Genomic DNA, 288,358 nt, shown 5'->3' with positions numbered 1-288,358 from the left:
CCTGTTAATAATACTTTAAAATAAACCCCTCCCCACCTTCCAGAAACAGGGCAGGAAAACCAATAGCTGAAAAATATGTACTGCCGAGGCCTGAACCTCTGCAGCTTGTGAATAAAAGAGGTTGTAAAAATACCTCTGCACATGTGCTTGAAACAAAATAAAGATGGTAACCACCTTCGATTGTAGCTCACCCCCTTCTCCATGAATATGATTTGTATGCACACTCTAAATTACAAGCCCCCATGGACCGTAATCTCAGAAACAGACAGGCCTTCTCAATTTGGGACGCTTGCTAAAGAAGAGGCAGGCAGGGAATACTCCTTGCCAGTAAGATGGTGAAAGGAAACATCCATTATTCTCCACGCTGGCTGCTGAAAACAGCAAAAATGAAACCCTTCTCCCTGCATGTGTTGCCCACATGTTGTACTTTCATAGAGCAGGCTTTGGAATTCACGTGCCTTTGGGGGTCACTAAAAATTGGCCATAAACACCAGGATTCTCTGAGCATCCCTCCTCCTTCCCTGCCCCAAGTTTGCACTGAAGATCATTGTTCTCTTGGCCTGGTTTCCAAGTTCATCTTGGGGCCCCGGGTCACAGTGGTCACTTGGAGACAGATGGGGCTGAAAGCTTCAACAAAGCACAGGAAAAGACCAGGCACTGTGTTTGTTTGCATCTTGCTGCTACAATGAGAACAAAGCAGGCTTGGATGCAAACAACCTAGCTCTTCCTTCCTTCCTTCCTTCCTTCTCCTTCCTTCCTTCCTTCCTCCCATCCCCTCCACTCACTTCTTTCTCCTGAAGTCTTCTTGGAGGTAAACCTCTGAAAGAAGGACCTGCAGGTCTAGGGTCCAGTTGCTGGGAATCCAAAGAGAGGAGAACGCAGCTCTCACACGTGTATCCTGTTTGTGAGGACAATGTTATGTCTAACTGAATTGTATTCTTTCCACCTCTGTAAAATTGATTGATTATGGGATGTGCTGTTGAGTGGTAGATTTTTTTATTTTTATTTTTACATTTTTGTATTACTGTTCTTTTTATCTTGTGGTGTTGTTATTTTTATTGCAAGCTGCTTGGGAAGAGCAGTTGCTCGGAAAAGTGGCCTAAAAACATTTTGAATAAATAAAACCGTAGGAAGGGGAAAGTACTCATGTGCTCTGGTCCTATTTGCATCCAGCTAGCCACTGTGAGAACAGCATGCTGTACTAGATGGGCTATTGGCCTCATCCAGCAGACTCTCCTTATGTTTTTATGGGGACCATGGATCTTTTTGTGAAGAATTCTCACAAATTTGTAATTCGTGTGGAGTTTCTAAAGAAGGACACCAGGATCAAACTGTTTCCAAACTGGTTTTAAATTAGTAATGCACATCTTCTCTCGGAGGTAGAGAGCATTCCAATATTTTATGGATGAGTACCAGTGAACTAAATTCCAGCTCCCTCCAGCTCAGCTTGCTGCTTTCCCTGACAGTTCCTGCATCATTTCATAAGCCCAAAAGAACCCTGAACAAGAATCCCATTAGACCTCTTGCCAAGCTTTTATTTCTCCCCTAATAACCCTCGTACTCTTACCACCTTTGACAATAATAACCTTTTCTGACTAGAAAACATTTCATCTGAAATTTCCTCGATTAGCCTTAGCAGCTATTATACCTCAGCTAGGTCTCTGCTTAAAACAAGGCCTTCTGTTCCAGTTATTCACAGAGTGCTATTCCTCCAACCTTATGGAATTATTTACCCTGTGTTAGACGTTTGCCATTTCCCATTCAGTTCAGCCAAGCGAGCGGAGAGAATGGCGTGTGAAGCAATGTTTTGGGGACCTTTGTTGGATTTGTGTCAGCAAAGAGGCACGGCAGTCATTTGCAGCGCAAAGCAATTGCGGCTCGAACAAGGTTACCTGAAATTGACGGTAAGGCGAGGCGAGGGAAGAAAACAGGCTTTGCAACCCACAGACTGTCAGATTAATCAATAAAACATGAACGAAAAGGCGACGTTGTTGTGCTGAAGCTTTTTGTCACATTTTTATTTTCATATACAATGTGATAATTAATATTGATTTTCCTTCCTGACAGAACCACCTCTTAATATTGTGTGCATTAGCCATGTTTTTGCTTTTTAAAAATAAATAAAAAAGAACCTCCCTCCACAGTTTAAAGGATTTAAGCCTTTGGAAAAAAGAACACTCTCTAAATCTCATTGTTGGGGAAGGATACAAGGCTTATTCATTAGTCTCGGGAAACATGCTATTTGGGGATTAAGGTATTTATTTGCAAACACGTTACCTGTTGGTTTTGAGGAATACAACTGCTGAAATTTGAGAAGGATGACACTGGAATGACCCACAGAATGTTAAAATGGTGCTCCTACCCTAGGGTTCCTTTATATACGGGTTTTGCAACTACTTCAGAAGAACATTGCTGGCCCAGATGAAAAGCCCATCTAGTCTAGGGATAGCCAACATGGCGCCCTCTTGAAGTTTTGGAATGCAGCTCCCATCAGCCCAAGCCAGCATAGCCAAGGGTCAGGGTGATGGGATCTGGAGAGCACCACACAACCTGGTTCACCATAACCATATTTGTATGTCACCTTTCCATTATTGAAAACCATGCACAAGGTGGCTTACAACATGAAAATATTTACTTTAATAACAGACATAACAAAAGTAGTCATAAACAATAAATAAACATACATGCCAAGTCCTGGACAGAAAAATCCGGGATCGGCAGCCCCGCGACACCGGATGTTGTGTAGACGCAACTTCCGGTGGCACTTTGCCCTTCTATGGTCACCAGAAAATGGCACCGGCGCCATTTTCTGGTGCCCATAGAAGGGCAAAGCGCCACCGGAAGTTGCGTCTCGTCTACACGTTTCTGGACACGCATAGAAGTGACTTCTGGTGCCGGCGCTGCCATTTTCTGGTGCCCATAGAAGGGCAAAGCAGCACCCAAAAAAATGGCCGCCGGCAGGGGCGGATTTAAGGGAGAATAACGGGATAATAACCGATACGGGAGACCGCCGGGAAACGGTAGGAAAAAAGGGATTTTCCCGGCGAAAACGGGATACTTGGCAGCTTTGTAAATAAAACACATCAAAAAGTACACAACCAAACTGAGTAATGTCCACATAAATGTAAGATATAAACTAAAGATACAGGAATAATCATAACAGCAACAGTCCTGCCCAACAACAACCCCATAAACAATACTCCAGCCCAAGAATCTGTTCAGAAGCCTCAGTTTTCATAGTTGGAGTCAGTCAATCAGAGCCCCGCCCTCCTGGGCTAGGTGGGAAAGGACTAGCAAGGCAGGGAGCAGGTCTTCCAGCACTCACAGCCAAGATGGTCTTACATTGTGCTTCCTAAAGTGGTAGATGAGAGCCAGTGTGGTGTAGTGGTTAAGGGTGGTAGACTCGTAATCTGGGGAACTGGGTTCGCGTCTCCGCTCCTCCACATGCAGCTGTTGGGTGACCTTGGGCTACTCACACTTCTCTGAAGTCTCTCAGCCCCACCCACCTCACAGGATGTCTGTTGTGGGGGAGGAGGGGAAAGGAGAATGTTAGCCTCTTTGAGACTCCTTCGGGTAGTGATAAAGCGGGATATCAAATCCAAACTCTTTTTCTTCTTTCAGGAAGACCACAAACAGAACTTGAAGGCATTAAACCCCTCCCACTCCTATTTCCTGAACAAGTAATATCCAGTGTCATATCACCAATGGACATGAAAGGTGAATTTAGCCATCCTGGGCAATAGCCATTGGTAGACGTTATCAGTCCTCCATACATTGGTCTAAATTCCTTTCTAAAATGATGTAAGTCAGAGGTGGGCATCTTCCATCGGGAACAGTCTGTTTTGCTTTTTATTAGATCCCTGAGCTCTGGAGCCTGGTGTAAAACATACACTTAGAAATAAAGAATTCTGAGTGCAGGAATTTGCACTGAGTACCAGAACTGAATGGAGCTCGCGGTCCTCCCACATAAGCACCCACTCCTTGTCATCTGCAGATTCCCTCATTTCAGCAGCGCAATTTAGGGGGAGGGGGAGTCATTATTTTGCTGTTGTTGTTAAAACCACTGGCAGTCAGACATTCTTGCTCATTTCCTACAAATTATCCAGAGATTTAACAGATGGCAATAGCTCTTCTTTCCACTCCAGATCTAAGCCACTGGCAGAGAGTTCCACAAATCAATGACAGGCTGCGTTAAGCCGTCTCTTCCCTTTGTCTTGCCTGAACTTCCTGCCATTCAAGGATGGCCCCAAGTTCAAGTATTGGATGACCCTGAGTTTTAGTATTATGCATAATTTTATAAACCTCTATCATAGCATTCACCAACTTTTTGAGGCCAGCGAGCACCTTTGGAATGTTGAAGAAGCACACCCCTCAACTGTCCTGATTTTCCCGGGACATCACATAAGCCATTCAGGCTTCTGATTATTCTTCTTTTTTAAAAATAATATTTTTTATTTGATTTTACAAACAAAAAGTTATAACAATACCAAATACACAACCATATATAGAGATTTCTCTGAATCTCCTGACTTCCCACCCTCCCCTCCGTGGGTCCTATTGTCAACATCTTAAACTGCATATTATTTCACAGCCCATATATTGTATCTCTCCATATTCTCCACAGTATTTGTTACATTACAAGTGTTATTAAAATCCTGCTAATGTTTTTGTCTGCTTACAGTGGTCTCCTAAATAAATTGTTATTTCCCCCTATACTTTCTTGAAATTTTTGTCTTCTTGGTTCCTGAGCTTTCTGGTCAGTTTTGCCATTTCAGAATATTCCAACAGCTTGGTTTGCCATTCCTTTCTGGTAGGGACTTTGTCTTCTTTCCATCTTTGGGCTAATAACTGTTGTCACGTACATAAAAACTATTTTCTGTTCCTTTGGAATGTTGGTGCCTGCAATTCTTAATTAAAAAAAGTCCTGATTTTGGTCAGAGTAATGTTTGAGTTCCACAGGTACTAGTCATAAAATAGTTGCTATGCGTTGTGCGGTATAACACAAAATGGCTGCCACTGGGGCATGGCCTAATACAAAATGGCAAATTCAGAAATACAACAGCGTAACCGGCCGATATTCTCGGTCACCAATTTATAGACTTATAACACCAAATGACAAAATCATACACACAAGAATATGTAACATTCAAACATCATAGAAAAGCGTATGACAAGATTCAGTCCAAATATCAGTCCAAAAAGTATCAAGTCTTAAATACAGGTTATATAGGGCATCCATACAGCATATGAAAAGGTTCCAAGATGTTTTCAAGTACTGTAGATGAATAAGGATCTAGGTAACAACGGAGCATCCAAATGTGGTAACAAATGATGGTGGCAATGGAGTATCCATTTACCCATCCTGGGTAATTTGTGGTGACACAAAAGATGAGACAAGGTTACCCAGGTTATATACCTTGTTTCGCCGGAACTGGCTTCTTCAGTGAGTAGAATGCTGTCTATTATAAAGGAATAGGTAATCAGTTCTTATACCATTAAAAAAGGACAAAATGCACTTACAAAAACATACATCGCATTCATAGATAAGACACTAACTGGAACTCCATGTGTTGACTCCAAGTATTAATGCAAATACTAGGTTAAACTTCAATATATAAAGGTCTGGAAGCAAACAAACCAATCAAGTTAATACAGGCAATTCTTAAAGAGACTTCCCGAATTGACACTTAAAAACATATGAAAATAACCATATAAACAAAAATCAAGACTGGAAAATAAATCATGCAGCAACAACTTAATACATACAGAAGAATCATGCAGCAACAACTTAATACATACAGAAGAATTACAGGAAACAATTACAGTGGTACCTCGGTTTACAAAAAAACGTTGGTTCCGGAAGTCTGTACTTAACCTGAGGCGTACTTAACCTCAAGCGAACTTTCCCATTGAAAGTAATGGAAAGTGGATTAATCCGTTCCAGACGGTCTGTGGAGTAGTACTCAACCTGAAGTGTACTTAACCCGAGGTATGAGTGTAATTAGTTCCGGAAGTCATATGTTTTTAAGTGTCCTGTGGAATGCCCTTCCAACAGATGTCAAGGAAATAAGCAGCTATCCTATTTTTAAAAGATATCGGAAGGCAGCCCTGTTTAGGGAAGTTTTTAATATTTAATGCTGTATTGTTTAAATATTTGATTGGGAGCCGCCCAGAGTGGCTGGGGAGACTCAGCCAGATGGGCGGGGTACAAATAATAAATTAGGTACTATTATTATTATTATTATACTGACAGCTTAGACCAAAGACAATTCTTCAATATAATGGCTCATTCCAGTAAAGAAGGAAGTCTCTGAACTTGTGCAGAGGGACATTTCATACAAGCCCTGATATCATATGCCTCAAGAGAAACCAAATTCTTTTTTAAAAAACACACACAAAAAACAACTTGATTTCTTCATGGGATAAAATATAGCAAAGCTGCTTGTCTCCTTCTTGAATTATTTCCCACTGCAATGCCATTTGCAGGCAGGCTCATGGAGCTAAATGGGGCATCAAGGCTTGTTTACTTCTCTGCCCTGTTTTTTTAATCTTTCATCTTGATATTTTTCTTTGATGCCAGCTTTATAGCACTTCCAATGACTTTATCTTTCTTCTCCCTCTTTTTCGGCTCATGTAGCTATGGGAACCGGCGTTAAATGTCCATTCAGATACAAAATCAAAATGAATTCTCAAAACAAAAGGGAGGGCTTTAATGCTAGTGTTTTGCAAACTTCTCTCTCCTCAGCACAAGTGAATTATGTATCTAATTCCTTACTCACCTATTCTACCACGAGAACCATCTGGATGTTTTAATGTAAACTTGGATGAATCCGCCTCCATCACATTGGGTGCCTTGGCAGAAAGGTGGTACATGCAATAAATAAAATAAAATAAACCTAATGAGAAAGCTCCAAACTAAGCAACAGTGCCAAATGCAAACCATTTGACAGTTCATGTGTAAAGTTGTGCTAAGTCTGTTTGCAAGACCTTAGATATGATGTATCCCCGCAGCTTAGAGCTAATAATATAGTCGTCTTTCATAAGACAAAAAGCTTTCAGGGCTGTTGATGCTTCATGCAAAGTTCACCCCTTGGAGAATTCCCCTTAACTACTTGGAATTATGGTGCTGGAGGAGACTCTTGAGAGTCCCATGGACTGCAAGAAGATCAAACCTATCCATTCTGAAGGAAATCAGCCCCAAGTGCTCACTGGAAGGACAGATCCTGAAGCTGAGGCTCCAATACTTTGGCCACCTCATGAGAAGAGAAGACTCCCTGGAAAAGACCCTGATATTGGGAAAGATGGAGGGCATAAGGAGAAGGGGACAACAGAGGACGAGATGGCTGGACAGTGTTCTTGAAGCTACAAACATGAGTTTGACCAAACTGCGGGAGGCAGTGGAAGACAGGAGTGCCTTGTGTGCTCTGGTCCATGGGGTCACAAAGAGTTGCACATGACTAAACGACTAAACAACAACAACAACAACTTGGGTTCTGTTTTGTTTTTAATATGAAATGCCCCTTAAGATACTTTGCTGGTCTTATGAAAATTATTTGTTTCCTTTAAAACTTCCCTGGCAATTTTGCTCGAGGTGTAACTTCCAAATAGGGTTGCCAGACTCAATAGAGGGACAGGACTTCTGTGCCTTTTAATTGCCCTGCTCTCTTTTGAGTCTGGAAACCTTTAGCAAAGGGTCTGCTGGTTTCTCTTTAAAGTTTCCAGACTCAAAAGAGAGCAGGGCCATTAAAGGCACAGAAGTCCTGTCCTCTATTGAGTCTGGCAACCCTACTTCCAAATTGGTCTCCAACTTCATATCAGGCAAAATTAAATGGCAACTGTGGGGGGGGGGGAGAAGGTTAACTTGGCAAGGAAATACACAACATCTGGACAACATCAATTTTTCAAAGTAAGAATGCAGGAGATCAGGTTTGAAGTTACATTTGCACCCACACCCACCCTAAAGAGGAAAGGCAGGTGATACTGATCTAACTAAGGGCACATATTTAATACCTAAACATCAAAGTAGCTCAAACTGTGATTAGCTGAAGATGGGCATAAGCTGGGTCCAAGTCCCGAGACATTGTATTTACTGCCTCTGTCCCCATGGCACATATTTCATTGTCCAGGGTTGGAGAGTGTCCATATCACTGTCCCCCATGCTCCAAGACTCTCACTGTGTCATCCTTTTGAGACCCAAAGTGGCCCCTTTCCCCACCCTTGAGTCCCTCAGACTTCAGTGGCACTCCCCAGGCATCCCATTGCACCTTCTTGGCAAATCCTACCAGAGCCGGGGGGGGGGGGGGTTGAATCCCTGCTTCACCTGCCTTGAAGGCAGAGCTGCAGTCACTGAGGAAGTCCCCCAAGTGAGTCTTGCAAGGTGTGCCATACAATGTGGTTTTGTCTCATTGCAAACAATAGGATACTAGCCACACTCAGTCAGAATGCCTCATCGTAATGTGACCACCAATCCATTGTATAGCTGCATGTCATGGTCGCCATTGCAGTGTAACACACATGAAGGCCAAATAGCCAGCTCAATCAGTTCCGGTCCACTTACCGTACTGACTGTCCTTTGCACCTATTATGGGGCTTGCGGGGAAGGATCGGGAGTCTCTTGTATGGAACGGATGAAGAGACACGTCTGCAATTTTTCTGCTAAAGATTAGTGAAAAGGGCTTTTTGAGCCTTATCCTTCAGTTTTGTTTGCAGGCAGCTTTCCAAAGCATGAGTCTTTTTTTTTTTAAGCGATCACCAGGTCCCCAAGATCCATCACTCCATTACAACACACACACACACACACACACACACACACACACACACACACACACGATGTGTCTGCAGCTTGGTTCATTTCAAGTCCTTCTGACAACTTCATGGATTAGACAGCTGGCAGGGAGACATCTCGGATGCTTCATCAGGAATTATTTTCTGAACTTTGGCACCAGTCAGGGGCTCTTCCTTTCTGCAGGAGACATGTGCCATTGCCAAGACAGATGCCACCTTCAGTTGCCAAAGGCTTGCGCTGGGATGGATCACACAGCATTGCTGCTGGTGCCGAAGGTAAAAAAAAACACCCAAAAGTCAGGTGCCCTGAGGCATTGGTGCCTAAAAATTACTGGCTGTCTAGCAACCAGCACCTGAGTACTGGAGGCTAACACTTCTATGTCAGCTTGAGCCCAGGAAGCTGTCGATTTAGTCTTGCCAGCATTATGGAAAGGTAGCATATGTGAAGAGAACAGACAGTAAGCCCCCTTCTCCCCTTCTTTCCTCTCCTCCCTTTGACCCCTTGACAATCACACACACACACACACACACACACACACACACAATTTTTAATTTGATTTTAAATATTACAAACATACTACAAACAACAATTCACAGACCAAATATTGAGATTTCTCTGAATCTCCTGACTTCCCCCCATCCCTTCCATGGGTCCTGATAATATTTACAACTGCATATCAATATTTATCCAAATTTCTATCCTTCTAAATTATCCATACCTGTTTCTTTACAAGTGTAGTTAAAATCCTGCCAAAGTTTTAACTTCCTTGCAGTGGTCTCGTAAGTAAATCATAAACTTGTGCCATTGTTTTTATAAAAAAAAAGTTCTTGTCTTCTTGATTTCTGAGTTTCCCAGTTAATTTTGCCATTTCGGCATAGTCCATCAACTTGGTTTGCCATTCTTCTCTGATGCAGCCCTAATAAGCAGCTGGTGTGCTTTTAAATCCTCTAAAATACCACATTGGCTGCCATTATTGTAAGCCAAATCTACCATCTCCCCTTCACCCCCCTTTCTCTCATTTGTGTGTTTGTGTGTCCACTCCCTTCTCACATGATTATCCATTGGGTCATGAGATATTTCTATCCAAAATGTTGGATCAGGGATGCCAACCTTCTCTGGACCATTGCTGGCCCTCGATTCAGTCCCTGTTCTGTAGATAAGTTGTTCCACAGATAAGGATGTCTCCAGGGCGCCATGATAAATGCTTGCAGACCTGGCAACCATGATGAAGAAATCAGGCCATCGAGCTCAGCCTAGCTGCCAAGTGAGCAAACTCCCCGGCATTAGATCTGGGATCATGACAGAGATAAAGCGCAGAAGACTCTCCTGCTAACAATGTCCCCATAAATCAAGTTGCTGATCGGTCTGCATCAACCTTTTCAGCCCCTGGAGGGAAAGGAAAACATAAAGCTTAAGCCAAGCTCTCCAGATAGAGCTGATTAAGCAGCTAGCTTGGGGAGGCGTAACATGAAGGGGAGCAAACTCTTAAACGACCGGACTGGGGTTTCCTTGTCAGAAGGAGCAATGGGGTTCAGACTCTGAAATGCCAGTTCTTTGGCAGCCTCTGTAGGGCAGGGGACATCTTTAGACTACTGCAATGCATTTCACACACGGGGCTGCCTGTGAAAACTTATTGGAAATGACAGTTTGGCGCAAAACACAGTTGGTAGGCTAAGTAACTCAAAGAGGCTGCAGGGAACATATCTCACCAGTTCTTAAATTTCCATTTAAGATTGAGGGCTGTACTTCTCGATCTGCTCAACAACCCACCTGCCTCATCCCCCGCATTAACCCCCTAGACCTTTGCCTTCTCAAATATTTCATTGTATGAATGTACTTGACTCAGACCTTTGCCATTGTTTAAACCGCCATTTCCCTCTAAGTCTTTCCCATCTCTGTGCTGCTTAAACTTCTGCCAATGTTTCTCTTTTGTTCCCCTACCCCACCTGGCGTCATGCAAATCCAAGATTGTGATGCAGCACCACAAACCCTTCAATGAGGGTTGTGCGATGAGGGCCTTCTGTTTTTATCTCTATAGGAAGAAATTTCTATTTAAGAATTCATGGCATAATTCAGAGGTGATCATTTTATAGCCCTAAATGGCTTGATGACCTGAAGGACTGTCTTCTCAAACATGGGCCTACCCAAATCTCACTGTCACCCTCAGAGTCTCTCCTTCAAATTTCTCTGCCACTTGAAGTTAGGTGGCTTGTACCTGAAGAGAGGGGTTTTTCAGTTGTGGTATACAGAGCATTCTCCTCTGGGAGGCTGATCCAGTGACAAATTCATACTTTTTTTCAGTGCTAGGATAGCACATTTTTATTTGGGCAGGTCTTCTAGAATGTGAACCACCTGGTTCTAAGCTGATGGTTTTATTGACTCAAGTGAATCTTATTTTGTTGTTTTATTCCGCCTTTGATTTTTAAATTTAAATTGTATCATTTTAAAAATTGTATTTTATCATTTTAAAAAACCTGTTGAGAGTTCTGAACAGGCTGGCAGCCTATTAGCTTTTTAAATGAACAAACCAATAAATAAAATGCATTTTAACATGCCAGGTAGGGTTTGAATTTGATGGAGGGTGGGTTGCCATTACTGTTGCAAAGCTGAATACCTCCCTTGGATACCTGAGAAAGAAGATTATGAAGGGATTCCATCTGCAGCTAACTACATGCCATTGGGACTTCAACTACCATCAGCCCCAGTCAACACAGTCAAGTCCAGCTACATTTTAAGGGTCACAGGTTCCCTGTCCCTGGATTACAGGCTCTGCATTAATAAGAAGTGAACTAAATTGCTTCATGTTATCTCTCTGAAGAGGACAAACCAGTGGAAAATAACTTCTATGAAGCCCTCTGATATACATAGACACCCCTGAGAACCAGTCAGGAAACAGGGCCTCTAAGGCCTCGTCTCCATGTTCTGAGTAAAGTTATTCTGTTATTAGAAGTAAATATTGATGGGTCACCTCTTTGATGTAATGTACCAGAGATTGGCACACAACATGATATCAATGAAACATTAAATTCTGAGAACAGAATGTGAGGGAAGAATGGGTTGTCACTCTGTTTCAAGAAAGGAGACACAAGTCTCATGACAGAAGCTATAAGCTGTGGCCCACTAAAGCACCAGCAGCTGTTTCTTTTCTAGTCTCTTTTAGCAAACCATGGTTAAAGTCATTTGCGTGTTCAGACCCAGAAACCTCCCCCCTAAATAAATTTACACATGACTCAAATTTTGGTTTGGTTTTTGGCATAATTTAGGCCACAACTTTATTGATTACAGAAAGTGAGTGGTTGCATAGGCTCTGGTTTGACTAGCTCTCTGCACCCTTGCAGGTAGCGCAGACCCAGGGCACCAGCATAGGTCAGCCAAGGGTCAACACCTGGATAGGCGGAAAGCCGGGAACAAGCTATTTCCTCTACCCAGATGTCCCCCTGGACTCAGGCACGGGCACAACCCCCTCACAGGGTTGGCCAAACCATTTGAGTCCCTGGATTACTTTAATGGAATACCCTTCACATAGGGATGGCGAGAGCGTTCCCCCATCCCTATCACCTGAACCAGTGCCTATCCACAACCTTACAAGTTGTGATGATTTGCTATGCGGCAGGCGAAACCCAACTGGCACCAGCCAATCAGCCAAGTGGGGAAAATTCCTGCCGTGCCCCTGTCCCAATGACAGACGACACACGACGGCATAGCAAGGTCAAGCACAACAAGCCCTAAAAGTAGGAAGAGGTGGGCAGGTGTTCTGAATGCACACACTGAAAGAGGAAGCTCTGGGACATGTGCATGGGCATATATAGGTCCCTCGATCCATTTGGACTGTGCCCCATTGGCCAGATTGAACCCAACATCGAGGGACCTACCAATCGGGTGTTGTGGCTGACCAATCTTACCCACCCACAACACAGGGTGTTAGTTTCCAGGTCTCAACACACCTCTTTGAGGGAGGACCCGATTTGTTAGAAAGCTGCTTCGCCCACAAAAATCTCCTCAGAAGAACATGGGGGCTAGGTCTTAGTCAAGCTACTTCCTGGCTGGCTTTCAATTCCATCTGTATCAAAAGGCCTAAACAACCTCCAGCAGTCTGTAGCCTGTCACCTCCAGAGGAATTATGTTACGTTCATGATAATATCGTGTACAGTATTTTAGGATCCTTAATTAGCAAAAGCACATATGCCAAGGGCTAAGACAAACTGTACTTTGGGCTTTAAATTCCCTCAGAAAATATTTGTGAGACCTTGCAGAGGTTTGAGAGTTAATTTCCTCTCAGTGCGCCTCTTACCCTTAATCACAATCCAAGGCATACCTGTGTATGTTAGGTTACATACACTGTAATTTAAAATCTATTAACTCTGAACACCAGTACAGCACATAAACTTAACTAGCCCTCGCAAAACTGCAGCAAGTTCCTTTTCCCATTTTTCCCTATAAATCACCTCAGATAGGTTGGTGCCCAATCGATAGGAGAAAAAATTATACCACAACATTAGATTTCATCACACACGACTCAAACTATTACTTTCCTGTCTTGCGGTCTGAAGAATCATGAAAATTAATCGTTTCCAACTGCCCAAAAGAAGTGTTTATGAGGCTCTATTACTGATACTGTATTTTTTGCTTAAAACCATCAATTAATTATTAAGGCTTTCCCCCTCACTGCTACAACTGGTCAATCGTTTCCCCAAACTGCTGGAGTATCAAAAGCTTAATGGGATTTTTATTTAAGGAAGTGGTGGTTCCTGGAAACCTTATTTTTTGAAGGGACTCCTTGTCCCATTTCTCTTCCTAACTTATTGGTATGACCCTCACTTTCCTTTTTATCTTTTGAAGCACATTTTCTAGAACCACAATGTTCCACGACCTCAGCAGCCAACAGGGTCATTGACTTGGCTTGGAGGCTCGCACTGTAATGGTCCTGATCCATTTCATAAATATTTCAAAAATTAACACGGAGAGGCAGGATCAGTCACAACAGGGAGGTCACATCACCATGCCTAACACAGTTTCCTCATTTTTCAGTCCCATTAGCTTCAATTAAAGAGGTAACAATACTTCCCAAATGTCCTTATTTTCAAGGGATAGTTTTGGTCGCTGTTCCTGGCAAATCACCAGTACCTGCTTAGCTTGTATGAGTACCTTTTGGTTGTATGAGCTGCTGGAATGGTCGTTCTTCGGGGTTCAACTCCTTTCCCCAGGAACTCTAGAAGTTAAACATCTGAAAGGGGACTGGGTACACCTTTTAGTTAGTGCCCATCTATGTAAATGCATGTGCACGAACACCTTCATTGGATGTTTTTAAACAGAGGTTGGGTGGTCATCTGTCAGGGATTCTTTAGCAGTGACCCCTGCATTGCAGAGGGTTGGACTAGATGATCCTTGGGTTCCCTACTAACTCTACAGTTATATGATTCTGTAAGGCATGGACATAAACACTAAAGCACCATGCAGTGAGCACTGTCTGCAATTGCATTCATCACACCTGTTGAGATCTCTTTTGAGCTGTTGATGGTACATTGTAAGGCAATGTTTTTCTTGTATATCTTTGTCCAAAACTCTTTTGGCTTTTAAATGAATGGAGGATATGAGAGTGTAGTGAGGGGTGATTCTATCAATGTAAGTTTCTCTAAGTTTCTCTCTCTCTCTCTCATATCTAAAGTTTGTTTCAGCCCAATTTATGCAGTTCCTGTGCATTTCTTGGGATGTACACATTTTTGTACTCAATTTTGCCTTGCATACATGCATTTTTAAAGCAGCATTTCCCACTTTTGTGCATTTTCACTGATTTGTGTATTTTTGTGTGCACTGTTCACTAGTATACACATTGTCATTGTAGTATGTGTTTTGTGGCTGCAGGACTGTACTGCAAAAATTCAAGGAAGTGTTAAATTCATTAACATATTGATTTGGTAGGCTGGTGTTAAAATGCAAAGTGAAGAAATTTTGCTCGCACCTCTAATGCAGAGTGCATGAATATATGGGAGTGCATGAGTGCAAAGCCTTGAGCAATGTGTACTCATGAAAGGCAGGGTAGCTCAGGCTGAGAAGCTTGGTATGGGAATTGGGGTGTTACAAGCATGATCAAATTGTGGGATTTTGGAGGGTTTTAAGAACATGCCTAATTCCCATTGACATAAATAGGCCTTGAAAATGATTCATTTCAGCTCCATCATGCCCATAATGCGCCCTCCAAGACTAACCAATGAGATGCCAAGTGAAATTTGGATTGCGAGCCAAAATGAGCAAATCCATGTAATCTATCTTGATGAAAAATTTGTATTGCCTACCTGGGGGTGGAAGACAAATGAATCCCCTTTTTATGGACCACCTGATTCCTCCCCATCCAACCTTGCTTCAGTGGAAAATGTGAGTAAAGGTCGTGAACAGTTGGTGTTTTGCAATGCAAATAGCGATTGGCTTAGTAAAGCTGTTTCAACAGCATGTGCCAAGTGAGCAGGTATGCTCAGCCTCATAAAAGCAGAACCAGATGTTGTGCTCTGTTACGGAGGCCCCTCTCCTGTGGCAGAGGTTGGCATGTTTAAGACTTAGCCCAGCTGTGAGATTATATTTTCAGCAATAGCTTGCAGCAGTCAAAAGATTAGAAGATACTCCCCCCCCCCGAGGGTATTTGTGCTGGCACCCTATATTAAAACCGCATTGATGTCAGTATGCAAAGCTGAGGAGGGAATGCAACTGAACCTCATGCATATTGTTATAAGGAGATGGAGTAAAGGTGGAAATGGGTGAAACTTCTAGCTTACAGCCCAGGTTGTTCAATGGAACCTTGCTTATTCCTTCTTAATTCCAGGAATGTGCAAGCTGGCCGTGCTTCTGGAAGCTACAGATAGCGCTGAAAGAAGGCAGGCAGACACAGGAACACAGTATGGAGGAAGCAGAGTTATTGGGCCATAAGGCAAGCCAGAAAGGTAAACACGCAAGGATCAGTGTATTCCCTGGTAACAGGCCAGGGTAAAGAGGTACAGGCCACATCCATATCATGGATATGACATGGTGTGGTGGAGTCTCCTTCTTTGGAGGTCTTTAAGCAGAGGCTTGACAGGCATATGTCAAGAATGCTTTGATGGTGTTTCCTGCTCGGCAGGGGGTTGGACTGGATGGCCCTTGTGGTCTCTTCCAACTCTACGATTCTATGATTCATACATGAAAACACGCTTACAGCACTTTAACAGTCATATAGAATCCCAGGAACTGTACCTTGCTAGGGATGCTGGGCACTGTGACCTCAGCAGCCTTAGCAAACTACAGTTCCCAGGATCTTTGGGAGCTTGTCTACAACTGCTGCTGTACCAGGAATTGCTGAAGGGTTCAGGCATCAGGCAGCACCCCACCACTATAAAAGTGACTCTGGGACACAATCCTGCTGGAACTGTTATTGCCCTGGTTCTTCCTGAGGGCTGCTAATTTTGTGCTCTTGCAAAGTTCCATGAAGTACCTAGGTTAGAATTTCATGCAAACTAGTTCATGTAGTTTCTTTGGGAGAAACAAATGAGGAACAATGAAGGAACAAAGGAATCTTTCCGCAGAGGGGAGACAGAGGGATTCCTGTTGTCTCATGTGAGGGCTCTTCTGGGTTTGTTTTCCAGCAATTATAAATGTGGAAGGTATCTGAGTAGTTGATAGATCAACACTTGGCCATCAATAGAGGAGAACAATCTGCTTTTGAGTGGGGCAGATACTCAGTTAGGCTGTTGGACTTACTAGAGTCTGATAGCTTTGGGCAACTGCAGAAAATGGACTGATGCTGTAGCACAGGGGGCTAGTGTGATGGTGTGACCTTTGACACCATAATGGGGCCTCCCAATGAGATCCAGGACCCATCCTAGGAACTGAGGAAGTTAGTGACATACCTACATACAGGAGAAAACTGGTTTATGTCAGAGATGCTGTAGGCATGAGAAACATCTGAATTATTTTGGGGGTGGAGGAGCATATATCTCTTGCCTTCTTAAGGCTTGATGTTTTGGGATAAACTGAAGACAAAAGGCTGGGGAGGGACTGTTGAAATTCACAAGTACTCCTTGCTGATTTTCACGAAGGAAATCAATTTGTAATTAATGGCATTCCCAAAGCGGTGTGTTTGCTGCCTGAGAAAATCAATAGAGAGAAATGTGACAAAATGGAAAATACTGTAAAGCTTTAATCAGTTATTGCCTTATGTCTGTGAGCATTGTAAGCTTCCCAGTCTTCTTTTCCACTATTCAGGAGGAACACACACACACACACACACACACACACACACACACACCATCCTGGGCTGTTTTCACTCTACTCCTCCTACCCAAATCTTGGCTTCTTGACGAATTACAATCTCAATATTTAAGGACTATGTGGATATGTAATTAAGGATGTTATGCTTATTGATAAGTTATATTGCATTTACTGAATGGATTCTTTGAGCTGTTATTCACTGACTGTTGTTATGTTTATAGTACTAAAATGCATTGATGTTTGTTGATTTTGTCATGTACTGCGTCTTTGAGTAGATATATTTCTCCTTATGAAAAGTTGGAATAAAAGTAGATATGGTAAAGGTGATATTTTTGCTGCTATAGGATGGTGGAGGAGAAAATTATTTTGAGGTTCAGAGGAAACATTACCTACCCACAGTATCAGTTACAAACCTTGGAAGGCCCCTTGGGCAAGATACTCTCCATGTGCCCCCTCTTCTGTGGTGGTGAATCTACCTCCTCACCACTCTTGCTGCTTCTCTTCTTCATCATTCCTACTACTTCATTGCTGGTCACCCAACCAGCCAGGAGAAAGCCAGGAGCGGCATCTACTGATTCTCCTTTGCCTACTGCACCACCATCATCGCCTAGACCAAAACAAGATGCAGGTGAACACACTGAAGAAGAGCAGCAGCTCTGAGTGGGAGGAACTTTTGAGTGCCCCCACACCTGGTGGAGTTTCAGACCTGGCAGATGCCTGGTGGTGACTGTTTGCCTGTTTTAGAGTAGAGGCCAGGCCAACATGGAGGCTTAACAGAGGACCAACTTTACTGCGAACAAGAACTGTCTAGCGTGATTGACTGCCTCGGTTGGACACAGTGCCACCCATAGTTGGAATTGCAGTATAACAACTCTGCATAGCATCTCCCCACTGCATTTACTTGCAGGCCTTACTATATAAATTCTACCTTAGATATAAAACAAATGCCTGGTAATTGATAGTCCTCAAAACTAGGGTTTCCATACATCCAGGAATTCCCAGACATGTCCTCTTTTGGGGGTCTACATGCCCATCTTGGGGGGGGGGTTAAAGCAAATGTCCTGGATTTTGGGTTTTTTTAATAAAAAAATTGTGCACAGGCAGCTCTGGTTCAGGCCCTGACTCTGGTGTGGGTGACCTGGTTCAGGCCCTGACTCTGACATGCAATGGGCAACCTGGGCTCTGGCGCGGGCAGCTCTGGCGGGGCTATCGGGTGCTTGCCATAAAAAAGCAAAGCTCAACAACTTTTTGTGTCCAGATTTTTAACTCTTGAAATATGGCAACCCTATTAACTGTAGGATTCATTCCACAATCACCCTTCACTTAATATTTTGACATCTGATTTTTCAACAGCTCAACACTTGATGATTTCATTTGCAGAATGTGAAATGAATCAGTTCCACTAGAAAGCTCTACATTTGCAATGGCATTGGGTGATATAAAAGTTCTACCTGTGGTTTTTGATGCATGGTGCCTGATTCCAGTAAAGGCTGCAGTCGCTAAATGAGGGTTTCTATTTGGGTGGTTCGTCCCAAAAGGACTTGTCAGTACCTCTGCAATGATGGGAGAAACTTTAGGTTCATGACAGAACCAGGATAGAGCTGGTTTAGAGATTGATCCGTCCATCTGTAGAGAAAGTTAGGAAAATGAGCATGGATCAATAAGTGGAACACCCAACTGGTAAATCACACACAGACCCCTTTGACTTGTCTTTGGCTAGCCAGATCCTGGGGTTTGCAGCTCATCTTCACATACATTTCCCCACTATTTTCCTTTGAAAATAACAAGGCAAGATGTTGACAGGTCGTTGCGAAGGGAAATGCTTTAAGCTGTCAGTTGACAGGACTCGAAATTAATTTGATTGTGCAGGATTTATTTTCAAGATGAAAACGGAAATTTGACTCGGTGGGCTGGAGCCAAGAGCTAAACATGAAAACACAGAGTGGATGCCAGTTTCTCTCTGGAGGAGCAAAAAGGAAGAAGAGAAGAGCACCCACTTTCACACACAAAGGGGAGGCCAGTGTGAGCCATAGACATGGGTGAAGACAAATATACAGTGGGGCTTGAACACTCAACAAGTGGATTTCTTTGAATCTGGCTTTGTCCTTTTAATATGATGCGAGTCCACAACCCAGATGCTTGAAATTATAATGAAAACAAATTCATATTTCAATTTATATTTGCATTTACGATTTCAGGTTTCTGCATTCCTAATATGAATTCTGTTTTTAACATGCACCAGTGTGGATACAGTTGGGTTTAGCCGTGGTTCCCTGAGCTGTGCACAGTAGTGTAATTATTTCTCAGGCTGTAGATGCAAAAATTCTTTTAATACAACCCAGGATGGCAAGGCGCAAGCTGTAATCTTATCAATTAGGAGTTTTTATGAAAGAGAGCTGTAAACAATATTGTTTCGACAGCAATCAATCCCTCTTCTGTGCCTCTTAAACCCAGCATTGTTCACCTGAGAGCCATATACTTAATGCTATGAAGCTTCATAAATTATCTATCCTGTTCCATCATGGCAAAGCCTTCATCCCAATTATAACACAACAGAGTCCAATATCCATACAGCTCCTAAAAGTAATGTACCGTATTTGAAACTAGAGCATTGGGCTTTTGAAATTTCAACCCCAAATTCTATATTTAAAAAAACCAAACACATTTGCTTTAAACCCCACCACAACATGTTATTTTTATTAAAACGTTTCCCCCCCCCATTCTGACCAATACCTTTTTCTGTCAATAATGTTAAATATATGCCACTTCAATTTTAATTCCACTTCCAGCTGATTGTGACTCAGCAGCACTAACCAGACCCAAGCAACCTTTTCATTCACACATTCCCCCCTAACAAATCCTGTTTGACCACAGTGAATTGCAGGCCCCAAAATATGCATGTACATAACATGCTCAAAATAACTATATAGGCCCTGATAATTGCAACAGAAGTCCTTACTGAAACAAACTGCATTATCCTTTTGATAGATTATTATTCACCCTTTTTAAAGCCTTATTTTTAATGTTTAGAAGCTCAAAGCTCAACAACCTCAGATATGCAGATGACACAACCTTGATGGCAGAAAGTGAGGAGGAATTAAAGAACCTTTTAATGAGGGTGAAAGAGGAGAGCGCAAAATATGGTCTGAAGCTCAACATCAAAAAAACCAAGATCATGGCCACTGGTCCCATCACCTCCTGGCAAATAGAAGGGGAAGAAATGGAGGCAGTGAGAGATTTTACTTTCTTGGGCTCCTTGATCACTGCAGATGGTGACAGCAGTCACGAAATTAAAAGACGCCTGCTTCTTGGGAGAAAAGCAATGACAAACCTAGACAGCATCTTAAAAAGCAGAGACATCACCTTGCCGACAAAGGTCCGTATAGTTAAAGCTATGGTTTTCCCAGTAGTGATGTATGGAAGTGAGAGCTGGACCATAAAGAAGGCTGATTGCCGAAGAATTGATGCTTTTGAATTATGGTGCTGGAGGAGACTCTTGAGAGTCCCATGGACTGCTAGAAGATCAAACCTATCCATTCTTAAGGAAATCAGCCCTGAGTGCTCCCTGGAAGGACAGATCGTGAAGCTGAGGCTCCAATACTTTGGCCACCTCATGAGAAGAGAAGAATCCTTGGAAAAGACCCTGATGTTGGGAAAGATTGAGGGCACTAGGAGAAGGGGACGACAGAGGACAAGATGGTTGGACAGTGTTCTCAAAGCTACGAACATGAGTTTGACCAAACTGCGGGAGGCAGTGCAAGACAGGAGTGCCTGGCGTGCTATGGTCCATGGGGTCACGAAGAGTCGGACACGACTAAACGACTAAACAACAACAAGAAGCTCAAAGCTTTTACTGTGAAACTTACCTTTCAGCTAAATAGCTCTCTTCCTGCCCCTGATCATGCCCAGAGAATTTCAAAACTTTTCAACACTGCCCCCAAGTAATTCCTTCACTGAGGATGGAGAGAGAGTTCTGGGATTCTTTAGTGCAAACTACCCAAAACTTCTCTGTACTAAATTGAGCACAAAGTGGGCAAGAACAGCAGCTTAGCTCTCTAGGACTGAAGATGGGAAAATAAAATCTGGCAAAAACCTTTCAAAAACATTATCTTTGACTTCCATAACACTCTTAACTCCAATAAGCGTGAGTGACATTTGGTGATATTTTGCTGTTCTGTTTATCATTCCTTCTTCTTCCTACAGAGTTGCCTTTAATAGTGCCTCTCCCTTGGCTAAAAGCTATGTTTTAAGGCAGTGGAAATACTTCATCTCTTTCTCCTTACTTTGTGTTTATGGCTCCTTCCTTCCCCCACTCCAGGAAAGTGCTGTCAACAACTTTACGGAAAAGCCTGTGCCATGAGCCCCTCTCATGGGAAATACGTAAGAAGGGCCTGCTGGATCAGGCCAATGGCCCACCCAGTCAAGCATCTTGCTCTCACAGTGGCCAACCAAATGTCTATGGGAAACCCTCAAACATGATCTGAGCACAAGAGCACTCTTCCCTTGTGTGGTTTCAAGCAACTGGTTTTTCCAAAACATTATTGGCTCCAGCTGTGGAGGCAGAACATAGCCATCATAATGGCTAGTAGCTGTCAATCACTCTCTGCTCCATGAATTTGTTGAATCCTTTTGAAAGCCATCTAGTATGGTGGCCATCACTGCCTCCTATGGGAGCGAGTTTCATAGTTCAACTATGCATTGTATGAAGAAGCATATAGCATACCTATATACAATACAATACAACACAAAACAATACAAAACAATACAAAAGACACGAGAGGGATGCAATGTCAGCTGACACCCCCAAACTTGAGTCCCACGATTTCACCCAAAGCTTCGAGCACAACTTAAGCGCATGCTGTGCTTGCAAGACAGCTGTTCTGAGCACCGACACCATGTATCTTTGTATTCAACGGGGCTTCCTTTTGAATGGGTAATATGCATAGGATTGTGCAGTGTAAGGTTGCAGTTCTGCACACACTTTCCTGGGAGTAAGCCTCAATGAACTCATTGGGAGCGGCAGAGGAAGCTGCTCGGACACCTGGGGTGGCGCGCACTGCGGGGCCTCCAGAGTCTGTCTGCCTCCTCCCACTCAGCCACCCTACAGCTGGGGGCGGGAGGCAGCTGGCGGACCGTTTGGGCAGAGGGGAGCCTGTGCACACCCAAGCCACCACATCTCTCTCAGGAGACACAATGGCTCAGGCACGCTGCAGGCCCCGCAGTGAGTCCCGCCTGGCATTTTGACACCCCCCTCAGTGGTGACAACCAGGGCAGTCTGCACCTACCACACCCCCTTCCTCTGCCCCTGCTCATTGGGCCTACTTCAGGGTAAACACACATAGGGTCACACTGCAAAAAGGTTTTAAATTGAGTAATTTAACAAATTAATCAATTAAAGTTTGCAGCCCCATTAAGAGACCGTGTTCTTTGATGGTTTCTGTGTTGACCAGGTTTAATAATGTTTAGAATGAAGAGTGTCTTTCTAGGTCTGGGTTTGTGTGTGTTTTTTCAATTTGTTCCCAATGAGCCACAAACAGAGCAGAACATTCTCCTGGTCTTTATCAGCTAACACAAAAATAGAGAGGAGGTTGTGTGAGGGAAGTGAGGGGAAATGGAGCTTTACTCTTCATTCCTAATGGGATGACATTGTAGATTATTCCTCCGATCCCATTAAGTGTGCAAACTCATTTACTGAACAGATAAGATGTTTCATTTTAAAAGAACAAACAAACAAAAAAAAACCCAACCACAAATAGCGTCAGCTTTCCATTGAACAGCTTGAACAACAGGATAACAGGTATACAGTTTTGTACTCAAAATCCAGACTGTGTGAACTCCAAAGCCGTTAAGGGCAGAGGAGCCCTTCGTAATAAATGCAGCAACCATATTTGCCAATGGAGTGTGGATTGCCATATCTTTAAAGCCTCATTTCCCCCTGTGTTCTGCATCTACTGCCATCTTCATATCAGACAAGCCTATCAAGCTGAAAGAAAACAGATCTCTTGGGGGGTCTTAAAAGAATGTTGAGACGAGAGGCTGTTTCTCTGGGGAATGAAAGTGATGTGGCACCACACTGTAATACAACAGCCAACAGAAATATGACCTGTGTTTATTGTTGTTATTATAATGGCCTGTCACCTAGATGCCTTGTATAAAATTTATACCCTCTTAATTTAATTTTTATTACACAGTTAATCTCCAAGAAGTTTTTTCTCTTTCTTTTTTAAGGGCAGCAAAGCCAAACATTTCTATTTCATTTGCTTAATGGAGCACTTCAGAAGGGAGTGTGAGAGCTGGCTGATCATTTATTTGAGTCATCCAAGTTATATTTGAGGGCACCTGGTGGTGTCAACTGGGTAACATTGGAGAAAACTGTTCCAATCTTCCTGTGCCAGGAGAAAGGCAGGATATTAAATAAAAATACAAATCTACTATATATTTTGGAAAGTTGTTTGTTTCTTCTCTGTGTGTTCAGACACCTCTTGAGACATCCTTGCCAAACTGGGCACAGGGGTTCCCAAGGTGTGTGTGTGTGTGGGGGGGGGTTCAGCGGTTTTCATCAATATTGTGTTACTAGCCACCATTTTGAATCAAGTCAGTGTGATTTTGGTGTGAATTCACACAATTTCTGGCACGACAAGTCCAAACTATGCCCATTTCAAACTTGGCTTGAGAGTTCCTGAGGTGAGAGCATTGGTTTTTGTCATTGCTGGGACACCGACTACCATTTTGAATCAAGATGGCAGACATGAAAACATGACTTGGGCTTGACTTCACTCAATGTTTGACATGATGGGCCCAATTTTCACCAGTTTATATGCCTCTGAAGGTATCATTTCCCAACTCAGTACAAGGGCTCCTGAGTGGAGGCAGTGATCTTCATCTACTTTTGGACAACAAACACCATTTTGAATCAAGATGGTGCGACAAAGAAACCATAACCAAGCACCAGCACCCCTCCAAATTGATTCAGGGCAAGGTCAGGTCTTCCACAGGTCAGGCTGGAGCCTTAGGTTTGTGTGTGCCTGCATGAAACTCACACATTACACTATTCATATAAAAATCACCATATTTTTTGTTTCTTCAATTTTCTGGCCAATGCCTACAAGAAAATAAATAATAATGTTACTAGTGGGAAATCTGTCTTTAGCTGGAAAGGTTGTCCTCCATGAGTGATTTTTGCATTGAAGTGTCCCTGATAAGATTCAGTGGAAGCCCAGGGCTCTCTAACACAGAATATAAAAGAGTGTTTTACAGGCTGTTCTTTACTATTCAGAGTGGGGGAATCAGCTAAGGAATAGGAGGTATGTTATACAGGTGGAGTATTGTATTTGTAATCAAGGTAAGTGCTGTGGAGGCAAAAGGCAGGAGGGGACTAGAGCCTGAAGCTTTTCGTGTCTATGAATTCATCCCCTCTCTAAAATGAGACTTACTTCTTTCATCTTCTTTCCTTTCCCCATCCTTTAATTATATTCCCCAAAGTGTTTAAATCAGAATTATTTCCTCCTGCTGTGAGCCTCATTGGATTCTTCGAGTTTATGAAAAGATGGGTTTTTAATAAAAGTAGTTTGAAAAATCAAATGACACACGGATACACACACCCTAGAAGGCCTCTAGATGAAAATTCCAAAACTCTGGGATATGGCATAGTTGATGCATAATAATAATAATAATAATAATAATAATAATAATAATAATAATAATATTTTTTAAAAAAGAAAAGGAGGTGTGGTTTTTGTTGTTGCTGTAGAAGTTCAGGAGTAAATTATATCAGCAATGTTCTGTCTTGGGGCAGGAACTTTGTATTTTGCTTCTGTGCCATGGTATACGCTGGTTGTTCAATATAAAAAAAGGCATGTGATGCTGACTGGGAAAGGAGTAAGCATTGGGTTAGCAAAGAAATATCTCCAAAAATGAAACTCCAAATTCTGGTGGTACTAGCATTTCAGCAGACTTCGGATTCAAGTTCTTCATTTCCCCCCTTGCAACTCCGATAATGTAGCTCGCACAGGAAATAGTGTTTAAGCTAGTAGACAATGTTCTTCAGTTCACTATTGTTAGTATCAATATAATTTTGTTTTTCTGCTGGGTGAAAAAGCCTCAGCAGCAGAGATGAGGCAAGGCTTCAGCAGCACCCTGGACAGCTCCTTGCAGGGCTATGGCTAAAGACCCCATACTAGCAGAGCTCAAATGTTGCTTTAGCACAGGCATGTCCAAAGTCCAGCCCGGGACTTTGATTGGTTATGTATATCTGGGACTGGCCCTGAGGGCAATTCTCTCTCGCATTCTGATTCCATCCACTGAAGTAGGGGAATCCACTCCTAGGGCCACAGATATTTTTAAAGCAAATGCATTGTTTTATATAATACGGGGGGCATTATACAAGAATGATTTTTCAATATACCTGCTGGATCTGGGTTTCTACAATTTGAAAATTCAGCACAGAATCTCTCTTATTACTTTTAAAATGTACATTAATAAAAATAATAAGTGTGTGTGTGTGTGTGTGTGTGTGTGATTTCTGAATTTCTGAAATGCAAAACTTTTCAGCTACCAAAAACTAGGACAGGGACTTCATATACTGGATAAGGAAAAGCCCCTCGACTGTCTTTGAGTCCAGTATTGGACCACTTCGATTGGATACTCTCTGTCGATGTAGACAGATTCCTCCGAGCTGGAAGGCCCACCACTTGCTTCCTTGATCCGTGCCCGTCCTGGCTGATTAGAGCGTGTCCAGATGAGGTACGGGCCCCCCTGGGTGAGATCATCAGCTTGTCACTTGGCACAGGGACTTTCCCAGAGGAGTTGAAAGAAAACATCTCTAGATCCTTTAGAATGATCTATCCAATTATTGCCTGGTTTCGAATCTTCCGTACCTGCGTAAGATAATTGAGAGACTGCTGATTCTTTTAGATTTGTCAGCAGCCTTCAATATGGTCGATCACGAACTTTTAGACCACTGCCTTGCCGACTTGGGGATTCAGGGCACAGTCCAACAATGGCTGCGCTCCATTATCTTAGGTCGGGGACAGAGGGTGGCGCTAGGGAGGAAGTTTTCACTGCGGCACTCCTTGGTGTGTGGAGTCCCACAAGGTGCAATCCTTTCCCCGATGCTTTTTAATATCTTTATGTGCCCCCTTGCCCAGATTGTCCAGAGTTTTGGGCTGGGTTGTCATCAATATGCTGATGACACCCAGATCTATCTGTTGATGGACGGCCGCCCTACCTCGGCCCCGGACACACTGACCATGTGCTTGGAAGCTGTGGCTGGATTGCAATGTGGGAGTCGGTTGAAGCCAACTCCTTCAAAGACAGAGGTCCTCTGGCTGGATTGGGACGACATGGGGTTGGGGGGCCAACTCCCATCTCTTGCAGGGGCTCAATTAGTGCCAGCACCTTCTGTCAAGAGTTTGGGTGTAACCTTCAATGACTCCCTTTCCATGGAGGTGCAGATTGCAGCCACAGCAAAGGTGGCATTTTTCCATCTCCACCGTATCAAGCAGTTGGTCCCTTACCTCTCTCGCCCTGATCTGGCCACAGTGATCCATGCGACAGTCACCTCCAGGCTTGATTATTGTAACTCGCTCTACGTGGGGCTGCCCTTGAAGCTGACCCAGAAACTCCAGTGGGTGCCGAATACCGCAGCGAGGCTCCTCACAGGGTCCTTGCCACGGGATCACATTCATCCAGTGCTTTACCAGCTGCATTGGCTCTTGGTGGAGTACAGGGTCAGGTTTAAGGTGCTGGTTTTGACCTTGAAAGCCCTATGCGGCTTGGGACCCTCGTACCTACGGGACCACCTCTCCTGGTATGCCCCGCAGAGGACTTTAAGATCCACAAACAACAATATTCTGGAGATCCCAAGCCATAAGGTGGTTAGATTGGCCTCATCTAGGGCCAGAGCCTTTTCAGTATTGGCCCCAACTTGGTGGGACGCTCTTTCACAGGAGACCAGGGCCCTGCGGGATTTGTCATCTTTCCGTAGGGCCTGCGAGACAGAGCTGTTCCGCCTGGCCTTTGGGTTGGATTCAGTCTGACCCCTGTGTTTTCCTCCCTCGTGGTTTGGATTTATGGACTACTTAAAAGAAGGCTGCATTTTAAATTTTATTATTGTATTTAATCTGTATTTTAATTAATTGTTTTCTTTTCTTTTGTGTCTTATTATAATTTTATTGGTGTTAGCCGCCCTGAGCCCAGTTTTGACTGGGGAGGGCGGGGTATAAATAAAAATTCATTTATTAGTAATTTATTATATACTTTAGCTGCCAGAGAGACCGGTAACACTGCCAGGACCCGCTGGGGATCACTGCATCTCAGGTTGTCTCAGGGCTGCCTTCCCCTGTCAGGCAACTGTGATCAGCCCTGCCAGGAATCAATGCAGCTGCCCCTCAGCAGCCCTTCCCAAGAGTTGTGCTGGGATGTCAGTGAGAGGCAGTGCCCACAGATCAGCCACAGCTGGTGTGGGGCAACGAGGGAATCCATGGGTACTTTCAACATGCCCTTCCACTGTGAGTACCCATTTACTCTGAAAGTTCTGTCAAAGTTGCACAGACAGACACAAATGAAGGAAAATTGGTTCCAGGGGAATTGGCTCCATCTCAGTTTCTTACACACACACACACACACACACACACACACACACACACACACACACACACACCAAAGCAGCTTGTTGCCAATTTCCAGCTTCTAATTCTGTGATTCTGGGTAGCCAGCATTGAGAAAAGTGAGCCCAAGGTTTGTTGTAGTCAATTGGAACTGAAATTAAGCTTTTACCAGAGAGAAAGCAGGAAGAGTGGAGGAGAATATCTGAGCCCCTTGTATCTCTAGAGTGACAGCAATAAGAATAGCCTCTGGCTATATGCGCAGTTAATGTAAAAACACAGGTGCACTAGTCACAGAAATGCCAACTCCACAGGTAGCTAATGGTGTCAGACTCAAAATGAAAACTATATTAGTAGAACCTGATGTAACAATGTGATGGCCCTTCCACCCCCACAGGGCAAAAATCCAGAAAGGGGTGGGGGTGGGACCTTGAAATTGCAATCGTGCTTCTCAGTACAAAGTTTCAATTTACTCTGTATTGACTTACAGGGAAGTGACATCTGATACAATAATATTGCATTCAAGACAACAAAGCTAGATTAAAATGCTCCACTTTTGCTGTGCATGAAAATAGGTGATTGTGATAATGATTATTAGTACTCTGTTCTCTGTACTTTCCACCTTTCCTGAATTTTCTTCTTGAGAGTGAGCTCTAGCAGGGCTCCTTCCCTGAATTCTTTTTAACATGGAATCTGCACCTACAACTATTTTTTCAAAGTATGCAATGATTTTCAGGAATGTAATTCATGTAATAATACAATTCGTACAATTCAGTCTCTCCCTTCTCCTTGAGCGTCCAGCAGTTTCATTATCTGAATTAATGTGCATATAAACATCAAGCATAGCTGGATGTTCACAAGATGTCATTTAGCTTAATATATGATTATCTAAATAAATCTACCCACAACTGCCAGTGTCGCCTGTGGAGCCCTTGGACTTTAGTTATTTTGGTTATACTGAATTTCAGAAATGCTACTGACCAAAGCAATCATTAGAGTCTCTCGTTTTTGCTTTTCGCTGTTTCATCAGTGGTACCATGAGTGCCATTTGCCAAACTTTTAGGAGCCATTGGTTCAGAGTTGAGCTGGAGGTTGGCTTCCAGTTCTGTTCCGCTTCTCATGGACCTGCTTTTATAGATCATCCTTCCTTGGCTCACTTGCCAAATCCTTTTCCCGACTGCACATACCTTCATGTCCTTTCTATGCATGCACAACTATAACTCTGGGGACGCTCTGCAGACATTCTAAGCATGCATGTGGGTCAGGGGGAGGAGCCTGCTGCTGAGATGCCCCCCACCAACACAAATGCATATACTTTATCCATGTCTCCAACACCCAGAAAGGGCCAGGCGAGACACACAGCTGTTGCTAGAACCCTGCAGGATGTGCTCCTTCATCACCCCCTATCGATCTAGAAATGATGGAGGAGAGTGTCCTTCAGCTGTTGCCTAGCAACAGTCGACACGGGTTGCCGTAATTTCCTTTCCCACCAGGGGAGGCAGCAGCATCAAGCAGAGAAGATAATATGTTTGTGGGGTGAGGGGGGCAGACAGAGCGCCTCATGGCATAGGTTCTATGGCGTACAGGGCAGAGAAAAAAATCATGCCAGATAATTCTGCAGTTCTTACAGAGCAATCCTACTAGTGTGTTGTGGTGAGGAAACCAAAGGCAAAGGATCTTGAGCTTACAACGCACTACTTAGTACATGACAGCAATGTGGAAAGGATGGAGTAGAAGTACCATAGGTAAAGGTAAAGGGACCCCTGCTCATTAGGTCCAGTCGCGGACGACTCTGGGGTTGCGGTGCTCATCTCACTTTATTGGCCAAGGGAGCTGGCATACAGCTTCCAGGTCATGTGGCCAGCATGATTAAGCCACTTCTGGCGAACCAGAGCAGTACACGGAAACTCCATTTACCTTCCCGCCGGAGTGGTACCTATTTATCTACTTGCACTCTGACATGTTTTCGAACTGCTAGGTTTGCAGAACCAGGGACCGAGCAACGGGAGCTCACTCCGTTGCAGGGATTCGAACCACCGACCTTCTGATCGGCAAGCCCTAGGCTCTGTGGTTTAACCCACAGCACCACCCACGTCCCTAGAAGGACCATACTGACCCGAATATAAGCCACACTCCCCCCCCCGAATTCCGACTGTGAAAAGTTAAAGTGTGGCTTATATTCTCGACCTTACGGTATGCAGCCAGGAGCATGGGGCAAACAGCACCAGGAGCACGGCGAATTGGTGCCAGCCCCATGCGTAGTCCCCCATCCTTTCCCCCAAGGCTGGGAAGGAAGAGAGCAGGGAAGGGGAAAGGCTGTCGGCAATGCCACTCTAGGTAGGAGTCTCGCTGATTCTGCTTCATGGGCAAGAAGAGGAGGAGAAGCAGAATCATGAAGCAGAATCATGAAGCAAATCGGCGCCCCTTCCGCGCCCCTGTTGGCCAGGCACCCTGGCGCCTTGCGCCACCCAGCCCGGGCCTAGAGACGGCCCTGGATCAACATCAGGAACAAGGGAGGGGATTTGCTGTCCCTGGGGACCTTGCCGCCTGAGGCAGTCCCCTCACCTGGCCTCATGGGTGGGCTGGGCCTGATTCCCCCAATCCTAGGGCACGTAACAGGAATAGGAAGACTTTAGGGCTGCGTACACACCACACATTTCCCCAAGAATTCCCAGAACTAATACCGTAGTTTGTTAAGGGTACTGGAAATTGTAGCTCTGTGAGGGGTAAATTACAGTTCCTGGGATTCTTTGGGAGAAAATGTTCCACATAATACTTCTTTTGCATTTGTAAGAAATCAAGCTTTCAGTGTCGCAGCACCCACACTATGAAAATTCCTGTCTATGGATAGCAGGGATGTGTCTTCACTGTATTTTTTTTCCATGCTTGCTACGAACATTTTGGTTTTGGCAAACCTATTCAGATATGCAAAATGTTGACATGTGTTTTAATCAGGTATTTAGCTTTTTATTGATTTTAAGTTTTGATTAAAAAAAGTTTTAAATATTTGTTTTTGATCGCTTTTACCAATAATTTCATTGCTTTATTCTTTTTGTCAACTGCTTTGAGGTTGTTTTTGTTTTACAGTCCAGCAGTATATGCAAAGATACCGATCCATTTCAGTGGGGGGTCGGGACCTGCATTTAGAGGCAAATACTGGAGTGCTATCAAAAACTGGAAGATCAAGAAAAAGCACAGCAATTCTCAATGTTGGCAAAAGTATAGGAAAAAGTGCTGAGCACTTTAAAATTTAAAACAGCCCACCTAAAATATACAAAACTATTTGCTAGTATTCACCTGAACTTCTCCATTTAAACTGGATCCAAATTAATGAGAATTCCATAGTCATGAATTCATATACACATGCAATATATTTATATATTGCTGCAGGGTGGGGATTGACTTTGCTATTTAAAAAAGGTTAAAGTTTTCAAATTTTGAAACTGTAATTGGCGTGAAAGACCCTGAGCAGAATTTTTTTTTTAAAAAAAAAGTACCTGAAATGTAATCATTTTATAGTCCCTGCTCACTCCACTGCTAGGGCTTACTTTATAAAAAGTATGGAGTTGCTTTGAAAGAGAAGTTCCCAGTCCTTAGTTCATCAGGAGAGCCTTCACCTCCATGAATGTGATTTAATGAATTCCCTTAATGGGTAGGAACTTTCCCTGCTCACGAGCCGCCAAGAAACCTGAAGTCCAGGATACAGTGTCTTTTCAGCTGCTTAATTTAAAAATGAATGTGAATAAATTTCATCGGGAGATGGATCTCAAAGCAATAATGGAAGAAAGCTAATGGGGAGGGATTCTTAGGGAACATAGGAAGCTTCCAGAGCGTTCACCCTCCTAGCTCAGCTAGATTGACTGGGGCAGAAGCTCTCCACGGTTTCAGACAGAGGACATTTGCAGCCCTGAATATATAACCTTCTACAGGCAAAGCACATGTTCTGCTATTACTCAGAGCAGACCCATTAAATTTAATGGTCCTAAGTCATGCTCATATATTTCAAAGGGTCTACTCTGAGTAGGACTAGCATTGGATGAAACCCGTTGGCAGTCTGCTTGCACAAACAGCAAATAGGCCACAGGACGTCTTGCAGAGAGTCAGATCAAAGACCTATTTTGCCCAGTGGTCTTTATCCAACAGTCACCCACCAGATGCTTCTGGGATTTCTGAGGCTCTCGTAGCAAAGTTGCGGGCTAAGGATTTGCAGCTCTTGACTTATATATTCAGCTCAGCTTATCGGTTGCACTGTGTTCCCTTGGGTAAGGCATCCATCATTTCTGCCTCAGTTACTGTATCTGAAAGGGCAGGGTAAGAGAGAATAAATATGCATCTTTCCCCAAAATAATTTCATGGCATGACGTTCATTGATACATCAAAGGTTGCAAAGACCCTGAAGAGGGCACCAGGACCAGTATAAGTGGCTTGGCTTCTCACTCAGCCCCCAAAGCAAGAAAGAGTCCTCCATGGATGGCAGGTTCCCCTCCAGACTCTTGGTGCAAGAGGTTTCACTCCATGCTTCCTAATCAGCATGCACCTCTTGGATCCCAGCATCTGCTTCCCTGCCTGGGTTGGATGGCAACGTCAACCTTCCTTTGCTTCTGCCATTCATTCTTTCTGCAACACCCACATGGCTGCTCAGATACATCTGCCGAGCTACAATAGCCTGGAGAGATAATTAAGAAGATACCATCTGAAGCGCTGTCACATGTATCATGAACAAGATATATTTTCTCCTTGCTTCAGGTAGTAGGATCCAGACCCAGTTTAAAATGGGATCCAGCAAATTAACGGAGGATAGGAATGTCAGTGGCTACCAATCCTGATGGCTATGTTCCTTCTTCACTGTTGGATGCATGGTGTTTCCGTGCGCTCTGGCTTCCGTTGTGCCAGAAGCTGTTTAGTCATGCTGACCACATGACCCGGAAAGTTGTCTGTGGAAAAATGCCAGCTCCCTTGGCCTGAAAAGTGAGATGAGCGCCACACCCCATAATCGCCTTTGACTGGACCAGGGGTCCTTTACCTTTTACCTTTATTGCCTCTGAAAAGCAGTTGCTGGAAATTGCCGAAGGGGAGAGTGCTCTTGTGCTCAGGTCCTGCTTGTAGGCTTCCCATAACCACCTAGTTGGCCACTGTGACAACAGGATGGTGGACTAAATGAGTCACAAGCCTGATCCAGCTTCTTCTTCTCATAATCTTGTGTTCAGTAGCTTCAAATTACAAGAAAATGGATTTAGGAAGAACTTCCTGACTGTACAAGTTGTGAGACAGTGGATCAGGTGGCCTTGGAAGGACATAGACTCCCTTTCATTAGAGGTATTCAAGTGGAATCTGGATGATTACCTATGAGGGATGCTGTAGCAGTGGAGTTCTTGCATCAAAAGAGGACTGCACTAGATTACCTTCAATAGCCCTTCCATGATTCTACAAAAGGGTAAGTGATTCATTGGGTACACTGTAGGTTGCATAGTGAGCCCCAGAGTTCTGCTCTCCAGAGTGACTACTCCTTTAATCTTTAGTATTGCCTGATACTTGATGGGGCACAATGGCTGCTAATCAGAAATTGACTGCAACAAGAAACCCATTTGTCCCAAGCACATGGAAAGCAGTGTATTATGTCTTCATTATAATTACTTAAATCCCACCTTTGAGGATACAAATTCTGCTAAGGTGTGTTAGAAGCAGGAACATAGGAACGTGCCTTACACTGAGTCAGACCCAGTGGCTCAAGCGGGGAGGAGGAACAGGAGGTGGCAGCAACTGAGCAGGAGACTAACAGGAGCGTTCAGCCTTGTTGCCTACTGTATAACAAGGTGCTGCCTTTGCTGATGGAAGCAGATTCACCCCTACCCAATTGAGTGAGAATTTGCAATTCCCACATTCCTGTGAGGTTAGTGAGCCTTGCAAGTGAGCATGCTATGCTTCAATTTCAAAAGCTTGGTGGGTGGGGTGTGGAAATTTGTTGGGACATCTTTGTCACTTCTCTCCAGTTTTGCATTTCTTGCCTTGCTTTTGAACTCCTGAGCTGTGATTCCTGAGCACTGTGTCTGCTGCTGAGCCTGGACTGCTATTTCCCTGAGTAAAGATCTCTTTCTTCCTTCTAAGTAAGAACTTGCATGTTTTGGGGCAGGAATTAGAAGAGGTGGCCACAGACGGACACGAGCGGTGTGACCATGTGCCTTCATAAACGAAGCACCCGGAAGGAACGAATCCCAGCCTATATATATTCCCCATGACTGACATTTGGTTGTAATAGTCACTGAGGCCATAAACATTACAGCGGCAACAGAGGCACCCTCGTATTTAAATCCATCACAGTCTCCATCCCATCCTCCTGCCCCTGGCTGAGCACATTTATGGTCTAATATATTATTGACAAGGCTGACTTTTATCAAAGTCTTCTGGCTGTAAGTGGTCATAAATGTGTGTCTTCCGCTCTTTACTATCCATTAGCTCATTAAAATAATTGTCTTAATTTGATTGTTAAAGTGATTAATAGGGCAAAGTGTTAACGGAAATTAATACTCGACGTGCAGCCGAAAAAATAACTCTGCTGAACTGGCACGGCATCAAAGTATGGAAGTTCGGTGGCTGGCGAGCCTTGGAATGTTAAATAAGGAACACTGCAGGGCTCTCTGGTTGTCAAACGTGGGGTCTTGCTGCTGCCACATGCATCAAAAGACATTGGGCCAGAAGCACAGGTAGTTAGGGGTCGTGTTTAGATAAGGCGTAAGAATGTAAGAAGAGCTTGGCTGCTGGATCAGACCAAAAGGCTGGTCTAGTCCAGCATCCTATTCTCACAGTGGCCAACCAGATACCCGAGGGAAACCCCTCGGCCTGCAAATAGGATCTGACCACAAGAGCACTTTCCTCTTCTGTGGTTTCCAGCAACTGGTATTCAGAAGTGTATTCAGAACCAGTGGAGGCAGAGCATAGCAACTTTGGATAGGTATTTCCTGTTAGTGAAGCCTAGGAATATTTTAAAACATATAAAACAAGTAACATAAAACAAAATAAGGTCCTTAGGGGTATCTGACCATCAGTGGTAGAGTGTCTGCTTTGAATGCAGTACATACCCTCCAACATTTCTCCAATTAAAATAAGGATGTCCTAAGGAAAAGCGGAACATTCCAAGATCAAACCAGAAGCCAGGATGGCTTCTGTAAAAATAGGGGCACTTGGAGGGTTGGTGCAGAATGCCCCATGCCCAAACCCCATCAGCATCTCCTGGTAAATCTGGGAATATTCATTGCCTGAAACCCCAGAGAGTTGCTGCCAGTCAATGTAGATAACACTCAGCTCGACGGAGCACCAATCTGAATCTATATAAGGCAGTTTCCTACATAATCAATCCCACCCCTATTTAAAAGCAGCAGATTCCCAGTTGCCTTGTAAAGTGCCCCTTTATTGAAGTTCAGATCTAGCAGGTCATCGTTACCAAAACTTCCCCTCTTCAGTGTACCAGCTGTAAGCAGGAACTTTTATGCACAGCATGAAGCACCCCACATATTTGCTGAAGCAGAAATAATAAAATATTAAATGCAAACTTATTTTCTCCTGATTATCACTTGTCAATCAGCCTTTCCCGCAGCAAGTGGGTGACAGCAATGGAGATGAGCTCACATATATTACAGCCTCGAAGGAAACTGTGACTCTTGCAATGGAGGAACTGAATTGTACAGTTTTGCATTGAAATATTAGTTGGCGCATAGTAATATTCTGGGATGTTGAGCTGCCATCCATTGTTGAAGAAATAGAGCCCCACTGTGCACATCAAATCGTTCTTTCTTCTTTTTATCCTGTCCTCCCTTTCCACCTATTTCGCATGGTGTTTCCGCTTTCGGATTTTGGCAATCACTTATTTTGAGGTTCATTATTCAGCCTCTTCATTCAGAATAGGGCCTCATCTTGAGTTTAGAAATTAAGAAGCCATTCATCCATCAGATCTCTGGAGCAGGCTGAGTTTCAGTAAAAACGAAGAGCCACGGGATTTTGCGATGCAAAATAAAACAGTCAAATCTTGAATGAGACTTACACCAGCACTACCCAACCTGGTGCCCTCCAGGGGCCCATCACCAATCCCTGGAGCCTCCTGGGCCTTGCCTGCTCATAAAGCAGTGAAAGGAGTGAGGAGGAGGAGACATAAACTCCACATGCCTTGCTCCCCTATTTCTCTGGGAGGTGTTGCAGTTTGGCTAAAGAAGGAGAAGCAAACCAATGGGCAGTGAGCAGGCAAAATGGATGCCCTCCCAGAGCTGGTACAGTCATACATCGGGTTGCGATCGCTGCAGGTTGCATAGCTGCCAAGTTATCCCTTTTTTTAAGGGAAATTCCCTTATGCTGAATAGGCTTCCTCGTGAGAGAAGGGAAAACTTGGAAGCTATGGCAGGTTGTGCATTTTCGGGTTACGGACACGCCAAACTCGGAAGTACTGGAATGGGTTACTTCCGGGTTTTGGCGCTCACACATACACAGAAGCGCCAAATTGTGTCATGCGTGCGCGCAGACGTGGCGCTGTGGGATGCAAACGCTGCAGGTTGCAAATGTGGCTCCTGCATGGATCATGTTCGCAATCCAAGGTTCCACTGTACTGGCATAGCATGTCTGTTCACAAGCTTCCCAGAAGCTGTTGAAAACAATGTGGTCTAGAAACATGGAGCTTGGACTGAATCATTAGGGTGCTTTCTCTTGCATTCTAATGTTTTCGCTTTGGTGGTTTACCTCAACTAATCACCTGGATCAACCCAGAAAATGAACAAATTATATCTACAAATGATACCCAACTTTGCCCAGCTTAGTAAAGTATTGCTCAGCTTGAGAACAAAGTGGGAGCGAGGCCAAATAGCTTCTCACGCTTAATTTTTCAGGCAAAACAGAAATGCTTGTGTGTGCTTGCAGAATCACTTTTATATTACCATAAGCTGTAAATTCCTTGAAATGAGGTCCGGATTGCGATCACGTTGCAGCCACAAAAATGCGGCCTCAACGGGCAGCTCTGACTTGGGGGGGAGGAGGAGGAGGTGATGCCATTTACTTTCTATTGCATTAACAGTTATTTCTTGTTTTTATGTCATGCTTTATCGAAACCCATTTTTTACTTTAACGGTTTTGACTTGGGGGAATAGATACTCCCCTTCTTTCCTTACCTCCCAGCATGCTTAAAAGGCCAAACCATAAAATCCCAGTTAAAGATGATCTTCAGTACAAAAACGTTCTCGGACTGTGTTTTGTTTTCTTACAGCATTTTTATTTTTGAATAAGCCTCTCCACATTATTCCTTTGGCTTTACACCCAAATAATTCTAGTTTAAGGGTATTTATTTCACTGGGTTCAAATCCAGACCTTTGCCCCATTAGTCAATTAGGACATCAATATGTAGCTGGCGTTTTCATACCTCTCTGCAGTCTCAGTTCAATTGTTTATTTGCTTCTGAGAGTTTTATTATCATTTATGGAGCCGCTTCTTAGTGAGCAAAGTTCTTTGTAATCTTTATTTTATTCTGCCTCATGACAATTCAGCAGTGTTCGTAATTACTCTCACATGATGAAACCTGAAAAAAACAAAACAAAAGAGATTGGTGGGGTTAGTGTTTAGTGGAGGCACTTCCAGTTCTTGAACTGCTGTTGCCTCCTTGCACACTTTCCAAACTCTGTACATCCCGCTGTACTAGCATTTGGGATGATGGGCAAGGGAAGATGATTCCCAAAAGTATCCATAATATTTGCCAGAAAAAATAAAATCACTTCTCCAAAGCCCTCCAAGGACCTGAATGAGCTTCTGGTTAGGTATATAAGGGAAACTGGGTATTAAAGAAAACCTACTTACAGTTTTTTGAGGTAAAATGAGCCTAGGCTTATATTTGGGTCAGCTTATACTCAAGTATAAGGGACCCAGGTGGCGCTGTGGGTTAAACCTCAGAGTCTAGGGCTTGCTGATCAGAAATTCGGCGGTTCGAATCCCTGCAACAGGGTGAGCTCCCATTGCTCGGTCCCAGCTCCTGCCCACCTAGCAGTTCGAAAGCACATCAAAGTGCAAGTAGATAAATAGGGACCGCACCGGCGGGAAGGTAAACGGTATTTCTGTGCGCTGCTCTGGTTTGCCAGAAGCAGCTTTGTGATGCTGGCCACATGACCCGGAAGCTGTCTGTGGACAAACGCCGGCTCCCTCGGCCTATAGAGCGAGATGAGCACCCCAACCCCAGAGTCGGACATGACTGGACCTGATGGTCAGGGGCCCCTTTACCCTTTACCTTTATACTCAAGTATATATGGTATTTTATACTGACCTCAGCAGTCTAAACCACTGAGCCTCTTGGGCTTGCCGATCAGAAGGTCGGTGGTTTGAATCCCTGCAATGGAGTGAGCTCCCATTGCTCTGTTCCAGCTCCTGCCAACCTAGCAGTTTGAAAGCACACCAGTGCAAGTAGATAAATAGGCACCGCTGTGGCGGAAAGGTAAACGGTGCTTCCGTGTGCTCTGGTTTCCGTCACGGTGTTCCACTGTGCCAGAAGCAGTTTAGTCCTGCTGGCCACATGACCCGGAAAGCTGTCTGTGGACAAACGCTGGCTTCCTCAGCCTGAAAGTAAGATGAGCGCTGCAACCCCAGAGTAGCCTTTGACTGGACTTAACCGTCCAAGGGTCCTTTACCTGTTTCAAATTTTATTTTATACAAATTGTCAGTATGTGTCAGTTTGGAACTTGGAGCTTTAATCTTCGCATGAACACACACAGGTCCTGATCGAGACCAGAACCCCCATGTCTTCAATTTGCACAGGAAATCAGAAGCTCAAACTAAAGCAAATGATGTTATGATGGAAACAGGCTACCTTAAAGCCTTGAGATTGTTTAGAAGAATGAAATAGAAATAGAATCCTAGAGTTGTAAATCGTCTCTTTTGACTCCCTACAGGAGATCCAGTGCTAGATTATGCCCAGGCACACTGCAGACCTCCAGTGAAGGGCACTCCACACACACACACCATATCCTCCAACAGTTGAAAATAGGGATGTTCTATTCCATAATAATAACAATAAGAAGAAGTTTACTATTTATAACCCACCCATCTGACTGGGTTGCCACTCTGGGTGGCTTCCAACATATATAAAACATAATAAAACATTAAACATTTTTTTAAAAACTTCCCTATACAGGGCTGTCTTCAGATGGCTTGGGGCTCAGATAACTCCATACCCTTTGACATTTCTCCGATGAAAATAGTGACGTCATAAGGAAAAGTGGGACATTCTGGGATCAAATCAGAAACCAGGACGGCTTCTGTAAATTGGGGACGTCCCTGGAAAATATGGACACTTGGAGGGTCTGACACACAAAGATCCCTGTAGGTTAATTGCTTCTGTTGTTGATTGCTTTGACCAGCAGGACATTTCTGCTAATGCTCAGCTGAAATCTACACTCTGATAACTTTAGCTCATTCAGTCTAGACTTTTGCCCTCTTGAGCAACGAAGAACAAGTCTTGGCCCTCTTCTATGTGATAGTCCTTTGGGGATTTGAATAAATAGTGCATCCAGATGACTAAGGCTCTACATTTCTGCCCATAACCTGGAAGGCCTTTCCCAGGTCCTTGGAGCCATGACCACATTCCCTGGATTTCCAGTTTGCCCATGGCATTTCACCAATTTCAATGACTGTCACTTTTGCCGCTGTCAGACTCCTGGTGTTAACATGTAAGCGCAGAGGACTGGAGCTAAGAAATGACAGTGATCACAGCCTGGAACTCTTTGAAAAGAAGGGAACAAGCCCATCAGTGAAGAGTTCTGCTGAGATGGTAGTCATTAGTTCATGAAGGCTGCGAGACTAGAAATAGAGGAATGAAGATAGCCAGTTGGGGAAAGATATGAGGACTCAGGATATGTGAACGGGTTGACAGACTGCAAAGAATAATGACTAAGGCTGGCTGTGCCATGACAGGGTGGGGGAGATGCGGAGGGAGACTCAGCACTGCCAGCAACTCTCCCAAGGTGTATCACAAGGTTTTATCAAGGAAGACTCCAGAGTCAAGAAGCAAAGAAAGCTTCAAAATGGAGAGAGGTGAGTGAGACCAGCGCAAGAAATAGGAATCCGGAAAATTTCCTTTTATTTCCAGCTTACTGAAAACCAGCACCGCTCAAGTTTGGGATGTATGTTGGTGAAGCTCGGCATGTGATTTATTTATTTTTAAAAATGATGCAGTTTTGAAAGTTCAAGTCACTGTTATCACTATGGTTGCAATTACATGCATTGTGGGTTTAAAAAGCACATTGGTCTCCTTTCCAATGCACAGTGTTTCTAAGCAGCTCACTGTAGGTTGATGTGTGTGTGTGTGTGTGTGTGTGTGTGTGTGTGTGTGTGTGTAGCTTGCATAGCAGCAATTTGAAAGCTGCTCTGCCACCATCACTTACAGCCTTGCCTGAGGAAGCTGTGGCTTCAGAATGCTTTACTTCCCAGTGGCAGGAGGAGGAGGAGGAGGCAGGTGCAAGTGAGCTCCCTGCACATAAGAGGAGGGAGAGTAGTTAAGGAACAATTCACTCACCTGTTCCTCCATCAGGTACTCTTCTGCTAATGCTGGGATGGCAGCTGTAAACTTCTCTCAGGTAAAGGCCTATGGGGTACTTTATTCCCTATGTTCAGAGGTTGAGAAGAAAACAATTCAGCTCAAGGGCCACATTCCCATCTTGGGCAACCTTCTGAGGGCCACATGCCATGGAAAAGGAGGTGGAGCAACAAATGCAAATGTTACCTTTGTACAGTGCTTTTTTCTGGGGGGGGGGGGGGACGCAGGAATATTCATACCCCTAAACATTTTGTGAATCTAATGGGTGAAGAAACTATTAAAAAAATAGTTTTTTCTCTAGCATGGTGAATCATCAGTTCCATTGAATAACACAGTGAATCGTCAGTTCTGTTGCTAACCCCAATGGCGACCTCATTTCCTGTCACGGTGTTTCCTGAGTTTCAGACAGAAGTGAGCGTTTAATGTGTGAAGCAGTGTGGAATGTGGGTGTGTGGTGTTTTACTGATGAAAGTTTGGCCTCATTGAGGGGCAGTATTTCAATATGAGTAGAAAAATTACTATTTTTCATCATCACAGCCAGCAAAGAACTGTAAAGTGAATGATGACTCTGTAATAACAAAAGATGGGACAACGGTGTTGTGCATAGCTGCCAAGTTATTCCTTTTTTAAAGGGATTTTCCCTTATGCTGAATAGGCTTCCTCGCGAGAAAAGGGAAAACTTGGCAGCTATGGTGTTGTGTGATAATGCATGTTCTTTGTACTTTTGCCCATTTACGGTATTTATTTTTCCCAATTTGAACTATAAAAAGGTGGTTTTCTTGAGTCAAAATGAGAGTACCCCTAGACATCCTTCAAGAGAAAAAACACTGCCTTTGTACAATAGGCTAGATTCGACAGATATTCATACACCCCTCTCTATCCTCCATCCAGGCCAACAACAGACAGTATCAGTGTTCAAGGACACATGCCAGCCAAGAAGAAGACAGTCAAGATGTGAAGGCAGGGAGGAGTGTGACCAAGGGAGTGAAGGTGTGGCCTGGAGAGAGGTCCAAGGGCCAGATAGAGAGGCTTCGAGAGTTGCATTTGGCCCCTGGACCCGAGGCTCCCCACCCCCAGTCCAACAAAAGCTTTTGATGTTCTGCAGTCAAACTTACGTCTAGTCCAGCATCCTGTTCTCACAGTGGCCAACCAGATGCCTGTGGGAAGCCTGCAAGCAGGATATGAGTACAACAGCATTCTGCCCAACTGCAACTCTCAGCAACTGGACTGGATGCATGCTGCATCTGACAAGGTTATTCACAGCTCATTAAGGCTGTAGGTTTTGATGCATGCCTGCCTCAGGTGTAAAACATCTGGAGGGCAACCAGGTCAGGGATAGTCAGGGCAAAGACATTTTGCAAGATTGTTGCCTGTCTGGCACACTTAACCACAACACCAATTACATGGTTTTGGGAGCAGAAAACCAGGAACATTCCTATTAATAAGCTGTCACCTTTGTCATTTTTCTCTTTCATTTCCTGAGACCAATAGAGTTCCCTCTGCGTACCCCCCCCCGCAAACAGCTAAGAAAATTACTATTACAATAGCAACAGGACTGCTTCAGTGTAAAATATTCCTGCTTTGTACTGGTGGTGGTTCTTAAAAGGAACACTTTTGTCCATTATTAACAATAATAAATGCAGCTTGAGAAGGATTTCTGACACCTTTTTTTTCTTCAAATAAAACCCACTGAGAATGCAGGGAAGAGAAACAAAGTTAAACAAAGTGATTATCTGCAAGCTTGAGCTTTAACAATAGAGGCAAATTGTAATCACATTCTTTGAACAATTGAAATTGTGTGCAGAGCAGGCAACCTTTTGTCCCCTCCTGTGCCAGGCATAAAATGAAGTAGAAAACACCTGCGTGGGGTCACGTGTTTTTTTCTGATCTAGACTACAAAACTCCACAGAACTTCTTTCAAATGGGGATTCAGAAATCCCCCCTTTGATGCTGAAATCAAATCTTGGCTAAAATTAATTCTAGCAAGTTGAGAACTTTCCTAAATTTCACCCTTTAAGCCTGTCTCTGAATAAACTAATTCCTCCTAGAATGCCTATTGGTTTTACACTACAAGTAAAACACTCCCAGCCTCTTCTATGATCTTTACATTCCCCTCGAGAAAACAATCCGGATTGCCCACCCTAGCTAACCCCTAATTCAACCCTAACCAGGCTCTAAACTGATCTAAGTGCTTTCCAAGCCCTAATTACAACTCACGGAAAGCCAAGCCCTATCTGACAGTTAAAATGTCAGGATCCAACTGTTAACTTCCTACTCTATCCTGATTAGGTGGACACTCCACCCAGCCCTGATTGGTTTCTGGGTCACCAGGAGGCTGACCCAAGGTCCATCTGGCACACTGGCAAACAAGCAGGTGATAGCAGGTGATCATGGCAGTGGGGAGGCAGACTCCTCATAGAGAGTGTCCTACTCAAGGGCCCTCCAGACTTAGAGCTGGCCCTGCCATCTGGACAGCTGAGGTCTGAAGGCTGCCCACAAACTCATCTTAAAGAGAGCTTTGAATGTCAGGCAGGTGAACAAAATCGTGTTTGGTGTTCTTGGCTGAGCTATCTCCAGAACGCGATTGAAGAGAGAGCTCTAGACCAGGCATCCCAAAACTTCAGCCCTCCAGATGTTTTGGACTACAATTCCCATCATCCCTGACCACTGGTCCTGTTAGCTAGGGATCGTGGGAGTTGTAGGCCAAAACATCTGGAGGGCCGCAGTTTGGGGATGCCTGCTCTAGATAGAGGATGGGAGGCAGGCAGACTCCCTCTTGCAGGGAATGGCTTCCTAATGCTGACTTCTTTGGAACTGCAGATAATGAAAATTCAAACGTGTCAGTAATATATTCAAAGTGTCAGTAATGTAGTCAAAAATTGGCCTCCAGAAGGCAGCCTTTGTGAACAACATTAGATCTATTTTTTTTTAATGGTGAGATACATCCTTGCAGCAGCCATTTGGATTTCCAAAGTGCTTATCTCCTAGTACACAGAAGAAGGATGCTGGAAGACGCAGAGAGAGGGGTGTGTGTGTCAATTAAGTGTTCATATTTAGGGCAATTTCCCTTGCAACAGTGAGTTCTTATTCTGTATTCCCCCCTCTAAAAAAAGAGAGATTCCACTCAAATTTTATTTTATTTTTTAAAGAAACTGTATAAACTTCAGAGAATCATAGAGTTGGAAGGGACCCAAGGATCATCTAATCCAATCCTCTGCAATGCAGGAATATGTAGCTGGCCCATACGGGGGTCAAACCTGTGACCTTGGTATTATTAGCACCACACTCTAACCCAGTGTTTCTCAACCAGTGTGCCTCCAGATGTTTTGGGACTACAACTCCCATCAGCCCTAGCTAGCAAGACCAGTGGTCAGGAATGATGGGAGTTGTAGTCCCAAAACATCTGGAGGCACACTGGTTGAGAAACACTGCTCTAACCAACTGAGCTATCCAAGAATTCTTCAAGTAGAGTACAAATAAATTTATGGATTAAAAGATGGCTAAGATTCACACACAAATATATACATAAAAACATTTTTTCCAGGATTTCAAATGTAAAGCCTGAATTTGCGATTGTACCTGAAAATCCATATTCCAAGAGTGTCGGGCTTGCTTATTATTTTCATTCCAACATATGGCAAATAGGAAAATCTTTAAAGATCTCTGCTGTCAAATATAAATATATTTTCAAGTCAACAGCCCAGTGTCAAATCTGACCTCAGATGTCACCTAATGGCAATACCGCTACCCAATTTTAAAAGATTTACAGAATATCTGCTGGACATTTGACGTCAAAATCTCCAGAGGAGATTTAAAAATAAATAAAAATTGGAAGTGTGCTGCAGGAGTAGAAAACCCTCCAATAACCATAGCACCAAAAATCAAGACTGAAGTCAACCTCGGTTTACTCCATTGTTGTCGGTGAGCAGGAATGCAGATTCAGGGAATTTTTTTTCAGAGCTGGAGTTATTGATGTCAGAGCAATGAGTTAAATGGTAACACTTCTTTGCAATTTCCGATTAAAAGCTAAAGGCTGCATTTCAGCTGGCTGATATTCTTTTACAACTTTAACCCAGACAGAAGCAAGCACTGCTAGGCCCAGTGGAGTTGTAGAAACTATACACAGCATAGCAGTTATGCAGATTCTAATAAAATGAACATTATACTATAAACTGCTGCTCTCTGGTGAGTGTACATGCACATATGTGCACACACTTGCCCGTGCACACACAATAATGGATCAACACAGCTTTCTGTATGTTTTTATTCTTCTTTGGGGAAGGACTATGTACTCTCCTTGGGGACGTGGCTGTGGGCAGTCATCATAACAGCCTAATGCTCTTCCAATTTTACCACTGTGTCCCTGTTCCCTGCCCATCTCCCCAGCCTGGCTTTGTTCCCCAGATCCTGGCGATGAACTCGAGAGCAGTCAATTTGGCTTAGCAGTCTTTCCGTTCTCTTCCAGCTTTGCGCTTGGGCTGATCTTAGAACCGGGAGTTTGTCAGCAAAGAGTGACAGCCGAGGGAGCATTAAGTGAATGCCGAGAACTTTGGCTGCCTCCGCTTTGCAAAGCACACTGTGTTTATTTAGATCCAGGAAACCCCTCAGCGAGGCAGCCCGGGCCTGCGGTGAGCGGGAAGTTATTAACGCTGAAGAGTTTCCATGAACAACTGACAACAATAATAAAACATGTTCCAGAGGGCTTAATAAAACGTCTCGGCTTCTCTTGCTGTAGCAAAAGGGGAAGGGAGTGCAGAAAGCATGACGCCTGGCTTCTTGCTAGCCTGCCCCATCTGCTGTTAGCAAAAGAAACCCCCTCCCCACTTTTAAATGAATCTTCTCCACAGATGGAGAATAAATGGAGTAAGTCTCCAAAACAGAGTTTGAATGGAGATAAAATAACTTCTTCTAAATTGAAACACACACACACAACACGCAGATGGGAAGATATTATAGATCAAAGCTAGCCAATGCAACACCATTTTCATGTTGTTGGACTTTAACTCACGCCAGCCTTAGCTTGCATAGTCAATGGTCAGGGATGATGAGAGTTTGACTCCAACAGCATATAGAGAGCATCATATTGCCCAGCCCTGCTGTAAGATTTTGGGGTAAAAGCACTGCCTGGAAAGTGTGCTCCCTGAAGATTTGGCAACAAGCTTTTAAAACTCATCCTTCAAACTTGGTGTGAAAAGTGTTCAAGCATGAAAGGAAAATTCTGAAGATTTGCTGACAAAGCATGAAATTTCCTGAGTTGAAATATGAGCAGGATATGAACTTTTGCAATGGCCATTTCACCCACCGAACCTGAGCTAAAGAAAACTTAACTTGCTCTGTGCCTAGTCAGCACATAATATAGGATTTTCAAATATCCAGAAGTCCACCATAAAAGGAGTGTAAGGACTCCCTTGGGATGTGCTGAACTCTCCTTCCTTGGAGATTTTAAAGCGGAGGTTGGATGACCATCTGTCATCTATAATTTAGTTGAGATTTCTGCATTGCAGAGTGGTTGGACTAGATGAACTTCTGGGTTCCTTACAACTCTACAAGTCTATAATTCTAAACTCTACAAGTCTATAATTTGTCTGTGAAGTAGGTTTCCTCAGGATTCAACCCTGGTGTTGGGACCCCTTTCATCAGGGGATGAGGCTGGGAACATGGAATCTGGGGATTTTAAGAGGGCATTGTCCTCAAAGATAGTCCACAATGTACAAAGTAAACCAGAACAACTTGTGCAAGAAGGGCGTGATGTGCCAGCACTTTTCTGACCCAAGGACATCATGTTGCCCTCCTCTATCTCTGAAGATTAGATAAATTCATGGACAATATCTACTAGCCACAATGATTATTCTGGCAGTGTGCCTCTGAATGCCAGTTGCTGGGAATCACAAGAGGGGAGATTGCTGTTGTGCTCATGTCCTGCTTTCAGGCTTCCCACAAGCATCTGGTTGGCCACTGTGAGAACAGGATGCTGGAATAGAAGGGCTACTAGCCTGATTCAGCAAGCTAACTTCATAAAGTGGTACCTTGGGTTACAGATGCTTCAGGTTACAGACGCTTCAGGTTACAGACTCCGCTAACCCAGAAATAGTACCTCGGGTTAAGAACTTTGCTTCAGGATGAGAACAGCGGGAGGCCCCATTAGCTAAAGTGGTACCTCAGGTTAAGAACAGTTTCAGGTTAAGAACGGACCTCCAGAATGAATTAAGTTCTTAACCCGAGGTACCACTGTATTCTTATATTCTCAGGACTCCCATCTCAGAAACCCTAGTGGAACCGCTGCCTCCCCCACTCTATTGACTTCAACAGCTACTAAAGCAAGCTGGGTCATTTTAAATGAAGAAGTTCCTGTCACAGAAGCCAGAACAAGCTACTGATTCAGAGCTGCAGCACCTATTTAAGGCTCAGTGTCAGGATGACTGGTGCTGAAGCAATTGTTGAACTCTGCTCTTACGAAGACTCCAGCCAGAGCCCTGCATGGAGCTGTCCAGGGTGCCATGGATGCCTCACCTCACCACTGCTGAAGCCACTGCTCAAAAGAGTTTCTCAGTACAGGCATGGATGCACTAGGGAGAAGCTCACTGAGTGAGTTCAGTCAGCCACTGAAATCCGTCATGAGTTAATTGGTCCTCATAAACCACAGCTATCAGCACTGCCAAAGAAAAGTGGAGTATATGTAATAAAAGAGAAATTATGGGTTGCCTTGTTTATACCTTTCATAATTCAGACTGTGAGGGTTTTGCTTGACCTCCCAGCTTCAGCTTTGTTTAGACAGCATCTGCCTAGGACAAAAGCTCCTTAGAGAGGGTTGGGGGCTATTTTGGCTCTTCTTGTTGACATGACCGCAGGTCAAATAGACTGCAAGGCGGGGGGGAGGAGGATGGATGTGTTCGGTGTCAGATCAATTATTTCTCTGTGCTAACCTATTTAAGCTTTTATTTACTAGTTTCAATTTGTAGCTATCCTGTCCAAGGACTTTGGCAGGGCACAAATATGAAAGCCATAAAGATTTCAAAGGTGCCCAAAATGCATTGGGGGACAGAGGAGAGCATTGCTCAAGGCTAGGGGCAGAGAGAATGATGAAAGATCTCAATTTCTATAATGTGTAGATTGGAATGTGGGCAATAAAAGGCTGCTATGTTGTCAGTTCTTGGGGGATAAAGAGAGTGCATTTCAGTGCAACATTTGGTATCCATCAGATAACTTTTTAAAGTTACACAGCTGTGTGTGTGTGTGTGCGTGTGTGTGTGTGTGCGTGCACGGAGAGAGAGAGAGAGAGAGAGAGAGAGAGAGAGAGAGAGAGACTAAATGAAGCCTCAAGACAGATAAAGGAATAACTAAATGACACTTCTTTGTTAAATGCCAGGATCTGCAATGAGCAGTGCTTTGTGTAACTTCATTAGCTCAATCCATCAAGGTAGGGTTGAATAATCTCAGGCCTGGGGATTGAATGCAGCCCTCGTAAACTCTCCATCTGCCCCTCAGAACTCTCTCTCCAATGACACCCCTACCATCAGGCCACATCTTTCTCCAATAAACAGCTGCCAGGCAGTAGGAAGCCTTCCTGCCTTCCTGTGCTTACAGGGGTGTGGAGAAACAACTGGTGACATCATGGAGGTTTCAGGAAGCATGGGCACCCAGGGAGGCTGCAGAATGCAAACCATCAGAGAGGTGACTTGTATAATGAAAGAAAGGATGCCCCCACACCTGCTTTGGCCACCTTGAAAGTAAGGTTAGCCCCTGCCCCCAAAATTGAAACCCACACCCAACCTATGATAATTTAACAAATTTTGTTTCCTATTTGATAATTCTTGAATGCAATTTTGTTTCTCATTAATTGATGAAAAAATGCTTTTACAGAAGGATTTTTTGGCACAGCCATGGAAATGGATGGAGGGGCTTGGGGGGGGGCTTTTTGTACTCCTTGGAAGTCTTTACAACTTTGCATTAGAAAAGGTCTGAGTGCACAAGCTCCAGGCAGAGACCTTACAACAAGTTCCAAGGCTGAGTCTGCCTACACCTGGAGGCTCCAACCTCCGTCTAGATGATTCCTGCTATTCATAATCACTGTGCATATAATCCAGCACAGCCAGGCTTAGGCATGGAATTGACGGAGGCTGAGCATCCTTTTCCTGTGCAACCTGATCTCCAATGGTCCAGACATGTTTCATTGAAGGTAATTTGTCTCTTGCAAACACAGACGAGGAAAAACAACTGCCTCTTTCCCTCTGGGTTGCTGAAGCGGTGTTATGTTCAAAATTTCAGCATGTAGCTTTTAAATGTAACTCAATTAGGACCAGGATGGCTTCTAATCACAGAAAGATTAGATTAGGAAGGTGACCTCAGCGCATTTGCCAAGAGCAGAGCAAGGCTAGGGTTGCTGATAGGAATCTCTCCAAACCACCTGTGCTGCAGTGCATGAATTAGAGTTTTGCCTGGTTGCAGTTGCTATGTGCATCTCATCCAGGTGGCACCCCGCCCAGTACATTCTTAATGGTGGCCCTTCCCAGGCCTCTGTGTTTAAAAAAGTGTAACCATGATGTGGCAGCTGGTGATGGTTTCTGGCGCCTCCAATTTGGAGCTTGGAAGCCTGCCACTTAGGTAATCCTTTTCTTGAAGAACAGATGGGTCTTCAACTGGGAATACGGAGAGCTTCTGACTGGTACAGAGCAAGCTGATTCCCAGATAATGCCACCATACAGTGGCTCACACTGGAAGGACAAGACCCAGCATAAAGAGCTCATGAATTTTAGAAGCTGGGCAAGAAAGGGAGAAAAAGGAAGGCGGGAGTAACAAGGGATGGATGTTAGGCTTTGCTTTAATCAAGAATGAAGAGTAAAGGGTAAACAGCTTCACAAAAAATATTGTGACCTTGTTTTGACCTTTTCAGTACCTACAGGAGCAGGGCTGCAAGGTGGGCTGGTGGCTTCAGAACCATGGATAGTTCCAAGTAAGGAACTTGTTCCAGAGGTGAATTGGGCCTTACAAGTCTCCTCCTCCTACATCCACCTTTCTGAAGCTCCACCCTCTTGGCCTACAGACTGCAGTTCTTAAAGGACAAACCTCTTGGCCTTCCTTGAATGCTCTCTGTGCCATTGGGCAAGTGTGGTAGCATGGGAAGCCATCGATTCCTCTGATGAGCCAGGCATAAGTGACTATGTCTATGAGGGTTCCAGACCAATGCTGGTGATTCAAAGCCCATGAAGCCTACTGACCACCAGTCTTAGGCTTCATGGGCTTTAAATCACCAGCATTGGACTTCATTGGGTCTAAAACAAAAGAACAAAAAACACATGATACTCCAGTTGGTGATATATCAGCCCTAGACTTGTTGAATCCTTCTGCGAGCTTGAAGCCATGACAGCCACCACAGCGGTGTAGTGGTTAAGAATGCCAGAGCGGGACTGGGGAAACCAAGGCTCCAATCCCAACACAGCCATGAAACTCACTGGGTGACCATAGGCCAGTTGATATCTCTCGGCTTAACATACCTTGCAGGATTGTCAGTAGTGAAGGCTGGTGTATTAGGCACTGGCCCACCAATCTCACTCTTGATTCCTCCAAGACCACCTGCCTTCTTACTTACAGTCAGTACAGAGGGTAGCCCTGGTTGTCTGCTTACTTCTCCTTTGTCTCAGTGTTACCCTTGTAGAACTCTGCAGGGACAAGGACGGGGACAATGGTCTGGTGCCACCTACTGTTGACCTCCCCACCTTTCACCCTACCTGTCCCAATAGGCACCAGTCACCACTGGCTGTTAGAAATGAGCGCCATAACTCTATCCTAGTTCAATCTCTCTGGCACTTAATCACAGGTCCTGTCCATCCCATTTTGTACTTTAAAAAACACACACATTAAGAGTCCACATTTAAATTATACACATTTTGTAGATACTTTCTGCATAAAACATGCTGTTTTAAAATGTAAAAGTACACACTTTCCCAATGCATTCATCTGTAAAATAAGCATTTTGTATGCACTTTTTAAGTAAAATAGCTATTTTTGTGCACATTCTTTGAGCCCCTAAACTACATTTCGAAACCTGGAGAAGTGTGTAATCCAACTGGGAGTTGTGTTAAAATCTGTGAGCAAGTTCTGGAAGCATCAGATTGGATTGTAAAAAGTGGACCAAATGAACCCCCCCCCCAAATCCCTAGATAGGTCTCATGTACACCACCCTGAACACCTTGGAGTCAGGGGAAGAGCCCACAATGTAATAATAAACAAGGGTAAAAATTCAAACTGAAGAAGAAGGTGCAAGTGACATGAGGCACCCAAGACATTGCATCAAATTGTGGTTCCCTGGAAACCATCATTCAGAGTTATTCACCAAGATCCAGAGGCTGGCCAAATATGCATATGACAAAATCTGAGGCTTATTGATCCTGCTGGAGAGAGAGTGGGGTGGGGGAGAAGACTCTCTCTAAGAACATAAAAAGAGCCTCTTTTAAACCCATCCAAGATGGTTGTCCGCCCTCACTAGATTTAGTAAGCATACATTCCACAGTTTAACTACATGCTATACAAAGAGGTCATTTTTTGTCTGTCCCGACCCTTCCAACATCCAACATCCATCTCTTACTTGCATTAAAACAACAACTGGAAATTAATTTTTTAAAATATTTCTATTGCTTTTCTGTTATCCTAACTCTAGTAAAAAGGTTAAATATTGACACTCCAGTTTAGAGAGGCTGCCCTCACTTCCCCCACCCCACAGAGCTCTATCCCTCAATGAATAGAATTATGGGTCAGAAGCAGCACTACATATAACAGCCATTGTCAACATGATGCCCTCCAGATGTTTTGGACTGCAACTCCCATAATCTCTGGTTGGGGCACTGTGTTGGTACAATCAGTGTGTGCCCAGTGGGTATTGTGATAGCGTCCCAGGCATATGGGTGGCAATGATGAATGGGTTGAGTCATTCAAAAAATCAGAATACCTTTGGGTACAGCAGCAGCAATGGTGGAACAAGGGTCACTGGCACCAATATAAATAGGGAGAGAAAGATAGATTGTGTCACTGCCTAGGAGAGCTTTGTAGGCATGCAATGTTTTCAGCCACAAATTAGCCATTGATTTCTTGCAAGGAAAGAGTTTTCCCAGGGAAGCCTAATTTATTTATTTTCTAAACCGTTGTCTTTAAGAAGAGTGGGGGGGGGGGAGAGAGAGAGAGATTAACTCCCCTAAAAGTGCCTTGCACTACTGATCATAGTTTTCAGTAAAAAAAAAAAGGCTATTTCCTTCAACATCAGTTGAAGAAACAGGCTGCTCTTCAACAGCTTGTGAAAAGAGAGAGATTTATTTCTTGGGGATTACTTTTTAATAAAAATAATAATAACTCAGGAGGAGGGGGTAGGAGTCATCTGAAGAAATAGAAATTACAAAAGATGTTGCATTTGGCCTTTGTGTTGATCTGTCCTTTGGTGCAGGTTTAATTAAAGATGCGAGTGGATGGGCTTTCTTGAAAAAGAATCAGAAACTTCTCCCTAGCCACTTCTCCCTATACACCTCTATCATGTTCACACTTTCTTGATTCTTCTATAAAAGAAAAAGTCCCCAGTATTAAAGCCTGATTGCCCATGTATCTGTTACATTAGGGATGAGGAACCTCTACAGATGTGCCCCCATCTCAGAGCCAACCCTGAGAGCTCTTCCCAAGCCTAGTTCCACATATCTCACATCCACCTCTCTGGTGGCTGCTCTCAAGGCTGTTCCTTCTTTGTGCAATGACCTCGGATCACTCATTGCCTTTGTTGGGGAATAAGACTTGGAAGATTAATCAGATGGTGTGAAGGAATTATTCACAGAGCGGGCCATGATGGTCACCAGTTCTGAAGAAGCTCCAGCATAGGAGGAGGCCATGATCACAACACCTCTCTGCCATTCCTGCCATCCAACACCAGCCCAGAAGACCCCACAGAATCACTGTCTTTCCCCATGCCATAGTAGCCCATGGCTGCTGAATCAAGGAAGGCCCCTTGAACTGGAAGAGCTTCTTCTACAGAGCTCTCTATTCAGACCAAGCTGCAGCCGGCCATGCTTGAGGCTCAGTCTGGGCTTTTCTGTTTAGCAATGTTCTAAACTTGCTCAAGCTTGAGTCAAGGGGTGGCCCACCCCAAATTGCCACCTGAGGTGAAATGGAAAGGTCCTACTCCTGCTGGCACACACCCTGCCCCCCCCCCGCCTCACTTACCGGGGGTTGCAAACCTGCAGCAGTAGCTTCCAGTGAGATCTCACAATATCTCGTTGGAAGCTACTGTTGACCGATCTTGGCTGCGGAAGGAGCAGGCAGAGGACCCATGAGGGCACCGTCCCACAGGCTTCCACCTCATGGGAGGGCTGGCCTTGCTTGAGCCCCGCATTGGAGCTGTTGTCCTGAATGCTTCATCTCAAGCAAACCGCTCCTGCCATTTTTGAGACCCCTTTTAAAAGCCAAAGTTTATCGTGTGACATAAAAGCAAAAATGTCTGCTCTGCTTTTCTTTAATAGATGGAGTCCCAGCAGAGCGGGGTCTCCAGTTTGCTCCCTGCTTCCATTCGACACTATTGTTTTAGCACTTTCCTGACAGTTTAATGATACTCCATGTAATATTAGCAAAGCCAATTTGTTAATCTGCCAATGCCCGGCGTTAAAACATCTCCCCGTTTTGTACGCCGGCGACACCAGATTAATGAGAAGTCAAAAAACCAGCGACTGTTTTCCCACCAAAGCTATGAAATTTTGTGTATATAATTCATTTACCGTGTAATGGGAAATTAATGACATATGAAGAGCATAAAATAGAATTGGCCATAATGTCTTCTTTGAGTCTTATCCTCATTCCATCTGGGAAGACAGATTCTGATTCTAGTGACACTGCAGAGATCCCTAAAGCATCACCTCTTCTTGAAAAGGTGATGTGCCTCTGGATTTGGATTTTATTTCTTCCTTTCTTTTGAATTTTGATCCCTTTTAGGTGTTTGCACCAAGCATTCTGGATACATCTTTCTCACTAGATGCCCAAGTGTCCTCTGTGGCTAAGAATGCCAGCTCTAGTGATTCCTGGGCAGGGATAGCTTGTCCATTGTAGACCATACATTGGTAACCTTGAGGCTGGAATCCTACCGTGTGTTCTATGTGGGGCTGCCCTTGGACTTGGTTTGGAAGCTCCAGCTGGTGCAAAGCGCGGCAGCCAGATTGATGGCTGACAACATGTGATGTCATTGTTAAAACATCTGCATTGACTCCCTATCTACTACTGAGGCAGGTTCAAGGTCCTTGTATTAATTTACAAACAACTTATATCCCACTGAGGTCATCTGTGGGAGCATCATTGTTTGTCCCCCGTGTTGTCAAGGCTCATTTGACAAGAAGAAACTGAGCCTTTACTGTCGCTGGCTCAGTCCTGTGGAATGCTCTGCCAATGGAGATTCAGCAGGCACCTTCTGTTTAACCTTTAAATGCCTGCTGAAAAAAATTATATGCCACCAGGCTTATGCAGGCAATTAAGTAAACATATTTCAATTTCTCCCCAATTTTTTCACTCTTGAGCTAGCCACATTTCCATATCAATTTGCGATTCACTCCCACACAAAAAAAATCCTCATGACAATTCACCAGCATTTTACTGCAAATTTCTCCAAGTATATACATACCTGTGTGCAATTTTGCCTAATACAAATATTTTTGGAGTGTAATTTCCCTAATATAATGCATTTCTATATTATTTTCACAAAAGTTTGCATTTTTATGCACACTTTACCTTAGTATGTACATTTTGCATGTATTGCTTGGCAGGAGAACTGCATTGCAACATTCAGAGAGAAGTGCGAATTTTGAAGGATGGATGTGTTTAGTTCATATATTGTTCTGGAACATGTGAATTGGGTAGATTCATCTTTAAATGTGAATTGATTCTAATTTCTCTCTCATCACCAGCAAGCCTGTGGCTGAAAAGCATAGGCCATGTTTTACATATAAAGTCCTAAAAGATTTGGGACTAACGATGGGCTGAAAACCTAATTCTATTTCATTTCACGCTTGCTGGAACTGAATCATAAGTCCATAGGTCATTCTGTCCATTCCATCACATGCATTTTGTACACGTTACATAAAATACTCTCTTTTCAATGCATTCACCAATAAAATGCACATTTTGTAAGCGTCTTTCCCCCCCCCCAAAATAAGCATTTTTACGTTCACCTTTTTGCACACAGAAAATACCCTGCAGAATTCATATTGCCTGGGTGTTGCATTCCAAGCCATAAACTTAGAAGCTTTGGATAGCATCATCCTGCTGAGAAAAGTGAAACAAACAAATTCATTGGCCCACCCCTTTTTGCAACTGGGATGTTTGAATGACTGCCATCTCACATATGGTAGGGTTGCTAACCCACTATTATGAACACCCTGCTTCATGTCCCATGGCCATGAGAGGTCTAATTGGCCTGAATGTGAATGAACAGGGCCTTTTCAGTTTTAGAACACAGAATGTGGAACTCTTTTTCCCTGAGAAAACTGATTAGTCCCTGCTCTTTGTTGGCATTTTGGCTTGCTGAACAAATTGTATCAAAATACTAGGAAAAACTCAGTGGACACATCTATGCAGCAAAGTTAAGTTGGCTGCCAGGACATCCCCCAAGGAATCTTAAGGATGGTAGTTCAGTATGATTGGTGAGATTGCTGAACCATCTAAGTTCAGGAATAGCCAATATGGCATGTCCTCCAGATATTGTTGGACTTCAACTGTCATCAGCCCAACCCAGCAGGGACAATAGTTAAGGATGATGGGAGTTATAGTCGAATATGACAGGAGTTATAGTCGAATCTGGAGGGCACCACATTTGCTACCCCAATCTAGTCTAACATAATCAAGGTTGACTGGTGGCAGCTCTCCAGGGTTCAGACCAGAGTCTTCCCAAACCCTACTTGGAGATGCCAGGTTCTGAATTTGAGATTTTTTGCAACCAAAGCATGTGCTCAACCACTGAACTACAGATCCTGAGCTCTACCTCACAGAACCACGAATCCTAAGCTTCCTTGGGAAGAGGCAATCACAGAGCAGCTAAAGTCTGTTTTGTACGGTAGGTGTGCCTCGAATACTTACAGATATGTGGGGATATCCACAGATTAATAAAATACACTGATAATTTCAGTGTTGGGTATTCACTGCCCATTTTAATTTCCCTGAATGGCTAAAGAAGCCTCTGGAACTTTTAAATCACAAAACAAATAACTTCATAAACACCTTTTGGAAGGTCTTGGGCAGAATGATAGTGACATGGCTCTCGCTAGGCTGAGGATTTATAAAGGGATGTCAGTTACAGGAAAAGCCAGCTGGGTTTTATTTAAAGGCCATTTCTCAATACTCTTTCTTGGTCCTTCTCATTTAATTACCAAATGAACATGCTTCATTAACAGTGGCAGGAAGCAGGCTCCCTAAAGCCTTTGCAAGTGGAGTTTTTGCTAAATGACATTGTTCCCACATATTCTGAAGGGGCCCATAAAAACCAGGCCATGACTTGGATTTATAATGTTCAGATAATACAGTTTCATATGAATGGCTGATAGGAACAAACCAACACTCTGATGTATTTATGTGAAAAGACTCCGAGAGCCAAGGAGGGAAAACAACAGCAACAACTGCACCCCACCCTTACAGATTCTAGTTTTCAGATCAGGCTGAGAAGGAGTGGGGAAAGGTTGATGGATGGAATAACAAGCATAGGAAACAAGGGGCCAGAGGCAAAAGTGGGTGGGGCAACATATCCCTACCTTTGTACACAACAGCCAGAGAGTTTATGTACAACCATAGAAGCATCTTTCCCTCCAGGCAAGCAAGACACAGCTTGGCAAAAGCACCCAAGGAGTCCGTGAAGGGGGGCTGGTGAGGGGTGTATCCCTGGGTTGGGGTGTGGTTTAATGGTAATCTGAGGGCCAAAGGGCCACATTCAGGCCTTTGGCCTAAGGTTCCCAATCCCTACCCTGTAACAATAAAGAAGCTAAGACTTGCAGTAGAAATATATAAATCATGAGAGGTTGGGCTAGTTTTCCTAAAGCATTCGACCACAATGATATTCAGTTTCATTCTACAAGGTGTGACCGAAAAATGTGGTGAATGGTCACAGAAATCAGACAGTGAGAAATATTCAAACAAACATACATTCAAATAGGCCCCCTCTGATACAATGCACCATTGACAATGTTCATAGAACTGCGGGAAACTTCCGGAGAAGTCCTCTTTACGTACTGCTTTCAGTTCCCACGTCACAGCCGCTTGGATGCGTGAAATGTTGGAAAAATCTGTGCTCTTTTAGTGCAGATTTCAGTTTTGGAAAAAGGAAGAAGAAGAAGAAGAAGAAGAAGAAGAAGAAGAAGAAGAAGAAGAAGAAGAAGAAGAAGAAGAAGAAGAAGAAGAAGAGGAGGAGTAGTAGTAGTAGGAGGAGGAGGAGGAGTTTGGATTTGATATCCTGCTTTATCACTACCCGAAGGAGTCTCAAAGTGGCTAACATTCTACTTTCCCTTCCTCCCCCACAACAAACACTCTGTGAGGTGAGTGGGGCTGAGAGACTTCAAAGAAGTGTGACTAGCCCAAGGTCACCCAGCAGCTGCCTGTGGAGGAGCGGAGACGTGAACCTGGTTCACCAGATTACGAGTCTACCGCTCTACACCACACTGGCTCCGGTGGGGCCAGATCAGGAGAATATGGAGGGTGGGAAAACTCAGTAACCTCAGTAATGATTTCACACAAAATATGCAATTCTTCCGCCATCATTCAGATGGACAAACGCTGATTCGTCATCATTAACTCACCATTAACTCACCATTTTGCCACCATTCTGCTCGTCGGCGGTCTGCCAGACCGAGGGTCGTATTCGATGGTTTGCCGCCCTTCACGGAAATGCTTCAACCACTCACACACTGTCTTTTGAGTTACAGCTTCATCTCCGTACACAATTGCAACCATTCCGTGGGTTTCTGATATCGATTGTATGTTCGAATATTTCTCCCTGTCTGATTTCTGACCATTCACCAAACTTTCCAGTCACATCTTGTATGTTGTATCAAGCTGTAGTGTAGCCTTTGTGTTGGCTCCAAGACATATAAGGCCATACCTGGGTTGGGCAACTGTTCCTGATCCAAGCTCAATAAAACCGTTAAGGACTCCCACCCCCTAGTTTTCAGAAGCAAAATCCTCCCACTGACTTCAAACTGCTATTTTGCATTGCTGCGATTCCATTCAAAACAGTTGCCTCCTTTTGTGTCTGCTCCCCACCCTCAAGAAATGTCACAGAAGTCTGTACTCTAAACATATTTTATAGATGTCAAGTGCTCTTTTGTGTTTGCTGCAGTTGCAAAGAACAACACTTTCCTCTTCAGAGAATAATGAGACAGGTTCTCCTTGCTTAGGACATAGAAAATGAGACATTACAGCTATTTTTTTTCAGAATGGAAACAGCCTGTGTTCCTTAAAGCCAAGTCCTACACATGCAGGTGCTGCCGGCAAGCCTATCTCTTCTCAGCCTATTGCATCATGCACCATGCATCGACAGCAAAAGCTAGTGCCTATTGCATCTTCAGCTTTTTTGCTTAAGGCAGGCATCCCCAAACTTCGGCCCTCCAGATGTTTTGGACTACAATTCCCATCATCCCTGACTATTGGTCCTGTTAGCTAGGGATCATGGGAGTTGTAGGCCAAAACATCTGGAGGGCCGCAGTTTGGGGATGCCTGGCTTAAGGGCTCCTCTGGACAACCTCCCACCTCTCATCCTTATAGAAGGTGGTTTGGTTAGCCATGGGGCGACTCCAAAGGTAATTTTGGCTGAATGTGGTTTTCATGTATATGTGTAACCCTTGGAACTGAACCCTCACATATGATGCGAGTTGCCTATGCATTATTTGGTTGGATAATTGCATCACAAGATCCAGAGAAGTGTGAATTTTGGAGGGTAGCTGCATTTGGGAAGTGTGAATGAGGTAGGTTCACATTGAAATGCAAATCTAACTGAAATTATTTCCCCATCTTTGGGAGTAGGGCATATATTTCTTTGTGGAGGGGGAGAAAGAACGTGGGTGGGGGATATGACTGAATGAATCTTTCTGTTGTGTCCAAAATTAGGATTCAGGCCTGACTCTGTTTTGTGATTGCTGCGGAGCAAATTGCCAATAGGATCCATTGAACAGAATAAATCACATCCACAGGATGTCCGGGTCTGGAAACCATGTTGTGTTAAACAACACTAAGTCAGTGTCTCCACCCTGTCCTAGGCCAGCAGTTTTTGTATTCCTCTGCTTCTTTGCCCTTTCTTCCCAGCCTCTGGGGAGTGGAAAACAAGCCCCAACAAAGCCCAGTAGCTTTCCAGACTGGAGGGACGTAAGCAGCTCAATTGTAACTTTTAAAGATCAATTGGACAGTTCTTCAAAGAGGCCTTAATTGCGTGTCTCCTGTGGCCTGCTTTTCTTCTGCACAGCTGGCTTTGTGTTGACCCAGCCTGATCTCCCTGCCTTCCCACCGTACCCAGTGCTCAATTTTACAAAGCCACAGAATAGCACTAATGAATAAAATGGCCTTGAAAAATATTCTTGACTTTTTATGAGCTTGAAGAAACTGCTTCCTTGACCTCACCTACCACCTTTTAAACCAGGTGACCGGTGGCTGTTTTAGACAATGTTTGTTTTCCTGGTTAGCTCATTAAAGGTGCATTAAGTCTGTGGTGTACATAAGGTTGTTCCTATGGCTACGACTTTCTGGCATTCTGTAGGACCAAGTTAGGACTGAAATGTATTTCATTCATACACTCAGCTTTGAAAAACAAAACAGAGTTGTGTCTCTTGAGGGCACCATTCTGTGTGACATATGCCAGTGGAAAGCAGGGTCAGAGACAAAAAATAGCATTGTCAATGGCAAAGAGGGTGGAGCTACATCTGTGACTATTATCTTTGCACAGTAGGCTGTATTACGACCATTAAAACAGTAAGAGATTTCTATACACACACACCATCTTTCTATCTTCCCTACATAAGGTATCATGTCCAACAGCCAATTAATTTTGTTAAATAGATAGCCTGGCACATTTCCTTTTATTTGGAGAATGGACCTTTGCATAACCAAAGAGCTGGCCAAGTACAGGTGATTTGTTTTCATATTAGCTAATAGTAAAATATGTCATTTGGAAGCAGTAAGCTTAGAATCATGCACTGTGCATTATCACGTCACATTTTTGCAGTGCCAGAAAGCACTCAGTAATTCACCATGGAAATTGACAGAGCATATAAGACATGAATGGTTTCATTCTGGGGAGCTGGAACACAGGGAAATTGGTGTGTAAATGTGAATTTGGAGTATCACTGATTCACAACCTCTAAGTATCCGTTGCTGGGAATCACAAGTGGGAGATGGCACTCATCTGTTTGTGGGCTTCTCATTAGGGCATCTGACTGGCCTTTCTGAGAACAGGATGTTGGAGTGGGTGGGCCTTTGGCCTGATCCTGCAGCCAAGCTCTTCCCAGCAATTTAAATTGTTCCTGGAAACTAGCTGGCAAGGGGGCCTTATGCGAAGACTTTTCACTACTGGCTAAGTGTCATCCAAGTAGAGATGGACATATCATACTGTTTTCAATCCATTCTGAAGCCTGTTCTGTGTTGCTTCCCCATTAATCTGCCATTCTTTCTTTTTCAAAAGATCTGCATGAAAATTCATATTTTAAACATATTTTTTTAAAATGCATTATTCTCAAAGTACACATTTCTAAATGTATTCTCCACTCCACCAGACATATTTTACTGCATTAGAATTTTTTTAGTTAAAAACTGTGTTGGAACAATTAGGAAGTTTGAAATCCCCTGTTCTGGTCTGCCAGGAGATAAAGATCAGGCCAGCCCATGCAGGTTGAAATCTGCAAGTACCCTTAGGTTGAGGCAGCCAGGTATGGCCAGTGTTGCCCTGCTGTGTGGCAAAGTGAGCCTAGGCAAGGCAGAACTCAGGCCGGATACAGGGTAAACTGAGGCAAGAGAAGGTAGGGAAGGCAAAGCTCAGGCTGTGCTCTAGGAACACAGAGCTCCAATGTTGCTTCAGCAAAGAACAAACAGGGATTCAGCCCTGTATAGTGGCAGCAGCATCCCACCCGTTAGCCCCGCCCATACTAGAAGGCATTGCTTTTCTTAAAGGGGCCTGGCCCTCTCCGGTAGCCTCCTACTGTGGAGTGAGAGATGTTCTGGTTTTACTGGGTCTTCTTCAATGGAGCCCATTGACAATGGCTCTGCCACATCTTCTGGCTAGAGTGACCCTGGCCCCACAGTCTCATTGGGTAGCAACATCTCTAGGGCTGGCCCTGTATACCCTTCCCCTTCTGATTTAGGGTCCTTGACACCATCGACCCGAAGAGGAATCTGACTCCTGGTCCCTGAAAAGCACCCACTGACTCCAAAATGACAGTCCCTCCCCCCCCCCACTTCCCTGCAGAAAGACATACAAATAATGTGAAACTGACTCCAGGGACTGCAACCAAGAACAGAAAGTATCGGTGCCATTTTAATTGTTTATTTATTTTAGCTTCCACCTGGAGGTATTTTTATTATTATTATCAGCCTCTTCCCAGGAATATCTGCATTCTCCCCAGAGGGAAACTCTGCTGGAGTGACATTAAATTAATTTACTCTGATGCCACTGTGTTTGGCGTGCTCTAATTTTAGACTATCTCTCTGTGGGTTTCGTGATTCAAACAGGAAGAAAAGGCAAGTGTTTCTCCATCTCGCTGTCATATGGTAGTGAGTTGGGGAGGTGAGGTGGTGGAAGCAAGGGCAATGGGCTTTGGATGGACATGCAGCAGGAGGAGAAGCTGCATTTCAGGGCAAATGTGCAAACCTGTTTACTGCTGCTCCCCAGTAGTGGAAGCAAGGCACTTGTGTCTAGAATTTATTATATATTTTAGAGGAGGGTGTGGATCTGGAAAATCCAAAGCATTATTATTCATTGTTGGGTGAATACAGTTTACTCAGACTACCTCATTCGTAGGGCTGAGTGATATATCAATATATTGTCCAAAGCTGGTTTGAAGTCCATATCATGATATTGGTTTCATATTTTTTGACCTGGCAAGATAATTGTGAGTCATTGTGTGTGTGTATGTATGTGTGAGCTATGCAAAAATCACAATGCGTGAAAAACTGTGGTGCCAGTGTGGTTGTGGTTGTGCAAATGTGTGATCGAATGTATGCAGGTGCAGGCTGATTTAGAGACAGGTGTGTTAGGGTATGGATCAAGTGAAATGCTGCATTATGGATTTTGAAGTTTTGCCAGCTTTTAATGTTCAGTTTCCTTTGTAAAACACTTTGTGATATTTTCTGATGGAAGTCAGCATACACATGTTTGAAATAAATATGAGTGAGTGAGAATGACTTAGGAATCATCCGTAGGGATAATTTGGAACAATTACACCGAGTGTCAGTCATTAATGGCTGTGATTTCTTGACACCAAGCATTCTTTCTATGGCTTAGATGAATTTGATCAGCATAAGTGGACCTGCTCCTACCCCTGCCCCCCACCCAGTCCTGCCTGTTCTCCTGTTCCACTTAATGGGTGTTTCCAACAACATTATTCCATTACATTGAGCCAGAGTTAGAGAGCTTTTGTTTACCGTGTTCTACAAATTGAGTTTGTCACACTGCCTGGCATGTAAATTAGAAGTGAGGGACATTCGCAAAATGAAGCGATAAGCCTTCTGCTTGCCTCATTCTATGCTAGTGAGATAGGTGCGATAACTCGGTGCCTGGAAACAGAGCTGCACGTTCATTAAAGAAGCAACTAGATTAAGAAGCCGGCAACAGTCACCACGCCAACAAAGATCCATGGCTTTATTCCTAGGTAATGCCTGTGTCCCCATCACCTGCTTGCCCTGCAAGAGTAGGGGTGTTCACACATTACAATCTGTTTACCTGTGAACAGAAAACGTTGAGCGGTTCAGTCACATAACGTAGTTATTCATGTGTCACCTGGGATATGGGAGAATTCTGATGAAAACTGGAGTGGAAATTGCTGCTGCTCGCTTATTCCCCCCATGTCCAGAATGGAAATCGAGCCAGCAAATACAGTCTCTGATTGAGATTGTTTTCAGTCCATGAATGATATATAATGGATGACTTTGCCCGCCATTTGCATTGTGTTGCCTTTGCACTGAAATGAATGGTGTTAGTTTCTGGGGTCAATTCAGAGTGTCAATGCTAGTGTGTAAAAAAGCCCTAAATGACTTAGGCCCCAAATATCTGAGAAGCAACCTTCTCCCTACAAACTCTCTTGGGTGTTTAGACCAGCAGAGAGTAGTTCCACCATTCTCAGGAGTTGGAAGGGTCAATGAGGGTCATCTTCTCCAATCCCCTGCCACGCAGGAATCTTTTGCCCAATGTGGGGCTCAAACTCACAACCCAGAGATTAAGAGTCTCATGCTCTACCTGCTGAGCTATCATTCCTTCCCTTCAGCAGCGGCAATGAATGGGGAGGGGAAATGGCTGTTCCATGTGCCTTCATTGGTTCCCAAAGCCTTGCCAAGTTCATAGATCAAGGACTTCTGGGAATTGTAGTTTGCCAAAGCTTCTGAGTCCTTTCACACTAAACATATCCTGCTGGTAAGGCTTTCAAGCATAATGGAAAACAGATGAGCATATGAGATCCAATTAAATCCTCAAACATTGTTACTGAGAACAATAGAAATACAAGACGAGGAGGAATATACAGTGTTTGTTATATGTATGTTTGAATCACAGCATGCGTGGCACTGGCCAAACGTTTGGAAATCATCTATTTTATCGACTCCTTGGGCTCCTCTGGGAGGAAGGGCAGGAAATAAATTAAAGAAAGAAAGAAAGAACCACTGGTCAAGGGATATTTGAGGCTCTGTGTTGATGAATAAGATCACAACCTACAAATAGAAGAAGAAGAAATAATTAAACAGGCTTTATAAGAAATACTGGATTGTACTTATACAGTTTTGGAACAGATGTAGGCCACGTGATTTAGTACCTCTGGACATTTTGATAATTTTATGTAATAAACAGAGTTAGCCTGTTAATTACATTATCTCATTGGGGTGCATGTGTGTCAGTCTTCCCTTTCACAATTATTTTAAGTTGTTGTTGTTGTTTAGTCGTTTAGTCGTGTCCGACTCTTCGTGACCCCATGGACCAGAGCACGCCAGGCACTCCTGTCTTCCACTGCCTCCCGCAGATTGGTCAAACTCATGTTCATAGCTTCGAGAACACTGTCCAACCATCTTGTCCTCTATTTTAAGTTACTACTGGTTATGTCTAATATGAAATGAAGTTACTAACTAATGAAAACAAGGACAAGAGAGTAACCTACACCAGTTTGCTGTGGCTGAAAGGTAAGTTTTGGGAAGATGGAAATGGCCAGGGGCAGCTGGGAATTGCTTCCCGCTTATTGATGAGCCAGGCGAAAACTCAAAATAATTTTGACTTGGATCAGAAGCATGTCATTATTTCCAGAACTAGGAGTCATTCCTGAATCTCCCCAGTGCAAAAACTCTACAATAGAACTAGCTAAATGGCAGGAGTTGTTACTTCAGGGTTATTATTTTGTAAACTACTTTGAGGTATTTTTAAACATAAAAACTTCCCTGTACAGGGTTGCCTTCAAATGTCTTCTAAAGGTTGTATAGTTACTTATCTCCTTGGCTTGGGGTTGCATAGCTCTATATGCTCCAACACATCTCAAATGAAAATAAAGGTAAAGGGACCCCTGACCATTAGGTCCAGTCGCAGATGACTCTGAGGCTGTGGCGCTCATCTTGCTTTACTGGCTGAGGGAGCTGGTGTACAGCTTCCAGGTCATGCGGCCAGCATGACTAAGCCGCTTCTGGCAAACCAGAGCAGTGCACGGAAACGCTGTTTACCTTCTCACTGTAGCGGTACTTTTTTATCTACTTCCACTTTGACATGCTTTCGAACTGCTAGGTTGGCAGGAGCAGGGACCGAGCAATGGGAGCTCACCCTGTCGTGGGGATTCGAACCACTAACCTTCTGATCGGCAAGCCCTAGGCTCTGTGGTTTAACCCCCAGCGCCACCCACGTCCCACCAATGAAAATAGGGATGTCTTAAAGGAAAAGCAAGCCATTCTGGGATCAAATCAGAATCCCGGACGGCTTCTGTAACTCCGGGACTGTCTCTGGAAAACAGGGTCTGCTAGCCTACTGTACAAAGCGCGGGAGGAGAGATGGTTGTTGATCCACCCACTTTTGCTTCAGGCCCCACCCACCACTAGCATGTTGCCCTGGGAAGGTAAGCCCAGAAGGGGAGGCAAGTCCCAGGCTTTAAAAAAGGCTCCTCTCTCCCAAGCTTCATGAGAGCACTTATCCCCGTGTGAAAAGGAGGCAAGTCAAGAATCTCTGCTCTGCTCCCCCCACTCCTTGTCTGCCGCTGTGAATTTAATCTGTTCTCTAGCACTGACCTGCCTCTTGTCTAGGCCAGGTATGTGGGAGGACCAAGCCAGTTCTTGGCCAGCTTTCAATGGCCGCCCTGGCCTCTGCTTCTGCCCACTGCATCTGCAAACATGTGAGCAGAGCCCGGGATGAATCCTGGAGCCTTCTCTATTCCAGCGAAACTGATCCCGTAAAGAAGCTTAAGCCTTGTGTTTAGCCCACTTGATCATGCAAAGAAAAACAAATCAGATATTGCAGCAACTTTGAAGGTGTTTTCAGCTCAGAATAACTTGATTGTGTAAACAAGCCCCGGGTGGCCTGGGTGGGGGTGGCAGAAGCATCAGCTGCATTCTGCTGCAGAAGAAGCTGGCAACAACCCCATGCCAGCTCAGACTGTCACAGCAACCTGACAGCTGGAGGAGAGAGAGAGAGAGAGCGTTGCATAAATCTTGAAAGCTTCACAGGAGAGCCAGGCTTTTTCCAGAAGCGGGGGGGGGGAGCAAGTGCATGCTTAGTGATTCTTGATAAAATATTCAGCAAGCTAATATGATCAGAGGGGCCAGGGAAGGCACAGGCAGGCATATTCCTGCAGCTCATCCTGCTGCTGTTTCTATAAATGTGCCACCAATCCACTTTTAACTAGAACTGTGTAAACTCTACAGCCATTTTGATTTCAAGGTAGAAAGAAAATGTTTCGGGGGGGGGGGGGGGAAATTGATAGAGAATCCCCTTAATTACAGTGGTACCTCGGGTTAAGAACTTAATTCGTTCTAGAGGTCGGTTCTTAACCTGAAACTGTTCTTATCCCGAAGCACCACTTTAGCTAATGGGGCCTCCCGCTGCCACTGTGCTGCCATAGCATGATTTCTGTTCTCATCCTGAAGCAAAGTTCTTAACCCGAGGTACTATTTCTGGGTTAGCGGAGTCTGTAACCTGAAGCATCTGTAACCCGAGGTACCACTGTATTGAGCATGATGGGGAGGCAATTATCTCTCCCCCCTCCCCCAGCCTGTTTCCTGACACTGTTTCCCCAATTGCTACTGCTTCAGTGTCATTTTACCCTACTAGATATGCTGATTTTACCCTCAGATATGCTGATGACACAACCTTGATGGCAGAAAGTGAGGAGGAATTAAAAACCTTTTAATGAGGGTGAAAGAGTAGAGCACAAAATATGGTCTGGAGCTCAACATCAAAAAAACTAAGATCATGGCCACTGGTCCCATCACCTCCTGGCAAATAGAAGGGGAAGAAATGGAGGCAGTGAGAGATTTTACTTTCTTGGGTTCCATGATCACTGCAGAAGGTGACAGCAGTCATGAAATTAAAAGATGCCTGATTCTAGGGAGAAAAGCAATGACAAACTTAGACAGCATCTTAAAAAGCAGAGACATCACCTTGCCAACAAAGGTCCATATAGTTAAAGCTATGGTTTCCCCAGTAGTGATGTATGGAAGTGAGAGCTGGGCCATCAAGAAGGCTGATCGCCTAAGAATTGATGCTTTTGAATTATGGTGCTGGAGGAGACTCTTGAGAGTCCCATGGACTGCAAGAAAATCAAACCTATCCATTCTTAAGGAAATCAGCCCTGAGTGCTCACTGGAAGGACAGATCCTGAAGCTGAGGCTCCAATACTTTGGCCACCTCATGAGAAGAGAAGACTCCCTGGAAAAGACCCTGAAGTTGGGAAAGATTGGGGGCACAAGGAGAAGGGGACGACAGAGGATGAGATGGCTGGACAGTGTTCTTGAAGCTACGAACATGAGTCTGACCAAACTGCGGGAGGCAGTGGAAGACAGGAGTGCCTGGCGTGCTATGGTCCATGGGGTCACGAAGAGTCGGACACGACCAAACGACTAAACAACAACAACAAAAACTTCTTTATTTTGCAGGGTGTGGTGCTAGCCAATCAGGGATCCTGTAATGCAATGCCATGATGCTCTGCAGCCAATCAGATTTAGCTGCGCAGTGATGTCACTGAGGGCAGGCAAAACTTGTTTAGCTTAGAAATAAGCCGTATATAAATGCCTCTCAAGAAAATAAAATGAAATAGATAAATTTAGTCCGAAGGTCGTGCTTCCTATGCAACCAATATTCATAGTTGCATCTGAAAAATGGCCAAAAAAGATTAATAATATCAACAGCAGATATTAGGTGAACACAGTTTCTCACCATTAATATATTGTCAACTCAAGCCTGGTTTCCACAAACATCTGTTGAGATCGAGACCACTTCAGATTGTCAGTAGGGGAATTTCATGACTCTCCAAGGGTTGTGGTTTTCTTAAGCCTTCCTTGTTAGGAAAGGAGCTCTAGCCTAGTTTCCCTTCCAACATGCTAGGTTTTTTTCAGCTAATTTTCCATAGAAGGACACATTTAGTCCACTGATATCCTACATTGGCACACTGGTATAGTCCAGGATCAGTTTATTACTCCATCGGCTGTTTGAGCAAAGGTCGCAGCTTCATACATGGGAATGCAAAGTGGGAAATGTAAAGCAGAGACTGAATTAGAAGTGTTTCAGGCTGTCACTTTCACCCAACACAGAGGTGGGATGTGTGGGCACAGTCTGTGGTAGCCATTCCATGCATGTCACCCCTTGATGTAGCCATCACCAAGTGATGTACACATGTGAACTATGTCTGAATCTAATGTTTCAGCTGGGGTCTCTGGACATAACTCAATGGCATCAGAGCTCCTGCTTTGGATGCAGATGGTCCCACTTCCAATCCCTGGCTTCTCTAGTTAGAAGGATGTCAGAGAGCAAGCCTGGGAAATGACTGTTTGAGACCTTGGAGAGTCTTGGCCAGTAAGAGAATGTAACTCAGTGCTATATGTGTTGTGTATTGAGTCAAAGGATTTTATATCTGCATTACTATTGTCTGTATGTGCTTTAGGGTAAAGTAACTGCTTTTTGGTTCAGCTACTATTGGTTCATTTAAGCTGCTGTATTTGGATCCTCTATCTTATTGGTTCCCTCCAAAAGGCAGCACTGTGATTGCCTGATATTGTTCCCTCCAAAATGTATCCCTTTCTAGCTAGTCCCCTGTCCCTATAAATGTAGCTTTCCTGTCCTCAGAGTCAGTCTTGTCTTGTTGCCTTAAATAAAGAGCTGTTATCATGAAGATGTTGTCACTGAATGACTACTATTAAGAAACCCACGACACAACAATATGGGCATAGCTAATATGTATATACCTTGCTTAAGGCTGAACTTCATTGACACCTCATTCAGGAACTAGATTTCAGCAGAGATTACCATTTCCTCCCAGAAGTCTCGGCATAATGCTGCATTGAGAAATAGCCCCATTCTGAGAATATTATGAAATTCACTCCATGAGAAGGAAAAAGACTGTCAGTGACCCCTGCTACAAATTCAGACTGAAATTTGGTCTAATCCACCTAGCTGGATTCAGTGTTCAGTGTGCCACCCTTCATCTTCTGCCTCCCAGTGCCATCTCTTATCTACCTGCCTTCTCTGATAGCCTTCACCTCCAAATACCTAACTACACAGCACTGTCCCTGCTAGGCCAGTATCCTATCATTATCTCGGCAGCTGCTGGAATGTACAGGAGGCAAGAGTGCTGTTGTGCTCAGGTCCTGCTTACAGGTTGGCCACTGTGAGAACAGGATACTGGACTAGATGAGTCACTGGCCTGATCTAGCAGGTTGTTGTTGTTGTTGTTGACGACGACATTCTGGTGCATTTCAGATCAGGCCGCATCATTCAGGTAATTTTTGGACTAGAATATTTAGCCTTTTCAGGACTGAAATTGATTCCAGTAGAACTTGCTTAAATAGACCTAGCAGAAATGTGATTGAACAGCTGAACAGGCTACCTCTTGCAGGTGTGCCCTGTAGGATTATGACTGAACGCCTCTAAGTCAGAATCCCCCCTAAATGTAATGATACCGCAGCACCGCGGAGCCTCGGTTGGCCTTGGATAGCTGGGCCGCCCGCCTCGTGCGCGGCGGCCCGGTGCGGAGAGCCGTCTGCCCAGGGAGCGGAGCGCGGCTGGAAGGGGGCCGCCTCCCCCCTTGGCGCACCGCACGTTCGTGGGGAACCCGGTGCTAAATCAATCATAGACGACCTGATTCTGGGTCAGGATTCTGGGTCATTTGTAGACAACCTGATTCTGGGTCAATGGATGAGCCCCCTGTACAATCCTCATCCTTTCCACAGCACAGGCATCAACTACAGACAAAACATGGGCCCTTCAGCCAGCTCCTTAGGGCCAACAGCAGTCAGTTGCCAGTCTACCTAAGATGGCGTTCTGCTGAGACAACCCCTTCCACAGTTCAGTCAAACTGGGAGCTCTCCACGGTCCTGGCCTGCTTAGAGAGGCCTGGCTGCTAGAAAGAGGCTCATTGGTGGGGCAGAGTCATGGGCTGTGGAAGAAGATCACATTTATGTCAGATGCTATTATGCCCTTTCAATGCATAGTCATCACCCCTATCAAAAATGCAACTTCTGATTCAATTGCAGGGTTGTTGTTGTTGTTTAAAAAAGCTGCTGAATACCAGCCACTACCCTACCCATTTCACCACAACAAACCAAAGGGTGTGGTGTAACACAGCACACAACCACTTGGTCAGTTTGCAGAGAAAATGTGGCTAAAGTAGTACATGCAGAGAGCCCCTTTAATACATGCACGGAGGTCAGGGGTGGGGCCCACTAGTGTGATCTCACTCATTTGTGGTTCTGCTCACTTTTATCTCTCATCCTGCCCACCAGAGGCATGTGGCCCATGGAAGTTGCCCAGAAGGGATCATGGCCCTTGCATTGAAAATGGTTCCTCACTCCTGATACAAATGCTACTCAGTATAATAGTTTGTTTCCACCCAACTACAGCTTCCCCTTTCTTTCTTTCTTTCTTTCTTTCTTTCTTTCTTTCTTTCTTTCTTTCTTTCTTTTGCCAATGAAAGAAGGAAAGCAAGCAAGCAAGCAAGCAAGCAAGCAAGCAGGAAAAGCCATCATTTGATAACCTGCAGATTAAAGGCTCAACACAGAATGCTGTTAAGAGCTGCAAGGATTAAGCAAAGCACTCCCATCCAATGCATTCTTGTGGAGAGAGGAAAATATAGGAAAGAACATCCAAGTCACACAGAGGGAAGCATGAAGATGTGTTTTGTGGGGGGGGGACAAAAAATGGCAGAGAACATAAGATGAACCTTGTTAATTCAGACAAAAGGTGCCGAGAAAAGCAACATGGTGCCTTCCAGATGTTGCTGGAGCTCAAATTTTATCACACACACACACACACACACACACACACACACACACACACACACACTGATCATATATGGTCACAACATGCTTTACACATCAAGAAAACAATTTGCCAGTCAAAATAATAGTACAACTTAGTACAAACGACTTTAAAATGGAATAAAATAAAATAAAATAAAATATATATTTGCCAAGGGCCAGAAGGGAGTTCCCCAGAATCAGGTCAAAAATTCCTAATGCATGGCACCTGGTGGACTCGAACTATGGATGTGAACCCTGTAGCACATGGGTCAGCTGATTCAAGCTTTGAAGTGCAGGTCTTACATGTTGTCAGTAGTATATCCCCACCAACATCCTTTTGCACTAGCTCAAGCCTCTGAACCAGGCACAAGGGCATCCCCACATAGGAAGAAGAGGAAGAAGACTGGGGGGGGGGGGCGGAGGAGGAGGTGTCGGAAGCTGAAGAGGGAACAGGGTTTAGTGTGGCAGAGAGTAGTTCAGAATCAGAGGCTGGAGAGGAGGGGTGTCAAGAGGAAGAGATGAGGCAGGCTGGTGAAGAAGCCAGGGGTCTTCCCCTTTTGCTGTGACCAGCTCCCCTCCCTCTAGTCTCCAGAAACAGAAGATGTATGAAGAGGGGAAAACAAAGACAGGCACAGTGATGGAGTCTCAGATTGCTTGGAAAGGACCTGTGAAAGGAGGAGACTAAAGGCAGGCCCCTTCAGTCCTCACAACTGCCTCATTGGGGCACGATTTACTGGGATGAGTTGCTGTGCTCACTAGGCCTGGCCTCCTGAGCAGACCTTGCTTCCTTGAATAAAGAGTTAACTTCTGTGTGATATATTGCTGACCTGCTCTTGAGACCCGCTTCTGACATTATGCTGCTTTGAATGTATACTGTACTTTATATTTGGATTTCTTCAGTAATGTTTTATTGTGTAGTGTTTTCGCTGATGTTTTAATGTAGGTTGTAAACTGCTTTGTGATTTTTCCTTAAAAATGTAAAGCAGTATAGAAATAATAATAATAATATAATGATGATGATGATGATGATGATGCCTTGAAGCTCTCAATGCATGAATCGCCTGGCCAACCGTTTCTGAGAACGGCTGTTGGTGGCACAGCATCCATCGCTGGTAAAAGCCACTCCTAGCCACTGAGGCTACCTGAGGTTCACATTACAGAAATGGATCCCAGAGCAACGCCCCCCCCCCACTACAAATCTGCTCTTTCAAAGGCAGTGTGACCATGCCAATCTCTTAGACACAGGAATAATTTATATTTATGTATTTATTTATTTATTTATTTATACCCCGCCCATCTGGCTGGGCCCCCCCCCCCCCGCCACTCTGGGCAGCTTCCAACACACATTAAAATACATTAAAATATCACAGATTAAAAACTTTAAAGGTCAGCACCAACACTTTGAATTGTGCTCGGAAACGTACTGGGAGCCAATGTAGATCTCTCAGGACGGGTGTTATGTGGTCCCGGCGGCCGCTCCCAGTCACCAGTCTGGCTGCTGCATTCTGGATTAATTGCAGTTTCTGGGTCACCTTCAAGGGTAGCCCCACGTAGAGCGCATTGCAGTAGTCCAAGCAGGAGATAACCAGAGCATGCACCACTCTGACGAGACATTCTGCGGGCAGGTAGGGTCTCAGCCTGCATACCAGATGGAGCTGGTAGACAGCCACCCTGGTCACAGAATTATCCTGCGCCTCCATGGACAGCTGTGAGTCCAAAATGACTCCCAGGCTGCGCACCTGGTCCCTCAGCAGCACATTTATCCCATTCAGGATTAGGAAGTCCCCCACACCTGCCTGCCCCCTGTCCCCCAGAAACAGTACTTCAGTCTTGTCAGGATTCAACCTCAATCTGTTAACCGCCATCCATCCTCCAACCGCCTCCAGGCATTCACACAGGAACCACCTACCCACAGTGCTTCCGTCTTCTCAAGGTTCAAGTTCTGTTCACTCATGTAATCCCAGAAAACCATGCAAAGGTCCTCACTTTTGAGCATGCCCTACCCTTCTACATAAAGAAAATGGGTGTCACATCAGAGGGTTCCGTAGCTGTCAACATTCGGATTTGAAAATAAGGGATCAGCAGCCTCACCTGTCCCGGGGACAGTCTATGGCAGGCATCCCCAAACTGCGGCCCTCCAGATGTTTTGGCCTACAACTCCCATGATCCCCAGCTAACAGGACCAGTGGTCAGGGATGATGGGAATTGTAGTCCAAAACATCTGGAGGGCCGAAGTTTGGGGATGCCTGGTCTATGGTATATCTAACAATCCAGGATAGCAGCAGGAAACGACACTGGAATAAGGGATTTCCAGCAAAAAAAAGGGAAGGTTGACAGCTGTGGCTTGGAATAAGAGAGTTTCCCACAAAAAAGGGAGGGTTGACAGCTATGGAGGGTGCCTGTTTTTGAGCCCCAGCAGCTCTGGTTGCAGAAATAGATCCTTGTTGGTGGAGCAGTAGATCTCCCAGTCTCTGTCCACAACGCTCCAACCGAGGTGCAGTAAATCCAGCCTCCTCTCAGTCTCTCTCCATTCTCCAGGAGATGCAACCTCAGCCACATGGTAGGGGCTTTCTGTGGCTTTGTGCGAACACGTTAAAAAGAAGGGAAGGAAGAAGAAGACATGTACAGAGTATATTTATTATTCATCAGTGGAAGACGACAGTGAACCAGATGGCCAGGATGTGAAAGAGATTGGTGGGTTCCAAAGAGGACAGTGCCTGAGCACAAAACATTTATTTCACTAAGAATTAGAACTCCCTGCAGTGGCGTGGAAGAGGCGTCGCATTTAATGGTGGGTGTCGCCGCTGACCTGGATTGAACTCCACGAGGGGGCATAAAACAACCGAGGCACTTCATAGACTCTGTGCGGAATCACAAAGGGCTCTTCTCGGGCTGCAGGGAAAATGAGCTCAGAGAGATTTCCTCTGGAGGGGCTTTTTGGCCTGAGCTGCTGCAAAAGGGGTTCAGTCATAGCCAAGTTGGAAAGAAAAGCTGTTTCAAGGAGGAAGGGGGAGGAAGAGACGGAGAAAGAAGGCAGCCGGGGGGGGGGGTTAGTTGGAAAAGGAAGACAAAAGGAGGAATGCGAGAAATGAATTAGAGCCAATGGACCTGTGACCAGATATGAAGTGGTACGGTATTCTGGACTGAACCAGTTTAGACTGCAGAGGAGGTTGTATTTTTTATTTTGTTTTTGATATTTCTTCCTCACATTAAAAATGCAAAAAAAAAAAGCTCCCAGAATGTAGGAAAACCAGCACATCAGGGGGTAAGGTTTGGCATAGCACTCTCCCCGATGTGCCAATTTACTAGGTCCTGTAAACTTGTTATGTGAAGTAACATTAAACAAAAACCCAACATGATGCATCCAAACTCCCTAGTCTAAGGCAGTGTGGTCTCACCTGGTTCTGCGTCATGTTAGCTCCAGATATCTTCTTGCTGACTAATGGAAGGTGATCTAAGATCCTGCTTTGTTGATCTTGTTCGATCTCACTTGCCTGCTCTTGGTGCTGTGATTTTGACTAGGATGGTTACTACTACTACAACTATTAACTTTACCCTAAACTCCCAGACAGGGTTACAATGTTAAAACACAATATTAAGAACCATTTTTTCTTATTTAAACAAAAACAAAACTTACAAACTTATAATAAGTTGATTCCTAAAACTAAAACAAAAAAAACCCACCTGAAGTGTCTAAAGCCAGGGTGACAAAATGCTTCTTCAGTATTTGCTGTATAAAGAAGATCTGAGATACACCTCTGTGGGGAGGGAGTTCCACAACTTAGGGGCTGCCACAAAGAAGGCCCTCACCTGAACTATCATCACCATCCTGCGCCTCTGAGGCTGGAGGAACTAGCAAGAGGGTGCCCTCTGTCGATTTTAGCACCTGAGAGGGTCTGTAGGGAATGAAGCAGTCTTTCAGATATTTGGGGCCTAAGTTATTTAGGGAATTAAACATGTGAGCACCTGAAATTGGGCCCTGAAATGAACTCACAACCAGTGCAGCTGTTTTAAAACAGGGCTTTTTTCTCCTGTTTGCGTCATTGGGTTGTATCCCACATAGCGCTAACTTAAAGTCTCTTTCTTTCTTTCTTTCTTTCTTTCTTTCTTTCTTTCTTATAGTGTCCTATACCTGGAGGTCTCAGGGCGGTTCACAGAATAAAATCAAAATATAAAGCCACAAAATACATAATCAACATAAGTAAAAACAACAACCCAATAGCCCCCTCCCCCCAAAAACACCCACCACATCAAATCAAAGGCCTGGTTAAAAAGGAACATTTTTGCCTGGCACCTAAAGGTGTATAATGAAGGTGCCAGGCGAATCTCCCTGGGGAGAGCATTCCACAGACAGGGAGCCACTGCAGAGAAAGCCCGTTCTTGTGTTTTCACCCTTCGGACCTCTTGAGAAGGGGGCACATGAAAAAGGGCCTCAGAAGATGATCTCAGGGTCTGGGTATGTCCATATGGAAAGAGGCAGTCCTTGAGGTACTGCAGTTCTCAGGTAGACTTGGAGGTACTTACCGTAGAGGTAGACTTGTTCCGATGGAGAAATGATTTGGACATTGTTCCATGAAAGAATGTGTAAGCAGGTGGCTGGTAGCTTTGTTACATGATAAATTAAAAAAAAAATCAAATGTGCAGTGAGAAGTTTCTCCTAGCGCAACATTGGAGCTGCTGCATTGGAGCCATCTGTTGTATGACATTAAAACTTACCTATCCACTGGCACAACAGCCCTTTGCACTAGCAGAAAGAGAATGCTGCATACGGCCCATTGCTCCTTATATTCGTTTATTATTTAAAATGTATATCCCAGCCTTCACCCCAAGGCCACAGGCTGCAACATCAAATAGGATGAATGATCAGCCAGAGGCAAAGTTTCTGGGAACATGGGTGAGTGGAGTTTCTGTTGCTTTCTTCCCTTGTCTCTTAACTGCAGACCAGCAGTAGGGGCAGCCAGGGCACAGAGAAGGGATACTATCCTTAGCCACAAACTAAATCAACAAAACCTTTAAGAACAGCAGATCCAACAGTCTGTTCACATTATTTCTCACATCGGAAAAACAGAATAGTTAACAGCTACTGCAAAGACTCAACAGAACAGCAAAATGGAAAAGTTGTTAATGGTCACCCAAAGTCACTCAGTGTAGTACCCTGCCTGATCTCAAGGGGGAGCTCACTCTAGGGTCAGGGTGTCATGACTGAAAAGCCCCCACTCTGAGTTCTAGTTAGTGGAATCTCCCTTGATGGTGGTACAATCAGCAGGTACAATCAGACTTCCCTGGTAAGTCTTAGTCCACATGCAAGATAATAATATCAGGAGACATATTGTGTAGCAATGTCCCTCCCTCCCCAGGAAATAAAAACACAGGACACAGTGAAATAGATTTAAGTGGACGAAAAGGCCACAACTTTATTGGTTTCGGATGTTGAGCGGTATTAGCTTAGGCATTGGAACCTAACCGACTATATCTGACTGCAACCCGTGTGTTACAGTCTGGGAGAAATTAACCACCAGAAAGGAGCCCAGTGATGTAAATCTACTGAAACACCTCCTGTGGCCACCGTTGGGGGGTGCCCTAAGGCCCTGACCTCCGTAGGCCCAGGACAAAGCAACCGCCCCCGGAACCCCTTTACCGGGGTTAAATCTCCAAATTGCGGGCAGAGGATGATGCAATCTGCCCCCCCCATTTCTCTTATGCAAATTTCCAATGCCTAACCGCAAAACCAAGTTGTGACGAATTGCCATGAGGTAGGCGAAAAAACCAGTTTGGCTAGCCCAAGTGGAAAAAGTCCTACCCGGCCCCCCGGCCAACCGAGGCGACCAACCGAAATCCACAGCAGCGTCGGCCTAACCTGCCTGACCTGCCTAGCCTAAAATGGGCGGGAGGGTGGGTGAACTTCTTGCTCTGGGATCCGGGGCGAAAGAGGACGCGTTCCCGCCCCGTCCCAGTTTAAAAGGACTGAAGCCCCGCCCCGGCTGGCCCGATTGGCCAGCCTGCTTATGACGTGGCGGGGATTCCCTTCTCGCGAGGGGGCTGAATCTCAGCCCCCATCGCGAGAGTTCTGTCGGGCCAAGCCCACAACCCCACCTCCGTGTTAGCGGAAGTGGTTTTGTGTAGCAATGTCCCTCCCTCCCCAGGAAATAAAAACACAGGACACAGTGAAATAGATTTAAGTGGACGAAAAGGCCACAACTTTATTGGTTTCGGATGTTGAGCGGTATTGGCTTAGGCATTGGAACCTAACCGACTATATCTGACTGCAACCCGTGTGTTACAGTCTGGGAGAAATTAACCACCAGAAAGGAGCCCAGTGATGTAAATCTACTGAAACACCTCCTGTGGCCACCGTTGGGGGGTGCCCTAAGGCCCTGACCTCCGTAGGCCCAGGACAAAGCAACCGCCCCCGGAACCCCTTTACCGGGGTTAAATCTCCAAATTGCGGGCAGAGGATGACGCAATCTGCCCCCCCCATTTCTCTTATGCAAATTTCCAATGCCTAACCGCCACTCGAGCCCCAAAGGCTCGCCGCCAATACCCTCACACCCGCAACCAATGCACTAATCCCCTGACTAGGTCCCCCAACCAAATATCGTTTCCCAGTGGTGATAAATGTACCCCATCCTCGCGATAAAGGGCTGCTTCAGTGCGTATCAATTCCGGGTGAGCGATTATCTGACCATTAAGGTCCAGCACCCTGCGCATCACAAACGAATTCAAGAGCCTCCTGGATTTGTTCAAAGCTTTAGGGCAGTGCCCGTCACGCCAAACACGTCTCTGCAACAGGCAGGACCACAGCAGCGTCATCCCAGGGAAGGAAGCCAGCAACTTATCAAAGTCCCCAAAGATGCTTAATTTCAAGTCCACGGCGTTCCTGTACGCCAAATCATTCTCCCCGAGCTTTATGACCAGCGCGTGGGGGGGCCCAACTGAAGCAGCCCTGGCCTGGACTGCTGGTACGAGTTCGCTCCATCGCATTCCCCTCCGGGAAATCCACGAAACTTTCACATTTTCTGGGAGGCCGAGACCGTTCCCCAGACCTGTTTCAACTGCCCTTTTCTGGGCCCAATGGACGATGCTGTGACCCGCTATCCACACTGAGATGCGGCGCCCACCTGAAAAAGAAAATGACAGGCGGGGATCAGTCCGGGGAGAAGGCTAAGGGGTGGGGCGCAGGTAGCTCTTGTAAGCGCTCGATTTCCACCTCCCCAGCTCCTGAATCCTTTCAGATGACAAACCCATGTGCATAGCGGAGGTAGCTGCCCCAATACGAAAGGAATGGGCGGAGAACTGGCTGGGTTCCAGGCCACAAGCCGCTATAGCTTTTCGTAGAACCCGGGTGAACTGGGCACGCGTGAGTTTGGACTTGTCTTCATGAACCAACAGAGGGTCAGTACCAGCCGGCCTCAGGGAAAGGAAACGCCTCAGATCTTGCACTGGACACGGGCCGTGACTGCCAGTTGCTGGTAAGCGAATGGTGGCACCCATTCCCCGCTGGTCAGTTTTCGATCGCCGGATGTGCACGACCGCTAAGGAATTGGACAAGGACACATCCTGCATCCTGATCCCTCGGGAGAGACCATTGGGGTGGTCTTCGCATACTACTTCTCCCACCCTTAGGGCCCCAAAAAATGCTAAGGAAAAGGCTGCAGAAAAGAGACTAGATTCGTAGTCGGACCAGCAGAGGACACGCAGGTGGGTGTGAATTTGACACAGCAGATCAAACGTGATGGGCCTTCTTGAGTCGCGAGCCGGCGGTTGCAACCTGCGCCATCCTTCCATGGCCCTGCGTAGATGGAAATTATCACAGGGGTCCCTAGAGTAGAGTGATTTGCAAAAGAATGAGATGGCTGCTGTGTGCAAATTGAGTGTTTTAGCTGCGCGACCCAGTTCCCTGAGGTGAACCACATATTGCATGACCTCCCTTTCTGAAGGGGGGTCTAGCGGTGCAGCAGTGGGACCCTTAAGTCTGAAACTTAAAAATTCGTTCCACGCGCGCCTATATGAGCTCAACGTGGAGGGGGCAACAGACGCAAATACTCCCTTCAAGATTTCTCGCTCCCAAGGCTCCATAGGGATTCCGGGAATGGCTCTGGCCACTGCTGTGCCTGCGGTGCCAACGAGCGGAAGCGGTCCATCTGGAAACGAGACAATGCATCCGCGATATCGTTATTTACCCCTGGAACGAACTTTGCTGTGAATTGCATGTTCAATTCTAGGCTGCGCAGCACAAAGGCCCGAAGAAGGGCAGAGACTCTGTTGGAACGGGATGATTGTCGTGAAAGGACACTAACCACCGCCTGGTTGTCGGTCCTAAAGCAGACCCGGCGGTTCCTGAATTCCGCAGCCCACAAGTGCACCGCGGCCACTATCGGAAAAAATTCTAAGAAAGTTAGGTCACGTGTGATGTCCGAGTCCTTCCAACTTGCTGGCCAAGGCTGAGCACACCATCTGCCCTTAAAGTAAACACCAAACCCCAGGGACCCTGCTGCGTCCGACTGAACCTGGAAATCGGAACTCAAGCTCAGAGTGTCCTGCCATAGTGATACCCCATTGAAATGATCTAGAAAGGTCAGCCAGGCCTCAAGGTCGGCTCTCACCCCTTTGGGCAAGCGGACTCTGTGGTAAGGCCGCTTGAGACCTACTGACAGCCTCGCTAGTCGACGGCAGAAAGGACGTCCCGGCGAAATGACCCTGCATGCGAAGTTAAGATGGCCAAGTAGGGATTGAATTTGTTTAAGGGTAACCTTTTTGAGGGGGATGAGCTGCGAGATTAGTTCCTTAAGGGCAGTAAGCTTATCCATCGGTAAGCGCGATGTTTGCGCCACGGTGTCCAATTCTATCCCTAAATAGGTTAATCTAACCACGGGCCCTTCGGTTTTATCGGCCGCCAAGGGCACCCCAAGTTCCTGAGTAAGGGCAGCGAAAGCCCGCATAAGGCCTGCGCAGTCCGCGTTGTTACCCTTACCCACGAAGAGGAAGTCGTCCAAATAATGTGTGACGCCCGCTAATCCTGTTCTAAAGCGGAGGGCCCAGTCCAGAAACGTGCTAAAAGCCTCAAATGCTGCGCACGCAACCGAACAGCCCATGGGCATGGCTTTGTCCACGAAGTACGCTCCCTCAAACCTGAAGCCCAACCATTTGAAGTCGTGAGGGTGAACTGGCAGAAGGCGAAATGCTGACTCTATATCGCACTTGGCCATCAAAGCCCCTTTTCCGAACTGTCTAACCAACTTAACGGCTTGGTCAAAGGAAGCGTATTTCACCGTACAAAGCTCCTGCGGGATACCATCGTTTACCGATTTACCAATAGGGAAAGAGAGGTTGTGAATGAGTCTGAATTCACCCGGAGTCTTTTTTGGCACAATTCCCAGAGGGGAAATGTGGAGTCCGGGGATGGGCGGTGCTTCGAAGGGACCAGCCACCCGACCGGCAGCTATTTCTTTGTTGATTTTCCTGATCGCTATGTCTGGCCTCTCACGCAGCGACTTTTGGTTGGGCGGGTCGCCCGATAAAGGCGGGGAAAGCACCGGGATTCTAAAGCCTTGAGAGAAACCGTCCCAGATGTAGGTAGACGCAGTGACGTTGGGGTAGAGGTCTAAAAGTGAACGCAGGGGGGGGAGCTTTATGGGGGAGCGTGCCATTGACAGCGACGTGTTAGTATCTATTTTGGCCAGGGGCTGATCCTTGTGCACTTCCTTGAGGGTTCCTGGAACCCTGGTTGGAGCCACCGCCTCTCCCTCCCCGAAAGGGCTGCCTCCCCTTGAAGCAAGATACCCCAGAGTGCTGTCCGAGACACTTGTCGCACTCATGCGCGTACTTACAATTGGGCCTCTGACAGAGGCCCCTGTTAAATTCCCAGCAGACCCTACGACGGGGGTCCTTCCTGGGTTCCAACCTGAGAGACTTTTGTGGCTCCGCCTGCTTCTTTTTGACATAGGGGACCACGTGGTTGCTCCAGAAATGCTGATTCCTCTGGTCCCAGCGAGTCTTTGCGTTTTGAGAGGCGTTTCTACGGAAATCTTCATCATAGTTTAGTGCCGCCGCCTCCCCAGCCATTGAATAGGCCAACCTGACGTCCGCTATGTAAGCCATTAAATGCATGGCCCTCTTGGGGTATGCTGCCGAAATCACAGCCACCCAAATATGTATGCCCTCGTGCCAGTTGTCAAAAGTACGCTCAGCGCGCGGGGTTCTAAACTTGCGCCTGCCATACTGCTTCCTCTTCTCCCCTTTTCCTAACATGTGGGAGAGGGGCAGGAGAGTGAAGACATCTATGAAGTCCCCGTTCAGTATTTTTTCCCGCTTACGGTTTGAAAGGTGGGACCCCAGGACTATGTCAGTGTCCGCACAGGTGGAGACTTTAACTTCAGGAACCACAGCCCCGCCCCGGCACTCTAGTGTACCATTAAAGGACTTCCGATGGGAGCTAGCCCTCCTCCTATGCACCCAGGCCGGGAGGCCCATCTGGTCCTCAGCCACCCCCCAATAATCCTCCATAGGGATGTCCGCGTCCGAGTCAGAAGACGTACCTGATTCATCATCGGAGTCGTCCTTCCGGCTGCGCTTCCGCTTGTCGGTCTTCTTCTTCGCTTTCCCACCTTGATGCCCCTCCTCGGTGGCAGGGGCCCCACTGGCGGGCTCTGGCCCCGTGCTGATGGCCTCTGGTGCCGCGCTCAGCCCTGCCGCCGGCTGGAGCGGTCCCGGGCGCGTCTGCGCCTGCGCCACCTGAGACCTGAGGTGATCTGAAACAGACTGAGCAGAAAGGAGGGGGGACGGAGGGGCCCTACCCAAGTCTTGAGAGGGGTCGCGTGGACCTTGGTGGGAGATCTGAACGCCTGCTTGCGCTGCCTGTAGCGTATTGGTAACCTGCTGAGAGTTATGGATGAAGGAAGCCGATGTACCCTGCGAGACTCCACTAGCCTGTTGAGACGGCTGCGCTAAGGCCTGGACCTGATGCAGGTTAGCCATGAAGGAGGATCCAGTAGCCTGTTGAGATGGCTGCGCTGCCGCCTGGACCTGAAGAGGGTCAGGCCTGAAGGAGGCAGCTGTAGCCTGGGCCTGATGAGGGTTTGGCATGTAGGAGGCAGATGTGCCCCCACGTGCTTCTGCATCCTGCCGCTGACTAGAGAAGAAGGCGGCAGATGCGCTGAGAGCATCCCCACCACTGGCCTGAGAACTGAGAAGGGAGAAATTATTCGTGAAGGACGCCGATGTGCCCGGGCGGGCACCATCATCCTGTTGCGTGCTGGTGAGCAAGGGGCCAGGAGCTCCCCCGCTGCTAGCCTGAGAACTAAGCAGGGAGAAGTTAGAGGAGCTAGATGCCTGACTATTTTCCAGAGGAGTCTCGAGGACACAGGCCTGGGAGCTAGCAACACTATTTTGTGATGCCCGGTTCGCAGAGGCGAGAGAGACACACAGGGGGGCCAAAGTGCTGCACAATGGACCTAGCTGATTACAGATATTCTGCAAATTAGAGGCTACCTGAGCCAGAGCGTCCGGGTTGAAAACTGGGGCTGGGCCTGCAGCTGCGTTGTCAGTATTGGCTGGGGGGGCTGCACTCTTAGATTTGTTACGCAGGTTGCGACCAGCCATGGTTTCAGGCTATCAAGCAGTAGGCTTTCAATGCAAACTTATGCTAATGCAAACTTATGCTAATGTCACGGATCAATGTAAGGCCGAGAACACCCAGCAGGGTATTAGCAAAAATAAAACGCACGCACCAAGCAGTAAATCCTAAAGGCCAAGCAGCTTAATCCCTACACAAAATAATAGTAATGCGCTACGTTATTATTATATCACTATGCCGAATTCTGTACTATATTACTGTAAGATAGAGTATTAAGTATTATGCAATTATTTCCGCTAATGACGTTAAGCAATCCGATACCAATAAACCATAGAACAGATGAATTACTGGAAAGGTGCAGCAAACGACAGCCACACAAATAGACCCAAGCTGGTTAAACAATGACCGATAGTTAGATGCAAGCAAGGGATACCTAGCCACTAAATTAACACGACAACTGAAGCACTACTGAGTTCAGGGTAACGTTGCAATGAAATATGGAGGCACTGAAAGAATTCCACGAAAGCAAGGTTCAGTACGGAAGCCCAAAGAAAAGGAACCAGCAGGGTATGCGGCCAGCGCACCGCTACAGTGACCCACCCAAAATGGCCGCTGCAGCAAGCACACGTGGCCACTCTCAAAATGGCGGCCGCTTGCAATGACCCACCCAAAATGGCCGCTGCAGCAAGCACACGTGGCCACTCTCAAAATGGCGGCCGCTTGCAATGACCCACACAAAATGGCTTCCGGACCTGGGACACGTGGCCACTCTTACAATGGCTCCCTGAGCTGGGCTCCCGTGACCACTGGGGTATTAAAATGCTGAAACGTATTTAAAAATGCTAAACCCCTTAAAGGAAGCAATTGACCCGCGCGCGGGCTAGCTCACCACTCAGCCGATGTACCCCCTGCGGTTTCTGGCGCTGCCGGCGGAGCACGGGCGGTGAGGCTTCAGGCGTTTGCTGCTGGCGGAGCAAAGGCGGGGAGGCGGCAGCCTATCCCCCGCGCGATGGACGAGAGAACCCCAAGGCTGGAAGCGGAGCGGGGCGAGCGCTACGCGAAGCAGCAAGGCACGACGGCTTCCACAACTGGCCACGGCACGGCACGGCACGACCGACAAGGAGCGCACCAAGACTGGCGAAAAGAAGCGTCAGCAGGCTCCGCAGGAGAGGTCCCGGCACACTGTGAAAAGCGCGGGGGGCTGCGGGCTGCTGGAGACTCGGCTCCGTCTCCGCGGATGCTGCCAGTGGCTGGGGACGGAGGCGAGGAGGCGTGCGCGCTCGCGAGGCGCTTCCCAGATGATCGGCGCTACGCCGCTTCCCAGCTGATCCTCCGATAAGGAGACCTAGAGCGGCGCCCGCGCTCGTGAGCCGCTTCCCAGCTGATGCTCCGGTAGGCAAGAAACAAGAACACGGCAGCCAGGCGACGGAAGCAAAATCAATAGGCGAAGGCAGAACAAGAGGATGAACTTCTTGCTCTGGGATCCGGGGCGAAAGAGAACGCGTTCCCGCCCCGTCCCAGTTTAAAAGGACTGAAGCCCCGCCCCGGCTGGCCCGATTGGCCAGCCTGCTTATGACGTGGCGGGGATTCCCTTCTCGCGAGGGGGCTGAATCTCAGCCCCCATCGCGAGAGTTCTGTCGGGCCAAGCCCACAACCCCACCTCCGTGTTAGCGGAAGTGGTTTTGTTTAGACCATTTTAACACTGCTATATTTTGTAAGACTGTAAGAGCCTTTCTGCAGTGATATTGGGGGGGGCACAGGGCAGCTGCCCCGGCCAAAAAAATTGTCGAGGGGCATAAAAAGTCAATACCCTGTGCTGCCTCGATACAGCTGCGTGCTTCTGTTGCTGAGCTCAGTTGAAAACGGCTTCTCTATGCGAACCAAGAAGTGACTTCTCCAGACAATGGAATGACTCTTCGTTTCTTATCTCTGTGGCTGCAATCTCCTGGGTGATGCAGACACCCGTTAGGCAATTGAATATGTGCATGTATGCTCCATCCATTTCCCTCTGACCCTCTGCACAGCCCCGGGCACTGGCAACCCACGCTACACCACTGCCTTTCCAGATTAGACTGAGGTGGGTCTATCTATTCCATCATGATAATCTGAATAGTAATGAATCAAATGCCTCAGGGAAGCCCACAAACAGGGACAGATGGCCACTGCCCTCCTCAACGGTTGTTCCTCAGCAATTGGTATTCTGCGGCATGTTATTTATCTGCCACGACTAACTACCACAGACAGACTTCTCCCCCTTCATGAACGGCGGCATTAGGTTGGCAGAGTCAAGGAAAGCCAATTGCTTACTGTCAGTAGTGGTCAAGAATGTCAAGGGAAGTGATGTAACCATCTGTACAGCCAACCAGGTTTGACTTCCTCCTATGCAAATAGTACAGGATGCCAGCCCAGCCAACTATTCATTTGTGTGAGAATAACTAAGCCATAAACTCTCAGCCTTTGGGTGAGTACTTAAGCTGGCTACTGTAGGTCATCCTTCACATTATAATCATGTATTTCCTGCCAGGGAGGCGTCAACCAGCTCGGACGTTGCTCCAGTCAATTTAAATCCTCAGGTCATGCTGTGTAATAGAGTTGCCCGGAGTTACTTTCCCCAAATCACTCAGCAACTTGCATATAGAGTGGTGACCTTTGAAGCCTTTAAAATACCCAGATATGGAAGTAATTCAAGCATCATTTATATGCATTAGTGTCTATGCAGGAATCCATTTCTATAGCATTTCCCCCTCCATTTAAACAGCTTGCCTTTCGGCAGACTCAAAAGATCCCCATGACCAGATTTTTCTCCCCTCAATTATTTACAAATAATGTAGCTCTGAGTTTAATCGCAACTTGATTTGAAGGGGAAAATATTACATTAACCATCATGATTGGAAACCAACTATGATGAGCGGAAATAGCAGAAAATGCCACAGAGCTCTCTGTATAAATAACTGGCGTATTTCCATCCAGGAACTGACAGCAGACGACCTTAACAATGCAGTTCCTTTCCAGACTCCTAATTAAAAATAAAATAAAAAAAACAAGGAACATGCTGCTCTAATTACATGGAAGGGTTTTTAGTCGTCGTCCCCCACCCCCTGGAAGGAAGGAGGGGCGGACAATAAATGATTTACAATTTTTATTTCTAGCAATGAGTCTGCAGTTAAAACCAAGCTATTTTCCCCTGAGGATTCTTGAGCCATTTAATATTCTTCTTCCTTCTATTGGGTCCATTATGCCTGGGATATGGAAAGGAGGAGGGTGGGGTGGGGGGAAGCAGATGTCGGATGGAACATCAAGAAAGAGAAAATTAAATGATCTATGTGATTCCCCAATGGCTTTCCCCTTAAAAGGAAACCAATGTTATCTGCAGGAAACCAGGAAAAGCATTCTTGACACCGTCAGGATGGCCCCCATCTTCAAATGACTCCGAAGACAAAATGCATACAGTTAATCTCGCTTTTTTTTTTTTTTAAAAAAAAAGAACACTTCTGCAATTCCATCCATGTGATCCTTGTATAGCTGGAGTGCATGTTGATAAGCTGGATGGAGACAGAGGCCCGTGTGTGTTATGCCGAGGAAAGTTATTAAAAACACATGATAAGAATGGTAGAATAATGTCTAGAGATTGGGTTAAAACAAGAAAAGCTTCCTCATCTCTTGCCTCCATGTGAACCCTGTCGAGATGGATAAAATGCAGTGTTGTGAGGAAGGAGGGGGAAAGAACTGAGAACATTGCCGAGGCCAGGAAAGTTGGATTCTGCGAGATGCACCATCTCCTTTGGTGGCTGCTAATAATGTGTGCTTGGAACACACAGAGAAGCCATGGCATCCTAAGGCATGCCAAGGTCTAATGGAAACGAAAGCAGAAATGAATATAAATGCTCAATTAAGAGAGGAGGTTGCTGTGGCTGAAGTGTATCTATAATGCTGTGAATTGAAAAAGAATGGCCAGTTAGATTCAAAACAGGATGGATCATCACTTTTGATACAGAAAAAAATGTATTTGTTATTAACTGAACATTCAGGAGGAAGATGAACAGTCCAACCCTATGGCCATCATAGTGTTCTTTCTACTGTTGGCACTGTGGTCTAAACCACTGACCCTCTTGGGCTTGCCGATCAGAAGGTCGGTGGTTCGAATCCCCACAACGGAGTGAGCTCCTGTTGCTCTATCCCAGCTCCTGCCAACCCAGCAGTTTGAAAGCACACCAGTGCAAGTAGATAAATAGGTACTGCTGTGGCAGGAAGGTAAACGGTGTTTCCATGCACTCTGGTTTCTGTCACGGTGTTCCGTTGTTCCAGAAGCGGTTTGCTCATGCTGGCCACATGACCCAGAAAGCTGTCTGCAGACAAACACCGGCTCCCTTGGCCTGAAAATGAGATGAGCGCCACAACCCCATAGTCGCCTTTGACAGGACTTAACCGTCCAGGGGTCCTTTACCTTTTTTTTACTTCTTTCTTCTGTTAGCATAGCACAAAGCTGCCAGGAAACTAAAATGTAAAAAATGGTGGGAGAAGCCTCAGTCCCATGTTGTGAAGAGATTCCCCTTCCAGAACTGGTAAAAAACAAGCCATGCAACACTGTGGGCCAGGCATAGGGAAACTCAGCCCTCCAGATGTTTTGAGACTACAATTCCCATCATCCCTGACCACTGGTCCTGTTAACTAGGGATGATGGGAGTTGTAGTTCTAAAACATCTGGAGGGCTGAGTTTCCCTATGTCTGCTGTGGGCCTTACTGACCCTTGACCAAACTGGTGCAAATCCAGATCAAAAGCCTCTTGACTCATCTGCCCTATTGAAATGCAGTTGGGACATTATAATCATTGAATCAGAAAGCACCCAAGGCCACCTGGACCGACCTGCTGCCCCAGAGCTGGGCCATCGGCCAACTCATCCCTTCATGAATGAACATGCATCATGATTCATCCAAGCAGAGAAATGAAATACTGCATGAAGGCACCTGCAGAGCAAACTGCTCTGGGCCCTAAAAGGAAGGCAGCCAATTGCCACCTCTACAATCCCATGGTAGAGACACAAGGGGTTTCGAAGGGGCCAGAGAAACCCAGAGAGAATCTTCTCCACTCAGTCTCTCATTGAGCATCTCCTGACCATTTGTTGATCATTCCGTCTCTTAACTCTGACTGCCCTGCTGCTTCCATGCCATGAAGCAGTAATGCTGCCTCCAGCAGTCATTGGCAAGAACAGGTAGGGGCATCATTACATTGTTAACAGCTGAATCTGGGGGAGAGGAGAATGAAAACATGTTGGAAATTGCCTGCCTAGTCCAGAGCCCACCTAAGAAGACTAGCTGCCTTCACTACCCATCTCCTTCTTGTTTCTGATTGAAAGGCAATTTCACACCCCTTAGCACACTGCGGGAAAGGAGAGGTAGGATGAGCAGAAGAGAGGAAGAAGAAGGAAGCTCTTAGTTGGATGTTTTTGAAACAAATTATGGTTTCAATACTATGTATGCACACTTCCCTGGGAATAAGTTCTTCTGAACACAGTAGAATTTACTTTTGAATAATCATTCACTGGACTGCTTGTGGTGTAGTGCAATGCTTAGAGTGTTGAACTTAGGACACCACTAGGTCTGCATCCAAACATGAATTTCCCAGCCAATTGTCTCTTAAACTAATCTACAGCTGTGTTTCAAAAACTGCAGTAATCCAAGTTGGGCTAGTTTAGGAGGGCTCATCTTGCAAGGTCAAATCAACCAAGGGAATGTTAAAATGGAGCCAATTAGAAGCAATCTTAGCATGGCAAACTGCTCTGGGTAGCCGAATTCAACTCTGGAGTATGTGGGATGGTTGCTGAACAATGGTGACCCTGAGCATGTGCAGAGTGTGGCACACACACACACACACACACACACACACACATATCTGGGTGACCAGTCTGGATGCTGTAACTTTCAGAGAGGCCCTTGCCGTGCCAATCTTTCATGCAAAAAATGAAACACGGTTTATTTTCTATACTCAACCATGACATGTAGCTTCATTTCCCAAAGTACCCATGCGATCCCAACCAGCTGAACTCTTCTTAAAATATGAGCTAACTTAATTACAATATTGCAATGAGAGCTGATCATTGCAAGCGGGGGGAAGCTCTCCTTCTAATGTCATTATTTAATTGGTTTTGTAGCCTTTCGCCTTCCTGAGAAACACCTTATCTCCTCCTTGCCTGCTCCTAATCCCCAGCTCCCTGTACTAACAGATAGTTTTTATTGACCTTTCATACAGGCTGGTTTATGGTGGCCACTTTTGTCGAGCTGATCCATCTTTTGCTAGCAGGCAAACATTTAACCTTTTGTAAGTTCAGCCTGTTGCTGTTCGGTGAAAAGGGCATCCATAGAAAGTGGCTGATCTTACTCACAGTGAGTAAATACTGCCCTGATATGGGCTTTCTTTTCTTTCCATTTTGCGATAGTCCCACGGGTGAGAGAACAAAACAAAACAGAACAATGATATTTCAGTTTCTGGTTAAGAGCAGGAGTCAGGAACAAGAGAGAAAATGGACCAGGAGGTGGGAAATACATCTGTGGGACTAACAGTGCAACAAAAGAAATAAAGAAGGAAGGAAGGAAGGAAGGAAGGAAGGAAGGAAGGAAGGAAGGAAGGAAGGAAGGAAGGAAGTGGCACATAGTTGCCAGTGCAGGTTTATTGTATCTCAACACTGGGCAATATTTTATAGAAAGCAACTCAATTTAACAAATGAATGAATTAATCAAAATGTAGCAGGCATGCTAAAAGTAGTTTCTAGGCATGTAAGAAGGCATGGTTTTCTGTAGCATGCAGCCCTGTTTCTGTTCTACTGCAGTTCTATCTTCTGTCTAAAATGGCATTATTTGTCTCACTATCTGCTGTGCCAAAATTACATACCTTACACTGGCTGGGGGGGATCAGGAAAAATGAGTTAGATAAAATTGATATAAATTATTGTAGTGATTCAGAGGTTTAATTTGAAATCAAGCTGGATTTGAGTTTGTTGGTGTCTCTGGCAACCTTTCTCTTACATCATGGATGTTGGCTCATATTATGGATGCATGATCAATATTGTTGCATTGATACTGTTGCTGTAGGTTTGTCATGGCCTTGGGCTGGAACAATAAACTTATATTGATTGATACATACCTTACATTGTTGTGTAAATTACATAATCACATTTGTCATGATGTTATTCCACCCCATCTCTTTCAATGCAAAGGACATGAACTGCAAATATGTGTGGCGATATAATAAATTAATGTGCAAACTGAAAGCAACACTAACAGCCAATATCATTGGTATTTGCTGGATTGATTTCTGCTTTGGACAAATGAGCAAACACTGGCAATTTCCATTCCCACGTCCATTTTCAACAGAATTCTCCAATATTCCCAGTAGCTCCCCTCTCAGTTAGTTAATTTCACAGTTGAACTGCTATGATGATTCAATGTTTTCTCCTAAAATTTACCTTCTTGTGTAACTTAAGCCCACGCAATCCAGTCCTGCCCTCTGGAGCCATGGAGAAGAAGTCTCAGCACTCATCCATACAGCAGCCTTTCAGGGATACTCCTCTCAGCTTAGCCTTCTCTTCCCCGGTTAAACACACCAAGTCTTTTCAGGAGTTGAAGGTGATACAAAGTGGGCATCACAGCCGAGGGTGGACATGTGCCTCTCGCTATTGTCTTTGGCCAAACAAACTTGCATGCCTTTTGCATGTACTGTATAAACCTACTGAATCGCGTTCAACCACGGAGCCAAAATAAATAAATGACTCCTTCTCCAACCTGGTACTCTCAAGATGTCTTGGATCACAACTCATAAGAACATAAAAGAGCCTGCTGGATCAGGCCAATGGTCCATCTATCCCAGCATCCTGTTCTCATAGTGGCCAACCAGATGCCCATCATGGAATCCTGCAAGCAAGACCAGAGTGTTGATGAACACCCTTCTCATTTTTGATTCCCAGCAACCGGTATTCAAAAACATACCGCCTTCAGCAGTGGAGGCAGAACATAGTTATGATGAATAGTAGCCACAGATAGACTTATCCTCCCTGAATTTGTCGAATCCCTTTTTGAAGCCATCCGTGTTGGTGGCCATCACTGCCTCTTCAAGAAGACTCCTATAGGTGCACCATCCATACCCTCCAACATTTCTCCAATGAAAATAGGGACGTTCTATTCAATCATCGTCATAATCATCACTACCATCTTATTTATACTCTGCACATCTGACTGGGTTGCCCCAGCCACCAACTTCCAACTTTTATATATGCTTCCAACATATATAAAAACATAAGATTTTAAAAACATTTTTGTAAAAAAAAGCTTCCCTATACAGGGCTGCCTTCAGATGTCTTCTAAAGGTTGAATAGTTATTTATCTCCTTGGCTCAGGGGGTCACATAACTCCATACCCTCCAACATTTCTCTAATGGAAATAGGGACATCCTAAGGAAAAGTGGGACATTCTGGGATCAAATCAGAAACTGGGATGGCTTCTGTAAATACGGAACTGTCCTTGGAAAATAGGGGTACTTGGAGGGTCTGCACCATGGCCGATATGTTTGTTGAGGCCACTACACCATGGAGGTGTAGTTGTGTGGGCTCTCCTGAGGAATCTGGGATTTCTTACTCATCTATTTATTTTTTAAAAGCGGAGTATCTTATATACCAATTCTGCACAATTACTGCTAACCTTTTATGTAAGTCTCCCTTTTTTTGCAGAGTCCACAATTTCTGCCTGGGAACAAGAAGTCTCTCTGCAGTGGGAGTTTGGGGGCTATTTGCTTTCTGTGCAGCACCCTCCACAATACCCCTAACTGGTTTCCCCATCACCACTTTCTGGAGTGGTTTGTAAAACAATACAAGACAAAAGAAAACCCACAAATTGACCTGATGTTCTTTGGCTGTGCAGGGAGTCCCTGTAGCTTCACAATGCCATCACTGCTTCCTCAACCAGCCAGGCTCCCCCACCAGCAGAGAAAATTAAACGGTTATGAAAGAGGCCTTTCATTGTGGCGATGGGAAAGGCTGGGACTCATCTGCAATGTGCTAATTCCTCAATACATTGTTTTCTTAACCCATTAGAACCTTTGTGGCAAAATTTCAGGCAAACACATTACGGAACAAGGCCTGTTTGTTTTATCATGTTGGGATTGGGGACGAGGAGAGTGTGGTATGTGGCAGGGATGGGGGGAGGCATATGGAGAGCTCAAAAATGTATTGCGTGAATCAAACGGGTCTATACATGGGGATGGCAGGGAGTCTAATGGGTGCTCTAGAGAACTACTACTATAGATAGAAGGCTTCTGTTCTTAATTCAGGCTCTGCACGCAAACACGGCTCTCAGAGTCAGGTGTAGCCGTCTAGGACATCTAACAGACCTCATTAAAACCTTCAAGGGAGTCAGGCAAGGGTGCCTTTTGGCCCCTCAACTATTCAAATTTTATTTAAATAACTTAGTATCCGCACTCAATGACTTAGAATTCCACACACACACACCCCGAAGCTCGCAAATCGGCATATTTCAGTTCTGTTATATGCCGATGATGCGGTAAGCCTATCTCGAACCCCTATTGGACTCAAAAGAGCATTAAGAAAGCTGGCAGCATATTGTGAAATTGAATGTTTCAAAATTAATTCTCAAAAAACTAAGATACTCGCTTTTTTGGGGGGGAAACCAAAGCTGGGAACTTCAAGGCCATAAATTAGAACAAGTCACCAATTATATGTACCTAGGAATGGTGGTACAGGCTTCAGGAACCAACAAACTTCACATAAACTCCATCGGGAGCTCTGCGGAAAAAACTGCAAACTGTATTCTTAAATTCTTCAGAGCCCAAGGGGGCTTCTTCATCCCCGCGGCCCTAAAATTATACAAAGCCAAAACGTTAGCACAGCTCCTCTATGGATCCTTTCTGGGCCCGCCTTCCTCTGCTTTCTCCCCCCTTGAGAAAGTTCAATCCAAACTTCTTAGAGCTCTCCTACAAGTACCCAGATGTGTTTCAAATGCATGGGTCAGACTTGAAACAGGGATGGTGAGAGTGGAGGCTTACCCTGTATATCTGCCTAACATCAATCTACAAATGGCTGTCATTGAATCTGCTCCCCCGAGGAATAGCCCCACTGATCCTCTGCGACCAGTTCCAGTCAGGCTGGCAGACAGCAGTCCTGAACACCCTTCAGAAACTGGGTTTTGCCCCTCAAGCCCTTCTAAGTCTGGGGTTGAGCCAAGCAAAAGCTATGGTTAGGCAAAGACACTGAGAGACAACAGGATTGTTCAAGGTGCCCCGACTATAAAACTGGAGAAATCGAGAGAGAGATAGCCGCACCAGCAGCATATCTCCTCTTTCTAGTATCCAAAAATGCAAGAAGGGCTTTTACTCTCGCCAGAAGCTCGGCTTTGCCCCCGCTGTTCCTGGAAGGATCCTTTTAAAAAGTCTCATATGCTCAGAGAATTTGCGCCTGTTCTTCTTCTTCTTCTTCTTCTTCTTCTTCTTCTTCTTCTTCTTCTTCTTCTTTTAAAATATATTTATTAAAGATTTTCTCATACAACAAAACATACAAAAATACAAAACACACAAAGAAAATTACAAAACATAAAAAACAAGAATACAAAAAGAATACAAAAAATACAAAAATGCAAAAACAAAAATTCTAACTATAACCCTTATTTCCAATCTATTGACTTCCTCATTCCACCTCCTTCTGTGATTCTTTACATATCCTCCGTAGTAAACTCTAAATCTTATATAAATTCTAATTGTTATTTTAACTATACCTTAATTCTTTAATCTTTTATATCTTATCCTTTTATATTCTATCTAGATCTTACTTCTTAATTAAATTGTCCTTAACTTCTATCAATGCTTATTTCATACCATTGTATTATCTACAACCTCTATTTTATCTCCCTCACTTCCACTAATTCTAATCTATTATACATTTATTCTTTAAATAAGTTTTAAATTTCTTCCAATCTTCTTCCACTGCTACTTCACTACGATCCCAGAGTCTCCCGGTCAGCTCAGACAGTTCCAAAAATTCTTCATCCACTGTTGGTAATTCTTCATTCTTCCAATTCTTTGCAAGTAGAATTCTTGCAGCTGTTGTGGCATACAAAAAGAAAGTAACATCCTTCCTAGGTATTTCATCTCCCGTTATCCCAAGTAAGAAGGCCTCTGGTTTTTTAACAAAGGTGTTTTTCAACACTTTTTTTAATTCATTATAAATCTTTTCCCAGAAGTCTCTCACTTGGGGACACATCCACCACATGTGGAAAAATTTGCGCCTGTTCATTAGGGGAGATAGGAAGCCCAGAGCACTTATTTTTTAGATGTCCCTTTTATGAAGAGGCACGTAGTGAGACCATTGATCCCCTGTTGGTGAGGCTCGCCGACCTCCCGGAAAAGCAAAAAATTGATCTCCTCCTATTAGGCAAGATCAAAAGACGACCCGGATGGTCGCCAGATTCTGTGTACATATCTGTAGGTGCAGACCATCCCCCAATCCAAACTAGTTCGTCACGAAAATCCCCAAACCCTGCCAAGAGGTACCTGCTCCAAGCACTTCACAGCAGGGCAGGCACCCCCATCTTTCAGGCGGCAGAATTGACGCACCATCATCTGTAAGCTTCCATGTGCAACAGTGTGCTAGTCTTTTTTTCTGTAAAATATCCATTTCAGCCTAACTATGCACAAGGATGTCTATTTTTGAATAAGTGATCATAGCTTATGTGGAGTTTATGGAGCAAAAACAATATTGCAGCTGGACGGCTGTCACTTCATTGAGTTTTATGGACTTCCATCAAGTCCATTTAGTCATCCCGTTTTATCTCCTTGGCAGGATTACTCCATGGCAGACGCTGCTCATGTAGAACCCCCTCCCCTAGGCTGACTGCTTTCTGAAGACCTTTGGATTTCACTGGCAGAGACCAGACTCATCAAGAGACATTGTGAACAAACCTCACCTACTCTCAGAAGTCCCTGTTTGCCTGTCCAGAGAAGAAATGCCTGACATTTGCCACATGAAGGCTTGTGCCTGCCACACTCTTCAACAGGGAGAGACAGAGAGCGTGTAGCTTGTTGGGTCAACAACTCAGCTTGTGCAATCCACCTGTTGTGGATGGTGGAAATGGGGGGGAATGGAAGATTGAGTGGCGGGCATATTAGGCTTTGGATTTCCCATGGGGAAAGCTGGACACATTAGATCAGATCCTCTGCACATCCTTGGGTGATAACTACTGCTGCGCTGCTGGGTCTGTGATCGCCTTTAGTAATGGTCGGTCGCAAGCTGCTCTTTGGCATGCGATAGCATTGCAGCCGAGGAGCTTAGCCGGATACAATATAGGATTAGACATTGCAGAGGATAACAAGAAACATCCTGAGCTATCATCATAAATACTAATACACTGAGGTTGGGATTTATATATATATATATTTTATTGTAAAGGATAGAAACCCAATATTCTTCACAGAGCTAGAGCAGCACGACTTCTACACAGGTGGCTAGCCTGAGTCTGAAGGGACAGAGTCTCTTCCTTTCCCCTTTCCATTGATTTCTTTTTTCTTTTTCTTTTTCGGCAGGGCATGGCCTTGTCACTTTAGTTTTCATTCAGAATGACAAGCATTGGATTTAAAATCTGGAGCCTTAGGGGGTTAGCTCTAGCTTGGCTCTTAGGAGAGAGGTTCTGTGCTGCTGTGTATATGTGACCTCACGGTTTGGAAGTGGTGGATGGGTCATTTACTTTTATTTATTTTTCCCACTTACTTGTTTTGTTTGAATACAAACCTGTGCATTTCACAGAATTGTAGAATTGGAAGGGACCCTGAGGGTCATCTAGCCCAAACCCCTACGATGCACAGCATCCATGCCCAAGATGCTCAGGAATGATGGGAGTTGTAGTCCAGCCTGTGTCTGTTATGGGTCGCATTCTCACTGTACATTTAAAGCACCATGCACACTTTAAACAGTTATAGCTTCCCCCGATAAGAATTATGGGAGCTGCAGCTTGTCATGGCTGCTGAGATTTGTTAGGAGGCCCCTATTTCCCTTACAAACTCAACAACAACTAGATCATGGCCACTGGTCCCATCACCTCCTGGCAAATAGAAGAGGAAGAAATGGAGGCAGTGAGAGATTTTACTTTCTTGGGCTCCTTGATCACTGCAGATGGTGACAGCAGTCACGAAATTAAAAGACGCCTGCTTCTTGGGAGAAAAGCAATGACAAACCTAGGCAGCATCTTAAAAAGCAGAGACATCACCTTGCCGACAAAGGTCCGTATAGTTAAAACTATGGTTTTCCCAGTAGTGATGTATGGAAGTGAGAGCTGGACCATAAAGAAGGCTGGTCGCCAAAGAATTGATGCTTTTGAATTATGGTGCTGGAGGAGACTCTTGAGAGTCCCATGGACTGCAAGAAGATCACACCTCTCCATTCTGAAGGAAATCAGCCCTGAGTGCTCACTGGAAGGACAGATCCTGAAGCCGAGGCTCCAATACTTTGGCCACCTCATGAGAAGAGAAGACTCCCTGGAAAAGACCCTGATGTTGGGAAAGATGGAGGGCACAAGGAGAAGGGGACGACAGAGGATGTGATGGTTGGACAGTGTTCTTGAAGCTATGAACATGAATCTGACCAAACTGCGGGAGGCAGTGGAAGACAGGAGTGCCTGGCGTGCTCTGGTCCATGGGGTCACGAAGAGTCGGACACGACTAAACGACTAAACAACAACAACATTTCCCTTACAGAGCTACAATTCCCAGAGTAGTTTAACAGTCAATCCCCCTTCATAACAAGCTCTGAGAACTGTAGCTCTGCAAGGGGAACAGGAGTGTGACCCATATCAGAAACAGACTGGATTGAAACTCCCATCATTCCTGAGCATCAGCCAGGTTGTTGGCTGGGACGGATGAGAATCAGAATCAGACAACATTTGAAACTCAGCAGTTCCTCAGTCCTGTTCTAAAACTAAAGACAAAATTGCTTTCATATCATCCAGTAGTTCCCAATTATCCAGGACAGTCTCTATTTTCTAGAGACTGTCCCTTGTAAACCACAGTCCTATTGTTTTGCCTTTCAGAATGCCTGGCCAAAAATATGTTTAGTATGAGTTTTTAGATAGCTGTCAACCTCTAAGGTTCAGCTTCCTTCCACAGAGTCCCTTAGAGTTTAATCTCTGGGTGGGCGGGTTGCATCATCTTTCTATTATTCACTTATGTATTTATCTATTGTATTTTTGTTGCTTTTCACACACACACATGTCCCAAAGCAATTTACAGCATAAAATACATGAAAACCACATGCAAAGCTATCGTAAAATGCAATGCCTAAAAATCCTCATCCAAGAGTAGTTATGAAAAGGGCAAATCGTCCCCATCTCACTAGAAGATAAACAGTAAATACAAACACACACAAACACATGTAGAAACAGTGACTGCCATCCAAACTGATGGTCAAAGGCCTGTATAAACAGAAATGTTTTAATCTGGTCCCTAAAAACAGACAATGATTATGCCTGGTATGCTTTTCTGGGGGAGAGCATTCCACAAGTATGCAGGTGCATGCCTTTGCAAGCAGTGTTAGAAACTGAGATATGAAAGCCAGGAGCTAAATGGCACCTTAAATCTAGGTTATGGGCACTTTTTTTTTAATAACAAAGCTGAAAACGCAGCTAAAATATTATGTTCATTTTTCACATGGTCTAGTCCTTCCCCTGCCCACCCCCACCCCCCAATATTCTTAAGAGCATCTCTTCTCCAGTCTTCAGATAGTAGCCGGAAGTCAGGAGGCTACTTAAAACTCTGCTGTTTTAATCTGAAATCTTAGGCACAGTACTGTGCCTGGAGCTCAGAAACTGCTCGCACTAATGAAATTCTCTGTCGCAAAATGTGCCTAGAACAATGGGAGTTTCAAACACTGTTTGCAAGGCCACTAACGCGTCCTGTCCAGCCTGCAGTTTCACACACTGAAGCTTCTTAGGTGTATTCTGAACTGCTCATAACATATTGAGGTAAATAAAGAGGATATGTAACTATTAGGATGTGTAGTCTTTACCCCCAAAGAAAAATAACTTTCTTGGCTATTTTTTTTACATCAGTTATGGACTGGCAGCTGCAAAGTGGATGAAGAGATGGACTCCACAGCTGGTGGACCATAGAAAGAAATTAAGTGTAAACAGTTATAATGTTCAGATTTTAGAAAATGTCAAGAATGAGGAAGGCAAGAGCGCTGTATTAGGTATTAATAGAAACGTGGAAGGGAGGAGGGAGGAAGTCACAGGCTCAAGAATTATACTAGTAAATGTTAAACAGAATTTTTTTCTGTTTTGTATATTTTTGTTTATTGTGTTTTTCTATTTGTATTCTTGTTTTGTATTTTTCTTCCTTTGTCTATTAAAAAATCAATAAAAAAATATTTAAGACAAAACATCTGGAGGGCATCAGCTTGGCAAGGGTTGGAGGAGAAGCAGAAGCCATGGGCAGCGTGTTGTACCCACAAAATGTTGAGTGAGAAGAATGTGTTTTTCTCCACATCAGAGGGACTCCATTCTGCTCTCCTTTCAGGATCCTGAAGGCCAGGCCAGAGCCCTAAATCACAAGCAAGCTTTGGACAATTCAGCCCCCAGTGCTCAAAATGGCTTTTTAAAAGCACTTACATTTTATGGTCTAATTTAAGGCGACACTGAACATTCTCAAGAATACTTTCCCGGCTCTTTCAAATGTTCTGCCCCGCTTAAAAATAAAAATAAAAAAATGCCTCAATGTTCTTTCCTGCATTCGTTCCCTGTCCAAATGTACTCTGCCTCAAATTGGATCTGGACCAAGTGGCTGTATGCAAAGTCGTTATTTCTAGGATAAATTACCCTTCGATCCGGTCTGGCATGAGGCAAATTCTGTAGGGAACACTGGGGCCTGTTTTATTTTATGTGTGTTAATGCCAGATTTATTGTTTGACCCAAATTTGATACAGAGAGGCACGTTTCTGAGAAAGAACAGCAAGAGCCCCACTCACAGCTTGTGGATTGTGTTAGCAGACTGGAATAAATGTGTTTTCTGTCCATAACCCCAAGGTCACCAAATAAGCACATGTTCTGCTATCTTTCAAGAAACTGGATTTCTGAAAATGGCAATCTGAGAGAGATTTGCTTGTGTGCAAGCTGCACTGGAGTCAGAGGGGCTTACCTCTGAGTAAATGTTTATTATGTAAGGCTATAATAAAAGTTCCTAGGCCTCATGGTGGCAGAAAAACCTTCCCAGAAACTTATTGTCATGGATCTCTAGGTGACTGGCCAATCATTCCCTGTGTTGCCCAGGTGGCCTGCTGTCAGGCACCCAGGGATAGAGGAAAAACTCAGTTTGGTTCCTTCAACCTCTCCCAATTTTCACTTTCTGATACACAAAGCAAAATGTATCTGTCCTTCAATATTTTTTTTACTTCTTTGAATTTTATGGGGCAGTTCTGTACCTCAAAAAGTTACAAATGCATATATTTGGAGAAAGCACATGCTAAAAATGCATATATTGGTGAAAATAGCATGCATTATATTGGGAAAAATGTGTGCCTCGGGGCAAAATTGAATACAGAAATGTATATTTTAGGAGAAATGTGCACCACAATGCTGACAAAAGTCCACGAGTGCTTTGGAAATAAATAAATAGCTAAGTGAAGTGCAATTGTGGCAAACTGAACTTGAGGGTGGAAAAATGAGGAATGGAGTGAAACCGAAAATTGTCACAGGTGCACATCCTGATCAGGAGATCAGGTTTGCAGCAACCACTCTGAAGCAGGCAATATCTCAGACACAACCATTGGAGATGTCAGCAGGTAGCAAATTCTTGCGTTAAAAGTGGCCTGTCCACTTTGTCTAGATTAGAAATAGATGAAGTGAACTACATAGGATTGCTTCTGTTTGGTAAGATTATATGCGTGAGAAAGCACTCAAATCCCACAGCCGCTTCCCTGAATCTACTTTTTTTTGGGGGGGGGGACATTGACCTCATTATTGTTTTCTTTTTAATTGTCTCAAGTACTTTCTGACTGCAGGTATTGACTGCTAGGTTCTGCTTAACTAAACTAAAGGCAATCATCCTCATTAAACAGAGCTTATTCAAAGAAGAAGAAGAAGAAGAAGAAGAAGAAGAAGAAGAAGAAGAAGAAGAAGAAGAAGAAGAAGAAGAAGAAGAAGAGGAAGATCCCTGTCTGCTGTGATTCAGCCCCTACTACTTTTTTGCTGGCTGGAGCCAGTTTTGTGTATGTGCCTTAAAAGCAGTTGCGCTTCTTAAAGGAACAGGTTGCTTTGCCAAGGCAACGTTGCAAGAACTTCTTCTGCCTGGAGGTGAGAAGATAAGGACATAAGAAGGACCATAGACCTGTTGGTTAGAGCAGTGTTTCTCAACCAGTGTGCCTCCAGATGTTTTGGGACTACAACTCCCATCATTCCTGACCACTGGTTTTGCTAGCTAGGGATGATGGGAGTTGTAGTCCCAAAACATCTGGAGGCACACTGGTTGAGAAACAATGGGTTAGAGAACCTGACCGCACCAGGCGAATTACATATTTGGAGTATTTGGAGTACAGTATTTGGAGGCAGACTGGTATTTGGAGGTACAGCATAGCCACTGAAGGAACAGTTTCCACCTCCAAGAGATGGCTCCTTCCTCTATGGCGGGGGGACGGTAGAAGTCATGAACCAACACTTTTGAGAGTGCAGGAGGATAGTGAAATGCCCCTTAATGGTTGGGTTGGTTGAGTCGAGCAGAGGTTTTCTCATTGGCCTTGTGGGGGGGGGGAGATAATCTACTTGTGAGCAAGACCAAAATATGTGAGTGGAAAGACATACCTGGAAGGAAGAGGGTGTGGCTTCTGTGGGTGAGGGTAGTGGAGAACCAGATGGGCACAAACAGGCTGCTCAAGGGGAGCAGCCCTTTTCTTTTGGCAGAAATCATGTGGGCACAAGGCTTGCTTTACCTTCCCTCATGTCATGATGGAATCACAGAATTGTTGGACAGGAAGGGACCTTCTTATCACCAAGTGCAGAAGTGGGGGGGGGGAATACAACTGCCATGCAGACTGCTGGACCCTCTTGTGAAATTTGGCTATTCTGAACAGCTTCTTGGTTGCCCAAATCCCTGTTGTATCATGTGAGCTTCAGCAGGCAAGGAGACTATATCCAGACTGCTGCTAGATCCCCTTGTTGTCGAGATGCTAGAACACTTTGTGGTGTTACGCCCTCAGCATGGATGTTCCAGTAATGTCAAGAAGTCACAAGGCACTGCTCTTTCCCATACCAGCACTGCTCAAGCTCCCTCGCAGGGTGGGTCCTGGTTCCTGGAAGCAGCTCAAGTACCACCAGTTCATCCAAGGTGACTTTGGATTTCCAACATGTGGTGCAGGGGAGGATGGCGCCACAGTGAGTCCCTCACCAAGAGATGAGCCCTTGAATTCCAAGGCCCATGAGAAACATTTGTTAAATTAAGCTCCTGAAATAATGCCTGTGCGCCATGCATTTTCAAATGACACATTGTTGGTGCAAATTGGTTGAGCGGCTTTGGAGCATTTAAATGAGAAGAGACAGGAAGACAGATGGCCCTGGCTGCCTGTCTATGTTAAACTTACGTACATTCCATTATTCATCTTGCTTCCAAGATCCAGATTTTCAAGGAAGACTTTTTCTCTCTCCCTCCCTCCAAGGACATGGAAGACAGAGGAGTAAGACTGCTGGTCCTGAGTTTTGATGGTCTTTGGGTCCATGTGAGCTGCTCACTCCTCTCAGGCCTCCCATTTTGGGTATCAAGAAACAGCAAACATGGTATAGAGAAATAAACTATTGTAAGCTGTTAGAATCTTTCCAGTGTTAAGCACTGCCCACCTCTTTGACTTCCTGTTCTGCCCACTTTTCTACAAAACTATGAGGACCAGCTGGAATTTTTGGGGTGCACAAAAGCAGGTACTTGCAGGCTTTGTAGGCCTGAGATACATGCAGCCCATTTCTGTGCCACTAGCACACCACTCTGGCTTTTCACAGTAGACTATATCAAGCTCAGAAGATGCTCAACGGAATCAAAGTGGGTGAATGGACAAGGCGGCACTTGAGGGTGTCAAAAACGATGCACTAAATGTTTGTTGCTCTGGTTCAATGATGCAATTATTACAATCAATTGGATTGTTTTGTAATTCACAGTTATTAACCTTAGCAATGTCAATGAGCTGCCACTGTAATCAAGCCCTTGTAAATGATGGGGGGTAATGAGGGAAAACAAGTCTGTTGCACAGCGATTGCAGAAGGGTGCCTCATGCCATTCCGAGGGGACGTTCCCAGTAGCCCAGGGCCAGGAGGAATCCAGCAAGCTCAGTTTCCAAGCCAACTCACCTGATCTGATCCACACCTGGACCAATGCATGAATTGGATCAGGGGTCCATTTCTGGATTATCACACTGCCGGATCCCTTGTAACTTGCTAGCCTCTGTTATGTGGAGATATGGGGTTGCCTTTATCTTATCTCATTGTTTTCTAAAGGCACTTTCAGTTGCCCAGAGCAGTGACTAGTTAGCCCACTGGGTGCATTTGGACTGGGTCATATTCTATTAGTTTTCCTGATTGTAATGCTAACACTTCCATCTCATATTCTAATGTTCCTTTCACAATGCAATCACATCATGCTAAAATTAATTCACACCAGTGGACATTGTGCGACCCAACAATGAACATGACTGGAGGTCGCTACTCCCCCCACCCCTTCTGCACATGACTCACCCACGGAAACAGCAGGAAAGAACTATGTACGACCCCAAATTCCATCACTTAACTCTCGCAACATTCTGGGTTAAGGGGGTTGCAAATGGACTCCCCCCCCTGCAATCAAATAACATGAGAACAAGCATTAAACATGCACTATATTCCAATAGTTTTCCGGACGTGGCTTCTAACACTGCGCGAAAGCTCAAACATTAAGCAGAAATTAACAATTAGGGGAACATCAGAGAAATGGAATAAACTGATGTGTGAATGCAGCCTCTGTTGCAAGCTCCTCTGGGAGTAATGAGACTTGATGTGTCATCACTCTCAGATACATTTGTACAGGAAGCAAACAAACAAAACAGCCTGCTGGATCAGGCCAACATCCCATCTAATCCAGCATTCTGCTATGGCCAGCCAAATGCCCTCAGGGAGCCAGACTTACTTCCCCCAGACTAAAGGGCACCCTCTCTTTATTATTCCTTCTAAGCTAACCAATCTTTCCAGATGGCCCTCCTATGCTTTGTCTTTTCCCGTTTTTAATGTCCTCACAATTCTCTCTCTCTCTCTCTCTCTCTCTCTCTCTCTCTCTCTCTCTCTCTCTATATATATATATATATATAGCCCTGTGTTGAAAAATAGACAATTTCTCTTTCAGGCAACATCACTACAGCTGGCGAGGGGGGGAAAAGGAAGAGCGGAAGATAGATGTTGTCCCCTTGTCTGCACATCAGAGAAGTTCTGAGCAAGATGAAGTAACAGTGAGAGAAGCCAAAAAGAGGTGGGGAGGGGTGCGGATACATTTTTAGGTAAGATGGCATAAACACCCACTGAGATGTAGCCTGCCAGGATTTTTCCGATCCATTTTGTCAGCAGGAAATAAGCACTGCAGTCATTGGCAGAGTGTGCCACTTTCTGCTGTCGATCTCCACTACAGATCCACTGCCAGAAGTTGCTGGGCCTAGAACCAGGGCTATGCAGCTGCCCTGAACAATAAGCCACCAGGTACTACAGGCTGAAGCATCTCCCTGGGCTGGTGAGCATTTCATATGGAAAAATATGGCCTTTAAATTCCTGTCCTGTAATTTTTGTCTCATGCGAAGCAAGCTTCATAATAACACCAGCAAAGCTTGCTGGATTAAGCCAATGGCTGATCTAGTCCAACACATAGCTGTCAAGTTCTCCCTTTTAAAAAAAAGGGAAATTCCCTTATGCTGAATAGGCTTCCTCGCGAGAAAATGGAAAACTTGACAGCTATGGTCCAACATCCCATTCTCACAATGGCCACCCAGATGCCTGTGGGAAACCCACAAACAGGAAGGAAAGAAAATGATGCTAAGAGATTACTGCTTAGCCCCTTGGTAGTTATGAAGGGTTAATTTCCCATGTGGCCATTAGGGAATTTCGGAGCTACTTCTGATTCAGGTGAGGCAGTCAGCATGCTAAATTAGTGTCTGGCATCAAGCAATACTCACCACCGTTTATTATTGCTGTTATTATGAAACTACTGTTACTGTGGTTATTGATTTTGTGGTTTATTGTTCTTTTTTAAAAAACTAAAAAACAAGCCAGGCAGTGCCCGCGGGTCTCAAATTTGTGGTTTATTGTTCTCATTTCTATTACTGTATATACTGCTTTGAGCTTTAAGTGTGTGGACATACATCAATACAATATATTTAAAAACCGGTTTTAAAAAACAACAAACAGAGCACAACTTTAAAAAATAAATAAATTGCCAAGTATAAACAAAAACAAAAACAAACAGGACTTGAGTGCAAGAACACTCTCCTTTCCTGGGGTTGTTGGCATTCAGAAGCATTTACTGCCTCTATCCATAGAGGCAGAGTATAGAAACAATGCCTAAAAGCCATTAATAGCCTTCTCAGCCTTAATTCCTTGAAGCCCATCTGACAGCCAGTCCAGAGGGTGGCCCTGGCTCTCTGCTTCCTCCTCTTTAGTCTCAGTGTTGCCCCTGTAGCATTCTGCAGGGAGAAGAAGGGGGACAGGGGGAAAACTAGAATGAGCTGGTGCTGCCTGTCATTGGCTCTGGCTCCACATACTGTTTGGGCTCCCTGTCTTCTGCCCCACCCATCCCAATGGACACCAAGCCACTTCTGCTTGCCGGGCTGGAACGTTTCCTTGAACTGCGATAAGTCCTCTTGCTTGCCTGGATGCAAAATGGAGTTCTGTGCATATAAGAAACTCTGGTGTTGGCTTGGCTGAAATGTAGCCAGCTGTACAAAGGTCAGAGTCCCATCTGCTGTTCTGTCCACTTTGCTTCTGTCTGTTGTCTCTGGCACTGCCTGTCACTGGCATGTGGCCCTTGGAAGATCAACTGTGAGGAAATGTGGCCCTCAAGCTGGAAAAAAAGTTCCCCCACCCTTAATTTGCCTAGTATGACTCCACATTCTGACTGTGCCCAGAGAGCTCATAACTGTCAAATGAAATTTTTGATGAGCCTTACTCAGTGCTTTCTTTCTAGAAAAATAGGTGCCAGTACTCACCATGAAGTTGTTACAGTAAGTGCCACACTTTTTAACAACAACGAAAAGAGGTGCCGGTACTTTGTACCCATGAGTACCCCCTGGGGGGAAGCCTTACTTGGCTTAGGGCAGGGCCCCCAAACTAAGACCCGGGGGCCGGATGCGGCCCAATTGCCTTCTAAATCCGGCCCGCAGACAGTCTGGGAATCAGCATGAGTAGAATGTGTTCTTTTATTTAAAATGCATCTCTGGGTTATTTGTGGGGCCTGCCTGGTGTTTCTACATGAGTAGAATGTGTCCTTTTATTTAAAATGCATTTCTGGGTTATTTGTGGGGCATAGGAATTCATTTATTATGTTTTTAAAAATATAATCCGGCCCCCCACAAGGTCTGAAGGACAATAGAACGGCCCCCTGCTGAAAAAGTTTGCTGAGCCCTGGCTTAGGGTAACTAAATTTGTCCAAACACCCCACCCCTTTAGGCTGAGGTGGATTTCACAGCCTGTGACAATGATTGTTTTGTTTAACTGAGTGAGAACAAAATTCTGATATTGATATAAAGCTAGGGGGGGTAGGGGAGACACCTGCTAATGGTTCTGCAGCCCTCCAGCGCCCAATCCGTATAGAACGCACCAGCATCAATCAGAGCCTCCCAGAGTGTCGTGTTTGCTGAATTGGCCTGTATTCAAAGGAGTTTGCAATTTCCCATCTAGAATTAGAACACTTTCCATGCAAATGATGGCCGGGCTGTGCAATTTGAATTTCTAAGGAGCTAATTTCGTTGCCATCTCTGACAGCTGGGTGTCCAATACTGATCAGTCTCCGCTTGGCCTGCCTGGAGTAGCAATATCCACTTTGTGACGGATGAGATCCTAACTTGTCAATGATGAGCACTAAGGGTTCTTTAATTTTCCACGAGTCTGAACGGTCGGCGAGTGTGCGTGAGTGAGTGTGCGCGTGTGTGTGTTGAGCAAGCAAAATCCCCGGGAGTGCTGGAAATTGGCTGCTATCATCACCACATTATCCCCCAAAGGTTTGTCCAAGCACAGCATGGACTGGTTAAATGAGAGAGGAAATTAAGGGCAAGGGAAGGCAGGAGCTGGATGCTCAGGGATAACTCTATGCATTGTAAACATTTCCAGCTTGGCTGGTGGTCGTTCCTACTGGGCTGCTTCAGCCGTCATCTCTGGACCCCGATAGATCATTATTTTCCCCCATGAACTTATTCTGCGACTCTGCATCCAGCGCATACAGAAGACTTCATTCTCTTGAGAAATTAGTGTGCATGCAATTTCCATTATAGATAATAATGCCAACAGCTACAGTTCCCCCTCCCCCAAGGGACTCATGCAGCATTTCACACTCTTTCATGAGCTGAGCAGATGCTTCTCTATCTTGAAAATGAGGAGGGGAAACAAGCAAAGGCCATTCCTCCTCCTTTCGACGATCCCTTATGGGCGCAAGGTGCTTATCAACTACTAGAGACATTCATGGAAAGTGCTGGGCTAATGGTTGGGGCCTACATAAAGGACAATCAGACCTAAAAGCCTTGGCCACCCGTCTGCCCCAGCAATGACCTCTCAGTGGTCATAGGGGAGGGCTCACAGCCCAGCAACAGAGCATGTGCTGAGCAGGTAGAAGGTCTCCAGTCTCAGGGAGTGAGGCTGGAAAAGTCCTCCACTGGACAGCCATTGCATGTTAGGCAAGACCAGGGAGGGGGTCCTGTGACAGCCCTCCAGGGCAGGGGTGACAGGAGTTGAACCCCAGCAGCACGTGGAGGACACCAGGTAGGTAGGTTTCATCCTTTAACCCCAATCTTAAATTCAATTCTACACATATCTGCCACAATTTGTACATTTCTATATGTCATGGTGGATTCATGAAAAGCTGCCATGAAAATCCATTAAGAGAATGGATATGTGGCCCTCTTTGTCATTTTCAATGTTTTTTGTGGTTTTTTGTGTTGTTATTGTTTGTGTTTAATCTCATGTATTGTGATATTAATTGAATTAAAAATGGAGGGGGGATCACCAGCATTTCAGTGTTTCTCCGAATAAACACCTTTTGAATGCAGTTTTGACCAATATATACATTTTTTGCATGCAATTTCCCCTTATGGTAATGCATTTGCACAAGTTACTTTCACTTCTATATACATTTTATGTGCTGACTTTTCCCTAGTATGTGCATTTTGGTACACATCACTTGGCTGGAAAACTGCATTGCAAAATTCAAAGAAGTGTGAATTTGGAAAGATGGCTGTGTTTCCGTTTCCATGTTGATTTTTAAAAATGTGAATTTGGTGGGGTCTCCTTTAAATGCAATCTGAATCAAATTTCTCTCCCATATCTGTTCACAGGTCTCCTATCCCTGGATTAGACCATAAGAGTCTAAAGGACCAATTATATCTATATGCACCTCCTATATGCCAAACTGCAAGAAGGCATGATTAGAAAGGAATTTTTGATGGCAGGCTTCTTCTTAGATCAGAAGGGATTTATGGCTGCAGTACTAAACCCATTTACTAGGAAGTAAATGCCCCTGAATTTGTAGGGATGGATTTAGACACTAGGAGAGGATATATTGTTTAGTTATTATCCTTTGTTGTTGACATTAGTGAGATCAGAAGAATACCATCCTTTGTGGCTTAAACCTGGAAGCTAAGACAAGGTTGAATTAACCTTCTAGGGAAATAATCCAGGTGCTTTTAAACAGACTAGATATTTCCTGATATTACCCATTTCTTCCCCTTAAAAACAACAATCACACACACATTGTTTTGTGAAGAAATAAAAGTAGTATTTACTTACATAAATACTATACAGTAGTAGCAAAATGAAGGCAGGTTTATAACTACTATCTAAGTTACGAAAGTACAAAATCTGAGTTTTAAAATGGTGTGTGAGCTCAGATATACACGTGTGATCGGCCTGGAAACACGATGAAGAAAGAGGAGGCTGCCCGGGCAGGCAGGAAGTATGTATGTATTGTTACAAGGCAGACAAAGGAAGTGATCTCACAGAATTTTCTCTAGCATGGGATTTTACAGGAAAGCTTTGTGAGCCTCAGCCCTTTCATGTGCCTATCTAGCAAACATGAATTGTTGGTTTGATTGCAATAATGTCCCGAAGAATTTAGTAGGACTTACTTTGGAAGCATCATGCATAGGAAGCCCTTTTTGTTTAGACAGGCCTTGTGTGGTTAGAGAGAATCAGGGGACTCCTTTGAGCAGATAATTCTTTTAATTAAATTGTTGCTTACTTATTCCTTAATGTCACTCTCCCCCACTGAATCATCAAGGGCGAGTGGCTTTAAGATCTAAATAAGCAAGCAAGATGCAAATTAAATTCCATATCGTTAGAATATTAAAATCATGAGTTGATATTCACCAGGGTGACTGCACGAGTGTCCCCAGACCATTTTCAAACGCAGATGTGTCAGCTATGCCGGGTAAAAAAACCCCAACCCCATGTTCCAGAACCCACAAATCACCTGCAAGTGCATGCTGGGAGCACATGAGAGATTGCAACACAGCGCCCTCTAGCAACGGCTACACTGGTACTACACCTAGGAAACCTACCCTCTGCACAGGCTCGCCTTTACAGACTAGGCCGAGTGGAGGTAGGGCCTTGCCTGGGGGGGGGCAGGGGGCAGAATAGAGGGCAGGGATAGGTAATGGGTCAAAACAGGGTGGGTTTCACAGGGATGAAACCTGCCCTCTCCACAGTATCTCGGCTTGGCTTTGCAGACTAGGCCGCTTTCCAGATTAGGCCAAGTGGAGGTAGGGGCCTGCCTGGGTGGGCTGAATAGGTCATGGGTCGGGACAGGGTGGGCCCAATCACAGGGATGAACCGGGGGATGGGGGGAGGAAGGGACAGGGATAGGTAATGGGTCGGAACAGGGTGGGGGGAGACACAGGGGAAAACAGGGGGACTCTGAAAGTGAGGGGAGTCTGAAGTGGGACTCTGAGGCTCCATTTAACAAACTTAGCCACCGCAATGCGTGGCAGGGCCAGCTAGTAAATAAATAAATGGGGAGGAAAGGGCTTCAGGGGGAAAAGACTTTGGCAATCCCACCTGCCATTGAACCAAATACAGTGGTACCTCGACTTACGAACGTTTCCAATGCATTCCTATGGGAAATCACGTTTCCAATGGCGCTTTACGACTTACGAATTTTTCAACCTACGAAGGTGCCTTTGGAATGGATTAAATTCATAAGTCGAGGCACCACTGTATGTTTTGACTATAGGTGATTTTGGCTTTATGCGCTATCCCCGGAACATAACCCCAGTGTAAGTTGAGAGTCACCTGTATAACACACACAGAGAGAGAGGAAACTGAAATCTTATGGTGATCATAGAATCATAGAGTTGGAAGGGACCCTGAAGATCATCAAGTCCAACCTCCTGCCATGTGGGGATTGAACCTGCAACCTTGGCATTATTGGCACCGTGCTCCAAGCAAGTGATCTATCATGGTTGGCTATTGGCCCCAAAATCCAAATTGGAGAACACAGAGAAATTTAACACACACACTTTTCATGAGAATGACAGGCCCGACTTTACACTGACATGAAATATCATATGAAATATTCAGAAAAACAAAGCAAAACGAGCAGCCTCCGAGCCGAAAAGAAAATTGTACCTTTCCTTTCCTAAATGAGATTTGTCAGCTTTTTGGCGCAAAGTAGGGGGGAAACATTGTTTTCTAATCAACATTTTGGAATGAAATATGATATTTTGACACGGTGCGTCACTTTGAAAAGAAACAAAGTCTAATGCAACAATTTCATGATCAAGCATCAATTTGATTTGTTTCAGTTTTTTAAAAGGAAGCCAGGAGTGGAAGCAGGGAGGGTGGGGTGAAATGAAGAGCCTCCTGGAGGAGATTTTATGGAAATTTGCAAAAGCTGCATTTACCAAAGAGAGGCTTTCCCCATCAATGCCCCTTCCAGCTGAAAAGATGAGTCATTTCCAAGGTGCAGCCTGCAAAACCATTAGCAGAAACTGCCAATTTATTGTTCTATTTAAAAAATTGATATGCCACGCTTTGCAAAAACAAAAAACAAACAAACCACAGGGTGGTTTGCAACGTGCTAACAGTATAAGCAACATCATGCAAATATATGACATGATATGCATGCAATACATTTTTTTTAAAAAAACAGTTAGAACAATAGAATTCATAATAACAAGCAAGGCATAATACGTAATGCATAACAAGGAGCAGCGTTAAGCTATTTAAGCGTTAACCCAGCAATAAACTTCAGTTCACATTTAAAGGCAAATCAAATTTGCGTTTCCCAAAAGAACACACATAGCAAACACAGCCCCCCTTTGAAATTCACACCTCTCTGAATTCTGCAATGCAGTTCTCCAGCCAAGTTATGTGTACCTGAAAAATGCATGTGGTTTGACAAAGTGTGCATAAAAATGCATATAAATTGCTGGAAATAACTCACAAAAGTGCATTATATTAAGGGAAATTGCTCTGCAGAAGAGTTTATTTTAGGCAAAATTGCATGCAAACACATATTATTGTTTAGTAAATGTGTTGGTTGCTTTATATTGTCCAAGGCAACCCAAAACAACTTACAACCAATCTCCAAAGTGACTTGCAACCAAACTGATATGTCTAGCAGGAGAAATTCATGCTAAAATACAGAAGAATTGTCATGAGAACCTAAAAATGGAAAGAAAAGAAGCCACAAACTGATATGAAAATGTGGAGAACTGAAAGTAAGATGGGGGGAAATGAGAAATTGAAATGGAGAGAATCATCCCTCCATACCCATTGGAGGACCTAAATTATATTGGAGGATATATTTTAGTTATTTATTGAATTCCTAACTGGCCCTTCTGCCCCCAGGAGTCCAGGGGGTGGGCAAACACACATAGGGTTGTGCCACTAAGCTTGCTCAATACAATTAAAGAAGGGTGCAGTTCTAAGGTAGTGAAAGGGCTGAGGAGGAACCAAATGAGTTTCGCCCACGATATTTCAAGCCCTTGAGGGCCAATGCCAATAAGCTGGAAGTAAGGTCAGAAGAGTGCTCTTGTTTTCCTCCTTCTGATAGAAATATTTGGGTGGGGTGTCAGTCTGGATGATACCCTGGTTCCTTTCCAAACCTGTGATCCTGTATCTTGTGAGGGTAGGATGTATAAGAGGAAGCTTGCCAAACCAGTTCCTTTGACAAGGACTTTGGGATTTCTCTGGAAACCAATAGTCTGTTGGGTTGCTAAAGGCTGTGAGCTCCTCCATCTTACACTCAGGTTCATAGAATCCTAGGATTGTAGAAGTGTAATGGAACCCCCAGGAGTCATCTGTTCCAACCCGCTCTCTAAATAAAACCATATATCCTAAAGCAGTGGTGGCGAACCTTTTAGAGATCAAGTGCCCAAACTGCAAACCAAAACCCACTTATTTATCGCAAAGTGTCCAGAGTTGTTGAGCTTTTCGCTGAGTTTTTTTTTTTTGGGGGGGAGGGGGCTCCCCAAAGTTGTTGACCTTTTCAGGGGGGAGCTTTTTGGGGGGTCGCACAAAAGTTGCTTTGCTTTTGGGGGGGATGCCCCAAAGCTGCTGAGCTTTTTTGGGGGGGGGGAGAAAACAGAAATAAATGGCGAATAATCGCTTTGCTGGAACTAACACACAGCACTGATATCATTGTCTGCCAAAGCCCTCCCCAAAAAACCAGCACAATGAGGGTTAAAAAACGAACGCTGATACGCCCAATCAGAAACCGCCACTGACGCAGCAAAATTGAAAAACAGACCAATCGCCGAACACAATCTCTGGCGGATGCAAGCTGTAGCGGGGGGGGGGCAGGGGGAGTGGGAGAACAAATGGGGGGGGGACAACTACAGCACGGATGGGCCAATGGTGCGTGTGCCAGCAGTGAAGGCTCTGCGTGCCAAGTCTGGCACACGTGCCATAGGTTCGCCACCGCTGTCCTAAAGGCACCACAGTCTCCTCTGTCTATGCACAGGCTCCCCCTGGAGTCTCTCTTCACACAGAGATTGGGGTGGTGGGCAACACACACACACACACACACACACACACACACACACACACACACACACTGCTTCCTGTCCACTGGAAACAATAAAAGGGGACTCAGATGGAGAAATTTAGACCAGCTGTAGGATGGTCTAAATTTTTGCCCAGTTTGGTGTGTGCTGGTTGGCTGGGACAGCTTTGAATTCTTGAGATCCAATAAATGCCTGCTTCTGGGGTCCTACAGACACTTTCTGCTATAAACCTACCTAATTTGCACTTCCTCAATTGATGCATGAACTGACATGGCACCTATCCTTTGAAACTCCCACTTCTCCAAATTATGAGGTGCAGATCTGCAATTCAAAAAATAAATAAATGTGCAGAGTAAAGCATATAAAATGTGAGTATTAGTGAAAATTATCTATCTATCTATCTATCTATCTATTTGTGTATAAAGCAAAATGTCTGTGAATTTCCATTCACGTAAATAAAAAACCTCATGTGAATTAGTTCAACAACCCCGTCCAGGCGAAGCTGGAAAATGAATCTTTTGCTTTGGGCAAGCCTCTTGTTAAGTCAAAAGCAAGAAAGAGACTCTGAACAACACAGCACATCGTCCAAGAGCAGATGGTAGCTGACGCAAGGAGCTCTGCTCACATACCCTCAAGTACCCAGACGACAGGTGAATCTCTGCCTGTTTGGGACCACCCAGAACAGATTCCGTCTCTGCCCCTGCCTTTTTACATTCAGGTGAAAGCAATTTTCTCTGATGAGAGGCGACATGGCCATTTTCTCCATCATGTCAGTTGTCAAGAGGTCCGGCGGAGTTTTCTCCCCAAGATGTGGTTTCATGGCACATCACTGTCAAGCATGGAGGAGAAATGAATCAATTGGGACGGAGAGGGCTGCTGGTGTGGGGCCCAATATTCTCTCTCTCTCTCTCTCTCTCTCTCTCTCTCTCTCTCTCTCTCTCTCACTCTCTCTCTCTCTCTCTCTCAAAAATAGTTAATCAACTCCAAATCGATTTTAAAAAAGTTATGCCCAACGAGCTGTGAGGGATTGGAAGAGCTTGATGGTGTAACGAGGGGCAATTAGAACGCACCATTAGCACTTCGCTTCTGCCTCGCCAGGCTGGCTCAGCGATGGATGGAGAGGCAAAGATTGGGATGGTGTCACACCAAAGCAAATGTCTCTCCCTCTGATTGGCTGCACTGGTACCTGCCCTATCGCTATGTTATTGAGGGACTCAACTGGGCTACGGAGTATATGCTTCTGACCGAAGAGCTGTTTGCCATCAAAAGCAATCATTTCTCTACCTTAGGAGGAATTCCCATGACTGCTAGGCCCCTTAAATGCACCTCCTTGTGGTCAAAGAGAGGCATACAACCGCAGAAACGGAACCGAAGGATAGTTCAGCAGAAGAAATGGATATGGGTGAGGTGTAGCACAATTTCACCACTGGGGGAGCCCGTGGGCCTAGAAGAACCACAGAAGGAGTTGGGGACCTTCGTCAGGCCAAGGGCCGCACTTCCTCATGCATAGACTTCTGGGAGCCACATGGCAGCAGTGGGCAGGGCCAGATGCAAAATTGCTATGTACAGCAGGCCACACAAAGGGTCAGAGCTTTCTGTACACACACCCAGGCAACTCTCCATCTTGGTACACAAGAAGCGTTATCACAGTTCAAGCACACCATCCAGCCAGGCAAAAGCATTCCCAGAATCATGGAATCATAGAACTGTGGAGTTGGAAGGGACCCCAGGGGCCATCTAGTCCAACCCCCTGCAGTGCAGGAATCTCAGCTAAGGCGTCCATGACAGATGGTCATCCAACCTCTGCTTAAAAACCTCCAAGGAAGGAGAGTCCACCACCTTCCATTCCACTATCAAACAGTTCTTACTGTCAGAAAGTTCTTCCTGACGTTTAGTCGGAACGTCCTTTCTTGTATTTTGAAGCCATTGGTTCGAGTCCTACCTTCCAGAGCATGAGAAAACAAGCTTGATCCATGTGATAGCCCTTGAGATATTTGAAGATGGCTATCCCATCTCCTCTCAGTTCCTTCAACTGTTCCTCAAAAGGCTCGGCTTCTAGACTCTTGATCATCTTAGCTGCCCTCCTTTCCACATGTTCAAGGAAGCTAGTGAGGGTTGTGGTCTTGGGAGTGTCCCAAGGGGCCACATAGAGATGTCCAGGGGGCCACATTCTGTGCCAAGCTGGAGATGCTACTTCCTAAAATAAATAAATGAAAGAAGGAAGGAAGGAAGTGCTTATCTCAGAGTGAGCCTCCCTCGTAATTAAGTGATCCAGCAGAGCTGTTCTGATATGTGCATGGGCAGAATCTGACGCTGCAGTTCTAGAGATGAACTAATTTGTGCCCCTGCCTCTCCACATACACACACATCCCATGCAGGCTGATATTATATGGGTTAATGAACTCCAGGCCCTATCTCCTTGCTAGCAGCTATTCCTTTGCAGCCATGGACGGAAGCCAGGTCTCTATCCACCTTTATAAGTGCAGTTTGGTGGGGCAGGCTGCTTTCCAAACCAATTAATGTTATTGTTTCATTTCTTAGGGCCATAAAAGTGGAAAATTTACAAGAAATATCTAAGGCTACGCCACGGCGCCGTGGCAGAAGATGGAGCGTAATTAGATCAGCCGGAGCCATTCAAATCCCATCTGTTGAGCACGTCCTCCATTAAAAACACCCTTCTCTTTGCTTCAAGAAATATTATTAGCTTTAATGTGGCAAGAGGAGGTAAGAAAGCACAACAGATTTTTGCAATAATGTTTCTCGGATGGATCCCATGCAGCCAGGATAAATGCAGTTTTGAAAGCGCTGGGCTTCTAGCACAGGGCTGGGTAGCTGGATTCCAAGGGAGAATCTCGCAAAGATATATTTGCTCCAGGGCCTAATCCGAAAGCAACATGGACCTCAATGGACCAATATCAGTTCAATTTGTGCTCTGCCTTGATCTAATTCAGACCCATGGATGGGATCCCTGTATTCTTAGTAAGTTCTAAAATCTGCAGAAGAAGCAGAGGGTTCATGGAATCATAGAATTGTATTATTGTATTATTGGAAAGGACCACAAGGGTTATCCAAGCCCCTGAAATGCAGGAATCTTTTGCCCAACATGGGACTGAAACCCATGATCCTGGGATTAAGATTCTCATGCTCTACCAGCTGAGGCATTTCTGAGAAATGGATCTTCATTTTCTAATGCATCATAGAACCCACAACAGTCAGTTTATCCAAAAGGGTGAGTGTTGAGAGTGAGTGGCGTGCTCTGGTCCATGGGGTCACAAAGAGTCGGACACGACTAAACAACTAAATGACTAAACAACAACAAATATGATCAGAGTGGAAACTTACAAGGTGAAACGGGTCTAAAAGTCAGGTGAAGAATGGCCCGGGGCCAAATGTGGCCTCTAGGATTCTCTATGTGGCCCTTGAGACTGTCCCCAGTCCACACCCCCTCCTCAGCTACACCCCTCCATAAGCTACACCTCTCACCATAATATCCTCCCTCATTTATATTCGTCTGGCTGGAACATGCCCTTGACCTCTGCATGGAAATCCATTTTAAAATAAATATGTATTTTAAAAATATCTTATCTCAGCGTATGCATTTCTAAATGCTTTTTTTATTATTCACCTTAAATGCATGTTGGTACATGTTTTGAAGAAGTGCTGTAATGCCAAATTTGGAGTTGTGCAAAATCTAAAGGATAATTATTATGTTCCAACCCAAGGGGTAGGGGCGCATCACATCAATTCCATAAAATCCACTGAAATAAAAATTTATCAGTCATTCCTAATCAACACATCTTGTGACAGTGAGTTCCACGGGTTAATTAAGTCTTGTCAAGGAGCCTTCTCTTTTGTCATCCTGAACCTGCTGCCATACATCTTCATGTGCAGTGTGTGTGTGTGTGTGTGTGTGTGTGTGTGTGTGAACCCCTCTCAGTCTACCTTCCCTGATCCATGCACAATTTTATAAACCCTTTCCATGTCTCCAAATTAGTCATCCTAATTTTTTTTTAAAAAGGAAATCTGCACAGTTCATTTCAGTTTTCACCATCCTGAAATCATTATCACCCTAAAATGTGTGTTTGGCATGTAGATGTTAAGGACGCAGGAGCTCTTCTCAGGGGAAACAACTGACAGTACCACTCAGAGTGCTCTCACAGGATATCTTGGCCAGGTAAACCAAGTCACCTTCACCTGCTTGGATCTCCCTAGATACCCAATCGCCTCTTTTGGTCCCTTTCCCCTGCAGACACAATCCCACCCTCAGACTCTGATAAACTTCCCTTGGGCAATTTTCTTGCTGCAAGGCGATTAGTCTCTGGCTCTGTGCTTTGTAAGCTGTTGACACATCTCCAAAATACACAACAAGGATGTCATAACAAAAGCATTAAACATTTTCACTCTAGATGCTTGTGTGATTGTCTCTTGGGGTAGTGTCAACCAGATCCTCCATCTCACAATCCCCCCCTTTTTTTTGGCGCTTGCTAGGTGGAATCCGACAGCCACTTTCCCCTCTCTTTTTGCCATGTTTGGAGCTCAAAGCAAGAGATGGACACCCTTCATTTATCAGGAGGCTGTAAATGGTACTAAGTTGCCTTGTGAGCTTTTGTTGTTGTTGAAAACGACACCAAAAAGCAAATCCACTTGAAAATGACTTCTGTCGTAGTCATTCAAAAAGGAAATTAAAACAAAAAGTGCCCCTTTTGTTCCTCTTCTCAACATCCTGCCATATGCAAAGAACACTAAACAAACATCTCCGAAGCTCTTTGAAACCTGTTCTCTGCAAATTAATGGATTTACACAGTCTGAAAGATAATTTTCCCATCTCCCACTTTATCAAAAGAATCCATTAAGCACAGGTAAGCTATGAAGTGGATTTTGCTATGATGTGCTTTTTTTTTTTACAAAATAAAATAAAACAGAAGGAGGGAGGGAATGTCCAAAGTGGTGGATTGTAAACAAAGAACTGCGCTGTGATTATGACTATGTTGAAAGATGTCTTTCTGGAGCAGACCAATCAGTCTTCTGCACTCAAAGAGGATGAATGACCAATGCAGTCATGCTGTTAAGTTAGAGCAGACACGTGCTGTTAATAAGTTAAAAGGGCTGGAACTTAGAAACATTCATGGTCAGCCCCTTTTGCTCATATCCATAGATGCTACTTACTTCTGCAGGATTTAAAAATATGCCAAGTTCTTAACACTTGGCATCTTGAAGGTCTAATATTACAGTTGACACGTCCAAGAATCGGGTAACGAAATGGTGTCCGGGTGGATTATCACTGAATCTGGGGAGTCCTTTGGTTGTCCCTCCGTCCTGCCTCCTTACTTGCTTCTCAGATCTGATAGTGAGGACCTTCTTGGTAGCTACTCCCAGACTTTGGAATGACCTTCCTAGAAAGTTAAGGTTGGCTCCCTCCTTGCTGTCCTTTGGTTGGCTGTTTAAAATGGTACAATACTGCTCTAAATGTATAGGGCAAATGGTGCCAAAGGTATCAGCAACCTGCTTTTGCATTCTCTGGTGCAACAACACTCTACTGGCGAGAGCATTTCTCCAGTGGAAAAAGAATAATGCTAAATGACTTTAACTTAGCACTACGTTGGAAACAACTCTTTGCCACCACCTCACTTGCCCCCCATTCACTTCTCTGGGATAAGGTGCATGCAGTCCACTAACACAGTGATAGTAATGTCACTCACAGTTTTAGAACTCTTGCCCCATTTCTCTAGTTCCTCTGGATTTATAGTACAGTGGTACCTCGGTTTACAAACACAATTGGTTCCGGAAGTCTGTACTTAACCTGAAGCGTACTTAACCTGAAGCGAGCTTTCCCATTGAAAGTAATGGAAAGTGGATTAATCCATTCCAGACGGTCCGTGGAGTACTTAAACTGAAGCGTACTTAACCTGAAGCGAACTTTCCCATTGAAAGTAATGGAAAGTGGATTAAACTGTTCCAGACAGGTCCGCGGAGTACTCAACCTGAAGCATACTTAACCCGAGGTATGAGTGTAATTGGTTCCAGAAGTCCGTACTTAACCTGAAGCGTACTTAATCTGAAGCGAACTTTCCCATTGAAAGTAATGGAAAGTGGATTAATCTGTTCCAGTCAGGTCCACGGAGTACTTAAACTGAAAATACTCAAACCGAGGCATACTTAACCCAAGGTATGACTGTATTATAAATGCTAAATTGCCCTTGACCAACCAGGCTGAGGGTGAACACTGAAACCATTTTGATTCTCTCTTGGGGGGGGTCACATTATTAAGCTCCACAATGAGTGAAAAAGACCTCTGCTGTCCCCCACTTTCCCCCATGGGCTGTTTTCCTAATGTGAGTTGAAAACTGGGACTTTCCACAAAATCACTTTGCATACCGAGCCCTTGACTCAGCTGTGCTCCAAAGGCAACGGGTTTCAGTCTCTGCTCCACAACTCCACCATGATTAATTTTGTTTTTAAAAGGCGACGAACTCAACCTCCAACCTCCCAGTGAGACAGTCGGCTCTTAAGAGAGACTGGTGACTGAATTTTTCCCCAGAGGATTTTTTTTTTTTGCCAGTGAGAATGAACTTGTCTCCAGTCCACAAAAGAAAGTGAGATTAACGACTCAGAGGTGGATCTTCCACCCATTTCAACATCAGTTTTGTAGCAAAATGAGACTGGCATTAATGGGAAAAGCTTAAAACCTGGTGTTGTCACAACACTAATTAACCAGGCCATTTTGTTGGCCTAATGTCTGGAAAGGGTTTTTAGGAACCCAGGAAGTTGCCTTATACTGAGATGATGATGATCATCATCATCATCATCATCTATTGTTTAAAGCCTGCCCATCTGGCTGGGTTTCCCAAGCCACTCTGGGCGGCTAGACCATTGGCCTATCTAGCTCAGTATTGTTGACACTGATTGGCAATAGCTCTCCAGAGTTTCCAGCACAAGTCTTTTCTCAAGCCTACCTGGAGATGGTGGGGATTGAACCTGGGACCTTCTGCAGGCAAATCCGCTTCTCTACTGCTGAGTCCTTCCTTGAAAAGTAAAGTCAGGTTCCGATCCTTGGGATTCAGAACAAACTGTCGATATAAACAGACACGTAGAAAACTTATGCCAAGTCAGGGCACTAGTCCATCTTGCTCAGAATTGTCTATGATCTCTCCAAGAGTTAAGAACAGAGGATGAGCCTACTGGATCAATCCAGTGGCCCATCTAGTCCAACATCCTGTTCTCACAGTTGCCAACCAGATGCCCGTGTGAAGCCTGCAAGCACCTCACTCTGCCCTCTCACAATTCTTAGCCACTGGTATTGTTAGTCATAAAATGCGGGTCCCAAGACTCTGGGTCCTGGGACCCTAAAAACAAATCTGAACAAAATTGTTGAAGCAGCAAAGAGTTTATTGATTACATACGTTCTTGCAAGAAGTGGGTATCCAAATCAGGCACACCCAAATTTAGCAAAACAGAAGCTTATATCCCCTGTACCCAAGCACAGGTTCCCTCTCCTGTTTCCCCATTGGCTGGGTTCACAACCTAACATGACCGCCTAATTAAAATACTAAAATCCCCGCCTTTGTTGACATTTTCCATTGCTCTGAATTTACCAACCACATACTCTTGATTATTTTCTTCCTTATTTGGTCCATGTTCTTAGGCTTTGACACGTCGACTCAAGTGATAAAGCTACATCCCAGCCACCCTAGGCATACACGAGTTCAATATCTGCTGAGGCATAAAGATAAAACACATTTCAACTGCAATATGCCCTGTTTTGGGGCGTTCTAATCACAAGCCATGCGAAAGATAAGCTTCTAAGGGAGTCTATGGTTACTTAGCTGTTGTAACCTTTTGGCCTTTTATGAAAAAGCAGCATTTTCATTTCTTACAGTATGAAGTTCAGGCAGGGGAGTGTCCATTCCCAGACCTACATGGAGATGTAGGGGGTTGAACCTAGAACCTTTTACATGCAAAGCAGATGCTCTACCACCACTGAGCTATGGCCTCTCCCCATTCTTTTTTCTTCCCTCCATTTCTCTTGACCACCCAATTGAGTCCTTTCAAGTCACTCTGCAACAGCCCTTGTTTCCAACACTTCATTTTCCAGAAGTATATCAGTTGTTGGTACCTGAAAGCTGGCCTTTTTCTTTTTTCATCTTCCGCCTCCTCTCCCTTCAGGAACCACCACCTGCCAAACAGAAAGGGAATAAAGGAGAGCAGTACTTGAAAGCAGAACTTCACATCTTCACCCCACTGCTCTGGGGAAGAGAGAGACTGAAATGATTCCCTTTTTCTTTCCCAAGGAAGCTTGGTCTAGAAAAGCGGGCTACTTGCATCAGAGTAGAGATTTCTGGGAGTGGAAAATGCTTTCATACAGTAGATACTGCCAGAATGAAAATGTCTGGTGGATATCAGAAACTGATAATCAACCATAGAATGGTTTTGTTAAAGATAATGTTCTTCTAGGAAATGAAATGAATAGGCCTGTTGTTTATGCTAGTCCTTGAAACATCAGACACAAAACCAATACACGTCATGGGTTGAATTAAAAGATCTACACAGACGGGAACCCTTGAAATTAAGGAACCAAGGTTAGTCATGTGAGTTTTCCTCAATTAGTTTACTCTGAATAGGACTAGCATTGGATACAACCCATAATATGGAAGTCCAATGGGTTGTATTCGATGTTCATTCATAGTAGACTCATTGAAATTAATTGCCATGACTAACTTAAAACCCATTGATTCCAACTGGTGTTGATTACAACTCAACATATCTGAGTTTTCTGAAGAGTATCAAGCACATTGGGGGGAGGGGGATTAATCCTTTGGTTAAGTATTATTCAGAGCAAGGATCAGGTCAGAGTTGGTCCGTATTGTTATGTGCACTTTCCCATTGTTAAAAAATAAATCTGCCCAACTCTCTCTCAGCACAGGGCAGCCCACCCCAAGCATGGCCCTGAGTTTATAACTTTAACAAAGGGGTCAAAGAAACAATTTAGTGCCATGGCATGGCAGAGGCCTCAATCCAGCAGTCTTAATTCAACATCTTAGCATCTCCAGGTAGGCCTAGGAAAGATTGAAATCCCGGAGAGCTGTGGCCGGTCAGTGCAGACAATACTGAGATAGATGGACCAATGATTTTTACTCAGTGTAAGGCAGCTTTCTGTGGTTCTATAGGGTATGTTGTTTGTCCTGGGCATATCTAAATCATATGCATTTTTTTAAAAAGCCCAAAAGCATATCTAGGCCATTAATTTCTTCAGCTTCATAACAAAGACCCAAGAAGAGAGGGGAAAATCCAGGCGGGAGCTGCTACCGAGAGCTGAGAGTCAAGTAATTTGTTTGACAAGACCATCCATTCATGGCTGGCTGCTGGTGCTATTAAAGATTATTTTAAAAAAATCTTTTGTAATGGCAAGTAGTAAGAGTACAACCTACAGAACCCAGATATGCAAACCTTTCATGATGTGAATTAGTCAAGCAGGGTTTGGAGATTGTCTATTCAGGTAGCATAGATAAAGGGGGGGGAATAATAATCACAAATTATCTAGAATTGCATTATTTTATGAATTAAATCAAAGAAAACCAGACAATCCTTTTTCAAACTGCGAAGCGCCTGGTCAGGGCATGGATTCATCTGAGTCCAGTGTTCCATTTCCTAATTCCATCAGTGACCAATCAAATGCTTCTGAGACATTCAGAAGCAAAACACTCAAGGCTTTGCACAAAGAAACACACACACACCCAATTCTCACCCCACGATTCATCTCCAGCTGCTGGTATTTGGTGGGAAACTGGTGGGCATAGCTGCCAAGTTTTCCCTTTTCTCACGAGGAAGCCTATTCAGCATAAGGGAAAATCCCTGTAAAAAAGGGATAACTTGGCAGCTATGCTGGTGGGGGACTCAAGTTTCATTTTTGCATTATCTTATGAATATGCCTTCTGTTGGGTCAGACCATTTGGCCATTAAACCCAGTATCTGGCTAGTAATCACCCAGGAAGGGTCTCAGGAAGGGAGCCTCTCCCATCACCTACTTACTGGACCTGTTAACTGGGAATGCCCAGGACTAAATCTGGGCCCAGGGTCAGTCTGTCCCTTTCCACTGCCCATGGCAAAATGGGAAGGCGGTGCCTCCACCCACCCGCTGAAAGCCTCCTTTACCAGAGCCTCACGGAAGCTTCTGAGATCTCACCGGAAGTCACTACCACACAACCCCAGAGGCTGCAGGGGCAGGTGGTGTGCCTGCTGGGGTGCTGCCCCACAGGATTACACTGCCCAAGTTGGCTGCTTCAGCCTACGTCATGGGTAGGCAGGTCCTTCCTGGGCCCTTCTGCTTGCAGATCACGTATAGTCATACCTTGTGTTGCGTTCCACTCTTGTTTGGACTTTCAGCTTACGAACGTGGCCAACCCGGAAGTGTTTACTTCGGAGTTCACCACCCCTGCATGCGCAGAAGCACTTGATCGCAGCGCACACTAGAGATGCTCTAGTTGCGGACTTTTCAGGATGCGAACGGCATCCTCTGTGTTCTTCCCGTGTGCCTTCTCCAGAATGACCCTAGGAGCCCATCCTCAGTGGCTGACTGAGACCTCCTTTCACTTTGATTGGCTTCAGTCACCAAAGGGTGAGAAGACTTCTTGCTGTCTAAAAAGTTTCCTTTCATACTGATTGGGCAGTTCTAAAAGACTGGAGACGGAGACCCTACTGGGACACTGCTACAGAAATAGCAATGGGTCTTCAACTCCCTGTGACCCCAGACCACCACACATCTGGTCCCACAGTCATCAGTCAGGTGCCATGGGGAATCCCACAAGCAGAGCATGAGCACAATGGCCCTCTCCTGCTCATGTGACCTTAGAGGAGCACTGCCTCTGACACCAGGGTAGAATATGGCTGTTATGCCTGGTAGCCCTTGATAGCTTTATCCTCCATAAATTTGCCTAATGCCGTTTGAAATCCATCCAAGTTGGCAGCCATTACCCACATCTTGTGGTTGCAAATTCTGTAATTGAACTACCTGCTGAGTAAACAAGTATTTCTTTTTGGCTGCCCTCAACATCCAACATTCATAGAATCATAGAGTTGGAAGAGACCACAAGGGCCATCCAGTCCAACCCCCTGCCAAGCAGGAAACACCATCAAAGCATTCCTGACAGATGGTTAAAGACCTCCAAAGAAGGAGACTCCACCACACTCCTTGCTAGAAAATTTCACTGTCAAACAGCTCTTACTGTCAGGAAGTTCTTCCTAATGTTTAGGTGGAATCTTCTTTCTTGTAGCTTGAATCCATTGCTCCGTGTCCACTTCTCTGGAGCAGCAGAAAACAACCTTTCACCCTCTTCCATATGACATCCTTTTATATATTTGAACATGGCTATCATATCACCCCTTAACCTTCTCTTTTCCAGGCTAAACATACCCAGCTCCCTAAGCCGTTCCTCAAAAGGCATCGTTTCCAGGCCTTTGACCATTTTGGTTGCCCTCTTCTGGACACGTTCCAGCTTGTCTGTATCCTTCTTGAACTGTGGTGCCCAGAACTGGACACAGTACTGCAGGTGAGGTCTGACCAGAGCAGAATACAGTGGTACTATTACTTCCCTTGATCTAGATGCTATGCTCCTATTGATGCAGCCCAGAATTGCATTGGCTTTTTTAGCTGCTGCATCACACTGTTGACTCATGTCAAGTTTGTGGTCTGCCAAGACTCCTAGATCCTTTTCACATGTCCTGCTCTCAAGCCAGGTGTCTCCCATCCTGTATTTGTGCCTTTCATTTTTTTTGCCCAAGTGTAGTACTTTACATTTCTCCTTGTTAAAATTCATCTTGTTTGCTTTGGCCCAGTTGTCTAATCTGTTAAGGTCATTTTGAAGTGTGATCCTGTCCTCTGGGGTATTAGCCACCCCTCACAATTTGGTGTCATCTGCAAACTTCATCAGGATGCCCTCAAGCCTATCATCCAAGTCATTGATAAAGATGTTGAATAAGACTAGGCCCAAGACAGAACCCTGTGGCACCCCACTAGTCACTACTCTCCAGGATGAGGAGGAGCCATTGATGAGCACCCTTTGGGTTCGGTCAGTCAGCCAGTTACAAATCCACTGAATGGTAGCATTGTCTAGCCCGCATTTTACCAGCTTCTTTACAAGAATATCATGGGGCACCTTGTCAAAGGCCTTGCTGAAATCAAGATAGGCTACATCCACAGCGTTCCCTTCATCTACCAGGCTTGTAATTCTGTCAAAAAATGAGATCAGATTAGTCTGACATGACTTATTTTTCAGAAACCCATGCTGACTTTTAGTGATCACAGCGTTTCTTTCTAGGTGCTCACAGACCGTTTGCTTAATGATCTGCTCTAGGATCTTTCCTGGTATTGATGTCAGGCTGACTGGACGGTAATTGTTTAGGTCCATTCAAGCTGCATTGGAGGACCTTGGCTTCTAGTATGAAGACTTCTCTCGATCCATTTTCTCCACCCCTCAGTCATGCCTGCCTGCTTTATCCTACCTGCCTTTTTTTGTGTGTAAACTACAAAACGCCCCAATATAATAGCTTTTCCTCACAAGGAAGTTGCTCCAGCCTTCTTGATCAGATTGCTGGCTCTTCTTTGTCCCTCCTGCAGAGCTATTGAAGCGAGTTTCCATTTAGCTACTGGGGCTAATAGTGATTCCTGAGCTCGAGGTGAGCATCTGAATGTCGGTTCCAACCTTTGCTAAAAGTAGTGGAGGTTCTCCTGGTAAATGACTGTATGCAAAAGCCACAAGCAAACAATATTTCAGGAGCTGTTGGCCACCTCCTGAGCCATCTTGGAGCCAGCTGGGGACCAGCTAGACAAAGGAAGACCACATTTAGTGAGGGAAAAAAGCACAGTCTTTAACAGCTGATCTTACATCCAATCAAAAAGACAATTGTATGGAAATGTTCCACATAACATTTAGGTTTATGAGGTGGTTGGTTATAAGGGGAGCAAGTGGCGCTGTGGTCTAAACCACTGAGCCTCTTGAGCTTGCTTATCAGAAGGTCGGCAGTTTGAATCTCCGCGACGGTGTGAGCTCCTGTTGCTCTGTCCCAGCTTCTGCCAACCTAGCAGTTCAAAAGCACACCAGTGCAAGTAGATAAATAGGTACTGCTCTGATGGGAAGTTAAACGGCTTTTCTGTGCACTCTGGTTTCTGTCACAGTGTTCCATTGCGCCAGAAGCAGTTTAGTCATGCTGGCCACATGACCCGGAAAGCTGTCTGTGGACAAACACCGGCTCCCTCGGCCTGAAAGCGAGATGAGCATCACAACCCCATAGTCGCCTTTGACTGGACTTAACTGTCCATGGGTCCTATTCCATATTATATATACAGTAGTACCTCTACTTACGAATGACTCGACTTATGAATGTTTCTACTTACGAATGGAGCTCCATCCGCCATCTTGGATGCTGTTTAGATAGGATTTTTTCTATTATGAATTTTTAGATAGGGTTGCTTCGACTTACGAATTTTTTTCTCCCAATGCATTCCTATGGGATTCGACTTACAATTTTTTTCAACTTATGAATGTGCGTTCGGAACGCATTAAATTCGTAAGTAGAAGTACCACTGTAATGTAGCTACAACTGCAGGACCAACAGCACCAACCAGTGCTTCTCAACTCAGACGCAAGTCTCACTGTATTCAACCAGTCTTACTCCCAGGTAAATGTACTTAGCACTTTAGTCTAAGCTTTGTTGTTGACATTTCTAATTAGTTAATGATCTGATTGTCTGAAAGTCTGAGGGCTTATATGTAGGAACACAAGAAGAGCCTACTGGATCAGGCCCATCTAGTCCTGCACCCTGTTCTTACAATGGTGCCTGTGGGATGACCATAAGCAGAACCTGAGTATAACAGAGCTCTCCCCATTCTCCCCTAGCATTTGGTGTTCATTGGAGGCACAACACAGTCATTGTACATTTGTTTGCCTATACGTTGGATGGTTTTGATGAATTATTTTAGGTTTAATTTTTCATGCGTTTTAAAATTGAGTGCATGCAGCACAACCCAGCATGTATTTACCTGAAAGATGTCCCATCACGTTCTTACTTCTGAGTAAGAATGCACAGAAATGCAGTCTCACAACATCTTTTCACAACATCTTCCATTGCCGTGTTAATTTTGCAACAAGAGAGCAGCATCAACGAATACAACCTTCTAACAGCATATTTGCCCATTCCTCAGGAATTGGCCCCTGAAGGGTTTTAGCAATGGATTTTGCAACTGAATTCTTTACCCTTAATTATAAATTTTAAACATGTTTTGCCGTGTTACATTTGAAATAAAATAGTTCATTGTTTAAGTAATGTTTGGTACCAATGATGTTTATAATATGGGCTCTCTGGATAAATATATTTTAAGAGGAATCGTATATCAAATTATATTCACACCTACTAGGTGTGTCAATTGTCACTATTTCTGAAATAAAATACTTTTCCACCAGAAAATGGAATTGCCCAGGAAGGGTGGATGGAATACTTTTCTCAATCCATTGTGACGTCTTCAAAATGTCATGTGACCACTCATCATTCATCATGAGCTCTTATCATGACAGATAATAATAACCCAGGAATGGGAACCAAGGTGGGTTATGATAAACCTGTCACAGGATGGCTAGTACTAAACTGAACTTCTGAACTCTCCTTGGAGACCGAAAAGCAAGGCATTTGTTCTAGCCTTAGACAGACATTCCAGTTTCAGTGCCAAATACCATTTCTCTTATATATATATAAAAACCTTTCCCCCTTCCATTTGTTATACTTATTTCCCAAATCACATTCCAAGATATCCTTGTCATTTGAAAGGCAGCCCTTTTGCTTCCCACTCTCTGTTCTGAGCTAACAGCCCTAGACTCCATGTCCAACAGCAAGACCTCATTAAATCTGGATCCAAGATAGCCTGGCAAAGGGATATGGCAATCTGTCAGCAGATAAAAGCCCATTACAGATAAAGCCCCATTACATCAAGGGTGTGCAGTTATTTGCTTGCTTTTGAAAGAGGTGGGACGTGCAACAGCCAGAAGCCATGGAGGTTGTGAATTGTAGGCATGAACTTCCAGCATGTACAATGGGATGTGCATGGGCAGCGACTAAGAAGGAGACAAGTCCTGAGGTTGTAGAGAGTAGCTTAGTGCGAATGTCCGCTTAGGGCTCAACTACACTTCCATTTGTCCCTTGCCTTGAAAGCATGGGTCTGAGCAGTTTCCTGCTTGACCCAGACTTTCTAGGCATAGGTCCAAGAGGTTTCCCCCTTACTGACTCATGTGATGAATCCAGCTCATCAACATCATTCACACATTATGGACTGGCTGCAGAGAGAATGCGGCAGGGATGTTGCAAATCTGGCTTTTACGGGCTCTGTAAGTCCTCTGTGTTAAGTCTCAGGTCCATTTCCCTCTTGCCAAAATGAAGTTACAGGTATTTGGTGGTGTCAAGGCAATGTGGTAATCTATTTGCACTCCAGGAAGTAAGGAAATGGAGCTGCAAAGCTGCAGTGCCCCATGGAGTTGCATGCCCTCCTCTCCAGCCATCCCCCTGCTCTCTACCTCTTTTCCTTCCCCTCTTAGGGTATCCAGCATCCCCTTCCACATGCATCCATTCCTTAGTTTGCTGTCCTCTCAGGCCTCATTGGCATGAATGGAGATGGTGATTTCCTGACTCCTAAAAGTACCAACAGATTGCCACATCCCCTTGTCACCACTGAACAATGTCACTTTTACATGGCCATTTCTCTCTTTGAAATCCTCCAATTTCCCTCTTCTTATGCCAGACATGGCCAAACTTGGCCCTCCAGGTGTTTGGGGACTACAGCTCCCATCATCCCTAGCTAACAGGACCAGTTGTCAGGGATGAGGGAAATTGTAGTCCCAAAACAGCTGGAGGGCCAAGTTTTGCCATGCCTGTGACTTATGCCCTTCCACTTCTTCTACCTCCCATAGGATCAGAGCAACTCAGATGGAGATATCTGCCTGCCCTGTACTTCTGTGACATCAATATCAGTTGGCCAATCACTGTCAGGGGCCTGAGATCTAACTTTGGATGAGGCTTGAGGTAAGAACAAGGCCTACTTTCCTGTGAATAGGGAGTCTAATTGACAAATTGCAGCCTCATCAGTTATAGCTGCCCCCCACCCCCTGGGAACGCATCCAATGCCAATGTTTGTATTGTACTTGCAGGTTTTCTGGCTCCTACATATCACTTGGAAGATGCCCATACAAGGTGGCTGATGGCCAGACTGCTGGTTTTCTTGGCTGCTTGGCTCTTGCAACTGACCATCACCAGGCAAGGAGAAATATGAAATCCCTGGTGCTGCTTTAATTTTGAATGCATCCTTAAGCCATCTTTGATCTCTCTCTCTCTCTCTCTCTCTCCCCCGTCAAAGGGACCCATTGCAATGTTCTCCTCTCAAAAAGCTGAGAACATCAGGTTCTAACCAGCCTGAAACTGGGCGAATCCTCAAGATTTCCAGAAAGTGTTGTCAAATCCAGGTAGGTCATGCACATATTTATTTTTAAAGCAACTATCTTAGCAATAGGAATAAGAGCTTTCCTGCCAAGTTTGTATCTGTTTCAGTTGGATAACACATTGTGAAGAAAACTGGGGCTCTGCAGATGGCCTTTTATTGAGCACTAGCTGTACCCGGCCACGTGTTGCCGTGGCGAGAATGGTGGGTCTAAAATGTTTTTTCTTACCTGGGAAGTCCTTTTTGGAATGGAAGAGTTGATGGAGGTTAGGATAGGTGAGGGTTGGTGTGGGTCTGTGGATGGTAGGCTCTCCTGGGGGGGGGACTGGGTCACGGGGAGGTGGAAGGGTCTACTGGAGTGGGTTGGTTACCGAGGAGGCGGTTGTGTGCTTGGCGGGGTCTGGTGGTCAGTGGGGTAGTGGTTCCCGGAGCAAGGTGGGTCCCGAGCAGGCAGGTGTGTTTGTGTCGGGGCTGACAGGTGTCATGGTAGCGTTTCCCGGAGCAGGCTGGTTCCCGTGGAGGCGGCTGAGTTTGTGGCAGGGCCTGTCGGGCGGTGCGGCAGGGGTTCCCGGAGCGGGCTGGGTCTCGAGGAGGGGGGCGCTTGTGGAGGGGCCTGTCGGGCGGGGTGGTCCATGGCAGCAGTTCCCGGAACTCTGGGACGGCCTGGGTCTGGGGTGTCCTGGTCTCTGGGGTGGGCTGGCTCTCTGAGTGTGTACTCTGTCGGTGGAGGGGTCTCCCTTGGCAGCATGGCTCATGTCAGAGGCGGGGTCTTTGGGGTGAGGCCTAGTCTCCATGGGGAGGGAGGAGGTGGTGGTGGAGGAGGAGGTGTCGGGATTATGCCACTAGAGGGCGCTATTTTTGTTTGGGTAAAAACACGTTTTTACCTGTGTCAGGTATGAGATGTGTAGAATACGAGGTTCCTCCTGAATTCATACTTATTTGCAATGCCCCCCCATCACTTTCCTAACTGCAAAAAATCCTTTTTTTAAAAAAGTGGATTTGCTGCACCAGGATGACAAAGCACTTTAATCCACTTTAATTACCCAAACCTAAATTTCCAGTACGTGTTTGAATCACTCTGTTAAAATCCTGACAGTCTGGAGGCAACCTTAGCTGGATTTTTAATGTTTAGTCAACTAACCTGATATGTTTCATATTTCTAAGGCCTGGAAAATCCCATTTTCCAGCTCTCTACTTGCTTAGGTATGCAAGTATATCATTTCCTTTGTGAATTAGAGCCTGCCACTCTGAAACAGACACCTCCCAAATCCTCTTTTCTCCGCCCTACCACCCGGCTTCATCCCATTGGATAAATATTCATTCATAAGTATGATTTATCTTTGAACAGCTAATAGATTTCTGACATCCTGGCAGGCTGTGACGTACGGGTATATGAAGTGGCCTATGCTTAATTCAATTTCCCCCATTTGAATGATCATCTGTGCTTGGCTAGTGCAAATCAGGTCCCAGGTAGCAGTGGCTGACAAAGGTCAGTTCATGTAGACTGCTAAAAATGCAGTTGAGATGTAAAACGGTGGAAGACTAAAAATGGTGACTGTCCCTCATTAAAAGCAACCTTGAACAAAAGCATTTTTAGGGCCTGCCTAATCACTACCAAGGATGGTGGAGGTGGTATATCTCGAAGGAGTTCTGTAGCCATGGAGTCACCACAACAGAGGCCCTGTCTCTTGAACCCACTAGCTCAATCTCACGTGCTGCTGGGCACATGAGTTGATCTCAAATCTCTTGCAGGTTCAAATGAGCATAGCTGATTCTTTGATTAACTCGATCCTAAACTGTTATATCCACAACACGAACTTGTTTTAGTTTCATAGCTAGGGTTGCCATATTTTGAAGAGCAAAAAAAAAAAAGACACACTTGCCAAATTCTATTTTTAACTATTGATAACTATGACGACTCTCATTTTACACACCCATGGGAAAGAGGATGTGTCCTGGAAAAAGAGGACAGGTGGCAACCCTCAAATTCGTGGCCCCACCATGTTCCCTTAGGGGCTAAATAGCTAGACTAATACACAATATTGGTTTCATAGGATCAAGTAACGCCACAAGGTTACAGATGTGCAGGTTTGGGCCATAGGCATTGGAGCAAGTAACTGCATATGCCACTCCAGCCCGTCTGCTGGCAGTGTCCCTAAGGGTAATGCCAACCAGAGGGGACACCCTATGACCTATGTCAAATCAGGGTGTCCTCCAAGTGGTCCCCACGGGGGGAGTGGTATGGCCCGAGCCCCCACAGGAGCCACTCCCCCTGGATCCTTTACCTATGCAGTACCTTTACCCCTCCATCCAATATCTAAGTTTACTGGCGAAAGAAAACAGAGGCCGAATGACCAGGCAGGCCCACAATATAACCTGGCCCTGGGCATGGGGCTGAGGGCTGCCATTGGCCAGTCAATCCTGTGCCCAGGGGAATGCCCACCAATTTGGCGGCAGGCAAACGATCCGGCCTGCCATTAGCTAGGTAGGCCCGCAAAGCCGCTCACCCAAGGAGGCAAACATGGCTTCCCTCAAAGACTACTGGGAACTGTAGCTTTGTGAGGGTGCTAAGAATTCTCTGTGAGAGATGCCTGGTCTTCTACACATAAACCTAAAAGTCCTAGTATCCCCTTTAGGGGAGAGGAGGAGAGATATGCCATGACAGAAAAGATAATTTTGATTCCTGACTGTTGTTTTTTTAATTAAAAAAAAAGTGTTTAGGCTGGAAAGCCTTGAGTGAAAATGTTGCTTGTTAGCGCCACACTTCAAGGATTCTGACATAGTACATCATATTGTGATCTTTAATCCATTATTTATGAATTTATACAAAATAAAAGGCCACAACTACGCAGCATATAAAGCAGACTAAACAGTCGAGGCAGAATCAATCAACCAAATGAAATCTTGTCATTAGAATCTTAACATGGATCAAAATCAGTCAATCAAAATTGCACAGCCCTGTCTGAAACACACCATTACCAGCACCTTGGATGATTAAAAAGTTTGCACAATCTCTAATAGGATTGGGGGAAAGGATTGGGCAGCACCCAAAGATGGCAAGGCAAAAAACGCAAGAAGCAAATTCATCACTGAGAGTTATGTACATAATCAAGGCCCATTTGCACATTCTGTCCAGAGAGACTATTCAGGGACAGTGTCTGAAAACAGCTCAGTGGTAGAGTATCAACTTTGCATGCAAAAAGGTCCCAAGGCATTTCCGTGTAGGGTTGGCAGGGAATCCTGTTGGAAACCCTGGAGAGTCGCTGCCAGTCAGAGTACACAATACTGAGCTACATGGGCCAGTGACTTCACTCTGTGTCTCTCTCCAGGGATTTGGTGGCCTATTTCAGGGGTGGGGAATCTCAGGCCCAGGGGCCAAACGTGCCCCTTGAATCCTATCTATCTGGCCCCTGGGGCTGTCCCTCACACCATACCCTTCTCTCCTGGTCACACCCTCTTTGAGTGTCTTTGCCTGTCTGGGATGTGTCCTTGACTGCTGATAATGTCTCTTGTTCGCCGTGACAGAGGACAGTGAGAGGTGTGTAGAAGCTAGCCTATCAAAAGGCAACATTTGCATTCATTCCTCCTCCCACTTGTCTCCTGGCCCCACCCACTGGCATGTGACCCTCAGAAGGGAACATGGCTGAAAAAGGTTCCACGCCCTTGGTCTATTTGTGTCTCTTCCCAGTTATTGAGCTGACAAGATCTTCCTACTCCACTAAGCTTTTACTTTCAAGCTCTCATATGAAACGAGATCAATTAAGGGGTTAAGCAAAATACGCTATACAAGGCAGGGTTTTGGATGAAAAGCAGTTGCACCCCCATGGGCCAAGACATCGTGTCTAGGTCTTGTCTCTCGATGAGTTCCCCCTCAACCGCTGCATGTTCTCTCCACCACCCCATCCTATCGGTAGCCAAATTCAAAACCCGCAGTTCTTCAGGCCAGGCATGGTGCAAGAGTCAGGAATTGCATTGCAAAATGAAGAAAAGTCAGTGTTTATGGAAAATGCCACAAAGCAGGAATAGCATTTTAATTCCAGTTGAAAGCAGGAGGGGAAATTCAACCACAGAAATCCACCAGCTGCTGACCTCTTGACCGGACCTCAAGGCAGCCCCAGACTACTGGACCACACAACCTCTCTGGACCAGATTGCGCATGTATGTGTGTGCGCACTGGGGCAGGGGAGAGAGAGAGATTTGAGAGTGCAGGAGGCAGGGAAAACTGTGGTTTTGGGTGACTGGATTTCATATAAACTTCAGAAGGAACAAGAATCATCTCATGTTTACAGTATCAAAATCCTCCAAGGGCAGAGAGATGTTTTGCTCCTTCGGCAGATATGGGAGGCTATTAATAGGAACAGCCAAGAGACTCTCTTGGGACAGCTGTTGGACAGATTATGCCTCTGCTTTTCGCTCATGTTTAGCACTCATTCAGTCTTCCAGAACCTCCTAGGAACTTCGTTGGCTTAGGAATGTAGGAAGCTGCCGTACACTGAATCAAATGAATGTCCTGTCTCGTTCAGTATTAACTACATTGCCTAGTAGTGACTCCCTGGGATTTCAGGCAGTCTGACTCAGCATAAGGCACCTTCCTATTTCCCCATGTTCCTGTCAGGTATTGCAGTGGTACCTCGGGTTAAGAACTTAATTTGTTCTGGAGGTCCGTTCTTAACCTGAAACTGTTCTTAACCCGAGGTACCACTTTAGCTAATGGGGCCTCCCACTGCCGCCACGCCGTCGCTGCACAATTTTTGTTCTCATCCTGAAGCAGAGTTCTTAACCCGAAGTACTTTTTCTGGGTTTGCGGAGTTTGTAACCTGAAGCATCTGTAACCCGAGGTACCGCTGTACTAACAATGTAATAGAGATCTGAAGTGGAGCCAATCGTCTGCAGCTTTTTCACCACGCCATCAAATGTGGTTTAGGGAACTGATGAATCTGTCAATTTTCATTTCTCTCAGTTTCTACTTCTTCCAATCTAAAATTCAGCTCTCCACAATTCAGCAGCGATTTGCAGGTGGTTAAAATATATATATTCATGAATATAAACATATGTTCCTGAAAATTCATCACCATTTTAGTGTGCCTTTGTCCTAACAACCACAATTTTTACTAATACACCCATCTTTGCAGGAAATTTCCCCTAATGCAATGCAGTTCTGTATGTTATTTCCACTAATACATGCATTTTTGCACAGGCTGTTCGGCTGGAGAACTGCATCGCAAAATTCAGAGATGTGCGAATTTTAAAGGCTAGCTTTGTGTGTGTGTGTTGAATCAAGAAGTGGAAATTGGGCAGCTTCTTACTAAAATGCAAAAAAAAAAAAACCCAATCTTTCCTGGGTTACGATCATTTGGGAGTGAACCGGGCATTTGAAAATATTAGGCCTTCCCCTCCTCCTCGTCTTTTCCATCTCTCCCACAGTCCAGTCAGAGAGCATAGCTGCCAAGTCTCCCGTTTTCCCCGGGAAATCCCCGTTTTTCCAGCTGTTCCTAGCTGAAAAAACAGATTTTTTTTGTTTTTCCCCGGTTTATTCTGGCGCGGCGGCCATTTTCGAACTGGGCGGAGTGTGCTCAGAAGCGACTTTTGATGCTGCTTTGCCCAGTTCCAAACTGGCTGCAGTGCGACTTCTGGCGCGGTGGCCATTTTGGAACTGGGCAAAGCAGCATCAAAAGTCACTTCTGAGCATGCTCCGCCCAGTTCCAAAATGGCGGCAGTGCTACTTCCGGTCTGCTATTTCCGCCCGGTCCCTTATTTCTCTGACAGCAACTTGGCAGGTATGGTCAGAGAGTGGTGTGACTGCATTCTGCATTCTGCAGCCTCCCCATCCATGGAAATTCCCTCTCTCCAGCTCTGGAGATTCCTTCATGTGTTGCCCATAAACTTTAAAGTTTAGAATATAGATGTATATATGACGCCAAATTCCATCATGGTTTGTTGCACCCTATCTGGAGAGACAGTTTGGGAGTTGAAATTCTGAGCCTTGTTGGTCTGGGGGCAGAGAATACACAATGTACTTTTGAGTGTTTCGGAGTCTCTGCCTGCAATTCCATTTGGGCTTCACAGCGCTGGACTGAGGCAGAGAAACAGATAAGGCAGCAGGGGGAAAACGCCATTATATTAGCTAAACCCAAGATTAATTTGCAAAGCACACCAGGCAGACCTAGTGCAATTTCAATTCGGTCGTAAGGCTGAGATGGATAAAGGCATGAAATAGGAGTTTGGATTGCCTCTCTCCCCCTTTATTCAGATGTATCCACTGCAGACCACTGGGACATAAAAGAATACCCACCTTGGTTGTAACTGACATGAATGCAATTAATTTTCAGAATTCACTGCTGCAAATAATGGCAATGCTCACTGTGGGGTGGTTTTTTTTTAAAGGATCAGATTATTGCAATTATCTCCAGAGCACCCAAGCTGAGGTACAGTACATGGCTCTCTCCCCATTTTATCCTCACAACGACCCTGTGAGGTAGACCAGAGCTGAGAAACTCTGACTGGTGCAGGGTCAACCAGTGAGCTTCAAGGATGAGAACCCTGCTCTCCCTCGTCCAGCACTGTAACCACTGTACCACACCTGCTTCTGCTCCAATGCCACAAACCCCTCAACTTTGTGTTGCAGCGCTTTGATAATCAGATACTAAAGAAATGCTCTTTTGCTTGATTCCCAGGCACCTTGAATATCTCTGAAGCCACAGTCATCAATAACCCTGCAAATAAACATCAGTGTGGTGGTGTATATTGGGGGGGGGGATGAAGCATATCCAGTCCTGCATTGTGACCTAGCAATGACATTTGTGTTAGTTTGATTTTTGCATCTGACGCTCCCAGTGCTCTGAAAGCGAAAGTCGATTTTTGATGTTTTTGCCTTCCTCCTCCCTTCCTCTCTCTCTCTTTTTTTAAGTGCCTACATAAAGCTTTAACCAACCAGCCCTTTGCATTTATCTTTGCTAGCCTTGAAGAGAAGTTGAGCGACAGCTGTGCTGGTTGTGGATTGAACCCATTGATCAAAGGAAGTGGGGGAAAGGAAAACATCCCAGTGTTTTGCTGCACTGCTTTTTTCTTTTTAAAATTCAAGTGGGTGGGTGGGGGGAACTAATTTGGATCAGGAGCAATAAGGCATAACAAGAAGGGGGGGTGGAAAAGAGAAAGCAGAGTCTTGCTAGCCCCTGAAATAGCATTTCAAATATAGCATAATCCTTGTTATTCATAGGTTTGAAAACAGTTTTAGGTTTGAAAATAGGTATAGAAGAATATTAAAGTAAAAGTCACATTTCTATGGTATCATCATCATCATGAATCAGCACCAATTGACAGTGACTTATACAGTTTCACAGGCTTCAGGGAGAGATTGAATCCAAGGAGCCTATGATCATCATATCTACAGAAATGGAGCCAAAGTGAGCTAAGGAGAAGCAAGAGAAGAAGAAGAAGAAGAAGAAGAAGAAGAAGAAGAAGAAGAAGAAGAAGAAGAAGAAGAAGAAGAAGAAGAAGAAGAAGAAGAAGAAGAAGAAGAAGAGTAGTTTGGATTTGATATCCTGCTTTATCACTACTCGAAGGTGTCTCAAAGCAGCTAACAATCTCCCTTTCCCTTCCTCCCCCACAACAAACACTCTGTGAGGTGAGTGGGGCTGAGAGCCTTCAAAGAAGTGTGACTGGCCCAAGGTCACTCAGCAGCTGCATGTGGAGGAGTGGAGACGTGAACCTGGTTCCCCAGATTACGAGTCTACCACTCTTAACCACTACACCACACTGGCTCCCAGAAATCAGAGTATTTAGAGGGTCCCCAAGCTTTGCAGAAGTTAAAAAAAACTATTAATAATGAAATAGAAGCCATGGAAAACTGGGCCCCTGTACTTTTAATAGTTGTGCAAAACCAAGAACCTGGATAGCTGCAATTTGTCAAACAGGAATGAGGAAATCTGTCCTGGTGGGAATTGTACTACAGAAATCTTTTTTTAAAAAAAAGGTGCAGATGGAGTTCTATTCTCCTTTTCTTTTGGCCCTTTGACTGAATGCCATCAACACTATTTAGATGGCCTCCACCTTCTAAGATCTTGCCAGCTATTTTCCACCTCCAAACTTGCAAAACAGAACTTCCCAAGCTTCAATGACTAGTCACCTGTGGGTTGAAAATAAAAGGTATATATATCAGAGTTATCAGAGCACCAAATACTCTGGACAGTACCAACCTCCACATTTCTGCAGTGTGGTTGCCCAACTATTCACACCTAGCCAAGCTTGCCTTCTTCCCATTACCCCTAGCAACCTACAACAACCATTTACCAGAAACAGGAGGAACAGAGCAGGCATCCCCAAACTTCGGCCCTCCAGATGTTTTGGACTACAATTCCCATCCTCCCCGACCACTGGTCCTGTTAGCTAGGGATCATGGGAGTTGTAGGCCAAAACATCTGGAGGGCCGCAGTTTGGGGATGCCTGTCCTAGAGGCTGAGGTCCCTTCAGCCCCCACAATAAAAGATTTGAGGGAACCATGGTCCCCTAAAGTGGAAGGCATTGCCATTCAGAAGGTTTGTGGGGCTTAACTGACCCCCCCCCCATTATATTCAAGTTGGCACTCCTGCATGGAAGCATGGTCAGGGCTGGGGAAACCGAAGACTTCAAAGTAATTTCCAAGTCCTTCCCTATCATCCTTGTCAAAGCCAAACTCTTCAGCTTGTTTGGCCACTCTCTACTTCGCTGGGTGTTTCTTAGGTTTGTCTGCAGGGATTTATTTGTGTTGGAATAAGCAGCAGCCTTTAATTAAGAGCCACCTGGACTGAGAGGAAAAAAACCTTAAGAGGGTTAGTATGCCCGGGTCCTGGAAGCTAAGTAGCCTTCTTGAATTGTGAGTTTAATTTTGCTTTCCCTTTTCCTCCTAGCTTCTGCTGTAGCATGTGATGCCTGATGCTACCAGACCCTCCAAGTGTCCCAATTTTCCAGGGACGTCCCTGATTTAGAGAAGCCATCCCGGTTTCTGATTTGATCCCAGAATGTCCCTCTTTTCCTTAGGACGTCCCTCTTTTCATTGGGAAAATGGCGGAATGTTTGTGTTACTAAGCAAAAGAACCTGTTTAAAGCTTACAGCTGTGTCTGTCTTCTTTGTAGTGACCACAAACCAATTCATCAACACTATGGTGTTGCAGGGATAAGGTCCCTGCTGGGAGAGGGGTGGATTTTGCCCTGAAAATTCTGTGAGTATATGATGGAGACCCGAAAGCTTCCACAGTGGAGGAATGTCGGTTCATTTTTCGAGGAATGTATTCTCTTCCCCCTGATATTTGGAAGGACCGTTCTTTTCTGTGTACAAGACAAGGTTTTTTTTTTACTTAAGAATTATGTGGAAAACTGTGGGTCATCTTATACATGGGGCAATCTCCCCCCTATTTGTTTAAATTGGAGCCCCTAAAAATAGAGGGTCTTATACATGGGGGCGTCTTATACGCTGAAAAATATGGTATTTTTCTTTCCCTCTTGAGAAAATAGCACAAAGCGTTCTCTCCCCCGCCTCTTCCTCCCCTCCCCAATTTCCAGTTTATCAGCTGATCTATAGAGCCACACGTGTAGGCACAGATGTGGCAACAGACCTCTTCCAATTAATGGAGTGGCCTCTCCAACAGGCTATGCTTAAGGGTGCTTGGCTTGTAAAGAGGCTGGTGAGAGCCCAGTGCAGTGGGAGATGGGCCTCCAACCACAACTGGAGCATCAGGCAGCTAGAGAAGAAGCACTTGGCCCCGAGACATCGACTGATTACACGCCATTTGTATCAAGGACGCATTGTGCTTTCATGACACAGCCCAGGATTTCCAAAGTTTAGAGGGCTTGAGCCCCGCTCCAGAAGCAACTTAGTGGTGTTATGCCAGATCAGACTATTTCTAGCAGCAGTTCTCAGGGTCTCATCCTGTTACCTGCTACCTGATTCTTTCAACAGAAAATGCTTCTGGTGATTGAACCTGGGACCTTCTCCTTACAAATCCAGTGCATTGACCTAGATTCCCTCCAATGGTTTCCAATAGACTTTGCGCTTCAAAATATATATACAGCTAAATTCTTGGCTGACACGATTAAAATACATAGCGACTTGACAGCAGAATATAGCATGTTATCAGAATTATCTGAAGTATGTGTGGTTAGCTCTGAAGACTTTATATGTGGTCTGCAAACTGTATACACACAATAACACTGATTGATTGATGCCATACCGTCAGTTAGGAAATATCTCAAGAAACAAGTTTCTGCCTGAATGTAAACTCTCCTAATTATCCTATTCAACTCAGAGTAGACCCACTGAAATTAATGAACATGACTAAGTTAGGTCCATTAATTTGGATGAGTTTATCTTGAGTAAAACCTAGTTGAGTATCACCCCATACCTTGTAAATCTAAATTACCACCCCATTGCCTTCTAGAGATAAAATACTATTTAAATATACACGATGAAACATGTACAAACTTTTGTACATATTTTAAGGGTGGGGAAGTGCAGATTAATGTAGAAAGGGGAGGAAATGGGCTTATGAAACTTATGAATGAACACTTGTGAAATAGACACAGGCTGGAAATAGATGAGTCCCTCTGCCGCTAGTTAATTTACATCTTATTTGTCAAATTCTCTCCTCCTCCTCTGCAATGAAGGCTTTTAAGAAAAGAAATAATCAGAAGTGCTTGAAGGCCTCTAGTAAATTCTTTCACAGCTAAGCAACAACCATTCACTGGGAAGCTGGAGAACACTTCAGGAGAGAAGGGCTTTTGACATGCCTCTGTTTAAGGAAAGGTTTCTTCTTCCACCAGATCAAAGGAATAACACACACACCACTGTTGCATGGAGAGCAGGCCCCTGCCAGGATCTGAAGGGCAGGTTTGGCTGCAACCAAAGCTCAGGGACAACCCAGTGTCATGGGAATGTGGGTCCCTTGATGAAAGGAAACGGGGTTCTCCAGCCTAACTTCCGGGCAACGTCTGCCATTGGGAGCTTCAAGTCCTGTCTGGGGAGTAAAAATCGATGCAATTATCTCTGCATTTTCTTTCCCTTTCTTGTCAAGAAAATGTGGAGATGGAGCTAAGTGGATCATCATCAAGCTGGAAGGAAAAGGCTGATCTGCAGGAGGCCAGTCTCTCCAAATGCGAGAGAATGAAGGAAGTCCCCCCCCCTTCCTATTCTTCCTCTTTCTTGAAAATTTCGATTACAGCATTTTACTGATATCCAAAACTTGTATTGCATCCATCTCCAGCTGGCTGCATTAACTAAGGCCTACCTCTCTAACTCAACTTATCTGTTAAGCAGAGTGCTGTGATTCTTCCCGACACACATATATACCACATCTCCATATATAAATACCACATATACCACATCTTGCTGGGACAGGCTGCAGCCAAAGAGGAAGGTGGGTAGCAATAGCCTGCTTAACCCTTTCCCTTACAGTCATTCTCCAGTTCAAAATCACCTATTCCAACGAAAATGGAGCTATGGAGAGAAAGATACAGGAAAATACTGCTTTTTTTACAGGTGAAAAAGATCTGGGGCAGGGAAACAGTTATGAGTTTTAAAAGAACTGGAGGGAAATGTTTAAAGCAGCCTCTGTCAGCCAACCCTTGCTCATCCTTGTCTTGTCATCCAACTAGCCCGGGCACCCCCAAACTGCGGCCCTCCAGATGTTTTGGCCTACAACTCCCATGATCCCTAGCTAACAGGACCAGTGGTCAGGGATGATGGGGATTGTAGTCCAAAACATCTGGAGGGCTGAAGTTTGGGGGTGCCTGCACTAGCCAAGGGCTGAGTCAGAAGGTACCCCCAACACATATAAGAGCATAAGAACAGTTTGCTGGATCAGACCAATGGCCTATCTAGTCCAATGCCCTGTTCTCACAGTGGTCAACCAACAACAACAACAACAACAACAACAAATTATTTATACTCCGCCCATCTGGCTGAGTTTCCCAAGCCACTCTGGGTGGCTCCCAACAGAATATTAAAAACACGATAAAACATCAAACATTAAAACAAGGCTGCCTTCAGATGTCTTCTAAATGTCAGATTGTTGTTTATTTCTTTGACATCTGATGCGAGGGTGTTCCACAGGATGGGCGCCACTACCGAGAAGGCCCTCTGCCTGGTTCCCTGTAACCTCACCGTGAGGGAACCGCCAGAAGGCCCTTGGCGCTGGACCTCAGTGTGAACGATGGAGGTGGAGACGCTCCTTCAGGTATAAATGTTTTAAAATAACAAAAATAAAACAGGAAGGCGCCTTCTATCAGGTTGGGCTATGGATCCATCTAGCCCAGGATTGCCCATGATGACCAACAGCATCCTCAGAAGGAGAAAGACTTTGCCACCTCCTGCCTCCTGAGAACCTTTGAACTGGAGACTCAGCCAAGGACTGAACCTGGGAACTTCCTGAATACAAAACACAGCCTTCAGCACTGAAATATCACCTCTCCCCAGCTTATGCATGCTCCAATCTATGAAACTCCATCTCTCACTGCTTTGTCTGTCAACCTTGAGCCAACTTTGCTCCAGCAACTGGATGCCTTCCAAGGTGGGCTGCCTGCTCTTGCCAGCCTTTGCCACCAGAGGGCCTCTCCTACAGGCTTGCCTGCTTGGTTCTGCCAATGGATCCTCCGATTGGAAATCTCCTGGGCTCCAAAGTTCCCAGTCTATCTAGATTTACCCCCCTTTTTTTCCCCACGACAGTCTACCCAGACTTGTGCTCGTATTACTCTTCCATTCCTTCCCTCAATTGTCTTCCCTCCCGCTGTGCCCATCAGTCCGTCCCCCTCACTTCCAGGTGGGAGTAGAAACATGATTCTCACATCATCAGGGGCTCCCACAGCCTGGCACTGCTCTCGCTTTCCGCAGCTCTGTGCAGACGGATGCCTCACACCTCCAAGACATTCCAGAGATTTTATTTTGTTTTATTAGGATGTAACACTGCTCTCCAAGGCGAACTCCTCATTAATCAATTAGCCAATGACGCTTTGGCAATCATTCTGAGCTCACTTTTTCAAAGCTGTGATCCAGCTTCGCTGCTCATTAAGAGAGGCACAGATTTATATGCCAGGCTGTTAATATGTTGTATATATAATTATATCATGCCCTGGTCAGCTAATAGCTCCCCAAATTACTGGAAACTGATTGAAATAACCTTTTTCATTTAAAAAAAAAATCTGTGTTGAAATTAGCAATTAATTGATTTCTGTAGCAGATTGCTCTCTACTAGTCTGTTCTTCTATAAATAGAAAAATCGGAAAGTGTCCAGGAGCTGGAACACTCAGGACAGATTATAATGTTTAACAGTACTGAAACTAGCAAGACAGTCTTCTTTTGAGAGTATGGTGTCCTAGATCAGCCTTCCCCAACTTGGTGCCCTCCAAACATTTTACCATAGAATTGTAGAGTTGGAAGGGATCCCAAGGGTCATTTAGTCCAACCCCCTGAAATGCAGGAATACAACTCCCATTAATACCCACTCAGCTTGGAAAATTAGTGGCTGATGTGATGTGGGGAGGATCCCCCCCCACTGTTCAGTGCTGAGAAAAGAGGCATCACTAGTTTAGGGTGCTGAAGAGGGAATCAAGCATTGGCAGACTTGGGGGGCCCAAATTTCAGTGGCACCCCGTGTAGTGTCTCATTTTGGCTCCCACGCTCTGGCCGCACCCACCCAAGTGTGTAACACATAAGATGGGACCAAAAGACTCTCACCTTGCACCCCTGTGTTGTCCACTCCTCTTCCTCCTACCGCAAGCAGTTCCAGCTTCCGGAAGTGCGGCACTAGCTTCTGGAAGCACATCAGCCGTAAAGCCCTCGCAGTGTGTGAAGATACAAAAGGGCCCATCAACAGATTGGTGTGGAGGGGGAGGGTAGCGAGCCCCAAGGGAGGGGAGCCAGAGAAGAGAGTCAAAGGAGAAAGGATGGGACCTGAGTAAGAGGGGATGGAGCCTCAGTAAGGCTGAGGTTGTGGCCCCATTTGTCTCACTGTGATGTTGGAGAGTATGGCACCGGGAGACGTATTACTTTGTTAAAAAGGGGGTAAAGGAGCTCTGGACAGTTAAGTCTAGGCAAAGGTGACTATGTAGTTGCAGCGCTCATCTCACTTTCAGGCCGAGGCAGCTGGCGTTTGTACACAGACAGCTTTCCAGGTCATGTGGCCAGCATGACTAAGCCGCTTCTGGTGCAACGGGACACCGTGACGGAAGCCAGAGCGCACGGAAATGCCATTTACCTTCCTGCCACAGTGGTACCTATTTATCTACTTGCACTGGCATGCTTTCGAACTGCTAGGTTGGCAAGAGCTTGGACAGAGCAGCAGGAGCTCACCCTGTCACGGGGATTCGAGCCACCAACCTTCTGATCGGCAAGCCCAAGAGGCACAGTGGTTTAGACCACAGCGCCACCCGTGTCCTAGGAGGAAGATGGGATGAGGAGAATGTGTATTTCACCGACTTCCTTCAGTTAAGTTTTGTTAGGATCCTGCCCATTGAGATTTGCAGCCAAAATGAGCCAACGGGTTCTTGCATGACTTATTCTATAAGCCCCATAACTTTTCCCCTCCTCTCTGCATCATGAACTCACTGCTACATTTGCAATAGGCTATTCCGTCCCCTTTTGATCACCTTTTTAAAAAAAGTTAAGGAGGTTCTTTTTAAAACTGAGAAGTCACTGAACTGCACAGTCCACGTTTATAGGTTAAAAAAAAAAAAGTTCAAGGACCCCTGGACAGTTAAGTCCAGTCAACGGCGACTATGGGGTTGTGGCGCTCATCTCACTTTCAGGCCGAGGGAGCTGGTGTTTGTCCACAGACAGCTTTCCAGGTCATCTGACCAGCATGAGTAAACCGCATCTGGTGCAATGGAACACTGTGACAGAAACCAGAGCACATGGAAATGTCATTTACCTTCCCACCGCAGTGGTACTTATTTATCTACTTGCACTGGTGTGCTTTCGAACTGCTAGATTGGCAGGAGCTGGGACAGAGCAGTGGGAGCTCACCCCATCGTGGGGATTCGAACCGCTGACCATCTGATCGGCAAGCCCAAGAGGCTCGGTGTTTTAGACCACAGCGCCACCCATGTCTGCTCCAAGTTTATATGGGCGAGCATGCTAACAGGCTACTTAGAAATTACATTTCAGGTTCTGGTGGTAGTGATGGGTGGTGTTCTGTGAGGGACAAACCACACACGTGGACACATTCCGCCAAGAAAAACAACTCGCCTTTGCTTTCAAGCGAGTGTCGCAGCTGGAGTGCAACCAGCCTGGATCCATTTGGCTCTGCAGGAGTCTCGAAGTGAACTCCTCTGGAAAATCCTAGACTTTGAAAATTGTTTCAACTCAACCACTTCCCAGCAGGTGCTCACGCAAACTCCCTTTGTGTGCAGTTGCTAAGTACAGAAAGAGACCCTCTTCAAAAGTGGCAAGCGTGGGATAATGCAGTGTCTGTTAAAGCCATATCTGCCTTACTTCATCTTCTTGTTGCAGGGGGGTGGGGGTGGAGACTACATTAACAGGTCCCAGGGGAAGTCTTACTAACTGAGCTATCTATATAATTTCAATGGGGAGTAATCTGATCTTTAAAAAACAACACCCCTAGCCTGCAAAACCAGGCTATTGTTCACTTGTTGGTGCTGATGGGAGTTGTAGTCCAAAACAGCTGCGGGGAATCAAGGTTGAAATAGAACCTGGCTTTTGAAACTGACCAGGGTCAGGGGAGTGAATTGTAGAAAAATGAGCAAATTGTTCCCTATTGAAATCCTATTGGAATCCCTTGGGAGAGAGTGCTAGATACCTAGATATATTTAAATGAAAATGCTGTAGCCAACCTTCATTCATGCCAAACAGAATTACTCCAGGTGAACTGATTCTCCGTTTTAAATGGCTCACTGTTTCTTCTTCTCTGATTCCAAGCCCATCATCTGTTCGAAGCTGTCAGGCGGTTTGTTGCAGGCGGTTTATTTTGTTAAAACTGTTCCATAATGGACAGCCGAGCTCTCAGGAATAGAGGAAATTTGATCACAGTCTATATATACTTTCTACCCCCCTGTCCTCCATAAAACTAATTAATGATTTTTAAAATTGAGTAAAAGGCTCACTTGATATGGTTCCCTGAGCTACAGCACTACTGGCAACGAGGGGGAGGTATTTAAAATGAATTTCTCAAGCTAAAGAGAAGGAGGAAAGGAGGGGGGAGCTTCAAAGCGCATGTTTAATTGTGCATGTCGTATTTTAAATAACCACCACAACTCCAGCTGTTTTGGGCACGGCTCTGAGAAGCCTGTCTCTGCAATCCAGATGTAATCCTTTTGGGATGCCTCCAACTGCATGTTATGACATTGATGTTGTTTTGACAATGTATTATTCTCCTGTTTCAGATTTGGAAACATTTCGGGTGGCCTCTTATTAACTGAAATGCCAATATTAATATTATTAATAATAATCCTGATTCTCTTACCTACTTTTAATAATAATAATAATAATCCTGACTTGCTTATTCTCAAGACCTACAGCTGGAAAAGGGGACGCAGGTGGCGCTGGGGGTTAAACCACAGAGCCTAGGGCTTGCTGATTAGAAGGTCGGCGATTCGAATCCCTGCGACGGAGTGAGCTCCCGTTGCTCGGTCCCAGCTCCTGCCCACCTAGCAGTTCGAAAGCACATCAAAGTGCAAGTAGATAAATAGGTATCGCTACAGTGGGAAGGTAAACGGTGTTTCCGTGTGCTGCTCTGGTTTGCCAGAAGCGGCTTTGTCATGCTGGCCACATGACCTGAAAGCTGTACGCTGGCTCCCTCAGCCAATAACACGAGATGAGCGCCACAACCCCAGAGTCGGTCACGACTGGACCTAATGGTCAGGGGTCCCTTTACCTTTACCTTACAGCTGGAAAACTCAAGGATAGCCTGAGAATAGCTCTGCCTACATGTCACTGTGATATAAATCATGCTGCAATTGATGGGTGGGGCAGCACCACTCAGTTTTGAACCAGAAGCCCACCCACACAGCTAAGCTTTCACATGCATTTCATTTTCAGGGTTTGCACCCTGTTCCTGCAGATCGAAACTCTCAATTGCCCTAAATTTAACATTTGAAATAAATTCCATCTATGGGAGGGCAACTCCCACACTACCCAAAAATCTAGTAAGGGTGACAAAAGATTGGCTGTGTTTGCACATCAAGGCAAGCCAAACCATGGTTTATTGCACATGTGCTGGCTCCTAAGGAGGAGATCACACCCACTCTGTTGCTTCCTGGGTTTTCTGGCTCAGTGTGGGATATCAGGTGTGGGGCAGGTGGGTGTGGTTGGGGGGGAGTAGTGTAGTTGGCCAAATCTGGCCTGTGAAGTGGAGGTCCCAGCCCCCCCCCCCCGTATTAGTGTGTCATCCAAACCCAGAATCAGGGTTAGGGTCTCTCGTTCTTAACCCTGCTCTGTAGCTTCGTTTCGTCCTCTGTTTATGGTTCATGGTTAAGGAAGAGTGGGGTTTGGCTTAATTTGGAGGATATGTAAAGCCCAGTATTTTGGGGGGGCACAGAGGTATGCATACCCCTAAACATTTTGTGAATCTAACGGGGGAAGAAACTAATTTTTAAAAAACAAAACAAAAAAACCAATTTTTTCTCTAGCACAGTGAATCATCAGTTCTGATGAGTGCCCCAATGGCGACCTCATTTCCTGTCACGGTGTTTCCTGAGTCTCAGATGAAAGTGAGCGTTTAATGTGTGAAGTAGGAGTTTGAATCTAGCATGGTGATTGGTCAGTTTTGATATCGGCTTCTTTTCCTTTCCCGGTGATTTTCTTGAGTCAAAATGAGAGTACCCCTAAACATTTTTTTAAGGGGAAAAAAGCACTGGTTAAGCCAAACCATCGATTAGCTAACATCCCATACTGGTAACCTAAAAGTCCCGGGAAGGCACTGTGACAGCTCAGTCAGTAGAGCATGGTCATGGGATCGAGCCCCACGTTGCACAAAAGATTCCTGGACTAAATGACCTTCAATGTCCCTTCCAACTCTACAGTTCTATGATTCTAGGAACTCCTTCCTGGGAGCCAGCACATTCACACAGTAGTGATAAACCATACTCTGGAAGCCAAGCCAATCTGTACCCTTCCTGTAGAGATATGAGAAATGCAAAGCCATTCCAATGCCCTTGGGAAACCTGCCAGAATGTTTGCTTGAGACCACCCACATAGTTGCAGCTCCGAGAGGCTAGTGTGGCAGACCCGCATGAAGTTCCCATAGCAGCTACTATCTTAAGAGCAAATACTTATCTCCCCACACTAGCGATGGCAGCAATGTAGATCCCTTCGCCCTCTAGACTGGTGTCACACCAATGCTTGTGACCTGAAACTTCTCAATGAAAATTGTTGCCATGCATACTGAAATCAACACACTTCTCATGACCTCTTGGGGACAGACAGGAGTGGAGGAGGGAGGTGATATTAGCCATCAACTCAGCACCCTCCTCTTCCTAGACGGCACTGGAATTAATTTTGTTTTCAAAAAGAAATTTAGAAGCAGCTTCATTTACGATAACAAATTACTAATATGGCATAAGCTGGTCCGTGGAAATGAGTTTCTGCCTCCCCTGTGGCTTTTTCTATCAGCGTTCCAGACTAATTGTGTGCTTCCTATAAAGACCTTTCAATAATCAGCTCTTCCCCATATTACCAATAGAGACTTGTAATATCCTACATGCCTGAAGTCAAAAGATTTGGCTGCTTAGCGCAAACCAGTTTGTACAAGGCAGACTCCTCTGCACCCAGCTCCCTGGTCTGTTCCTGGCTATAGGGATGGAGGAGGAATCTAGTCTGCATAACAACAACAACAACAACAACAACAACAACAACAACAACTTATTATTTATACCCCGCCCATCTGGCTGGGTTTCCCCAGCCACTCTGGGCGGCTCACAACAGAATAAAAAAGCAATAAAATATCAAACATTAAAAACTTCCCTAAAGAGGGCTGCCTTCAGATATCTTCTAAAAGTCAGATAGTTGTTTGTTTCCTTGGCATCTGATGGGAGGGGGTTCCACAGGGCGGGTGCCACCACCGAAAAGGCCCTCTGCCTGGTTCCCTGTATCCTCACTTCTTGCAGGGAGGGAACTGCCAGAAGGCCCTCGGCGCTGGACCTCAATGTGAACAATGCAGGTGGAGACACTCCTTCAGGCCGAGGCTGTTTAGGGCTTTAAAGCTCAGCACCAACACTTTGAATTGTGCTCAGCAGTTTGGACGCAATCAAACGTTCCTTGCATTGGGCTGCCCCTTGTTTCAAGCACCCACTTATATCCCAACTGCTTGTGCTTTTTTTTAAAAAAGCCCAACTAATTATATGCAAAACTAAAAAGCATATTTCAGGATTGGGGTGGGTGGGAATCCACCAAACTCAATTGCCAGTGTGGATTCACCTCATTTGATCTGGGCACAACATGACATGGACCAGATCACGAATCCTCTCCAGAATCGTCATCCTGCAGGTTCCTTTACGAGACAGTCTGAGGGCTGCAGTGCTCCTTCTTTTACAGGATTACAGAGCAGAATATATTTATGTGCATTGGGCTCCTTGCCACCATGCACTTTGAATGCAATAGAGCACGCCCCCTGGGTGTGTCAGGACTAGGCCCACATTCACACCATACATTTAAAATGCTATGGTACCATTTTAAACTGGCAGTGTGGAGATTTCCTGGGAGAGGGGCACCTGCTTCCCCTGTTCTTCCTCTGGGGAGACTCCAAGTTCCAGGTCTGGGCAGAGCTGAACCCGGCCACCTTTCCTTGGGAGAATCTGGCTCAGACAATCCTATTTTGGCGGGTCCTGATTCAGGATTCTTTGGTTTGAGATGGTCCTGGCTGACATGCTGAATGACTCCAGTTTGGCATTGCATCTAGGTTGGGGTTCTGCACCTCAACTTACCTGCGCTGCAGGTCCTCTTGAAAGATCCAGCTGCTCTGCATCAGACTCCTGCATGCTACCGAGGGTCAGGGTGGAGACACCAACACCGCTCACAAGTAGCGATGCCAGAGAAATATGGTAAAAGTAGGAAACAGGAGCCAAAATTGCCGATGTCTTCTTATTACAGTCATACCTTGGTTTAAGTACACCTCGGTTTGAGTACTTTCAGTTTTAAGTACTCTGCGAACCCATCTGGAATGGATTAATCCACTTTCCATTACTTTCAATGGGAAAGTTTGCTTCAGGTTAAGTACGCTTCAGGTTAAGTACAGACTTCTGGAACCAATTACACTCATACTTTGGGTTAAGTACACTTCAGGTTGAGTACTCCGCGGACCCAGCTGGAATGGATTAATTCACTTTCCATTACTTTCAATGGGAAAGTTCACTTCAGGTTAAGTACGCTTCAGTTTAAGTACTCCACAGACTGTCTGGAACAGATTAATTCACTTTCCATTACTTTGAATGGGAAAGTTCGCTTCAGGTTAAGTACGCTTCAGTTTAAGTACTCCACGGACTGTCTGGAACAGATTAATTCACTTTCCATTACTTTCAATGGGAAAGTTCACTTCAGGTTAAGTACGCTTCAGGTTAAGTACAGACTTCCGGAAACAATTGTGTACTTAAACCGAGGTACCACTGTTCTCCCATGCCCTAAATGGAAATCAATCCAGTGAATGCGATCAGTATTCACTGTTGTTGTTGCTTTCATTCCACAAACAATAAATAATGGATTACTCCCGCAGTCCTATTTGCATTGTGTTTCCATAGCGTTGAAATGAATGCGGTGGATAAACACAATGACAATGCATTTTACACAACTATGTAAATTCCGTAATTTCAGCACCACGGACAGTGAGACAATAATGTAGTTTTTGACAAAAGACGAACTGCAGCAGAACAAAAACAGAACTGCGTGCGTGGAATTAAGGGCAGAATGAGAAACAATGACTTCTTGTAGCCCTACTCACAACCCTTTGCAGTCACTTGCGGCCCCTTAGTTCTCCACCCCTTCAGACCCACAAGCCTCAAGCTGCAGGTCCCAAACCATGGCTTGACCCCATCTGCGACCCAAAGTCAAACTGCCTCCCACCAGCGTAAAAGGAGTGGAAATGGCTTGCTGTGGCCACAACAAACCACCCCCAATTAAGTTCAAAGACTTTGCTCGTTCTTTTGTGTACATATTGTTTAAATATTTAATGCCAGACTTAATGATATTCTAATCCTCTTGGAATGTGTGAAGTGGAAATCATTTGCATTCATTTTGGCCTTTTCATTAAATCTCATTAAGGAAGATGCAGGCATCCTTTGCATTTCACAGAAAACTAAAGGGGCAGGGTGGGGAAGAGAGAGAGAGAGCATTTCCACCTCAACTGTGGCTGTTGAGAGTAGCACTTGTTGAGAACCTACCCCCATTGGAAGAGTGAGATAAAGTTTTCAACAAAGGCATCTTTTCAGTTTGAAGGAGGGGGACTCCGCTGGCTATGCTTATTGTTCAATAGAGATTCCAATCATGATGTGTTACAGCCAGATCTCGGAGTGCTTTCAATTCACAACACATATACCACCACCCCCTGTAAAAAATAAAAATATGGCATCTTCTTGTAGCCAAGTTCCTGGTTTCATCCCCTCCCCACTTCATTTCCCTGGCAACAGCAGGCAACATCTTCAAGTCCCATGGAAAGCTGAGAGGGTCAAAGCAATGAGGCGGGTCTGTAACAAACATAGCAATTTCAAACATTTAACTGAGTTTAAAATGCAGCTTCAAGGAGTTTCAGAACACCACGAAGATAAACATTTCATTTGGGGGCTCTTTATAATTTCAGGACTTGAAAATTCATAATTGCAGGCTCTGAGTTTATAAATGCAAAAAGAATGCCTGTAGAAAAAGCCCTGTGCACCCTTCATCCCCAATGTTTTATTTATTTATTACATTCATATCCCACCCTTCCTCCAAGAAACCGAGGATACCATGCAATTCTCTCCCCCCCCCTTCTCCTCACAATGATGCTGTGAGCTAGGTGGCCTGAGAAGCAATGACTGCCCATAGAGCTTTGTGGCAGAGTAGGGCTTTGAACCTGGGTCCCTTGCCTTTTCATACAGTGCTCTAACCACTCTACCACACTGCCTTTCTACCCGTATGCAAGAGAAGCACTGCCACCGCTACACCATCTAGATGTGGTCTCTTCCTTGGGCTTCAGAAAGAAAGAGGCTGTAGAAGTGCAGGTGGGAAAAGATGGTTTCCTGTGGAAGGCAAGCAAGAGAGAGAACTTCAGTGGGAGGATAACAATGTGTCGTAGGGAAGGAGCATAGCTTAAATGCAGTAGCAGTGAGATGGTGCAGCTGGGGGGGGGGTGCAGCTTGTTCTCCCAGATTCCTGGATGGCTCAGTTGGTTAGAGCATGGTGCTGATACCGCCAAGGTTGCAAGTTCGATCCCCAGGTGGGACAGCTGCCTATTCCTGCATTGCAGCGGGTGGGACTAGAACTAGATGATCCTCAGGGTCCCTTCCAACTCTACAATTCTATCGTTCCCAACACAGCGAGCTTCTGCCATGTCATAGGTGCCAACTCCCTGGGGCCTTGGGTGGCCAAGCACCCACAAAATTCCCCATGAATTTCGGTGCTGGGGCTGTGCATGCTGCCTGGCACCCACGGCTGCAGGGCCAAGCTGGCACTCTTGTTCCACTTACTGAGAGGGAGAGGGGAGAGGCATGGGGAGTTCAGTGCAGTGCATGGTAACAGGAGCGTTAGATTGGATCTGCCACCATGCGCCACATACTTCTGAACCATGAATATTGTAGAGTTGGAAAAGGTTCTGAAAAGGGCAATCAAGGCGCTGGAGCAACTCCCCTTAGTTTAGACAAAAGGTGGGCAAGAGGTGACCTGATAGAAGTTTATAACAATAAAATAAAATATGTGTGGCATGGAGAAAGTGGATAGAGAGACATTTTTCACCCAATTTCATAACACCAATAAAGGTAACCCTGACCATTAGGTCCAGTCGCGGACGACTCTGGGGTTGCGCACTCATCTCGCTCTATAGGCCAAGGGGAGCTGGCGTTTGTCTGCAGACAGCTTCCAGGTCATGTGGCCAGCATGACAAAGCCACTTCTGGCAAACCAGAGCAGTGCACGGAAACGCCGTTTACCTTCCCGCCAGAGTGGTACCTATTTATCTACTTGCGTGTGATGTGCTTTCGAACTGCTAGGTGGGCAGGAGCTGGGACCCAACAACGGAAGCTCACCCTGTTGCGGGGATTCGAACCGCCAGCCTTCTGATTGGCAAGCCCTAGACTCTGTGGTTTAGACCACAGCTCCACCCATGTCCCATAACACCATAACACCAAAGTTCACGGTAAATCTGAATGCTGGAAGTTAAAGGAAAGTACTTATTCATGCAGCACAAAGTAAAACTATGGAATTTGCTCCCTCCTATGGCCACCAATTCAGATGGCTTTTAAAAGAGGATTAGACAAATTCATGGAGGAGAAGACTATCAATGGCTACTAACCATGATGGCTATGTTCTGCCTCCACAGTCAGAGGTAGCAATGCTTCTCGGCACCAGTTGTTGGGAACCACAGGAGGAGAGAGGGCTCTTGTGCTTGAGTCCTGCTTGAGAGTTTCCTTAGAGTGCAGGGGCATAGGAAGATAGGGGCGGTGGGGACGGGCCGCCTCAAGCGGCGGGCTCCAAGGGGCGCCATCGCGGGCACCCACCCTCAAAATGCGCGCCACACCCCCGGAACGCACGTAGCGCGCACCCCACCCCCAGAACATGCGCCACGACCCTCGGGAGGTGTGCCACAGCCCTGGAACGTGTGCCCCGCCCCACCGAGAGGCGCACCCCACCCCCAGAATGGGCACCAGCCCTGCCCCCGCCCCCGGTGCCAGAGCACTGTTCGAGTGGATCCTGTGAGAACAGGATGCTGGACTAGATGGGCCATTGGCCTGATCCAGTAAGCTCTTGTTATGTTCTTAGGAGTTCCCTGTGTCCTGACCCTCTCCCTCCTGGTAACTGGCAACAACCAAGACCCAAGATCAGAGGTGGGGAACCTTTATTTTCATGTCTTTATTTGTCAAGACTTAGATACTTTGCTAGTAAGCAAAGACAACTTAGAATATTCATATTAAAATGCCAGTAATATCAAACTTTAAAAAAGAAGACATAAAATGTACTAAACTATAGATTCAATCAGCAGTTGTTAAAGAAAGAAACCTAATAAAAAGTATATGTCCTAATGGCACGTATCTGGGTAGGCAAGCAAGAGGGATTACCACTGTTCAAAGATGCATCCCTTCCAGGAAATGGCACTCAAGGAGGGCATGGGAGGTGGGTTGCTTAGGAAGAGTCCTGGAGACCTGAATTCAGCCTCTGGACCTAAACAGTCCCTTCCAGACAGAGTAAACAATACTGCCCAGTTTGCAATTAGCCATACACAGAATAGAGTGTGTAGAAAAACAGCATAAGAACATCTGAAGAGCCTGGGTTCTGGATCAGGACAAAGAGAGCCCATTTGGTCCAGCACCCTGTTGTCACAGTCAGTGGCCAACCCGATTCCTGTTACAGGAAGTCCACAAGGAAGACCTGGTTGAAGCAGCACTCTCTCTAACTGCTCTTCCCAGCCACCAGTACTCCAGTGCTTACTGCTTCTAACAGGGGAGTTTAGAACATAGCCAGCATGCCTAGTAGCGATTGATAAGAGAGAAAACTGGTTTAGAAAGTGGCAAGAAAGAAAAGGGAGAGAGAAATGGAAATAGCAGGACAAGAAGTGAGGGATACAAATAGTTTCCACATCCAAATGTTTGGCGTTCTCACACATGGGGCTTGAAGCAGCTAAGTCAGGTCTGGTCAGCCCATGGAGACAATCAGCTACAAATTCGCTCTTAGGAACATTGGGTTGAACAGAAGCTTTACCACAATAAATGGTAAGCCCCTAGACTGGAAAAAAAAATGACAAAACGTAAAGAACTGAAATTAACGTATCAAATCAAATCTTTATTATTGTGGCCAACGACCAGCCTTCTGAAATTGGCAAATTCACCCATCCTTACTGAAAACATATATCCACCTTTACTCCTCCCATCCCACCCCCATAGACAGGACACCTCTCCATCCTTTGTCATCTACCTTGCTCAAGTTCCCTGCCTTACACTTTTCAGAAAGCCTCAATTTCCTTCCTTTATCTACCATGTAATCTTCTTCCAGGTTTGGTTGTTATCATAATGGCTATCGACTCGGCCTACTTCCTGAGCTCTGGGAAAGGGCAATCTCCATTAATGCACATCTCTCCCCACCCCACTCTGCTCCAAACCTTAATCATGAATAATAGAGAACAATTTACCAGTTGTTGCTGTGTTAGTGAGTTATGATACTAACAACCTGGGGCAACCGCAATTGCATGAGATGACATTGATGAAAGAGGTCTCACTTAGCTTTCCTTTTTTCTCTTAGAGCTGTTTCTCCACCATCTCTATCACCGCCCCACCTCGCCACCCCACCCCCGTTATACACACAAACGCCGATCAAACATATATATTTCCCCAGGACTGGATTAAGCATGCGCTCAGCTCCCCCGTCCTGAAATGTATTCAATGCGCCAGCTAATCTGTTTATGTGGATGGGTTTCTATTAGGAGCGTCATGTTAAACAGCAGGATTAAGCAGGGCTTACCAGAGTGGCTGCGTTTAGCCCCTCTTGCAGAAAAATGCAGTATATAAATATATATAATACAGTAACAATAGAGGCACAAATAATGGGGCCAAAAGAAAGAAAAGAGCAGCCATGGGAAAGTGGCAGCCAGATTCTGAGGGCAAGTTCACAAATGTAAGTTCATGCAAGCCTCTCTTTGATCTCTTCCCCAACCCCTTTCCTAGAAATGTATGTTTGTGTGTGACTTACGCAGCACAACCTTATGCATGCCTAGGAAGTAAACTTATTGAGTTCAATGGGACTTACTCCCAGATAGGTGGGGAGGGGGGCTGCAGCCTCCATGTAGGAGGGTCCACATGTTCCATTCAATGAGTTGACAGTCTTCGCATCTCTATACACAATTGTTGAGCTATACAAATTGGCATGTATACACTCTTTCACACGGCATAGAAACAGCTTGTACCTGTGCTCCAAGTCTCATGTTTCCTGTGATTATCACAAGCCCAGGTGAAGGAGATTCAGGGATGACTCGACCAAGAGACATTTGACATCAATGCAGACTTTCAAGGAAGGCCATAGCTGAGTGGTAGAGCATCTGCCTTGCAAGCAGAAGGTCCCAGATTCAATCCTTGGTATCTCCAGGTAGGGTTGGAAGACACTCCTACTTGAAATTCTGGAGAGCCACTGCCAGTCAGTAGAAACCTGGTAGACAACACTGCCTTGTTACTTACAACCAGTCCAAGGGGTGGCCCTGGCTGTCACCTTCCTCGTCCTCCTTAGCCTCAGTGTTGCCCCTGGTAGAACTCAAGAGGGTAGAGGGTGGTGGCCATTGGGACTGGTAGGGTGAGAGTCCCACAGTAGGTGGTGCCAGAGTCAATGACAGGCAGAGCTTCGTAACCACCCTGGGCTATCCCTGACCTGCATGTAAGTAAGAAGGCAAGCAAGTGTGGGGGGGGGGCTGGCTGGCTGTGGACACACTGAAGCTGGTGGGCCAGTGCTTCATTCTCCCTAATGGGATGGTTGTCACAAGCCCAGGTGAGTGATGCTTGCCATCAATGCACTCTATTAAGGACCTCTTATGGGGAGGGAATAGCATGAGTGCATGAAGATTTTCACACAGATATGGCGCCGTCATTTTCTTTTGCCAACAAATGCCACAATTAATGGAGCATCTGGAGCTTTTCAGATTGGATGTGAAATGCTGAGCATTTTGTTTTAGAGCCTGCCTTCCTAATACTCCGACTACATGTTCCTCTCCGAAGCACTAAATGTGCAGCTTCTGTCTCCGTCAGGCTGCGATGCGACGTGCGAGCGGAGAGATGAATAATCAGGCAGGGAGTTTGCTAAATGAGCCCCGAGTGAAGCAAAAATATGAAGGTATTTAATAAAAGGAGGCACTGCAGGGAGTTTCTGAGAATGAGCTTTTGCTAGGGACAAGTATTAAGCTCTCTTTTTGAAAGAGCTTTTCGGCAACTCCTTTTTTAAGTACAATTGATGCTCTGGTTGAATTAGTGTTTTTATGTATTTGATAATAAGCATTGAAACATATTAAATATGTTTTAGTTTATTCTGATTCTACTTCAAACATGTGGGTGAAGCCAGCGAGGGCCCTTTCTTATTTTAGTCTCCCCTGCAGAGCTTCAGCACAATCCGGGAGGCCTTTAGACATCAGAGAGAAGAAGGATGTCTCCTTAGTTTAGCTCAAAACTTGTTTATTGCAAGGAGGAGGAGGAGGAGGAGGAGGAGGAGGAGGAGGAGAAGAAGAAGAAGAAGAAGAAGAAGAAGAAGAAGAAGAAGAAGAAGAAGAAGAAGAAGAAGAAGAAGAAGAAGAAGAAAAATGAGACCCGCAAGACATTTAATCATACTAGAGAAATGCTGTCAGACATTTGCTTGATTAGTTCAAACCGATATGTCAAAGTCAGAAAGTCAGCCACCCTTCAGCCTCCTTAGCTCTCTGTGCTGCAGCTTCTAGATCCAGGGCCTATGCAGAAACGTTTCATTCACCAAAGGATGAGGGGACAAGAGGGATTTGCAGTGGAGGTGAGCCCATCAGCCCCCCAACCTCAGCCTGACCCCACCTGCTTGTCGTCCTACTTACAAGAGATCCAGGGGTTGCCCAAGATGGGGACAAAACTCAAATTAGCCAGCTCTGCCTGTCATTGCTCTGGTGCCACCAACGGTTGGGCTCTCTGCCTTCTGCCCTACCAGTCGCAATGGGCACCAGCCACCGATTCTAAATTTGTCCCCAACCTACAACCTAAGACTAACTGCCTGGATCATGTGACTTTAGGGCAAGTACTAAAATGGCCAACTTCTTAATAGCAAGGGAGAATCTGTAAATTGCAAACTCTGTCATTATACTAAAGGCACAAACCGGGGTGGCAGGGAGCATTTATAAGCTGGCAGGATGGCTCTTGCAAGTGGAAGGGACTGCACTGCAGCGCCACCACTGCAGAAGGCCAGGAATAGTAGTCAGTGTTCTCGAAGCTACGAACATGAGTTTGACCAAACTGCGGGAGGCAGTGGAAGACAGGAGTGCCTGGCGTGCTATGGTCCATGGGGTCACGAAGAGTTGGACACGACTAAACGACTAAACAACAACACAACAGTAGTACATCTTCTACCTAAGCAGGGATTGGGTGATACATGAAGCCAAGAGGGTGTCAACCTGGCTCTATACGCTGATGATTTTGCCTTGCTTTCTTAGTTACAGCAACTTGCCACTCAGGCATAGGCTAAATTGTTTCTCTGTCTGCTCACCCACCCAGGGCATGAGCTGGGCCATCAATCCAGGCAGACCCCACAATAAACATGAACCTCGCCCTCTGCTAATTCCAGCTCCCAGCCCCGTGTGCGAATTGTAATCTCATCCCATCATCACCTGTACCGTTGAAGTGATGAGGTGAGCACTTCATGTCTGATTAGCAATCTCTCTCATTTATCTCTTTGCAAAAACACGTGAACCTAATTGCTTCCAATTTTCCTATATTAGGAGCAAACCAGAGAGGCTGAATTGTTCGCTCACTGTCACATCCGCCATCCGTTCTGTTGGGTTACTTGGGGCCCCGTAATTTCCTAAGCACAATACACAGAGAAGCAGACATAACAATGCTTCACAGAAGGGGTACAAGAGAAGATTGCCCAATTCCAAGAGGCTGCTAATAGCCGACAACTGCCATTAAAAGCAGGAAGTGAAGAGAGATTAATCAAATGGAGGACTGATTCTGCCCCACTCACTCCCATGGAGAAGTGTAAAGCACTGCAATTGAGGAACACTCTGGGGTGGTGGTGATTAGCAAGGGAAACAGATACCAAGTCAAACCATTGTTCCATCTAGCTCTACGCTGACTGGCAGCAGCTCCCCAGGATTTTAGGCAGTAGATATTCCCAGTCAGTGGTGCCAACTTGAATGAAATATGGAGGGGCAGGTAAGCCCCACCCCATAATCGATCACATGATGCAGCACACACACCCTATTTGAATGGCAATGTTTATCAACTTTGGGAGGACCAGCCTCCTCAAATATTTATTGGGGGAGGGCAAAGGGACCTCTGCCCCTAGGAGTTGGCTCCCATATTCCCAGTCCTATCTGGAGCCATCAGTGGCTGATTTTGAAAGGTCTCCCACTCAGCTAGGTGCTTTTCCTCTGAAAAAGAAAGCAATATTCCAGTCCTTATGGTTCTGAAAGGCTGATTTAAAGAAAGGCACAAGAGGCTGCCTTATACTAAGCCAGGCGCTTGGTCTATCAAACTCAGGATTGCGTATACTGACTGGGGATGGCTCCTGGATTTCAAACAGGGGCATCCCCAACCCTACCCAGAGATGGTGGGGATTGAGCTTGGGACCCGCAGCATGGAAAGCAGATCCTCTACCCCTGAGTTGTTGTGGTTGTTTGTTGACTGCCCTGTAGACACCCAATAGGTGAGAGCCAGCAGCTCAAAACACATCAGAGCTAAGAAGGACTATCCTTGCCCAGGCAAAGCCCCAGTCATGCAAGAAAGCTCCCAGATGGAGGGAGAAGGTCCAGTACCTGGGAATACCTTACGGCCCAGAAAGGTGGTTTTAGCCCACAACAATGCCATCGGTTTCTGGATCTAGCCCCAGAGGCTCCTGGCAATCAAGCATGAATGGGAGGATCAAACAGGTGTTTCAGCATTATCTGGAAAGCTAGTCCACAAGTAGCCCAAGACATCCTGATAATTAGAAAAGTCTGAAAATGAGCTCTTCCCGTCCCCTTACACACCCACACCCCAGGTGTTGAAGTTTTCCTCCTAAAAGAGCAACCATCCAATCCAACATAAAGATTGGTACTATATAGGCATAATCTTCTCCTCGGACCTTCCACATCAGTCAGCCCTATGGCATGCAATATCTCTGCACCGGTATGAGCTCTCTCTCTCTCTCTCTCTCTCTCTCTGCACTGCTTGCATCAGCTAAGACCCTGGGTATTTGCAGGCAGGTCCTTTCTGTCACCCAGCCCCATCACTGCCAGCATTTTTGCTAAAGAGATATTTCCCAGCTGGCAAAATGAATGCAGAGTCAAAGACAGATTAAGTCTGGGGAGGAGGATGTGGTTGCTGCTGCTGCCGCTTTCCTCACCCACCCTTCTTTCCTTCCTTCCGTCCTCGCTCCCATTTCAGAGATTTGCTGAAATGAGAGCTGAGCTCAGCGGTGTGCGCGTATGAGCCCAAATCCATCTAATTTGAAATCCGCCTTATCGCTTCGTTTAGCGTCGCTTGTGGCACGGAGCTTGCAACACCACACCACCAGTCACTCAGCAAGCCGCTTATCTGATTCAGGATGGGATCCTGCCACCAGCACCTTCCCCCCCCCCCCGCACTCTACAAATTGTGCTCAGTGGTGCTTGTGCCTGAGACGTGTAGCAGCTGTTCCCCAAACCCACCCAGCATCCTTTGCAAAGCCCTTTAAGATAGAAGACAGAAAGATTATATGGTGCCTCTTCCCCTGTGAGGATGAAGATATTTCTGATGGAAAGTGATGCAGAGACTTAGTAGGTGTTTAGTCACACACGAGGCTTCCGCTAGCTTTTCCATCTGAAAAGGTAAACCTTAGACCACCTGCAAAATTTGCTTGACTTCACTTCTGCACGAGAAGTGAACCTCTTGCTCTCTCTGATGCAAGCAAGCAAAGATGTTTATTCGGCTGTACGCCCATCATAAAACACAACACAACAAAACAAGTCAAATAAAAACCGCAGACTCGTACAAACCACAGATAATATAACACAATTCACAGCTCACAAGGACAAATATTAACAATTCAAAAAAACATATCTTGAAGGTTTAAGATTAAGATTAAAAATTTAGGCGCCTAACTAAAATCAATATCTGATGTCATTTTTTTAAAAAAAAATTCTTATAACTATCAATAATCAGCTAACATTCCATTCCGTCTCTTGTACGAGAGGATGGCTGTTAGGAATTTAGCAACCTGATGCAAGCAGTGCAGAGAGAGAGAGAGAGAGAGAAGTGAACCACATGCTACAATATGATACCCACCCCCAGAGTTCATGGAGGGCTGGGGGTTTACCTGTGTGACAAATGCTGGCCAGGCACCCATCATCATCACCACTACCACACCCTAGAAATTGAGTTGGTTTCTGGGGTACTGGTGAAAATGAAGCCCGCTGCCAGGAGCTGGTGAGACTGGTGTCATTGTTTTAAAAAGGTGGCTCAGTTCAGGCCACCCTAGTATGCCCTGTTGGGGAAATGAAGCTTCATTTGCTTGGTGCTGGTTTCAGCCTTGGCCAGAATACAGAAGCCAGCAAAGCTTTTTGTGTCTTGGGTGGAGGAAGAGGGGTGCGGGGGCGCGCATCACCCCCGGCAGCGCGATCCCGGTGGGGTGCTATTGTGGCTGCCCCCCCGGACGTGCTGGGCGCCACACCCCCACAGGTGGCACACCATGCCCCAGGACGTGCGCCAGCCACACCCCCACCTGCTCTCCGCCCCCTGGTGCCGGAGCATGAAGCTCCGCCACTGGGGGGGCAAGCCCAAATTGTTAAAATGCCGTAAGTGTTAGAACAATAAAATCAGATGTTCATGGGACCGCTTGCCTAAGCAAGTGTGTTTTGGGGAGCCGGTGGGATGCCAATACTGATGGGGCCTCTCGTATATCAACAGGGAAGGCATTCCATGCCACTGTTGTCACTGGTGAAAAAGCCTGCCTCTGTGTTAACACAACCCGAAAATCACCTGGCCATGGCAAAATGCACTGGGTTCTGTTAGCTACTAATAGTGCCCTTACTAGACAGTGAAGAGGAATATGTTTTTTCAGGTAACCTGGTCCAGAGTTATAAGCCATGGAACCTTAAAACTGGCTTGGTGGCTAATAAGGAACCAGTGCCAATCCCTCTGCGATGGTGTGAGGATGCTGCTTTATCAGCAAGATCGAAGAGAGATTCAATGACTTAGAACCCAAACACCTGAAAGACCACATCAGACCCTCTCGGGTGTTCAGATCTGCTAAGGGTAGCTCAGCCACCCTCAGAAATGTGGGGAATGGCAGCCCAAGAGAAGGCTTTCCCTGACAGCTCCTAAATTGTGAGACTCCCTCCACACAGAGGTTGGTTTACAGCTTTGGTGCCCCTCTTGACATAGGCCTTTGATCGGGCTTCCTTAGACTCAGCGCCTCCAGAAGTTTTGAGACTACAATTCCCATCATCCCTGACCACTGGTCTTGCTTGCTAGGGATCATGGGAGTTGTAGTCCAAAAATATCTGGAGGGCCGAGTTTGAGGAAGCCTGCCTTTGATGGTCAACTCTTTGAAGGCAGGAAAAGAAATCTTATGAATAAATAAGCTGCCAGTTTGGTTGGCTTTTGTACATTGTAGGCACCATCTTTTCCTTTGCCTCAGACGGCAAAATATCTCATGGTGGCCCTGCCACTCCCCTTAGACCCCATTCACCCTAAGGAAAAGGTTCAGCGGTAGAGCATCTGCTCTGCGCCAGAAGGTCCCTAATTTAATTCCCCAGCATCTCCAGATAGAGCTGGGAGTAACCCCTGCCGGGAATGCTGGAGAGCTGCTGCCAGTCAGTGTGAACAATACTGAGCCAGATGGACCAATGGTCTAACTCCATATAAGACGTTTCCAAGGTTCCTAAATGCAAGCGGGGGCTCCCCTTTCTTCTCCTTGCTCTATTCAGTTGCTTAGAGGGGTCTCATGAGTAGTGGGCAACTCCAAGGAGGAGGATCAGCGAAGCCAGGCAACCTGAAGAATTGGTAGTGGGATCTCTCCTGGGGTCAGGGCTCCAGCAATTGCTCGATCACACTAGCTGTTGGTGCTACTCCTGCTTCAAACACCCTTTCCAGGTTTTTCTTGCCAACTACACCCCTGCTGCCACTTTGGAAGCAAGTTGGACAAGGATCATGATTTGGGCTGTTCCCTTTTGTATACATTTGCCTTTGGGGCTCTGTGCTAAACACAATCCCCGACCAGACTGTCAGCCAACACCCGGATGATTGCACCAGCCTCCCCACCACTTAAAGTAACCTCTCAAAGGCCATAATCACTCTGAACATTCAAGCTGAGCTGAATTCTCTTCTCAAATTGCAGCCTACGGAACTTGCTGGGGTTACTTACTGATATTCATTATTATGTAGCCTAGGTGCTGCAAATTCTATGGCACAGCATTTCTCATCTGTAAAGGGAGCATCTCTCCCTTTGCAAGGGCTCCATTGCCTGTGCTTTCATATTATATCAGTCAATAAAAATCTGGCTGCTATCCTATTTCCTGAGCCTTAGTAAAAAAAAGAGAAAAAAAGAAAGAGGAAGTGATGGGTGAATTGCTTGTCTACAGGATCGTTGCTACCCGGTAAATTATGCGGTGAGGAAAATAGCTGCTCCGGCTCTCCAGGGAATCCGTTTATGTTGCCAGGATTTTGCCCCTTTCCTCAAACAAGCCCAAATATGCAGGCCTACCAGAGTCATGTTGCCTCTTTCAAACTTGTGCTCCTTCATTTCCTTATGGCCTCACCTCACTCAAACTTCAAGAAGGTGGAAGAATGGGAAAAGGCCAGAAAGGTAACAGGTGTTGATCAAGAGTATGATGTTTTTATGGAGGCCTGCTCATTTTACCAGGTTGTTTGATCCAGCCGTTTCTCAGTAACACAGACAGATTGATTTAGCCTGTTTCTTTTGTTAAAATTTCTACCCTCACTTTCTTTCTTCATGAAACCTGGCATCCTTTATGGTTCCATCCAGGCACTGAATCAAACCAGAACTGGTTAGCTTCAGCAAGCTGGTGGCTTCATGAGCCTTCAGGCCATAAGCTAGGGCCCAGATCCTTGGGGGCAAGGGGAAGTAAAAACTGTTATGGGGGGGGGGGAAGCCGCTCCTTTTCCCTTATGGGGTATCCAAGCCCATATAGAGTCCTTAAGTGGGTTCCCTATCAGTAGGAGAAAATAACAGAGGCCAACCAGAGTATATTGAAAAGCAAAGCAGCTAGTGAGCCTGACCTTTGCGTGTTCAGACCCAGAGACCTCCCCCCTAAATAAATTCAGAAAAGACTCAAATTTTGGGTTGGTTTTTAGCAGAATTCAGGCCACAACTTTATTGATTACAGAAAGTGAGTGGTTGCATAGGCTCTGGTTTGACTAGCTCCTTGCACCATTGCAGGTAGCGCTGGCCCAGGGCACCAGCATAGGTCAGCCTAGAGTGAACACCTGGATAGGTGGAAAGCTGGGGACAGGGTATGTCCACCACCCAGATGTCCCCCTGGACTCTGGCACGGGCACAACCCCCTCACAGGGTTGACCAAACCATTGAGTCCCTGGATTCCTTTAATGGAATACCCTTCACATAGGGATGGTGAGAGCCTTCTCCCATCCCTATCACCTGAACCAGTGCCTATCCGCAACCTTACAAGTTGTGACGATTTGCTACGTGGCAAGCGAAACTCAAATGGAGAGAGGGAGAATTAGACCAGTGGCGGAGCTTCATGCTCCAGCACTGGGGGTGGGGCGGCGCCTATTCTGGGGGCGGGGGGTGCCTCCTGGAGGGGCGGGACACACATTCCAGGGCTGTGGCGCACCTCCCAGGGGTACGGCGCGCCTCCTGGAGGGGAGGGGCATGCGTTACAGGGGCGGGGCGCACATTTTGGGGGCGGGGCGGGCACCCGTGATGGTGCCCCTTTGGAGCCCGCCGCTCAGGGCGGACCGCCCCCCCTATCTTCCTACACCCCTGGATTAGACTAATACATGAAGTATAAGGTTATCAGTAGCTATGAGCAATGGTTTCTATGTTGACCCTTCAATGTTGGAGGCAACATGCCTCTGAGTACCAGTTTCTGGGAAATCACACGTGAGCTGTTGCACTCAAGCCCTGCTTGTGGGCTTCTCAGAAGTGGCATCTAGTGACCACTGTGAGAGCAGGATGCTGGACTAGGTAGGCTTCTGGCCTTATCCAGCAGCCCAGCTCTGCCTAGGTTCTTGATAGGAGGAAGTGAAGGGTGCACAATTTTTTGGCCATCTCGGGGCAAGAGTGAAATTTGATCAAGTCCGTTGTGCTACAGGTGATAGCGTGGACAAGCTTTAATGTGACCTAGAGCACCTCCACTTTGGAGAAGATGGGGGAAAGAAGCATCAACTCTATCCATGCTAGTTACGTCAAAAAGTGAGCTTTGGCTCCTGTCCCTGACAACACTTCGGTCTTCTATTGATGTTACTAAGAAGTGACAAAAGCAAGTGCCTTCAGCGATGGAGAACTCCCATCTGGTTGCCATAGGAACTAAAGAGGCTATTCTGCCTGGCTGGGGGGATCTGATGCCTTCAGTGCAATGGCAACAACTACTAGCTATGAGGCCTGACTGACTTGAAAAAGGCAATGGCAGAGAAGGCTGAGGAGCAAGGAAGAGTTTCCACCAAGGAGGATGCAGCAGATGTGGTGGTCATTTTAGCTCATTGTCTAAGAATCTTTGTAGGTAGGGGTCTTTGTGCTGCTTAGAGTCCTGTTTTCACCTTTTGTTAGGGACCTGGAGAAATTCATTTCGGTTTGAATTTTAGTGCAAGCCAACGTATTTCATGCTTCCTGAAAGAGTATGCGAACGAAATAATAATAATAATAATAATAATAATAATAATAATAATAATAATAATAAATACCCCGCCCATCTGGCTGGGTTTCCCCAGCCACTCTGGGCAGCTTCCAACAGAACATTAAAATACAATAATCTATTAAACATTAAAAGCTTCCCTAAACAGGGCAGCCTTCAGATGTCTTCTAAAAGTCTGGTAGTTGTTTTTCTTTTTGACATCTGGTGGGAGGGAGTACCACAGGGCGGGTGCAACTACAAAGAAGGCCCTCTGCCTGGTTCCCTGTAACATCACTTCTCGCACTGAGGGAACCCCCAGAAGCGCCAGAGGGAACCCTCTGTGTCTGGGCTGAACGATGGGGGTGGAGACGCTCCTTCAGGTATACAGGACCGAGGCTGTTTAGGGCTTTAAAGGTCAGCACCAACACTTTGAATTGTGCTTCAAAACGTACGGAAATCCTTCAAAATTCTACTAATTTTGTGATGCAGTTCTCTGACCAAAGGGTGTGCAAAAAAGTGTATATTGGAGAAGTGCCAGTAGTTGTGTAAATAACACACCCCAAATGAATTATAGCATGGTCAATTGCTTCCAAAGCTGTGTATGTGCACACACACAAAAACTGTTGAGAGAAAGGCACACTCAAATGCTGAAGAATTTTCATGAAGGTTTTTATTAAAAATGCAAAGTGGTATAGAAAAATAAGGTGGGCATAAATGTTAAGGAATAGACGTAATTAAGAAAAGAATCAACGAGCTCAGCAAAGGCTTTTTACCTAGTCGGGACACTTGCAACCAAACATACAGAGAAAAGACTCCCTCAGAATCACATAGCCAATCAGAGCACCTGCCACCTCAGTAAACATTTCACCACTCTGCCTGGTTGCTAAGCAACATCACCTCTCACATGGTTAGCTGATTTGCTGATAACAAAATTAACCTTTAAGTAACAAACAGAATCATCCCTGCTATTGCACTTCCATCAAAAGGGGAGAGTAACATTTGGTATATTCTAAGAAACTTGAAATAAACAGTGGGCTTATCCACACTTACCTTTTGCCCTGCCCCTTCCAAGCACAGGTCCATGCTTTACATCTCCATGTCTGAGTGCCCCCCCCACTTTTTTGCCTATGGAAATCCACTCTTTAAAGTTGAAGCACCACAAATAGCAATTCAGGTTTTCTGACAATTGCTAATTGCTCTTTCCTCTATTTAGCTTTAAAGAGCAGGGTTTGGGTGGGGTTTTTGAGTGGGGTAAGCTCAGACATGTTTCTTGAAAGTGTGGAGGAAATGAAAGTGTGATTAAGCCCTGTTAATAATACCAAAAAAAGAAACTATTATGGTATTGCCTGGTTTCCTGGGTGTCATGCCTGGGCTGCATCCAGTTGCTTTGGGATTATTATTATTTTTTTGCAAAAATGCTTAAATGCAAAAGAGGTATTGAATGCAGAAACAGAGAAAGCAGGCATGATCCCAACATTCATCTGTACAAAGATTAAACGCTTGCAGATAGAAACAGTATGTTGTAAGTTCCTTAAGATGCTTCACACACCCCTCCCCCTGCAAAGCCTAAATCTGTCCAAGGATCAATGAAACGAGTGTCATCATAAACCTCAAGAAACACAGCCTTTCCTTGCAACACACACATATAGACATATTTCATCCCAACACATCCATCAGCAGAACTTCTTTTCAGCTAATTAACTACGTTCTTAACCCAGCAACATTGAGAGTATTAAATATTGATGCTCGGAGACCCAGGGAGATGAGGCGACACGAGTTCTAACACCTCACCTAGAGCACGGAGAGCTGTTGCTGCATTTTGAGGCATGTTTAAGCTCTCGGCTTCCTGAAAGCAAAATTGCAGCCATTCTTGGAATTGGCTATACCTGAATGGATCCTTTTAAAAGGAGGCAGGCGGAGGAGCTGAGCAATGTGTGGCGCAAATAAGTAGAGGTGTTCTTGACACACAAAGTGGCCCGTGAAAAAGCTTTAGAGTTTACAAGACTTACCCTAGGCATTCAGGGGCCTGAGGCAAACGACAACATAGGAACCCCCTTCGTATCTATGTACAATATTTGACAAGGATGAATCATACTTTGACACTGGCAACAAGACTAGGTGCAGCCACCGGGACTATATAGCACCAGTCCTGAAAGATTTACATTGGCTCCCAGTACGTTTCCGAGCACAATTCAAAGTGTTGGTGTTGAGCTTTAAAGCCCTAAACGGCCTCGGTCCAGTATACCAGAAGGAGCGTCTCCACCCCCATCATTCAGCCCAGACACTGAAATCCGTCTCTGAGGGCCTTCTGGCAGTTCCCTCCAGGGCCGGCTCTAGGTAGACCCCCGGTGGCGCAGGGCACCACGGCGCCGGCCCGCCAGGAGGGCGCCGCAAGCTGTGCCCGCCCGCTGGTCGGCCGGTCCGCTGGTTCGACAACTGCGCTGTGCCTGCCCGCCCGTTGCGGCGCCGCACAGCTGCGCCCACCCACCCACCACGCTGGGAAACGGGGCGGGGGGGCGCCGGAGTGATCCGTCGCTCCACGGCGCCAGGGGCGCTTAAGACGGCCCTGGTTCCCTCACTGTGAGAAGTAAAGCTACAGGGAGCCAGGCACGGAGCCTTCTCAGTAGTGGCGCCCGCCCTATGGAATGCCCTCTCATCAGATGTCAAGGACAACCTTTAGAAGACAACTGAAGGCAGCTCTGTCTAGGAAAGTTTTTTAAAATGTTTAATGTTTTATTATGTTTGTATATACAGTATGTTAGAAGCCACCCAGAGTGGCTGATGCAACTCAGTCAGGTGGGTGGGGTATTATTATTATTATTATTATTATTATTATTATTATTATTATTATTTAGACAGCACCCTCCACTGTATCTGAAGTCAGCAAGCTAACTTAGCAGGTACAGGACAGGCCACAGGCCACCTGAGTTATCTGACACCAAGTTACCCTTCTCCTTCTGAGAGTTGCTAGGACATCCCCGATTCCACTCCCAGAACTACAGTTCCCAGAATGGTTAAACAAGCAAGGCCTCTTCACAAGGAACTCTGGGAATTGTAGTTCTGTGGAGGGGTAAGGGTCTCCTAACCACTCTCAGCCCCCTTAACAAACTACAGCTCCCAGGATTCTTTGGGGGAAGCCACGACTGCTTAAAGTGGTATCATAGTGCTTTAAACATATGGTATGAATGCGGCCATGACAGTTAAACTAGTATAAAACTAACAACATAGACATGCTCTTGATTGCATTTTGAATTAGGGCATTTCATGAATCTGCTGTCAGAAATCAAGCAGAACAGGAACAGGGAGTGGGCTTTTCAAAGTCCATCATCTCTTCTTTTCAGTTTTTAAAATTTGATGGAACCCCACACTTTTGAGGATGGGGATGGTGGGAAGATGGGTAAATAAATGAACTCCATGACAAGAACTACTTTTCTTTCATTCATTTTTTTAAAGTACAAGCTCTTCATCCCGGGAGGATTTTTTGTTGTTGTTTTTTTTGTACCGCATTAATTCTGTTCGATGTACTTCTCTATCTTCCAAAGCTTTGGCTTTGACCTCTGCATGGCACAATCTCCCCCCCGCCCGAAGAATAAGCCTCTAATGAACACAGCATCAGGGACACCCATGGCAAAAGTTAATTATACTAATTTTTGTGAGTCTTTGCCCCCGCTGACACCCATGATTTAAGGCAGCATTTAACGTTGCGCTCGTCCCTGTATAACAGCCAACGTGAAGCTAATAAATTGCTGAGTCAGCAATGTGGAAGAGGGGCTTGGCGGAACGCAGCGGGCACCGAACGGAACGGCCGCCTGCCCTGGCTTTTCTCCCCCTTTTGTTTTCAGGATGTGGCATTTCTGTTTATTGGTATTTATTACCTGAATGTTTAACACGACATGAACACATAGAAATTACACTGGCAGCAGCTGAGTAGATTGCTGTATTCTTTTGTAAATGCAAGCTCTGATCTTTTAATTATGTACTGGTGACTTCTTAATCCCAATTTTCTGCCAGAAGGAAGCCATTTAAATTCCTTTAAAAGGGGGGAAAACAACAGCAGCAACAAGCTGGTAGATTTGCAGCTCTTGTATGACCTGCTCGTCCATGACACGGAGCAATGGATTCAAACTACAAGAAAGAAGATTCCACCTAAACATTAGGAAGAACTTCCTGACAGAAAGAGCTGTTCAACAGTGGAATTTGCTGCCAAGGAGTGTGGTGGAGTCTCCTTCTTTGGAGATCTTTAAGCAGAGGCTTGACAGGCATATGTCAAGAATGCTTTGATGGTGTCTCCTGCTTGGCAGGGGGTTGGACTGGATGGCCCTTGTGCTCTCTTCCAACTCTATGATTCTATGATTCTATGACTGGGTGTATCCCAAAATCGACACCAGGAAGCTTCTCCTGCATTTGATCTCGCCGCACACATATAAGTCATATACACATTTTCATCTGTCACCTTGAGCCAGTTGCAACCTCTCAGCCTAACAACTACAAGATAGTTGTAAAGAAGAAGAAAAATGTGTGAGAGAAGGGACCATGTACAAGACCTTCAAGAGAACAAGACCGTGTACAAGAGAAATGCCAAATACGACCAAATGCTACTCTCTCGTGTTATTACTTTTAGCATGTGCTTACATTTCCCATTACAATACATTTTAGTCTTACCATAATATGTGTTGAAATATCAAAACATACACATAGAGAGCTAAGAGGGGGGGGGAACTCCCCTGAAGAAGTGTGCATGCACACGAAAGCTCATACCAATGACAAACTTAGTTGGTCTCTAAGGTGCTACTGGAAGGATTTTTTATTTTATTTTATTTTTTTAACTCCCCTGGTCCATTGTTCTCCTTTCTAGAATGCCATGGTATCCAATCAAGTGAAAGGGGTGGGGGAATGCACTCCTAGAAGCATCTCCCGTAGTCACTATGACAATGCCTCTCTTCTCAGCCAACTCTTTAATATGTTGATGAGGGCGGCAAAGGAACTGGCTTGACTTGTTCTCCAGGTCTCCTCTTGTAGATTCTAACCACATACAGTAGATACGGGATCACAGCTTTAAAAGGACCCCTAGGGTATCATCCAGTCTCTCCTCCGCCCCCACCCCCTATAACATTATTTAGTTATTTCAACAGTTTATACACTGCTTTATTACAGTAGTCTCTAAGGAGACACAATAAGTGAAAGTGTGATTCACAGTGTCTGGGGGCACACAGATGGAGGAGGCAGGTTTAGGATGGGCACACTCCAATGAGCTTAAGGGCAGCCATTATTTGCTTCCTTTAAAACTTAGATGGCTTTAAAAAAACAATTGGGCAAATTCTTTGAGAAGAAGGCCATCAATGGCTACCAGCCATCAATGGCTACCAGCCATAATGGCTACGCTCTGTTCTCCACAACTAGAGGATGTAATACAGTGGTGCCTCACTTAACGAATGCCCTGCTTAACGAAATTTCCGCTTAACGAAAGGATTTTTCGAGCGGAGGTTGCCTCGCTAGATGAATTCGTTTTATAAAAAATTTGTCTAGCGAATCGCGGTTTCCCATAGGAATGCATTGAAATTCAATTAATGTGTTCCTATGGGCAAAAAAAAATTCAATGCATTCCTATGGGATTCGCTAGATGAATTTTTCATTATAAGAAAAGACCCGTGGAACGAATTAAATTCGTCTAGCGAGGCACCACTGTACTTCTGAATACCAGTTACTAGAGACCACAGGAGGGGAAAGTGTTCTTGTGCCCAGATTCTGCTTGATGGTTTCCCAGAAGCACCTGAGTGGCTGCTGTGAGAACAGGATGCTGGACTAGATAGATAGGCTATTGGCATGATCCAGCAGGCTCCTCTTCTTACATTCTTAGCTTCTTATTTACGCACTGATTCAGGGACTGTGATCCAGACACCCACAATGATTGACTCTGGCGGAATCAGCTGAAGATGTGAACTGCAGCAAAAAAAGGGGGGGCCCCAATTGCTTTGGATGTCTTCTGCTTCCAAATATACATATTTATCTTCTGTTAGCTTGCGCCGGACAAAGCTTAATGCGCCACAGCTGCGAAGGCCAACTGAACAAACGTTGAGCCTAACAATATATAAACAGAAGGAACATTCTGTTGGACACTGAGATTTGTTTCCTTTTTTCCGAAACTAATAAAGAGGGCTTGTTTTAATTAAAAACGGCACTGTGTGCAGGAACTTCAAAGTAAAGAAACACACAGAATCCAATCAAAGCTAGGGAGATGTTTTATGCCAAGTCAGACCACTGGGACATCAAACTTGCTACTGTCTACAATGACTGGCAGTATCTCTCCAGGGCATCCGGCAGGATTTCCCCCCAGCCCTGCCTGGAGATACCAGGGATTGAACCCAGGGCCTCTTGCATGAGAAGCAGATGCTCCTCCACTGACTCATGGCCCTTCCACAAATTTCTGTTGGTACCTTCCAGTTCAGGATTGTACCCTCTAGCATTTCACAGATGAAAGCTGGAGCACACTTTTCAGGCTGCTCATAGCCTTCCCTCACCAATTCTGCCCCTTGCTATATTCTGTTACACTCTGTCAGGGACTGGACTGAACAGGAGGAATGGAAAATGAGCCCTTGGTCTGATCGACTCCTCTCAGAAGAAGTGGGAAGTCCCCTGCCTCCCATCTCCAGCAGTTTCAGAAGGAGAGGGAGACAGGGATGATGTACAGCTGAATGAGGAAATGCCTGGTTACGAGATAGTGGAGGAGGAGGGAGAAGTTAGAGAGCAGACAGCAGAGACCTCCCTGGAGAGTATGGGAGACCCTCCAAGGGCTCTCTGGTCCCTCCACATTCAAGAACAGAGAATGTGGAGTGATGTGCCTCCTGTGACTTCCCATAGGTTTCCAGGATGTTGTGGGCGACAGAAGAGGAGGGACTCAGAGTAGCCAACATCTCCTATGCATGGAGACATGGATCTTTTGTCTTGCAACCAGATGATTGAATAAAAAACCATAAAATACGAACTGTTTGTTCTTCTTGCCTCTGAGGCTACTGGGGAAGGAGAGGATACTCCACGCCTGACACACTTCATTAATCTTTCTTCCACAGTCTTAAAAACCAAATGGGATAGGGTTTTTTCTTCTTCTTTTGGATTGTCTATACACAAAGAGTTCAGTATTATCCTCCAACAGGGTTGGAAAACTCCAGACCCCTCGCCCCAGACCTCTCTATCTGGCCCTCAGGACTGTCCACAGACTACATCTCCTCCTCAGCCAGTCCTCCTCTCCACAGACCATAATATTCACCAGTTACTTCATACCCTCCTTTGGTGAATGTGTCCTGATGATGCTTTTGTCTTCACTGCCTGAATGGAGGATAGATAAGAGCTTGCAAGTGTGTGTTGAAATGAGCTGACTGTACACAGGTAGAATTGGCATTCATTGATCTGCTCACCTGTGCCTCTGGCTCTGTCCATTTGGCCCCTGGAAGGTTGCCTAGGAGGTTGCCCTTGGTCTGAAAAAAGCTTCCCTATCCCTGTTTCAAATCAATATTCTTATATTCTGAGGAACTCTCCCAGTTTTCCTTCTCCTCTTTCTCAGGTAGCACACTCATCCCTTTCCCCTATTTCTTCCTGCTATTTCTTTCCTAGGTCCGCACCTCTCTCTTGAATCAGAGAAGCTCAACCAATGAGACTGTTCTTCTTTCTGACATCAGGAAAGTTCAGCCAATCAGTGACACAAGCATTAAACACCATTACTACACAGATTGCAGGATGTAGCAAAATAAAGGTGTTGGGTTGAGAATGAGACATTTGTTCATCCAGACAACCTGGTTCATAGAATCATAGAATAGTAGAGTTGGGAAAGACCCTGGGTGTCTTCTCGTCCAGCCTCATGTAATGTAGGAATCTTAATTAAAGCATCCATGACAGATGGCCATCCAACCTCTGCTTTTAAACCTCCAGTGTAGGAGAGTCCACCATTAGCTACCCCTCCCAGTTTGGTGTGATCTGCGAATTGGATGAGCATCTTCTCAGTTCCTGCATCCAAGTCATTTATAAAGACGTTGAACAACAAGGGGCCCAGGACAGAACCCACTTGTCACTTTTCCCCCCAGGATGAACCATTAGTGAGCACTCTTTGGGTTCAGTCAGTCAACCAGCTAGCACTCCACCTAACAGCTACCTTTGTCCAGCCCACATTTTACCAGCTTATCTGCAATAATATCATAAGGGATTTTGCCAAAAGCCTTACTGAAAACAAGATATACTATGTCCACTACATTCCCCTGATCCATCAAGCTTGTAACTCTATCAAAGAGAGAGAGAGATTTGTCTGGCATGGCTTGTTTTTGAGAAACCGCAGCATCCTTTTCTAAGTGATTTGCTCACACAAAACCTATGCAGACCTTAGACTGTGTCTCATCTTTATTGAGCATTCATTCTGATTTAAGGACATGAAAATATAAGAAGGGCCTGCAGGATTAAGCCAATGGCCCATCTCGCCCCATATCCTGTTCTCACAGTGGCCAACCAGATGGCTGTAGGCAACCCACAAGCAGGACCTGAGTGCAAGAGCACTGCCCCTGCCTGTGGGGAGTTCCTGTTATTCAGAAGCATACTGCCTCCGACTGTGGAGGCACAGCATAGCCATTCTGCCAAATAGCCATTGATAACCTTCCCCATTAGGGACCCAGGTGGCGCTGTGGTTAAACCACTGAGCCTAGGGCTTGCTGATCAGAAGGTCGGCGGTTCGAATCCCTGTGACGGGGTGAGCTCCCGTTGCTTGGTCCCAGCTCCTGCCAACCTAGCAGTTCGAAATCACGTCAAAATGCAAGTAGATAAATAGGAACCGCTACAGCGGGAAGGTAAACGGCGTTTCCATGTGCTGCTCTGGTTTGCTAGAAGCAGCTTTGTCATGCTGGCCACATGACCTGGAAGCTATACGCCAGCTCCCTCGGCCAATAATGCGAGATGAGCGCGCAACCCCAGAGTCGGTCACGACTGGACCTAATGGTCAGGGGTCCCTTTACCTTTACCTTTTAACCTTCCCCATGAAGGTTCTCTTAAAGCCATCTAAGTCATCACTGCCTCCTTTGGTGTGCAGGGAGACAACGAACATTCATTCTGATTTGCTTTTTATGGAAGCTATATGTCTTCCCATCCGTATGTTATACAGTACCCCTTACTTTTTTGTGTGCATTTCCCCATCACCTCAAAATTTCTGTGGTTTAAAAAAATGTGGAGGTGTTGCACCAGAGCACTTCAATCCACTTTAATTGTGCAAACCTGAGCTTATTATATGCAGCTGAATCCCTCCCACAACATACTGGCAGTGACCCAAACTTGTACAGCAGCATGAAAACTTCTAACCCCCACAGAGAGACCCACATGCTACCAATCCTTGCACCCCACTTGCCTCTTTTCCTCTCCATTTCCTTCTTTTCCTAACTTGCTTTCTGCTTTGCCTGGCTGTCTAGCCTCACTTTGTGCGCGCACGCACCCACCCCCTTTCCCCCTCTCTCTATTTTCTCCTCATCACATCTGATCACACACCAATGATAGCATCTTTGGAAATCTCATCTTACTCTCAATTTTTTTCTCCTTTTATCTCCCTTGGCTTTTTGCTTTATTTTTCAACTTTTCCCCCAATCTTTCCCTGTCCTTTTCACTCTCTTTTCATCTACCTGCCTTTCAGTTCTTCTCTGAATGCTACAATTCAGCCGGTATGAATAAAATTAATTATAAACTGGGAGTGCAAGGAAGGGGATGGGCCTTTTATCACAGCCTTGGTTAGGAAGAGCCAGCCTATAACCTCCATTCAGCCTTCCTTTGTCATTGCCACTCAACATTGTGCTGTGTCCAAAAGATCAGGAGGGCACCAGATTGGGGAAGGCTCATTTATATGGCCATTTAACAGAGTTAGGTGGTGTGGACCAAAGGCTAAAACAGGGTGAGGGATTTGTGGCCTTCCAGATGTCACTCCCATCATCCATGTTGGCTGGGAGTTGGAGTCTGGCAAGATCTGTGGCAGGGCCACAGGCTCCCCAGCTAGAATTTCACTTGAGTTCGGAGTTGCTAACTTTTGGTTTCAGAAATTGTGGCATCCTGGGTAGGGCCTTGGGGTAGATCCAAAGCAAAACATGGCCAAGGGAGAAGCATAGTCTGAAATAAATATGGAGGGTGAGGGGTGGAGCCAGGGACAAAACCTTTTGGACCACGGGTGGACCTCTGTGGAATAATCTAAAGTTTGCTGGCATTTCAGTTTCTGATTCACCACAAAAACATGGTTCAAGTGGCAGCTTAGAAACTCTCTGTCTTCCTGAGTTCATGGAAATAACCCACAGCAGCAAAACTTTGAATTCTAATGTACTCCCTTTCTCAAACGAAGTACTGGACACAAGACTTCTGACACGCTGGCCCCCTCCGATCGATAAGGGATGCCAATTCTACCTCAGCTCACGGGAGACAGAGTTTCTCAAGCAAACACAAATGAACAGGTGGGGAAATAGTTTAGAATCAGAAAGGGAGGGGAAGGGGGAGAGAGAGAGAACAAAAAGAAACCCTTGCAGCAATCTTGAAAATAATATTTTCTCCTGTTATCAAAACATACTGGGGGCTTTTCCAAGGGGCTGTGACATTTTGTACCGGGCGGTGTTTGTTGTTTTATTTTTCTGCAACTCTCAGCTGAATTTCATTTAATTAAAAATGCATAAAGCCTTGGCCATGTTTTCTTTCAATTTTAGTGTTCAGAGAAGTAGAAAGGATTGATATGTCAGGAACAGCAGACTGGAGGGAGAAGAATTTATGACCTCAGAACAGCCAAGACTTGGCAATAGAAGAAGGCATTTAAGTCTTTCTATTAAAGTAACTCATATTAAACCAAAAAAAGAAAGTAATAGAAGGTTATTAATATTATTTTGGCTGCAGAGACTTTACTTACTTCATCAGAGTGATACCAACAGGCAGCAATTTATCACAGGCAGAGAAGCAGAAACAAAACAATTGTTGTCCACAAAAGAGCAAAACATGGATAAACATAACAGGAATGAGAGACATGGAATAGCTGAGATGTTCGAGGGGTGGGGAGTACCAGCCCCAATTTTTGAAAGACCCTTGGACAAGACACCCTTCCCTTGGTGAGGTTACCTTCTCATCACCATGATAACTGGCTGCTGGGGCTGCTCTGCTTCCTCAACTCCTGCTTCTTTCGCCAGCCATAAAGCCAATGGGTAAAAAGACAGTGACATCTACTGATCCATCTTTGCCTACTGCACCAACACTGGGCCAGAACAAGAGGCAGGTGAACAAGCAAGCTGCAATAGTGGAGACGAGAACAAAATAACTTAAGAAGAGCCTACTGGATCAGGCCAATGGCCCATTCTCACAGTGGCCAAACAGATGCCCATGAGAAACCCTCAGACAGGATCTGAGTGCAGGAGTTTTCTACCCACCTGCAATTCTCAGCACACTGTCTCTGACAGAGGAGGTAGAACATAGCCCTCATGGCTAGTTAGCTGTTGGTCGCCTTGTCCTCCATGAATTTGTCTAATCTTCCTTTAAAGAAGATTCCCGGCAGTTCCCTCACTGTGAGAAGCAAAGCTACAGGGAACCAGACAGAGGGCCTTCTCGGTAGTGGCGCCTTCCCTCTCATCAGATGTCAAAGAAAGAAACAACTACAGTGGTGCCTCGCTAGACGAATTAAATTTGTTCCACGGGTCTATTCTTATAACGAAAAATTCATCTAGCGAATCCCATAGGAATGCATTGATTTTTTTTTTAAATTGCCCATAGGAACGCATTAATTGAATTTCAATGCATTCCTATGGGAAACCGCGATTCGCTAGATGAATTTTTCGTAAAACGAATTCGTCTAGTGAGGCAACCTCCGCTAGAAAAATCCTTTCTTTAAGTGAACATTTTGTCTTACAGGGCATTCGTTAAGCGAGGCACCACTGTATTTGACGTTTAGAAGACATCTGAAGGCAGCCCTGTTTAGGGAAGTTTTTAATGTCTGATGTTTTAATATATTTTTAATCTTTTGTTGGAAGCTGCCCAGATGGGCGGGGTATAAATAATAATAATAATAATAATAATTATTATTATTAGTCATCTAAGTTGATGACCATCCCTGCTTCCTGTGGAAGCGAGTTTGATAGTTCAACTAGGTGCTGGAGGAGGTCAAGGGTGGTCTTTGTAAATGGACCTCTGCTGGGGTACAAATGCCTGAGCCTTGACAATAGGAGACAACAAGCTGCCCAGACCATCCTGTCCCTTTATAACTTACTAGCAGCCTCGTTCCCAGCATTGCATGGGATTTCTAAGAATCCATTCAAATCAAGGCAGCTTTGAAATCAATGGTTTAAATTCGGTGCAGCTTTGGAAGGTTCTGTCTGTCATCTTCATCCAAAATGGCATCCCATTGTATCCAAGCATAGATGAAAGCTGCTCCATGATCTTGGGAACCATCAACCAAAATTTGGTTACAGTATCTTAAGAGGTATCCAAATGTAAAGAAAATGGACAAAATTTTACCTTGCATTGTTTTTCAGCAGGATTGGACAAGTTCATGGAGGATAAGGCTATCCATGGCTACCGGCCATGTTGATTACACTCTTCCTTCACTGTCAGAGTCTATAATGCTTCTGAATACCAGGTGCTCAAAAGCACAAAAAGGGCGAGTTCTCTTCTGCTCAGTTCCTGCTTGCGGGTTTCCTACAGGCATCTAGTTGGCCACTGTGAAAACAAGACAAGACAAGCTAGACAAGACAAGCTAGACAAGATGGTCCACTGGCTTGATCCATCTCATGTTCTCATGTTCTTAACATAAGAACCAGGCCTCTGGGTGAACAATACAGTTACAAAAGCGTATCCCTCAACTGTCCTGATTTAATTGGGTCATCCAGTTTGGAGGGGCCATGGTTTCGTGTGAGATTGTGCCCCCCAAAGACATGTGTTTTGGGGCACCGTGCTCTCGTGCAAGTTTGCGGTCCTGAAAGATGCACGCTTTTGGGTGCCATCCTCTTGTGTGGGTCATGTGACTCGTGCAGGAGCATGGCCCTGAAAGACACACGTCCTGATTTTCCTCTGGGTCATGTTGGAGGGTATGCAATGTTGTCTGTGAAGGAGGAAAAAACCTAAACATGTTGCAGAGTTCCCCAAAAATAGGCAATTGTATCTCATCCAGCAGTGATTTACTGCTACTGAAGGCAAATGAGCATAACGGTCACAAATCCAATGCATCCAGGATTGGCACAGTCCATAAGAAATCCAGTTACAGCAGACTTATCTTAAACTAACAAGAACTTATAATAAGACTAAACCTTAACACTATAGCATACAGAACACACCAGAACAAAGAGATAGAAAGGGAAAGTGAGTGACTATTATAGTCAGCATGACCTTGACAGAAAGGACCAGTTTAAACCAGCTGTACTCAGCTTCCCAGAAGGAATAACCCAGAAAACCTCTGCCTGCTTCTTTCACATAGAAAGAAACCTTCCAGAGCACTCTTGAACTAAGCAGAATAGGAAAGATCTCTACCCACCAGATCAATACATTCTGTACTAAGAAATGCAAACTGACATGCAAAAGATATGTGATGTGTTTGTGTGTGCATGGCCACACCAAGAAGTCCTACTCCGAGTAGTCCCAATGAAATCAATAGGCATAAGTTAGCCATGGCCATTAACTTCATGGTTCCACTCTGAGTAGAATCCCAAATCAGGCCCTGCAACTCTTTTGAAACCAGCCATGTACTTTATCTAATTGTTGTGGATATTTGCCCGCTTGCCCCATGCTTTTCCAAATGCTAAAACATTTCCTTCCGTTTGCCTGTCTGAGGGATTTAACAAACAAAAAAGGGCCCATCAGCTTGAAGTGATTTTGTCAGAAGGTGTGAGAACCATTATGTAAGTACCAGAGAAGAAAGGTTAGTTCAACTCTCTTAGCTGCTAATAAAATGGAGGCCAGAGGGAGGGAGGGAGTACATTTGCATCCCAGGCCTCTGCTTTTCCTGCCAAAACCATTTCAAATCTATTTTCAGTTCATTTGCTTGAGTCACAGCAGGATGAACAAGTTTGTCATAGTAATACTGGGGCCGCCATGTTCCATTTGATAAAGTGACGAGGAAAGAATTGAGAGTGTGCAGGGTCTGGTGCTCTTTGGCAAAGTCCAGAACATGACCATGTACTTCCATCACTCCCTAGCAAACAGTATTCCCACTTACATTTTTAGCCCATTTCTGTGCATTCAAGTCCCCTTAAGAGCAATGTCCTGACCTAGATGAACATGGAAAAAGCCTGGCCGCTAGACCAGGCCAAGGGCCCCTCTAGGTCAGCACCCTGTCTCATAGTGGTGAACCAACAGCCTTTTTCAACCTGGTATCCTCCAGATGCTTTAGACTACAACTCCCATCACCCATGACTATTCATCATGCTGGCTGGGACTGAGGGTAGTTGTAGTCCAACAACACCCAGAGGGCAATATATTGTCTTATCTACCTTAAAGAATTGTTAGCACCCTGTAACAAAAAAAAAGGTCCTCCCTCTCTAATACTAAAAATGCGCCACAGGAATCCAGGGGTGAAACCACCACCCCCCACTTCTCCTGCCGCCTTAAAATAAATCCCTGTTACTTGGGTTCCTTAGTAAAGAGAGTCTTCCAGCTTACGTGGCCTGGTATCTTGATAAACTCTAGGCTGTTTGACGGACTAACCTCTTGCCTACAGTAAAGGGTCTCAGTCAGATTGATTCCCCACTGCAAAAGTTTGCCCTTTCCACTCTGGCAACTTTGTAGCACCCCAGGTTATCCTCCTAAGCCTCCTCTGTGTAACTCTAAGACACAAACCGTTGCCTCTATTCCCGAGGTAAGTTTTGTCCTCTATTGAGCCACCACTTCTGTGAGTTTAGATACCCAGCTGGAATAACTAAGCACATCCACTAACATTTAAGAAAGCTTTATTTAGACTAGATGACTTTTAAATGCATAATGGTTTCATGTGTACAGGCTCTTAGATCATATTCTTAGTTTCAATTAACAATGGCTAGATAATATAATTCAATTCAACTCCTCAGAACACTTTAAGATCTCCTACGCCTACCCACACTCTCCCTCGCTCCCACAACCCTCTCCCCCGAATTAACTGCCTCCCATTTCTTTTAAACTCCTGGCAGTCCCGCCCCTCAGGAATGGAATGCGTCATTTATCCAGGAGGTTGGGGTTTAACTCTCTGCACCCTGGAGTTCTTTTGCCCACCAGGCCAATCCGTCACACACCCTCACCAAGCTATCATTCTCAGGATTCCTTGGACCAGGGATGGGGAGCATGTGGCTCTTCAGATTTTGCAGGGCTCAAACACCGTGGCCAGTATCACCAATGGTCCCTGATAATGGCAGCTGGGAGGACAGCAACATCTGAAAGGCTACAGGTTCCCCATCCTTGCCTTGGAAGGAAGCCATGACAATTAAAGAGGAAGTTTGTGATGCAGACCGGGAGTCGCAATTCTGGGCTGCATCAATAGGAGTATAGCATCTAGATCATAGCTGCCAAGTTATCCCTTTTTTACAGGGATTTTCCCTTATGCTGAATAGGCTTCCTCGCGAGAAAATGGAAAACTTGGCAGCTATGATCTAGATCAAGGGAAGTAATAGTACCACTGTATTCTGCTCTGGTCAGACCTCACCTGGAGTACTGTGTCCAGTTCTGGGCACCACAGTTCAAGAAGGATACTAACAAGCTGGAACGTGTCCAGAAGAGGGCAACCGAAATGCTCAAAGGCCTGGAAACAATGCCTTGTGAGGAACGGCTTAGGGAGCTGGGTATGTTTAGCCTGGAGAAGAGAAGGTTAAGGGGTGATATGATAGCCATGTTCAAATATATAAAAGGATGTCATATAGAGGAGGGAGAAAGGTTGTTTTCTGCTGCTCCAGAGAAGTGGACACGGATTCAAACTACAAGAAAGAAGATTCCACCTAAACATTAGGAAGAACTTCCTGACAGTAAGAGCTGTTCGACAGTGGAATTTGCTTCCAAGGAGTGTAGTGGAGTCTCCTTCTTTGGAGGTCTTTAAGCAGAGGCTTGACAGGCATATGTCAAGAATGCTTTGATGGTGTTTCCTGCTTGGCAGGGGGTTGGACTGCATGGCCCTTGTGGTCTCTTCCAACTCTATGATTCTATGATTATTTCTCCAACAAAACAAAATTTCTAAGCAAACTCAGGGTTTCGGCAATTGTGGGGCCAGGATGGAAATGTCTGCCTATGTTCAATTGGCTGGTAAAGTTGGGCTAGTTGGTTGGTTGTCTTCTCCCTTTCAAAAAATCACCCGTTACGTTGGGATCTTATAGGTCAGAATCGTCATTTTTAATTGTGCCTGGAAGACAAAGTGGGAGCTAGGGCAAGAAGCTGAAGCTTTATTGCATTGTCTTCCCATTTCGTCACTAAGCCTATGGACTCCAAAAGTCCTTTTTGCAACAGAAAAGGTCCGCAGGTCCTCTCACAAACAGAGATAACTGGCTGCCAGATTATGTACGGTAGCTGGTCCATGACATGTATAAACACCCCCATGAGCTGGCACAAGCCCCTTCGACTCATGTTAGTGATGGCACACAGCCGACCTCCTTCCTTTTGTACTGCAGTGGCTATTTACACTGGTTCCCAAGCTTCTGCAGAAAAGATGGGACCCAGCCAATCAAAGTATTAACTGGGCTGTAAAGAGATGAAAGCAGCAACCAGTACAGGAAAAATTAAAATGGGAAGGCAGAGAAGCCACATGCCAAATAAAGAATTAGTTCCAGAAATTACAGAGGTTACAAAGCCTGATTTACTTTCTTTTCTTTTTTTGTTTTACTGTTTCCTTCTAATGGTTGGGGAGGCTAATCGCGGTTGCAGCCGGTGAATGTTTATACCACAGCGTTATTGAAAAGCCTGTGTTGGAAATGGTGCCAAAGCCTTTTCAGAAGGGAAATGAACCTCAAAATGAAAAACTCTCACAGTGGTAGAAAGAAAGAAAGATTTATTTTTTTTAAGGAAGAAAGCTGAGAGCAAGGGGGAAAGGGACTAGCTGAGGTTCAGAGTTAGCAGGGAGGTATTTGGACCTTTGGATGTCAAGGAAGTCAAAAGGTGCACCAAAGGAGGATAAAGAGATTGCAGAAAAGCTGGATGAATTATTTGCCTCTGTCTTCACAGTGGAAGATATAGGGCACAAACCTGTGACTGAACGAACTTTCGCAGGAAGGGAGTTGGGAACTGAGGCAAATAGTGGTGTCAAGAGATGAAGTTCTAGGCCTTGTAGACAAAATAAAAGCCAACAAAATGGCATCCACCTTCAAATGTGAAATTGCTGATCTGCCTTTTTTTTTTTAAGGCTAATTGGTCCTTACAATACTAAAGGTAAAGGTAAAGGTTAAGTCCAATCAAGAGCAACTATGGCATTGTGGTGCTCATCTTGCTTTCAGGCTGAGGAAGCCAGCGTTTGTCCACAGACCGCTTTCCAGGTCATGTGGCCAGCATGACTAAACCACTTCTAGTGCAACGGAACACCGTGACGGAAACCAGAGTGCACAGAAACACTGTTTAACTTCCCATCGCAGCAGCACCTATTTATCTACTTGCACTGGCAGGCTTTTGAACTGCAAGGTTGGCAGGCACTGGGACAGAGCAACAGGAGCTCGCCCCATTGCAGGGATTCGAACCATCAACCTTATGAGTGGCAAGCCCAAGAGGCTCAGTGGTTTAGACCACAGTGCCACCCAAGCCACTAGGCCTGGATAACATTCAACAGTGCTGGCCCTGATAACCAGCTGTTGTGCTGCCCCTATTGGTGCTACTAGTCTGCAATTGTCAATAACACGGTTGTCTTCCCTCCTCCTCCTCAGATCTGTTACCTTAATTGCTACCCTCTCCTAGCTTTACTTTTAAGGTGAGCATTAATTGATTCCAAACTATAATCACAATTATGGCACGTTAGCCTGATTAATGCACAGTCTAATGAATGCCTAAAGAGGTGCGACTATTCCCTTCTCAGAATGGGAGAGGAAAGATGGAATATGTTTTTGCTCTGCAGCTGAAGTGCTAATTTCGCTGAAGAGCATTGATGCTAATTAATAATCTTGTTTGCTCGTTTATGATCGCACATTATTAGCAGAGACAAAACGGAGGGGCAAGCATGTTTCTTCTCACAGATTTTCTTCTTAGTCTGGGAAACCACAATATCAATAAGGTCCTTTTATACACAGATATTTTTTTCCCCATCAAGGTAACTAAGGAGCTTAACTAAGGAGTTTGTTACAAGTTATGGAACTGGCAAATAATGCAGAAGAATGTGTGAGAACCATCACCACGACCATGTATACTATGTGCAGACATCACAGGAAGTCAACAACAACAAAACCGTTTATTGTGAGGACCATGCCTGTACACAAATATCAACACAACAATAATTAAAAATGTTAAAATTCATTACATACTATCCCAACAAAACCTTCACCCCACAAAACAGGAAGAGAAGGAAAACAAGCAACGAGTTAAACAGACGATGAAGGGCTCTTTACTTTATCATCCATAAATCTTTCCCTGGCTTTTATGGCCTTCATCACAAAGACCGCTACCACATGGGTAATTCGTGGGTTAGCATCAACTAACAAAATTTTTACTCTATCTTCAGGATTGATTATAGAGTTGGGTATAATTTGCAGCATCGCGTCTCTAAAACCCGAGTAAATGGGGCAATAGAGGAGGTAATGTATAGGATCCTCTTTAATTTTCATGAAGCAAGGGCATAAACAGTGTTCTGCTAGGATTTTTGTAAATCTACCAGTCAGGTACGCAGTCGGCAATGTTTGAAACCGGACCATAGTGAAAGCTCTCCGAAGGGTGGGATCAGTGATATCCACCAGGTAGTTGGCACAGATTTTGACTGCTTTTACTCGGGGAAACCAGTAGGAAAACCCAGAATTTTTTATCTTCGTGGTGTCTAAAAAGGCGTCTTTTTCAAAGATCCATTCCCGAACTTTATCAGGGCTCCACAGTTTGAGAGTATTAAACTCGGGTAGATTGTATCTGGATAAAATATCTAATAGGTTTTGACCACAGGAAGTCATAAACAGCCCTCAACCTCCATTGCATGCACAAACAATGCACCCGTTGCCTTGAAAATAATTTAAAAACAGCTCCTCTGTATTGAGTCAGTCTCTGCACAAAATCTTGCAGCATCGAGTGCTCTTGTACAGGATTCTAAGCAGCCAGCCAGCCACACCTTCTTCCAAGAAACTCCATTCCATTTCCCCTCCTCCCTGATTTCCCATCTCCTCCATCCCATGCCCACAACAGGTACTCAGTGTGGGCAAAGGTGCTCTTCCATCCATTCCACACCATGCTTTGGCAGCAAGGAGCAAGAGTATTTATTTAGTCAAATGTATACCTTCGGGGACGCGGGTGGCGCTGTGGGTTAAACCACAGAGCCTAGGGCTTGCCGATCAAAAGGTCGGTGGTTCAAATCCCCACAACGGGGTGAAGCTCCCATTGCTCGGTCCCAGCTCCTGCCAACCTAGCAGTTCAAAAGCACATCAAAGTGCAAGTAGATAAATAGGTACCGCTACAGTGGGAAGGTAAACGGCATTTCCGTGTGCTGCTCTGGTTCGCCACCCTAAATGCAGAGTAGAGAAAAATAGGCATGCTACTTACAGGGTTTCCTAGATTTGCTGATGCTGATACTTTGGGCATCCTGGTGTGTTGTTTCGTTGTTGTTGTTTTGTGGGTTTTTTGTGTGCTCTGTTAAAGTTGTTTTTAAAAACTTTGTTAGCCACTTGGGCTGTTTTCAACTGAAGGGTGAGTTAAAAATACCTCAAGCAAATAAATAACCAAACTCAAAACATCTATGCAACTTGCTCTTTTCTTTTTTTAATCGCTCCACAAGCAAACATCAGATCTTAAGGAAATGAAAAGGGAGGCAAGCAAACCATCACTCAGAAGAATTTGCTCTTAATTACAGGGGAAGGGGTAAAATTAGATCAGCTACGCTGCCCAAGTTTGACAAATGCGCAAGGAAAAGATTGACTTAGGCCCATCCAAATAGCCACCCGTTTCCCCCTCCCTGTGGGGATGTCAGCAACGTTCTTGTTGCCTGGTGCTTGCTTAAATCTCCCCGCCACCCAGATGTACAGATAAACTGAAACTAGATTAAGCATGTTGGACTGCTGTAAAGAAGATTAGTCTTCACCTTGGGGGGTTAGGGATAAAACACTGTATTAAACCATCACTCCCTGGCTAAATCCCAAGCAAACAGGCAAGATATTTGACCACCAAAGGAACAGAGGGGCTGTCTGTGCTCCATCTTGACTGGCAGCCACAGCTCTCTATGTAGGCGCTAACGTCTCTAATAAGCTGTTTCTACATATGGTGGAAGCTGCTGGAAGTTTATGATGATGAGGTCATTGAGGGCTGCTCTTTCCTGTTGCAGCCTTCTAAATATCCTGCTTCTTACTCTGGCCCCGGGGGGGTGATGAGAAGGGGAAGCTGTAGGTGCATCTACCAGCGTCCTTAGTAATAATAATAATAATAATAATAATAATAATAATAATAATAATAATTTATTATTTATACCCCGCCCATCTGGCTGGGTTTCCCCAGCTACTCTGGGCGGCTTCCAACAGAAAAATGAAATAAAATAATCTATTAAACATTAAAAGCCTCCCTAAACAGGGCTGCCATCAGATGTCTTCTAAAAATCTGGTAGCTGTTTTTCTCTTTGACATCTGATGGGAGGGCGCTCCACAGGGCGGGCGCCACCACCGAGAAGGCCCTCTGCCTGGTTCCCTGCAACTTGGCTTCTCGCAACAAGGGAACCACCAGAAGGCCCTCGGTACTGGACCTCAATGTCTGGGCAGAACGATGGGGGTGGAGACGCTCCTTCAGGTATACTGGACTGAGGCCATTTAAAGGTCAACACCCACTTTGAACTGTGCTCGGAAACGTACTGGGAGCCAATGTAGATCTTTCAAGACTGGTGTTATGTGGTCTCGGCGGCTGCTCTCAGTCACCAGTCTAGCTGCCACATTCTGGATTAGTTGTAGTTTCTGGGTCACCTTCAAAGGTAGCCCCACGTAGAGCGTGTTGCAGTAGTCCAAGCGAGAGATAACTAGAGCATGCACCACTCTGGAAAGACAGTCTGCAGGCAGGTAGGGTCTCAGCCTGCGTACCAGATGGAGCTGATAGACAGCTTCCCTGGACACAGAATTGACCTGCGCCTCCATGGACAGCTGTGAGTCCAAAATGACTCCCAGGCTGCGCACCTGGTCCTTCAGGGGCACAGTTACCCCATTCAGGACCAGGGAGTCCTCCACACCTGCCCGCCTCCTGTCCCCCACAAACAGTACTTCTGTCTTGTCAGGATTCAACCTCAATCTGTTAGCCGCCATCCATCCTCCAACCGCCTCCAGGCATTCACACAGGACCTTCACCCACCTTCACTGGTTCTGATTTGAAAGAGAGGTAGAGCTGGGTATCATCCGCATACTGATGAACACCCAGCCCAAACTCCCTGATGATCTCTCCTAGCGGCTGCATGTAAATGTTAAAAAGCATGGGGGAGAGGACAGAGCCCTGAGGCACCCCACAAGTGAGAGCCCATTGGCTCTCTGCTTGGTAGGTAGTAGTCCAGTGGTACCTTGGGTTACAAACACCTCGGGTTACAAACACTTCGGGTTACAGACTCCCCTAACCTGGAAGTAGTACCTCAGGTTAAGAACTTTACCTCAGGATGAGAACACAAATCGCATGCTGGCGGCGTGGTGGCAGCGGGAGGCTGCATTAGCTAAAGTGGTACCTCAGGTTAAGAAGAACAGTTTCAGGTTAAGAACGGACCTCCAGAACGAATTAAGTTTGTAACCACTGTAATGATGCAATCCCTCCAACATATCTCTAATGAAAATGGGGACATTCTTTTCCATAATAATGATTATAATGATTTGTACCCCACCCATTTGACTGGGTTCCCCCAGGCATGCTGAGCGGCTTCCAAAATATATAAAAACGTAATAAAACATTAAACATGACAAAACTTCCCTCTACAAGGCTGCCTTGTCTAGTTACTTATCTCCTTGGCTTGGGGGCGTCGCATAACTCTATACCCTTCAACATTTCTCCGATGAAAATAGGGATGTCCTAAGGAAAAGCAGGATGTCTAGGCCCTAAGGTGTCATCTTCAGAGCCCTCCCTGGGGAGCTCTTGGGCTGGTGGCTCCCACCAGTCTTCTTCAACCAGCCAGTCCTTGACATGTCAATCTATGGAAAAACTGGTTGGCGTTTGCTCCAATTCAGCAGTAAAGTGGGGGGAATTCCCAAAAAGGGATAACAGAATAGGGACAATGACTTATTGAGGATCAGAACCCGAAACTAAGGATTATAGGGACAGTTGGAGTATATGGAATTGGCAGCATATCCCAGCAAATTCCAAGCACACTCAGTATTCCCTGCTACCATGCAACTGCTGCCTTTCAGAAAACCTTGTCATCTGTTGCTAGCCCTCATTGTTGTATCTTCAAAGAAGCTTTCCAAAGTACTGCCCCAACACACCGCTTAGAAGTCACTGTTTTAGAGACCTGTATTGAATAGTGACCAGATGCATATCGTGACAGAGTTCCTGGGCCTTCAACAGCTGCATAGCAGAGGGACTTTGAGCAGAAGCAGCTTTTCATAAGACTGACGGAGACTCCTTTGCATCTGGAAAATCTATGGCAAGATGAGAGCAGACCAGAAGGGGGATTTATAGCAGCTCTTACCAGACACATAAATACATCTTGATATGATAAATCAGGTCTGACCACCAAGCCAATCACTCTCCACCAGTCTTTTATGGTCCCTTTCTGTGTTGTCATACATGTTTTATATCTCCTGCCTGCCTGGAGTGGCAAACGAGAGAGCTTAAGAAGCAGAGGCAAGCTAGAAGACATGTCCCGTGAGCTGCTTTTAGCTTGGAGCAAGCATAGGCAAACTCCAGATGTTTTGGGACTACAACTCCCATCATCCCTGACCACTGGTCCTGTTAGCTAGAGATGATGGGAGTTGTAGTCCCAAAACATCTGGAGGGCCGAGTTTGCCTATGCCTGGCTTAGAGGGTCATACATTGTGCAAGGTCTTGTGAAATGGGTCTTAATTGCAGTATTTATGCCCGATCCTACATCTGCCACCACATCCTAGTTCTGCCACTGTTACTTTTAGGGACATTTGTTTAGCACTAGTAGAGTGTCTGGTGCTGCTCAGAATATAGAGCTTGGCAACTGGCAGCCCTTGGGCCAAAAACAGCCATCGAGAGAACTACCTGCTCATCCATTTCCCCAAAGACAAAAGTAGGGTGTAGCAGAAATAACAGCTATAGAATTTTTGTGGGGGGTGGGGTGGGGATGTAAACCTCACCTTGAGTCATTACAGCAATGTGAATAAGGAGATGCACGTAAAAGCTGCAATATTTTTTTTTAAAAAAAATACAGCCAGCTTAGAAGCTGGAGGAGCCTTGGGATTAATCTGGATTTATCCGAGTCAGGAAGAGAATTTGTGAAAGTCTTTTGCCCTTTTTGAGCGACAGCCCCAGAGGTCCATGAAGATGACCGACAAATGAAGCCAGGAACATACATTATTTTTCTGGTCTAAGGAAGCTCTTATGCTCTGAGTGGTGGGGATAATCACCGCAAAGGGAGTAATAATACCTCCCTTGTGCATGTAGTTGCCATGTAGCAGAACCAGACCCCCCTTTTTGTTCCCGCTGTTCGTGTTGAAGCAAACACATCTATTTGGACAGGAATGACAGCCCTTCTCACAGAACACGACAGCTATGAGATGCAGAGAGGAGAGATAGGATTGTTCCAGCTCCCTCTTCTCCCATGAGGAAGGTCTGATAATTCCCTCGCCAGGTGTCCAAAATGCTTGCCCAGTGTCCTCATTGTGTGGCTGGTGATGGATCTTTTTGGCAGGGAGATAATGGCTGGTGAGTAAACAAAAATGGACCATTTTGGAGCTGGGCACTCGGGTGGGGGTCTGCCAAACAGAGAGAAGAAAGTGGGGTGGGAGAGATAATGACAGTTTTATAGATTGGTGTTATTCCTACAAAATAAGCACTCCATTCTGTTTCGTGTGTATCGAAGATATGGGAGGCAGCAACTAGGCAGCACTGTTATTTTCTAGCTTGCTTAAAAAGAGCATGGCTTCTTTATCCAATCCTGTTCCACCCTTTCTGGAGAATAAGGACTTGAGGCAGTTTGTGAGACAGCCATTACAATACGCACACTTCCAGTACTTTCCTTTCAAGAAAAATTGATGCAGGAACTCACTAGGAAGTTCTCGCAGTAAGTCACCGGACAACTCGGGTCAGCCCTGAACAGATGCCGGTTTTACAACAGCCGCATCCAGCGCCTGCGGAGGGGCTAAAATGTACAGCAAGCTGTCTCCCTAGCTGGTTTGGGGGGTTACCCCTGGTTCTGGTGCAAGTCAAATAAAGGCACCCCTGCCTCCCTTGTTGCTTTAGATTCAGGCAGATGGCTAGGGTAGCCTGGAACAGCCCTTGCACACATGGAACGGTGGAGGCCTGGCTATAGACTCGTGGACACTGGCCAGCTTTTGTTTTGATTTGAAATATTTGTTTTGGGCTTCTCAGAAGTACGTAAAGAAGTGGGCTTGCAATGACACCTACTTGAAAGGAGCCGGAACTATGCTCCAGTGCACTCCAGATGAAAAAAAGACACTGTACACTTCTCTTCTACAGCAGTGGGTGTTTCCAGACCTTTAGAGAGCCTTTGTCCTGATTTGTTTGCAGGGAGATTATAGACAGTGTAGTGCACTGTATGGGAGTACTGTGTCCAGTTCTGGGCACCTCCATTTCAGAAGGCTATTGATAAGCTGGAATGGGTGCAGATAAGAAGCACCAAGATGTTAAACAGCCTGGGAATCAAGCCTTATAAGGAACAGCTGAGGGAGTTAGCTAATAGGCAAGCTAATATAAGATGAAATTTAAGACAATACAAAATGGGCATCCATGGCAGACACCTATTCCACCCCCACCCTCAAGCTGGCTAATGAAACTAGTACAAAGAAGAAGAAGAAGAAGAAGAAGAAGAAGAAGAAGAAGAAGAAGAAGAAGAAGAAGAAGAAGAAGAAGACGACGACTAGGGGAAAAACATTTTGGAGAGTCACAAGGCAGAAGGAAAAGGTCCCTGTTGCCTCTTTCAGAAGTGAATGGGATCTGAGCCAGACAGGCCTCTTTCAGGAGCGAGTTCCAACAGTAGCTTTAAAGTTGCCTGTGTGGTGCAGAACCTGGGAGACCAGGGTTCAAGTCCCCACCTAGCCATGAAGTTCCCTGGGTGACCTTGGACTAGTCGCTGCCTCTCAGCCTGATCTACGTCACAGGGTTGCTCTGGGGGGGGGGGTTGCTCGGGGGGGGGTTAAATGAGATGGGGAAGAACCATGTCACCACCTTGAGCTCCTTGGAGAAAAAGGTGAGATGTAAATTGCAATAAATTAACAACAATAATAAAGACAGGGGTGGCTAACAAGATACAGTCCCCCAAGCAATTTGTTCTGCCAATGCCAAGCCCCCCCCCAAAAAAAATTGGGCAGCAATGGTTTGAACCCCTCCACTCAGTGCATCATGCTGATGGAAATGTACCCTGCCCCTCCCTGTTATCTGATAAATCACCTGATGAACAGGGAGAAGACAATAACTCCCATCCTCAAGTAATCTGTACCAAACAGCTGAGGAGGAGCTGCTGTGTGTCCAAAAGTGTGGGGTGGGCACACTCATCACTGGTGCATGGCCCATCAACAATGAATATCACCCATGGGACAGAAACAGTTAGCCACCCGCATTTCAAAGCCAGGGTCAGCTGGGTCAAGGAGGGCCTCCTGAGCACTTGACTCTATGACTGGAAAATGGGCAGAGGAGTCTGAGAAAGTAATCTGGGTGATTGTCAGGCTTCGGGGGATTGGATCCCTCCCCCGGTGGCAGTAAATAAGCAGATCAAATGAAAGGAGCATTCTTACCAGTTAGTTTCTTTAATAATCACAGCGAGAGACAAAGGAATGGATATCTCTCTAGAAATGGCATTGCTCCCAGTAAAGATTTGCCCCCTCTGTCCCCATTAATCTACGTCACTCCTACATTGGGTAATCTGAGCTTGTTGCCGCTGAGTTCTCTGTTCTATCACTCTCAAAGCCTGTTTAGTCTTAGGCGAAGGGGGGTCAGGAATGCATTTCAAGGACACTGAATCTGCCAACTGTCTCTCTCCTGGTGTTTCCTCTGCTAGCTGTTCCTCACCCAGTATTTCCCAGCTTTCCCCCCTGAACTATGCCCCTCTGCAAACCACTGTTCTAAATCAATAATGTCGTCCTGCCCTTGGGAAGGTTCAGGAGAAGGGGGGCAGCTCCCACCATTCCTTCTCAGTCCAGCCCCTGCTTAATCTCATTTTCTTTACCCAAGGTGGATGCTGCAGGCCATGAATTCTGGGCTTCTTGGATGGACACCCCCCCCCCAAAAAAAAGGGTTCTGCAGAGGCTCCACCTGCCCCTTTAATCAGACTTATGAATATGCCCTTTCTGCTCATCAAGTAGCAATGCAACAGGTCTTTGAGCCATATGATTGGATGGAAGGAGACTAGATTAGCCTAGCCTGTGGCAAATCCCATCTTGCTAGAATTGACAAGGAGGAGGAGGGGAGGGAAAGTCACAGGACCACCACAGGGGAGGGCAGATAAGTATTACCAAGTGTGCCAGGAAAACATTTTCTAATCGGAAAAAAAGATGAAAACGATATCTACTCAAGATTTGCTAGCCCATCAGAATAATAAATATGAACAGGAGAACGTAACATATCACCCTCACTTTCAGTTCTAAGTAGAAAGACATTGTCTGGGTTTGTAAAAAATAAACATAAAAAACTTGGGTTAAGAGTGCTGCGTAAATGCACTGCCTTCTTCAGATGAAACCATTCTCCGTCAGAGCTGTAAAGATGTCACTGGGAAATATTTATTTGGCTATCTATCGGAGCTGGAGTGACGGACGGTTTTGGGTCCCCAGTTTTTCTTATTTCTTTGGATGCAATTTTTGCCTCCGTAGCCTCACTGCTCTCTACTGTTTCTCCACTGATGTGACATCACCTGACACCCCATTAGAGCTGCGAGAAGGCAGGACACAGTTATAGGACAATCAATTTGCACTCGTCATTTCCAGTTGTTGTTGTCCTTGCGCTCTCCGACAGACAGACGTATACACACATACATATACAGGGAAGTGAACTGGAGAATTACAGATGGAACTGACAAGAACAGGCCAGTCGTGGAAATGCTGCAATTTCGCAAGCCATCCCTCGACCTGTCATGGAAGGTTACAAGGATTTGTCAACATTTCATGGCAAGCAGCGATAAGATGTTATCACCTGCTTCTACTGCCATACATTAGGGCCCCTTTCCATATTCTTGGACACAGACGTAGTGGTGGAGGAGAAATTCAATTCTGTTTGCATTTTAATGAGAAACTGCCTAGTTCACACTTCTTGAACTGATACCCAAAGCAAAACACAACCTTTGTATGTTATTCTTACTAATACAGGAATTTTTATGCACACAGCACCCCAGTAAATGCCATTCTTGTCCACATTTCTTGGCTGCAAAAAATAAAATAAAAATCATTGCAATGTTTAGAGAAATGCAAATTTCAAGGATGGCTGTGAAAATCAGGTAGGATCACCTTTAAATGGGAACTGAATCAAATTTCTCCCCCACCTGTACTCTAGCACCGAATAAAAGGCGGTGGTTGCTTTCCCCCCTGCACCAGTTTTAAATGCCATAGTAATGTGACCTTATGATACATTTACAGTGGTACCTTGGTTTAAGTACCCAATTGGTTCCGGGGTGTCATTCACTCCCCGAAAAGTACTTAATCCGAGTGGCGATAGCATGCGTGCACGAAGCGCTGATAGAGCACTTCTGCGCATGCGTGAACCGTGCAGATCGCTTCTGCGCATGCGCGCACCGCAAAACCTGGAAGTAAACACTTCCAGTCCGCGGAGTACTTAAACTGAAAGTACTCAAACAGAAGCATACTCAAACTGAGGTATGACTGTATGTCACTTAACTTAGAGAGGCCATCCATCCTCAGCAAGAAACTTGGGTTTCTGAATCCTCCGACTTTATCTCACTGTAGATTGCTATTATGTTCTGTTGAATGCGCAGAGGACCTATTACAGTAATAATTGCATGCTGACTGATTGCTATGAAGTTCGGGGGGGGGGTAAAAGAAAAGGAGGAGCAAGAGGAGGAAGAAAGGGGCAGTGATGTAGGCTAATTGAAGCTGTAAAATATGTATAGCTCAACAACCTACTCAATAACTTCTCACAAGAAAACACACACACAGTCCCTTAATTGCTTTCCATCCCCTGGATTATAAATTCTCCCTCTTGCATCTTCTTCAGCATTTCCACACACACACACATCCCTCTGTAAGTAACATTATTCATTATTTTAAGATTTTTTTATTTTGTTTTTGGGAGAAGGGAGCAGACTTTTCTATAATTAAATTCTATGCCCTTGGGGAACTTCATGTCATTTGACGTCCCTTTCCCTTGCATTTCTATCATGAAGTGAAACATGAATCGGAGGTTTTCTGCAGCCAAACCCCCTTTCTTTTCCCTTTTGAAGGTCACAAGAGACAATAATCACTCAACAAAAAAGTGAAGGGGGGGGAAGCCCATAAGAAAAGGGAGAGAAAGGAGATAATCAGGAAAAGATTCAGAGTCTTGGTGAATCAGCAATTCATCACTAGCGGTTCGCTGGGTGGGTAGACTATGTACAAATGGAAATGGACGGAGGAATTCAGGTGAGGGTTCTCTCCCAGACCTACCTGGAGTTGACAGAGATTGATGGGACCTTCTGCGTGCAGAATTCTAGAGGCAGGAAGCCACTAATGAAAAGGCACCTTCTCCAGTAGCAACCAGAACCTAATTGGTCCAGATGTTTCAAACACAAATTGTTTTGCCTGGTTCCTTTCAGTAAGCTGGCCAACATGTCCTGAGCTAACTGCAGTTTCTGAACTATCTTCAAGTAATGAGGGTGCAGTCTGAGCCATTTCATATTTAAAGGCAACCTACCTAATTTGCATTTCCCGAAACGATATGCAAACAGAGGCACAGTCATCATTGGAAATTTGCACTACTCCAAATTTTGCATTGCAGTTCTCCAGCCAAGTCAGGTATACCATATATATATATGCATATACTGGCATAAAGTGTGTGTAAAATGGCCTCGGTCCAGTATACCTGAAGGAGCGTCTCCACCCCCATCGTTCTGCCCGGACACTGAGGTCCAGCGCCGAGGGCCTTCTGGCAGTTCCCTCACTGCGAGAAGCAAATCTACAGGGAACCAGGCAGAGGGCCTTCTCGGTAGTGGCACCTGCCCTGTGGAACACCCTCTCACCAGATGTCAAGAGAAAAACAACTACCAGACTTTTAGAAGACATCTGAAGGCAGCCCTGTTTAGGGAAGCTTTTAATGTTTAATAGATTATTGTATTTTAATGTTCTGTTGGAAGCTGCCCAGAGTGGCTGGGGAAACCCAGCCAGATGGGCAGGGTATTTAAATTGTTGTTGTTGTTGTTGTTGTTGTTGTTGTTGTTATATAAAATGGATATGTTAGTAGAGATAACATACAAAAATACATTATATTACAGGAAATTGCCCTTCAGATATGTACATTATGCAATTTGCTTACAAATGAGAAGAATTTCACACTAAAATGCTGGTGAGTTTTTATGAGGACTTTTTAAAAATGCAAACTGATGTGGAAATGTGGAGAACCGAACTTAAGCGTGGGAAATGAGAAACTGAGAGAAATCAAAATGGACAGATTTTCCAATCCTTGTTTGCCAGACTGCACTAACTCAGTCTAGGTATTGCAAAGCATGAATGATAACTGGCCAGGGTAATCAATATTATATTTTTTTGCTACCATGCTAGGCCAGGCACCATTTGAATTATTTTCTTCAGACATTTAAATGTCTTTGGACACTACACACCAAACAGGAACATATTCCAGTTACTCCATCTTCAACTCCTAGAAGTTGCTTATTTTTCACAGAGTGTGTGGGATGAACCACTTCAGACTGTAGGCTCACATGCCCGGTGCTCACTGGTGGGAGTGGTGGCAATTTACAAGAAAAATGGCATGTTGGGAAGTATAGCAGGCCCCATTTGCTGTATTCTTTCCAGTTGACTGCAGGTAGAAAGATAATACATTTTCTGAACAATATTATGGGGCCCTGAGCTGTTTCCTCTCCGGTTCCATGTGGGGCCAAGAAGTTTTCAGGTAACTTTACAACCCTACTATTCCTAGGGTATCTTTTTGGAAGCCATATCTACTAAAGTGGTTGAACACTCAAGGATCACCAGAAGAACTTGGCTGCTAGATGAGGCCAGAGGCCCATTTAGACCAGCACTCTGTTCTCAGAGTGGTCAACAAGAGGCCCATGGGAATCTTGCAAGCAGGATCTGAGCGCAACAGTGCTCTACCTACCTGTGATTCCCAACAACCAGGGTTGCCACCTTTGGTCGGGTAAAATACAGAACAGGTTGGGCAAAGTAAAGGGAAGATCAGGGGTGCGGATTGTGGGGCACACACACACTCATGAGGGGGGTTCCCTTCATTTGGCCTCCCACCTCCCTCACCACCTGGGCCCCACTCTTCCCCATGACTCATGTAGATAGGCAGGGGCCAGGGGAAGACAGCTGATGGCTCCTACAGGTGACAAGCTACAGTTCCAGCCTCTCATCCATGCTGGCATCAGAAAAGACACAAGCGCAGAGGAGGAGGAGGGGCAAGGAGGGGTGGCAGAGGGGGCCAAGCAGCAGCAGACACACAATATGCTAGACCGCCAGGTGGTGGCCGAGGAGGAGTACCAGTGAGAGGGAAGGGTGGAGGGGTGAGGGAGAAAAAGGAGGTTACTCCTTTTCCCGTCTCTCTGTTGTCTCTTGTGCTAGGCCAGGCTCCTTATCAGCTGCACCAACAGCGATTCAAGAAGCCGAGCTCAAATATGGGCTGGCCAAGCTCAAATATGGGTGAAAATGTGTCCCATTTGAAGTTCAAACAGGACAGGGGACACTTTTGTCCAAAAATTGGGCAATCCCATTTTTCTAGGGATGGGTGGCAACTCTACCGGCAACTGGTATTCAGAGACATACTGCCAAACTCTGCATACAGACCCAAAGATGGGTCATTTTTGTCTCATAAATATTGGGGACTGAGACAGCCCTCCCCCTCACACACACACTTCCTCAATCATTCACCATTTTGGCAGGGCTCTGAAGAAACCTTGCTCTCTATGTAGGGAATTATTTATGAGGTGCGCATGAAAATGTTTTATTAACTCCTTATTCAAATCTGGACATGTACATCTGTTTCTGTGAAATTTCCACAGCTATAAGTCCATCTTCCTGGTTCTGGAAATCAAATAAATATTGTTTCACAGCTTTGGGCTTTCCCAAGTGGACAGAAGTTCTGACTTTCCAGAGTTGGTCAACTCCTCTTTCCTGAGTTAGTCACATGGTGACCCCACTCGCAGAGTGAATAGGATTGATAGTGGACCTCAAATTTCACTGGCACCCTGTGTGATGCCCAAATCTGTCACACACACACACACACACACACTGATAGGATAACCCAACAGCAGATGAAGCCTATCAGAGACCCAGTGACAGCAACTGAGAGCAAAGCAAATATGGGCTGGCCAAGCTCAAATATGGGTGAAAATGTGTCCCATTTGAAGTTCAAACAGGACAGGGGACACTTTTGTCCAAAAATTGGGCAATCCCATTTTTCTAGGGATGGGTGGCAACTCTACCGGCAACTGGTATTCAGAGACATACTGCCAAACTCTGCATACAGACCCAAAGATGGGTCATTTTTGTCTCATAAATATTGGGGACTGAGACAGCCCTCCCCCTCACACACACACTTCCTCAATCATTCACCATTTTGGCAGGGCTCTGAAGAAACCTTGCTCTCTATGTAGGGAATTATTTATGAGGTGCGCATGAAAATGTTTTATTAACTCCTTATTCAAATCTGGACATGTACATCTGTTTCTGTGAAATTTCCACAGCTATAAGTCCATCTTCCTGGTTCTGGAAATCAAATAAATATTGTTTCACAGCTTTGGGCTTTCCCAAGTGGACAGAAGTTCTGACTTTCCAGAGTTGGTCAACTCCTCTTTCCTGAGTTAGTCACATGGTGACCCCACTCGCAGAGTGAATAGGATTGATAGTGGACCTCAAATTTCACTGGCACCCTGTGTGATGCCCAAATCTGTCACACACACACACACACACACACACTGATAGGATAACCCAACAGCAGATGAAGCCTATCAGAGACCCAGTGACAGCAACTGAGAGCAAAGCAAATATGGGCTGGCCAAGCTCAAATATGGGTGAAAATGTGTCCCATTTGAAGTTCAAACAGGACAGGGGACACTTTTGTCCAAAAATTGGGCAATCCCATTTTTCTAGGGATGGGTGGCAACTCTACCGGCAACTGGTATTCAGAGACATACTGCCAAACTCTGCATACAGACCCAAAGATGGGTCATTTTTGTCTCATAAATATTGGGGACTGAGACAGCCCTCCCCCTCACACACACACTTCCTCAATCATTCACCATTTTGGCAGGGCTCTGAAGAAACCTTGCTCTCTATGTAGGGAATTATTTATGAGGTGCGCATGAAAATGTTTTATTAACTCCTTATTCAAATCTGGACATGTACATCTGTTTCTGTGAAATTTCCACAGCTATAAGTCCATCTTCCTGGTTCTGGAAATCAAATAAATATTGTTTCACAGCTTCGGGCTTTCCCAAGTGGACAGAAGTTCTGACTTTCCAGAGTTGGTCAACTCCTCTTTCCTGAGTTAGTCACATGGTGACCCCACTCGCAGAGTGAATAGGATTGATAGTGGACCTCAAATTTCACTGGCACCCTGTGTGATGCCCAAATCTGTCTCTCTCTCTCTCTCTCTCACACACACACACACACTGATAGGATAACCCAACAGCAGATGAAGCCTATCAGAGACCCAGTGACAGCAACTGAGAGCAAAGCAAGTGAAGGCCTTGTGGATGAAGGTGTGACAGTTTTCTGAAGAAGCGCTGCAAGTCAATGAAAACAATAAGCATGGACCGACACTGTCAAATATTTTCACAACAAGGTGCTCAGCTCTTCTCAGAACCCAAAGAACGGGGGCGGGGCGGGGAATGAATTTTTATGGCAACAGTAGAAATGGATATCATTGAGATTTAGCACAGAACATGCAATATTAAGAGCTAATCAAAATCTACAAGGTCTAAGTCAGCTGTCCGTGTCCATGGGGATTCTGCATGTTGATAGGAAAATAAGATGAGCTCTGCTGGATCAGACCAAAGGTCCATATAGTCCAGCACTTTACTCTTATAGTGGTTAACCAGATTATTTATTGAATTTATACTGTATGCCGCCCTATACCTGGATGTCTCAGGGCGGTTCACAGAAAAGATCACAATAGATAAAGTAAAAATAAAAACAATAACCCAATTACACACACCCCAAAAGAGCCACATTTTAAAAGGGTATAGCATGTCTATCAGGTCAACCAAAGGCCTGGTTAAAAAGGAACATTTTTGCCTAGCGCCTAAAGGTATATAATAAAGGTAAATTTCCCTGGGGTGATCATTCCACAGACAGGGAGCCACTGCAGAGAAGGCCCGTTCTCGTGTTGCCAGCCAGTTGCTCCCTCCCTGCTGGTTTTTATCAGCCAAGAGGGGCAAGGGTCTAGAGCGCAAGTGGTCTCCCTGACTGATCCGAGCACCTTGTCCACATCCTCGAGCCTTACCAACTGAAGCTCATCCAACACATCAGGACTAGATACATCTGCTATAACAGCTGAGTCAAGGTCTTGGTGGATGCAAGCAATTTTATCCTCAAAATGCTTTGCAAACAAGTCACAGCGAGCTACCGTTGGTTCTATCACCTCCTTTGGGCCAGCCCATAAAAGGTACCATACAACCCAGAAAAGCTCTGCCAGCATACCTGCCAAGTTGCTATCAGAGAAATAAGGGACCGGGCCGAAAATAGCAGACCGGAAGTAGCGCTGCTGCCATTTTGGAACTGGGCAGAGCATGCTCAGAAGTGACTTGATGCTGCTTTGCCCAGTTCCAAAATGGCCGCCGCGCCAGAAGTCGCACTGCAGCCATTTTGGAACTGGGCAGAGCAGCATCAAAAGTCGCTTCTGAGCATGCTCCGCCCAGTTCCAAAATGGCCGTTGCGCCAGAATAAACTGGGGGGGGGGACATAAAAACCTGATTTTTCAGCTAGGAACAGCTGGAAAAACGGGGGTTTCCCGGGGGAAACGGGAGACTTGGCAGCTATGTCTGCCAGATGACACAATGAGGAGGCAATGGGGGCCTATAAGCAGGGCTCTCTCTACTTGTGCTCCCCAGAAAAGCGTTTCAGAGGCATACCACCTCCAAAAATGGACATAGTACACAGTCATCTTGACTAGCAGTCATTGATAACCTTATCCTCTAGAAATTTGTCTAATTTTCTCTGCCTACTGTCTTCACACCACACATATTCTGATACGCCTCTTACCATGTCCCTCCTTGCTGACTGCCCTCCACCAAACTAAAATGCCCCATATAACATTTCCTCAAATGGGAGTTTGTCTATCCCCTTGATCATTCTGATTGCCCTTTCCTGGTTTTTGCTTTTTTTAGGTCCAGCAACCAGAACTCTGTACTTCAAGTTCTTTCCTACAAGCAATGCATTCTGAGGTTGTACAATTCCATGGGAAGTCTATGCCACCTCAGAAGGTGCATGTTAGAACGAGCTGGGAAATTCCTGTGGGTAGCTAAAGGTTTTTCAGTTCTTTAGCAGGCAAAATAGGGGGGGCGGGGGAGGCCCTCAATGTTTTCTTGGCCAATGCTTGTTATATATATGGACCCAAATGATAATATTGGTTTCAGTGCCCCCTGAACTTTATCTCCTCAGGAATGCTTTGAAAGAATCTTGCCTCAAAACCAGACACATTCCATTGGGGAAGCCGGGGATCTGCAAAGCCACAAATGATTGTTCCCATTATATAAATATACACAAGCTACCCAGAGACATTGGCTTACATTGTTCCTCCGGTTTACTTTGGAGAAAGCAGCCAGATCATTTTCCCTTGGTGTGTAAACTGTCTTATTCCCCACGCTTGCCCTTAAAAAGCCCCCAAAAATCCTTTTTATGGGTTTGAAAATATTTCCACATTCCCCAAACTATTTCTATGCAAGTTCACACCCTCCCTATTTTCCAGGGATGTCCCTAATTTAGAGAAGCAGTCCCTGTTTCTGACTTGATCCCAGAATGTCCCACTTTTCCTTAGGATGTCTCTATTTTCATTGGAGAAATGTTGGAGGGTGTGGAGTTAACCAACCCCCGAGCCATCTGAAGGCAATCCGGTATAGGGAAGGTTTTTAAAATGTTTAATGTTTTATTATGTTTTTCCATATGTTATATATATTAAGTTTTTATGGAGGGTATGTAAGTTGACCTGCTCTCTCTCTCTCTCTCTCTCTCTCTCTCTCTCTCTCTCTCTCTCTCTCTCTCTCTCTCTCTCTCTCTGGAAGGCCTCACCTAGAGATGAGGAATAATTCCATTCAGTTCATATTTTAATACAACTCTATCCAATGGGACTTCTTTCTAAGTTAACATGCTGTGAATGACAGTATGGAGAAGGACCATTGCTCAGGGGTAGATAAGAGTTTGTGCTCTGCATGTAGAAGGCCCCGGGTTCTATCTCTGGCATCTCTACGTAGATAAAGGCAGGATGTTATGCGAAAGAACTCTCTCCACTGGGAAGTCTTTACTAGCCAGAGTTGGCCAAGGATGGTTCAGATGGCCCAATGGCCTGATTCAGTAGATGGCAGTTTTGTCTGATCAAATGAGCGTAACTCAATCCTCAGTCCCATGGACTGCAAGAAGATCAAACCTATCCATTCTGAAGGAAATCAGCCCTGAGTGCTCACTGGAAGGACAGATCCTGAAGCTGAGGCTCCAATACTTTGGCCACCTCATGAGAAGAGAAGACTCCCTGGAAAAGACCCTGATGTTGGGAAAGATGGAGGGCACAAGGAGAAGGGGATGACAGAGGACGAGATGGTTGGACAGTGTTCTCGAAGCCACCAACATGAGTCTGACCAAACTGCGGGAGGCAGTGGAAGACAGGAGTGCCTGGCGTGCTCTGGGTCCTTGGGGTCACGAAGAGTCGGACACGACTAAACAACTAAACAACAACAACAACTCCTCAGTCCTCCAGGCTCATCTTTTTGGCAAGATGTAGAGACTGCATTTTTAAAGGAGGAAATAATAGATGGATCTTTTTTTCATTTGTGGTGGACTTGTAAGAAAGCAAGGTCATTTTGGGAAAAGATTTATGATGAAGTAAAAAAGATGTTTAAAGTGATTATATTAACAAAAAAAACCAAAGCTTTTCTTTTAGGGATTATAGGGACAGAAGTTCCAAAAAAGATGATTAAGTTGTTTATGTATGCTAGGATTCTTTATGCACACAAAAAAAATGGAAGGAAGAAGAAGTTCCCACTAAAGAAGAATGGATAAGTAAGGTGATGGACTATGCTGAAATGGCAAAGTTAACAGCTAAAATAAGAGAACTTAGCAATGTCTGTTTTGTGGAAGAATGGAAGTTCTTTTCAGGCTATAGACAGTATGATGAACTTGTGAGCAGGATTTGAATTATGAGCAAAAGAAGAAATTACCGTAGATAATGTGGTATTGTTGTGATGGTATGTGAGATCGAAAGTGGTGTGCAACAGAGGGGGAGATATAAAAACCCATGGAAAATGGGATGGGAAGTTTTAAAAAAGATAAATTCATCATGTATTGAAATATATAGGTTAAACTGCTGAAAATTTAATAAATTTAATAAATCTGTTAGCACCAGGGCCCTTCTTTATATCTGGAATATTTCCACCGCCTGCAATCGCCCTCTGCTGTGATGTTTCATTCTGGTGCTATGGCTCCACAAAGCCCCGAAGTGACAGTACCTGGCTGGCTAGCTGGCTCATCTATCCCAGCCATTGCCTGTGCAAGCAGTCAGGGCCGGCATTCTCCATTATCTCTGGCTTCCACAAACAACTTCTGGGCTGACCTTTTCAGAAAACACTGACCCGCGACAGGCAGGAACAACATTACTCATCAAATCCTCAGAGGGAACAATATTTGCTTTCTTTTATTTCCATGGAAATTTTGTAAAGGGGGGGGGGGGGAGTGGGAGCAGAACAGGGCCAGGAAGAAGCATGGCGTAATTTCATTTCAGGTGGAGACATCAAAGTACGAGGCAGCTAAGCCAGATCAAAGGACAGCGAGGTCTATTTTAAAGTCCGCAAATCAGAGAGGGCTAAAACCGATTCCCTTTGTGTTTATTTAAACCCATGCCTTGATTCTCTTCTCTATATTTGCAAGGAGAATTCCATCGGAAGCTCTGATAAGATAGGTAGACAGCGTATGATTTTTGCAGTCCTGTATCTATTTATCTTGGTATAGGTTCTATTCAGCTCAGTGGGATTTAGTTCTAAGTAGGTGTGGATAGATTTGTTCTGCGAATTAACCCCAATAAATCATTTGCCTTGTATTCAGCCACTTGGATGAAAGTAGGACAGACAGAGCACAACAGCAAAACGAAAGAGCATTTGAAATGTGCAGGGAGCCGCTCTCCGCACCCACACATACACTTTCTCTGGCTTTATATTGAAACTGACTGGGACAAGTAAGACTCAGGACAGGTAGGTACAGCAATTCTAATGAGCTGCTGATCAAAAGGGTAGTGCAGGAAGGTCTTTTGCTTGCGGAAGGAATCTTTTGTGAGCATAGAATACAGAAATATAGTGGAGTTGAAGTGAGTTGGAGGAGTTCTGTTAACAAGGAGCAGATCAGGCCCATCCAAATACAAAATAAAGCACCATGCACCAGGTTGTGCTACATATGGTAGGAGGGTGAATAAAGGAAGAAGTTGGTGTTTGAAAACTGCAGATCTTTAGAGGGGGGGGACACACCATTGGGGCTTTTCTTCATGTAGGAAAAGGACTTGAGCCCACAATGAAATTGAGGCACTTTCAAGCCCAAGTGTGTTCCCCGTTACCCTCCATTTTTGTTTCTACAACAGCAGGGGCGGGGAAATGGGTTTTTTTTGGGGGGAGGCCATAGCTCAGCAGTAGAACATCTGCCCTGCATGCAGAAGGTCCCAGGTTGAATCCCCAATGTCATCTCCGGGGGTCTCCTGCTCCCACCCAACACACACAGACCAAGGAGCTTACTTGTCAGAAAGAAAGACATCTGTATTCCAGCAAGCCACACCCCCAACTGACCCTGCTTCAAACTCCCCATGGGTGTTTTTGGCTCACCAGAATGTATCCTTGAAGTCTGATAATGCCTCCTGCTCTGCTGGATGCAAGACAGAGAGGGGTGTGTGAGTGAGGATAGGAACTAGCCTACGGTACAAAGGCAAAATAAATAAATTTAATTATGTTTTATTAAGTTTCAACATTTTTAACACATACAAACCACGATTTCATCTTTCTCTTATTTTTGTCGACTTCTCACCCCCTTTTCCATGGAGTTGCTGTTTCTCCCCTTCTGCTGCACACTATCTTCTATCTGTCAAATCATAACTGAAATATTATACAGTTGTACCTTGGTTTTCGAACAGCTTAGTTTGCAAACGTTTTGGCTCCCGAACACCGCAAAACTGGAAGTGAGTGTTCTGGTTTGCGAACTATTTTTGGAAGCGGAACATCCGGCGGAGATTCCGCAGCCTCTGATTGGCTGCAGGAGCTTCCTGCATCCAATCAGAAGCCACACTTTGGTTTCCAAACATTTTGGAAGTCGAACGGACTTCCGGAACAGATTCTGTTTGATTTCCAAGGTACAACTGTAATCTAATTACTTTTGTTGTTCATGGCTCAAATCCTGCTCGCGAGGCCATTGTACTGTAATATTTCTTTAAATAGTCAAGAAAAGGCATCCATTCCTCTACAAAACACTCATAATTAGATTCCCTTAATTTTTCTGTTAATTTTGCCAGTTCTGCATAGTCCATTATCTTACTTATCCATTCTTATTTTGTTGGACCGTCCTCTTGCTTCCATTTCTGCACATACAGAATCCTAGCTGGCAGTTCTGGGGGTTCCCTCACTGCAAGAAGCGAAGTTACAGGGAACCAGGCAGAGGGCCTTCTCGGTAGTGGCGCCCACCCTGTGGAATGCCCTCCCACCTGAAGTCAAATAAATAAACAACTACCGGTATCTGATGTTTAGAAGACATCTGAAGGCAGCCCTGTTTAGGGAAGTTTTTAATGGCTGATGTTTTAATGTACTGTATTTTTAATCTTTCTTCTGTTGGAAACCGCCTAGAGTGGCTGGGGAAACCCAGCCTGATGGGCGGAGTATTAATAATAATAATAATAATAATAATAATAATAATAATAATAGCTGCTGCTGTTGTTACATACATTAACAACTTTCACTTGGGGGGTGGATTTCTACACCTATCGTCCCTAACAAAAACGATCTGGGCTTTTTGGATACACAAAGGCAAAATTAACATCGATTACCCCGCCCTCTTTTGCCTCTGGCCCTGCCCACCAGCAGCATGCGGCCCTGAAAGGTTGCCCAGAATGGAGTGCGGCCCATGGTGGTGAGGAAATTAATCTGCCACCCTGAGCTCCACTGTGAGAAAGGGTGGGATAAACAGGCAATAAATGAATTTCGAAATATCAGATTTGACTCTTGATACGAACCTTCACATCTCTCTAGTGTCTGTTAAACTGCAAACTCTGCGAAACTGAGAAAGACTGAACAGGGTCTAATCTGTACAGCGGGCACTAAATGTATTTCAACCTTAACTGCAATAAAATTAAGGGTGTGCCATCTGACCGACTGCAAGCTGGCTTAACTGATAAACCCGACTGGCCAACGTGAGAGAATTGAAGAAGCTGGTTCAAGTTTCCCACCCACCGCTGTTTCTCCGTTATCTCTCCTTTGTAGAGTTCTTAAGATACGGAGAGCCGGGCTGCCGATGTGATTTTACAGTGAGGGAGCTTGTCTGCCTTTGATGAACATTTCAGTGTGGAAATCAAAATACACATGCCCCATACACACACATAACAATTTACAAATGTCAAGACTTCAAAAGAGGAGGTTTGATTCTCTGGGCTATTCGTGGGGTTTGGTGGGAGAAGCAGAAGATAATCGGATCAAAGGGAACATCACGGGCTTTCAAACCGGTATCTTGTCACTTGCAAATAAATACTTGGCCTGTTACAGAACAAAGAAAATATGTAAAAAGGAAATCACTGGTTGGGTGGGCCCCCGTGATGTCGCCACATTGGCGTGAGAAGTAGCCATAAGAACAGCAGATCTTTTCCGGTAGTGAGGGGCTGGCGCAAAGGAGGGGACAGAACCAACGGTAGCTCGCTGTGACTTGTTTGCAAAGATCTTGACTCCGCTGTTTTAGCAGATGAATCTCATGGGGTGTCCAGAGCGCTGTCGAGTCCTGTTGTGCTGGATGTGTTTCAGTTAGTAAGTTTCGAGGCTGCTCACAGACAAGTTGCTTGGATCGGTCAGGACGACCTTTGCCCCTTGTGGCTGCTAAAACCTAGCAGGGAGGGGACACAGGGCCGGCTCTAGGTAGACCCCCGGTGGCGCGGGGTGCCAGGGCGCCTGGGTGCTCAGGGGCTCTGAGGGACACCCCAGCAAGTGGGGGAGCTGCGCGGCGGCCTCGCTTTTCGCTCCGCCAGCCGCGCCGCTCAGGGGAGAGCAGGGAGGTAAGCGAGCGGAGCAGGGGCTCTAGGACCCTGTTCCACTCTGCAGTGCCAGGGTCATCCCTCACCCCGGCACTGCGTTTCATTGGTAGAGGCAACACCACATGGCAGCACCTCTACCAATGAAACGCAGCGCCAGGGTCATCCCTGGTGGCGGGAATGCTTGGATGCCTTCCCACAGTCTGGGGCTCTCTCCGCTGGCTCCATGGTGCTCATGGCCTCCTCTGCCGGCAGAAGGGCTCCGACCGGACTGCAGGAGCGGGGCTCTCCCTGCTGGCTCTGCGGCAGGGGGGGGAGAGCCATGAGGGGAAAGGGCTGTCCTTTCCCCTCTCTTAAAACTACGGAGTGGCTGGGACGCCAGGCCTCTCCGCAGGCCGTGCTCTCCCCTTCCCGGCCCTGCGGCTCTCGGCTCTGCCAAGGCGGAGCCCCGAGGCCTTCCGGCGCGGGGGAGACAGCGAGCGCCTCCAGGGAAGCCTCCCAGTGCCTCCAGGGAAGGTAAGAGCTTTCCTCTCTTTTTTTAATGGAGGGGAAGAGCTGGAGGTCGAGATTATTTTTTTAAGTGTGGGGGTAGGGGGCGCCCGAGGGATCCCTGCACCAGGGCGCCCGATGAGCTTAAGACGGCCCTGAGGGGACAGCTGGCTGGGCCATTGAGGTGTTTAATTGTCTCCTTGCAAGAAGGGGGCGATGGTAAAACCCCTCCTCAAGAAACCCTTTACAAGAGGTCTGGAGGGGGGCAACATGAGAACAGGCCTCCCCGTTTGTGGAATGTTCTCCCCAGGGAGGCTTGCCTGGTACCTTTGTTATATATCTTTAAGTGCCAGGGGGGAAATTGTGTAGAAATCAAATCAATAAATAAATTGCATAAGGAAAACCTGCTGGATGAGACCAGTGGCCCCATCTAGTCCAGCATGCTGCTCTCACAGTAGCCAACCAGATCCCTGTTGGAAACCCACAAGCTGAGCCTGAGCACAAGAGCTCTCTTCCCTTCTGTGGTTTCCAGCAACTGGTATTCAGAAGCATTACCGCCTCTGACCATAGGGGCAGCAGAGCACAGTCATCATGGCTAGTAGACATCAATAGCCTTCTCCTCCATGAATTTGTTCAATCCTCTTTTAAAGCCATCCAAGTATTTTCCTTTATTTGTCTTGAATCTTCCAATGTTCAGCTTCATTGGATACCCATAAGTTCTAGTGTTATGAGTGAGGGAGATAAGCTTTTCTCTATCCACTTCATCCAGGCCATGAATAATTTTATAAATTTGACCTAGGTGGCCCATGTGACATTTATTTTATTCTTTAATAAATCAACTTCTGGGCTGCCTTTCCAAATAAAAAATATCCTACCAAAGAAGCTTACAAAAAATTTTAACCATTTTAAAACAAAACATCAAAAGTCATAATTAAATTAGAGAAACAGTATGGCTTGTATCCAACTCAGCATGAACAGAGTTCTACTTCTGCAATTGGACTTTTGTTTCTTTGTCATTGCCCCGTGCCCCCCCCAAAAAAAATCTGCCCCAGAAACTCTCTCAGCCTTCAACACCCACCAGCTGAAACTTTCAAACTGTATTCCAAGGTAGCTCCATGTAAAGCATGGTACAATAGTCTAGTCTGAATACAATAGTTTCTTGAAAGGGTGTGAGTCATTGAGAGAATATCTGTTGAGTCTTGATAGATCAGGGGTAGGGAATCTTAGGTCAATATGTCAAATCCAGCCCTCCAGACCTCTATCAGGCAGCAGCAACCAGAATCCTCCCATTTTTCTTTTCCTCCCCCCATGTGGCTGCTACAATGAAGCTACTCAACTCCCCACTCCATCTGTATTTTCCTAGAAAGATACGACACATCAAGAGATTGGATTACAACACTGGACTACATCTCTGGATTGTTAGCCATACAGTGCTCTTTCTCAGTTCCTTCCGCTCCCCAAATAATATTAATATAGCAACACTGGGCTACTTCGCAAAGCTTTGTCTGGAGAAGGGACTTCTGGGGTCATTTTGAAGCTGTTTTGCATCTTCCTTTGGGCTTCTATGACTCTTCATTTCTCTATAGTGCTTGTCAACCACACCTCTCACTTCACTCATTGGATGAAAGCACTGAAAGGCAGGAGTAGGATTCCATCTCACCAAGCAAGTGCTTCAAATATTGCCTCCACATTTTGCTTAATAACTTTTGTTCCAGGAGGGCTAGAGACTCTAAAAGAGAAAAAGAAGTTCACTGTCTGTCTGGCTCTGGTGAGTACCCCCTTGTAACTCCATCTTGGTGTCCCTGACAAAGAGGTATTTGAAAGGGTGTGAAATGGCAGACTGGGGAAGTGAACACTATAAGTTTTCTACTAAGCAAGGGGCCTCACCTTCTGCACCTGGCTCTTATTTAGCTATTCTCTGGTTTTGATATCCTTGCCTGCCTGCTGGCAGACATCACCTGCTCTTCAGCCTGAAAGGGAAATTGCTAGGGGGTTAGCAATTTCCTTGCAAATAATAGTCATTCAAGAGTGTGGCATTCAACTCCTCCGATTACCTTGAAGGGTGACTTGTTCCGATGGCATAAGTAATTTCAATCAAGCTAAAAACAAACCCGGTTGGGACAACTTTATCAGCAGGATTCAAAGCGGAGCAGCTCACTGGGGTTCTTGGCTGCCTACAGAGAAAGAACCTACACCGAAACCTGCCGTGGTGTGAAATTAACACACCCTGATGTGGTGGGGAGAGTCATCTCTGGGATGGGGACACAGGAAAGAAGCTTTCTGCTAGAATGTGGGCTTGTACAAAATTGGTCAGCTGAAAAATGTTCCCCACCTTTGACTTGGGATGCCTTTTTAAAGGATAAGACATATTTATGGGGCATGTCAAGAAGTCTGAGATTCTGTTTTTCTCTGTCATAAACTTACTGCATAGACCTACTCGATTGCACAAGCTGCTAGCTGCCAATTAGCCACCAGGCTAATTGTAGCTAAATTGTAATTGTATTGGGCATATGAAGCCCAATACAGCTTGGGACCAGGATACCTGAAAGATGGTCTCACTCTTTGTATACCCAATTCATCTCTGCACTCTACAGGTGAGGGCCTCCTGCTGGTACCAGGAAGTCTCTTCTACACCATGATGCAGGAATCCGGCCTTTAGTGTGGCAGCATCCGTCCTTTGCTGAAGAGACCGGAGATTGCTTTGAGACAATTGGGGGTTTAGGCTTTTTGTGCCTTTTCCCACCAGCAGACCACAAATCATCCCTTAAACAGCAGCACAGAACTCAGGCAGCCTTCAAGCAGCAAGTGACCGATGGAAGAAGCCAATGCCATTTCATCAGCCGAGGCAGAGGTGAGAACGTGAACAAGTGCTAAGAAGATGGACAGAGAAAGGTCCTGTGTTGATGACCTGCCGTGTACGTGTGCTAGCTTCATTTTTATTAGCTTTTTGGCCTGCGAGCATCATAAGCTGCCCCAACAGCCTGTGCGAGCTCATTGCTTTGCTGAAAGAGAAAGTAAGCAGACTGGAGGAGCGAGTTTCTGCACACTGGGAAAGATGAAAACTGCTTGGAAAGGGCACAAGAGGGCTCTACAGCAAGGGTAAAAACAGGAAGTGGCTGTCAGCAAAGAAGATGAGAGTCCCTTTATACAAGTGCTACATGATGCTCATTTTGCACCTACAATTAGTCAATCCTTCAGTCTGACACTGCCTAGACTTGGGAACTCCCTGTCCATTGATATTCAGCAGCATCCCAAACAGGGCTGGTGCTAGGGTTTTTTGCACCCTAGGCGAGATCACCTTCTGGCGCCCACCCACCCACCCCCATAAAAAAAAATAGAAATTAGAAAAAAATAGAAAAAAATATAAAATAAAAATAGAAAAAAATAGAAAATAGAAAAAATAAAAAGCAGAAAAAATAGAAAATAGAAAAATAAAAAGTAAAAAAATAAAAAAATAAAAAAACAGCCGAGACGCGCGGGGAGGTGGTCCCAGGCTCCCGCGCGGCTCTGGAGCTTCACGCGCGAGCCTGGGGCCACCTCACTGCGCCTGTCAGCTGTAGCCTGTACTGTAGAGCGGTTTCAGGCCGCTCTCCGGAGGCACGCACGTGCCTCAGGATAGCGGCCTGAAGTCGCTCTACAGCTGACAGGCGCAGCGAGGTGGCCTCAGGCTCGCGCTCCCACGCGCCTCTGGAGCGCCTCCGTGTGCCTCCGAAGCTGCTCAGCGCCGGGGGGCAGCAGGCAGGCTGGCCAGCGCCCCCTCCATTCTGGCGCCCTAGGCAGCTGCCTAGGTCGCCTGAATGGACACGCCAGCCCTGATCCCAAGCATTTGCCACCTGTGACAGCTGTCTTATTTTGCCTAATGGTTGGGCTGGCTCTGTCCATACTTGAAAATAAAAGAAAAGGACAGGCTCTTCTAGAAAGGAGAGCCAAAGTAATGCATTATCCGAGCAGACCCACTGAAATTAATAGGCATGTCTAACTTGGGTCCATTAATTTCAATGGGTCTACTCTGAGGTTGGAGACAATCCTTAAGCCAATGTATAATTTTTTGAAAAAAATGCAACACTGTTTAGACAGTCCTGTATAAAATGTATTCCTTTGCTCTCGTTTTTTGCTCGTTTTTTGCTTACATGCCTCGTCTGTGGTTTTCTCAGCTTTCAGATGACCCGAGAGCATTTCTTCACCCATCTTTCACCTCTCCCATGATGATGTCAGAATTAAAAATGGGACCTCTTGCACCTTTGCTCTCAGCAAAACAGCCCCAGCTGCAGAGCTCCAATGAGTGGCCCATTATCCAAGTGTCTAGCTCAGCGGAATTTGTGTGTAAAATTAGAAGCACGATCACTAATTCAGATCAAGCTAACTTAGCCGAAATTTCCATTTTCTGCCCTGCTCCCAGCAACGGGCTTTAATTAAAACCATTTGGGTGACGGCTCGTTGAACGAAATGAGAGCCTGTGCCCCATTTGCCAGTGGAAAGGATGTTTCTCCGTCTCCAAGGGAAGAAACCAGCCTGATGTCAGGCTCAAAGATGCATTTGCTTCTGTGTGTTTAACTGGGGGTGTATCTGGGAGTGCAACATACCTATATTTGTGTGTATGTGTGTGGTTATGATGATGTGATTTATTCGCTTTTGACTTGTCATGTTTGCTTTTCAAAGGGAAAGCTGTCTTTTCCTCCCATGGTGATGTAAAGCCCAGACTATAAGGAAGCGAGTTATTGACACACACCAGGACCTGAGATCTCGCTCGTGTATGTACTTAGCATATCTCCCCTGCACACGCGGCAAACGAAGAGGACTGGCAGTCACAGCCCAGTCAGGTTCATCCAACCGTCTTCCTCTTTGATATTCTCTCTCTCTCCCCCTCCCTCTCTCTTATTCTTCCTTTCGCCCACCAAACAACAGCAAAGAAGGAAAAACCCAAGAAAGCCCACAGAAAGGAAGTGCACGAGGGGGGGAGGAGGGGGAATAAAGCAGCTATGAGATTTCAATATTGAACGCTGCTTTGTCGTTGTTGTTGTTAAAAAATGCAATAATGGAGCTGTCAAACCTGCTTTGTGTGTCCAAATAATGTGCTGAACAAATGGTTCTAATCTGAAAAGGTTGTGTCGGGAGCTCTGTTCCTTGCTCCCTCTTAAAAACGATGTGTGCCGGGCTATGGCGTGATCTGAACTGGGAGGAATAGGAGGGGAAAGAGGAGCGATCGCTTTTTGAAATATACTCGGAGTCAAGAGTGAATTTCATGCTCTTTATTCAGCTCATAGTCATCAAGGAGGAGAAGAGAAGACGAATGGCTCTTTTCCCAAAACCATCTGCTTATATACATTATTTACACAATGGGCCTTGCGTGATTGGCTACTTCAGGGCTACACCTGTGGGCCAATTATATTGTGGATTGACTTTTGCTTGCAGCCTGATTGGCTGCTCCTACAGGCCAATCAGGTAGCAGATTCACTTCTGCCAGCCGCCTGATTGGCTGCTCCAGCAGGCCAATCAGGTTGCGGATTCACTTCCACCTGGAGTTGGATTGGGTAGCTCCTGCTGATTCTGAATCCTATTGTTCTAGGATTCAGCTCAGTACATAACACTTTTGTTTCAGTTTAAATATCTAGATGTCATTTGCATCTGAGTTAATGCGCCCATCCTGCTTTCCTTTGCCAGCACACGCGCCCCTCCTTCGCCCCCTGGCTTACAGCAAACCGTTGTTCTCTTGAAGCGTTGATGGTGATAGATGACTGAGTCATCATTGCCCGTGGCGGCGTCTATGCGCTCAGCCCCGTCGACTCTGGCAGGAAAGTGGCTTGGCAGGCTAAACCTCACTAAAGAGGACAGCGGGTCAAAATAAATAAATACATTGTTTATGTTGTGCCACTCAATGGACGTGGCGCATTCTAAAGGGCCCTGCCCTGAGGAGTTTACAGTCTTTAAGATACGGTGCGACTGAAGGGCAGGGAAGTTGCGGAGAAAGTATTATGGGATTGTCTCAGGCAACATCTGCACCATACATTTGAGGCAGTAGGATACCACTTCAATAGTCATGGCTTAAAGGTAAAGGGGTAAAGGGACCCCTGACCATTAGGTGCAGTCGTGACCGACTCTGGGTTTGCGCGCTCATCTCGCATTATTGGCCGAGGGAGCCGGCGTATAGCTTCCAGGTCATGTGGCCAGCATGACAAAGCCACTTCTGGCGAACCAGAGCAGCACACGGAAACGCCGTTTACCTTCCTGCTGTAGCGGTTCCTATTTATCTACTTGCATTTTGACGTGCTTTCGAACTGTTAGGTTGGCAGGAGCTGGGACCGAGCAACGGGAGTGCACCTCATCGCAGAGATTCGAACCGCTGACCTTCTGATCAGCAAGCCCTAGGCTCAGTGGTTTAACCCACAGCGCCACGGCTTACCCCCCCCCCAAAAAAAGCATCCTGGGAACTAGCTTATTAAGGGCACTGAGAGTTGGTAGGAAATCTCTGTTCCTCTCACAGAGCTACGATTCCCAGAATTCCCTAGAAAGAGGGACTCATTGCTCAAATGCACCGGACCGGTTTGCCCATCCTTCCTAGGGCCCTCTAGATATTGTTGGATGGACTCCAGCTCCCATCAGTCCCAGCCAGCATGGTCAATGGTCGGGGATGATGAGAGTTGAGGTCCCACAACACTTTCAGGGCCACAGCCACCACAGCCCTGGTTTACAGCCCACAAAATAAAAATAAAATAAGAAGAGTTCAAAAAGCAGCATCTATCTATCTCTGTTGCAGCTCACGTTCCAATTTGCCACAGGTCAGTCCTTGGAAATCGGTCAGAAAGGTTCAGCTCTTATTGATTTGAAGCCAACCTGGGAAGCCTCTGGGAACCAGCCTCTTGCTTTCAGGAAACTCATCTCTCTGCTCAGTTATTCTTCCATCTGCCTGCTCATCTCTATTCATCTGTGGCTGAATTTGGACACAATCTACAGTAACTCCGAAAACTGACCGAGGATGGAGGCAGATAGATAAATCTAAAGATAGGATAGGATGGGGGAATATGTGCACCAGATCTTCAGAACAATCTTTCATGCTTGAAAAAGAATAACAAAAAAAAAAACCAATGTAGATATGGAAGGGGGGAGTGAACAAACCCCTGTATCTGATTAGAACATTTGTCTGCATCAGAGAATAATCTCTGACCAGTAACTGGAATAATAGAAAAGTGGATTCCTGACCTGTACAATACTTGCCAGTTCCTTGGTTCACACAAAGCATCGGGGAAGTAATAAGGACTTTCCTCCTTTACTTTTGAGATGAGTTTCTGACACAATGAACCTCTCCAGCAGAAAGCCGATGGGCAGCTAATTGGAACAAGACATATTCATAGAAAGTCTGGGCCCTGGAGAAGTGGCCATCTCAGCAGCCGCCGAGTCGGCATCTATTGATAATCTTCTGACCTTTTGCTCGAATGAATTTCATTTGCCGGTGTCTTTAACAGACAAGGTTCTTTTTTGCAGTAATTGATTTGCAGCCTGGATGGGCTGCGGTAGGGGACTTTGGGTAGTGGAGGTAATGCAGCGTTCCCTGGAGGAAGATGACAGGGCAAGGGAAGGCTGGGAGACTTCCCAGGATCCATTGCTCCAGAGTCCAGATTTTCTGTCCAGATTTTCACTGTTTGAAATATGGCAACCCTACATGGAATGAATGCATGAATGAATGGGAAGACTATGAGAAAGGTGAAAAATTTTGAAATGCAGGAACAGATCATGCCAACCCAATATATTAGGGTCAGCTGATACAGGGCCGGCTCTAGGTAGACCCCCGGTGGTGCGGTGAGCCAGGGTGCCGGGCCGGTAGGCAGAAAACCATACTGCGCCCTGCGAGGGAGGGGGCGCCGGAGCGATCTCCGCCCCTCAGCGCCAGGGTGGCCGACCTGCTTGAGACTGCCCTGAGCTGATAGTTAATGACTAGTGAGCTGGCGAAAGAGTGGTGCAAGTAGACTTTGGCTGGGAAAACCTGGGTCTGCATTCCTGATCAGCCATGAAGTTCAATGGGTGACTTTAGTCCAGTCACTATTTGAGCTTAAGCAAGCTAACAGTGGGATCTTTGTAGGTCTGGACCTGCCCTCCAACACACACACACATGCCAAAAAGATGTTCATAGTATCTATCACCTAATACTGCTCTGGCAGATGACGGTATTGCTTGGCGGGTGAAGGATGTGTCACATTCTTGCTCTGTTACACCACCAGCAGGTACACATCAGGCATGCAGATATGTAAATTGCAAACAGTTCCAGGGATAAGGGCCAGGAAGGGAGAGTGACTGAAGTCATTTAAAGGAGCAGGGGACTAGGACAAGCTCAAATATCTGCTAGAAATGTAAAGAAAAAGAAGGTACCTTTTATCATATGTGGTGGGCTTGTAAGATAATAAAAGCTTTCTGGGAGATGATATATAATGAAATGGAACAAAAAATGTTGAAAATAACTTTTGTTAAGAAACCAGAAGTGTTTTTATTTGGAATTACAGGTACCAATATACCAAAGGAGCAGAAAAGACTCTTTATGTATGGAACAACAGTCACTCATATGTCATTAGCCCAGAGTTGGAAAGAAGACAAAGTCCCTACCAGAGAAGAATGACAAACCAAGCTGATGGACTATGCCGAAATGGCAAAGCTGACTGGAAAACTCTGAAACCAAGAGGACAAAAACTTTACAAAAGAATGGCAAAAATTTATAAGCTATTTAGGAGACCACTGTAAGCAGATGGAAAAAAGAGCAGGATTTTGATTCACTTGTAGTGTAAAAATACTATGGATAATATGGTCTGATATAATAATTGGAGAACTTATGATTATGCAGATACAGATTCTTAAAATGAAGGAATGGAGGGAAGATACCGAGATTCAGAGAATCCTTTTATACAGATATATCTTTACTAGTTTGTGTTTATTTGTACTTTGTATTTGTAAAATCCATAAAATGTTTTTTTTTTAAATAAAATAAAGGAGCAGGGGACTTTGAGGAGCGGACTGAGGATGAATCATGGTGGAGGGCAAACCAAACTCACTGGCCTGAGTTTGGGGCAATTGACCTGACCTGGGGGTGGAGGCAATTCTTTCTCAGACTCCCTCCAGAACAGTTAACCTACCATGCCAAAATCCACCCACCAGCCCATCCTGGCGAGGGGCATATTTAATTGGAAAACCTCTTTACACCGTTCCCAGAGAGGCAGCATCCAAAGAGGCCCTTTATGGTTGACACAAAACAGACAAGAGAGAGGGAGAATGAGAATTAAGAATTAAAAATACATTAAAAGCCCTTACTTTGCCCAGGGCTGAGAGAGTGTGCCTTCTCGTTTTTAATTTGCTCTTGCCATTAATTTCAGTGCAGCGAATGCCTTTCGCTTTTAATGGCTCCGTTAATTGCTTAGCGTGCACAGCGATGGGAAGAAATGATTTGCTGCCAGACGACTTGTCCACAGACACATCAGGAGTAATTCTGCCAGTGTAGCAGCCCTGCAAGAAAAAAAGGGGGCTGAGAACACTCCTTAAAAAAAAAACCCAGACAGGTGTTTGTTTCTTTGCATGCACAGATGGGACCTTCTATTTGTACAATGCAATTAATACACCTGTAGGCTAGTGACTGCCTGTCCTGCAATCTGCAGGAATTAATCTGCATAGCAATGTATTGCTTCCGATTGGCTGGCCAGCCTGGCTGCCAGAGAGAGAGAGAGTGAGGCGGGGCTTCTCTGACTGCCATTGGCCCAGCTTCTCTGCATCCTCTCTGGCTGCTACTGGATGAGCCCAGTGAATGACTGAAAAGGTCGGAAGCCTTCAGAAAGGGTTAAATAATGGGGGGAAAGGGTTAAATGAGGATTTATGGTACATTAAAATCCATAGCTAATGCTGAAAAAGAAACTCAAAAATTAAGGTATAGCAGCGGACAAAGAAACAACACAAATCATTTTCAAACATGTAGCAAAACCATCTGTATTGTTCAAATGCCTCCCATGAACTATGCTCCTAATTGAAATTCTTGATAACTCAAGTGAGAACATCATCAGGCCCCGAGGATAACATCCTGACACTTAAGAAACAAAACATATATTTTAAAAGGACATGTTACTACCCTCCAATGCCAATAATTATTCTTCTTCCCAGGAATTGTGACCTATATTTGTACGCATGGTTTTTCTATGTTTACTTTTTATTCAGTTGTATTTCCCCACCCCCACCCCACCCTTTATTTCCTTATTTCGTACATGATATTGAATTATAAGCTTCTGACAAAATAAATGAAACGGAATATTAAAAAGAAAAGGGCAGGTGCCTTGGGGAGACATCCCAGGCTGGACCTGCATTCATATTTCTTCTTGACAAACTGGGAGGAAAGGGAGGGGGAGCTTATGAAATTCTGCAAGAGCCCATCCTGGTTCCAGTAAAAGACATGGTTTTGCAACACACATTCAGGACCTATTGTGTATTTCATGCCCTGAAAAGTGTTTTTTTTCACAAGCTATTTTCATCCTGGAAACTTAATGCAGATTGATTCTACATTACTGAGCTGGGGGCAGGGAGGGTATATTATATTCCTGATCCACCCCACCCCCCTTCAATTCCTGGATCCAGCATAGATTCAATTGCTGGAATAGCCAGGCCAACCTAGTAATGGCCCACTAAGCATGAGTTGTTAAGGTGACAAAGGGAGTAGCTCTGTGCCAAAGAACAAATGGGTGCCCTCCCCCCCCCCAGTCCCATGAGTGATTGTTAGTTAGGAAGACAAAAGGCCAGAGTTCAGAGTTGAGTGCTGTGGGCTAGAAGCTGTTTGCAAAGGCTGTAGGCTGGGCAGCTGAGAGTCAGAACCATGCCTTATTTCTCCTGGAAGAAACAAGACCCTTTGGGGGTGTTAATGCTGTGATAGCCCTGGATAGCTCAGTGGGTTAGAGCACGGTGCTGATAATGCCAAGGTTGCAAGTTCAATCCCCCCCATGTAGGCTCAAGTTGCATATATGTGTAAATAAACCATATATCATAAACATACTGTGTCTCTGCTGTGTCTCTTTTCTGAAAGGAAACACGAACCTCGCTCAGAGATCAGGGTGGCATGTTCAGCACGTCCATCTGCAAATGGTGGAGGTGATCCCAGCAACGGGGGCTGTATCCACACCCGCCCTATGACGTTGTGGGTGGGCATGCACCAAGATCGCAATCCCCACACCTTCTTCATTCACCAGGGTACTTATAGGGAGGAAAGGGTGTTTCAAGCAACCACATCCACCCTTGTAGGATCAATTTAGATCAGTGGCTCACAAACATTTTCAGGTCACCACCATCTTGGTTTCATAAACTCATCTGCAGGGGTAAAGGACCCCTGGATGGTTAAGTCCAGTCAAAGGCAACTATGGGGCTGTGGAGATTATCTCGCTTTCAGGCTGAGGGAACTGGCATTTGTCCACAGACCGCTTTCTGGATCATGTGGACAGCAAGACTAAGCTGCTTCTGGTGCAACAGAACACCGTGACGGAAGCCAGAATGCACAGAAATGCCGTTTACTTTCCTGCCGCAGCGGTACTTATTTATCTACTTGCACTGGTATGCTTTCGAACTGCTAGGTTGGCAGGAGCTGGGACAGAGCAACGGGAGCTCACCCCTGTGATCTATACCACTGAGCCTCTTGGGCTTGCAGATCAGAAGGTCATTTGCAGTATGCTATAATGCCCTATGAAAAGCATTATTGAGAATAGTGATTTGCATAACCCACTAAGGAGGAGAAGAACACAACACAATTAGCAACAATTAACAACATTGACAATTGCACATTTATTCAAAACCGAAGTAAAACTATTTAGTTTAATGGATTCAACAAAAAAAGTCTGATAAGCATTCACACCTCCCGTGCCCCTGGCACCCACCTGCCTATTTACACACACACACACACACACCATCTCACCACCCTAGGGGATGGCACTGCCCAGTTTGGGAACCACTGATCTAGACAGAAAGCAGCATGTTGAAGAAGAGCGATTCCAGATCAAGGAAAAACTACTGAAGGAGTCTCCATCCCCCATCGTTCTGCCCGGACACTGAGGTCCAGCACCGAGGGCCTTCTGGCGGTTCCCTCACTGCAAGAAGCCAAGTTACAGGGAACCAGGCAGAGGGCCTTCTCGGTAGTGGCACCCGCCCTATGGAACGCCCTCCCACCAGATGTCAAAGAGAAAAACAACTACCAGTACCAGACTTTTAGAAGACATCTGAAGGCAGCCCTGTTTAGGGAAGCATTTAATGTTTCACAGACTATTGTATTTTAATATTTTGTTGGAAGCCGCCCAGAGTGGCTGGGAAAACCCAGCCAGATGGGCGGGGTATATAAATTCTTATTTATTTATTTATTATATACTTCTTTCTACGAACTAATCCCAGGTCAGTTTGTGCACAGCCTAGATGTGGTGTCATGAGCTCTCCACTGAAAAATAAATGCAAATATTTGGTTAGAATATAATAGGTTAAGATGTAAAAGATATAGAAATAAGGTAATATTAAAGTAATAACTAGAAAGTATATAAGATTTAGAGTTTACTACAGAGGATATGTAAAGAATCGCAGAAGGAGGAGGAATGAGGAAGTCAATAGATTGGTGATAAGTGTTATAAATTAGAATTTTTTCTTTTTTCTTTTTTTATATATACGTATTTTTCTTGTTTGCAGTTTTTGTATTGTTGTATTTTTTGTGTTTTGTATTTTCTCTCTTTTGTTTTGTATTTTCTAAATGTTTTTAAAATCCTAATAAAAATATTATTTAAAAAAGAAAGAAAAATGAATGCAAAAGAAAATAAATGTGGAAAGGTTTCTATCGATTTGGGGGGGGAGGAGTGGAGGCAGCAATTCCATGGGGAGTCAGAGTTGCCCGGTTTCGCAGCAACGGAGGGGGGAGCACACCTGACGCCATTCCCCTGTCAGATCACCAGCCGCGCTAAGAAGCCTCATGTAAATCTGTCCTCTGGACTCTCCCGCTAAGCAGCTTTGAAGTAGGAAGAAAAACAAACAGCTCACTGATCTCAGCACTGCAAGTAAATTAAATGTCTGCTTTTGTGGCAGGTGGTGTGGTTTTATAAATAGAACATGAGGCCCACGCAGGAGACACAAACCCCTGGGTACTCACACACTCTTACGGTGGGGAGGGGAGGGGAGGGGGGCACGGTCAGGGTACACTGCAGACATAGTTTCCAAATTGCAAAGGACCTTCTAATCTAAGTGGCGCTACAGATTATTTTGCTGTGCAATAGAGGCAGAAGAGACCGTTTCTACGACAGGGTTCTTCAGCTGCTGGCATTTGCCTTCAGTCCTATCTACCTTGCTTGTTCTCAAATCAGATCCGGATCCGCCTTTTTTGTTGTTGTTCCTTCCGAGGAAGGGTTATGCCGGGGTAATTGAGCTGTCAGCCCGGATATGTGGAGCGAAGTTTTATTCTAGGGTTTTGCTGAACATTCAGAGCCAAACTTTTTTAAAAAAGTGTGCAGCAAAGGCACTAAACATTCCCAAACCCTCCCCTTTCTGCACTGGTTAAAATCATCTTAGAGGCTATGGCTGGATGCTCCTCCTCCACTCCTGGAAAAAGGGAACAAGCAGGGCTGTCTTAAGCCTATCCAGCGCCGTGGTTCAAAGATCCCTCCGGGGTCCGGCCCCCTGCCCCCCGTTCCCCAGAGTTGCTGACCTTTTACAGTACACCACTGCCAGCAGTTTTGCGGGGGCTGGAAGGAGGCAGGCAGCAGCTTTAGAGCAGCTCCTCCGGCGGGGAAGAGGCGGAGGCTCTGGGCGCAGCGCTGCTTCAGTGCGACGGGCGAGGGCGCCGTGTCCAGCCTCCGCCTCTTCCCAGGCACCCTCCAGAACTTGGCGCAAACTTGGCACCCTGATTCCCCGCGCCACTTGCCTCTATCGGCAAAATGCCCCTGGGAACAAGAGTGCTGTCATATCCGATCCGATTTGGCTACATGGCAAGGATATAAAGGGCAAACTAAGCCAATTCCTAGTGAGGGCAAGGTCTGCTCAGGGAGCATTGCCCTCACCCTGAATTGGCTGCTTTTGCCACAATATCACAACATGCACAGTTCTGATTCACTACATGATAACTCTCTTGTTCAGGTTGGGGAGAAGACCCTGGGTGGCAAATAGATATGCAATATAGGAATTAAAAAAACCCCAATTGCAATTAAAACTTCTAAAAGCAGCTTCAGTTAAAAGGATTCCTTCATACCCTGATCTTGGAATTGACAGGAACACTATTATTCAGCCACCAGAAGCCTGGGTAAGTAGGGGTGTTTTCAAATTACTCCTGAAAATGAATAATGGTGGAGACAGACACACCTCATTAAGGAGGACACAAAAATAGTATGTTACTGGTGAGTTTATATTGGACCATCCACACATCAATCCATTTTATTATTGGTTCTGTGGTGTAATGCCGCATTATTACTACCCAGAGGGGCACATACTTCTGCTATAGCAAAACAAAAGAGGACAAGCATACCCACACAGCCATGAACGGTTGTGGTACAAAACGTTGTAAGATTGGAGCTACAGGACCTGCCCCAACTGGAAACGAAGCAGGTATTTTTGCTCCACAATTTTTGCAAGTGCAAACAGTATTGAAAGTGAGATTGGGTACAAGTGCCCCGATAATAACGAGCACTAATTGTTTTGTTTTATTTAGAGCATTTCTATTCCGCTTAATGTATCCCTTTAAGTGGTGTACAGAAATGTAAAGCAACAAGAGACAAGTTAAGCAGCAGCAAATTTTACAAAAATGAACAGCTACGTATAAAACTGTTACATTGGTGCTAAATTACTAACACGTATAAAGCAATTATCAGTCCCTTCTTCTTGCATGCCTCCACTCTCATCCTCCTGGCTCTCACCCAGGGCCCAAACAAACCCACAGCTCTCTGCCCCCCCCCCCAATTAAATCACAAAGGATGCTGGAGACTGCTGATAGCACCCATCTTTCACCCTATGTTTGCTTATTATGGGCAGGCCCAAGGTAGATGAGGTTCATCCTCAAGCTGCCAGCAGCTGGGTCCCATTCAGTCCCACTCCCCACTCCCAGTTCCACATACAGCAGGCTTGGTGAGTTTCCCAGGGGGTCCCAAGGATGGGGAAAGAACACCCCTCCAAACACAGTTCTTTCTCCAGCTTCTGCCCTCTTCTCCCTCAGCTGCTTAATAATCATGAATCCACAATTTAAAAGAATGACTGGAGGGGGCTCAGTTTTAAAGAATGCATTTAAAAAAAAAACCCTTTAAGCAGCATGCAAGTGTGTTTTATCTCTCACACAGCTATGAAGCAAACCTTCAAAGCTTTATATGAATTTTGTAGGCACCAGGATTTGTAAATGTGCAGTTCATGTTGGTGTGTTGTTAAGAGCAAAGGGCTGGACACTGGAATTGTTCAAAACACACACAGAGACACACACTTGCACAATTACACTCCCCGTTCCCTAATTTAAGGCCGGTTTGACCTGGAAATTAGTCCTCGAAGGCACAGCAGGCCAATTAAGACAAATGACCCACCATGAGGGAAATTGCTACCAAAGAGGGCAAATCTGAGTTATAGTCTCAATTTTCTCCATGCCTGACAGATTTGGAATAAGTTCAGGGAACAGGTCAAGTGGCTGGCTTCTCGTTTGCTGATCCTACACATGCACAAAAAGATGTCCCCATCCATCTCTCTGGGGTGGGTTATTCCCCCCCCATCTTGTATCTCCTCTTTGCAGATATTTCTTGACAACCTTCCCTGAAGATCATTTAGTAAAGCCTGACTTGCACAGACTTGCAGTGCTGCATTTAGTAATCTATGCTGAGTTTTTGGTGGAAACATATCCTCCAAGGAGCTCAGGAAGGTATACAGATCTCTCTCTCTCTCTCTCTCTCTCTCTCTCTCTCTCTCTCTCTCTCTCTCTCTCTCTCTCTCTCTCTCTCTCTCTCTCTCTCTCTCTCTCTCTCTCTCTCTCACACACACACACACACACACACACACACCATTTTATCCTCTCAACAATTGGCTGGAATGGGAAATGATTGTGCTAGGGTTACCTATAAGGCTTAATAGCTGAATGGGGAGTTGAGAGCAGGTCTTCCTGGTAAGAGTAAGACCCGCAAGCCAGTTCACCACACTGGCTGGGTGGGGGCTGTAACTCAGTGGGAGAGCACCTGCTTGGCATGCAGAAGGTCCCAATCCCCAGGCTCTCCAGTTAAAAGTATGAGGTTGCCTGGAGACATCAGAGAACAGATGGTTCGCTATGCTGAGATGGAAAAACCCTAGGAAGGGCCCATCACTCCATGGAAAAGCCATGACCTTCCAGGCAGAAGACCCCTAGGCTCTGCCCTAGACCTTGAAGAGTGACTGGCAGTCACAGGCCACATTCACATTATATATTTAGAGCACTATGATGCCACTTTAAAAAAGCATGCCTTTCCCCAAGGAATTCTGGGAGCTGTGGTTTGTTAAGGGTGCTGAAAGTTGTTTGATGACTCCTAGTACCCTCACAGAGCTTAAATCCCAGTGTTTTAACCATCTTCACAGGGAGTGTGCAGAATTCCCCAATAGCAAAATACAGACACTGCAAAACTCAGAGAAAACGCGGGGCCACAACCATACAAAACAGGCAATTCTCCCCTCCCCAGCAAGCCCCAAACCCACCCACCCCCCCAAAAAAATGAACTCAGTTTTTTTTTTAATTGAGGGGATGCATCCCATTTTGCCACCTGAGGCAAAACAAGACTGTCATACCGTGATGCCATGAGCCTGCGTTGCTTCCCCACTGTTGTCTTGCCATGCTGCCCAAGCCTCCCTTGCCTGGCTTGCATGCCAATGCCTGCTTCTCTGCCGGCGGGGAAGGTGGGGTCCTCATGGGGGCACCGCCTCTTGGGCTTCCACCGCCCGAGGCAGCTGCCTCACCCTACTTCATAGGTGAGCTGGTCCTGTCAGTTGTAAACAGTGATGGAAACAGCATTCGAACTCAGCATAAGGTAGCATTTTATATGTTCAGATAAAGGTAAAGGGACCCCTGACCATTAGGTCCAGTCGTGACCGACTCTGGGCTTGCGCGCTCATCTCGCATTATTGGCCGAGGGAGCCGGCGTATAGCTTCCAGGTCATGTGGCCAGCATGACAAAGCCGCTTCTGGCAAACCAGAGCAGCACATGGAAACGCTGTCTACCTTCCCGCTGTAGCGGTTCCTATTTATCTACTTGCATTTTGACGTGCTTTGGAACTGCTAGGTTGGCAGGAGCTGGGACCAAGCAACGGGAGCTCACCCTGTCACAGGGATTCGAACCACCAACCTTCTGATCAGCAAGCCCTAGGCTCAGTGGTTTAACCACAGCACCACCTGGGTCCCTTATGTTCAGATACTTCTGCATAAAAACATATACTGTATAAGAGGATGAATTAAGTAGCTGACAATGTGCTGCCCCTTTGAGGATGCCCAAAACCTGCCTCCTGAGGCTGGCTGACACCTCACCTCCCCCATAACAGGACCAGCCTCTTATGGCAAACCGCTTCCTCCTTGATGGTCCTCCTACTCTAGCTGGGACTGATGCAGCTGAAGTGCAACTCCCATCAGCCTCGGCAAGAGTTGCCGATGGCTAGGGGTGATGGGCATTGTAGTTCAGCAACATCTGGTCGGGCAACAGTTCCCCACACCTGTTTGATACCAAAGACTCCTTGAGGGGCACAAGGACAGAGACGCATCAGTATTGATGCTTCTCTGACACAAACTGTTCTCTCTCATTCCCTCCTGCAAGCTTTTCCTTCCTTTTGCCACCATGGGACGCAGAAGCAAAACCATTTTGATGCACGAGAGAACCATTCCCTCCTCCTCCTCCAGGGCAGGCAGCTCCATCTTCCCGGCAGCCAGAAGTAATTACTTTGCGCATTGTTGCCTGTCTGGGATGGTGAGCACGACGGGGTACGTGTTTTGCTCACTGTAGCAGCCACTGTGGGTAATGAGACTTCGCATGCAGTGTTTGCAAACCCAGAGTGCCGGCCAAATGCAGCTCTCTACCAGCTGTTCTGTGCACGGAGGAAAGAGGAAACAGCAGGATCCAGCAAGGGAATCTTAAAAACTAGTCACCGAGGGGAAGGGGAATGGAAGTAGGGCTAGCCAAGGAATTGACCCCTGTGGCTCTGCCTGCACTAAAGATATCCCTGAACCTCATGCTGCTTGGCTTGGAAATATGAACCCTGCAGCTCATGTTGCTTGCTTCCAAGGCAAGGAGTACATTGTGAAGCCATACTTCTTCTCTGGCTGATTTTTATCTCAGCCGGAGAAGAATTTGATTCCATCCTCTGTCCTACCTACTGGCTAAAAACTGTGGGTGGGAGTGCTCTAGGCAAAGCAGGCCTTGGGAACTGCAGCTCAAAGATGACTGGCATCTACAATAGTTCTTTAGAAAACTAAACACCCCTGGTCTGCTTGTGCCTATGGGATGAGGAGGGACATCTTGCTAGCACTGCAGGAAGTAGAAGCCTGGTAAGTGGGTAAAAGAAAAGGAGAGCAGGAACCTCACTAATGGAAAAAGGAGAGGAGACCCGTTGATGACTGGCAAAGTAAATGAACAAGTGAAGGGATCAGACCCCTGTCAAGTTCCCAACGACATCTTCCAGGGCATGTGAGGATCTGATTTGGTTCAAAACTGAGTTTGGGAGATATACTCCCATTTGGTGGGGGAGATTGTTTTCTGAGCCCAGTTGCAAACCTAAATGGGAGAAGGGGGGTTGCTCCATAATTATCTGCATTAATCTAAAGCAGCTTCCACTAAACATATGCCTTCCAGATGTATGGGGACTGCAACAGCCGCAGTATCATATGGCCATGCTGGCTGGGGTTGTTGGGAGTTGTACTCGGAAACATCTGGAGGTCACCAGGTGGACAAAGACAGGTGCAGGATGTGTGTGTGTTCTGCATTCTTGTTCATCATGCTAGGACAGGCTTTTCCATCCTTGGGTCCCCAGATATTGTTGGACAACAACTCCTACCATTCATAGCCAGCATGGCCAGTGGTCAGGGATGATGGAAACTGCAGTTCAAGAACATCTGGGGACCCAAGACTGAGAAAGGCTTCTCTGGGGTCTTACATATTGAAGGTTCGAGTACCGTTTAAAGAACCTTAAGAAGAGAGAGCAACAGTGTGTGCTGAAGACCTTCCTCTTTCAACAAGAGGAGGGTTTTATTTTTAATCCCTGAAGGTATCAGTATTGAATCTGAAATTTTACCATTTCTACAATTCTGCTATAGCAGCATCATATGGGGCCCTCCAGGTGTTTCAGGCTACAATTCCAATCAGCCTCACTCTGCACAGCTGTGCTTCCCAGTTAATCAAGATGCCTAACAGCTTAATCGATCAAAGGGTGAAACCTGTCCCACCTTCTAGTGCTCTGGCCAATGAGAAGAAAGACTCTGGCATGATTGACAAGCACATGGTATATTATAGATTTCCCACTTTTATTAAAATGCAAATTTCTAGTAGCGGAAATGATTGAACACCATCTTTTGAACATTTGCATTTTTATTTAAGTGGCTTCACATTGACTTCTGATGGCTAGCCCCACTCTCCCAAAAAAATCCTGGCCACAGGATCCTTCTCCCTTCTCCAAGCTGTCAACCACTTTTTGCACATTTTGCAACTGATGAGTTTCCAATGCCTTTAAAGAGTCATCAAGCAGCAGCCATTTGTCTTCATTTCCCACAAGCTATTTGGGCTCAGGAAGAGACACTTTGCAAGGGACCAGGGAGGGTGCCAAATACCCCTGGCTTCTCTCCCTAACAATCTAGTGATCGCCTGGCAACATCCAAATACTCTGCCTGGAATGAACATGGAATGGGCTTGTGTACAGCAGAGTCGCTTGGCAGCAGAGGTGTGCTAAGGAGCAGGAAGATGGCCTGACTGGCAGCAGATATGGCTGGCATTTCCAACAAATCAACCCAGCCTTCTCCAACCTGGTGCCCCCCAGGTGCTTTGGACTACAACTCCCTTCAGCCCCTGCCAGGGCTGGGCCACAGTCCTCCTAACACCAAGACCTCTGAAAATTCATACTCCCAGCAGAAATTGGCCTTTGTGCTCGGTTCCCATCTGTTGTGTCCACCTGCTGTGTTTAATTGCCTAGAATGTACTTACTACCTTGCCTATAGATCATTAAAATCCTAGGTATGCATTTTATATAGCTATAATCCCAGTAGGATAGTAGATCTAAAAAAGATGTATGGTCCCATAGGATCAGGTTTAGAGACAGACCCTGCACAGGTTGGGGGGGCAGGGCATTAATGGCATTGTGCTGAGGGCCTCTTGAAGTCTGGCTCCAGCCCTGTGCAACAAACCCCAAGGCACAGATAATGAGGTTCCCAGTGGAAATCCCCACTGGCCATGGCCAGTGACTAAAATTGAAAAGAAGGAGGTGCAACAGAGTTTCTCTCGCTTTCCCTCCTCATCAACCATCACAGAAAGAAAAGATTCTGAATTAGTCCAAATGCACTGCTTCAAGTGGTAGATCCAGGACACAAGGTGTTTTGGGGGGGCGGGGGGTGTCTATATCTGCAAAAACTCAATGTTTGGGAACAGTTGTCAAAGCATGAACCATGGAGCAAACGTACGGGGGGAAACAGCACAGGTGTTTGACTAAAGGCAGGTTGTGGGTGCCAACTTTCATCAAATATTTGGACTACTGAGTATGTTGGTATTTTTAATTTTTAAAAATGCGATGACATATTCTTTGGCACCTGAATTTTGTTGGAAACAGGGGTGGGCTCATCTCCCCAATGATTTATGCAACTTTAACATGCCATCAGTGTAAGTGCTCCGAGTGAGAACCGGTCAACAGAATGGTCCAGAAGTCATTTCTGCCTGGTTGGAATGCACTAATTGTCCAATATGTGGCAATGTTTATTGAAATGGGCAATGGGAATGCTTGGTCGTGAAGCCTCTTCTGGCTACAGTGACTGGCTCAGCTGTCTTTATATCATAGGGGAGAAGAGAGTGGATTGAACAGGCTCTACTGCTCAGATCCTAAAGAAGTGGCACAATGCAGAAGGGTCTTAGTTTAAGCTTTGCAAGCTCCAATGATTGCTGTTTGCTGTGCATGGCTCTATGAAAGACCCACCCAACAATTGGTTGATTGCAAAGAGCCATACATGGCACTAAGCAAGCCCCAACAATCAACTGATTGTTGGTGATTGCATATAGCCACACACAGGGCTTTGAAGCCCTGGCAATCAGCTCTCCCCACCCCAAAAGCTGTGCATTAAGCTCCATGCCATTTTCACATGGCCATCTGCAGGTATCCATCCAGGGGAGGCACTGAAGGTGATGATTCCCAAGGAAGGGCCTTTTCTGCAATGGCTCTTCAGGGAGGGGTGTCTGACTGCAAACCTCAGTGGAAGGGTTTTAGCTGATTGCTGTTTTACAATAATTGCTAGTGATACATTTATGATAAGAAATGTGTACTTGGAGGGGTGTTTAGAGCGATCAGTATCAATTACTGTTGTGAGGTGTTTATAATATTTATTTGTTTACTATGTAAGTCACCTTGAGACCTTTGGGCAGAAGGTGATGCATTAATACAGTAATATTATTATTAATAATATAACAATTAATGGCACAAAACAATGTGTGTAATACTTTTAACATTATTTAAAATGCACGCACGCAAGCTGCATAATAACCTACAATCTCAAGAGAAGCTAGCGCATATTTGCAAGAAACAAATACAATCAAGCTTAGAAAGAATTGCACTGAAAACATGTCCTGCATGGGTTTTTTTTTTAAAAAAAAAAACAACAACAACATAAAATTAAAACAAATGGAAGCTGGAAAGGCGTTCTTGAGGCCCTCAAGATTTGGAGCAAAACACAACGATAACGATGAATATTTCAGGGGAATGTTTAATTTTTCACGCCAGCCTGTTTTTGCTTCATCTTGGAGTCTGACATCAAAGCTCCCCTTTGTTCTAGGCAGAGAGAGAGAGAGAGAGAGAGAGAGAGAGAGAGAGAGAGAGAGAGAGAGAGAGAGAGAGAGAGAGAGAGAGAGATCCCCGGTGGATTTTCCTTTGTCTACAGGAGGGCTACATGCTGGGTTCTGAAGACCATCTTTGTGCATGCATCCATGTTTGCTCAATGACACAGGCTTAGGCAACACATTCCATGAAATTTTGTGTTTATGGTGTGTTTATATGCATGCACAAGTGTTTAAATAAAAAACAACTTAGTCATAGTGGAGAAGGATGGTCAGAAAAAAGAGGCAGCTGAATCCTTTCTCCTCCATTCGTTTTTCAGCTAAAAATTAACCTGCGTGACCTGCCCATCCTATATGTTCTCGGTCAGAGGCAGTGATGCTTCTGAACATTGGTTGCTGGAAACTGCAGGAGGGGAGAGTGCTGTTGTGAACAGGTCCTGCTTGTGGGCTTCCCAAAGGGATCTGGTTGGTCACAGGGTGCTGAACTACTGGTAGATGAACCACCAGCCTGACCCACCAGGATTCTTCTGATGTTCTTACGCTTTTTCACCCACGGGGGAAATTATTCCAATTCTGTACAGAAGCAGCCCACTCAGGGAGGTCTGAGAAGCACCGTTCTCCATGTTTTCATTCTGATCTCTTTGCTTTTCACGTGTTTCTGTTATGGATTCCTTAATGTTGTAGTTCTTTAACTGCACGGAGCTCACTTCTCAGCAAACTGTTTGTCCACATGCAGGATATTCAGGCTGTCCGGTCCCAAGGTCACTGCCATCAGGTTATCAATATTCAAAGCTTGTCAAGCTTGTTCATTGTCATCGCTGAAACCTTGTTGTTTGGAAACATCAGCATCAACCAAACCCATCTAAAAGATGCCTTGCTTACCTTCTAGTTCTTCGTGAGCATAAAACTGGCCAAGAGGTTGAAGGTTCATATGAAGGAGATATATGCTAGGAAAGCCAACCTGGTATGCTCCAGAGGTAATTCGACTACAATTACAATCAGCTTTAGCCAATGCTCAGGAATGATGGGACTAATAGTTCAACAACCTCTGGATTATGAATATCTGGCTAGCCCTGCCATATGCAATGGCCTGTGAAACTATTCCCATCAGTGATGAGAGTTTTCTAGTTCATGCAGCAAAGAGTTTTCTGGGAAATGTGTTTCATGATTTCCCCAAGTTTGATGGGTCTTTCACTGCAATGATGCAATCAAATGCCAATTTACTTATGAGCATGTCCCATTGACCACAGTAAGACTTACTTGCTTCATCTTGACTCTCCCAGGTGGTTTGCAAACTTCTGTATGCAGTTTGCTTATGCATACAGCCTGTAGCCAGAAATTAACTATTTTGGCCTTACCCAATGCTGAGCTCCAAAACTATTTGGTTCCTCTCTGCTCTCTAATTAGTCTGGAAGCCACTGTTTTTGCACTCAGAGATGGAGGTGAGTCGACATTATATTTATAGCCTAAATCTTGTTTCTTGTTTAGTATAGTTGGTTTTTACATTTTCATGTTAAAATCCATGTTTTGTGGTCATTTTTTTTGCCCCAGCACCATTCAGGGAGGGGGGCACATTAAGCCTCCCCCCCAAAAAAAAATTAATAAAAGGAGAGTGCTTTTGTAACTGTCAGGGTTGTTGTTGTTTACACATGTACAGGATGAGCAGGTATGATAGGGGATAAAGCAGCAAGCACATAAGAAGTGCTAGTTCTTTGAGAGGTGTATCTTGGCAAAGGCAAGAGCCCAGAGCCCATATGAATGAGTCAGTAACAATGCGGGCTTGGCAAGCTTCTTTGCCTAGTCAGCCTCATGTGCTGAGTTGACAAAAATACAATTTTGAAGATAAGCTGATTCAGCAGGAAAAGGGGATAGATTGATGGTTCTACTCTTATGCGCTGGGAAAACCCAATGAGTGACTGTAATTAACAATCAATGGAGCCGATTGAAATTGATTTGAAAGGTTGCATGGGAAACAGTGCCAATAAGCTAATGGTTTTTGCAAGCAACAACAAGCAAAACAGCTTAGTGCCTTGCAGGTGGGCTTGCACAGACCAGCATAAACCTCTGTGACCCTCGCTCGACCTGTCAAGAAGCCACCAACTCCAGCTTTCCCATATTTTGAGCATGAAGGAAGCAGCAGCTCCTCTTATGCTGTGGCATCATCTGATCTCCCCTAGCTAGAAAATGCCAGGCACTGCCAAAGTATGTAAGGAGCAGCTCCAATGAAAGCCACAACCTCTGGGGTGAAAAGATTGCACAAGGGCAACAGCATCATTGGTCAGCAGTTCCTGCTTCTTTCTCTCGGGCAGAAGCATCAGTAAGCAGTGGGAATACACACAACTATATCAACTGCCAGGGGCTGGACTGAGAAGGAATGCTGGGAGCTGCCTCTCCTTCTCTCTGCACCTCCCCGAGTAGAGGAGGACAGTAGAGATTTAGAACAGTGGTTTCCATAGTTCAGAGGCTGCCGAGGAGAAAAGCTGGGAAATATTGGGGGAGCAGCAGCAGCAGGAAGGAGAAGCACCAGAGGAGAGACAGATAACAGACAGTGTCTCTTGAAAGCATTCCTGATACCCCTCTCCCCAAATCAGGGGGGCCTTAGGAGAGTAGCAGATCAGAAATCTCAAAGACGGAAAGCACTGACCAGCCGGTGCAGGGATGATGTAGATTAGGAGGGACTGAATGGGTGGGACTTTACTTGGAGCAACGCCATTATTTAATAGAGACAGTGTTCCTTTCTCTCTCTCTGTGAATACTGAATAAATTACGTGGTAAGCGCTCTTTTCGGTTATCTGCTTTTTTGACTGCCACCGGGGGAGGGATTGTAATTCCCTGAAGCCTTGACATAAACCTGTTTGCCTTGTGCTATATTTTTAATACAGTTTTTCAGCATTTAGACAAAGCTTGTGCTTTGCAATGATACACCCTCATTGGTGACATTTCAGGTGTGCTTGCTGCAGGGCCAGCACAGCCATTAAGCACTGTGGTGGCAGAGGCCGAAGGGAGTAGAATGATAAGTGCAACGAATGACATTGTCCCCTCACCAGGGCTGAAAGAAGTCCAGTCAGATTCAATAGTGTTCTGACTCATGGGTACCCACAGGAGCAAGGCAGCAAAGCAGGTTGGTGATTGCAGCACCATGGATAGCTCCAAGTGAGCACCTTCCCCTGACTGAGGACTCATCTATACAGCTGCAAATAAAACGTTTAAACCAGTTGTTAAGTGCAATATACAATTGTGACAATAGATGGCAACTGTGAGCTATAGAAAATTCAAAGTATTTTTCAAAAAAAAAATTTCCAAGGCATTTTCAAAACATATATAACATGTGTGTAGATTCCACCAAAGGCTAGATGTGAAATGAGGCCTCAGAAGCAGTATTAGAAACTCAGATATATAAGGTAGGCTCCTAAAACCAGGGTTACAGTCGCCAAAACGGAATGCCCAGTAGCCATTTTTGTGCCAGAGGGCTCAAAATTCTTAGTTTTCCCAATTCGATTTTTTGGTTCCCAAAATTCATTCTGATTATGCTGATAAACAAAATGGATAGAATTCTACAGGATGTGCTGCTAGTGTTTGAAATCAGTCAAGATGCAGGGGTCCTCAGGCATGCACCTCCAGAGGTGGAGACGTCAGGTGCCATCCTGGTGCCCAGACATCTTCAGTTGGTCTCAAGTGGCCAATAGCCAGGTGAAAAATGAGCCTGACGCCTGGCAGATTTTGAATGTTAAGAAGTCTCTCCCCCCCCATCCACCTTCATCAAGCTCCACCCCCTTAGTTTGAAGAGTGTGGGTCTTAAAGGGCCAGTCCCTTGGCCTACACGAGAACCTCTTCAGGTTTCCAATGGCCTCTCACCTAGGATGCTCCCTGTGGCATTGGGCAGGTGTTGTGGCATGGGAAACACTTCATTTATCCAATGAGGCAGTCTCAAGGGGGAGCATCAAATGCTGCGAGCACATGAGCCATGCCTAGATCTAGCAGTGGGTGAGCATGATGGCTCTGCTGAATTTTCGAGGTCAAGTTCATATTGGCGCTCAGAAAAGGGGCTACCCCAGAGGGTGATTGCCCAACATCACTCAGCTGACAGCAACACCTCCAGGTGTCATAATTGGATCCTGGGATAAAGTAGCATTGTATCACTACTTTAGCTTCATAGGGCAGTGGGATTTAAGCTGGACCTCTCTCATCCCACCTTCTCTGCACAAGAATCTGTTGCACTGTTTTTTTCTTTTGTCCTCCATATGTTGCTATTGCCAAGGCCATCACCAGCCACTTTTCCCAAGACTTGTTGGGCTATCATAGGAAATGTTTGTCCCTGCTTTTCAGAAAAGATGGAACATTTTGCAGTGTCCCCAAGCCTTGTCCTAGGCCTGGTGTCGGTGATGAATTGTGGAAGAGGCACGGAAGAGGCCTCTATGTTCTGTTTTCCTTGCAGAGCACAAACAGAATTTAGAAGCAGGAACATTCTGTTCACAAGCAAACCTAATCCCCGCAAACAATACCTTCCAGCCCAGCTAACACAGCAACAAATCTTCTCTTATGTGGCTGCAACTTCGACACCTAATCCTGTCTCCCAGCAGGCCGGCAGACAGCCAAGGCATGGGGGGGGGGGGGAAGGGGAGAAGGCCTGATGCTCAAACTGAAAGGAGCCACTCCCTGTCAAAGGGAAAATATTGTCAACAAATGTTTTCCCTCCTGTGGCTGCAGCAAAGATGTTTTCAGCCCTCCATTTTGGATGCTCCTCACAGAGACGAATCTGATGGTTTTGGCTTCTCTCCGTTCCTTATTTTTCCCCACGTTAAGCCCAGTTATCGGCATTTCCTCATCAGTATTCAGGTTTGGGGGTGGGGTGGGGTGAATTCCTCATGAAAACTCAACTACATTTAATAATAATAATAATAATAATAATAATAATAATAATAATATAATTTATTTATTTATATCCCGCCCATCTGGCTTGGTTTCCCCAGCCACTCTAGGTGGCTTCCAACAAAATATTAAAATACAATAATCTATTAAACATTAATAGGGCTGCCTGTTGTCTTTGCGTGCAAAAAAAAAATTCTAATGTATACATTTTGCAAAGTAATTTGCACTAATATCACGCAATTTTAAAACATTTTAGCCAGTTGCCTTGGCTTGGTGCCCTGTGCAGGAAAATTGCATGGACCCAGGGGTGTAGGGAGCCACTCCAGCACCCGGAGCAGCAAACCTGACGCACACCCGGGGGTGAGGCGTTGCTACGTAGCAATGCGTGCTACCTAGCAGGTTGTCGGTGGTGGCGCTCCAGCGCTGAGATCCCCTGCTGGCAGCTGCAGCCACGAGCAGGGGATCCCGGCACCTCTGGACGCCGCTGGAGCACCACCGCCAGCAAACCACGAGCAAGCCGCGGAGCAAGGTTTTTTACCGGGCAGCTTGGGAGGCGCCATTGCCCTGCCGCCCAGTAAAAAGCCTTGCTCCACAGCTTGCTCACTCACCTGCTCGGGCAGGCCAGGGAGGGGCGTCTCCCTGGCCTGCCCCTTGCCTCCACCCACCCGAGCAGGAAGAAGCAAAGCACACACTGAGCAGGTGAGCGAGCAAGCCGCGGAGTGAGGCTTTTTACCGGGTGGCGGGGCTCAGCGGCTTAGGAGTCACGGGGGGTGCGCCGAGTGTCACCTCCCTCCAGGGTGGCACCCAAGGCAGCCTGCCCCCAACGCACCCCTTTCTACACCCCTGCCTGGACCACCCTAAATCTGGCACTGATGGAGGCAGTAGTGTTTCTGCATACCAGTTGCTGGAAACTGCTGGAGGGGAGAACACACAGGTCCTGCTTGCAGATTTCCCTTAGGCATCTGATTGGTCACTATGAGAACAGAATGCTGGACCTGATTGGCCTTTTCGCCTGATTCCGCAAGGCTCTTTTTCTGCCTGTCAGGGGGATCTTGCGACTACTCTAGAGTAATGACGCTCCTCAGGTTACTTTTCCATAACGTGTTTATTGGTGCTGCTATGTACAGTGTGGAAGGTGCAGAAACATGTCTTCTTACTCCTATGCAGAATCCAGAAGTGCCCCCCCGGCGCGAACATCCCCAACATAAAAGTTGCGGGACACTGAATCTCCTCCCCTTTCTTCTTTTACGTAATTCCGGAACCGGAGGAATGGGTCTGCGTTCCATGTTTTCCCTCTCCCCCTTTTCCCCTTCTCTCTCCTCCCGTCTGTGGTGTCTAGGCTCTTTCATCCTGCCTGAGCCCGGGCACTCTCTCTCCGTGTCCTGACTTCCCTCCCCCGAGCCTGTGCTTCCTTCACTGCTCGGGGAGGAGCTACTCTTGATGATAGGGGGAGGTACTCTGTACTCTCTCCCCCTTACACGGCTCTTATGTAAAATTTCCATTTCTAGCTGGGCTTAAGACCTATATATCACTTAAGAGTGGCTCATCTCTCCCTGGCCTTATAATCACATTTTTTAAAAAATAAAAAAAAATGTTTTCCTGAACTGTGCATGAGTCTCCCCACGCATCAGCCGACTTTCCCACTGCCAGCTCCAGCCCGCCATGCTCTGTGACTGTGCATGAGCCGCGCATGGATGGTTTTGAGAATTGGCCCAGCTGGGTCAGACCTCGCCACCTGCCGGCCTTCTAGTCCAAAGCTCAGCTGGAGAGATGGCTGGTTGCTTCCCCCATCCATTGGCACATCTCCCATTTGATGGTCCACGAGCCTGGATGAGATGGAGGAGGCTTTTGGTTTTTACTTCACATTCAGAGAGGCTCTGTTCCAAGTGAAAGTCACAATGAAAATGCTTCAACAACAAAGCTTGCCGGGGGGGGGCGTGTATCATTCCCCTTGGCCCTGGCCCAGAGTGGAGTGCCTTGACATCAGTTCCAAGCATATCCAGAAAGCTGTGGAAATAGGGCTCCAGGCATGGAACAATAGGAAGATGAGATTGAGAGCTTAGGATAAATCCTGGCTGCAGAATCTGACAGAAGTGCATAAAAGTGGTTCAATGGCTGGATGGCTTAGCATTATTTTTTGTGTATCCATTGAAACTGCAGCCATCTGCCACAGAGGAGAGATTATGTCAACAATGGACCACTTCCTGGAGTGCATGATGATTCCAGCCAATGCCCATCACTGCCACTAGTGCATGTTTTGGACCACAGAAGCCATCTATCTGAAAACCAGACCAAGATTATTGTACCCAAAAGCAGACAATGTGTGGCGGTTAACAAGAATACCGTTGTATCTGTGCTTGAACTATTCTGCAGGCTGGTTGTACAAGAGCTGAGGATCTCACAATATCCATGCCAGGCTATGGCTCCTATGTACAACTTCAAAAAACCATATTAAAAAATAATAGATAATTGTTAAAGCGACTGGCTTATGGGTGGTCAACTCAAATACAGAGACTTGTGGGGATAGCAGTCCCTGCAGCACCTAGAGATTGGAAAGTCCTTAGTGTGGACGGCAGGTTCTGTCAGTTTCAGTTTCCCCAGTTCCTCCTTTTCCCAGTCTTAAATTCAGTTCTCCACATTTCTGTAGCGATTGGCAAAAAAAAGAAAAAATCCAGATGAAAACACATCAGCATTTTAGTGTGGATTTCTCCTTTTAAAAATTGTATGCAGTTTTGACTAATGTACACATTTTGGCAAGTGATTTTCACTAATATAATGCAAGTTTGCATTCTCTCCCCACCCCCACTAATATATTCATTTTTATGCACGGTTCCTCCTAAAATATACACTTTTGCAAACACTGATATGGAGAACTGCATTGCAAAATTCAGGTAAGTGCAAGTTTTGAAGGATGGATGTGTTTTGGTTTTCATGTTGATTTGGAAAGTCTTAATTTGACAGATTTGCTTTTAAATGTGATCTGAATTGAATCCCTCTGCCCTGCAATGATGATGATGATGATGACGATGATGATGATGATGACGATGATGATGTCCTGAGGCAGAGGCCAAGTCAGGGCTGTCGTAAATCAGCAAAATCTCTTCTCATTTTCTACATAATTATATGAATTTTTGTGCTGGGTTTTGCTCCCACCTTGCCCCATTGAAAACCACCAGGCTGGGCAAACTGGCCCCACCACTACTTCAGCACTGGGTTTTATTCTCAAAGCCCCAGGTAGCAGAGATGTGTTCCCACTATGTTTCCCTCTGCATTGAGAACAGTTGTGTTGCTTCATGCTCCAGGGAAAAGTTCGCAAGACTATGATTATTAATTAAATTTATATACCGCCCTTCATTTGTAGATGCTGCTGCTGCTGCTATTACTATTACTATTTCCAGTTAAGTGAATTTTCAGCTGGTTATGTTTGCAGAAACTTATGCAATATTCAGATTACAATAACAAAACTATCAGACATAATAACTTTTGCAACTGTTATAACTAGAACTGCAATTCAGTTGATAAATCAAATAATCTATTTTATTAAATTTTTATTGATTTAACAGGTGTCCCAGATTAATTGCATGGAAAAGTTAATTATTTTTGATAGAAATACTGCAGGTAGACAATAGAATGTTTGAAGAGTCATATCACACACACATACACACACAGAGCATGTGTCATCTAAAGCAAAAAAACAATTTCCAGTTCAGAAAATTGTTTTATTCATAAGTAGATGCCTGCAAATGTAGCCCATTAATCAACACTCATACAATGAATCCACAAATATTTAATTTGCTCAGCTGACAATATGATTTCTTATAACACATCTGAAAATGCTTCACATATCTTATTGCAATCAGCCTCTGTAAGATACAATGATATTATTCTCCCCATACTGCAGATGGGGAAGACTGAGGTTGAGAATGAATTGCTTGCCTAAGGTAGTCCATTTGTGGCAGAAGCGAGATAGAATTTCCTCATCCATAGTTCTATCTCTACTAGGAGGGGGGGAATGGGCTAAATATCCTCATTTTTAATTTTTTATTTTGAAAGAATGAGTTGTAACTCAGATTCATCCAATATCTGAATTTATGCTTGACTATAGATAGGCACATTTTTCCATTTCCATTTCTCTAAGTTTGTCATTTTTTCTGAACCTAGATTCAGCTTGCTAAATGTTCATATCCCCTAAAAATATGAATTTTGTACACACGATTCGTTTGGAGTACCGCATCACAAAATTCAGAAAGTGTGAATTTTGAAGCCGGCCTGTGCGTCGGTTCGTGAATTGTTTTAAGAAGTGCAAAAGAGGAAGGTTCGACTTTAAATGTGAACTGAACTGAATTTCTACCCATCCTAATGAATGAGTAGATGGAGATTAGGAAAGAAGAGGACAAGGGGTTGAAACGCCAGCAGCAAATTCTCTCCCTTGCTCCAGTCACCTCTCTGCCACCTCCCCTCCTCTCCTCTTCCCAGCGAGTTTTCTTTAGGCCTTTGTTGTAATTAGAGAACCACCAAATCAGTTACTTGTCCAAGGAGAGCCGTGCCAACTTCTTCACACAGCGCAAGCCATCAATTATGGGCAAAGGAACCGTTTACCAGAGTTCAAGCAATTTTGACTGAAATAAAAACAAATCAGAAAGCCAAAAGGAGGGGCAGGCAGCCCGATTCAATTAAAGCTCTATTTCTGAAGGCAGGCATTGGAAGGTTCGGAGAGGGGCAGTTGTGCTGTCCCTTGATGCACCCAGGTCTAAGGGGAGATGTCCCTGCGCAGCATTTAAAGAAGCAAAACCGAATGCTGTTGGGGTGAGGAGGGAGAGAGGATGTGCATTTGCCGTGCCCTGATTGGAAGGAATGGGGAAGGGGGGGGGAGGCAATCTGATCTGCCATGGACCCATCAAAGGTGCACAGCGACCAGTTGAAAGCCAGGGCTGAATGCAACACTTCATCCATAAGGCATGAGAACCCTGAAAGTTTAGTAAATGACGCCCCCTGGAGGGAAGGAAGGATTTTCCCCACACATAATTTTGAGCTTCCTTTCCATGTTCAGACCTGTCAGATCAGATGCCTACTTATCTGGGGGGTGGGGTGGGGGTGGGGGAGTTTGGGGAAGGGGGAAGAGAGGCGGTGGCAATTAAACCCCCAACCCCTTATCCAACAATATGTTACTTCCAGCGTAACAGTGGCATGCCCGAGTCGCCTATTTATTTTAACAGCATGTCTGCTTAATTACTATCTCCATTTCCAGACATAATAATCATGCTGGCAGGGGAGGGAGCTGGTATGACACAGACGAGTGGTGTAGCTTTGCCAGTGTGGCACATGCGGCACAGCCAGGGAGCGACCGGGAGAGGGGGAGGGGGAGGGGCGGCTTCTTCCGCAGCTGCATATTCTACTCTTCCAAGTTCCAAAAATGGAAATGCAGTGGGGAGACCAGAAATCCATTTATTCTGGTGTTAGGTTTTGCTGTCTCGGCCCGCATGGGAATCCGGCAAAGGCTCAAGGCAGCTGAGCAAGAGGGTGCCATTCCCTTGGCATGGTGTCAGGGCATGCTTCCAAAACTGGGCTTATGAAATCCTCAGGCCCCTACAACATTTGTTGTAGCATTAGTCTTTATATATCTCACCTTTTCTCCAGGACTCAAGGTGGCTTGCACAAAATTAAAAGAGCACAGATAAAATACAGAAGGCTAAAAACAAAGATAAAAAAGCTCAGAAGTATTTAATCCAGAAGAGAATTAAAACAATATAATAACAGATCTGTTGGAATACAGATAATAAAAACAGCACAGCATTATTTCAAAGCCCTTTCCTTAAGAAGCAGTCAGTCCCCCCCCCCAAAAAAAAATCCTGTTGGAATAACATAGTCTTCATCTGCCAGCAGAAGGACAGCAAGGAGGGAGCCGGTCTACCCAGTTCACCTAGTACAGTTTTGTCTTCTCATACTGGCAGTGCTCTCAAACCAGTATTGTTTGGGATGGCTGCTGCCTGATACCCTCTTTCCACTGGAGATGTCATTGAATCTGGGAGACCTTCTGCATGTAGAGTGCGTGCTCAGCCAACGGCAGAGCGATGGGTGAATACAAAAGCCACCTAACGGAAGGCACAGATACAGGAACAGGAGAAGGAAATCAACAAGGCATTTGCTGGAGATTCCAGAAAGAAATATAGCCCGGAACAGAAATGTGAGAGGAGCATAGGGAATTACCTTGTACAAACCATTGTCCATCTACCTTAGCAACACCTCTCAAGGGGTTCAGGCAGGGATTATCTCCCAGCCCTACTTGGAGATGGTGAGGATTGAACCTGGGACCTTCTGCCTGCAAAGCAGATGCTCTACCACTGAGCTATGGCCCTCTTGCCCCCTCCCTTTTGGAGATGCCAGGCATCAAAGCTGGGCCTTTATATCTCACTTTGACAGAGCGCCGTGCTCCTAAGTGTCTCTCATGCAAGACCGTAGCTCACCTGGGGCACTGAATACATGCAGTATTTGGCTAACATTTAAGCTGAGCATCACTGCACTTTCCTTCGTCTTCTCAGCCCTCTGCAGTCATGGGAATGGAGTGCTGATTGAATAACCGCACGTCTGGAGTCTACAGCCAGCCAGCTCACAACACGGTCAGAGCTGCTTTGTGGATTGTTAAGGGTTGACCACACAACAAGGCTTGTCTTTTGCCCACCCTTTTAAGGCTGTCTTAATAGGTGCTTGGATTTATTTACCTTGAGTGGCTTATCAAAAGTGTTGAGCTAAGGTCTACGCTTAACTTCTTGCAGCAGCCCAGCCAGCGTGCAGAGGTTAATGCCTCCATTTAAATGGAAATTGAGTGCTGAATTATTAGTAACTGCTTGCAAGAGGCAAATTAGAAAGGAATACTCTCCGTGGCAGGGCGAAAGAAGTTTGCTGGCAGCTGTCACTAGGAGTGTCATGGGGGTCAAATCCACCCGAAAGTCAGCCCAGGGCAACAAGCCAACCTGGGAAGAGGTGGAGATGCCAGAAGCTCCAGAATAAAATCTCCTTGAGGAGTACACATCAGCGTTTTCTTTTTGTCTTATGCCTTTTACTTTCTGGCCATGGTCACTTCCAGATGATCTGTTTACTGAGCATTCATATTGATTTGTTTGTGGGAAGGTTAGATGCCACTGCATCAAACAAGGATGGCTAGATGATGTTGCATCAAGCAGGCATCATCCCACAAATTCCAGTGCACTGTCTCGTCGCTTAAAATGCTGCTGAATTTTCATGAGGAGTTGGCTATTATTATTATTATTATTATTATTATTATTATTATTATTATTATTTAAAAAGCACAAACTGATGGGGACATGTGGAGAAGTGAACCTAAGAATGGAAAAATGGAAAGCTCATAGTTAACTGAAATTGACAGATTTGCCCTTCTGTACACAGAAGTAAGGGACCCAGGTGGCGCTGTGGGTTAAACCACAGAGTCTAGGGCTTGCTGATCAGAAGGTCGGCAGTTCGAATCCCTGCAACGGGCATAGCTGCCAAGTTTTCCCTTTTCTCGCGAGGAAGCCTATTCAGCATAAGGGAAAATCCCTTTAAAAAAGGGATAACTTGGCAGCTATGGCAACGGGGTGAGCTCCCGTTGCTCAGTCCCAGCTCCTGCCCACCTAGCAGTTCGAAAGCACATCAAAGTGCAAGTAGATAAATAGGGACCGCTCCAGCGGGAAGGTAAACGGCGTTTCCGTGCGCTGCTCTGGTTCGCCAGAAGCAGCTTTGTCATGCTGGCCACATGACCCGGAAGCTGTCTGTGGACAAACGCTGGCTCCCTCGGCCTATAGAGCGAGATGAGTGCTGCAACCCCAGAGTCAGACACGACTGGACCTGATGGTCAGGGGCCCCTTTACCTTTACCTTACACAGAAGTAACACACACACACACACACACACACACACACACACAAACGAAACCCCACGCATAATGCAGAAGCTCTAGGCAGTTTCAAGTCCCACTGATCTCCATGGGATTTGTAAGTATCTTCACAAGTTTGGCTGGATCAAGACCAAGGCTTCCTTTTGCCTTTGGAGAAGACTCTGAAGAGTTGATTCCTGCAGTCTTTGATGTGGGCTTATTTCCAACTAGGTTCAGTTTATGTGCTGTCAGCAGGCCTGCTTTGAATCAGACCGTGACAAGTGGCCACATGACTTGTTCTGCCATGCACCTTCTCCGCTGTTGGGAAGCCCCGGTGGGGGCTGTTTCCCTTTCCTTGCACCACAGCTGCCAAAAAGAGTGAACGACACTTAGGGTTTAGCTGACAAAGGCAGAAAATGAAGTTTCCACCCAAAGCAGGAGTGTGTATGCAGCAAGGAGCATTGAAGAAAGCACAAGGGAAGAATTAGGATCCTTTTTTTCTTTTAAGGGGGCAATAAGTGAGAAAATTAGATCATTTTGGAAATATTAAGCAGCCCGGCTGCTTTGCCACTGCTGCTGATGCTAAACGAATTCGTACTGCTGCATTTAATTCATTTCAGACTTAGAAGGATAAATATTGTGTTAGGGATTTTTTTAAAAAAAGAAAACACAGGACACATGGCTGTTTACACTCACAGTATAGAAGTGTAATGCCCAGGTCAAGAGAAGTAAGAATACAGCTCTATTCTGCCCTGGTCAGACCCCACCTGGAGTCCTGTGTCCACTCTGAAGAAGGATATTGACACACTGGAACATGTGCAAAGGAGGCCAGCCAAGATGATGAAGGGTCTGGAAACCAAGCTTTATGAGGAAGGGTTGATGGAGTTGGGTATCTTTATCCTGGAGAAGACAGGTGATGGGATAGCCACCTTCAAATATCTGAGGGGCTGTCACATGGAAGATGGCGCAAGCATGTTTGCTTTTTTCCTGCTCCAGTGGGCAGGATCCAAATCATTGGATTCAAATTATAAGAAAAGAGATTCCAACTAAACATCAGGAAGAACTTTCTGACACTTAGAGCTGTTCAACAATGGAATGGACTACCTGGGCAGATGGTGGACTCTCCTTCACTGGAGGTTTTTAAGTAGAGGCTAGGTCATTTGTCAGGGGTTTTTTAGCTGTGGTTTCTGCATTGCAGGGCCACCTCAGCCATCAGAATTGGGCCCTTCTGCCTCAAATAACCACACATGACTGTTTTGCATTTTCTTTGCTGGTTCCATTCAGAACCAGTTGGTGCTCTTTTGTGAAACACAGGGCTATATCCGAAACCCTCCATTGCAAGCAATGTCTTAGCACCAAATTATGCCATAATTAGACTTCTTGTGCACTTGCTGATTGCATCTCTCTCTCTCTCTCTCTCTCTCTCTCTCTCTCTCTCTCTCTCTCTCTCTCTCTCTCTCTCTGTGTGTGTGTGTGTGTGTGCCTTGCTCTCTCTTTCTCAGTGGTGATTGAATAAACATCAAAAACACATCAGCTCTCTCTGCCTGTTTCTTGGGAGATGCCAATTATCTTCAATAAGCAATGGTGTGATTCTTTTATGAGTGGCAGGTGCTTAGGGAAAAAATTATTTGCACACTCGCCCCCAAGAAAAGTGTTTGCTTGAAAGCTACAAACTCTCTGATACGTACAGCACAGGAGTCATTAGTTTCTTGGGAACAACCAAAGTGATTTCTCCTAACAATCATCTGATAACTTCCTTGCTAACAAATCAGAACAAACACAAACTGTGGTATCCAACTCTGAGTAGTCCCACTGAGTGCTGTTAACTACAGTGGCATAAGCTAGGAACTTCTGTTTGATGTACAGGCAACCCTCGTTTTCTGCAGGTGTTCCATTCCAGACCCCTGTGTGCATCGGTGGAGCATGCGTAAGCCAGCTCCACCCCATTCCGCCCCCTTCCACTCCTTTTCATGCCATCTTTATGATGTTTTGGAGGCTACATCCAGGTTTGTTCTGTGCACATGTGCATGATCGCTTGTCATTCGGATGTTGCCTAAATCAGTAGTTGCCTGTATTACTTTCTGTGCATTGGGGGGGGGGCCTCTGCAAAATGTGGGGTTTGAAATGTTTGGCATCAGTTTGCAGTAAATCGGACAATGTAGGATTCTGAGTGCTATTAACTAGGAACTCTGGTTTGAGGCATCTCTTACAGTGATTTTTGAGGGGCAATGGGCACTGCGAAATGCGGAGGTTTTTTGCTGCAAAATGCTACAAAATGATTGCAAAACATTGGCACCATTTTGAAGGGGATCCCAAATTTTCAGGGTTTGTCGTTAATGAAGCTAATGCCATTGTCAACACATTTCTTTAAAAAAAAACTTGCTTTGTACTCCTCCGTCAGTGGCAGGCCACACTCCATGACTTAAGAGGGGCTCCACGACACGCTGCGGAAGTTATTTTGGCAGCTTTCAGCTCTAACTGACTTGCAAAGGGGGTATTTAAAAGGGGGCGAGAGGGAGAGACGACAACAGATTAGAGTTCCTAATTAACTTTCCTGCTGTCAGAACACGGTGGTAGTGAGAGGTTCTATTATTTCAGCAGCTAATTCTAGTCTACACTAGACGGAGAGCCTTCATTAAAATGCAGCTCCCATAATAAGGTTTTTAGATTTGTTGGGATCTACCTCGCGTGTTGTATGGCAACAAAGGGAATGAAATCTTATTAAGCTTGTCTGTTCAGATAACACCTTAGCATGGTGTGCACAGCAGCTGCCTTGGCACAGTGGGGTCTGGAATCCAGCAAAGAAAACTTCCCAGATCACATGCAACATGCTTTCTGAGGGTGGTTGTTTCCCTCAGAAAGCAATTATTTGCTCTGTCTTAAGGGGAAGCAGAAATTCTCGACATTCTGAGCAGGGCTGATGTGAAATTCCAGACACATTTGCAATCTGGCACTTCTCTTTTTCTTTGTAAACGGTAACATCTTAAAGAAGCTTGCTGTGGGAAGGGGTGTGGTTCCCATCCTAATATGAAAGGGGGTTCTGTTTTCTTGTAGTAATTCTGGTTAAAGAACAAGCAAAGTGGCTCCATTTTCCTGGCTCAGTTGCAGAAAAAAATGTTTACCTAGCATGATTCATGGATAATATGTTGAAACAGACTCACTAATAATGAGACTCGATTGAGAAGCAAAAGAGACAGCTGTTCTTTCAATGGGTGGCAGGCGGCCTGCTCAGCATTTATTCAAGATGCCATGCGTATTGCATGGCAAAAGACCAAGCTCTAGCCTACAAATCAAGGTGTCACTTAGAGAAGAAAATGTGTGACTGAGAACATCAGAAGAGCCCTACCGGATCAGGCTACAGGCCCACCTAGTTCAATATTCTGTTCTCACCATGGCCAACAAGACACCCCAGTGGGTGAGACATGAGTACAGCAGAACTTTCCCCACTGGTATTCAGACTCATACAGCACATAGTCATCGTGGTAAGTAGCCATTGATAGTCTCAGCCTCCATAAATTTGTCTAATCCCTTTTAACTTTCTTACTTACTTATTTCATTTATATCCCACCCATACCTGCCAAGTTCCTCTCTGAAAAATAAGGTGCCGGATGGAAAGTAACATATCGGAAGTAGTGCAGTGGCCATTTTGGAACTGGGCGGAGCATGCTCAGAAGTGACTTTTGATGCTGCTGTGCCCAGTTCCAAAATGGCTGCCGCATCAGAAGTCGCACTGCGGCCATTTTGGAACTGGGCAGAGCAGCATCAAAAGTCACTTCTGAGCATGCTCCTCCCAGTTCCAAAATGGCCGCTGCGCCAGAATAAACCGGGGGGGGGACAAAAAAATCTGTTTTTTTCGGCTGGGGACAGCTGGGAAAACGGGGGTTTCCCGGGGAAAACGGGAGACTTGGCAGCTATGATCCCACCTTTTTCTCCAAGGAGCCCAAGGTGCCACACATGTTTTTCCCTCTCATGTGGTTCTTAATTCCCAGAACAAAACTATGAGGTAGGTTCGGCAGTAGCTGAGCTAAAGTGAGCTTCATGATCCAGTGCGGATTTGAACTCTGGTCTCCCAGATGCTAGTCTGACACTCCAACCACTACCACAGTGGCTCTGAAAGTCATCTCTCATCAGCCCCCGCCACATCTTCCATAGTTGAACTATGCGCTGTGTGAAAAAGTATTTTCTTTTGTCTGTCTTGACTCTTCCAATGTTCAGTTTCTTGAGAGAGGGGAAGAAAGCATCTCCACCCCCCCCCCCAAAAATTCAGAAGCTTCAGTCATATCTCCCTCTTCCCTGCAGGGCCAGCTCAAGATATTTTCCTGCCTGAGGAGAAGGACAAGATGCTTTCTGTTCTCAATGTCCAATTCCACTTATAGAAATCAACTGGACTGGCAACTGAATCTACATTTAGGTGCCAGCCAAAAGCATTTCCGATGTTTTAGCTTCTGTTTTTGCTTTATATTAGTTTTTTTCTCTCTCTCTCTCTCACACACACGCACACACGCACACATATATTGATATTGATATTTATTATTTTGCAAGTAAAAAGCAAATAATAACCCCAATATACAACAATAATAAATAGTGATGCCCCCAACTTAGATGGCTTCAAAGAGGATGAGATGGCTACTAGCCAGGATGGTTATGTTCGGCCTTCACTTTTAGAGGCACCCACTGCTTTCCTTTCTTGGGGTTTTTTTCTTTAAACTAGACTTGTCCTGCACCTTCAGGTTCAAATTGAAGACTACCCTCTGTAGACTAGAACACTGTGCCACCCTACAAAGAGGCCATATTTGTCCTAAAGTAGCATTGGTCAAGCATTCCACAACCCCTTCAGAAAAACAGTCCCCCAGCCAAAATCTGCATTTAGATTTCCTCAGTTATGCTCTTGTCACTGAGACCAAGCTGACTGCTGTTTTCTGCTGCCCTCCTAGGCAGGAGTACAGTATATGACTCATTCCAGATCTTCAGAAGAGATAATGGCCCAATTTCTCTCATCTAAGAACATCAGGCCTAGGTGAAGAGTCATTTTGAAGAGCACGCCTTAATGGCTGCAACATTGCCTTCCGGCCCTGCACTTTGATGATCCTCAGATTTTAAGAGGTGTTGACCACTTTATTTTTCAAGCAGCTGAGGTTTCGATTGATGCGAAATTAGCCCTTGCTCATCCCACCCACCCCCTGGTCTCACATCGCTGGCGTTTTCAATCCCAACAAGCTCCTTAGGAAATTGAGGGAGGGAAGCTGTCTGGCACTGCAGTTTAATGCTCTGTTGTGCTTTAGAAAAAGGGAGGTCTCTCTCCACAGGCCTGGATTTGAAAGTAAACAGAGAGCCGGGAGCACGCAAGCAAGCAATTACAGACTCTGGGATGGTTCAATGTGCGCGCAGAGATACATTTCACTGCCTGACTTAGTGGGGCGCATTATCCTTTTTGTAAGCAAGGAGCCCAGCCTCCCTGCCATAAATACATTTTCCCGGGGAAGGATGCATCGCCCCCGCCCCCAGCGCAGCCAGCAAGCCCTGTTGAAAAGCAACCCGCAAGCAACCCAGCAAAGCCAGAATTCTTATCCAACTGGGAGCCTCCTCTAGGTTCCGTCTGCCTCAGTATCAATGGGATTAAATAAAATGGAGTTCAAGGGCCTCTGGACTTTAACCTGATTTATGAACGAGGCTGGAAACCCAGCCTGTGCCTGCTATTTGACTGGCCGCTCAGTGAATGTTCAGAGAAAGACGCTGGCTTTTTTTCTTTTCTTTTACTTCTCATGCATTTCCCAACACTGTCAGCCATTTTAACTAGAATTTATCAGTAGATTCCATCCGTTCCCCATCATGACCATGTGAAGTCGCCTTCGTTAGCCCATGTGCTGCATTGGTCCATATAGCCCAGGAGCGGGGAACCTCAGCCCTAAGGGGCAAGTGCGGCCCTTCTAGGCCTCCCTATCTGGCCCTCGGAAGTCTCTCCAGGCCACACCCCTCACTGGTTCTGCTTCATATCCCCCTTGAGTGTTTGTGCCTGGCTGGAATATGCCCTTGAACTCTGAAAATGTCTCTTGCTTTGTCTGCATGGAGGGCAGAGGAAGGTATATGTGTTTACATGTAGAAATCAGCCTGCTGTACAAAGGCAACTTTTATTGAGAGTCAGTGTGGTGTAGTGGTTAAGAGCGGTAGATTCGTAATCTGGGGAACTGGGTTCGCTGGCTGGCTGGGGGTGATGGGAGTTGTAGTCCAAAACGTACGAAGATCTGCAGGATAGTGGATTCTGCTTTAGGGTCTCTGGTAGAGGAGGTTCTTTCTCATCTCTCCCCAACCCAATCTTCTAAACCAGGGCTCAGACCTGTGACCTTCCACTAAACGCCTGGCTCCAAAACTTTTTCTCCCCCATCAGTTTCCGGGGGGGGGATACTCCCTGGACTACAGAAAAGGGGGAGAATAATTTAAGAGAAAAATGACTTTACTCAGGTTGTCTCTGGGGAAAAGGCAAAGTGTTTGCAGAACTGTGAAGCTGTAACAGAATTAGCCAGGTCTTCTGTCCGATTGTGTCTCCATCACTCAAAGAGGAATAGCCAACGATGATTCTTACAAGAGAGCCTAAAAATCTTCCACGACTGCTACAGTCAGTTCAATAGGGATGGTTTGCAAGTCTGCATCACCATCTCTAACGCTGTTCCTCCAACAATGTCCCAGTGTCATTCTTGGTGTCCTCCACAAATTGAAGGTGATGAGCATGGTGAGAAGGTTGCAAAGCTAGCACATGTGTCACCGATAGGGTTGCCGGACTGAATAGAGGACAGGACTTCTGTGCCTTTAATTGCCCTGCTCTCTTTTGAGTCTGGAAACCTTAAAGAGAAATCAGCAGACCCTTTGCTTGGAAATTAAACAAAGGGTCTGCTGGTTTCTCTTTAAGGTTTCCAGACTCAAAAGAGAGCAGGGCAATTAAAGGCACAGAAGTCCTGTCCTCTATTCAGTCTGGCAACCCTAGTCACTGATCTCTCTCACTATTGCACTGGGCAATTAGAACACCTGAATATGGTGTTTGCTCTGTGTGTATGCTTATCGAGTCGTGGGTGTTCTAGAAATTCTCCTGTAAAACAATAACACTTTGATTTTAAAATGAAGCAGAGGAAGAGGGAAAAGAGAATGGGGAAAAGAGAAAATACGAATTCCCTTCTCCAACACAGAGCGGGGCTCTTGGGGACCTGGAAAAGACCATGGAGTGCTTAATCACATACAGGCTGTATCAAAGCCTTTCCTCTCTGCTCTATTCAGCTGCTATTAGCCCTGAACATACTGATAACAGGTTGTCATTCCACACAGTTGGTGCCTTCAAAGCGGAATCAATAAGCTAAACAGCTAATCGGGGCCTCGCGCCATTGCTCGTCAGACCAGCAAGAGGGTTCAGAGGTCAGCGCAGACTTAATTGACCCCTGACTCTTTAATTGCTTTCAGTGGGGAAATACCGGTGGATTCAGGATATTTAATTAAAAATTGAGGAAAAAAATGGTATCAAATTAATTAACATATAACTTTCAACAAAATCACCCTGCAAATACTCCTTAAGACGGGTGTAGGCATGGCAAAGTGGCATTAATTGTAGCAATTAATTAGGCATTAAACTGATAATGGGTACAGCTGCTAACAATTAGGACCTAATTATAGCAAGTGTTTTTAACCCTTGCAGGGAGGGAGTCTCATCTAGTGGAAGGGAGATGGTACCAGCATCAGTTGGTGGTTCTTTTCTGGGAGTAATTTTTCCTCTTACAGCCACTGATTGATTGTAGAGTGGGTTTTCAATCTTTACTAAGTCCACAGTGTAATGTGAGTCACAATTAGTCCCATTTTAAAGATGGAAAAACTGAGGATGAGAGTCTTGTGTCCTCCAGAGGTTTTTGGGTGACAACTCCCATCAGTCGGGTTCATTCAGGTTGGAAGAGTTAGTCCCTAAGGTATTGGGGTTCTGGGCTGCATAAGGCTTTATAGGTGCAAAACAGCATTTTGAATTGAGCCTGGTAACTAACTGATACCCAATGCAGTCATGCTAAGATTAGTGCTATATACTCAGATTGTCTTACCCAAGTCAGGAATCTGGCTGCTGAATTCTGCACCAGATTGTTTCTAATCTATCTTCAAGGGCATGCCCACATATAACCCATTGCAGGAATCTAGCCTAGAGGTTACCAGAGCACTGAAAATTTAAGGTTGTATCCAGCTCAGTACTAATCAGACTAGACCACTGGATCTACATCAGTAATGTTAATATGGGTCTGCTCTGATGTTATGTACTGAGCTGAATCCTAGAACAATAGGATTCAGAATCAGCAGTCTGATTGGTCCGCAGGAGCTACCCAATCCAACTCCAGGTGGAAGTGAATCCGCAACATGATTGGCCTGCAGGAGCAGCCAATCAGGCGGCTGGCAGAAGTGAATCTGCAACCTGATTGGCCTGTAGGAGCAGCCAATCAGGCTGCAGGCAGAAGTCAATCCACAACCTGATTGGCCCACAGGTGTAGCCCTGAAGTAGCCAATCACGCAAGGCCCATTGTGTAAATAATGTATATAAGCAGATGGTTTGGGGAAAAGAGTGAGTCATCTCTTCGTCTCCTTGATGACTATGAGCTGAATAAAGAGCATGAAATTCACTCTCGACTCCGAGTATATTTCATCTGAGTCTGACTAACATTGAATACAGTCCTTAACTTTTGATATCTGATGGTTGGTAAATGTTCACATTTGATACCTTTTTGGAACAAATCAAGAATCAGGCCAACAAGTCAATCCCATGTTGAACTTCCATGTTCATATTGCAGATCTGAATTTTCAAATTAAATCTTTCAGAATTTGAAATGTTCGTATTTATCCAATACTTCTGAATATTTATTTGAGTGCTAGCAGAGGAGAATAAGATATGTGACACTGTTGCAGAAAGCAAGGCTAGACACCTGTTCCACTGGCGGAGGAAGGGGGCGGTGGGGGTGGCTAGCCCTGCCCCCGGATGCACAGCATGTGCGTCGCTCCGGGTGCTGGAGCAGCTAGCTCTGCCTCTGTCCTGTTCAAGGCAGATATGGCATCTAGCACTTTAATTCTCAAAATAATGCAACCAGATGACTCAAGCGCTGAGATGTTAATGAGATGCATACTCTGAAGCACTTGGTTGTCCACGTTGCCCACTGATGCATACCAAGAACATAATGCCAGCCAGGTTTAGCCTAAGAGTCATGCTACACCTCTGCAAAAATGTGAACAGGCCAACATTCTCCTGGGCTGCCAAGCAAAAGTAGCTCATTCTTTGCCAGTGATGTTTCCTCAATCGGCCACATCGCAGCTCAGATGCGCTGGAGGCAATCTCCTGCAGATGTCCACATCAGATACAAGGCAGGCAATTGGAGAAAGGAAATGTTACAGTCTGTGGTTTTGTGATAATGGCATCGTACCTCAAATTAACCGAGATCAGAATCCATGCATGCTAGCAGACCTTTCCTCTCATGCACCATTGATCATGAAGCCACTTCCTTTTTCTTATTTCTGACTCAAGAGAAACTCTTTCCATTCAGTTACATTATGTATGTTTTGTAAGGCTTTAGTCTCCCAAGCAGTAACTCCAAATGCCATGGAAGTGACTAAACATCATTTCCAGTAGTACTGGATGTATCCCACCTTTTGCAAGGAAAACATGTGCCCTACTACTGAGCTATGGCCAGTGCTTTTTTCCTAGAAAAGTAAGTGTTACAGTAAGTGCCACACTTTTTAACAACAAAAAAGAGGTGCCAGTACTGTGTACCCTTGAGTACCCCCTGAAAGAAAAAGGGCACCCGAAAACAGGGAGCTGTCTTATACTAAGTCGCACCATTGGTCATCCAGCTCTGGATTGTCTACTGCAGCAGTTCTCCAGGGTATCGGACAAGAATCTTTCTCATTGTTGCCTGGAGATGCCAAGGATTGAACCTAGATTCTTTTGCATGCAAAGCAGATGCTCTGCCCATGAGCTACAGATCCTTCCTCCTTAAAGGTTGAAAGCTGCCTTTCGAATCGAGCCTGGCAACAATCAACGAAGCTCTTTTAACATTGGTGTGATACATTGATAGCAGCCAGTCCCAGTTACCGACCTGGTGTCATGTGTTAGTTGAAGTTTCTGAACACTTTTCAAAGGCAGCCAAACAATGTAGCATGTGCTGCAGGAATTTAAGTGTTATGTACTGAGCTGAATCCAAGAACAATAGGATCCAGAATGCAGCAGTCTGATTGGTCCACAGGAGCCACCCAATCCAGCTCGAGGTGGAAGTGAATCCGCAACCTGATTGGCCTGCAGGAGCAGCCAATCAGGCTGCTGGCAGAAGTGAATCTGCAACCTGATTGGTCTACAGGTGTGGCCCTGAAGTAGCCAATAACGCAAGGCCCATTGTGTAAATAATGTATATAAGCAGAAAGAGCAGGGAAAGAGCCATTCCTTCTCTTCTTCTCCTTTTGCTACTACAAGCTGAATAAAGAGCATGAAATTCACTCTCGACTAGCTTGGCAATACTGGAGCAGACACGACTGTGGACCAACCTATCTCTTTCCACAATGTCATTGTGAACACCAGCTACGAGTTGCTAGAGCAATGGGTGCAAAAGAGGACAGGGCTTCCGCCCCTTTAATAGTGGTGCAGAAGAGAAGATTTCAACAACGAATACTTATCACGCAAAGGAGTGCAGAGCTTCTGCACCTTGAATTGGTGCATAGAATTTCAGCAGGTGTCTGTTGCCATGCAAGCTGTTCCTGCTGAAATCCCTTCTTCTACACAACTATTCATGGTGCAGGGAACGTCTCTCTTGCACCTGCACACCCAGAAGCCATTTTAGTGGTTGGTAACACATCGATAGTAAGCTGATAACCGGGGGGGCCTAATGCCTCTGGCTAAGCTTTGTAAATCAGAGCTGCTGTTGGCAAACAAGAGGTGAGTTGTTTTGCAGAGTGGAAGAGAGCTGTTTCATATATGCAGTGTATATATATTTTTAGGCCTTTAGTAAGTGCCCCATTTGACTCATGTAGATTAGATCTGCCTGGACAGCCACGTTCGGCTCCTAAAAACGGCTGTGGGCTAATCACATTTGCAGATGTATTTGCACAGCTGTTGCAAGACGAGACAAATGCTAGAGACTGACCGGAATGCTGAGCTCTCCTCTGTTTGGGCAAGAGACTCCAGGCAAATGAATGCTGTCTTTCCCCTCCCTGATTTGCAAAGCCACAAGTTAGCCTTGCTGGCCCTTCTGTGGGGAAGAAATGAGCCCCTCGCCCTACTGCCGCCAGACTCTTCAGCTCTGGGAGTTTCTATGCCAGCAAAGCTGATGAAAATACCTTTGACAGGCCTTCTTCACTGGGGCCATGTGCCAAGGGCTGCACGCGGCTCCTCCCTCCTCCCGTGAACGTGAAGCTCAGCTCCTGTCACCTTAGTTCATCTCTCCAGGGGGCAGGAGGGGGTTCCAAGTTCAAAGAGACAATTTCCCCTCTACTTACTGTAATGTTGCCTTTTCCGAGAGGGCTTTGCCTAGCCTTGTTTCACAGGGGCGGTAAGCTCTCCATGGGGCTAGTATCACTCTCCTGATAGCTTGCAGACCCATTCCTACCCTGCTCCTCAGTCTCCCCACTTCCCCATCTTGCCTTGGAGCTGAATAAATGGCCCATGAGTCAAGCAATTACCATGCCACGCCAGGAAAGGTCACCCATCGGCTTGCTTGTGACTGAGTTCTCTGGAAGATGGGTGGTTTAAAAGAAGCCGTGTGCTTAAAGGAGCTGAGAGACATTTAAAGCACATGGAATGGATGGCTGCTGCTGGACAGTCCACACTCTGCGCAGTTCCTCTGACATACGTCAGCTTCACCATCTCCCTACCCTACTAGAATGCCTTGAGAATGAAAAGGCCTCTTTGAATTAGTTCATAGCATGCTCATTCTCAGAAGCCAAGTCTTATTTCCCCAGTGGGAGATTTCACTGAACTTAAGCAGCCTGCCTTTTAGCTGAGGCTGTTCTCTAGGTTGTTGTTTTTTTAGTGTTGCACATAAGCCAGTTTTTCCAGCCCCAAATCCTATCTTCCTCAGTTTCCCCAAACACTAAAGGGCAATGCCTAGAAACGGAGGCTGTGGGGAAACTTTCTCAGCCCAAGGCAACTTTCTCAGCCACTCTAGGCAACTTTTCCTGGGCCACATGACAGTGGTGGGTGGGGCCAGAAGCAAAAGGGGTGGAGCCAAGAATGCTAATTTTACCTTTAGATGGCAGGCTAGCCGTGTAGATACATACAGACCCTTCTCTAACTTTCATTCAAGCAAGCAAGAAACATTATTAGTATTCAAAGGCATATTCTAGCCTGGCAAAAATGAACAAGCAGAGCCGGTTAGGAGTGTGGTCTAGAAAGAAGGGGTATGGCCTGAGGAGAGGCCTAAAGGCCAGCTAGGGGGGCCTGGAGGGCCACATTTGGCCCCCATGTCCGAGACTCAGCATCCATGCTGTCAAGGGTTTAAACTGAGTAATCCCCTGTTTACCCTCAGAGTCACTGACCCTCAGAGTCACTGAGTGGCTTTAGCCAAAACTGCTACTGTCTATCCTTTCTAGTCTGCAAAAAAGTAGAGGATAACATGACCGGACAACCTCGCAGTACTTTGAACATCCAAGGCAAGCCTCACATAAATACCTCGTAAAAAAGGAGCATTTGGCATTCGACACAAAATCCTGCATCCTGAATAAAATCTTTTGGCTTCCATTGTTTCTAGTCCACATGGCTGCACTACACAGATGTGTCTGAAATGAATGAGAAAGTGAAACCTCAAAGATTTAGGATAGTGAGGGGAAAGACTACAATGTTTCAGACAGCTCCTTAGACTTCTGCCTAGCAGAAGCAGAATAAGCAATGCAACAAAAACCCATATCTAGGTAATTAGTTTACAGGGTTCATATGGTTTCTTGAATTAAGGCAAGGATTTCTTTTTAGAAATCAGCAAATAATTTTGACTTTTCTTTTTTTAAAAAAATGTAAAATAAAATAAAAAGGACTACTAATGCAGCTCTGGCCATTGGCGATGCGCTGTATTAATTGCAGTAACACTGCCTTGTGATACGGCCGAGCGCATATCTGGGCCTGCGCTGGTTGCTAGGCAACCCAGAGGCCTGTGTCACAGATTTCATGGGCTCCAGGGCCTGATCGCTGCAGCAGCAGAGCTCGGTTAAGCCGCTGAGCACCACTGGCCTATTAATTATTTAAGACCTAATAAAAAATAAAGCCCTCTTTTCTTTCCCTTTCTTTTTAAACTCCCCTCTCCACCTCTTTTGCTATATGGGATCATTAATCCCCAGGGACTGTCACGGTCGATGCCTCCCCCCCTGAACAGGGGCAGATAACCAAAGTGGCTTGTTTAACGGTGCCAAGGCAGTGGAGTATGGTGTTTAAATTTAATTGTCCATAAACTGCTAGCATAATATCCTATCATTTCAGCTCTCGTATGCAATGTAAACAAGTGGGCACATTCTCCGCCGGTGGAGGGCAAGATTCCCTGGCAGAGGACCGGGAGGGTCAATGGACCCCTAAGCCTGAGGCCTACCTTAAACCTCTCCAAGTGGCTCCCCCTTCTCCCACGCAATATCATCATCGCCTTTTCTATGCTGAGCCCCAAAGCTGCCACAAATCCTGCCAGGTGCCACATTGCCTTATGATGAATCTGTTTAAAAGCAGGTTTAACAATGCAATCGTATCATTGGCAATGCCCTGTTTTTTTAGTGGTGTGTGTAAGTCACCTGGAGATTTTTGCATTAGCTGACAAACAAATCAAATATATTATTGCTATTATCTAGTAGGGTGGCGCTGTGGGTTAAACCACAGGGCCTAGGGCTTGCCGATCAGAAGGTCGGCGGTTCGAATCCCTGTGACGGGGTGAGCTCCCATTGCTTGGTCCCAGCTCCTGCCAACCGAGCAGTTCGAAAGCACGTCAAAGTGCAAGTAGATAAATAGGTACCACTACAGCGGGAAGGTAAACGGCGTTTCCGTGTGCTGCTCTGCTTCACCAGAAGCAGCTTTGTCATGCTGGCCACATGACCTGGAAGCTGTACGCCAGCTCCCTTGGCCAATAATGCAAGATGAGCGCCACAACCCCAGAGTCGGTCACGACTGGACCTAATGGTCAGGGGTCCCTTTACCTTTACCTTAGGACTGTTACCATGCAGTTTAAAGGGTTAGGGAGCAAGTGATTGGACAAGTCCAGGCAACAGGGGGCTAGTTGGACCAGTGGTCCGACCTGGGCATAAAACAGTTTCCTGCATTCCTAACACAATAATCTTACTTGGATTATTTTTCATGGGTTTCCCTGCTGTGTTCTAACAATGCTTTCAGGAAGCTTCAAATCCTCCCCATTCTCTTTCCACTTGATATGACATCGAGGGACTCGGAGGAGGCATTAAAGGTAATAAAGAGGAACCAGTGGAACAGCTGGAGGAGCTCAGACAGGAGATGGCAGCTGTGCAGGGGTCTGCTTCATTGCCTGCTTCAGCTGAATCCTCGGGGTCTGCAGCCCTGCCAGTGCCAGGCAGAGTCACAGAATCATATGTTGAAGAAGATATTATGGCCTCCCTAAAAGCTGCCACCGAATCATGGGAGATGAACGCTTCTAGACAGCCCTGACAGTTCCTTTGCCAGCATTACAACATTCTTAAGGCGGGGGGGGGGGGAGGCAAGTAAGCAGGATGGGACATAAGAGTTAGATAAAATGATGTGTATTGTGGGGAAAGTAAATAGAGAAAAAATGTTTCTCTTTTTTTCTTAATAGTAGAACTCGGGGCCTTCCAATGAAGCTGAATTTTGGAAGATTCAGGACAGACAAAAGAACGTACTTCTTCACACAGTGCATAGTTAAACTAGGGAATTCGCTGCAACAAGAGGTCGTGGTTGCCACCAACTTAGATGCCTTTAAAGGACTAGACAGATTCATAGAGGACAAAGCCATCACTGGCTACTAGCCGCAATTGGTATGTTTAACCTTCACTGGTGGATGCTTAATCTAGTTCTGCATCTTGCTTCCAACAGCAGCTTGCCAGATAGTGTTAGTTGGTACAGCTCAGCTGGAGAAGCTTTCTGTGTGCGCCCCACTCACAAAACCCACACCTAATATTTAATGCATTACCTACAGAAGTGGGAAGAGGTGCCGGGGCAGCGCTTGCTGGAAGGAGATAGCACCTTTGTTGGCTACCCTGGCACCTTAGATCAGCTGCTTAGCCTACCTTGTTTAGCCTCTCCAAGGCTGTATACACATTGCCTCTTATTCTAGCTCAGGTGCACTCCCACTGCTAGTACACATGACGCTATCCACACTCCTCCTCTATCCTGTAGCTTCCTGATAAATGCTGCTGTTTCATGCCTTTTCCCTCAAACCATAGTCATATTTCCTTCAAGCCACATTCACTTGGCAGTTAAGGTGAGGTGTCTATATCTCAGGCAGCCATTGCACATGTGCAAGTGAAGACATCCCTACCCCCTCTCTGATGTGTGCAGCAATGTGCGAATGCAAGTTGGAACACAGCAGGGGAACTACCTCACTGCATTTCAAGCCGCCAATGTGTAAAGAGCTCTAGCATTAAGCTGGCGTGCTTTTAAACTTCTATATTACTGCATTAAGGTTACAATACCAACTGTTTCAAGGGCTTTGAGCTTCCTTGTGCCAACATCGTGTTATTTCGTCTCACCCCTTTAACCTTCTTCCATCATTGCAAATTTGCTCCTTTGGCGGGGGTAATATAATATTTCTTCTCAGCGCCTCCAAATTTGAGTTCTAATTCAAGCCGAAGCAGGCCCTGGGCTTTCACAGAATTAATTCCACGTGCCTCTTTTGCAAATGCTTTGATTTTCTAGCAGGCCCCTTCCATCGATATGATTAAAACCAAGTTATGCTTTTCTAGATGGTTTAAAGAGGGAAATGAGTGGAATAGGAAAAGGAAAATCTGATAAAGAGCTGGTGGGTTATTTCTGGTGTGGAATTAAATGAGACATTATCTAGCTTGCGGTGTGTTTGCATGCATACATGACCCTTTGTTAAAAAAGAAGACTAAGTGTGATTGAATGGTTCCATTTATTTAGAAAACTATACATAATATGTGCACCGATTCACCAGATTGCTGCTGGTGGGGTGCCTAGCAACTTTCGCATTTCTCCTGGCACAGTTTTTGTGTATTTAACTCAGGACTTGATTTAAGCAAAGGGTTGTAGTCCTGGAACCTGGTTTGTTGGTATTCCAGCCCAGGGCCGATTTTACTTATTTATTTATTTATTAAGCTTCTTAATATCTCCAAATTCGCTGCTGTGTCAGGATGGCTTGTAGCAATTTAAAAGCCATGAAATCCAACAAAAAATAACCAAAAGCAAAAATAAAACAGGTAAAAAGAAGGGGAAGTGCAGCACCTAAACCCATTTAAACTACAAGGGATTGACCCAGAACAATCCTCAATTTAAAAACAGGTCAGATAAAGTGCTGGTGAAGGGAGTTCCTTTAACCATGTACAGCAGGCATAGGCAAACTCGGCCCTCCAGATGCTTTGGGACTACAACTCCCATGATCCCTAGCTAACAGAACCAGAGGTCAGGGATGATGGGAACTGTAGTCCCAAAACATCTGGAGGACCGAGTTTGCCTATGTCTGATGCACAGAGTGCTTCCCAAACTCTGTGCCACTGAGTAACTACAACCAGCTGTGCCACACCATGTCTGGCATTGCAGGCATTGTGGTTCCTTAGAAGCCTTAAGCACCAAACTTCAATATTTCCCATGCTAACAAATAAGCATGTGTTCATTCCAGTTTAATTTGGTTGCGATGCTCTCCCACAAATACTTTTAAAATTAATTATTTCAAGATTTATATCCTGTCAAGCACGGCTCCCTCAAGTCCTCAGCATGGTTAGCGCTGTGTAAAAAGAATTTTTGAAATGGAATGAAACGCCACGTCAGTGCCAGTTTAAAGTCATGGGCCACATGGCGTTGTGGTCGGTCCTGTACAACAGGGGTGGGGAGACTTCAAGCTTCTAGAAGCACTGCTTACTGGCTGTTGGAGGGGAGTGGCGGTTGCAGTACAGTGTGGCTGTGATGGTGCCAAGCAGACTTCCCGCTTCAGTGCAAGCCCGGGAAGCTCACCACCTCCTCCACCACCACCGGCACTTGTGACTGTGGCTCACTGGCAGGGCATGGCTCTGGGAGTGGACCAGAAGAGAAAACATCTTCCCTCCAGTTCACTTCCTGGCTATTTAAGCCAGCCACACCTTGCACTCAGCCCCAGTCAGAGCTGGATTCCAAGGGATGAAAACGTCCCTAAAGAGGCCTCCGAAACAGCCAAAGAATCAAGTGGTGGTAGCAGACGTGCCATCTGCCAAGTCTCTGTTTAGCTACCCCCAGATTTTAATCCGTTTCCCACTGTTCTCCCAAATGGAGAAAAATCCCGGAAATCCCCCGGATTTCCTATCTGCCAGGGAGCCTCCATTTTGGGTGCTGCTCTGACCATGTGTGGGCACCGGAAATAGGGCAGAGCGACACCGGAAGTAGCTTCTATGCATGCCCAGTGGCATAGAAGCTACTTCCGGTGTCGCTCTGCCCTATTTCCGGTGCCCACACATGGTCAGGGCGGCCCTGGGAGTTGCTTCTACGCAACTTCCGGTGCCGCGCCACTGCTGTTCCCGCATTTTTCAGCAGGAGACTTGGCAGGTATGGGTCTCTGAAGTGGCCAGAGTAGTCTCCTGTGAGGGCAGCAGCAGCGCAGCAGTACTAGGGCCATCTAAAGAGGGCAGAGAGAGGCAGCTTGAACTCACAATCTACATTGTTTGCTTTTATTAGAATCCCAAGCCCTGCCAACCAGAGCCTAGCATGGAAGACGTACAACAGAGTTGCTGAGGGATTTGTTTTCAACTAAGGGTGACGCTGTGGTCTAAACCACTAAGCCTCTTGGGCTTGCCGATCAGAAGGTCAACGGTTTGAATCCACGCAATGGGGTGAGCTCTATCCCAGCCCATGCCAACCTAGCAGTGCAAGCATGCCAGTGCAAGTAGATAAATAGGTATCGCTCCAGTGGGAAGGTAAATGACGTTTTCGTGCGCTGCTCTGGTTTCACCAGAAGCGGCTTAGTCATGCTGGCCACATGACCCGGAAAAACTGTCTGTGGACAAACGCCGTCTCCCTCAGCCTGTAAAGCGAGATGAGTGCCACAACCCCAGAGTCGTCTGCGACTGGAGCCGCCCAGAGTGGCTGGGGAGACTCAGCCAGATGGGCGGGGTACAAATAATAAATTGTTGTTGTTGTTGTTGTTTGTTGTTTGTTGTTTGTTGTTATAATAACTGTCAGGGGTCCTTTACCTTTTTAAGGAGAGCCCAGAGTCCTTCCACTCACCCCAACTGCTATCCTCCTCAGTCTAACCCCAGAATATGTGAAGCTGGCCGTGAAGCCAGTACTAGAACTGCATGGATATTGTTGGAGGAATCTAACCATTTGGGTTTTCAGGTTGCAGAAGACCTGCAGCAAGGGCTTGAAGGGTTGTTACTTAGGGGTAAAGAAGATGCTCTGTGTGAAGAAGGTATGAGATATGATCGCGACCACCATCTCTAGGTAGGGCTAGGAAGGACCCCTGTCTGAAACCCTAGAGAGCTCCTGGTGGTCAGTGTGGACACAATCTTGAGCTAGGTGGACAAATGGTCTCATTGATGAGGGCTCATCAGTGAGATCATTGGCCCATCTAGAAAGCACTGGTCCAAGAGGTTTTCACAGGTTCAAGTGGTTTTCTGTTTTGCCCTGGGACAACCTGCTCTTTTACCACTAAATTAGAGCAAGTGTCACTCTGCGGGGAAACCTCAGAGAAAGCAGTTGGACAAATGGAAGTGTGGATGAGCCCTCAGTATAAGACACCTTCCTATCTTCAAAGAATCTGTTTGTGACCAAGGATCACTAGCAATCATCCGAAACCTGCAATGAGGTTCAGTAGGGATGTTCTGCAATGGCCCTAAGCTATGTATTCACTGGGTTCTTTCAAGAGATGTAAGAAATGATTCTTCTCATGATGTGTGCATAACGCTCCATTAGCCAACTGCCATTTGATGTAATTTAGTGTGGCGTTTATCCTATTGACATAAGTTATTTCCCATACAATCCAGAGAATTGAGCTGAGCAGGGAGCCTTGCACTCTTGACAATGGAGAGATGGATAGTTATTACCTGAATGGTTATCAACATGAATTGTATAACAAATAGCGTGCCAGGCCTGATCTGTGTTTTGGCTGAGATGCTGTGTGTTTATTTCTCCGAGTTATATTATAATGGGACACTCGTGGGAGGTGGAAGGGCCGTTGCACAATCCAAATGAATGCACGTTGTTAAGGAGAATGCAGCAGATATAAGGGGGGGGGAATGTAGTCCTTTTCAGCGCTGGCTTAACAACCCCCAGCTCATCAGTTTGGGACTAGGAGTGTGAGAAGGTAGTGATTTCATTCTTGCCCCGCGTTTGTCACATGCAGCACTGTTACTGTTCCACTGCAGTTCAGCTTCCAGCAAAAACATATGCCATTTGCCTCACTGTCTGCTGTGGTGCAATCCTACACAATAACATAATAAATCGTGTTATTATTACATGAACCCACAGCAGTCATTTCGATGCAAAAGAAATGCGCTGCAAATCAGGAAGGCGGGAAATGTCATCAGTTACATATCAGTCATGGACCGAAATCAACAACAGCAGCAAATACTGATTGTATGTGCTTTTTTGATTTATTGACAATGTGAGATGAATAGACTTTGCTTGGCATTCATCTATCTAAGTAAGCATTGGCAATTTGCACTCCCATTTCTATCAGAATTCTCCAACATCAGTTTCTGGGACCCTCTCTTGGTACCTGGGCATTAGAAGCACCACCCTTGGATGAAATGCTGCCATTCGTTACCCCAGGCCATGTGAAATATATGCAAATTCACATCCAATCAAAAGGATTATAGGAGCCTTCCCCAACCTGCTGCCCTCTAGGTGTGTTGATATACAGCTCCTTTCAGATCCCTGTTCCAGCCTGGATTGCTGAGTTGCAGTCCAAAACATCTGGAGAGTACCAGGCTAAAGAAGGTTGAATTAGGGCACACACACCCATGATAGAGGGGGCCCAGGGCCATGTGATGTCAGTGTGCCATGTGTGCATGCATAACATTGCATGCACACACGCGCCTGGTGGCATGCGTGTGCAGCCACCAGAGAAGTTGGGGGGGGCAGCCCCCTGAATTAGAATTTTGTGGCCCCCCATGCCCCTCCATATTTGGCACCCCTGAATTAGGGGATTTAACGCTAGCCTGGTCTGATTAAAGATTTGTTTCAAAAAACATCGTAGAAAACAATTTTGGATTTTGTTCATAGTTTTGGTGAACAGGGCCAGGAGGCTGACCTGATACTGCTGCAGAACCAACCCTCCCTGTGTGCTTGCTACTGCACTCACTGTAACGCTTGCTTGATCTGAGCAGTTGTACTAAACAGGTTCTTGCAAACAAAAGACTGGAATGGGTCCCTCCTGCAAAGCAAAGCGCACCTTGGTTTACTGGGCAAAGAGCATCCTACGTACTCAAAGATATAACTGGCTACCATACACGGTTACTACTGTTGCCCGAGAGGGGAATGTTGTTGCCATAGCAACCTGCCTCCCTGTGAGTGGCCAAGAACATAGGAAGAGGGGAAAGGGAGAGACGAGCAGCCTCACAAGATAGTTGCAAGATGGAGGCACTCAAGAAGCACTTACTTGAGGGCTCTCAGTTTGGTGACTGGTTAGGTAGAGAGGAAACTGCCCTATACAGAGTCAAACTAGGTTTCAGACAGCAGTCTGTCCCATTTCTACCTGGAGATGGCAATGATTGAATCCTGGACCTTTACTCTACACCTGAGCTATAGTGCTATGTGCCAGACTTTACGTTGGAGCATATGGTAGTTCGGGTCTGATAACATCTGGAGGGTCTCCAGTTCCCCTCCTCCTTGATCCAATTTTTGAGTGGGGAGAAGGAGCCAAACCAAGAGAGGAGACCAAAATAGTGTCCACATGTTACATTTAATGAGTACACAATCTGTGCACACAAACAAGCTGAGCTATACGCCTGTAGGCATGTAATGTTCAATGAGTGTATGGTCTGTGGACAGTGTTAGAGATTTGGGGGGGTCAGTTTGGATGATGCCTGCAGGACCCTTCCAAACCTGTGATCCTATAGCTGTGAAAGTAAAATGTTTAAGAGGAAACTTGCTAAACCAGCCAAAACAGTTCCTTTCTTAAAGCAATCACCATGGCTGGCCAGTTAACTACTGCCATTTGCATGTCCAAAGAGGTTGCTCTGGGGACAAATGGGTGGGCATTTTCCCACCAGGTCATTCTAGGATGGAGAGAAAAAGGCTCGCCTTGCTCTGTGTTGGACTCAGAACTGTGGCTTGAGGATCTCCCTGGCAACCTAATGGGGTGACAAGATACTTTGGGTACTGTGAGTGCTGTGAGCCCTTCCATCCTATGGTCAGGTTGTATATAGGTGTAAATAAAACCATATATCCTAAAGACAGCACAGTATCCATTGGTCTTCATTCAAAAGAAACCAAGCACAGGAGCTGCTGGAGTCTCTCACAGCTCACAGGGTGTGTGCAACAATGCAATAGCTGATCTGTACAAATCGATCTTTTGCACAAATACCTGTACATGTGTAGAGACAGTTGGCATCTGTGTTCGTTGCAATGTGTGAACGAGCCTGGAGAAAGTAATGGGTTATAGATTGGACAGATATTGGGGGTGGGGGGTTAAGAGAAGAGAATCAAACACTGTTTCCTTGAGCTGACTTTGGCTCCCTACAGCCAAGTCTCAGAAGCCCTTGGACTCAATCAATAGATGCTTGTTCCAGCGACACTGAAGAGCCTTGTCTTCAGTAGTTTTCTTCCTCAAGTGGATGTTTCCTTGCACGCAGGAGGATTTCAGGGACATTTCGCTTGTAATAAAAAATAATCTCAACAGCCTTTTAATTGGTTCTTGTGACACTTTGCTTGTAATCAATGTTCTCCTCCGGTCTGGCCTGTAATTTGGTTCTTGAGAAAGCAAAACAAGAAAATGGGAGTCACGTGCGCCTTCAATTAGGTGCTGCCTGCTCCTGGGTACCGGTGAATCCACAACCTCTGGGAAATGCTTGGCAAATGGCCTTTAACAAATACGTGAAGTGGGGGAGGGGGAAACTGAGGGGAAAGGGAAAATGAGAGCCTGTAATTTCAGCTGAATAATGGCGGGAGATTGAATCATAAACACTAATAAAATGACATCATGACTGGACATGGCCCAGCAATAGACTCTCTGTATTCCAGCTGCAGATTGATGGGCATAAACAAACTAGTCCCTAAATCATTGCAGTGGGGGGATATTTGCATTAATCTGTTTAGATTTCTAGTCTGTCCCCCTTGAGTGTGATTGGGGTTACTGTAGTTAGATGTTGTTAAAACACCAAATTCAATGCAACCAACAATATAAATAGAGGTGGGGAAACTCAGGTCCAGGGGCCAAAAGTGGCTTTCCAAACCTCTCTATCTGGTCCCTGAAGCTAACCCCAAGCTATACTTTTTCTAGCCTCCTTCTTTTAGTGTTATTGCCTGACTTAAAAGTTTTTTTTATGGACAATTTAACTGACAAAGCTACAACCTGAACTCCCTGTACACTTGCAGATAGATTCCCCCTCAAAAAAGTTGTAGTATCTGTAATGTGTTTTTCGCCTCCCCCTTTCCTTTTTGCATTATGAAATCCCCAAAGAAAATAACCTTTTTGTGGCTGATCAAGGCTGTTTTCTGTGCCTTGGCCCAACCATTTTGAGTTGCTTTCATTCACAAAGTTGAGTTTTCATTCACAAAGTTGAGTTGCTTTCATTCATCTGCAGAAGAAGGCACATGAATGCACTCACCCTGGATGTCTCTGTGTGGTATCACTTACCAAGGTTGTTACAGGTGGTATTGTTTCAAACCCAATCTCATCTCGGTCATGAAATGCCAGGCCAATCAAGAAATGCACAGACTTAAGCTTTGGCAGGTCTCTGCAGGAAGCACCCCCCCCCCAGCCAGAACTCGCCAGAACTCAGTTCTAGCACCTCTCAAATGGGTGTCATTGCCCTAAGAGATCAAGGGAGGCATTCATGATGAGTTCTGGCACCTCTTTTTCTAGATAAATAGCACTGACTAGAATGTTACACTGGAAAGGGCTACTCCCATTGCGGCTATCCTTCTGACATTCTTTTCTACATCAGTGTGTACCCCCCCCCCACCCGCCTGTGCCCCCTCTATAAGCACACTGCCAATGGAAAACGGGAGGGCTGGCTGAGCTGCCCCAATGGTCGTTACCAAGAGAAGTATATAACAATACAGTGATACATCTAGTTGCGGACTTAATCCGTTTCGGGGTGCCATTCGCACCCCAAAAATTCCGCAACTAGAGTGCCTCTTCTGCGCATGTGCGCAGTGCGACCAAGCGCTTCTGCGCATGTGCGAAGTGTGGGAAGTAAAACGGGCTGTCAAGTCACAACATTTCCTAGAGTGACCACATGGAGGGACCAGGGACAGAGCTAGGGGGCGTAGGGGGCGGTCCGCCCCGGGTTCCACTATGGGGGGGTGACAGTCGGTGCCCCACCCAGCGACTCCCAAGGCGAGCCCCTCCAGCCTCCTGGTAAAAAGCCTGCTCGACACGGCACGGCGCGCTGCGCCAGTGGGCTCTCTACATGGAGCCTGGATGCTCCATTTAGAAGTCGGGGGCGCGATCCCCCTCTACGTAGCACGCATGCATCATTACGTAGCGACGCCACCCCCCGGGTGCATGGCAATTTGCCGCCCCAGGTGTCGCAGCGGCTTGCTACGCCGCTAGGAGGGACATCTGACCAGGTCAGCAGACTTCTTGCCACTGATCTGGGATGGACTTCCTCTGCATGTAATTGAGATGGGTGTTGTAACCTGTCCAGGTAAAATATAAGGACAGGGCAGCAGCCAAGTTCTCTCTCTTTTGATTACTCACTCAAACTGACCACATCTTAGTGAGAGATCCTCTCTCGGCTTCCAGCCAAGAGAGGAAAATTGAGTCTCACTCCATATGAGTAGACTCCACATGTATATATTACTTTTTCTAAGCCAGCCTGCCTCTTGAGTTTGTGCTGTATCTCAGGATGTCTGTAAGTAAACACTTTTCATACTTTTAAAGAGTATTGTGTCATGTATTTTCTTTAAGAGGGATAAAAGGGGGAAAATACCAGGAATATATTGTTTTAGAAGTTCTAGCAAACTTGATTGCCACATTTCGCTGTGTTTAATGGGAATGTTACTCTGCTAAGTTTAGGATCTTGCCAGCGCAAGATTGGAATGGTATATTAAATTAATATAGCTTCTTCCACATCCCTGAACATTCCCACATGAAGCACACAGATCACTTCTCTGCATGCGTGGGCGGTGAACCTGGAAGTAAACACTTCCAGGTTTGCCACATTCGTAAGCTGAAAGTCCGTGACAAGAGCGGAACGCAACACGAGGTATGACTGTACTATTATATGCAGCAGCCGCCTGCCCAGCCTGACCCTTCCAGAGAAGAAGGAGACAGTTCAGAATTACAACATGGGTTTGAGGGAGGTTACAGCTCAGAGGCAGATGAGGGGCAAAGCTGGGAAATAATGGGAGAGGAGGAGGAAGAAGAAGCACCAGGGGAGAGACAGCTGACAGACTCAAGGTCTTTAGAAAGCATTCCAGGCCCCACCCCCTCTCCCAGAACCCGGCAGGCATTGAAAGTAGGAGAGCAGAGAGCTCAGAGGCAAAAGGGCCTTTCCAGCACCCATAGCGATGATGCATGAGGAAGTGGGAGAGACAGAGGGGGTGGAGATTCACTCGGAGCAACGCGGTTTCTCCAAGAAGCTGCATTTCTAGCCTCTCTCTGTGAATATTGAATAAAAAGCATTGGTAAGAACTTTCCTTGTCTTATCCAACCTACCGTGGGGGTTTGGATCCTCTGACATCTGACAGTAACAGAGCCAACCTCTGACTCCTCTCCGAGTCTGCGCTCACACTGTGACTGTCGGCCTCTAACCCTGTCCTGGAAGACCTTCGTTCTGCTGGTCGCTCAAACCCCCTGCTTCTAGCACTTCCCAGCTTGTCCCTTCTGCAGTGTCCCACCACCAGGATCTGGGGTCTAAACACATTGTCTTCTGTGCCCTCCCTGGGGAGCTCTTCGGTGGGCAGCTCCCACCAATCTTCCTCATCCAGCCAGTCCCTGACACAGTCACAGCATTTGCATGGCAATTGGAGACTTCTATCAATGGCTACCAACTTGGACATCTATGCTCTGCCCCCATAGTCGGCAGGTAGTAATGTTTCTTAATTCTGGTTGCTGGAAATCACAGGAGGAGAGAGTGCTTTTGCAACGAGGTCCAGGATTAAACAGGCTATTGGCCTGATCCAGTAGGCTTGTCTTATTTGTTTCGTTCTTAAATTCTGCCAGTATGTTGACTCTGCGCAAAAGAAGATTTGCAATGCTCTCCATAAATTCACCTTCCAGAGCAACTTCAAAATGTGGTGCCATGTTTCATAATAACAATCTAGAATGCTGCAGTGCCCAAAAAATTTCTGAGGCATTGCTGCAAAACACTGCCATTTTTTATCAATAAGCTAGTAAATTAACATCTCCCGGCCAGGAAGTAAGGCAATGGAGTGCTGCCACCTGGTGGTAGACGTGGGGGTAGCTTCCCCTGGGCAGAACTGTATCGTGCTTAAGGAATGTATTGGTGAAAAATGTAATACTGGGTGTAGATTAAGAGATATTGAATCTGAATGCTAACTGGGACTGAAGCAATTATTCAGGACAGCTAAATTTAACCAAATGGCGTGCAAGGATAAAATGTTTGGGAAACTAGTAATTTAGATAAATGAGACTGATATACATGGGATTAAATCAATATGACAAATACATGCTGAATATTTTGGCCAAACTATGGGTACTTATAGTATTTCATTAGTAAATAATAACGTGTTTAGTAGGTTATATTACGGTCCTTAGTCACAAAGACTTTTAAAAATCTGAGTTTCAAAGACATTTAGAAACTGTTGAAATTAGCCCTTATTCTAATTAGATTACTTTGAATGTGCGAAATGTAAATGTGTGTAATTTAACAAACTGTGCTTTAATTTTTATTTTAATTAACCATTTTAATTTAATCAACACATTTATCATTTTTAATGAATTTATGGCTTTAATTTGATTTAGTATGTAAATTAAAATTGCCATTCAGATTTATTAAGGTCATGCCAAAAAGAAGCCCTCATTAGGTCATGTGTAACAGAACACGTAGCAACCTCTCGGGACTGCAAAGCAATATTCATCTGGCTTGTAAGTGCCGGCAATTCTCTGCATTTCATACAGGGAAACGGTTTGTAGGACCAGTATCCCATTTCCAGTGCTCACCAAAGACTCCTCCGTAAGCTTTGCCATCATGAGATAAGGAGGCAGGTCTATGGATCAGAAAACTGTCTAAGGAACAGGAAGCAGAGAGCAGGAGTGAATGTACAGTTCTGGAAAGGGAGGGATATAGAAAATGGAGTCCCCCAAAGATCAATATTGGAGGTCTGTGCTTTTTCATGGATAATGCAGAGTTAGGGACGAAAAGTGAGGTAGCCGAGTTTGCTGTTGGTACAAAATTGTTCAGGGTACTTTAAACAAAAAGAGGTTGTAAAGTGCTCCGAAAGAATATCTTCAAACTGAGTGAATGGAGAGTAAAATGGAAATGGTTCACACCTGTCTCGAGAGTCAGTGGAGGAGGCCACCTTTGGGGGTGTTGGAAGGTTGGCTGTGGAGACGGATATAGGAGAGACGTGTTTTGTTGCAGCTGGGGCAGATGAAGGTGTCTGGTTGTGCAGCCTAAATTATCAAGAGCCTGGAGCAACTCCCCCATGAAGAAAAGTTTCAACTTTGGGGGCTGTTTAACTTAATTTATTTTTTTAAAAAAGTGAGGGGGGGGAGGGACGCAACAGAGGTGTATCAAATTATCCATGGAGTCAAGAAAGTAGATTGAGTTCCGCCCCCCAATAAGTCTACCCAATACTGTATGGGCCATTCAGTGAAGCTGACATGGGCAAATTCAGGACAGAATCAGAGGCACTATGCCCTTATCACCACTGTGAGTCACTGTGATAACAGTATATGTTGGACTAAATGGATCTTTGGTCCAATCCAGCCAGGCTGTTCTTAAGTACTGAACAGCTATTCTCTCTCTCCAGGGAACACTGAGACCTAAACTCCCCACCATATAACAAAAGCATTATTATATCACTTTAACATTCAGGATGAATCCTGGAAATTGTAGTTTGTTAAGAGTGCTGGGAGTTGCAAGGAGGCCCCTATTCCCCTCGCAGAACTGCAATTCTCAGAGTGGCTTAACAACCAAACCTTCTTCACAGGGAACTCTGGGAATTAAAGCTTACAGTGACCAGGATCCTCTGAGGGAAGCCATGACTGTGGATGTGGCCTTAGTAGTCACTTCACCAAAGTACAGTTCCCAGGATTATTTGAGGCAGCTCCAAGCTTCGAAAACCTTCTTCCTTCTTGTAAACACAAGCAGTGGGCTGTTGTACTCATGTCTTGCTTGTGGGTTTTCCAGAAGCATCTACCGTAGTTCGCCCCTGTGGGAAACAGGAGACTGAATTAGATGGGCCTTTGGCCTGATCCAGCCACAGGGCTTTTCTGATATCCTCGCTTTTCTTGCAGCCTCTGTGATTAGCGATTTGGCTCCCTCCCTGGCACTAATTGCTTTTACAACTCCTCTTGTTCTGCCTCGGCAAAGAGGTGAACAGTACTCCAGGCCTCCATGTCCTTTGTTCCACCGCTGATACTGTTCCTTCTCCTATCTGAAAGTGCTACAGCTTAAATTCTTTCTCTGTTGCTGCTTTGATGTTGCAGGTTTTCTATGGCGTCTTTGCTGCTGAGATAATACAGTTCCATCTGCTTCCTTTTCAGCACCAATTTCGTCTCGACTCTCTCTTTTTTTGTTCGGATACAATAGCCCCATCTCAGTAGACCTTATTGTCCCATAATTGCACTCCTATCTCTATGGCAGACGTTTGGATGTGATCACCTTTTTCTTCCCCCCTCCATCTAAATAAAAAAACCATTCATTCCTCACTCTCTTTGCTCACCCGCCTGTGGTGGATCTGGCATCCACATGAATAAAAAAAAGCCCTTTACATAACAGCATGCTGGAAACTCTGCCTCCTCTTCTTGGGGATTCACATGGCAGGAACATAACTAGTCACTTCCTCTCCTGGAGATAATCAATCTTGACATGAAAGCTTCTGGGAGCTCACATCACCGCATGACTAAGAGACTGAGTGATGTCTCCCAGTCTGAATCTCACCTTCTGCCGTGAACTCACCAGGCTAGCTGGAATTCTTCTCTGCCTCAGCTTTTCCATCAGTAATATGGGGGTAATATACCGTATTTACTCAAATCTAATGCACCATCAAATCTAATGGGCACCTCAATTTTCAGATCCTTGAAACCAAAAAAAAGTATTTGCTGGTGAATGTAAATGTGCCATTGAATCTAATGTGCACCTTAATTTTCGCAATGTAATTTGGCCAAAAAAGGTGAGCATTAGATCAGAGTAAATATGGTAATAACACTCACTGATGGGCTATTGGTACAGGGTCACAGGGAAATTATGCATATGAGGTGTGTTGAACTGTTAAAAGTGCTATACAAATGCTTTTGCTGCTGTTTGGTATTCGCACAGCAGAAAACTAGTTGCATTGGCACAAAGATTTTCCCTTGCCTGATGCAGCTTCCCTCCTCTTCTCCCCTCATAAATCTGTTTTAAGGATTCCCCCAGTCCTCTGGAGACATGCGGGATGTCGGAGCAGAGGAGGAAAAGTGTACATTTATGCACTAACAGAATGAGTTCACTGGGTACTGAAGCAGAGGGAAATCAAAATGAATAGATTCACCCATCCCTAACTTCAGGTGCGCCCACAGCTGACCAAAACCAATCCTTTGAGGTCTCCCAAATTCAAGCCCAGCCCTGCTAAGCCAGACTTGCTTCCATCTTGCCTTGATCTGCCTGCCACATCACAGAAAGCGAACGAAAGCCCAGGGGAATCCTCAGAGGCCTGGGCTTTTCTATTGGCAAGATTTGTGCAACCGTTAAAAGGCCATTCCCTCCCCTCTCTCGCTCTCTCTATGACTCCCTTCTTCACCTTTCTTATTCTTTTCTTTTGTCCCCTGCAATAAGCCAGTTCCCAGCAATTGCTGTAATAACAACACTTTTTTGCCGGGGGAATTGGGCTGCAACAGAGTCCCTATCATTTGAGAAAGGGCTGTGATTATCCCTCCATCGGCGGCTTGTGAGGACCACACTTTATCACACAACTAGCAGCCGCAAGTATGTCTGGGTCAGTGGGAGAGCAGGATTCAGCACCATCTGCCTTTGGAGCACTGGTTTCCATTTCTTTTCCTCTCCAAACAAATCGTTCCGCCAGTGGCAGCTGGTAGCCCCTGGACCTGGTGGGGCAACCTGGGAACAATAAGGTCACATGGAAAGGAGCCATGTTGTTTTGGGATTTCTTCTGGTCCTCCTCCCTTCCAAAGGTGTGGACACTGAAGCATGGCAATGCTTGAGCATCTAACCTCCTTTCAGATGGGGTCCCTGCTGTTGCAATTTGTAGTGTCATGATAACCAGGGTTCCCCGCCCCACACCTAAATTTTCAGCCCTATAGAAAAAGATTACCGATACCCCTTCACCCCGACTTATTCACTTCCAGGCATTCTTTCCAGAATGTGGAGGGATATTAAATGGTGCAGGAGACCAAGCTTTGGCACCAGCAGGGGCGTAGTGTGGGGAGGCCCAGGGAGACCGTGGCCCTGGGCACAAATTTTTTTAAAGGGGATGAGGGGGCACAACCAGGTGCACCTCTCCCAGCTCCCACACTCACCAAGTTGTGACCGGGCCAAGCCTTCAGGGCTGGGGCAGTGGTTGCACCTCCTTCCCCTCATGGCCGGCGAAGGGATGCCCTTGCCCCTGGGCTGGCCAAGAGGCAGGGGGCGGGCACTGCTGCCCATCGAGGAGAGGCAAGAAGCTCTGGCAGCCACCTCCTCCTTTGCAAATGGGATGCCCCTTCGAGCCTCTTCCTCCCTTAACTGGCTGCCAGTTCAGACTGCCACAGCTCGGTCAGCAGGGAGGGCTGGGGCTAGGGTGGCCACCCTCTGTGCCATGTGTGACATGCCCCGGGCACCGAGAACCCACGCTACACAGCTGGACACTGAATCACTAGGTAGACTAGGACCCACTTTATTCTTGTGACGTGTGCGTGTGTGCGTGTAAAACACATTATAGTCACAAGAGCAGAGTGGGTGGGTGGGAGAGAGGGGCCTCTTTCTATGGACATAGCAGCCACTTTTCAGTGCTCATTCCGTTTTGACCCATTTGCATTACTCCACAGGCTTCCATACTTCCAATTGCCTTTGGGCCAGATTCCTCCATCGCCACCAGGTGTTCCTTTCTTCTCTCTCCTCTTTCATGTCCCCTGGGTTGTCACTCCACGGAACGCAATTAGGCTTGTCAGGTTACTTTTGAGCTGATTTAAATTCAGCTTCACGAACCGAGCGCAGTGGAGAAGAGGGAAAACATGAAGAAGATGAGCCCACCCACCTACTCCCACCCAGCCACCGATGGTGCCTCCAGCCATGGAGAATGTGGTGGGCTGAACAAATGAAAGGCCAACGAGAGAGAGAGAGAGAGAGAGAGAATACTGAGGAAGCTTCGTGACGGAGGTGGCATGAGGATGATTCCAGGTGAGCCGGTGCAGCTGGCAACAGAGGTGGATGTGCATTGCCTTCGGCTGGCAGTTCCCCCTCCACACATACAGAAGCCCGTCAAAAAAAAAAAGCTTCTTTCATAAATATTGTAACAGAAGAGGGGGAGCTGAGCATGGAACAGGTGAGATGTAGCTAACTGTGCAGAAATCTGGTGTCTCTTAACACACTTGGAAGCCTCAGTAGGAAACAGGATTAATTCAGTTAAATGGAAGCTGGTCCGTGAGGGCAAAAAAAGCACTTCCCCACCAACTGCTTCCCTTCTTGCTTCCAACCAGCTTTGGGGGTGGCACTGCCTGGCAGCTTCTTCCTCCCTAAGACTCATCCATACTGCGGTTTAATGTTGATTTTAAGTGTGTCTTGCACCTCCCTTAATTCCATATGCTGTTCTCCTTCAAATCACTGTCTTCCTACACTTTCCCCTTCCTTCCTCAATCTGGATTTTCTCATGCTGCTCTCCTTACCCCTGCTAGGGGAAAATCTAGACTGAGGGAAATGAAATACTGGGAAGGCACAGATTTGGAAGAAAATGACATATGGACAATGGAACATTAATGGAGGTACATGAAGCATTTAGTATGCACTTTAAGCAGCAGTATGGATGAGCTCTGCATCTCCGCATCAGCCTTGTGCAGCCCAGCAGGGAGGAGGATGGGGACAAGACTAGGATTAGATGGCTCTGCCTGTCATTGGCTCTGTCTCTTGTCTGTCATTAACTCTGGCTCCACCTACTGTTGGGCTCCCTGCCTTTCACCCCACCGGTCCCAGAGGTAACAACCACCACAAGATTCAGTTCTTGTTATGTTTTTGTTCCAGCAGTTTCCAGATCAGAATAGCATCTCATGGCATAACATCATGCCTGCGTGGGAGGCTGGGTTGCCTAGTGAGTAAAATCTTGAATCATTGATCATACTTGGTCTCCTTCCATGGGCTTGACATGTGGGTCTTCAGCAAAGTCAGTGGAAGTTTTTCGGGCAAGGAGAAGGATGATGTGTTGTTGCTATAAGAATATAAGGAGAGACTGCAGGATCAGGCCCGTGGCCCATCTAGTCCAGCATCCTGTTCTCACAGTGGCAACCCAGAGGCTTGTGGGAAACCTTCAAGCAAGACATCAGCACAAAACCACGTTCCCCTCCTGTGGTCTCCAGCAAGTGGTATTCAAAGCATTACTGCCTCTGAGATGGTCCTTTTCGGGTGGGGTGGGGTGGGGGGAAAGAGCAACAGCCAATGCTTCTACCAGTCTACTCTCTCCCTTCCCCGCCCCCTACCTCCCCTTTCGCGACCTGGCTACTCAACGTGGGAGAGAATCGCATATCCTTTTATGTTTATGTTTATTTTTTTAAGCCCCGGCCAGTGGAAATCAATAGTGTTGTGGCAGTCTCCTCTACAGCGAGGCGTCTTTCCATGGAATTTTCACAAAAGACCTTTCTAGTTACATGTCAGAAAGGCGAGTTATTTATTCTAATTTCCTCTCAGCCTGTCTGAGCAGCAGAAGCATCTGCCTGCCTCCTTGGCTCTCTGCCCCCTCTGGGAAATTCATAGCGATGAGGTATTTGCGCCCCGGAATCAATGGTGTGAAATGAATTATTGGCAGCTTTCTCGAATCGGAGCTGCTGATTTTTCTCTGTAGCTGTGGCTGCCTCGGCCCTGCTGAAGCTGGGAGCTGTCATCGTCAGAACCTGCAGTGACCCAGCCTACTGCAGAAATGCTCCCAGGAAGCTGTGTTTCAGCACAGCTGTGATACTAGTTTCCTTGATCTAGACTGACACAAGCAGGATACTGGCTGGAGCAGAAACGTTATGGCTCAGAACATCCATTCCACCTCCCTCTCTCTTTGTAGTATAGGGTGGCAATGACCAGGGCCAGAATAATCCTGGTCAGGCCACGCAGGAGAGCAAGAAGAACTCCATTTTGTATATTCAATTCTAAATCTCTCTGTTTACAGGCACAGCATGTTTGCACATCTAATGCAAAGATCTAACCACACACAGCACTTCTAAGAAATTCTAGCATAAACCACAAGAGCAAGAGGATGTAGCCCACCGCAAATTATAAGTAGAGCACAACCACAATTGTGCCTGTAAAATTCCACATAGACACGTGTATGAAGGTACCAGGTACATAACGCCACCTAGTAGAGTTGGGCGGGTGACTTTGCATCTTGGGGTGCTCTCTCTTGATTGGTTGATGAAGTACTGCAGAAAGGCTGATCTTCACTTCACTCTGTCAAAAAGGTATAAAAGCACTCTGTGTATGCCCATGGGTCGGGCAGAATGAGGAATGGTTTTTTTCCCTACTGCTCCATATTGTTTTGCCGACAAACCAATAATAAAATTGTTCAACTGCCTGAGATTTCGTCTGGTCAATTTGGGAAGCCAGTCATCCACCTTACATTTCTGGTGCCGTGACTCGGATGAGGGCATTTCCCTGAACCAGAGGCAGTCCCCTTTTGCCCCACTGGACAGGGCGCAGATTCCTAACGGCGCCTCTGGTCTGGTGCACACCGGCAGACTTTTTCCGGAGGATCAGAGGTGGCCCTTGAGTTTCCGTGCCCTGGACGAAGAGGCAAAAGGACCGAGGTTGGAAGGGAAGAACAGGAAAAGCCGGCTGGGGTAAGTAGAAAGGGAAAAGGTACCTTGAAGGGAATTGGCCCCCTTTAATGAGGGGAAGGGAGATCCTGATCACATCTCCAGCGTGTTGGTAGTACTCAGTTAATCAGAGGTCAACTGGGGAACCAGGCGCTTTGGGTAAGAGGCAAAGGGAGGAGGAAAATGTGTATGTTAGTAGTCAGTAGGGAGGAGGTCCCCTGACAAATAGACACTTAGGAAACAAGGAAAAACTGGGAGGTAGAGTGTGGTAAAGTGTCCAATGCATGGTATGTGTGGCAAAGTTTGCAGTGTGTGCTGTGAATGAGGGGATACTTTACAGGGCCATAAATGGGAGGAGTATGGTCAAGAGGAGGGAAAAATGTGATTTCCCTAGAATTCATGATAGATAAATTCAGAATGCTATAAAAGAAATTTAATTTACAAGTCCTGCCAACAACAAGTTCAGAGAAAAAAAAGGTGGTGGAAACCAGTATTCCCCAAAGAGAAGAAAGGCATTGTGAGAAAGAAGATGAAGAGAAAGGCAGTGGTTAAACAGCAACAAATGATGGCTCAAGGACCAGTGAGGAACCAGAAGGGGTTCAAATGTCACTGGTGAAGGTCAGTTGCTAGGGAAAGGAACCACTGGACCTTAAAGGACGGAGATGTCTCGGTCAATGTAAAAGAGGAAGGAAGAGTGTTCGGAGAAAGATGGGACAAGGGGGTCCCAGCAGAAGAGAGTTCATCGGTTTGGCAGGCATGGCAAGGAGCCATGGTCAAGGTGACTTAAGAGTTACCTGCATCTGGACTTTGTTATAAACATAGGCACCCAGTATTCTGTTTTTAAATATCCTTGAAACAGCACCAAAAAGCCAAAAGAAGCATCAGACTGATTTTATGCCTAAAAGGGCTGTACAAACAGACAGCGGATTGGTTCAGAAAAATCATCTCTGCAACCTTTAAAATGCTATTCACCACACTAGAAATGAGGCTACCGCCGCACAGGATACTGACAAAATGCCAGTAACGGTGCTCAGAAAATGTTTTCATATGCTTCAGCTGGCTTCAAAAGAAAAGAAAAGAAAAAAATCATGTACTTAAGTAGTTCACAACGCAAGAGACAATAGATTTTATTTGAACAATTAACATCTTTTCCCAAGTCCTGTTGGAGCTGTGCAGATTTTAATTTTGGGGAAACTTACAAGAATGGGGGAAAAGAGACACTTGAGTCCTTCTAAAAGCAAACTATGTTTAAAGGGTTTTACCCTCCTACCTGCAACCCCATTTCATATGTTTTTGTGACAGCAACGTTGGAAAATTTGTAGAACTACATATTTTAATGAAATGAATGTTTATCAACTAAAGAATTCAGGATAAGGTAGAAGGAAGTTATACTGAATGGAGATTTGTGTGTAAAGACATTGTCTGTTTGAATCTAACACTACCATTGGAAGACAGGCTGCGAAAAATCTCAAGCAGTCTCTCAAACCTCCGGCAGAGATGTGTGGCGTAACCCCCCTTATTTGGTTACACAAGCGATTCTGCATGATTTGTATTTGCACAACTTGCTTTCTCCTGCAACCTGCACTTAGAGACTGTGGCTGTGCCTGGCTGGTGTTGCCATTTCGGACATTCTATTGTGTGACATTGTGTGACCAAGACCGTTGCTGTGAAAGTAGGGAGAAAAAGATGTTATGCTTTGGAGGTCCACGTTTCAGCTTACAAAAACACTACTGCTCTAAATGCTTTGACTTTAAAAAATTTTATGTCTCACGGAAACAGCCCGTTGCTACAAAGCAGCTGTAAGTTTTTTCTTCTTCTAGAAACCACAAGACTTTGCATAATTTGAAAAACAGGCTTCAGTATCCTAGCAGAACTCAGCCGTCGGCAGCTGGATGGGAGGCAAATACGGATTTAAAGGACCCCTCCTTAACCCTGCACATGCATGAAGTTCTGTGGAAGGAAAGAGAAACCACGGGGAGATCCTGAAAGATGGACCAGACGTGGAATCCTGTTGCAAGCCTTGTGAAATTCGGCAAAGACTGCTGTAAGGCACTGCTGCTATATCCCAGAGATGACTTCTGTGTGCCAGACACACCTCAATGTCCAATACGTGGGACGCACTACCTCGGAGAGTTTGGTGGTGGACTAACCAGCAAGAAGTTCTAAAACAGCAGCGGCAGCTACAAGGACAATCTCTCTCTCTCCCCCCTCCTTTGTTTTTTATCTACAGGAAATCACTCGAGCGAACAGCGTGTAGCCTTGCGGAGCCTGACACGATGGTTCCAGCCTGACGCTAGCGAGTCCCTGAGTGAATCCTTGAAGGAAGGGAGACGAGACCCTCTTCATTCCTAGGTGGTGAGGTATCCATTCCATCCGGTGAAAGTGCCTGAGATGACCCCCTGGATCCACACCCTGCTGTACCTAATCAGGAGTGGGTACCCAGCGCACGGTGCACCAGTTTCCCCTTGCAGCGTCTGACCGGCAAAAGACGCCCAGCGCATGGGAAACCGAAGTAGCCCCTGCTGTGACACTCCGGACGCTGTCACTCGACGCACGGGTTGAGGAATGTCCATCTTATGCAGCACCAAACATCAAGGAGACAAGGAGACGCAGTAAATCTTAGACCCTTATATATGTATGTATGTATGTATATTTGTATGGGAGGCATCAATTGAGTGGGATCCACAGTAGAAGTCTACCTGCCCCCAAAGCAGTATCCTTAATTTGGAAGGAAGGGCAGTGTACCTGCCTCACTTGAGCGAACAGACCCAAAACAGTTTCAGAAATTGAACCATGGGGTGGGTTCCAGCAACTCCCTAGGTTATACAGATATGGGGAGGGTTCCAGCAACTCCATAGGTGATACAGGGCTATAGCTGGGTTGGGGATGTAACTGGAAGAGCTGGCCAGGTGCACCCCTCAGTTCTGGCTTTGGAAATGATGGGAGAAGCTTCTGGTAGCCCACTGATATCTAATGCAAGCCTCTCCTGATTCTGGCAAACTGGAACAATAGCCATTCTTTCTGTAGCCAAATGCTCAGCTAGGACAAACCTCCAATTGTTATATATATATATATATATTCCTGGCCTTTAGAACTGTGTAGGAACTTTTGAAACCCACTGATTTGCATTGAAGCCCAGTACTGAGCTGAGAGAGAACTGTGTATTTTCCTGCTGACATAAAGTTTTGGAAACAGTGGCTAAAGCCCCTTGGCTTTTAGATTTCCAGCAACTATAGTATCCTAGTATCTCTGAAGACTAGTGTGGCCATTATAGATTCATGGCCCACCTGAGAGAAAGAACCCTTTGTTGCCAAAAGTCTGTATTGCGATTTTTTTGTTGTGCCTCAAATGGAAATGCAATGTAGTAGAAAGTGGCACTTGTGCTTCGACAAAAATGATGTTTGTATAATGCAAATATGTGTTCCCAGTTAGGTCTAACACGAAGGCTAAAAACTTCAACAGAAAATGCTTAGGAGTTATGGAAATAGATTAATCAAAAGCTGAACCAGGCTTAAATTCAGCAAGCATTTTTACTCTGCTTTATAGCATCAAGCTGAAGCAGGAAAAAAAAAACTTTCATGGTTATTTTACACTGACAGTTCTGCAGACTGAATGCCTTAATCTACAGGCTCTCAGAGTTTGTGTATAGCCCTATGAATTAGCTGATGGTGTCTATCCTAACAATGAATTATTATTTCCCCCTTAGGAAAGATTTCCAACCTCATGTGTATGTGTGGTAGCACTTTTAAGAAACTGTTTAGTAATGCACGTTATTCATTTGTTTTAGAAACACTAGCTTGTATACCTTAAGTTAAGAAGTTTCAAAATGAAGGTCTGAATGTGCCAGGTAACAAAATGTAGGTCTGTTTGTGAAATATTTTGCTATTTGATTTAAGTAAAGCAATGTACTAATGTCTTTAATGACTGCTAGTTCCTGATCACAGCCGGAGGTTCCTAGGTATTTTAACTGTTCAGTAGAAAAGGCAGCCCCCACCCCGAAGTTATCTATCTGCCTTGCACTATTTCCCTGGAAGTCAAAAACCTAACATTTGAGCAAGCTTCCAGTTAGCCTTCTTCTGCCCTACATACTTCTTTGAAGCCCAGCAATCTTCTGAGGGCTCTTAAGTCTCTCAATACAGCTTCTGGTAGCCCTTCTGAGACAAGCTGAATAACAAGCTGGGAAAAGTCAGCAGAAGCTTCCTCACTTACTTTGCTCTCTGTTGCCCATCCTTTGGCCTAACATTGGAGCATGGGAAGCTGCTGGCTCCTCTGTAGAATCATAGAGTTGGAAGAGACCACAAGGGCCATCCAGTCCAACCCCCTACCAAGCAGGAAACACCAGGAAACACTGTAGTGTGTTGGGTCAATCAAATGGAGATGCAGAAGCAGACCTGTTCTTCATCTCCATATTGAAGAGGAGGGAATATAGGGTGGCAATGACCAGGGCCAGAATAATCCTGGTCAGGCCACGCAGGAGAGCAAGAAGAACTCCATTTTGTATATTCAATTCTAAATCTCTCTGTTTACAGGCACAGCATGTTTGCACATCTAATGCAAAGATCTAACCACACACAGCACTTCTAAGAAATTCTAGCATAAACCACAAGAGCAAGAGGATGTAGCCCACCGCAAATTATAAGTAGAGCACAACCACAATTGTGCCTGTAAAATTCCACATAGACACGTGTATGAAGGTACCAGGTACATAACGCCACCTAGTAGAGTTGGGCGGGTGACTTTGCATCTTGGGGTGCTCTCTCTTGATTGGTTGATGAAGTACTGCAGAAAGGCTGATCTTCACTTCACTCTGTCAAAAAGGTATAAAAGCACTCTGTGTATGCCCATGGGTCGGGCAGAATGAGGAATGGTTTTTTTCCCTACTGCTCCATATTGTTTTGCCGACAAACCAATAATAAAATTGTTCAACTGCCTGAGATTTCGTCTGGTCAATTTGGGAAGCCAGTCATCCACCTTACAGTAGATCTCTGGTGTGTTTTTTTATTATCTTACCCACCATGAGCCATTGGAAGTGAGTGAAATCAGAGCTCAGGTATAACACTATCAGCCAGTGATGTGCGGTGAAATTTTTTGTAGGGCCACAGAGGCACCAGCTTGTGAGGGCGATTGTGGGGCCCAACATCGCATGTGTGACGTTGTGACATCCTGACATCACACATATGAGCATTATGCCTCCCTCCCTAAGCTGGGCAGAAGCTTCTTGGGCTTTGGGGAGTAAGCTTTAATACTCTAATTTACCAGGAACATTAAGGAACTAGCCTAGTCCCCCTAGTCCATTGACCGCACACCGCACACCTATCATATGAATGCAGAGTCACAACTTGCATTTTTTGTTTTATAAAAGCAGAATTTATATACCAATGAATCCTATATAATAAAGTCCCTATGTCTCTGCATCCAGATTCCCTGTGTCCCGTTTTCCGCGCTACTGAGCATGTGCCCCAGGGACACAGGAATTGGACGCAGAGACTGCACGCACGCACACGCACACGCTCACGCTCTCCCCACCCCCACCTCCACCCCTCTGCCCTGCACTGGCTCAATAAACAGTTAAAACAGAGGCCACCAGGTGGAAGGCAGGAGCAGGCAGCAAGGCCCCTAAGCAGGGCAGGCCCTCTCTCAACGTGCCCAAGGGCCTGAGGAGGAAGCCAGGACGACCAAAAATCGAGGCCCCGGCCTCTCCTCACCAACAGGCCCAAAATGGAGGCCCAAGCAGCGCAAGATAAAGCAGGCCACCAGTGGAAGGCAGGAGCAGGCAGCAAGGCCCCTAAGCAGGGCAGGCCTCTCTCAACGTGCCCAAGGGCCTGAGGAGGAAGCCGGGATGACCAAAAAATCGAGGCCCCGGCTTCTCCTCACTAACAGGCCCGAAATTGAGGCCCAAACAGCGCAAGCAACTGGGAGACCCCCGCTGGGCCGGAACGGCCAGGAAAGGCGCGGGGAGGCCACCAAATGCTCAGCGCCAACCGCGGGACCCTCAGAAAGCGCCGGGGTGGGCGCAAGCCCCCCAGACGGCAAAGCTCCCTCCCGGACGCAGCAGGCGACTGAAAAACAGCCGCGGAGGCCAACAAAAGTAGCGGGAGCCACCCCCAACCCCCCGAAAAACTGGGCGTACACCCCAGAGCAGCCGCCCGGGCCATCCAGGAGCCAGAATTCGGCCACTGGGCCCTGGCAGCAGCAGTGCTATTGACGGGGAAAAATTAGGAACCAAACGGCAGGCGCAAAAAGCGCACAAAAACAGGGTGGGGAGGGATCCGCACTCCAAACACAAGCTTCGGAGGGGGTAAAGGAAGAAATACCCCCCGCACCCCCCAGCCGAGCCCGGGCTGTAAAGGTAAAAAAGGTGGGGGGACTTTGGCTTGGGGTTTGGGAACAGGGGGGAGAAAATTAGGGATAAATTAAGGATCAAAGGGAGGGGGGAGGAACAATCAATTAGACAAGGAATAAAAGCCCCCCACGCGCCGCTGCCACCGAAAAAGGCCGAATGTTCTAGCGCCCGTTTATTAAACGGGCTGAATGGCACTAGTTGTAACATAACCTTAAAGCAGCTTATTAATTTACATGTCTTGCAGGACATTGTTCCTGTTCTTGTGGTTCAGGAAGTCCAGTCCCCATTTTTAGCAGGGGGAAAAAATAAATTCATGCACGGTGTGCCTTAATCTTCACAAAAACTTTTAAAGCAGTTATTAACAGTTCATGACTGAGTGGGAACTTCAACCCAGTCGCAATCCAACATTCAATGCAAGTGTGCAGGTGATTGGAAAGGAGGTTAGGTTGATGATAGTACAAGTACAGTTGTAGCTTGGAAGTCAAATGGAATCCATTCCGGAAGTCCGTTCAACTTCCAAGACATTCGCAAACCAAAGCATGGCTTCTGATTGGCTGCAGGAAGCTCCGTCGGATGTTCAGCTTCCAAAAATAGTTCGCAAACTGGAAAAGTCACTTCTGGGTTTGTGGCGTTCGGGAGCCAAAACATTCGAGAACTAAGCTGTTTGAAAACCAAGGTACGACTGTACTACCAATAGCCATTTGCCAGAGCCAACTTTTCCCTGACAAGCTGGAAACCTAAGTAACGTTTCCAAGAGCTCAGTTTCAGACAGAACATAGAAATACTGAGTCAGACTGCTGGGTCATGTAGTTTAGTATCATCTACACCAACTGGCAGCAGCCAAAGGTGCATTTAGGGCAGGGCGACTGGTTCCTCTGCACTGGGCACTGGGCCAGGGGGGGCACCACAGGACACTACAGCTATGATGTAGTGCACATGCAGAACAGAAGGCAAGTGGCAGGGGGTACCATATGTTGACCTTGCACAGGGCACCACTGAAATTTGGAAGACCAAAGTCTGCCCCCCTGCAGCAGCAATCTGGAGCTTGAGACAAGGAGCCTTTCCCAGCCCCGCCTGCAGATTCTAGGTATTGAATGCGGACTGTCTGCCTTGGTCAGACCACACCTCGAGCAATGTGTCCAATTCTGGGCACCACGGTTTAAGAAGGATATATATTGATAAGCTGGAATGTATGCAGAGGAGGGCAATGACGATCAAGGGTCTGGAAACGAAGCCTTATGAGGAAAGGTTGAGGGAGTTGAGTATGTTTGGCCTGGATAAGAGGAGACTGTGGTGAGATATGATGGCTATCTTCAAATATTTAAAGAGTTGTCACATAAAAGATGGAGCAAGCTTGTTTTCTCCTGCTCTGGAGGGCAGGACCCAAAACAATGGCTTCAAGCGGTGGACTCGTAATCTGGTGAACCGGGTTCGTGTCTCCGCTCCTCCACATGCAGCTGCTGGGTGACCTTGGGCTAGTCACACTTCTTTGAAGTCTCTCAGTCCCACCCACCTCACAGAGTGTTTGTTGTGGGGGAGGAAGGGAAAGGAGAATGTTAGCTGCTTTGAGACTCCTTAGGGTAGTGATAAAGTGGGATATCAAATCCAAACAAGAAAGGAGATTCCGACTAAACATCCAGGAGAGCTTTATGATGATAGGAGCTGTTCAATAGTGGAACAGACTCCCTCAGATGGTGGTGGACTCTCCTTCATTGAGGTTGTTAAGCAGAGGTTGGATGACCATCCATTCTGGATCCTTCTGTTGAGATTCCTGCACTGCGAGGGATTTTGGACTAGATGACCCATGGGGTCGCTTCCAACCCTACAATTCTATGATTCTATAATTATGCCCAATTCAGAACATCCAAAGAGAGGAACAAACAATCCAAACTTGGCTCTGAAGCTTACCTGTCTGCATTCCAGATTAATGTGTGTTGCCATATTCTCTCAGCTGTCAAAGAGTAACCTGCATAAATAGAAGTTACTAGAAGACTTGAAGTTGCTGATCAACAGATTTTGTGCATGAGGGAGTTCCTTTAAGGAGGCTGCCCAGCAAGGAAATAGCATTGCATCCCTTCAAATGTTAAAGCTCACCCAGAAAAGAATTGGAGAGGATCAGATGCAAAGTCCTTTCCAAGATCCCCATTGCTTTTAATGGGCTTTGAATCAGTCTCTAATTGATTCTCACCTGTTGAGTTGCATTGGGACGCAGCCTCTTTTACAACTGAACTTAGAGCAATGCAACTGAGAAGGCTGAAGGCTTTCTGACCTGTTGCTCGGAGCTAATTTTTTTAATGATAGCATCCATTTCGCCTGCAGCCTTCGCTTCAGAACTTAAACAGCTTGTCAGATTTCCCAGCTGCCCCTTCTTAAACACAGCTAAAATATGAAGTTCCCACTGAGCTTAGCTTCGCTGCGTGTTGAATGGCTGATGGCCAAGTAACCTGCAACAAGATGAGATAATGAGAGAAAATCCGACAGACTGTGAAATCCGAACGGCACACCGCTGAGCGTGGCTCAAGGCTGCGAGGAATGGCAGAGAGAGAGAGCAGGCATCTCTGCAGAACTTCAGCGAGGCTGATCAGGAACTGGGGCTCACCTGGGATTAGCCTCTGAACCTGTTTTTCATGCCAAAACTCTGCCCAGAAACGTATAATGTACCAAGAAGAAGGGGGGAAAGGCTGGTGGTTTCTGTTTCACTGAACCAGCTGGATCAGGCCAAAGGTCCCTTTTCTCCAAAGGAATCTGCCTTGTATCAAGTCAGAACATCTATCTAGTTCAGTATAGTCTACACCAGAGGTAGCCAACATGGTGCCCTCTAGATGCTGCTGGGCCACAGCTCCCATCAGCTCCCATGCACATGGCCAAAGCTCAAGGATGGTTGACGTTGTAGTCCGGCCACATTTGAGAAGATACCAGATTGGCTGCCTCTGGTCAACACTGACTATCAACAGCTCTCCATGTTTTCAGGACAGGGAACTTTCCAGTCCTACCTGCAGATGCTGTGGATTGAACCCATCCCGAGACATTTTGCATGTAAAGCAGATGCTTTGCCATTGAGCAATGGCCTTGCCCTTGACAAATAACTAAGATTCCAGTCCTCATGGTTCTGAAGATTTAGATATGAACAGGGGAGCTGCCTAATTCCAAGCCAAACCATTGCTCCATCTAGCTTGGCATTGTTTACACTGACTGGCAGAGGTTCCCCTGCATTTCAGACAGGGACATTCCCAGTTCTACCTTGGAATGTCCATACTGTATTCAGCATGAGAAGTAAATATCTGTAGGTGAAGGTTCCATATCTGATGCCTCCATGAATTTGAAAAACAAACAAACCATCATTTTAAAGCCACCTAAGCCAGCAACTACCATCCCATCTTGTGGTGGTGAGTTCCACAGGTTGGTTCTACATTGTGTGAGAGCCAGAAAGGTGCAGACTAGGAACACCCAAGCTCAAATCCTTGCTCAGGCATGAAGCTCACTGGGTGACCTGAGGTCAGTCATCATAGCTCAGCCCCACCAACCTCACAAGGGTTCCTTTAAGGATAGAATGGGTGGGAGAGAACAATGTATGTTCCTAGAGGAAAGGCGGGGTGTAATTAATTAATTAACAGAACCACTTCAGTTTGTCCTGAACCTCCTGCCATTCAATTAGGGGCATCAGGCTGGGCGAGGCTGCTGTAGAATCAAAGCACCTGGGTAATTGAAGTCTATGCCACTGATCCGCTTCACCATTTATTTCCAAAATGAACAATAATGGTGCTTTAATGGAGAATAGTTATTTCCCCACGTCAGTTCATTAATCCGTTGCCACTGCAAGCTCATTACAACCACCCAGATTCAGTGACATTTACGAATGAGTTTACCCATGGAAGGTCCTGAACCAAACGACTTCAAGAAAGGAAGTTGTCTTGCGTGAGGGATGGCTGTTTACTGCTGAACGCACAGAGCAGAGCCAGTTCAAGTTTGTTAACGCACAGGCCACTTGGGAAGCCTAACACAATCCCGGAGGTCTGTGGCTAATTATATATTTGGTTTTCCTGCAGGTGGGCTGGATTTGCATGTCATTTGCATGAAAATGGTGGCTGCCAGCTGGTGCGCAGGCTGTATTTATTTGGGGATTCATGAAAGAGCATGGAGCTATTTCATCTAAAGCACGAAATGTGCTCAGAATTCATGTGATCTGAAATGCTGAGTACTTCCAGGCTGTTATTATTTACGGGTGGCATTCAATGGCTTAGGCCCCCTCTACACTATACATTTATAACAGCGTATCATGTCACTTTAAACAGTCATGGCTTCCCTCCAAAGAATCCTGGGAGCTGCAGTTTGCTAAGGGTGTTGAAAGTTGTTTGGTGACCCCTGTTCCCCTGATAGACTTACAATCCCTAGACCAGGGGTCAGTAACCTTTTTCAGCCAGTCCCTCAGAGCATGTGGTGGGCCAGACTATATTTGGGGGGGGGGGATGAATGAATTCCTATGCCTCACAAATAACTCATAGATGCATTTTAAATAAAAGCACACATTCTACTCATGTCAAAACACCAGGCAGGCCCCACAAATAACCCAGAGATGCATAAAAGGACACATTCTACTTATGTAAAAACACACTGATTCCCGGACCGTCTGCGAGCCGGATTGAGAAGGCGATTGGGCCGCATCCGGCCCACAGGCCTTAGGTTGCCCACCCCTGCCCTAGACTCTTCTGTCTGTCCCACCCCTCTTTGAGACAAAAGCAGCCCAGCCAATCACAGCTAAGGCTTTCTCACTACTAGAACTCTGTAGGGATATTACAACCTCCTATCATCATAGGAGACTACTTATTTTGCTATGAAGTCATCACACCACAAGGAACTATGTTGTCTATCCAGGGCTGGCCCAAGACATTTTGGCACCTGAGGTAAACCACGACATGGCTCCCCCCCCCCATCCCTGTCATGGAAGAAGAGTTGAGTGGAGATCTACATCAGGAACAAGGAGGGAATAAAGATCTACATTGAGATCTGCTGCTCCTGTGAATCCTGCTGCCTGAGGCGGTCACCTTACCTTGCCTCATGGGTGGGCCGGCCCTGTGTCTGTCACTGGTGAGCTTCAGGGGCTCCTTCTTAGTCAGTCTTGCCTGTATTCCCTTCAAATGATGCCCTTGAAAGAGGCACGACTCATCGGCATCCTGAATTCCATGGCGTTTAAAATGTATGGGTTTTCTCCATGCTGCCTTAAGAATGCTCTAAGGGGGAGAAGGGAGCTGGGGAGCTGGTCAGAAATGTGCTTTCATCTGCAAATTCCTGGAGATGAATGTAGCTTGCAAAATGAGAGATTTGACAGGATATGAAAACATCTTTGTGCTGGGTAGCAATCAACAAATTAAAATGCAGTCAATAATACTGCCTTGGCAAAACTTCTCCGTCATCAGCTCTGCTTTCCCTCTGAGAGAGACAGGGCTGTGCCTGTGTCATAATAAAGAGGGCAGAGGAGACGCTTCGGCTCCCTCAGTCTGAGATATTCAGTGACAATTGATCCAAGCATACCATTTCCCTTTTGCACAATGCTAAACGCAAATGTCCACTGCAGATTGTGCTAAGGAGAGAAACAAGTGTTTGCAGGCAGCCATTTTACCACACCATTTGCCACAGCGCTGCACTGGCGGCACAGGGAGAGACACGGCGAGGTACCCCTGGGGAGGAAGAACTCAGCCTGGGATCATCTAGCCATTCATTCCACATCCTTTGCTTCTGGTTCAAAAAAAGCAACATTTGTGGGTCTTGATTATACATTGCTCAGCAACGCACAGATTCACTGTATGAGTCCAAATGGCCTCCGTTAACAGGAAATGACACCGAAAATGTCAACGATGATCGCATTTACAATGGAAGGGGCCATAGCTCAGTTGAAGAGCATATGCTTTGCATGCAGGAAGTTCCAGAATCCACCTCCTACATCTCCAGGTAGCTTGTAGACTGGACTACTGCAATGTGCTCTAGCTGGGGCTCCCCTTGAGGTTGGTTCAGAAACTGCAGCTAGTTCAGAATGCTGCCGCCTGGCCTGTACAGCTCTGGTTCAGTATATAATACTGGGGCTGCAAGCTCTGCTCTGGCTGCCAGAATATTACTGAGCTTAACTCAATGCATTACTGCTAATGTTGAGAGCCCTAAACGGCCTAGAACCTGGTTAGGTGAGCAAACCTCAAGGATAGCCCCACCTAAAGCACATTGAAGCAAACCACTCTAAAGGCGACCAAGAACTGCAACACAATACTGTAAGCCTTTTCCCTTAGATACAAGCCAGATCAATGCAATCTGAAGAAGTGCTCCTGTCCTGATCATCTCACAGTTAATCTCATGTTCGTTTCATTTCTGCGCAAACTGAGGCTTTTTACCGTCATGGCATCAGGAGTTTAGAACGTCGTTTCCATTACAATCAGACAGGCACCTACAGTTCTGATAGTTTGCCACCTGCACAAAACCGTTCTTTCTCGCCAAACATTTTTAGAGGATCGGTTTGTTTCAGCACTGGTCATTAGTTCTGTATTTTAACGATGTGATAATTTTACGACGTTTTATATTCTACATCGACGTGATGCTTTTTTGGGAATGAGTTGGCAGTTTAGAAATAATCCCATAAATAAATACCAGGCATAGGCAACCCATAGAATAGATATAATCAGGACTCAGCCCCCGTCCCACCCCCCACCCCCTGATGTAAAACTCACATGGTTTTATGCAACTTAACATTGCGAGAGGCAATTGGACGGAAGGGGGGGGGTTTGGTTGACAGGGAGATCGCTTGAAACCCCAGCATCTTCTGCAGGCAGAAATTAATGTTTTGGAACATAATATTATTGGATTGGTTTTAAATAGATGTTTCCTTGCTCTTTGGTAATAAAATGAATGCCGCAAAGAGAGCCAGAGGAATATGATATAAACCCAGGCTGATTATTGCTTTTGGAAGTGCGTCTCTCGATATTTCCCTCCATCCTCCGTTTGACGCTGGAGCATGAGTAGCAAATGACAGGCGGCGAGAAACAGATGAATGTCTATTTATGCAGGAATATGGAATGTATGAATAGTGATTTGGAGGACAAATGTATTTTGACAGGTATCTAATTTCATTCTGTTGATAAAATGCACTTTGTCAAGTACTCAAGCACTTTCTGTGCTTGACAGTTGTTATATTTTTCCCTCTCCATCTTTTTTTTCTTTTTGCTGGTGTCTTCTTTTTTTTTACAAAAGATAAACACCCAAGTGCATTTATCAAACATCACAATGCAATTTAATTTAATATCATCACAGATGTGTGTTTGCTTTTTTAAAAAGATGCAAATATCTGGAGATAAATTATCTATCGCACGCAACTGCATGAAAAAGGGATTTCTGATGTAAGACAGAGAAAAGTGTTACAGAGGAGTTACCAATTGAGCAGGGTTATGATGAACACAGAGCTTTTTTTTTTTACTACCGGTATCAGTTTCAGCAGTATCAAAAAGTATCCCCCACTTACTGCTTTTTCTTTTCCCCGTTTTCTTTGTACAAAACACTTTGAAAGAGGACAAAAACATTTCCTAATTCAGGAAACATTGCCCTTCGTCCCAGTTGGCTTTGTTTGCCCCCAGTGAGTTCATCACATCACCAAATCTGATTGTCTACCTGGCACAATGACATCACCTCTTTACTATTCTGTCCCTGATTGTCTATGATTCCTCACTTGGCTGTTCCAAGAAGAAGAAAATGGCACCATAGCAGTGGCAAGAGGGGAAACAATGTCCGTGGAATTAAAAAAAAAGAAGTGAGCATGTGTATGGTTAAGGGTGGGTTGACCACCTATCAGGGAGGTTATACCAGCATCTGGGGAGTGGACTAGCTTACATATGAGATACCTTCAACTTTCCGGTTCTACAAATGCATAGGGATTTCTGCTCTCCCCCCCCCCCAATAATCCAAGCACTGATTTTATGTGCTACTGCAATCAGTTTGGAAATTTCTCTCTTGTTTCCTCCGCTCATTTCCCTGTTTTGGGCACATTCTGGGAATCTCAACTTATCTCACAAGTACATAGACGGTAGATCCAAACTCTTCACAGAAATTGTAAGGTCTGAAGCCATTTTTACTCAAAGCAGATAAAAATAACAAATACGGTACTATGAAAGATAATAAATGTGAATGGCCAAGGAACCGTTACAGCAAAAGAGAACAACTCGTGTTTGGGAAGGAGGGCTGTCTAGGGAAGCAGCAGCTACAAAGGTCAAGGAGCATTTATTCATCAGCAGACCCTAAGCCATAGAATCCTAGAAACTAAGAGGTGCTTGTAAGTCATCTAGCTCAATGAAGGAAATCCAGAAGTAGAACGTCTCCCCACCATGAACTGGCTGTCCAGGCTCTGCTGCAAAACTTCCAAAGAGGAAGCGGGAGAGTTAACCACCCTCTAGTTAACTGGTTCCATTGTTGAACTTCTCCTGTTTTCAGGTTTCTCCTACTGTTCAGCCAAATTCGACCCTCCTGTAACTTAAGTCCAATAGGTCTTGTCGTCCCTTCACTGCTGCCTTCTGCATCACAGCCCTGCCAGATCTGAAGAGTATTTGAAGATTCAGGACAGGCAACAGGAATGTAGGCGGCTGCTTTATACTGTGTAAGTCAGACCATTGGTCCTTCAAGTTCAGTGTTGCCTGCACTGACTGGCAGCAGCTCTCTGGGGTATCAGACAGGGAAGGTTTCCCAGCCCTACCATGGTTTGAGCTTGGGACCTTCTGTTAGCACAGCAGATGCTCTACCACTGAGCTATGGCTGTTCCCTGAACTCAGCAGTGCTACTGCTCATGTCCCCTTCCCAGGCTTCTCTTCTCCAGCTAAGCATATCCAGTTCCTTCAACCATTCCTCATAGGGCTCTTTTCCCATCCCATGGCCATTTTTGTTGAACCTGAGAGTGGGGGGGAAGGAAGGGATGCTGGACCAGCAAATGGACCCTTATAAGCAAATGGCTTATCCCTGAAACAGATTAAGACATTGTCAAAAGAGACACAATAGAAAGCTGATCATCGCATAACCCATAGGGAACCCAAGACATTGCAAGGACTGCCGCAAGCTTTCAAGAGAGGAGGGTGTGCCAGTCTAAAGGGATTGTGGCTAACTTGAACTTCTTCCAGGGCATGTCCCAGGTGGGTGGTCTCTCTGGAGTGCTATCCTGGAGAAACAGCCAAACCTGAACCCCAGTAAAGATGATGCTTTGCAAGAAAGGATTTGCAGCTGCATAATAACATTGGTTGCTTAGCAACTTGAACACCTGTGTGCCGGTCTAATTAGGATGCCTCCAAATATCTGATGAATCCAATTTTACAATCACTACAACCTTCAGAGAGGAGCAGAGCTGGTATTTTTAGCTCCTCCAAAAGCAGGAGGAACTTTGTTTTTTGGGTTCCCCATATCTCCCAACCTTGACTGCCTTCTGTCCACGAGCACACTTTGGGCGAGGCTTCCCCAAACTAAGGCCCGGGGGCTGGATGCGGTCCGCGAGGCTCTTTTATGTGGCCCACGGCACCCCCACCCACCCCCCGCCGCCCACTGCTGCTGCCTTCTCTTAACGGTGTGGCTGCCCACTTCCGGGTCGCCGGAGCGTCGGAAATAGCTTGTGCACATGCACAAGCGTCATATCAGGCACACTTCTGGGTCGGAGGAGGCCCATGTGCATGCGCACAAGCTTTTTCTGGTGTCCCGGTGACTCGGAAGTGTGCTGGAAATCGCATGTGCATACACATATGGGTGCACGCTCCCACGTGCTCCGGCCCACAGCGCGATTGGCGCTGGCGGCACCGGCCCTCGGCGACGTACGT

The sequence above is a fragment of the Zootoca vivipara genome, chromosome 15, assembly GCF_963506605.1.
Source record: "Zootoca vivipara chromosome 15, rZooViv1.1, whole genome shotgun sequence".
In the NCBI taxonomy this organism is placed as follows: Eukaryota; Metazoa; Chordata; class Lepidosauria; order Squamata; family Lacertidae; genus Zootoca; species Zootoca vivipara.
The sequence above is the reverse complement of the archived record's forward strand: the minus strand, read 5'-3'. Positions refer to the sequence as shown.